The 246927-nt window shown below is 37.8% G+C and overlaps 14 protein-coding genes, 1 long non-coding RNA gene and 2 pseudogenes across 26 annotated transcripts; 7 read left to right on the top strand and 10 right to left on the bottom strand.

Moving 5' to 3' along the window:
- Positions 1–10: 10 nt before the first annotated feature.
- LOC113098974 (uncharacterized) lies at positions 11–2150 on the bottom strand. Its single transcript, XM_026264019.1, has 2 exons — positions 804–2150; positions 11–86 (listed from the first exon to the last, which is right to left on the bottom strand). Exon 1 carries the CDS (start codon positions 2148–2150, stop codon positions 1212–1214), a length of 939 nt encoding a protein of 312 aa, XP_026119804.1. The 3' UTR covers positions 11–86; positions 804–1211.
- A 12574-nt stretch (positions 2151–14724) lies between these two features.
- Positions 14725–17526, top strand: LOC113098971 (uncharacterized). The gene is made up of 3 exons (XR_003289256.1): positions 14725–14783; positions 14883–14983; positions 17205–17526. It is a non-coding gene; the product is annotated as an uncharacterized LOC113098971 (long non-coding RNA).
- Positions 17527–35225: 17699 nt separating this feature from the next.
- LOC113098963 (rab11 family-interacting protein 4A) lies at positions 35226–75973 on the bottom strand. 3 transcript variants are annotated; one of them, XM_026264007.1, is made up of 15 exons: positions 75711–75973; positions 69343–69430; positions 66718–66803; positions 47580–47818; positions 47296–47463; positions 46426–46560; positions 42125–42160; positions 41482–41581; positions 41182–41285; positions 40449–40589; positions 40267–40348; positions 38545–38682; positions 38307–38462; positions 37689–37832; positions 35226–37295 (listed from the first exon to the last, which is right to left on the bottom strand). In XM_026264007.1, exons 1-15 carry the CDS (start codon positions 75861–75863, stop codon positions 37179–37181), a joined length of 1887 nt encoding a protein of 628 aa, XP_026119792.1. In that variant the 5' UTR covers positions 75864–75973; the 3' UTR covers positions 35226–37178. The 3 variants fall into 3 exon arrangements, with proteins under 3 accessions (XP_026119792.1, XP_026119793.1, XP_026119794.1); XM_026264008.1 differs by having other exon boundaries at positions 47601–47818; positions 75711–75970; XM_026264009.1 differs by lacking the exons at positions 66718–66803; positions 69343–69430; positions 75711–75973 and adding an exon at positions 53948–54260.
- A 998-nt stretch (positions 75974–76971) lies between these two features.
- On the bottom strand, positions 76972–82515 carry LOC113098968 (coilin-like; annotated as a pseudogene).
- A 101-nt stretch (positions 82516–82616) lies between these two features.
- On the top strand, positions 82617–87087 carry LOC113098967 (retinoid-inducible serine carboxypeptidase-like). The gene is made up of 13 exons (XM_026264013.1): positions 82617–82766; positions 83408–83547; positions 83704–83793; positions 84001–84156; positions 84240–84314; positions 84765–84837; positions 85033–85070; positions 85304–85432; positions 85535–85625; positions 85711–85824; positions 85902–86039; positions 86470–86633; positions 86820–87087. The coding sequence occupies exons 1-13, from the start codon at positions 82700–82702 to the stop codon at positions 86880–86882; spliced, it is 1338 nt and encodes a 445-aa protein (XP_026119798.1). The 5' UTR covers positions 82617–82699; the 3' UTR covers positions 86883–87087.
- A 1123-nt stretch (positions 87088–88210) lies between these two features.
- engase (endo-beta-N-acetylglucosaminidase) lies at positions 88211–99222 on the bottom strand. Its single transcript, XM_026264012.1, has 14 exons — positions 98800–99222; positions 98253–98329; positions 97896–98097; positions 97659–97807; positions 94989–95143; positions 94762–94910; positions 94482–94653; positions 94154–94257; positions 93921–94032; positions 93187–93371; positions 92971–93113; positions 92778–92877; positions 92380–92491; positions 88211–90583 (listed from the first exon to the last, which is right to left on the bottom strand). The coding sequence occupies exons 1-14, from the start codon at positions 98907–98909 to the stop codon at positions 90173–90175; spliced, it is 2181 nt and encodes a 726-aa protein (XP_026119797.1). The 5' UTR covers positions 98910–99222; the 3' UTR covers positions 88211–90172.
- Positions 99223–103847: 4625 nt separating this feature from the next.
- Positions 103848–109195, top strand: LOC113098977 (monocarboxylate transporter 4). The gene is made up of 5 exons (XM_026264023.1): positions 103848–104066; positions 105182–105418; positions 105796–105939; positions 106015–106809; positions 107526–109195. Exons 2-5 carry the CDS (start codon positions 105196–105198, stop codon positions 107861–107863), a joined length of 1500 nt encoding a protein of 499 aa, XP_026119808.1. The 5' UTR covers positions 103848–104066; positions 105182–105195; the 3' UTR covers positions 107864–109195.
- Positions 109196–110149: 954 nt separating this feature from the next.
- LOC113098980 (casein kinase I-like) lies at positions 110150–134315 on the bottom strand. 2 transcript variants are annotated; one of them, XM_026264032.1, is made up of 10 exons: positions 134025–134100; positions 125834–125944; positions 120951–121099; positions 120385–120613; positions 120071–120241; positions 119572–119720; positions 119283–119454; positions 118532–118644; positions 117292–117360; positions 110150–112165 (listed from the first exon to the last, which is right to left on the bottom strand). In XM_026264032.1, exons 1-9 carry the CDS (start codon positions 134098–134100, stop codon positions 117328–117330), a joined length of 1203 nt encoding a protein of 400 aa, XP_026119817.1. In that variant the 3' UTR covers positions 110150–112165; positions 117292–117327. The 2 variants fall into 2 exon arrangements, with proteins under 2 accessions (XP_026119817.1, XP_026119816.1); XM_026264031.1 differs by lacking the exon at positions 117292–117360 and having other exon boundaries at positions 134025–134315.
- Positions 134316–134483: 168 nt separating this feature from the next.
- On the top strand, positions 134484–143779 carry LOC113098979 (tRNA-dihydrouridine(16/17) synthase [NAD(P)(+)]-like). Of its 3 annotated transcripts, XM_026264028.1 has the most exons (15): positions 134484–134663; positions 136493–136557; positions 139098–139335; positions 139413–139521; positions 140265–140315; positions 140397–140509; positions 140737–140819; positions 140903–141006; positions 141106–141253; positions 141379–141475; positions 141587–141672; positions 141874–142040; positions 142476–142513; positions 142672–142747; positions 143044–143779. In XM_026264028.1, exons 2-15 carry the CDS (start codon positions 136499–136501, stop codon positions 143163–143165), a joined length of 1491 nt encoding a protein of 496 aa, XP_026119813.1. In that variant the 5' UTR covers positions 134484–134663; positions 136493–136498; the 3' UTR covers positions 143166–143779. The 3 variants fall into 3 exon arrangements, with proteins under 3 accessions (XP_026119813.1, XP_026119815.1, XP_026119814.1); XM_026264030.1 differs by lacking the exon at positions 136493–136557; XM_026264029.1 differs by lacking the exons at positions 134484–134663; positions 136493–136557 and adding an exon at positions 138406–138480.
- Positions 143780–144575: 796 nt separating this feature from the next.
- On the bottom strand, positions 144576–152275 carry LOC113098978 (COP9 signalosome complex subunit 1-like). 3 transcript variants are annotated; one of them, XM_026264024.1, is made up of 14 exons: positions 150918–151144; positions 150626–150718; positions 149564–149745; positions 149298–149462; positions 149091–149226; positions 148802–148879; positions 148650–148710; positions 148316–148401; positions 148112–148206; positions 147881–147986; positions 147681–147761; positions 146772–146909; positions 146366–146500; positions 144576–145005 (listed from the first exon to the last, which is right to left on the bottom strand). In XM_026264024.1, exons 1-14 carry the CDS (start codon positions 150975–150977, stop codon positions 144931–144933), a joined length of 1491 nt encoding a protein of 496 aa, XP_026119809.1. In that variant the 5' UTR covers positions 150978–151144; the 3' UTR covers positions 144576–144930. The 3 variants fall into 3 exon arrangements, with proteins under 3 accessions (XP_026119809.1, XP_026119811.1, XP_026119812.1); XM_026264026.1 differs by lacking the exon at positions 150918–151144 and adding an exon at positions 152161–152275 and having other exon boundaries at positions 144931–145005; XM_026264027.1 differs by lacking the exon at positions 150918–151144 and adding an exon at positions 150808–150913 and having other exon boundaries at positions 144931–145005.
- Positions 152276–153107: 832 nt separating this feature from the next.
- On the bottom strand, positions 153108–158435 carry LOC113098972 (ras-related C3 botulinum toxin substrate 3). Its single transcript, XM_026264017.1, has 6 exons — positions 158269–158435; positions 156327–156398; positions 156099–156216; positions 154676–154738; positions 154410–154569; positions 153108–154092 (listed from the first exon to the last, which is right to left on the bottom strand). The coding sequence occupies exons 1-6, from the start codon at positions 158301–158303 to the stop codon at positions 153962–153964; spliced, it is 579 nt and encodes a 192-aa protein (XP_026119802.1). The 5' UTR covers positions 158304–158435; the 3' UTR covers positions 153108–153961.
- A 1286-nt stretch (positions 158436–159721) lies between these two features.
- Positions 159722–166526, bottom strand: LOC113098970 (cAMP-dependent protein kinase type I-alpha regulatory subunit-like). Of its 2 annotated transcripts, none has more exons than XM_026264016.1 (11): positions 166379–166526; positions 164645–164827; positions 164370–164537; positions 164144–164235; positions 163996–164057; positions 163868–163914; positions 163604–163762; positions 163465–163525; positions 163201–163322; positions 162954–163035; positions 159722–162778 (listed from the first exon to the last, which is right to left on the bottom strand). In XM_026264016.1, exons 2-11 carry the CDS (start codon positions 164816–164818, stop codon positions 162606–162608), a joined length of 1140 nt encoding a protein of 379 aa, XP_026119801.1. In that variant the 5' UTR covers positions 164819–164827; positions 166379–166526; the 3' UTR covers positions 159722–162605. The 2 variants fall into 2 exon arrangements, with proteins under 2 accessions (XP_026119801.1, XP_026119800.1); XM_026264015.1 differs by having other exon boundaries at positions 164645–164824; positions 166379–166505.
- Positions 166527–167524: 998 nt separating this feature from the next.
- LOC113098969 (actin-related protein 2/3 complex subunit 1A-like) lies at positions 167525–172148 on the top strand (annotated as a pseudogene).
- A 906-nt stretch (positions 172149–173054) lies between these two features.
- Positions 173055–184252, top strand: LOC113098975 (WD repeat domain phosphoinositide-interacting protein 1-like). Of its 3 annotated transcripts, none has more exons than XM_026264021.1 (13): positions 173055–173413; positions 175244–175326; positions 176724–176890; positions 177028–177124; positions 177239–177336; positions 177494–177586; positions 178843–178913; positions 179062–179169; positions 179268–179432; positions 179528–179635; positions 180673–180803; positions 180881–180981; positions 183646–184252. In XM_026264021.1, exons 1-13 carry the CDS (start codon positions 173355–173357, stop codon positions 183694–183696), a joined length of 1332 nt encoding a protein of 443 aa, XP_026119806.1. In that variant the 5' UTR covers positions 173055–173354; the 3' UTR covers positions 183697–184252. The 3 variants fall into 3 exon arrangements, with proteins under 3 accessions (XP_026119806.1, XP_026119807.1, XP_026119805.1); XM_026264022.1 differs by having other exon boundaries at positions 173056–173413; positions 176721–176890; positions 180881–181032; XM_026264020.1 differs by having other exon boundaries at positions 173057–173413; positions 176721–176890.
- A 5108-nt stretch (positions 184253–189360) lies between these two features.
- On the top strand, positions 189361–201629 carry LOC113098962 (monocarboxylate transporter 7-like). Its single transcript, XM_026264006.1, has 6 exons — positions 189361–189677; positions 193652–193906; positions 195065–195208; positions 196268–196396; positions 196848–197714; positions 198414–201629. Exons 2-6 carry the CDS (start codon positions 193669–193671, stop codon positions 198668–198670), a joined length of 1635 nt encoding a protein of 544 aa, XP_026119791.1. The 5' UTR covers positions 189361–189677; positions 193652–193668; the 3' UTR covers positions 198671–201629.
- Positions 201630–202634: 1005 nt separating this feature from the next.
- On the bottom strand, positions 202635–224076 carry LOC113098973 (guanine nucleotide-binding protein subunit alpha-13). The gene is made up of 4 exons (XM_026264018.1): positions 223737–224076; positions 217140–217366; positions 210266–210316; positions 202635–205648 (listed from the first exon to the last, which is right to left on the bottom strand). Exons 1-4 carry the CDS (start codon positions 224017–224019, stop codon positions 205076–205078), a joined length of 1134 nt encoding a protein of 377 aa, XP_026119803.1. The 5' UTR covers positions 224020–224076; the 3' UTR covers positions 202635–205075.
- A 6157-nt stretch (positions 224077–230233) lies between these two features.
- On the bottom strand, positions 230234–237424 carry LOC113098964 (conserved oligomeric Golgi complex subunit 1-like). Of its 2 annotated transcripts, none has more exons than XM_026264010.1 (14): positions 237257–237424; positions 236444–236784; positions 235943–236124; positions 235652–235819; positions 234969–235125; positions 234686–234896; positions 233637–234422; positions 233310–233456; positions 232267–232428; positions 232033–232157; positions 231726–231834; positions 231439–231548; positions 231010–231091; positions 230234–230386 (listed from the first exon to the last, which is right to left on the bottom strand). In XM_026264010.1, the coding sequence occupies exons 1-14, from the start codon at positions 237362–237364 to the stop codon at positions 230249–230251; spliced, it is 2826 nt and encodes a 941-aa protein (XP_026119795.1). In that variant the 5' UTR covers positions 237365–237424; the 3' UTR covers positions 230234–230248. The 2 variants fall into 2 exon arrangements, with proteins under 2 accessions (XP_026119795.1, XP_026119796.1); XM_026264011.1 differs by having other exon boundaries at positions 230249–230386; positions 236540–236784.
- Positions 237425–246927: the final 9503 nt, after the last annotated feature.

Genomic DNA, 246927 nt, shown 5'->3' with positions numbered 1-246927 from the left:
TGTGTTACCGGCCTCAGACCTAGGGGATATCTGGGCTGGCAGCAAAGGACACACAGGCAGTGAAGCACTGTGTATCTGTGAAAACACTGTGAATAAATAAAGAGACAGACAAAATGAGTGTCGTTCCTTTGGTGCGTCAGTTTACTTCTGAGATCTTAAAACTTTAGTAATTGTAAACACTTCTTTAGTTACATACAAAAATAACTTCATCTGCACATTAACTTCTGGTGTACACATAAGATATATGAATACATACACACTTGCATTCCATAGCCTGTTTCACATAAGAGCAATATATAATTTACATATTATGTGGAAAGAAGAGTGTGTACAAAATAAATCAATAAAGATTCACATAAATGTCACTCATTACTAGAAAGATGACAAATGTGTCACTTAAACACACAAAATGTATAAACTAAAACCCAACACCATTTTACATACACCACTTCACCCAGATTGACTCGTGTCATTCATTAAGTGTGTGCGCAAAGCACTCAAAATGGCGATTGAATTGTTAATGCAACAGATATACTCAACTACTCAATTAAAACACAAAAATAACAAGCACCCTTGCACTGCTGATACACTCAAACATCACCACAATGCTGTATAACAATACTTTTGAATGCATTTACTAAACAATAAATCGTTTGCATTTAAGACCCTTGAGTTAATTCAATTTGCATAAAACACATTAGAGCATGACAAAGTTACTCAAAACACTTCACAATCACGTTCCTAAACCTTCCTAGAGTCGTGTGAACAATCAGAAGAATGTTTTAAAGTGCATATTATTTTACCTGTGAATAAATAAAGAGACAGACAAAATGAGTGTCGTTCCTTTGGTGCGTCAGTTTACTTCTGAGATCGCACCCGGGAAAAAACTAGTCTCTATGGTGTGCTTCACAGGAGCGCTCAAGCGCCATCCGTTGGCGTGGCTGTGAACTGATTCTGAACTATTGGTGTTCACATTAAAAAAAAATATAGGGAGGTATCAGTTTTCAATTAATTATTGAATAAACATTTTAACACCCTTTACACTCTCCCCAGCTTTAAGAGATGCCTCCGGGCATCCAGAACTAACACAACAGAATAGAAGAACGTTTTTTTTTTGTTCTGAAGATAAGAGAAATGAGCTATCAGTCTGATCAAAGGACAGGTAAGTATTTGAATGTCAACAGTCCTGCCTCATTTGTCCTTTCTTAAGTCTAATATGCCCACACAAGTGGAGAAGGATAGTGAGAGGCATCAGGTATGACAGGGTAAGTATGAATAGGGTACAGTACACAGGTGTGCATTGCATTCACTCCTGGTCTCCAAGGTAGGTATGTGGGTTGTCCCATCTGATTATATGTGAACATCTCCTTTGGCTTTACTGCCCGTGCTGACCTCCGCAGGGTGATGTCTTCCCCATTCATTGGCTGTGCAACCGGCTCCACTCCCAGGTCAGTATCCTCATTACTTCTTCCAGCTATGTAGTCGTCTACTTGTTCCTGAGTTTCCAGAGATGGCAACAGGTCAGCCAGTACTTGCTCTGATTCTGGTGTCACAAACCGGAGTGGTTGCTCATATGTTTGAGGGTTATCTGGCTCAGCTCTATGGTGTTCCGGATGAAACTCTGGTGCCGCTACTCGTAGATCACTACCTGGCTCATGATGGGACTGTTTGAGAGTGGCTTTTCCCCTTTCATATACTGGGACTGGTCTGGGATTACAAGCATATTCTTCCTCATCCCCTGAATCACCGGAGTCGTGCTCTAAGGTATCAGACCTGTGATGTTGGCTGTTCTTGTGATGTTGCCTCTGCCTTTGTTGTTTCCGTGTCCGATTGTCCACTCCATTATGTTCAATAGGCAGATCATTCACAGGCAAAAGAAGATTACGGTGCAAGACACGTAGAGTGCGATCACCAGTTTCAGCTTGAATTCGATACACAGGACCCAACTCCCATCCTCTCAACAACACGGTGAACCTTGTTCTCCCAGTACGGACGGAGTTTGCCGGGCCCGCCCCTCTCTGATAGGTTGCGTACAAGCACACGATCACCTGGCTGAAGCACACTTCCTCTGACACCACGATCATAGTATTTTTCCCTTTTGCAGAGCTCTTTTTACTATGTTCAGAGGCGATCTTGTATGCCTCCTGCATCCGAGAAGCCCACTTCTGTGCAAATTCCTGACGGGTTTCAGTCTGTGGCTCAGGATCCAGGTTAAAAATCAAATCAATGGGCAACTGTGGGGCCCTTCCAAAGAGGAGAAAGAATGGTGAATAACCTGTGGCTTCATGTCTCGAACAATTGTATGCATGCACTATGTGTGGTAAGTGGTCTTTCCATTCAGATTTATTTTCCTCTGACAGTGTCCGTAGCATCTGAAGCAGTGTTCTATTTAAACGCTCAACGGGGTTCCCTTGTGGATGATAGGGTGTCGTTCGAGAATGGGTAATGCCAGCCAGTTGCTGAAGCCGCTGGAATAAGTTATTCTCAAATTCGCGACCCTGATCATGGTGAAGCTTTTGTGGATACCCAAAGCGTGGTATAAAGTCAAAGAAAATCTTTTCAGCAGCCGTTTTTCCAGATTTGTTCCGTGTTGGGTAGGCCTGGGCGAAACGAGTAAAGTGATCTACAAGAACCAAGATATACTCGTAGCCACCCTTACTCGGTTCAAGATGCAGATAATCAACAGACAGTAGCTCAAATGGTACACTCGTTGTAATTGAGCCCATTGGTGTCTTTTCAGGAACAGCAGGCCGCTTTTGTTTAATACATGGGCACTGGCGGATGACATAATCTTCTATGTCACGCTGCATGAAAGGCCAATAAAATCTTTGCCTTGCCAGGTGGGTAACTTTGTCAGCGCCGACATGCCCCATGTCATCATGAAGGTGTTTGAGCACAAGAGACTTCAAAGAATCAGGGAGAACCAGCTGTCTGTGTTGTCCGGTTTGTCTGTATAAAATTCCCTGTTCGAGTCTAAGTTTACTCCATTCGTGTATGAGTCGTCGTGTGGTGGGTCCCATTTGTCTCTTGTCTTTGTCATTGGGGTTCCATCCTTTCTCTTTAATGCAATCACGTCAACGATGGAAGCATCTCCTTTTTGGGCAGCTCGAATGTCTTCTGGAGGAAACAAGGGTATACTGGCCGGAAGCATATTATCATCAGTGGAGCCCAGCTGAAGAGCCGCAACCCACGGTACTTCTCTTTCTCTCTGGGCTTTATCTCCCTGCCATATGGCAGACACAACATCTGGAGGTAAAACCTCAGAGTACTCTCTGATGTGGTCCTGGAGCTTCACTGGGAACCGTGATAGGGTGTCAGCATCAGTGTTTGTCTTGCCTGGTCTATATTTTATTGTAAAATGAAAGTCGGCCAATTCACCCACCCAACGATGCCCAACAGCACTCAACTTGGCGGTACTCAGGATATAGGTAAGGGGATTATTATCTGTGAATACGGTGAACGTGGGTGCGTAGTAAAGGTAATCCCGGAATTTATCGCAAATGGCCCACTTTAAGGCAAGGAACTCAAGCTTGTTAGAATGGAGGTGATAATTCTTCTCAGCGGGTGTGAGTGTCCTCGAGCCATAGGCGATAACGCGTAGTTTACCCCCTTGTTCCTGATAGAGTACCGCCCCCAGACCTTCATTGGATGCGTCGGTGTGAAGGACAAAAGGTAAATTAAAGTCTGGGTATGCCAAGATAGGAAAGGTGGTCAACATGTCGACAAGGGAAGCAACCACAGCACGGTGTTCAGGGGTCCACTGGACTGGTGTCTTGGATGGCAGCTGACCCTTTTTTATACTTTGCTTAGTTGTCCTAGTTTCGACAGATTTCTCCCCAGACGCCTCAGGACTCTCTTGAAGCTTAAACAGTGGTCGGGCTATTCGGGAAAAATCCTGAATGAAGGACCGATAGTAGCCCAAAAATCCCAAAAGAGCTCTTACTTCTCCAACATTCTTTGGTTCCCGCTCCTTCCATTGCATCACTGCTTCCAAGTCCTTGGGATCAACTTGAATGCCTTCACTTGTAACTAGGCGCCCAACATACCGCACCTGCCGTTTAAATAATTCACACTTCTTTGGTCGTAATTTTACACCATGCTCCCGTAAGCGGCAAAAGACTCTCTTCAAATCTTTGACGTGGTCCTGAAAGGATTTGGAAAAGCAGAGAACATCGTCTAAGTAGGGAAAACAGCATTCATCCCTCAGACCACTCAACACACCCTCCATACATCTTTGGAAAGCCGCCGGCGCATTGGAAAGGCCAAAAGGAAGACGGATCCACTCATACAATCCCCAAGGTGTGCTGAAAGCTGTCAGGTGCCTGGAGTTCTCCTCAACAAAGCCCTGGTGATATGCACTGCCCTGGTCGAGTATGGAAAACCATGAGTAACCTCCCAGGCTATCTAATAGGTCCTGAATACGTGGAAGGGGGTGACGGTCGGGGATAGTTTTGCTGTTAAGTCCACGAAAATCAACACAAAGGCGTAGGCTCATATCTTTTTTCCTTACGCAGACCACGGGAGAGGAATAAGGTGATACAGACTTTCTAATCCATCCATGATCTAGCAGCTTTTGAACATGTTCCTTAACCTCTCTATACAAGGGCTTTGGGACTGCATTGTAGGACCTTTGGACTGGTGTATCATCTTTTAAGTAGATTTTAAGTTGTAAGTCAGAAATGCAACCAATATCGGTGTCATCTTTAGCAAAGACATCTGACTGGTCGAATAACATACATTTCGCAATCTCCTGCTCTTCCTCAGCTAGATGAGACAAGTCAACAGGAGGATGCCATTTGTCTTTGGTCATGTGTGTGGGTTTATGCATTTCTTTTTCTCTCAAAGTCTGCTCATGAGTACACAATTGAGCTGCACACAAGTGGGCTGTATTCTGAGGCGTTGGCTCACCGTTTATGGAGGAATGAGGGATTGGTTTAAGATCAAGTATATCTTCAAGAGTACCAAGAACGGTTTTCTTTGCAAGATAGATGTCATGTTTTGTTGAGTTCTGAATCGGGATTTTGATGCGCTTGGATGAGCCAACAGGAACATCAACTAAAGCTGGGAACAATTCTAGACCCTCCGGGCAATGATTCTCAGGGCTCGGCTGAAACATCATCGTACCTCCACTGTTCCATCCTCGAATTCTACACTGGACTTCACGAATCTTGCCTGAAGGGATATTTACACCTTTCTTGCCAAGGCGTACATTACACTGTGGCATCTCCGTGGGTCTAATGGTCTGGAGAGTGAAGACTAATGCTTCCACGGTACTGTCACTGACACTCAAGGCTTCTTTCAGTATTTCAGTTACATTAACAATATCGTCCTGATCAATGTTTGCTTTGATCATCTCCGCAATTACATTACTACCTAAAAGAGGGTAATTGCAGTCACGACTGATAAGCAGTGGCACCCTGATTGTAAGGCGCCCATGACGCTGGCTGCATATCTGAAGATCAATCTCTGCCCATCCATCAAGGGGAACCTGAGTATTATTAGCAGCAGAAATTTCAAGGGAATGATCAAATAACGATCCAAGTGGCTGTATTTTTATACAGGGTAGTGCTTGTTCAATCCACGATTTGCTCACCATGGTCACTTGTGCCCCTGAATCAAGCAGCATCTGAAGAGGTACACCATTGATGGAACATGAGACCATGCATCGCTTACCAATGAGTTGAGCTACTCTTTTCTTTGGGTCTGACTGGTACTGTAAGTTTGACTGTGAGTGTTTAGGTGTTTTGACCTTTTCTCGGGGCTCATCACTGCTTAGGATCACTGGCTGCCCCTCTCCAGCGACCTCTTCCCGTTTCCCGACAACCTTCGTTGGAGACAGCCAATGGCGCGATGTCCTGCCTGGCCGCAAACAAAGCAGTGAACACAGTTGGTATTGTTTTTTTGTACACAGTCATTGCATCTACCTCTGGTCTCAGACCATGGTGGTTGTGTGCGGTCAGTAGGTGAGTGGCAGTCTTTCAGCTTCACAGCCTCAGTGGGGGTGGACATCTGGGCTAGATGCTTGGTTAGAGAAGAAACTTGAGCAGTTAATTCTTTGATCGCATCACGGTTTGCTTGCAACTCAGCGTCAACTTTTGTTGGGGTGTTCAGTTCACTTTGGGAGTGCTGAGCTGCGCTTACAGTAACTGGTCTGCTTTTACCTACTGAACCCAGTCTTTTCAATCGCCCTTCTTCTTCAGCTGTTGATTTTGTTATTTCTTCCAAGAGCAAGTCGTCACTAACCTGCATGTCTGAGAGAAAAGGTTTAAGATCACGTCTGACATGGCTGTTCCTCTCATTTAACCCCTGGTAAAGTGTGTGAATGAAAGTGCCCTGAACGAGCTCTTTGTTATAGCTAAAACCTACACCAGGTTGTTGTGACTCAAAAAGAACACGCTGCTTCAGGCCCATTATTCGGTAAAGAAACTGTTGTGGGCTTTCTTTGTCATTTTGTCTAGCACTAGTTAGCTCTTGAAAAAGTTCAGTTACATTTTTGTCTCTAATGTGGGAGCGCAGAAATCTTTTCAACCCATCAGTAGTAAGATCATCCTTATTAACCAACATCTCTCTGAATGTACCAGGTTTTGTTATCTTAAGGACTGCTCTGATAATCTCAGACTCACTGAAACCCTCCTGCAACCCTTGATCCATTTGCTTACAGAGACAATTGAAAGACATGTCACAGCCTGTATCACAAATTTGACCACCATGCAACTTAAACTCTCTACGTGGTAACAAAGCTGAAACATCAGACAATCTTACAACATGGTCAGCAATGTTAGATGAGTTCATCCTACCCAAAGGAGCAGCACCAATTTGGTCTGGCATACCAGGCGTTGATGAGGTGACTTCTCTGGTAAGTGCATAGGTGTCTCTGCCCTGAAATGATGAGTGCATGTCAGTCTCTGTGTTCATGCATAATGATTGTGTGCGAGTTTCTCTGTCCATGTGTAATGATTGTGTGCGAGTGTCTCTGTCCATGTGTAACGGTTGTGTGCAAACTTCTCCATCGTCATCAGTTGGAGTGTGACCCTGTTGCTGTGTTGGTGAATCTCCCATCAAGACAGGTGCCACATTACCCGATTCCGCGGCTCTGGTTCCTGCAGCTGATAGCACGTCATTAAGTAGGTCAGAAAGGAGGAGAAGTTGAGTCATGCCCTCATCTTCTGCAGCTTTTAACTCATCACTTCTGATGTAGTCGACAATTAGGTCATAAAGTTCGGGTTCACTTAGATCTGCTACCTGGTAAGTTTTACGACCGTCATCTATCGAACTTGCAACAGTCTGCAGCTGACTAAAACTCAAATCTGAAAGCTTCTTTTGGATCTTGAAGAGCAGCACTCGCCGTGGGCTTAAAGTAGTCATGCTGATGCATCACCTGTGGCAGTTGTTCTCTGGATGACACTTGGCGAAGTAGTCTTCCCTGAAACACTGGGTGCAGGATTCCCACGTTACTATGACAACAGTGCCAGGCGAGATGTGCTAATCCCGGACGCAGCCCCCAATTGTTACCGGCCTCAGACCTAGGGGATATCTGGGCTGGCAGCAAAGGACACACAGGCAGTGAAGCACTGTGTATCTGTGAAAACACTGTGAATAAATAAAGAGACAGACAAAATGAGTGTCGTTCCTTTGGTGCGTCAGTTTACTTCTGAGATCTTAAAACTTTAGTAATTGTAAACACTTCTTTAGTTACATACAAAAATAACTTCATCTGCACATTAACTTCTGGTGTACACATAAGATATATGAATACATACACACTTGCATTCCATAGCCTGTTTCACATAAGAGCAATATATAATTTACATATTATGTGGAAAGAAGAGTGTGTACAAAATAAATCAATAAAGATTCACATAAATGTCACTCATTACTAGAAAGATGACAAATGTGTCACTTAAACACACAAAATGTATAAACTAAAACCCAACACCATTTTACATACACCACTTCACCCAGATTGACTCGTGTCATTCATTAAGTGTGTGCGCAAAGCACTCAAAATGGCGATTGAATTGTTAATGCAACAGATATACTCAACTACTCAATTAAAACACAAAAATAACAAGCACCCTTGCACTGCTGATACACTCAAACATCACCACAATGCTGTATAACAATACTTTTGAATGCATTTACTAAACAATAAATCGTTTGCATTTAAGACCCTTGAGTTAATTCAATTTGCATAAAACACATTAGAGCATGACAAAGTTACTCAAAACACTTCACAATCACGTTCCTAAACCTTCCTAGAGTCGTGTGAACAATCAGAAGAATGTTTAAAGTGCATATTATTTTACCTGTGAATAAATAAAGAGACAGACAAAATGAGTGTCGTTCCTTTGGTGCGTCAGTTTACTTCTGAGATCGCACCCGGGAAAAAACTAGTCTCTATGGTGTGCTTCACAGGAGCGCTCAAGCGCCATCCGTTGGCGTGGCTGTGAACTGATTCTGAACTATTGGTGTTCACATTAAAAAAAAATATAGGGAGGTATCAGTTTTCAATTAATTATTGAATAAACATTTTAACACCCTTTACACATGCTCTCTGAGATCACCTGCTGTCCCACACATCTCAGTTTCACTTCGCTACTATCACAGCACGTTTCCCTCCGGCCAGGACATCCCTGTGCAAAAATAAGCCAAAGAGAAAGACATGGCTATTAAAGGCTATGAAAGATATTAAAGCAATATTTCAGACACTTTACATATTGAAATATAAACTGTGTGCAACATACATTATCTACTCTACTGTTCAAAAGTTTGGGCTCACTACTTAAAAAAAATTAACTTGATACTTTTTTCAGCAAGGAAACAATAGCTTGATCAAAAGTGGTGAAAGCATTTCTAAAGTTACAGAAGATTTTTATTTTTAAAATGGTGTTCTTTTGAACTTTCTATTCATCAAAAAATCTTAAAAACAAGATTTCAAAAACATTAAGCAGCACAACTGTTTTTTATCATCGACGATGATAATAATAATAACTGTTTCTTGAGCTACACATGAGCATATTAAAACATAAAATCTGAAGGATCATGACAAACCAAAGACTGATGGCCGCTGAAAATTTAGCATTGTCATCAAAGGAATACATTTTAAAATATTCAAATGATAAAAAAGTAATTACATTTCCCAATATTGCTGTTTTACTGTATATTTGATCAAATAAATACAGCCTTGGTGAGCATGAGAGACTTCTTTCATAAACATCCCGCCAATAACAAACTTTTGAAAAACATTTTGCTCATTCAACTGGCTGGCTTTATGTCTGGCAATTAATGTAAAATGTTAAGCAAATTAATTGCACAATATGCTGATTAATTACCAGCTACCAATATTTGATGAGAAAGGAAAAAAACAATAGATAATTCAGTAAATTAGCATTTTTTTGTAGAAGATAAGTAAAGCATTAAATGACATTACAAAAATTGGCTTTGAAGTCAGTGTATGGTCTATTCATATCCCTGAATTTTATGGCAGTGATGCTGAAGTTACTATAGTGCCCATGGAGGACAATGCAAGCATTATGGGCTGCAGAGTTCAGGACAAATTAACTGTTCAAACTGTTTAAAGAGTAAGAGGTTACAAGAGAGTTACAGTAATCTAGATGCAAGGTCATCAATGCATGCTTAACAATTTTGGTAACTTTGAAGCATAAGTTAAGGGCAAAAGGTTTGATTGAGAAAACTTAATGAGGTGCTTGATAATGGCTTTAAATCAAAATGACAAATCACACCCAGGTTACAGAGTATGTAAAGTCTTCACCTGAACATCACAGAGATGTAGTATTTGGGTTGTGTCATTGTTTAATTAGAAAAGAAATAAAAGCCATCCACACGTTTGTATCGAAGCTGATGTGGTATCACACATTACCTCTGTGACTGTAGTACGTGACATTGATCAAGCTCACACGAGTATGTCTTCATAAGTGATAACATGCTTGTGGTTTTATGATGCACCTAAACCCAGATTACACACACACACACACACACACACACACACACACACACACACACACACACACACACTCTCACTTTTTACAAACAAACACACATAATGACGACGAGTGAAAACTTGTTGAGTGATCACGAATGCTCATGAATAGCGTGCGTGTGTGTGTGTGTGTGATTCAGCAGCTGCGTGTTGTTGAGGAGTGTAGAGGCAGTGGTCTGTGACTGGGTGGAGAAGAGTACTAGAAGGGGGTGAGAAATGAAAGGTGACACAGATCTGGTGACTCAGCACAGACACACCTCCGAAGCCACACTGACTCACAGTCACAGTGAGGAGTTTGTTTATCTGGAAACCGTTAGATATTAATGCTTTACAGTTTGTGCACTTGCGTTCATAGCCAGATTTATTGCATTAGTTTAATTGTATCATGACAACTCTCTAAAGATTTGAGTATGGTAATGAATATGACAATGTTTATGTATTTGGTCTCTGTGGAATAGATCTCCTACACTGCTGCTGCTGTTAGTTATTGCTGTTGTTGTAGATTATTGCTGCTGCTGCAAAGCAAGTACTGCAACGTGCTTCAGCCAATACAAATGCTGATAGGGTGCTGTGAGTATTTAAGACACTGCTGCTTCACAAGTAGCATATATATTACCTGTAGCAGATCTATACAGGTGAATAGAGCTGTGAGTGCAACATGAGCCAATCAGCTTGTGCCAAGTATTTTATGTGATGTGCTATATATAGAGGGAGAGAGAGATAAGTGTTATTATCGTTCATTAAAACTGTAACCATTAAAACATTTTTGTTGCTTGAAATAAAATAAACTTTAACTGAAAAAAATTCAGTTATTTTATGTCAGCTAGTTGCCTCATAAAATTGATCGTTTTCATTTAGTAAGAAGTACTAAAATAAAATGAATAGATTAAAATTTCTATAAATTAAATTATATATAGACATATTTTTAAAATACGAAACCTAATAACATTTTTAATAATTACCGAAACTATGATAATATATAGATAATACAAAAATAGCTCTGAACAATAAACAGTTAAAACATATAACATGTAAAACATATAACAGTAGCGTACTTAATAATTAATTTCTCTCTACTTTTGACTGGTTTTCTTGTTATTTAATGAAAAATGATTGCTTCTGTGGTCCTCATTTGTAAGTTGCTTTGGATAAAAGTGTCTGCTAAATGGCTATATATATATATAAATAAATAAATATATATCCTCAAAAATATCTACACTAATCTTTTCCATAACAAAAGTTTGTGATGACTGCTTGTCATGTTCATTAAAATTGTAAAAAAAAAAGTATTTAGCTAGTGCATTTTTTAGCATTTTAACCACAAAATGCAATTGTTTAAGACAAAAGTCTTATGCATTTAGGAGAAACCAGTAAGTAGTTTAAAAAGTGGTGGGTATTTTTTGGCCTTTGGTCATGTCTTATCTCGCCTAGAGCACAGTGTGAGCCAGGACCGCAAAAATAGGTGCATGATGATCCTGACTTAAAGAGAAGCCAGTATTTTGTTTCTGGTGCCTGCTACAGACACAGAATGATGTTTTCTTCTCCGCAGCAGGAAGAGGCCTCAGGCCTTTAGGCATCATCCAGCTCCAACTGAGTGAACTACATAAAAACCCAAACCACAATCAAAGCATTTCTTTTCAGTTTTGCATTTACATAATGTAGTAGTTTCACCCGGGTGTAACTGTCAAATTGTTGGCTCTATACATATATATATTTATATACTGTGCTCATGTGTGCAGTTGAATAGATACATATTCCTAGAAGCATTATTAATGCTAAACAAATGTAACCAAGATACACAGTCTGTACTAAGCCTCTGCTGGATGAAATAAGGAGAGGGAATGCCAGAATAAATCATACACCTCATGATTAAAATGATTCGCAAACATGCCCTGTGGTCTGTTAGACCTCCGCCAAAACTTTCTGCGAACAGTGAAAGATTTGCCAGGAGAACTGAAAGATCCTATCAAATATAAGAAACAAGATGAGTAGAGGTAAAGAAATCTGCTTTTGTTCAAGTGAAAAATGAGAGAGGCAGCTGTGCCAAGATAGAAAAAGAGAAAGCAGGAGAAAGATACCACAGAAAATGAAATGATGTGCAAGAACAGACATTATATATATATATATATATTTCAGTGCTATAGTGAAGACGATATAAATGACACGTTCAGAAGTACCCAGCCAGCGGTCTTCAGCCTTGTGGTGTGCTCTACCACCAAATGTATTTTTAGTTTGAGGCAAACAATTTTCTTTGCATGTCTGTCAGGGGAAAAAAATAGATGTTTAAAGAAACAGACAAAACATCTTTTATTCAAATTACATTTGCTTTATGTGGACACAATCTGTCATCTAGCATGAATATGTCCTTTGATATCTGGACTCTGTTTTCAACTTATTTCCTGTTTGGCAAGCAAATAGAGAAGCTTGTCAAAGACTGTCTGGCCGCTCAAACATATAGACCACAGGTCAGATAAAAAAACATTAAGATGAAATCAAATCAGTTTAGGAAGTTTTGAAAATGAATGTGCGGTTGAATTTATGCACAAATTGGACTTCTTGTTTATAAAAGGGAAACAAATTTTTTTGAAAACTTTATTTATCAAACGTTATTGTCTAATTCCATAGCATGATTTTCTTTGGGTACAGGCCTTTTAGCAATGACTCAATTGATCAAAAATTGATGTGGTTGTAACAATTTAAATGATATGCAATATGAGCAGTCATAGCTGACTGTGTAGTAAAGTCTATTGTCAATCCAAATGGGCAGCCAAAAGCCTTTTAATAACCCAGACAGGGCTGGCCAAATATAAATTCCTTTTGTCAGTTTTATAAGACAGATCCTTTTCTTAAAATTTGTCATTTTAAAATCCAATGATTTAACTTATTTAATTACAGTATTAAATAATATATTTTTTTTTATTCTGTAAAGCTGTTTTTTTTTTTTGTAAAGCGAAAACCACTATTCAAATAAAATGAAATATAATATTTTTTTTTATTATAGAGGTTATGAAAAATTATTAATATAAAATGAAATATTAGTTGAGCATCGGCTTTTATTCATAATAGGTACAAATTAGTGTCGCTTGATAGTTTATATTAGAAACATTTCTGCAAGTAAATGGTAATTATAATTACATAAAAAGACAGGGCATAATCTCAGTTTGTTGATATACCTTGGATTTGCTGAGACAGTTGCATGCATAAATATTATTTCAGAATCAGCTAATTTTAACAGACGCATGCTTTACATGTATTTCTGTCATGATTCTGCACTGTAAAAAATTATTTAGCAGTTTAGTTGTTTCAATGAATTTTTTTATGTTGACACAACTTGCAGTTACTGAATTTGTTCATTCAACTAAAAATTTTAAGTTTTCAGTGTCTCAACTAGTTTGAAAGTTGACTGAACTAGGTCATTTGTCCTCATAACTTAAAAAAATTTGTTGACTCAATTCAATAGCAATATCACGTTCACAACATCACTTATCGCGAGATCTCGTCATTCTCCTGAATGCTGTTGAAGAGAGAAGAAGGTCGTCAGCCATTCTAGTCAGTTTCTCCTCAAAGTTTGGACATTTGACTAGAATACAACTTTGGTAAGTAAAATATTCGTATTTATTGGCTTAATGTGTAAAATTACATTTGTTGTCTCAGAAGAGTAAGTATTGTTTAAAGAGTCGTATATTCTGTATGTAAGTTACTGTATGTAAATGTTAGTTTCGCGGCACTCTGAAGCCTCAAAATACAGGCGGTTCCACAGTATTCTCCTTATAAATATTAAAACAGATATTCTCCCATGCGGGACAGCGGAGCTGAACTTATGTGGAGCACGATAAAAATACAGTTTGTATGTATTATTTGAGCTCAGAGCTGCGTTAGAGGCCGTGCAAACAGAGCGCGAGAGCTCAACGCGGATCACTGTATGGATTAAGAACGGCGCGAATAAACCTGGAACTGAATAAAGGAACTGCTCTAAACCTGACAGCGTAAGACATTCGTCAGAATATACATCGATGAAACATTAGGAGAAAAAAGAAGATTCCTACTCGAACTGTGTCTTTTCTGCATGTTATAAGGGAAACAAATGAGCACCATAGATGAGCACCTCCCTCAGAGTTCTTCTGGAGCGCGTATCTTAACGTTACATTTGATATCGCTGACATAAGCTTAGTTCTGATGATTTTTTTACAGTCTACGGTTCAGATGAAGTTCTGAAGGTAGCGTTACAAACTCTTCTTTCAGTTTTCTGAAGTAACGTTAGTCATTCAAGTGCCTCGCTAGAACCTAGAACCCAGTGTAATACTGCGTGAATATCTGTTTTTATACAGTCTATGGTGAATATATGGTCATAAGTAAATTGCGTACGTTTAAATCTATATATTTTAGAATAAAAGTAATAATATCATATATCTTGTATAAATAGAGATACAATAACGATCGACACAAATGTGTTAAACTTCCTTTTATTGTGTTATAATTATGTGTTGTGTCATTTAAAAGCATTGTCTGGATGGTATAGTTTGTCTTTAGCATTTAATACAAACTTGTCAATACATTTGTCTTTCTCTGTAAAGATTTATTTATATGTATGTTTATTATTTTACAGTGTTTTAACATGTTTCTGTATTTTTCATGTTTATGATATTTTTGAATGACTGAAGATTCAGCGCAGAATTCAATAATCCTGTGGATGGACCGCAGCGAGTCCTTTTGCAGTTATCCATCAAAATGCTATGCAGACATAATGGAAATGGCATTTACATTGTAGAGCTTGGACGAAGTTGTAAGTAAATTTATTTATTTATAAATGCACATTTATTGGAGTCTATATGCTTTACAATTGTAAGGCCCTGTTTAATGCATCCCTTTGTTTTTATTAAAGCACACAGGCTCTGCGCAGGAATTCATCAAGGACATAACTGCTGGGATTACGCTTCTGGATGACCAATCTGAGCACCATCAGTCTGCAGTGATGTGATCCAGGTAATAGAAGAAGAAATCTGGGTGATCTGGGGTTGTAACTCGTTGTTAGACGATCTGTGTACTGTGTTAGACGATCTGGGACTGGGACTAACAGAAATAAACTAATTCAGGTTTAAAACAACTTGAGGTTTAGTAAATGACAATTTTCTTTCTTTTTCTTTTTTGGGTGAACCCTTTACGAAAATGTAGATATTTGCATTGGAAAACAGCTTCAAAATTTAGAGAACATAATTTGACATTATTTTCCCCAGTTTTATTCCGTGAATTTTCTATAATTGGTATTTAAAATGTCTTTATAAAGTGTTGAATTTATCTTCATAAAACCACCAGAAACCCTGTTTATGGACATAGCCATTCTTTATTATTTTGCTGAATACAGTTTTGATTCCTGAAAAATGTTCAGTTCTAGCATATTGGCCATTAGCAACTTTGCTTAAAGGATTGTTTCACCAAAAAAATTAAATTAGGCCATGTTTTACTCATTCTCAAGGCACCCTATGTGTATATGATTTTCCTCTTTCAGACGAATCTGATCTGAGCTGAATTAAAAATTTTCCTGGCTCTTCCAAGTTATTTAATGGCAGCAGACAGGTGTGTTTTTTTTCTCAGCAGTCCAAAAATAGTCAAATAAAATGCACCCATCCATCAATAAAACGTGTCTCACATGGCTCTGGGGGGTGAATAAAGGCTTCCTGTCGCAAATCGATGCACTTTTTGTAAGAAAAATATCCATATTTAAAAAGTTGTAAACACTTTTTTTTCTCTTCCACTGACTATCATACGTGCAAGCCTAATTTTGTGATTCTACTTTGTGATTGGCGTATTGTTGTCTCTCCTCCGCTCTTCCGTGTTTGTCACTAATCACCGGTGCATGCATGACCCCTATGTCCTATTTTCATCCACCCGGAATGGCTCTTATGAAAGTGAGAGAAAAGGGTTTAAATATGTTTTGAATAACATTTTAAATATGTATTTTTTTTTTATTACAAAAACACATGGATTCGCTACAGGAGGACATTATTCACCTCTCAGAGCCATGTGAGGTACTTTTTATTATGAATTGATGCACATTATTTGACTACTTTTGGAATGTTGAAAAAACACCCACCTATTGCCATAAATATTTTTTTATATAATCCGACTGGATTTGTCTGAAAGAAGAAAGTCATACACACCTACGATGCCATGAGGGTGAATAAAACATACATGGGTTAACCAACCCTTTAGGGCCATTTCATAGTCAACGCATCTGTAGGCATACGTGTCCCCAAGGCTACGCATCGTTATGCTTCGGCCGCCATTATGCGTCGGTGCGTAGCCAAATGTGTGGTCCTAGTTTTTGATACGCGACGTGCCGATTCACGCAATACTATGCGTTGTCGGTGGGGGCGACATTGCTTATACATATTCATCCACATTTATACCATAGTTCATCAGCAACAGAATACACTCCTCTTCAGTTGCCATTGTAATCTGAATATCACGCGACCCGACTCTACTAATATCACACGACTCTACTACCCCCTGTTGCGTGAGCCGTGTATTGCATACACGCATCACCCGTGACGCTTGCGTTCACTGTTTAGACTATGAAAAGGAGTGCGTCGCTCGCGTTGCTTGCTCGCGTTTCCTGCGTTGACTATGAAACGGCCCTTAGGAGTCATGCTTTACTCTGAACATGCAGTGCAACAGACTATTATTTAAAAGGAATACCTATTTACACCAATATATTTTCTGATCATTGTATAAATGGTGTGACAGATTAGACACCTAGAATCAGAATAAGAAAAAAAACCTGAATGTTGTATTGGTTTGTCACATTTTATGTCATTCAGAAATCATGTAGAATACCAGTGAAGAAAATAATTTCCCCCCATTTTTAGAATAGTTGGTTCTAGGGGTGTATTTTACACTTATCTTCCCATGGGATTTTAAAATCTTTGTGTTCAGCAGAACAAAGAATTTAGTACAGGCTTTTAACAGTTTAATACAGGAAGTTATTTTGAATGTTTCTAAACGAAACCGTTGAGGAGCACCATTTAATTTTGACTTTCATTTTTGGTTACATTTTTCAAAATATCTTCCACTTGAAGGTGAATTACACTTTGCATTAATTGGTAGCTGTGCTTTTAACAAAACACACAACTTTAACAGTGTATGTACATATGTGTGTTCGTTTATAAATTTATTAAGTAATGTAATATTTTTTTTCTTTTCCCAGCCATCCAGTGACATTAAGGATGTTGAGAAAGAAATTGAAGAGGGCATTCTGATTGTAACTGAGGAACAGCAATGTGATGTGCTTCCCAAGGAATAACCAACATTGGTCTCATTTGGACATCCTGTCATCACTGACATCTCCCATGTCCCCAAGGCATTTGGACTCCTAATGGGTCTGTATGCAGAGAACATCCACTACCTCGAGCGCATTAAATACACCATTGAGGCTCTGTAAAAACTTGTGAAGATCAGCTGCTCCCACCATGTGCTCGCTACAGCGGCAGGAACTGTAGGTGTGGGGGAGTGAATGTCCAGCGCTCTTTCCACCCTCAACACCACAAATAAGGTGTCCTTGAGCAAGGCACAACTTCTCCCCGGGTACTGCAGCATAAATGGCTGCCCACTGCTCTGGGTGTGTGTTCACGGTGTGTGTTCACTGCTGTGTGTGTGCACTTTGGATGGGTTAAATGAAGAGCACAAATGTATGTCATGTCACTTTCACTTTTCAGTGTTCATGATGTGTCCATCGGCTCCACCGCACTCTTTCTTAAAAAGTAGTGTTTTTTTTTTTTTATAAGGAAAGGTTCTTTTGTGCCTTTCACTACATTTTGGAATGTACATTAAAGTTTACATGTCATGACTTGGAATATGCATGTTCTCATGTGAACAAATGTTGTTTCCCCTCTAATTTTCTTAAACAGTATGTACACATTTTCAGTATGTAGCATTATGATGGTGGAGAGTTTGGAAACTTTCAAGATCCTTCTGATGTTAACACTTCTGTCTGGTCATGTGCTATGAAATTTAGAATCTGACTTTAGATCTTTGTGCTTCCATGTGCATTCATTCCATTTATATCTTATTATACAGAAGTAGAGTACACTCATTTTTTGTAACTAATTGTGATATTATATACATACATCTTGGTTTCTCATTTTGACCATGACTTGCATTATGGTGGGGGGAGTGCATGTGAACTTGTGCAGGGTTGATATGCAGAGTTCAACCTTCTGATTTTCATACTGAGTTATGAAATTAAAAACAATCCCTGTGGTTTTGATCTGATGAATTGAAATGCAACTATTTGTTTCTCAATCCCATGCCAATGTTATTTATTATACATCACACTTTCAAGTGTCGGTTCAGATCTTTAGACATGTGTTTGTATTTTGCATTTTTTGTTTTGTTTATCAGTTATCAGTTGATGTGTTGACAGCAAATTGCTTGTTCAATTTAAATGTGAATGAAAGTGTTGTCTCTCTTTAAATAAATTACATTAAAAAAAGTGTTTTGTCATCTTTATTTAAACATTTAAGGCAGTGGGGTAAAATTTGTTTATGATTATTGATCGAAGTAAAAAAAAATCCCTGTTGACACAACATGATTTAGTTGACTGGACTAGAAAATAATAGTCAAGTCAACTTAAAGAAATTTGTTACCTGGACTAACTCCACTCTAGTTTGAAGTTGTTTCAACAAGATTTTTTTTGTCAAGATAACAAAAAAATTTTAGGCAGCGGGGTAACAAAATATTTTTAGTTGACTCAACAAATTCTTTTTTACAGTGTGCCCTCGTGTCCTTGATTTTTCCTAGTCTTGAGGCAGGATCATGACAGACCCGTGTTTTGTGTACAAGCGCATGGCCTTGTCTTTGGGCCATGTGCTTGTGTTGTCTCGTTCCCTTGCCCCGCCCCCCTTGTTATCCTAGTCGTGTCGTGATTGTCCTATCTGTAACACCTGTCGTGTCTTAATTGTTCCCCCTATTTAGATCTCCTAGTGTGCTCTGTCCTGCGTCGGTTCATTGTGTTTCTCAGATGTGTTCTACTTATGTGATCGTGTGTGAGATTGTGCTGTACCCTCTGAAGTCCTTGTATTACCGTGAGTGTTTGTAGTTAGTGTCAAGAGTTGGTTTGTCTTATCAATCCTGCCCTGTTAAGTTGTTTAGTCCTTACCCTAGCCCTTGTTTTCCCCCTCGTGGGTTTTTGTTTTCCCCTTTTTGTAATAAACCCTTTGTTTGAGAATCCCTGTCTGCACCTGAGTTCCTCCCTTACCAAGAACCTGACATATTTCATCTGAGGCAGATGTTTTATTATTAAAATCCATGATGAGAATAGGAATGTTGTTCTGTCTGCTAAGTGTCTGTGTGGGTTTGGACTTTTACTACTCTGCATTATTTTTTTTATTGTATGTGTTTTCATTTGTGTTTTAATAACAAAAAAACTATATATGTATGAAACAAAAATGTTTACTCCATTGCAATGAATGCCAAATGCCGAACAATAATGTCTTAAAAAGACATTTTAAAAATACAGAGATCATGTTTGTCATGTCCACAATGCTTTAACCAAGTATAAATCAAGTTTTCTTGCCAAAACCATGCTTTTCCACATTTGGCACAGAATTACTGTTCCTTGTAGTTCACCCAGCGTTTCAGTGTACACAACTGACAGCTTAAAAACAAGAGGAGCAAAATAAAGGGGCGTTTACCCTTCCTTAACATCATATTTAAGGAGTCTAGCCTCGTTGTCTAGTCTCGAGCATGTACAGCAAGAGCTCTCAGTTTTACTAGACACAAAGTCCATTTGTTTGCATTTGTGAGCCATGGGCCAGAGGACATTGGAGTGTTTGCTTATGGTGACACTGAGTATTATCATCAACATAATGAACTAGACTGTTTAAAAAGCCTTTTTGGTTCACAAAAAGCATTAATTTTGTGATCAATGTGTATATTAGCATGTCAAAAACGTGTTTTATTTACACATCTGTGGTAAATATCATTTTCAAACTTGAAATAATGTTTATATAAACAAGGACCAAACAAAATGATGATAATGCTACACTTATCCTCAGCATTACCTCAATAATAAACATTTTAAAAGAACAAATAATGTAATTTATAGCATTTGATAAAAAAACATGTGACTGTTAGTTAACAATCCTGAAGTTAAAAACAATGGCTATTTGCTCCACCAGAGCTGTCTAGTGAAAAGTGTTGATTAATTTTTGGCAAATGTGGTCGTAGACTGTAACCAATTATCCATCTGAAAGGCAGAATCCAACCTTAAATAACCCTAAGAAACAAAACGCACTTTTGCTTGCACAGGCTGGATCAGTGAATTAACCACTGCCTTGACCCACTTGTGCTGAATGCTCTTTCAATGAGTCCATCAGGGGAGTTGACATCTTTGTTGCAGGAAGATAAAGAGGGGCATCAGTGCCCAAATTTAGCCCATTGTGGGCCAGGCCAGCTAGACTGGTAGAGACTGATGATGCTAAATGAGAGTTACAGACCACACAGCACATCTACAGAGAAAGGACAACTACTTTTCTAATTTCATGACTGCTCAAATATATATATATATTAGGGATGTCGCGATGTACCGGTATTGACGATAACCGTGATATTCAAATAAACAATTATCTATAATGTATTTACTTATTCTAATGAAGTAATTACTCCATCCTTCAGAAATCATTCTAATATGCTGATTTGCTCCTCAAAAAACATTTTATATTCTCAGTGTTGAAAACTGTTTAATAGGTTTGTGGAAACTGTAATTAATGTTTTGATGATTCTTTGATGACTCGAGAGTTCAGGAGAACGTCTCTTTGGAATAGAAACTTTTGTGTAACATTATGAATGTCATTTTATCAATTTAATGTGTCTTTTTCAAATAAAAGCTGTCCAATTCTCACTATTGGCAAGCCAGTAACTATGAGATTTTCCTCAATAAACTTCTAATTTGCTTTTTATAAATAGTTTAGGTATCATCAGGTAGGATTAGGGAAGTAAAATGTGGTCAGAAGATGTGCTTTATAAGTACTAATAAACAGTTCATATGTTAATAATAGGCATGTTAATAAGCAATGAGAATTGGTCTCTATACTGAAGTGTTACCTTATTTTTATTAAATGTTGTTTACATTTAAATGTAACTTACATTTACCTTAGTGAAGATGGGTCCCAGAAGATAATCCAGTGGACAAAACATATATTTGAATTCCCACTTTCTAACTATTAACTCAGTTGTACCTAATTATCTTCTACACATTATTTAATGCAGCAATGTTAGTTAATGTTTTAATGGAAGATATTTAAAAGTCCTAACATTCTCACCTAAAAATGAAAATTCTGTCATCAGAATGTTTTAACGCTTTTGATCCATATAATTAAAGTAATTGCGCTCCAAAACAACACTGGACTCCACTTACATTCATTGTACAGAAGAAGAAAAAAAATCATGCTCCACAGAAGTAAGGTTTAAAACGACATGAGGGAGAGCAAATGATGACAGAATTGATTGATTTATTTGTTTGTTTGAACTATCCCTCAAATAGAGACAGAGGATGTTTTTGATGAAGAGGGTGGCTTAATATAGCCAGGTATTCTCAGCATGTCTCACCTCTCTCCAACAGCCCAGTGATTTGACCCTCAGGATTAACAAGTCAGTGTTTATGACAGAGGACCACACACACATTATCCTGACGGGAAACTCAACCCGTGACTCTCCATTGGAAATTAACATCAGCATTCTAAGTGGACATGTGCTGTCAGATACCAAAATTGTGATGACCGTCATTAGCAGTTAGTTAATTTGCAATTTAAGACCGGATCTGTTTTGTAATAGATGCTAAATGAAGCCTAATGTATACATCAGCTGTTATGTAGTCAGTTTACTTCTATTTAAAGTTCTAATTTTCTAAATATGTGATGGACTCACTGCTAAGGTGTGAGTTTCCTGACACTAGCCTAATATAAGACACAGATGATCAGATGCTTCTGCCAGGGCAAGACAACACATAGAAATGCACAAATGGCTTGATAAAGGGGCGTGCACATTCTTCTGCCATGCCCTGCACCCACAACCACGTCGGTTTCTGACAATCCATCACCGACGTGCGAGCCAAGGGCTAAGTGAAAACCAAATATGCCATACCTGCAGAAAGCTGAGCCAGCTAACACATGGGTGTCAGTTTGCTCATGTCGTGTAGGAGCATTTTATGAGGTGATGTTAATGGGATACAGAAAGTAGGTCCTTCTTCTGCACGCTTCATCTCGGGGTATGTCATCCTTCAGGCCTCCTGAACCTGCGCTGGGGTCAGAAACAGGAGAACCAGATAGATTATCCAGAGCAGATACAAGCCGTTCACACACACACACTGAGGCACAGAAAGCACTTTAAAGGACACACATCCTGTGGATTCATGTAATGGATCATATTAAACATAAACCAGATGTTAATTTCCACTCGAGAAATGTTTCCTATTGCTCTCTCGATTGTGTGTCAGTAATGTTAAAGATAATAATAGAAGTATTTCTGGTATTCATTTTAACTCCAGCCCTCTCACACCCACACGAGGACAACAAGTCACATGCTTTCTCATTGGTAGCAGAAGCAACAAGTCAAACAGTCAGGATATAGACTTTCAGTATAAACTCACATTGGATTTGATCAGTCTCGTAAATGTAAATAAAAGTGAATTTTTGACGCTGCGTCTTTCATTCTGTCTTCTTTTTTTCAGATGGAACTGACTCGGTGACTGTAATCACCACGTTCTTCATAAATCGTCAGGATGACAGTTAGTTTTATCGTATGCTGATTGTATATCATGATGATTTTATAGGAGACACAGTTTTAATACACAGAACTATATTTCAAATGTGAGGCTGTCCAGAAACACATACTTTTTGATCCATGGCAGGAGTTTTTAAACCGTTTGATGTCAAAGACCCCCCAAGTATGATACCACAGTGAGAGACTCTCTTCCAAACTATACAGTAAAAAAAATCTGTAAAGAGTCAGTAAATGTTTCTTGAACATCAAATCATCATATTAGATTATGATTTCTGAAGGATCATGTGACACTGAAGACTGGAGTATAGTCTTTTTATAATATATATAATGGAATATATATATATATATATATATATTATTGTGGCGAGTGGGGCGGGGCCGAGAGGCGTGGGCCATATTTATTTATTTATTTTTATAATTTTTTTTTTTTCACAATCAAATAACATTTTAATATTCAAAATAAACACAAAACAGCGCACCAGCCCTTCACGGACGACTGGTGTGTACAAAATAAAAAGCAAACATAAAAATATGGCCCAGGCCTGGTCCTCTCTCGTCCTTCACTATAGTCGCTCCAGTTTTATATCCTTCCATCTCCTACGTGGGACTCGCTACCGGGGGTGGAAGGTAGGTGTAGCTCAGCTCCAATCACTACACCTGGCCTCACTCCTCGTTCCCACGCCTCTCGGCCCCGCCCCACTCGCCACAATTATAAATTTTAAACAGTTATTTTAAATAGTAATAGTTTTAATGTTAAGTTACTACATGATTTTCAATTAACATCTTAAGTGCCACTGGCATTTGTCTTTTTTTCTCTGTCACATAACTTAGTAATAATTATAAATGACAGATCATTTGAAAACTTAAACCTCAAAATTCATCCTGTGAAACCCATTTTGAAATTGGACATTGCATTACAATGGAAATAGTACTTTAATGTCTTTTGGCAGTCTCCCTCCCCTTAGAGGGTGGATTCAGGTGTCATATTACAAAATGTATTATGGTCTTTTAGAATCAAACCTTTCTATAATCTTGACAAAATACATATTGTCAGAAAGGTCTGAGTCTCAAGATTCCATATTTGGTGGTTATTTTGTGATAGACATAATAGAGATATTTAGACATTTGTGACAGAAAAATGCATTAAAAAAATTCAATGGAGTTTTGATGGCACCCGGTGGCTGTTTGTGGTATAATACCCGATATAAAATCTATTGGGAACCTTAATTTTTAAAAAATCAACTTCAAATTTGGAACATAACTTTAGACATAAGGCTTTAATTTTATAGCAATTTTGGATTCAAAAATATTTTGAAAAATATTTATTTTATATCAAATAAAATAAAACGGTGCAGTGTGTTTTCTTTACAGTAAATTGTAACTTTTTTAATTTATTGATACTTTACTATCTTGATATTATTCCACTTCTGCAATAATCTGCAGATTGTCTTCTTTAAAAAGAGTCCAACCTTAGGTCTGTAGTCCAAAGCGTCCATGAGTTATAACAATTTAAGTTTGAATAGTGCGCTTTCAGATCTATATTCAAAAATTGGGAGTGGCACTTAAAGAGTTAAACAAATACAGATTGGTGAGCAAAAGAGATTTCTTAAAGAATAAAATAAAAATAAAAAATCTTACCAACTCTAAATGTTTGCATCTATTGACATGTATACAGACCCATTAGTACTGTGTAAAAATAACTGCATTCAAGCTAAAACATTTTTTTAAATAATATCTGGTTCATATTTACTTTAAGTTTTTTTTTGTCCACTATTAGAATAATGCAAGATCTTACAAACAAGGGTTGTCAATATGGTTGCCTGAATGAAACCGTATAATGTCAACATAATGCAATTGATCTTCTTTTTTTCTTTTTTTAGGTGCACACTCTAATTCCCCTGATGCCATTTTGAAAACTTCAGACCTGTAAGATTAATTTTGTGGTAAAACAACTGTCAGGTTCTCAATCCACTTATTTGCACATTAAAAATCTTACATAAACTACAATGGAATGCATTTACCAAATAACTTCCTAATGCATCTAAAAAGTTATGTAACTTTGCCTTAACAAGGCATGTTACAATAATATCAGTGTATAGCATCTCACGTGTTGCTCTAGTCATTCTGAAATACTTGAGCCAAAGCCTATAAAAAAGATCACATTGCATGAAAACATTTCAAATGATCGCAAATTATGTTTGCAATATTCCTGCCACTTGGAATAACTATAAACATAGTGTCTGGTGAACAGTAGGCCAAGTGCTGGAGTCGCTTTGTCAGTCACTAAGCCACAGTGAGACGAGGGTAAAGCGCAGGGGCGGCAGGGCGACACACTCTGGATCAGCGGCCCTGCATTACTCACGGGGACACAGAGAGCCTCTGCTGTGCTTTTCAACTCTGTTCTCCAATCAGGAAGGAGAAATGGGCCCAGTCTGAACCAACAGCTGACATACACAATAACACACAGATGCAGGGAGACTTATCGCTTTAACACAAACACAGATGCACATGTACACCAGCCATATAACATCATCAATACCTCGGTTTCAAGGCGTAGGACTCACAAACAGACAGTATTAAATTATCAGAATAAAAGGAAAAAAACAAGCAGTTGCGTTTAGACTTCTAGCACCGGGACCTTATCAACACTGAATATACGTGCTTGAAATCCAGGCGTTTTGATTTAGACCGTTTCCTGTCTTTTGTGAGGCACTTGGCCCAATGCATTAGGCCCAAGAGGAGCATTTCTACAGGCCACCATGCATTAATGAAGCCATCCTGGCCCTGCTTTAAAGAGAGACCGTTAATACACTGTTAAGACTACATTCCGGGGATGATTTAAGGAAGACGGCGAGACTGCGCTCTGGAGGAAAGGTTTTTATGGATGGAGGAGTCATGTAGGGAGAGGGCCAGGTCTCTCCAAAAGTATTTCAAACAGAGAGGAACAGGCATCTGGGTAAGCAGTACAAGGGCCACGAGGAGTAGAAGTTTTCTGTTTTTCTTCTAATATTTGTTTTGTATTTTATTACAGCATAATTGTAATTAACAAAACTATTTTAATAGTTTTAGTTAATAATAACAACACTGCTTTGTACCCTTTTGTACACAGTAAAGGACTGATGCTGTCCTGATGGTGAGACGTGCACAAGCATGAGGGAGAACGAAACACACCCTCACACTCAGTTTCACCCTTTTAGAGGGGATTACTATGTATATTCTAATTATTTACATCCTCATCTAGTGTGTATTATAGAGACGGAGAACAGGCTGATTTATTGAGACATGATGCTTTGAGAGGTCAGGCCTGAGGCATAAATCTGAAGCGCTATCACCAGCAACACAAGACAAAAACTAATCATGCTTCCATATGTGACAGAGATAAATCCCAACTCTAATATCTCGAGTAAAACTTAGAGGAAGTTCTGCTGAAGGCAAGTGAGTCTGATGAATGCCAAGATGTTCATTCCCACACCTCTCACCTAAACCTGACATTGTTTTAAAAAAACAAATAAATAAGGTAAAATTAAGTAACTCACTTACTTACTTACTTATATTAGCAGTTTATATTTCTGTAATTGTTTCCTTGCACCAAACTAAGTAAAAAGTAGAAAAAAATTGGTCGAAGCGTCTCAAAGCTACTCACAGCTTCCGTAATGGAATGAATCTGTGTGTTTAAACGAATCGATTCACTAAAAGATTCAATGACTCACTCAAATTTTTTCCACCGTTTAAGTGGAACCACAAAGGACAAATGGGAAAACAGGATGTTTTTTTATATACCTCCTGTTAAGAAGTGATATAATTGAAAGCTATATTATAAAACATAAAAAATAGAATATAGAAAAAAAGAATATCATAATAACAAATTTGAATGAATGTTCGGCCAATCAGATTGGATTATGTCTTAAAGGGTTACTCCACCCCTAAATAAAAATTTTGTCATTAATCACTTACCTCCATACATATAGACGCTTGGTCTGGGAACACCCCCTGGAACGCCCCGTCACATTTTTAGCCCATTGGGGAAAACATTGCCTTGGCGCCAATTGAAATACATGGGACAATCATGCCGAAGAGTTGCTGTGTCGTTTTCTGTACCTCCAATAAACTAACAAATTATTAATTAAAGTTCTACATCCTTCCTTATAAACATACAGAACCGGAAATGATGACAAAATGGCTATCAAATTGTGAGGATGATCAAGGGAAGTTGTGGAATCCCAAGAATAAGCGTGTGTGTGTGTGTGTGTGTGTGTGTGTGCAGTATGCCTTTCATCACAGGGAGGCTACGTTAACATTGTGCTCATTATAACGTTATCAAAACTGTATAAGGTTGTTTCAGAAAGTGGAATGCATATATAATTAGCCTTATTATTCTACCTGAAGCAAAACTATGTAACGATAGCCTAGTGTCGAACCTAAACTCGCATGAAAACACGTCTGCTAAGAGGTGTAGTCCACTAGAGAAGACCAAGGATTTCCGTATACCCACTTAAAAAAGCGTGAGGATACGTAACAACTTGCTTTTGTGTCTGAACTTTTACACTTTCATTCATTAATGAAAGACTCCGCCCCCAACTATGACTAGATGCTGACTGTATGTCGTTCCAAACCCGTAAAAGCTTTGTTCGTTTTCATATAACAATTTAAGATATTTTGCTTGAAAACAGGGAGACTTGTGACTGTCATTATTTTCGATTTCTTGTCGTACAAAAAGTTTTCTCGTCGCTTTATAACGTTACGGTTGAACCACTGATGGCAGATGGACTATTCCGATAGTGTTTCCATTCTGTACCTTGACTGTAATTTACTACGGGACAGTCACAAGCCTCCCGTTTTTCATCCAAAATATCCTAAATTTTGTTCCGAAGACGAACAAAGCTTTTACTGCTTTGAAACGACATGGGGGTAAGTGGTTAATGACAAAATTTTCATTTTGGGGTGGTGTAACCCTATACTATCAGCTGCATGTTTGAATTACTTCTGTGCTGATATAGGAAATTCAGAACAACTCGCACGTTTGTGTGATGTTGCCTAATTTAAATAGTTTGTTTATAGTTGTACTTTAAACACTTTTATGTTATTCAAAGGCTGTAGATGTAATTAAAATAGTATTACCAGCGATATAAGAAACTGGATGTGTTGCAACTGGTTGCACACAGACAAAGAACTCGTGTGGTAAATCCGTAGCCTAGCCAGTAACAGACAACGGCCTTAAATCATGATGATGAAACACTCAGGCAATGCACAGCTCAGAGCCAATGTTAACATTGGACTTATGTAGTTAAGCCTGTGTCTGCAGGTTTCACTGTCAGACAAATACCCATATTACCCTGCCTCAAAACTGAGTCCCATCTACAGCTATTAGCGAGCTTAATGAGACCTCCTCCCACTCACAATAATACATACAGTAACACAACAGGGCCCGCACCTACACAACAAATATTAAGATGACTAATAGACATTTTCGCCAGTGTCTCAAAATAGCATCATTAGCATATTAGGGTCATGTAGTTTTGAAATCCATGATTAATGTCTTGGACATCTCTAGTATGATGAAAGCAGAGGCTTCGCACCTTTCCGACAACCTGCTCTTCAACCTGTCATATGGCCAGCACAGGAGACATAGAGGGAGAGATGTTTACTCGATGATGTCCTGGAAAACATCTGTTGTCATGCTGACCACCAGAAGATACAACAAGAGCACTTGATCCAGACAGAAGGATGGGCTGGGTGTGGGAGCGTACAATAAAGATGATGAGAACATCAGGTCTGACTCATTTCCTCATATTCATGAGGAATAACAACAACACCACTAAGTGAAATAGTATCATATAGCCACAGCTTTCCCAGTGAGACAGAGGTTAAAGTCTGGCCTGTATCATGTCTCAATCCCAAATATTTGTAATAAACTAAAAAGTTATCCTCGCCCCATCATGCATGTCATTTCTACAAAGCATGTTGTTTTAATGTTATATTTGGAAACTTTTAGTATAGGGACCAATTCTCAGTATTAACAGTTGCTTATTAGCATACCTTCTTAACATAATGACTGTTTATTAGTACTTATAAAGTATTTTTGCATGATCATATTCTACATCCCTAATCCTACCCAATACCTAAACTTAACAATTACCTTACCTAACTATTAATAAGCAGCAAATTAGGTGTTTATTGAGTGTGACCTTGAAATCATGCAAAATCTTTATTTTCTTTTTTTCTTTGCACAGTTTCCTTCATGGAAGAATGCATCCTGAGATTTTCTGGGATTTTCAGGAAGCAGCTCAAATCTAGAGTCAACAGTCTGTTCACAATGACATTCTTCTTCCTTTCAAGACTGCAAAGCCACAGCAGTTTCCCAGCGTTTCCAAACATTTGCTCTTCTCATACCAAACTCATACCTGAAATGCACACGTGATGACTGCTCTCTGCGGTTACAAACATAGGCCACTGCGAGCCCTGTTACCGAGCCAGTTCAAATTACCAGGAGCTTCAAATGTGGTATTTTAAGTCCTACATTGAGTGTGGTCTGTAAAATGACTTTCAATTTGTTAGCAAGCCTCTCCCCCCCCAACATGGTTGGTTTTAGCTGGTTGGCATGGTCTAGTTAATCCTAGTTCATCGAGTACTTTATTATAGTAGTTTGTAGAGGACTCTTTAAAGTGTGAAACTGGTTTCTCTGTGCAGCTTGAGAAAATGCCATTTTGATGAATGGAACTGCTCTATCAAAGTATCGTAATCCTCTTCGGTTTCCATCTGCACCTGCATAAGGTTTCTCCAGGCACACTGTCTAGTGAGCATGCCTGAATTTGCTATGCATATTAATCTGATTAAATACTTCAGTTTGCATAGACAGCTAGGGGTCATTACATGTGCCAAAAGAGATTCAAGAGCCACTTAGACGTGAAGACACGCTGGTATGTCATTACCCAAGCATCAGTGCCACGATCTCAGGAGACGTCCAGAACCTTGTGATCTTCTCATGCTTGGTGGCCGGAGATGAGCTAGATGAACAAGAATGCCAGGGCTATAACACGACCCACATGGCTCCACTCGCAGCTTGGCACTCTCTCCAGGCAGGACCGGCACAGTTGCCAAATCTGCTCCCCATTGGTGGGTTTGGCAAAGCCAGAACCTAGAAAATTTCTCAACACTGCAATCTGTTTTTCCATCAGTTACACTGAACTTGAAATGCCAAGCTGGAATCTGTTTCTGCTGTGCGTTTAGACTGACAAACAGATTATTGCCAAATGACATTCCAGTACGATGCGCTAAAATCACTGCAGCGGGACTGCTTTAGGCTCTCGTTGGCTAGTGCTTTTTAGCATGAGCTTTCCATAAGCCATTGTCTCACATTAGTCCCCAATGTGCTGGGCAGACAGACCAGGGCAGAATTCCCCTACTTTAAACAACACGTTTCTATGAGTCATTATATGGGAAAGAGAGAGTGCTGGAGGCATGCCTGGACAGATCGGAGTTCCCCTTTACAGCACACACACACACACACACACACACACACACACTGAGTCACACACTCCATGCTCTCCAAAAAGTTGTATTTTTTCTTCACAAAGTGTCATTTGTGATCCAATGTCCCATTAAATTTGTCTTTATCTCTTCTGTAGCCCATTTCTATTCAAATGCTGTTCTTAATGCAGACCTCAATGACTTCTGTCAAGTAATATTGTAATTAAAATCATATGATCATAAAGCTTCCATATGTTCCTTCATAAAGAGACTACTGTACATAAAGTCCCTTGGTGCTGTGTCATTCATACTGCATTGCAGGCCAAGAAAAGCCAAACTACTTAAAGGGATAGTTCACCCCAAAAAGAAACATTCAATCTTCATTCACTCACCCTCATGTCATTCCAACCACAAAAGCATTTCTCTTTTTTTTCTGCAGAACACTCAAGACAAATTATTCTAGGGATGTTGGGGCCTTAACAACATTAGACCCCATTAGCTTTTATTGTATCATTGAATGGACCCTGTTTTGCGGCTCCTAGAAGCAGAAAAAAACACAAAGTATTGTGTCCTAAATGTACATAAAATAAAATTATATATAGCATGTTGACTATTTATTAGTACTTATAAAGCACATATTCTGCATGACCACATTCTACATCCCTAATCCTAATACCTAATACTATTAGTAAGCAGCAAATTAGATGTTTGTTGAGGCTAAAGTCATAGTTAATGGTTTGTTAATAGCCAGATTTGGACCTTACAATAAATTGTGACCAAGTACTCTAACTGACTTTTTAAGCAAGATGGCCGGTGATTTTTTTTCATTCAATAGTCTCTTACACATGATGGAGTTATCTTAAAGTGAATCTTTTGTCCTCCTACCAGTCTGACTACGCGGGAGGCCTTCAGATTTTTCCCTAAGAGTAAAACCTCACTAAAAACAATTTCCCTCAAAAGACCCGAGTGAAGATGGCCCGCTGGACGTGTGGGAGGACGGTGATCTTTTTATGGCCAGAGGGCAGACTTCACGCAGAGAGCAGCAATTAACACGCAGGTAATCGATTTTCTGGCGAGGAGGTTTGTGAGTCTCTTAAAAGCACCCTGTGAGAAAAGCACTCAGCATGGACAACAGGGACTTAAAGGGATAGCTCACCCCTCATGTTGTTCAAAAACTGACAAAACATTCATTCATTCATTCATTTGGAGAAGAAGACGTAGAATGAAAGTCATACTGGTTTTGGATCAGAGTTATTATCGTTAACTGAAACTATCCCTCCCAGGCTCCCTGCTGAAAAACAAAACCATTAAAATCAGCCCGAGCTGCTTGGCTGGTTTAAGCTGGTCTTCCAGCCTGGCTAAATGATTATATTTATGGAGTTAACATTTTTTAACTTGTTTTATTTCTCACAAAATGTCTAATTTTTTGGTTGATTTTCATGTATTAAAATAACAAAACAAAACAATTTTTTTTAAATAGTAAAAAAAAACAAGCAAAAAAGAAAAAGTAAACCGTCAAAAAATATTAAAACTAATGTAAACATAATACTATATGGACTGACATGTTGGTGATGTAAATTATGACTTTTTTTTTAGCTGTCCCTTTAAAGCTACGCATTAGAATTAAAAACCCATTGATCTGGCAAGTCATACTTTTTTTCCAACTATATAGAAAAGTAGGAAACAAACAGCTTGTTACTGACAAAACAAAACAGAGAAAAAAATCGGACTAATCTGATCTTGGATCATTTTCTAGAGTCTAAACAGATCTTATCTGATCTTACGGAGCTGATTAACGTTCCACACTAACATGCTTCATGAGTGTTGGATCAGGTCAGTACTGTTGATCTATCCCAGCAGACTATAAAGTGACTCTCAGCTGTGATCCAAAGTCTCTGGCTGAAGTCCAAGATGAGCCCATCCTGAACGGAGATCCGAGAAAAGCCTGAAAGTGGGACAGACCCCTGCACGTTGGGTTGCTCACTTACGTCCTCCCTGCTCTTGTGAGAAGGAGGTCATTCACACCTTGCAGTGCTCAATCATGAGGAGCAGCCGTGCCTGGCCCAAATAAAGCGCTACATTCCCCGAGCAGAGAGGTAATGTAGCACACAACCTGACAGGCGAGTAGAGACTCTGAGGTCTGCTGTGGGAGGGAAACAGCTGTGGGCTACAGCAACACTGACAGCCCATTTAAAACATATAGGGCTAATAGCTTGAAGTCAACTTCAAAAGTGACCCTATTTACTTCTGAAAAGCATGCTCATTGTGAGCATTTTATTGTTGCATGCTCTTGCAAAGCAAAAAATTATGTCATAATCTTTTATTTTAAAAAATAACAATCCTGCTGAGATCACTTTGGACCACACATGCTAATGTTAAACAATAGTCAAAAAGCTATTTTCACAAATAACTACTCAGTTTGGCTCAGCTCTGGAAGTAACGCCTAAGATTCAATAAATTATTAAAGTATAAAAGGCTCCTTTTTTTGTAATATTCAGTTCACTCTCAAATATACAGAGACATAGTTTCAGCAAGGATGCATTAGTTTGATTTATTTTTTTACCTTTTTATTCATCAAATAATCCTTAAGCAGCACAACTGTTTTCATCATTGATAATAATAAGCAATTACGTTGTTTTACCCTCTCTTGGCAACAACACATCATCTTCTAGCTGAGCAACCATTTCAGTCCTCTCTTTCTAAATATATCCCTTTAAACCCCCCAAAACCTGAGACAAAAGAGGTGTTTAGTGAATACCGGAGACAGGGTCTGGGAGGCTTTTTGTTTGGACAGCTGTGATAAAACACATGCAAGTCATTCTTGAAGAGCACATTCTTGTTGGATGTGTCTAATGAGAATTGTGCAGGAGGTGACTGGCTTATCAGAGCCTCAGCAATGTCAAGAATGAGGATATTGTTTAAATACAAATATTTTATGCTGGGAATGCCAAGTGAAGCGCAGATATCATGAGACTTGCACATCTATAGGCTACATGTGAGTTTATTATGTGACTATTATGTGTTCCAATTAAAGGCACATGAAAGCTCTCTGAGGGTCTGTGGGATAAACACACATTGAGATGTTGGAAAACAGCATTGCCGCCTCTAGCTAAAAAAAAAAGAAAGAAAAAATACCAAATGGCAACTGAAGCTAATCTTCGTTTGTTGATGGACTTATTAGTTGAGTTGTTGTGAATATTTCTGTTTCAGTCATAAAAAAAAAAATCACCTCGGTTCATTGGTTTCAATTCAACAGTAGGTTCAAATGTTTAGAAAACTCCGTAGCACCCCCTGGTGGATTATTCAAGAGGACGTTAAAAGAGTGCTCGTGTAAACTAGATTCAATAAACGTGCTAAGTCATAAACGATCTCTAATCAATAATATTTTGTTTACATTTCATGTAATCGCCTATTAAAAATTTTATAAAAAAAATTTCTGCGTTGTGAATGAAAGCGGAAGGATCTGCAGATGAGAACAACCAGACATCCTTGTCATTCCCAGAATTTCCAGACAAGTGTGTAACTTTCCCACCTGAACTGAACTATTATTCACTTATTTTAGGGAAGTTATAGTTAAATCACATGTAAACTCAGTGGCAGTGCCGTTTCTGGCTAAATAAAGATGATATTGTGGTTGGTCTATATTTTTATATCTGCAGACTTCACAGCACCTTGAGAAATCCAAATTTAGGGTGGTTTTAGAATGGTACATTGTCACAAACTACTGTTACATCCCATAGGCAGAATAAGTGCCACTTGAAGATTATGAGGGATAAGAAAATATATAAAATTCTTGCTTTTCAAATTGGATTTAGCTATAGTGTCAAAAACGAAGATTCCAAATAGAAATATTTGTAGTGATGTGATAGAACTACTTTTGATTCTCCAAAGAACCTTTCAGTGAACAGCAAACTTAAAAGAACCGTTGTGTGTTATGATCATTAAGAGCTAAAGAAACCTTTTTACCACTTTAAGGAAACTTTTGTGCAATGGACAGGTTCATTGGATATTAAAGCTTCATGGAGCTATCATTGCCACAAAATAAACTTTATTTTCAACAGTGTTGTGTAGGGTACTAATTCTTTTAGATCACTTTGAATAGATTTGACACAAATCCATCCTGTTAAAAAATACTAAATCGTTTTTATATTTCATTAATTGCTCCAAGAGTCGCCATCATTAAAAATAATAGATTTTAAGAATTTCACAATTGTTGATTTTCCATTATATAAAAATATAAATGGTTGTTTATCATCAAAATTGCCTTTATATATCCTGGCCTGCTGTGATGAAGCAGGCTTTGTCCACTAGATGAAGACAAAGTTACACTTTGTGCATGCTGAAACAAAGTTGTTTCCAAATTAAAATCCATCTATTCATGTGTTAAAAACTGATAGAGAAGACAAAGAATTCAATACTCTTGTCATTTTAAACCATGCCAAAACAAGTAATTTATTGTACATTTCAAACTCTTGAGGCTTTTAAACTATTATTGAATTTTCTGAAAGCTTTTTTATTTGTCCTTTTCTACTCGTGTAAATATAAATGAGTAATAGTAATCTAGTTACATACCCACACACTGGACAAAAGAAAGGTCCATCTTTGTCTATAACAACAAAAAAGGCATAAACAACAAAAAACATTTTGTTTTGTAAACCATGACCCACAGAAAAATGTCAAACTGTGTTACGTCTACCTGTAACAGTGGACACAGACACAGCACAACACTTCAAATGTGCAAAAATCACATTGTTGCTGTGAACGGGTCAGGGTTTGGTCATCCAGATGTTAAACAGAAATTATATAAAACATTAAGGTTTTGATATATGCGTTTCTTCAGAACTAACGGCTCGAAATCAAATTTCCTTTCTTTAGATTGATAATGAAGAACTAGTCTTGTCTGTGACATCAGCACTGATGAGCAAGGTGTGATGTCATTTCAGAAGTTACAAATGATTTATACATTACTTAGTTGCTTGTCATTTCTCATAAAACTGTATAAAAGACAGCCTTTCTTTTATTCATTAAGGTTGATGAGTGGTACATCAATACAAATATTAACTAGTTTCTGTACAACATTTACAATGAGTGAAAAATGCTACAACACAAAGAGAACAGAAAGATATAAAAGTTCCTCTAGAACCGATCAGATTAATAGTTATTGAAACAACCGAAACATTAACTGTTACATTCCAAATAAAGAGCAGAAACAGAAAGAGATTAAGACCATGCAAGGAAACAGATTCAGTATAATTTGTGCAACAAAGCAAAACTAGTTTGTGACAATCGAGCATGTAGTAGTATTGGCTCCTTTCCCAAACTACACAAGAATTGAAAACACTGATTCACATAGTAGTTGACTAGCTAAATCTGGAAAGTGGTAATATGGGAATACAGAATAGTGTGGCATGGCGATACATTCATGAGATGTACAGTTCAAGCACTTTTATTAAATGTGCAGCTTCCTTTACCCATGGCTCTGATGTACAATATCGTCCAAGTGACCAAGACCAAAAAAAAAACAATGAAGTTTAAGATCAGTAAGATTCACCATTTTTGAAAGAAGTCTTTTTTTCTCACCAAGGCTACATTTATTTTGATTAACAATACAGTTTCCAGTCTTCAGTGTGACATGATCCTTCAGAGATCCTTCTAATATGCTGATTTTCTTCTCAAGTAACATTTCTTAATATTTGGAGGATTCTTCATTAATGGTTTAAAAAGCAGAATAGATTTAAATCAAACTCACTTGTAACATTATAAATGTCTTTACTGTCACTATTGATCAATATAATGCATCTATGCTGAATACATTTGTTTAAAATAAATCTTACTGACCTCAAACTTTTTAACGGTTATATATATATATATACCTTTTTATATATGGATTTGCATATGTTTTTTTTATTTCAGACAATGCATTGTTCTAGTACAGACACTGACCCTGATCTAAATGTTTAAAGCAGACTGTATTATGACCATCATTTGGGGGACTTTTATAGTTCTTGTTCAACAAGAAGACATAATTATATCATAATCATTTACCTCTCATTCATTATTTATAACATCCATCTCTTCCTTAAACTTCAGCGGACCATTTCATCCAAACATCTAAGAAAAATAAACCTTTCTTTTTTGACATTTTCAATCGAGTTGTCTTTCTATACGTATATACTATATTGTATAACTGTGTCGGTTGTACTCACTTAGTTCACCTGTGCTTCTCTACAGAAAGGAAGCTGATGGTCAGCACAGACCCTTTAGTTAGTTAGTTAGTTAGTTAGTTAGAAGCTGTAAGATCATTTCAGCCAGACTAAAAGCATCAGCCATTAACAGCAGTGTTGGGATCTTGGGATGGACTGGCATTATTTTATTATTGTTTCAACAGCAGACCACAATGTATGTTGGCAGAGAACATTCAAAAGAAGTCCCCTTATCTGCTGATTATTACAGTATGTCTTCCCGTTGCCCAGTCCATTGATTAAAACTGAAAGAAACTCTTGAGGGCTGATTAAATGCTTAAATAATATTAACAAACCCCACACATGCCATAGGGTGCATGTAAAGCTCTCCTACACGGTGTGATATTTAATATAAGTCTACTTGTTTTGTTCATGTGTAGAATACAACACTGAGTTGTACATACTCAGAGGTAGTGTGTATATAACTGAGAGTGAAAAGTACACTTCTACTCTAGTTTCTAGTTTCAGCACATGTTTTTGTCAGTTCTACAGCCTAAACGCTCAGCGTGATGACATGAATAGTGACGGAGACCGTGACCCATGTGTGAGATGGAGCACACGAGAAACATGATCTTTTGCTCTGTAAATACATGATGACTTGGTGTGAGGGGGCAGACGCGGTGCATTTCACACCCCTGTCCAGAAGGGGGAGCTCTCTGCCGAGTGTGAGTCCTCTATCCGCTCTCAGGAGCCTAATGCTTGATCTCTAAAATGGAGGGGTTGTGGTCGAGGATAGCCAGGATGATCTTGTCCATGTACTGCCTTAAACGGAAGTTGATCTCCTCTTGTTCTTTCAAAGCATCAACCAGCTGAAAGATTGACCAAATGAGAGACAGACTTTTATTTAAAGCTGAAGGACGTTTCCTGAGTCCCTCTAGATTCGAACATCTTCTAATGCTCTTAATGTAAATGAAAAATGCCAACAAAACATAAAAACACATATTATGTACAGAATCATTCAGTAGTCAATTATAGGCTACCTAAAGCAGTAATTCTTTTAATAAAACTTGCCTGTCAAAGTCAGTACTATATAACTTGAGAAAATGGAGAAATATGGCTGTGGCTTCTCTTTTGGCAGTAAGGTAGTAAAACGACAATACCCAAACTGTAATGCACAGGGAGAGGGGACTAATATGCCGTCCCTCGACGGGACCAGGTTCAGTATTCTTTATGTCACTGTACACTGTGAATGTTGTTCTCACCTCATCTCTGGAGGCATTGTCGATCTCTGCTGCCAGTGACTGGGCCTTGGTGTGACATGCGAACAGGTTTTTGGCCTCGTAAAGACTGAGGCTGAGAATCTGTCCGTTCAGATCATCGTTCTGGTCTCTGAGTTTATGGTTTTCCTGTAGAAGTTTAAACACATCAGTGTGCAAATCAAACTGAATGCAAGGAGGTAAACAGTACGTGTACATAATATCTAGCAGTGGTTCTCGCTAGGGGGCCTCAGCACACTTCCAAGAGAGCCACAAAATGTATTGACTTGAATTAAAATAATCTCAAATCAAGGTATGCTTTAATCAGCTCTAATTTTAAAGTGTGATTTCCAGGCCTGGAAATGTCAGAAATGTCTTCTAATTATCTAAGATTTTTTGTTTTCCTTAAATTTCTGTTTGTGATTTGAAACATCTTATCTCATAATTACAAAAGAAAAGACTGGTATTATGTTAATTCACTGGTCATAAAAAGTGTGAACCCTGATATATGTGAAGTTCTTGAAATGGCTAGAATTGTGGAATGTATTGTATTGGATGCAATTAATTATAATTATTTTATTTATAAATATTTTGTGTTTATTGTATTAACTCTTTGCACTGTACCTGCTTAAGCCGCTTTACTTCATGCTCCAGTTCGATCTCTCGAGTCTTGGCGTTGTACTCGGACAGTCCTGCGGCGCTGCGTCCACGGCCGGGCTTCTCAGTCTCCAGTTTGAAGAGCTGCAGGTGCTCCAGTTCACGCCGCAGGTCCTCAATCAGCTACATGCACATGTGGATTGTGTGAGAGGTCTGGAGATTTATGTTTATGTGTATAATTGTGATTACAATGACACTGTGCTACCTCCTGCATGGCCTCTCGCTCCTTCTGAAACTCATGTCTGTTCTGCCAAAGTTTATCCATCATTTTCCTGTACAGATCCATCTCATCCTTCAAACGCAGGCTTGTGTCTTCCAGTTTATCTGTCATACGCTGCTTCTCCTGTGCACAAATATACATAGTGAGTGACTAAAATCTCTACCATGAAATGAGGAATCGGTCGACCACTATAAGGATGTAGTTATTCTGTCTAAAATCCTTCTAGTGTCTACAGCAAGACATTACTGATTTCAAATAAACCCATACCCACATATTTCTCAACATCATCTCATAAATGACTGCTAATTAAATTTGTAAAAACTAACATCACATTTTTTGACAACTGCTTACATTTACTTAAGATGACAGGCCATGTTTTCAATCACTTTGAGAACAGTTTACCTTTGCTTAGAACAAAACCAACTAATATATAAATGACTCGATTACATCTGAATGCTCAGTCTTGTGCCCAAGACACTGTGCCACTGATATATCTGTTAGATACATTTCTCTCATCATCTACTCACCCATGTCATCCCAAATGTATATTGACCTTTTTAAAATTATTATTTATTTCTGAGTGTATGGATTTAAAGTGTGTTTTTTAAATGTGCATTTTATGGACTCCCAGAGATGGATTATTATTCTAAAAATATGCATTTGTGTCTCACAGGAGAAAGACTAAAGACATCTAGGATGGCATGAAGATGAGTAAATGGTAAATTCTTTTTGGGTGGAGTACCAATTTAAGGCATTGTAGATATAACGGTAATAGTTCTTGAAAAGCTGCTTTGAAACAATGTTTATTATAAAAACACTATACCAATAAAAATTAATTAATATTTATTTTTATTTTTATCCCTTTAAGACAAGTCAGTTTTTTTTTGTTTTTTTTTAGTAGGCAATAGGCTTACAAGTACGACTCTCAGTCTCATCCACTTGAAAAATCTTTGAAAACCTTGTGTATTTAATGTTTCACTGCATTTCCTATCAGCAATAAAGTCGGACAACGATTTCACCATAAATGTAGCTTTAGCTGATTTGAAAAGTAAAAAAAAAAATGCATTTTCAGCCTAGTCCACTAGAGGACCTTTACTTTTTTAGCTAAATCAGACAATGACCTAGTTTTGTAGCTTTATGGAAAGTCCTGCAGTTGCTGGACAATGCTTCACTCCATCTCAGAGATCAAAGCCTCACAGACTCTGCGTCTAAATACAGGGCTGCTAATGTCATGCAGGCAGGAGCTTTCACACTCATTACACTAGCGAATGCAAGCAGTATGAAAGAGTGTGCTGTTAACACTCACAAGCTCCAGGGATTTCACTGCCTGCTTCAGTGCACTCTCAGAAATAAAGGTACAAAAGCTGTCATTTAAAAAGCTGTCAAGCATTTCAAACGGTACACTTTTGTACCTTTTAGGTATTAATATATATATACTTTAGGTACTAATATGTCCCCTTTAAGTTACCAATATGGACTCTTTAGGTATAAAGGTGTGCCTTTTAAAAAGACAACTTCTGAACCTTTTTTCTGAGTCTAAAGTCAGAAGTAATAGTCTGAAAATGGGTGCATTAACGTGTTTCAGTGAGACTTTAAGTGCAAGAGAGTGCAAGATATTGCTATATTTTCATGTGATGTGGGTTGTGTGGTTGTGGTGATGGTCAAGGGATTTCTACTCAAGAGCTTGAGATTTGATGCATATCTGACCTGGTCCAGTTTCTCAGTTTGAGACTTGAGTCTGCACACATTCACTTTCATCTCTGCGTTCTCCTCTTCTAGCTGCTGGACCCTGTGGGGAGAAATCATCCATTATAAAGTAGTATGCCACATGCTGCCCTTCTAAAATGCTCTTGAAACCTCATGTTTTTGTGAGTTTCCTGATTAGGTACCTGTTGCTAAGCATTTCAATCTCAGTACTCTTGTCTCTCTCCATCTTACTGTAGGCCTCTCTGTGTCTCTTCAGCTCCTCCTCTAAACCTTGCTCCGCACGCGTCTCCTGATCTTTGATCTGCTCCTCCAGCTCATGTACCCTGATGGGAAAACATGTACAAACACATACAGACATCAGAAAACATACTGAATAAAACATGCGCATACATCACCAAGAAAAGCATGCATGTGACAAAGGATTAATAGAGCATAAACATTAATACTGTGAAATATCATAACAATTTAAAATAACTAATAAATTAAATGCAATGTATTCCTGTGATGCAACGCTGCATTTTTAGCAGCCATTAATGCGGTCTTCAGTGTCACATGAATATGCTGATTTGCTACTCAAGAAACATTTATTAATGATAATATTATTTTTAATGTTGAAAACAATTGTGTTGTGTTATCAAGACGGATGAATAGACAATTCAAAAAATACAAAACAGCATTTTATTATTTCTTTTGTAACATTCTAAATGTCTTTAATGTAACTTAAGATCAACTTAATTGATTCTCGCTGAATAAAAGTATGAATTTATTTTCAAAAAAGTTTTATTTACCCCAAACATTTGAATAGTAGTAGAATTACAAATAAAGTAATAAATAATAAATCAGCCATGTACATAATTACATTAGATTGATCACTATACTGTACTGTGTCTGTAACTAATAGTCAGCTCTCTTTACCTGTGAACTAGTTGTGTGTTTTCCTGTTTAAGTTTGGACTTCAAATCTCCATTAGCCAGACTGTCATTCTCAAGCTCTGTTATCTTCTTTTCCAAATAACTCACCTGCAGTAGAAATACAGAAGAACTAAATATTATAGACATTTCATATAGACAACATTCTCTGAACTGAATCATATTCACAGGAAAACAACAATATTGCAGTGGCCTTAAAAAGTACATCCAAAGCATTTTAATTTTATGCATTAAGCCTAAGCAATTTACAGGGTGTACAGTGACCACATTATTGTGCTTCCAGGACCTTCTCGGTGATGTCAATGTCACATGAGTCGATGCTGTCTCTGAACAGGTCCTCTGTGCTGCCCTGACTGCTGCTGAAGTTACTGTGGTGGAAGAGCTGTCTGTGGGACACACAGAGAAACTGAAGTTACTGATCATTCTTCTCTCTGAACAGCTAGTTCCTTTCGCTGCATCCGAAATCAAATACTGATGTACTATATAGTGGACAAAACAATACATGCAAAAAAATAAATAAATAAATGTTCAAATTTATAGTATTTAAAAAAAAGAAAGGCAAAAAGTAGCCTAATGACTTCTACTGAGAATTCTGGAGTGTGCATTTGATGGACAGTTTACTATCCCATGAGGCCATGGGAGAGGATTTATGAATGGCAGTGGAGTGGAGGTCATGTGACAGGATGGAGGCTGTAGTATATCCAAATTTAATTCATAAAAATATTAATAGTATATATATATATATATATATATATATGCTATATAGAACATTCTTTTTTACAGTGAAAAAGTAAGTTCAATTTCAAAAGTAGCACCTACTCAGTATGTGATTTCAGACACACTGATAGTCAGGCAACGGGTTTTAATCCAGCGCTTTGTAATCTCATATTCTACAGATCCTGTGAAAATAACAAAGACGAGAGACTTACCGACCAAAGGCTGTACTGGAAATTTTCCTGTTTGGGCTGTAAAAACAAACGGAAAGAAATCCCTGTATTAAAACATTATAAAATACCATGCTGTTCAAATCCAGTTTAATGGAGAGAGACAGAGAGAGAGAGAGAGAGAGAGAGAGAGAGAGAGAGAGAGAGAGAGACAGACAGACAGACAGGCAGACAGATTTTTAACACCTAACTAATTAGTAACTAATTACAAATTCACTACTGCCCCAAGTGGCCAAGATCATGTACTGCAGTCAGTTTGTCCTAGGTCATGAGATTACACTGATAATCAGACAGCTCTGGAGGACCTCAGTAAAAATAGAATACCTGCACTCTAATTATAAACCTGTGTTTATGTAACTGTGTGACCCAGGTCACTCTTTAAAGGCCTCCTCTCATTACATCCCACAGGTCTGAACTCAAACAGCACGCTGAAAATACAAGTCAGCTCTGTCTCCTGTCCTCATATCTAATCCAACCCAGCTATCACAGCACTGACGAAACACATTTAAGTACAACAACAACAACAAAGCCAGACAATCTGCAAACCAAGGGAGATGAGGACGAATACACTCACAGCATGCACACACACGCCCTCTAAAGGGCAGGTACAAATAGTTGTTCATGGGCTGTCCTGATAAAGTAGCTCGTACAAAATAACATTTTCTGATGGCTTTCACACTAAACAGTCCTTCAACAGCAGATCTCTCTTCAAGTTTACCTAGTGTTATTTTTTAAATATACAATAATACTTAATTTGTACAATAACCCAAATGTTTGCTGATCATTACAGAGAAGTCCATAGTGGTGCTGCTGATCATGTCTTGCATGAATGCATTTTAACTTCAGCAGAGTATGCACTGGAGGATTTGGCCAAAAATGCCAGCGGATTAATAGCTAAAGGCCAAAGAATGCCACACGATCCAACTTCCCCATCACACCTATTCAGCCAGAGACAAGGAAATCACACAGCTTTTTACTGAACAGCGTCTCTTGCTCGGTTCCAAAAGGTAGCCACTTGATTATGCTGCCACCTTGTTTTATTATGATTTATAATAATAAAAATGAAAAGGCACTGCATCAATCTCGGTGAAAAAAAAAGAATCCATTGTGGCAGAAGGAGTGATGTAGCTAAATATACACATATTTCATTCAATACTGAAAAGTATAAATAAATGAAAAAGTAAAGTATATAAAAAGTATATAAAAATAAACTGCGTCCCAAATGATGCACTTATGCACTATGCAGTTTTCTAAGGTTACTTTGTCATTAAGAATCAGGGCCCTATTTTAATGATAGAAATGCAAAGTGTAAAGCGCACGGCGCAGGTGCACTCAGGGCATGTCCAAATCTACTTTTGCTATTTTAACAACGGAAAAACGGTTGGCGCGCACGGGCGCATGATCTAAATGGGTTGTCCCTATTCTCTTAATGAGTAATGGTCGTTTTTGGGCGTAACGTGAAATAAACCAATCAGAGTCTCATCTTCAATTCCCTTTAAGAGCCAGTTGTGTTCGTGCCATGACAGATTTGCTATTTACACGGTGGAATCTGGCAAGCGCAACGCGACAGAACGCGTCTCGGAGATGAAACGGAGCTGCTCGTGTGCGAGCACATAGAAAGCCTAATTCTGATACGTGCAATGACTATCCATTATGACATGTAGGAATTTATATATTTAATTAGCCTACAAAAAATTATTATGCATTGTAATCCTTTAATGTTTAATATTTGTCATGTTTGTGTGCTGCTGTGCGTCCCTGTGTTTAATAAGCAGCGTGTACGGGCATTGCGCCTATACTAACATGCTCTTTAAATAACAAAGAAATAACATTGTGCCAGACTTTAGACCAGGTTTGAGTTGGTCTATGGCTCAGTCTATGTTCAATTATCATTGCACCAGCAATGCGCCTGAACACACCTCTTTATTAGACCAGCACGCCCATGGGCGAACAAATGAGCACAAATGCATTTGCTAATTAAACAACGTGACGCTGGATGGGAAAATGCGAATGGCTTCGGACTGAAACTAGCAAACACACTTGCACTGCGCCTTGCGTCGCATTGCACCGGGTGTTTGATAGGGCCCTCAGAGTCTGGAAGCCCCTCCCCCTTCACAATGAAATTAAAGATGCAACAGTTGAGTGCATACTCAAGTGTACCATACTTTCAAACTTTAGAAAGCATTTATTGTCCTGGTAGTTAGTGGTTTTGGTTTATACCTTATAACTCTTAAACAAAGACTTTTTGAAAATGAATATTAAAAAAATGAATAGTGCAATTACTTTCAGAACCAAGGCTGCTGAAAAAGTGTGCAGATACTGTTATGCAATTTAAGTCAATTGTCTGTCTCTATACTGCTGAAATAACTTGTGTAGTCCCAGGATGGTTCAGATGCTGTCTTAGAAGGCAGCTGTCTGTCTACAATAGCAAGCATCTCACTAGGTTTTAAGATAAGGATCTATGTCTGCAGTATCGTGTCTGCTGCAGAGGTGGAAACCTTATAATCCCACGATGCTTTAAATCTTGTTACAGATGAAAGATTGCAGTGTCATTCTCCTGAAGTGCCAAATTTGATAGGTGTCCACATAATAATAAAAGGATTATTTTATCAAATTCCACCACACACGCCCACTTAAACACCCCAGGCTTTTCGTGAGGGGCTCAGTTTCCCCTCACTGTCTGATAACATTCAGGAAGATTAGTAAACCCTTGACTGGAACATTGTTGCTTTGGTAACAGTTCCTCTGATGAAAGCGTCTCTCGATAAAGCTTATGACAGACCGGGGTGATTAAAGAGACCCATAAAAATATATCTAGCTTTACCTACAGTTAACTGAGACATAAAGAATCCTCTCAGAAGTGTAGTGCTATGCCATGAACTATAGATGCTGCAAAGTTAAGGGAACTAAATATATATATAATAGATGTATATAATAAGCAAGTACACAATGAATCCATTTCGTCCCCTTGGAGTTATAAGGTTCTATCTGCATTCCGAGTAATTTTGAGACATTGAGCTTCAAAGTTTTTGCATTCCATTTGACTGTGTGGATAGAACAAATTGTTTTTTGAATAAAAATCACATAATATAAATAAGTTGTCACAGAATAACAATATGGGAATAACTCAATTTAGACAAAAATGTCAGATAGAATCTTATAATTGCAAGGGGGCGATTTTCCAAACTGTGTTTTTAGCTTGTCCTGAATCACTAGGGTGCACCTATAATAAGTGTTTATATTCAGACTATTTTATATTGCTTCGGGGGTACTGCGGCGGAGTAACCCAGTACCTTTGTGATTCTTCATAGACATAAACAGAGAGAAGTAGTTCCGGCTACAATGTTCTTCCGCAAGACAAAAGCAGTTCTGTTTATTAACCGCTAGAGCGTCAAAAGTTACCTAACACAGCTTTAAGACGGAGGAAGGAGCAAGTTAAATGTAAATAAATACATGTAGGCCTATATCTTTTTATCTATAAAAAAAAAACATACACAAAAATATTTGGGTGTAATCAAAAATGGTTTATTTTTACATTTTACAATGCTTATTTTACAATGCTTGCGTATGTTTATGCTTACGGAGTGCTGCAGGAATGAGCACATGATTAAAGCTTTTTTAAGGGATTTTGTTTAAATGTTGGAAATAAGGTCCGCAGTTAACAGAAGCATAAGATATTTCCACGTTTTATTCTACAACATACAATACACCAATAAGAATGTGATTTATTACATTTTTGTTCTGAAGTTTTTATGTGTCTTGAAAAAAAGCTAACATTTAGCTAAATGGGACTTTTGGGTGACATTAAACATCATCATGCCAAACAGGAAAACTCATCTTCGCACTAATCTGAATGTATTGTGTTCAAACCTTTACTCTTGCAAACTAACTCCAGCCTTCCAACTTGAGTTTAAAATAAGACTCAGAGTGTTTTCATAAGCTTAGTGATGGTGACTTAATGAATAACTTTTAACTTCTAACGAGTATTTAGGTATTTAGTATTTAGGCTTCAAAATCATAAAAGCTTTGTTATTTTATCTTGATGAACAAAATGTACATGTACAAGAATCAAACTTTTGTTAGTCGCAGAGATTATTTTCTGCAATAATCGAAAAGCCAATGGAAAAATCCGACTGGCTTTTTGTTGAGGGAACCAGTGTTATGCTAAACTGTTATACTTCTATATTGCATAACAAAAATACTGTACATCATCCCTGTAGCTCTCCATTAGAGTAACATGCTACTATCTTAGCAACATGCTCATCTCAAACTCTGTCGCCTCTTACCTGTTAGCTTTGAGGTTCTTGAGTCTTGCCTCTAGGTCATTGAGCAGGTTGACTTTCTTGCAGCACTGAGAGCAGTAAACATCCAGAAGCTCGCTGTTGTACAGGTGCCTGATCTTCTGAGGGGTCTGACCCGCACTGCAAACACCATCAAGTGTTGATCAACACTGGCAGTAGAAGCATTCAGATTGTACTTGCTCACTTCATTTAATAATGTGAAATGGCAAGATATTTCACATTTTGCGTGGTTGGAAAAGAATGTATATTCTATATATGTTATTGATTTCATGATAGGATTATGCTTGATTCAGCCAGAATCACACAGAGCAAATGAGAACAGCTAAAAATACAAAACTCCCACTGTGATGCCAAAAGCATTTCATTATTATCGGCTGTTGTGATTTTATGTTTAACAATTGATTGAGTTGATTAATGGCTGTCAAAAGCATCAATGCAACAGAGTGTATTTGTGTCAGAATTATAACTACTATGCAGTAATAATAGTCTTAGTAAATATTATGAAAATATATCTGACGTAATCCAAAAATATGAAATTAAATTCTGAAATTGTGCAAACATTTTATTTTGACCAGAAAGAACATTTTAAGCACATGCAAATGATCATTGACATAATGCACTTTTTTATTTTTTTGTGCTTATGTCTTGGGTAAGGATGTGCTTAATTGCCATGAAAATAATAATTAAGCAAAATATAATTTCTTTTTTTTATTTTTACTTGTTTTTGCTTCCCCTTTTTCATGTTTGGTTTCATGCTATTCCCCCTTATTCATCCATGCAATCAACTGAAACATACAGAACAACCCCATATGTCAGGATTTGATGTGAGAGGTGTGCTAAAGTCAGTTAGTTAACCTGGAGGGCAGAGAGGAGCCCAAGTCAGAGAAACCATTGGTGCGTGTGTCATCATCAGGGATGGGGCTGCTGGGAGTGAAGTCCACATCTTCTCCCTCTCCATAGTCCTCAAACTGCTCCTCCACTGAGATCACTGAAGCGGCTGCTGACGACACCATCTGACCACAGCTGAAACCAAACCCACACCTCTCACTTTAACTCTCACAGTTCATTCATTTGATTAAATGTTAAAAACTTCTGACTTCTTAAGCTCAAATAATGCGAAAACAGCAACAACAGAAAACCTAATCATTAATGATGCTGACTTGTTTCCACGCAGAAAGAGTCCTCCCAGTCCTCCTCCTTTCTCATCATGACGTCCTCCTTCAGAAGATTCGGACCCTGCCCCGCTGTCTCCTGCACTGTCCATGTCTGCCTCCTGCACGTCCCGTCCGCCCATTGCGTCCTCATCAGAATAGAGCTGGCACTCTGGGTACGGCCGCGTACACACAATGATCGGGGGTCCCAGACGCCCCTCCCCGTGCTGCAAACAGATATCATGCAAAAGCTGTCGAATAAAGTCATACTGCTGAAAAATCCAAATGTAACATCAAAACTAGACCAGATTACTCTCTGACTCACTATGTGGTCTCTTCACACACACAACTTGGTGAGGAGACATGAGAACTCAAGAAGACCTTTCTCAGAGGGACACAAAAGATAATGGGTCAGAGGTTATGGAAACTTTGCTCATTAACCCCATAAGACACAACGGACGCCAAGACAGGACAAAGGTCATCACGGTGAACTGGTGTGACTGACGAATAGTGAGTGCAAAGAGAAGAAAAGGACGAGGATTTAGATTGCATGATTGCATGACAGAAATAGTGCTCTCAAAGTGAAATAAGATTTAAATAATCTCCAGTTTACACCAACATTTCTCCGACTCTCACAAGGTTTGAATGTTTTTTTTTTTTTTTTTCATCCATTCTGTCCTACAACAGCTGCAGTTCAAAATATTAATTTACTTATTAAAATTCACGTCACATCTCAATGGCAGGAGGACAATGGGAATCAGCTGATGTTGACCAGTGGCTCATTGTTATTTGCACAGACAGAGCAGAATAATTATCACTATAAGAGATTGTTAAAATGCCAGTCAGTTTGATATTTTATCCTAATTTAACATAATGCTTATGTGTAAACAAACACTCAAATGGCCTTATAGGCTCCCTATAGAACAGCTTTAGATCTTATAATCTTTACTGCTCTCTCTATATTACTACTGCTTGATTAGCACAGGAATGTAAGAGTCAGCTGCTCTACTCTCCTTTGATCCCTTACGCTTTATGCTTTACCATATTTTTCCTTCTTCCTCATTTTTCTTTCCTCAATAATATACAGTACAACGTATTTAAAAATATATATATTTCCTTCAATCACAAACTCAGCCTTTTCCTAAAGCATTTGGTTCATATCTGAGTGTATGTCAGTGAGAGCAGCAGTGTGTTTCTGAAGTGACCCCCTCACATTCACACCTCAGTGGGTCCGTTACCTTCCAGGTCACACATGAAAATGAAAACGACACACTGAATTAAACAAAACTTGAAAATAGATTGATGAAATAGTATTTTCTTCTAAAACATCTACTCAAATAATATTTATTACAACTTATACTGATTAAGGAAATCTGCAGTGTAGAACCAACATGTCTCGCATATAACCAACCAAACAAATATATATATATATATATACACACACATACACACACAGTCTTTAAACTAGTCCTTTGCAATTATTAAAAAGGCCTTGAGGAAAAAAGCTTCTAGTCTGTCCGGTCTGATCTGAGAATACGCCTACGAAAAGGAGATGTATCGGTCAGCTTCAGGATTGAACATCTTAGGTCTAGTCACAAATCTGAGGAAAACTTTGATTCTTCCCACATGGCTGGATCTTTGGAGATAAGAGCGGAGGAGCAGATTACTGATGAGCGATATCTGCATAGTCTTAATGTGAAGCTTTGACAGCAAAATAGAGGTCTCCTGCAGTGAGAGCTCAGATAAATGAGCTAGAAACTAAGACCCCTTTTGGTCCAAACCGACCTGAATCTGCCAGCCCCCCTTAGACAGCACCGTCTGGAATGCCTAGACTTAACATTCATTATTTAACCTCTTCTACTGACAGACTGCTTTTAATGTTAGGCATGCATTAATACACATACCATTTTTTAAACCAAGAAATATAATACTAAATAGAGTTATATGTATTTCACTGATGAAAGCAGTTATAATAAACTGGTACTATAATTTCACTCAACTCTGTGTATATGGTGTAGTGACTTGATTTTATGTGGCTGATTAACTTACGATTCATATTACGGACACATTTTCTTTAAAAGAAATACCAATGAAGGGAAGCTTCACTTTAATGCAGTTGTTGTAAGTTAGACTTTTACTGATCAAAACTACAGGTATCAGAATAGTATTTTTATGTTGCAACTGAGAATCAAAGCAGGGTCAGTTTGCAGATTTTGCTGTCTGCAGATTTTAAGGTTAAGACGATGGACTAATACTGTCATGCTGCAGTACTGCTGATCCACCCGCACCTCCAGCGTTTCATGCAATGTTGCTGAGTACAGACTAAGTTGCATCAAAATAAATCTGGGATGCTAAGAGCTCAAATACACCCACCAGTGTGTCCACAGTGCTCACAGTGGGCTGATTTGGAGGGATGATCATCATTAAAAGCCAGTGATTCTGTTCTGGAATATGTAGCCAGGTATTGATTCAAACACATAGTGATGTCCAGGCCGTGTCAAAGCAGCTGTATTCTTGCAGAGTGTAAGTGGGATTCTGTCGATGGTTACTGTGCAATCAACAGACACTTTTATGTCATTACTGACCAAAAGCAATATTATTTTATTACTTGGCTTAAAGGGACAGTCCAATAATTAAAGTTCTTTATTTGAGAGAGTGAATTAAATGAAATGGTCAGAAAGTACACTACCATTTCAAAGTATGGGGTCAGTTCGTTTTTTAAGGAATAATTTATTTTATTCAGCAAGAAATTTCTACTACAAATAAATGCAGTTATCTTGAACTTTCAGATCATCATAGAAATCTGAAAAAAAGGGATGACGGTTTCCACAAAAATGTTAAGCATCACAGCTGTTTTAAGCATTGATAATAATAAAGAAATGTTTCATGAGCAGAAAATCTACAAATTGGAATGATTTTGCATTTAAAGCTTATGACCTGGCTGCTGAAAATTCAGCTTTGCAATCACAATAAATTACATTTTTTGAAATATATTCCGATAGAAATTGGTTATTAATAATATATTCACAATCACAACATTATGGTTTTCTGTATTTTTGCATCAAATACATGCAGCCTCGCTAAGCATAAGATACTTTTTTTCAAAAGCATAAAAGCAATCCAACCCCAGATTTTTGAATGGTAATGGACAAAACTTGATTAATGCGACACTATTTCCTTGTCTCGGAGCATGCCTGAAAACATTAAAATGCACAACATGTCCCAAAGCACTCAGATCTATAAATAATAGAGAAGTTTTGTCTGTGAAGTCTAGGAGAAGATGTGTGATGGTGGAATGCACCTAGATGTCTCACTCACATACATTATTAGATTATTCTCCTCAGTGAAAACAGACGATCAGCACTTCTATACAGATCTGCCACCTTAAGATGACAGCAACCCACACAAACAAACAAACAAACAAACACAACACTCAGTCAGTTCTGGCTAGCGTCCAAAGCACACCATCATATTCACAGCCTTTCAAGTGCAGCTCACAAGAAATGTCAAGTGTGCACATGAACATGACAGAAAAGCCTCTCAAAGACAACAGCGATCCCCACCACACACAGTAGCTGCTGCTTTTAGGGATTTCTCAGGTAACAAACCACTTCAAACAAACATTTTGGACCACCTGATTCCCTGCCTCAAAACAATATGTACTAAGAGTTTAAACCCTGTATCTAGAAATAGCTTTACCTTTAACATTACTGTTTTTGCTAAATGCTAGTTTTGGCTAGTGACCCTAATGAACCTGTAAACTATCTAGCTAAGATCAAAACAACAGAAACATGCTAGTAACTGACATTCAAGCTGGGTGCTCATTTTTGTATCAGCTCCGTTTGGCTGGTTTTGATTGAGATCTCAGTGGAAATGCGGCTGGATAGCTGGCCATCTCGCTGCCTACACAGTCAGCAGACAAAAGGCAGAGTGGATTTAGCAGGAGCCATGAGTCATAATCCAGCTCTCGGGGCTCTAAAACTGTCGGCCGCCCTTCCCTGGACGGTACCAAAGCGAAACACCTTTGAACTCTTTATTGACCTTGAAAACGGCAACCCAACAAACACAGAGAAAGGTCATCCAGAGCCGCAGTTACACAATCAATACTGCAGGGGCATTTGGCTTAGCAAATTACCGTATTATTATTTTAGAGCATGTGTAGGCATCCATTTGAAAGCAAGACATGTTGAGACAAGTGGAAATTTGGTTCTTAATTTATTTGCTCTAACACAATCATAGAAGTGTACCACTGACTTCAAAAGGTCGGTCACAAAATGTTCATCCACTCCTCTCCCTTGGCAGAGCAACAGTCTGGATGCACCACATTATTCAGTGTCCAAACTGCTATTAACCTCTTGTCCCAACTATAACACTGAATTATATCTTTTGCTGGGCTTTGCTTTATGACGTCTATGAAATGGTAGTACAGATAGTGCCCTTGGTCCAGCACAGATTCTCTGCTGCCCATGCAATAATCAGGCCTGATACAGCATTTCATAACAGATGGAGATCTAAAGCTGTCAGACCAGCTGATAAATGACTAATCTTAAATGCAGTAGACAAGAGAACTGGATTGACTTATGTACAGTACCTATTTATACCGCATCAGCTTATACTGTTTAAGAGTGGATGACATTAAACCAAGCAAAAGTTAGAATAAAAATGATAAAACTCCAGAAAAAAATGCTCACTATAGATTTATTTTACTTCTTATTGAGCAAGGACACATTAAACTGATCAAAAGAGACATTTAGAATTTTACAAAAGAATTTTGTAATAAATAGTATTTCAAATAAATTCAGTTCTTTTTAACATTCTATTCATTAAATGATACTTTCCACAAAAATATTAAGTAGAACAATAGTTTTCCACATTGATGATAATAATAAGAAACGCTTCTTAAGCATCAGATCAGCACATTAGAATGATTTCTGAAGGATCATGTGACACTAAAGACTGGAAGCTGCTGGAAATCTAGCTTTGTCATCAGAGGCATAAATGACATTTTAAAATATTTTAAAATAGTTAATTTAGCCTGTACCAATATTTCAGAATAATGCTGCGAGTTATAAAAACCTAGACAGAGCTTGTGCTGACATCCAATACACTAATGCATTATATGATAAGATTATGCATATTTTAAGACATTTTATTATTTTAAATATGTATGACCACTTTGACAGATAAAAACAATGTTATTTCAACCACACATATGCTGTGTTTAGAGCAGACTCATAACTGTCCTCCGCAGCAAGGGAACAGGGCTTTGTATTGACTAAACTTTGTCTACAAAGAGCATTTATCAGCATATAGCTGACAAGCTCTCAGCAGTAAAACTTAAGAAGCCAGTGACATTTTGGTAAAGCAAACCAAAAGAGAAACTGGGAAAGGAATTTTCATGGACGTCTTAGCCTATTGTTTCTTGACCTTTCTAAATTGCCCCCTGCCAGTGAATAACATTACTGCGACATTAAGAAACACACACATTCATACAAACACAATATAGATGCAGTACTGCCAGCAGGTAGTCATTAACACATCGAAGAGTCTTCCCAAACCACCCCAGTCCACTCAAACTCCCCTTTCATGTTCACACAGTCCCTTCTAACTATCAGCCATATTCAAAACTCCACAGTTCCTCCCCTTCGACAACCCCCAACCCCACAACAACTCCCAGCACACACCATTAGCCCCGCTCCCAAGAGACACAGAATTAACCGTTTAAGTTTACAACAGCAATCAACCAGGCTGCTAGTTTCTCTACACCATTAGTCTCTTTTGAGGTGCAAAACTGGGGATTTTCTCCAAGAACAGATATTTTCACCAGTCTGGCATTTAAGAAACAAAGTAAGAGGAAAACAGAAACAATGGGGTCACCAACGGTTGTTGGGTAGACGAAAGCAGACATGAACACACACACACACAGCCAAAAAACGCATCAACACACAGTCCAAACACACACGGGCTGATTAGCATTTCAATAGCATGACCCCTCTCCCCTCAAACAGATCACCACACAATCCAGCCTGGCTCTCATTCATTCATTCAACTTGGCATTCAAGGGCAGGTGTAGCATTTGGGAAACACACAGGCTGTGTGTGAATTCCTCCACAATCAGAGCCTTAATATCTTACAATATGAAAAAAAATATCTCTCTAAAGTGCCATTGGGAGTCAAAGAGGTCTACAAGAGATTCTCAGCATCAATGTTGGGAGAAGATGAGCATTTGCGCTGAATGATTATTACAGAGGAAAGAGGATGAGAGAAGAACATGAGAGGAAGAGCAGGAACAATGGACTTTGCTTTGGCTGCAGATAACGTTCACACATGCGAGTTTTCTCATCTCATCCTCTTACCCCGCCACTCAATAATGATGATCCGTCTCCTCCATCCTCTTCACACGTGCCGGTTAAGCCCTCATCGGCTAAGGACGCCCAAGACTTGCTGTCCCCGTCTGGCTCCAGGATCCCCACCCTCACCACAGTCCAACAGGTGAAATATCAGAGTCCAGTCCTGTCAGATTTCAGTGGCTTCAGGTATTTCCGCCTACATCCACCGCTCCTCCTCACACATGCACACACACTCGCTCCAACCTGCAGCAACCGATCATGCGGCCGGCCACACATGAACACACACGGACAGAGACGCCTGCGATCTGGCAACAGTTGTTGGGCTTTTGGCCACTCCTCCTCCAGCAAATCACCTCCCTTACTCCGGCCTGTCACATTCCCTCCCTCTCTCTGCCTCGTTCTCTAGGTTGTTGCTAGGAAACTATTCAGCTGAGCCGCCCCACAGCCGTGAGTGTGCTCCCTCGCAACACACACTGCTATCTTAAGCCTAACCTCAGCTGTGCTGGATAATACACACAATTACGTATAATTAACCTTCTCCTCGTTTAAATACCATGACAAATAATGCAAATAGGTAAATAAGATACAGAGAAATCATATAATCAATAGGGGGTTAATCATGGCCTGAAAAAAATAAAACAGGCAGTGTTTTTATGATCAAAATGAAAACAACATTCTAGTATTTATTATGCCCTATTTAAACCATAAGCCAAGCATATGTCTTTGATAATCCCTCACAAAGATGCCTAAATGTTTATTATCTCAACAAAATACTATAATATTGTATTTATTTGCTGCGAACAGAAATAGCAAATACCAAATGTTCTCTGAAACAGATATTTGTGAATCTGGCAACATTTTATTATGCTGGTTGTTACATGAAGGCAGTTCAGAAATTAAATGTATGGCAAGTGGCTGTAAAGGGTTAAAGCTTTTGAAAATTCTGCGCCACCTACACTGAACCCTACCCTAAACAGATACTGTTAAAACATATTTGCTGTAACAACTATGCCATTTCAGCTCACTTTATAAGCTCTTTTATCACAACTTGGGACTCCTTAGTGCAGTGCTATACCAGGAGAGCTACTGAGCAAGTTTATTATATCAGAAAAGCTATACATAATATGGAGCTGGATATGTCAAGTCAACACCAAAATATATTCGTTTACAAATCATGTTAAATGGGCTTTGAGGTGTCAGCACAGTATTCTGTAAGGAACCAGCTGAAAATATGTTTTTATTAATCAATAATTTATTGTTGGCATTTGTCACTAATGTTCTTTTTTTGCTATAAATGCTGTAAATTGTATGTATAGGTAAGTTTTTGGTAGAATTTAAGTAGAGCCATGTTTTTCCAATGAGCCTATGTTGGATATTCTTCTCCAAAGCCCTTCATACAGACTTCAAAATGTGCAAATACATAAAATATTTTTTATTTTTTTATTTTCAGCAGTTATTCTATAATACATCTAAGCTGAATAGATGTAAGCCACCTGAAATAGTTAACACCAGTAGTTAAAAATTAACCTGAACTTAAAACTTAAAAATGAAAGTGATGTATCCCTGAGCTTAATCCTGATCACTTTTAAGTGGTTTTAACAGTAAAAAAAATAGTGAGGGTTATTTCAACAAATAAATAGCTAATTCTGTCATCATTTATTCCCCTTCATGTCATTCCAAACCTGCATGACTTTCTTTCTTCCAGGGTACATAAAACATTTTGAAGAATGCTGGCAACCAAACAGTTTGGTGATCATTCGTTTATCAAACACTGAAACATTTATCAAAATATCTAGAAGAAGTAAAGTCATGCAGGTTTAAAGCGACATGAGAGTGAGTGCATGATTACATTTATGGGTGAACCGTCCCTTTAAGCATACTGTAGCATTATTTAACATTAACAAGAAGTCTGCAAATAATTTCATTAAAAAAATTAACTAGAGTTCACTTTAATAACTAGAGTGGTCTTATGACTGATTTATTGAATATCTTAAGAGCTTCCTTAATTAACACTCCTCATAAATTCACAGCAGCAATGAGCTCTCGCTCGAGGCAAAGACGGATGAAATAAAAATCAAATCACTGGTGAACATTTACACATGTACATTCACACTGCAAGTGTGAAGCCTAACATATGCTGTGCTCTGCATATACGTGCGGTTTGAGAGTCATGTTTATGCAGGTGTGTGTGTGAGAGAGAGAGAGAACTCAAGAAAGAGCAATCCTCCTCTGTTTCCTCCTTTCCACTGTGTATCAGTGATGCCCCACTTTCCCATAATTCCCATGAGCTCAGTGCAGCAGCAGCAGCAACAGCAGCGGGGGTTAGTTTCTGTCCAGACACATGCTCTTCTCTCTCGGTCAGAGCTATGGACACCTCTTCAAACCATCTTAAAATACATGACACATTATCTCTGTGATGCAGGCAAACAGATACAGTCTGAGCTTTAGTTGAGAAGATGGAAGAAAGAGAGCGACGGAGAGAGGGAGGGTGAAAATGCGAGAGAGGATGCTGTTAGATCAGGAGGGAGCTGGCTGCAGATGAATAGATGTTCACACAGCTCTCTCACCAACTGCTACTCGGCTCCTGATGCTGTTTATACAGCCAAAGCCAGTCGGTCTCAGACATGTTTTACTCAGATTGCAGGTTTTAAAAATACTGTGTAATGAAAGGGAGCTGTTATTTCAGTCAGGTGTGGTTGCTCTCCACCTGCTTCCTGTTGTCATGTCTCAATGCATAATTTTTTTTTTCACAGTTGCTGTTTGAACATGAAAAATAATGTAAGACCATTATTACAAGCAGTCAGAGTTTTAGAAGAAAATGTGAGTGGTGCTTGACTTTGGGTATCCAGGGTGGTTCCCAAATAAAACCACCATAGCTTAAGGTCGAATTTTTCAGCCGCATACGTCAATGATAATTAAACAATATATTGCAGAGTGTGTTTTTGTGCTGGTACAGGCCTGTTATGGACAAATAAACATGACACTATAACCGCCAGTAGGTGTCTTAATGAGTGATTCATTTAATCATTTAATTCAATCGATTTGTTCAAAATGGGTGATTTATTTAGAAATGAAGCAAGTGACTCCCCAATTTTCATACTATCCATCCTAAATAGTATGTGAGATTAAAATAAGTGTGTGCCAAAGCATAGTATGTCGAAAAGAGTATGCCAAAAGCTTCTGTATGGTCTACTATTTTTTGCTACTAGGTTTTTGAAGTGTTGATCTAATGGCTAATATTGCCCACAATCCATTGTGCTTTGGCAAAGCCAAAGGTCAAACTACAAACTACAAACACATGGTGGATGTGTGGATATGGATGTGTGCGACTGACAGTTAAATCGAGAGGTTTAGATAAAGCGGTGTGAGTTAATAATAATCAGCATTTAACCTGATAAAATATATATTTATTTAATTTAATCTGTGTTATATTTCATCTGCAGCAACAATGTAAACTTTCATAAATATCTGATTGGCCATTAACTTCTAAATGCATCATTATGACTTGATTCAAATTATTCTTTCTAAAAGTGTTTCATTCAGGAACGAAACACTGCAGTATTGCTGTGAGACACAAGTGTTCTTGCGAAGTCAGTGACATAATAATGTCAACTTACACATCATTAAAACAACAATTACGATATTACTGTAGACGATAAATATCGCACAACCCTATTAAGAGGTTCTGAGGGTTTTTATACATCTGCTGTGTGGTTTCTTGGGTGTACGGAGTGATTGTAGAAATCTGTTGTCTGGATGCTAGTATGTTGTATGTATTGGCCAGAGTCGGACTGTGTGACTGCTATGGTGTACCGAGTGATTTTTAAATGTCTCAGGATGTTCTGGGGGGTTTCCAGCACATTATGTATTTGTCAACTGTTCTATCTGGTTGCTAGATTGTTTTGAATTGAGTTTTTGAGGTTCTAGGATGTTCTTGATGCTAGGGCTGAATTGCTATGTTGCTAGGTTGCTTACTTCACAGAATTTGTATGCTTATCACTAAGGATTTGTTCAGTTTTATAGCAATAGTAATGCTTGCGATGAGCCAAAAGCCAGAGGGAATCAGACAACATACACATACTGGATAACATCAAAAAAAAAAAAAAAAAAAAAAATGTCAACAGCCCGAAAGCTTAAGATGCTCAATCAAAGCTTAAAATGTTCTTGCAGCTATAGTGTAACAGAGTGGATTAGAAAATGAATAGATGAAGTGAGAGACAGCAAGAGTAAGGAGCAGGCAGAAGAGTAGGAGGGAACACAGTGAGCCCAGGCATGGCAGTTTGGGCACAGTGTGCATACAAATGACTGGATTCCTCTATAATCTAAAAGCAGAGGTCTGAACTGGTGGATTGCAATGTATAAATGGGTCACAGGTCTGTTCTGATAGGCTCACAAACAGCAAAACAATGTTAATGTAACTAACCATGTAATTGTGCATTGAAACTACACAACGTATAAGAAGAAAACAAGATATACACTAGACTACACTAGATATGAGTTAATTTGCAATGCAGACTACAATGTGGTTTGGAATTTTTGTTTTTAATTGGATTAAGCTGGTTTGCTGGTCTCAACTTGCACCCAGCCTAGTCAAGATGGTTTTAAAGGGGTTTTGGGGACATCTGCACCCTTCTAAACCAGATAAACAACTTGGCAACTTTTTGTTGGGAGGCAATCCTAAACGTGCCCCCCGATCTACATAAAGGAGTACTCACACTAGGCACGGTTGTCTCGCAATTTCTTTTTAAACCACGACAACATCACCTCGTCTTGTGGTTAAAGTGGTGCCTATTTGCAGTATATGTAGGCATTTGAAGCATATTGTATAAACAAAGAGGGAAATAAGCAAGTAGGCTATTTGACCGAAATTCCAGAATCGTATCAAGCTGATTATCTAGTGCGGTGAATGTTTATGGTTATCGACCAATGGAATAGTACATTTTATTCTTTCCAACAACAAATCCCTTGAATGCAACGAGCTCGTTATATAAAATAACTTCATAAGTGTGAAATGCGAAGTTTTCGTTAGCGTGAGAAGTTAGAAGAGAAGTGCTCTTGCTCAGCACAGTGAAGTGCATCGTTTTGTTAACTTTGTGGTTTATTATTATTTTGAGCCTTTGGGATGCAGTGACACACAGCCCTCTCTTATATTGCAGATCTATCGCTTTTGCCACTAGGAAAATTTCACGCAATCGCGCTGAACATATCAGAAGTTCTGAACTCTGGCTCGGTATAAAACGCCTAGTCTGAGTACAACCTAAATGTGTCTCTGTTCACGCAAATCATTCATGATCCAGCTTCACCTTCAAGTGAGTATAAGGTTTTTTAATGAATCTTTGCAAATCACCTTCCCTAATAATGTGCTAAAGTTAGCAAGTTCTGCGGCTAAAGTTTACAGTCTCATGAGAACAGCTTGGCACCCCAAGGTAGACAGGGGAGGGGTCAGCAGAGCTCATTATCATTTAAAGGGACATGCACTGAAACAGCTTGCTGAGAACAGAGCTGTTTTTGACGAGGTAAAAAAAAGGTTGTTTTACACTACCATTGAGAAATTTAACCAAAGTATGTTATAGACTTTTCATGAAGACTCTAAAAGAATCATCAACTTGTTGAAAATAAGCATCTGATGACCCCTTTAATACAATTCAGTGTTTAACTTTAAGAACCACTGTGTTTTAATTTTAACTAAAAAATACAACTATTAAAAATGATTTTGGTTATTGAAATTATACTGGACTAAAATTGAAATGTCACATGAAAATTTTAACGTAAAAAAAATTGTAATTCTGTCTTTCCAAACAATTAAAATAAGTTTAGTTACTAAAATGACTGAAACTAAAATAAAACCAAATTAAATTTACATAAAAATATTACAAAAAAAAAAAAATTAAAAAGAAAACTGAAAATATAAAAATACACACTAATTCCAAATATTAATAAATATTACAATAGTTTCTGAAAATTACAAAAATAACATTGTACGGACATTTTTGTTTATGGTTTAGAACAAATGTGGTAGTGTATTAGGTCTTTAAAATCCTGGCCCTGAAGAAAACCTAGTTTTTGAGCCACTGGATAAATCAAAGTAAACACGTCTCTTGATACAGCTAAAGACATACACAAACAATGTAGCTCAATGCCCTTGGTGCTCATTTGTTTTATATTAAATTGAGCGGCTGGCCATGTCTTTATCTGTCAATAGTGCACCACTGTGAATACGAAACAGAAGTGCTCAAAACAATGACTACATTTTAAATCTGCTGCAAAGTGACAAAGTGCACAAAAGTAATACTCAAGTAGGCTATATTACTATGAAAACAGACCAATTCCTGCTGTGCTCTGGGTTCTAAGCAACACACTGACATTTTATCTAATGGTAGCAATGTCAGGCAACCTCAAGCTCACACTGGCTGTGACAGTCGGCTTCTTGGTGAGAAAGCTCATACTTAAGGTGTGATGTAATTTTTTATTTGCACAGTGGTGACAGTACATACACTCAGAATAGGACTGCTCACACCAGCCCAGACAGAGAGAGGAGAGGAGAAAACATGATAAACATGGCCCTGTGGCATGGTAAATGGTAAATGGACTGCATTTTATATAGCGCTTTCAACAGACCACGTGGCCATCCAAAGCGCTTTACAATTTTGCCTCACATTCACCCATCCACTCACTCATTCACACACCGACGGCGGTGTCTGCCATTCAAGGCGCCATCCAGCTCGTCGGGAGCAGCTGGGGTTAGGTGTCTTGCTCAAGGACACCTCGACACTTGGTCAGGTGGAGCCGGGGATCGAACCACCAACCTTCCGGTTTGTAGACAACCTACATGAACCACTGAGCCACTGCCGCCCCATATGAAAGCCGGGCAAGCCCATATGCCGGCATGTTGAAAGCTTGATGGCAGTGAGTGACTCAGTGGGTAGTAGTACTGCACAGCATCCCTCAAAAATGGGTTGCCTTTATAATCTGACCCTGGACCAAATGACAAGGTCAATAACTTTTTGATTTCCTTTCATTTGGCACACACATGGCATGCAAAATCTGTCTCCACAGGCAGTACTGACAGACTACATCTCTTTTTCATCTCAAACTAGTTTCATTGCGTTGTTCCATAACTTTCCTCTGTGGAAAATGAATGTGACTTTCACTGTATGGATAAAAAACACAGAGACATATTTCAAAATATCTTCTTTTGTGCTCCACAGAAGAAAGTAAGTAATACAGCTTTGGAACAACATGAGGGTCATTTTCATTTTTGGATGAACTATCCCTTTAAGTCCTGCCAATTAATACACGGGTAAATGCAAGATCACGATGACAAACATAGTTTTTTTAAATCCATTAACAATCAGTTATGGCTACCGTTCTTACACAATAAATCTCCTCATCCTGCTTCTCTCCTTTAGGCTCACAGGTAACAGGCACTGGCCTGTGAAATTCAATGTCACATCGAGCAGAGTTGCAGTGCTCCTGATGAAGTGAGCGCTGTGATGCATGAAAGCCACGGGCTTTACTCGCACCGAAACATCTTCATCACACACTGTCTCTGTGCATCTCATTTCAACATGCGTCTGTGCTTGAAATACAAACAGCTTCAATCTCATCCTGCTTAAGCACCAATCTGCTTCATAGTATCATCTGAATGCATTCTACTCTGAGCAGATACAGATACTTTATGAGATATATATTTATATTTATATATAGTGACAGAAAATAAATGTATTCCAAATAAAATGCTGTTCTTTTAAACTTTCTATTCATCAAATATTCCTTAAAAATATATACAGTACCACAGCTTCCACAAAAATATTAAGCAGCACAACGGATTTGAACACTGATGAATTAGGCTACAACAAATATACTACAAATACTGAAATAGAAAACAGTGATTTTAAATTGTAATAATATTAAGGCCCGTTCACACCAAGTACGATAACTATAAAGATAACGCTAAAGGATATAGTTCTAAAAATCGTTCTCAATATTAAAGAATAGCGGAGTCCACACCACAACTATAACAATAAAGGCACAGAGAAACGATATGCTGTGCTCTCGGTTCTAAATAACACACTGACATTTTATCTAATGGTAGCAATGTCAGGCAACCTCAAGCTCACACTGGGTATGGTGTGAAAGTGACACTTTCAGAACGATTTTTTTCTGATGAACGATAAAAACATTGCCAACCAATCAGAATCAATCCTGCTGTCACGAGCTCGGGAATTTAAAGCAGCAGACGCGCGTCCGCTTAGAATACACACAATATCGTTCGCTGGTGTGGACGCTAATATCGTTGTCTTTATAGTTATCGTTCTTGGTGTGAACGGGCCTTTACTGTTTTTTTTTTTTTTATGTATTTTTTCAAATGTATACTTACCGACCTCAAACTTTTGAATGGCTATAAATCACAAACACAAAAGTCCCATCATTGAGTCTTCAGTACCTACTGTATATAATCCATTATTCGAAATCTCCTGATGTACACTAGAGTTGGTGCGACCTGAGATACAGACAATAGAGCAAAACTGAAGAATGCTCCACAGAGACAGATGCTGCTCTCTGCTCTCTCCACCACTCAACCCTTCAATCTCTCATTCTCAATGACAGCCAAGGACATTCAGTCTCAACTTTCCCAATCACCAGCAGTAAAGTCTCTTCTCTACAGATTCAGCTTAGTCGAACCAAAAATTCATAAAACGACAAGACATTGTGTACAGACACTGATGTTACAGGCAGAAAGCTGAGACTACAAGACAATAAGAAAAGAAAAGAAAATGTAGCCTACTCTCTATTCCTTAGATGTCAACAACAAAAGAGATGATTAATATCTTTAGTAAAATGAGCTCACAAGGGACGACCACCTCAACACATGCTCTCTCTGTGGTTATCCATCAGTGTAATCAATGTGACAGGCTCATTAGTGCTCTGACTCAACGATCATTCAGCAGCAGTCACTCAGAAGAAACATCTCTGTGCTCAAACTCAATCACCAGTGATCTGTACCCAACACTACATACACATACACATACACGCACATACTATACAAACCCAACTATAGAAGCACTTTTGTTTCAGATTGTGATTTTTCCCCCCTTCTTACTAAAACATAGCACCTTTGTTATAATTGATACTGTAACAATGTATTGGTCATTGTTAGTTAATGCATTATATGCATTAAATATAGTTAAAAAATGGAAACTTATTATAAAGTGTTATAATTTCAATAGCTATTGTGTGATAATTAATAACATAAACTTACAAATTACGACTGTGACTTATTTTCACCACAAACAGAGAAAACAGAGGATACTGTATTCACATAAGTAGCATTAACAGACCAAGTAAGCCATTAACTGCTCTCAAGCAGGTCCTGTACATGAGAGGTAATATGCTTGGTCAATCTGATCAGCTGTCTGTAACCATAATCTCTAAAACACGTGTGTGCACAATGATCTACACAACTGTTTAGACACTGATGTGTTAGTATGACAGTGACTCTTTGTGACAGCAATCACACTACACTGCTGTGATCAGAAAGCCTTGCAATGACTGTGCTACCTGACCAGTGAAGAGACAGATATTACAGACACAATATCAGCAAATGGCAGCTTAATTGCATCTTAGTTTAGTTACAATAGCCTATATTTCTATGAATATTTCTGTGATGGCAATATTAGTGTCATTCGCATATATTCTCTCTTATAGTGTCTTGTTAACAGTAAGAGAAAATTAACATGTCAATAGTTTTTGTTTTTGGAAAGAGAGAGGGGGGGAGGGAGAGAAAGAAAGGTGCTCTGCAGAAGATCAATGCAGCGCTTCAGTCCAGTGTTCATTTGAAGTGCTAATAGAAGAGCTTGCAGCAGAGCACAGAGAGAGCAATGCAGATGTCATTTGCACATCCTCGCATGACAGCAGTCCCACACTTTAAAGCTAAATAAACAACCAAAAAAAAATAATAATAATAAAACTGTACAGCAGGAGGTACCCTGGAAATATTCCTAATACCTGCACCACCCTTTTGCGGTTTGAGTGGAAACACATAACATTTCCTGTAAATACTGGAAAGTGCTGGATTTTCCAGAAAGGTTTAAACGACACTAAATGTAATAATTTACTACAACATCCTGCTCAGGCTGTGAACTGATCAAACATGGCTTGTTTTAGCAGCACATTTAGCTATAAACTTATAGATTTGTTCAAATTTCTCTTTTCTCTTCTAGGTTTTTATATGAGAGCAGCGTGTCTTCAAATAAATGGCAATATGGTTATGAAGCTCATTATTATATTCCTAATGTTATGAATGGTTCTTCTTTATCACACTGTACCTAGAGGAGGCTTGTTCACTACTGCTGCTGCTGCTGCAGTGTTTAATATTCACACGAACCAGCTTTATTCTGAAATGTACCATTTGATTGATAAAATGCTTAAAATTGTCCAGTCATTGCTCTAATGATTAATGAGCTATTTTAGATTACAACCGATGGTGCATAACACAAGTGACATTAGATCAGTATGCCATATGTTAATACATCTGCATAATGCCATTTCTGAGCAGAATTCTAATCCACATACATAAAATTATCTCTGAAGTGTTGCTGTAATGCTAATAAAAGCCTTTTCTAGGTCTGTTTGGAGCTAAATTAATCTGTTTTCTTTCCAAACACTGCCACCTAGTGATGATTGAACACTGTTGCAATGACCTGTTTTATAGGGCAAGCCCTTGTGCTTAACAAATGATGTTAACTGTAATGAGGAAATCAATAAATTTAGTAATGAAAACATTTTCAAAACTAGGCATTGCTACCAAATAAAAAATGTTGTTCATTAGAAAGAGCAAGAAACGTTTTATATCAAAGTCCAGCAAAAAACACCTTACAGCTTGTAAAGATTGATTCTCATGTCATTCAAAACCCATAAGACCTTTTTATGAAATCATAGCCAATATACATGCATCATATTTTAATATCAAAAGGCCTTTAAAAGCTCTAATAAAAACAGTGAGTGATTAATCACATAATAATACATCTAAATGTCTTCGTGTACAGTAGGTACAGTCTATGGATGTCAGGATTGCCCTCTACTCTGGCTGTTTGACTGACAGCTCCATTGAGTCTTATATATACAGCATGTTGACAGCAGCCATTAAAAGGTCTGGTGTCAGGTTATGTTTTACAAGGCTTCAACTGTAACTCAAGCACTAGCCTGTGAAACAGTGGCAGTAAGGATTGCTGTGTATATGTGAGTGAAAGCTGACATGTTGGGGATGCATTTTGCCTCCACTTATTACTCTCATCTATCAAGTTCACATAAGCCAGGCACTGAATCTGTATGGACGAAAAGAAGGTCGTTTCTTGTTATATCAGAGAACAATACATGCCTCTTCCATTAAGTGTCCTAATGCGTCTAGACACACTGCCAACAGAAGTGCTTATAGTTTCTGGCTTGCTGTTGGGTTTTAACTGCCTCCATATGGTGCAAATGAACACGATAAGAACAAGCAGGAGTGAAAAGTGATACAAAACATGTACAAACAAATATATTAGCCCGGTCCAAGCCAACCATAACCACGTCAGTGCTAAATTACATGATAGTTATTTGTAAAACACAAAAACATTTTCTTCTATATTATTGATGCTATTTCCCCTGGAAAAGCATTTCTCTGTGCTAACACATACACCAAACCTTTCAACCATTTAGTCATCTCTCGACAACTTCTAGAGTTCTAGAAGTGGTGGGCGATATGACCAAAATCTTATTTCACAGTAACGATATATGATAAAGTTTTTTTTGCATTAAATAACATCTTGATGATATAAAAAAAATTTATACCATAGAAATTTCACAATTCTTGTCTTCAGTGTCAATATCACAAAAGACTAGCCTAAATAAAATAAAAAACAGAAATAAGAAAAAAAAAAGACAAGTAAATAACCAGTGGTTAAATAAGAGTAAAAAAAATAATTACAAGCAACAGGACAAAAAATAAAATAAAAAACGACAGTAGGACACATGAAGAATTTATTTGAATTTTTTTTTAATCATGTTTTTTATCATGTTATCATGTTTTATTGTGTTTTATTATGTTAGTTAGCTGTATCATGTAGATATTTTTTTACCTAATCTAAATAAGATTTGATTTGAGGTTGAAGTTTGAAGTTTGATTGAAATTCAATGCAATGCACAATAAAAAAAATTAAAATGATTAAGAACAAAGTTATGTGTTTTTGTAAATGAACTCCTCAAATGAATAAGAATACTTTTCACTGAGTAAACTAATTATATATTTCTTCTTATCAAAGAGATGATCTCTCTTTTGTTGTTTGAGTCACATAAATGACAGATTAACTCACTTTAAGAGCTGCCCGGGTCCAACATACTGTTACAGAAAGCATGTGCATATATCAGAATGAGTTAGTTCTTTTTGCTGCTGATTGCTTTAAAGGCCTAAATCATCTCATTTAAACAGCAATGCTTAAAACATGCATACGCTTAGTTAACATGACCACATAGTACAGCAACATCATATGAGCCTGTAACTGCAATAGAGACGTTAGTTCTAGTAGCTCAGAGATCCTCATTATTATGGTCAATGGCCATTAATTAAATGGGATGCAATTAGGTGCATGTAAACAATGGTAAACAAGCCTGTTCAGCTGAGCGGACTTAATGTCTTGGGTTTTTGGGGGAGGGGACAACAATATAATTAGACACTTCATGTGGTTAAGTAAAGACAACAGCATCAACTAGCCAGACACATTTAGAAATCTGCCCACCTGATAGTAGTAGCCATTGTCCGTCTGGTATGGTTGTGCACTGATGTTGGGGGTCCCAAGAGCTGATTTCAGGATCTCCTCACAGCCTGAATCACAAAAAAAAAAAAAAAAAAAAAAACTTGTCTCATAAACAAGAAAGAGATGATGCCCAGGTATTATCACATACATAATATTATGGATTTGAGTTGCCTGTATACTTCAAAAATGATCTGTCTATTATAAAAAAATAGTTAATAGACCTAAAACAAGATGGCTATAGATTAAGTTTGCATCACCACTCCTACATTAGTTTAGAAGGATTTTGATGCATCCATCTATTTTTCATTAGAGAAAAAATGCTTCTCAGATATACACTGACTAATTCAAGAAATGTGTCTTTCTCACTTAGACACTATATGGCTATTGTACTGTATGTATAAATCAGCTTCTGTCACTTTAGATTTCATTCCTCTGTTTGACGACATTTTGTGTTTCCTCAAACCAGGCATGAATTATTAATCTAAACCCTCTGTAAAATTTACAGATTCTCTGCTCCACTTATGAGCTTTAGAAAAAAAACCTGTCAAGGTTTACCAAATTTTGATAAAACTAAAGTTTAGCTCTAGATAAAATGTTGAAAAGAAGAACTGTTCTCTTAAACATATGACTAAATTGTCTCAAACACACAAACCCATCTGTAGAAATACAACAAGCTAAGTAAAATGTCATGAATAAATAACAAACTGCGAGGCGCAGCGGAGGGCAGCCCTGGCCTCGGATCCATTTATAGTCACATAACACAAAATGTAGTGAAGACTCAGTGCTCTGTGTGATATCTCAAGTGGGCCACAGCTCGCCTTGGCTCCGGGAATGTCCCGAATGGGAACGTACTGTGGGCAATACATAAATATATAAAGCCGTGCACAATATGCCTGTTATAGAAGAGCAAATATAGACCAATGACCAAGCTATACTAACAATCCTGCACCACACACAACAACACGGTCTCCTCTGGGACCCTTAAAATGACAAACATAGGCTTTGGCTTTGTAGAATTGCTGTGCATGCCTGGGATCCGGGATTGGGGGATTCATTAGGGAAAGAGTGAGTGGGAAGACCACTGGGGCTCATTAAACACAGGACACTGGGGGACAAGGTCTCTGGGCCTGGAGCCCAGTTGGCCTGCCTTTGTCTCCCTCTTCAGCCACTTCCAAAGAGCGCTGGCACACAGACGTCCTACCCGGGTCCCCGTGCCCGCTGGCACATCTCTGCTGCATTAGCTTGCCAAGCAACGTGAGTGTCCCTGGCTGACAAATGTAACCCTGTTTACTGCGCTTTTAATGACAGTGAAATAGGGACGAGCTAGACAAGGCAATAAGTGTCACAAAACAGCTATAAATAAAGTAAAATTAGATTGCCGAACCATGATTACGTAGTAACTTTGTCTACCTAAGAAAACCTCACAGTGATGCTTGACACTATAATCAGGAATAACATGCCCCCGTCTTTTAACCGGGAAGCACAACCCACACTAACAAGTGAATTACTATGCTGTCGTTAAACGGGAAAATGTTTCAGTCTGATAAACGGTTCATTAAAGGCACACCCAGAGATGCTCGTAATTTGTTGTTCAAATGTGGTTATTTTCAATCAGGGAGATCAGCGGTGAAGAAGAGATCTCTAATCAGATTCTGCTCACCAAGGCTATTCATTATCCAATGCATTTCTAGATTTTCACCAGACACACAAGTCAATGCAGAAGGCTTTGGGTTCTTCTGATTAATCGTTTAGTAAAATAAAGTGATAGTCTGGAGATAAAATTGCACAAATGTCTGGAATGATGTACAACATGCTCTTTTTAATTCAGGGACATCTTGTCTGTCTAAAAGAACATGCTGTCTAGTAACTAAGCTTTAATCTCTGGAGAGCCCTTCAGTTTGGCACACTTTGTGCTGAACCTAACAGCTGTGTGTGACAGAACAGAAGAGATGAACATTTAGACCATTAAAGGAAAGTTTAGTATATATAAAAATACATTTCATAATCAGTATTTCTGTCATGCTAAAATAAGACATTCACCTGATAAGCAAATTTGTATTTTTGTTTTTTACTAAACTAACAATACATATGCAAAATAAATTTTCTTAAACTATTTCTATTATTTTTATTTTATTTTTTTATTCACAGCCATAATAAGATATTTATTTGAAGTACTACCAAAGATTTCAGGTTTTCATTTGCACATTCATGACTCTCTAATGTTGGTTAGTGATCAAATGACAAAATATTTTGTTTGTTTGTATTTTTAAATGATTTTAATTTTAGATTTTCATGATTTTATTAATTATTAGCTTATTATCATCTCATGCACCAACTGCAGTTCTGTCACGAATCCCAGTTTGTGATACCCGAGGTAAGGAATACACAATACATTTAATTTTTAATAAAGTAAATTTTTTATTAAAAAATATTAACATAATACGACAATATGTTTTTCATGTAGCTATGTTTTTTACTTTATGTTTGCAGTCATATTTCAGAGATTTTTACCCTTATGTTCTAAGAAACCCTTTCATCTAATGCAAACAGATTCATCAGTGGTATTTATGGGCATGAAATACTGTTGGAGGAGAACTGTCCTCTTACCTTTGATTGCAAACACTCCATGACAGAAATCTTTGAAGTTAATTCTGCCATGAGCGTTGGGATCCAGGTACTTGGCCAACTTCTCCACCTGAAAAATAAGGACAGTTGTGAGAACAGTAACCACAAAGTCACCTTCATGATGAGGACGATCACATGTTCAGTATGGTACCCTTCTATAAATAAATGAGAGGATGTGCGTATTATCAGTGGTCAGCTTCACCTCCCACTGATGAAGCACTGGTACAGCTGCTGTCAGGACGTGTCGGCACTGTCAGCAAGTCTTTGTGATGGACAGCTGTCCAGGTGAAAAAGACTGATCCCGACAAGACTCGCTTACTCAAGACGATTTGACTCGGTCAAGCATAGCTGTATCTGTTAACAGTAAATACTGCGTTGCTCACAGGCTACTATTTCATGACTTGAGAGTTTCAAACTTTCCCTAAACAAAAACTAGACCATTGTTAAATCAATCAAATGAAATGGAATCGCATAGCTCAGATAATAAATGGTCTTGGAAGAATGTAATGAGATTTCTAAGTCTTTTTCATCTCCATTGGATCTTACTCACAGCTCTAAGAAACAATTATTAAGTAATTAAGGAGCTCTCATTAGTCATTTTTCTTTCCTGTGGGAGGGCTGCCAGACATGTTTATGAGAGTTTATGAGAAAACATTCCATGGTAACACAGAAGCCATCGAAACTGATTCCCACTTCACACACGGCTCCTTGACGTCACTCCCTTCTAAATATATTCTCCTCCAAGAAGAGAAGAAGTGTTCTTGACAAACGCTCAGTCTTGCAGCCCTCCGCTCAACCTGCTAGAGTGATTCACCACACTGCCACAGAAATAGAGGCATTTATAGCAATAGCAATAGGATGGAGATGGAAGCAGGTGATGCATCTCTGTGATGGTGCATGCACACACCAGGAAAAGAGGAACACACATGGACTAAATCAGTCACTTGGCTTAAATGTCTCTTCTAGCTCAGCTCAAAGATTCAGAGAAATATAACATGTACACAACCATTTGGGGTCATTAGTACCCTGGCTTATTTGATAAACGTGTTTTGTGAAACAGGGCCCTGGTTACATAGACTGAATATATAATATCATCTGCATATCAGTGAAAAAGAGGAGCATAATTTGGTACATTTTATTTAGAGATTTCACTTATTCAGATCAAGCAAAGATTGTCTTCAAAAGAGTTCATAAAGACATTGTAATCATAATTCATGCTCAGCTCATACTGATTAGGTTTACAATGTCTTAAACTTTTGGCAGTGTGAAGGTTTGAGGAAAATGAAAACGACAGAAATCTCTTTGGTTTCATTAAAGGGATAGATCACCCAAATTTGAAATTACCCCATGATCTACTCAACCTCAAGCCATCCTGGGTGTGTTTGACTTTATTCTTTCAAAAATAATTACAATCAGAGTTATATTAAAAAGGGGTGTTGATGGTGCAGTGGATAAGACACATGCCTTTGGTGTGAGAGACCCGGGTCGAATCCACTGTGAGACACCAATGTGTCCCTGAACAAGACACTTAACCCCTAGTTGCTCCAGAGGCATGTGACCTCTGACATATATAGCAATTGTAAGTCGCTTTGGATAAAAGCGTCAGCTAAATGAATAATGTAATGTAAAAAATGTCCTGGCCCTTCCCAGCTTTATAATGGCAGTGAATCAGCTGGAACGGCACTCTCCCGTGTGGAAGCTAGAGATTATGGTTTATAATGTTAAATATGTTTATTTTTCCTACAAAAAAGGAATTATTAACCCCATGGAGCCATGTGGAGCACTTTTTATGTTGGATAGAAGCACTTTATTGGACTTCTATTGAACTGTTGAATATCAACAGCCATTCACTATCATTATAAAGCTTGGAAAGAGCCAAGACATTTTTTTATATAATTGTATCCGTCTGAGAGAAGCAAGTCATATGTATTGAGAGTGAGAAAATCATGGGGTATTTTTCTTTTATTATGTCTTTACTAGTCATACAGGTTTGAACGGTGAGTAACCAGTGACAGAATTTACCCTTTCAGTCGAAATGTTAATTTAAAGAAGTACTTTAGAGCAGTTGTGTTCAGTTTACATAACTACGAACTGGTGAGAGCAGCATAAATAAAAAATTCACACCAAGCCCAGAATATCTGCAGGCTGATTCTGAACTCTTTGTTTCTGTGAACTCACTGATCAAGCAAGAGTCTTTCATCAGTCTTCATCCTCACAGTCAGCCAGCATTTGTGATGCATTATGCAACATTTTCGTTGCCAGTTTTGCATTCTGTTACGTTTGAGCCTAGAAAGGTTGAATAACATCTGTGAAAGATTAAATTAAAGCTCGGTCTTGTCACTGTGTTTTCTGTCACGGTCCCTGTCAAGCCGTGCTGTTGTCAGTGAGTGTTGCATCAAGGGCTCAATGTTAGCAAGCGCTCTTCAAGGCCACCCCAGTGCAGCCTGTGGGAAGGGATGGAGAGCACAGCACACATGTTCACCACACGTTCTGCACTGAAACATCCTCGTGCTCTTCACGCATACCAATCACAACAACCACATCATCAGGAAACAGACTGGAGGAGGAGGAGGAGAAGGGGAGGGGAGAGACGACGGGGAGGAAGAAGGAGTGAAGCTGAAGACTAGATGGAGGATGAAGAAAAAGATGAGCCAGGAGAGGAAAAGGAAAGGGTATGAGATAACAGCAAATATAAAAGGAACAAGGGATGGGTATAAGGGTATGACATTTAGAGAAATGTAAATAACGGAGTAGAGAAAAGAATTGAAGGAGGGGTTGACGGGAAGCTAGGAGACAGTCTTCACCAACATTCAAGCTGCTATCATGAACTGCTCCTCACAACTGTGAGTCAGAATCTGTGACTAGCACCACACAGAGACCAGTCATCTGTGACTGTACCTCCTGCTGTTACATCACTTCCTTCTGCACAAAGCACTCAGCTGTAGCACTGCAACTGGTACAACCTGGCACCAAAACAATGAGAAATACACTACTTTATAGCCATTTTGTTCATTGCACTTTTTCAGGATTATTATTACTATTTTTCCATATTCAGTTAGATTCTGTTGTGATAGAATTCAGCTAAATATACATACATACATATATATATATATATACAAATACATATATATACATACATACATATATATATATATATACAAATACATATATATATATATATATATATATATATATATATATATATATATATATATATATATACATACATACATACATACATACATACATACATACATACATACATACATACATATATATATATATATATATATATATATATATATATATACATACACACACATATATATATACACATATATATATTCAGCAAAAGCATTATTATTATTATTATTTTAAAGATTGTAAACCCCCTAAAATAAAGATTTCCTAAAAAAAAAAAAAAAAGAAAGAAAAAAATTCATGGTTTCTACAAAAATAATAAGCAACAAAACTGTTTTCAACATTGGTAACAATAAGTAGAAATATGAAATGTTTCTTGAGCAGTCATTCTGCATATCAAAAGGATTTCTGAAGGATCATGAGACTGAAGACTGGAGAAATGATGCTCAAAATTCAGCTTTAACATCACAGGAATAAATTACATTTTAAAATACAGTATATTAAAATAGAAAATATTTAATAAAAATTGTAATTATATTTCATAATATTACTGTTTTTACTTTATGTTTTGATCAAATAAATGTAGCCTAGATGAGCATAAGATACATTTTATTATTTTAAATCTTATAGACCCCAAACTTTAGAATAATACTAAAATATAATAACAAAAAATGAAACTGAAAGCCCAACCCCAAACATATCAATCAAAGGCCATATCTGGTGTACACTAGGTTTAGTGTGTATCTTACCAACCCCAAACATAAGTGTATAATAACAGAAAAAAATAAACATACCCAATAAAAATAAAGAACCTACAAAAACAACTAAATCGTAATGTACATAACATATAAAATATATACAAAATGTTTAAAACATCAAATATAATGTAAAATCACAGTTCCACATTATAATGCACAAATCATTGAGAGGTGATCACATACAGCTAAACACTGTGCGTTTGTCCTATGCAGCAGTAATTATTTGTCTTTAGGTTTTAATCTGTATTTAAGGTTTAGAAAGACGACGAGTCCTTCCCCTTTGTGCCCACTATAAATCAGATAAAATCACCCATTTGTCACCACTGCTGACTCCTGCTTACGTCTCACCATGTTTAGCAAGAAAAACAGTCCCACGGCCTGACTCGGTATAAAACCATTCTGTGACAACTCAGTGAGCTGGCATGGGATTCATTTCTGAAATCAAATGAGATAATCTGTGATTTTAATAATCCAGGCCATGCACAACATCAAGGTTTCCTGAAAAAGATGTAGGCAAACTGAGGCAGGTTGCTCATTTCGTTTTCATTACTGCTTTCATTACTTTGTTTCCACTGAGACTATAGAGACTTATTTTAAATGTCAAAGAGCCTTGAGGCACCTCAATTCATTACGGATTCTATTGAATGTGTAAAGGAAGCCAATTAAACATCTTAATCAGCTGAACAAAAAAGCAAACGTCAACCAAGAATGGCTGCACGTGGTTGAGCAGCACACAATGCAGAAAAAAAGACTATAATTTGTGTCAAGTAGAGAAAATACTAATGTATTACCAAAATCTCCAGCCAATCTCAAAATGACCCTGATAAATCCAGATATCATTCTTAAAGTCTGTGTACGCTTCAGATCCAAAACACTACCTGCACTAACTTAAACACCACCCTGCTTTAACTGAAAGGAAAGGCCTCTTCAGCATCCTCAGAGTGTTAAACATCGATTGCCATGTGACAGCAAAGGAAATGAGTATTTTTATAGCCGTAATTTCTGCTGTTTGTATGGTGCCTTCATATCAGCCTAATGACATGAGAAAGCACATTCAGGGGTCCGTCTTCTCCTGAGTGATTCTTACTAAAAAAAAAATTAAAAAGGCCTCCTGACAAACACAGTGTGGCCCAGTTGGGCAGAAGAATGAGAAAAAGATCATGAGGATTAGCCAAAGCACCCATGTTTCCTGTCATTATGATGTTTGTTTCGGTCACGCTCTAATTACAGGCAGTTCTCCGCCAGATCAACTCAACGATCACCGTGAGAGGGGAACGCAATCACACGCTTTATTGTAGCATTAAATAAATCCTTATGGGAGACAATTTTGTTTTCATTATGTTGCCACTTTAATTGATTTATTAATAAATGTAGTAGAACTGTGTAAATGAGAAAGTCCACAGACACATGCTATATTTTGTTGTCAGAGAGCTAATCGCAACTGAATGCAATAAAAGACACAAACTCAACTGATATTCAGCAGGAGCAGAACTCACACGGGGCAGTGGATATTGACTAGTCACTCTGAGGAGAGATGCTCTCCATTAGACAGATGTCTAGACCAAAGCATTCATTGGCAAGCTTTTAGGAAGCACAAACTGAACTACACAGACAAATAAAACATATATTATTTGACAGGCTGGAATTTTGCAAAATAACAAAAGGTTACATTTTCCATGAAATACTTTTTTGAATACTTGAAATAATAAACTGAATAATAATTCTTAATGTTTTGCATGTCCTGTACAGTGAGTCAATTATCCATTATCAAATTTTCTCATTTAAAATGCCCAATGGCCTAGTGAAATTAATATTGTGATATAACCTACTCTAAAAAAATACACTGTGTCATAATTATTTTATGCTAAAAATCATTATGATATTAAAGTAAATAGCATGTTACATTAAGATATTTTGTAAATGTCCTTTCATAAATATATAATTTTTGATTAGTGCATGGATAAGATTAACTTCATCTGCAGCTTTAAAGGTGATTTTTTTTTTTTTTGCACCCTCAGATTCCAGATTTTCAGTTTCTTGGTCAAATATTGTCTAATCCTAACAAACCATACGTACATCTATGGAAAGCTTATTTATTCAGCTATATCATATGCATTCGTATATACATATGAACGGTTGAATCTGCAAGTGATGCCTGATGACATCACAGCTGATGAGGGAGAGTAAGGAGACAGTTGTCTTGGTTACTTGGCGGAAGTGCAATTATTAAACTGCTAAGATCCTAAATAAACCATAAACCTATAGCTTCAGTCTGGCACCAATTACAGAAAATACTATAAGTGGATAAACCAACCTGTTTGCACAAATTTGGAGAAAGCGTTTTAATTGAACCCAGAGACTGCAAGAAGTAGGGTACAAAAGTGCTCCGCTATTTTAAAAGCCACACATTCCGAAACGAGGTAGTGAATATATAAATAGAGAGGTTCTTACTTCATCTCCCTGGCCGAACTGTAGACCGAGGTCCACGAAGTGCTCAACACGAATATATCCGTCTGCGTCCTCGTCGCACACGTCGAACACTTCTTTGAGCTTTTTCAGGAAACCCAGCAGCTGCTCTTGGTCGGGGAAGACACTGCCGTCCATCCTTGTGAAGAGGCGCTGTATCAGAGAGCCTGGGCAGCTGCGAGCGAGCTCTCCATCATCTCAGCCTCGCAGCATCGCTTCAGTCCGGCTGGAGGAGAGCCTCGGCGCAGCGGAGGAGGAGGCTTTGACGTCGCGTGTGACGCGCACGCCTTTAGCTCGCTAGGATTGGTTCACGCAACTGACATAAGTGTCAACGAAACTCGGATGGGATTGAATTAAGAGAGAACGGATCACCAATTAAAGAGGTTTCAAAACAAAAGATACGATACATTATCGGCTGTATCCGTTCATGTTCTCTTGCTCAGGGTGTCAACACTACTGAATGGATATCGGTTTATAGCTACGTCTGTTCAGAATAATATTCTTATTCTATTCACTACTAATGTTGGGAAGTTTACACCCCCCTTTCGGAATCTGCAAAATGTTAACAATTTTACCAAAATAAGAGGGATCATACAAAATGCATGTTATTGTTTATTTAGTATTGACCTGAATATTTAACAAAAACGATATTTTAGAAGAGAAAATAATAGCTGAATGTATAAAAATGAGCCGATTCAAAGGTTTACATACTCTTGATTCTTAATACGGTGTTGTTTTGTTTAGTGATAGTTCTTCTGGAGTCCCTTTGTCCTGAACAGTTAAACTGCCCGCAGTTTTTCAGAAAAATACTTCAGGTCCAACAAATTGGTTTTCACACTGAGGACAACTGAGGGACTCATATGAATCCATTACAGAAGATTGAAAAGCTCACTGATGCTCCAGAAGGAAACACAATGCCTTAAGAGCCGGGGGGAACATGTAACTATCTTCTGTAGCCTCTGAAGGGCAGTTTAAAATAAAATTAAATATATATATATTTTTTTTAATACTGCTCTTCAGAGGCAGTATTACACGTGTACATATACATACATACATTATATATATATATATATATATATAGGCAAAATATGAAATATGTACACATCTCCTGTTCAAAAAGTTTCAGAACAACTTATAGAGGAACTTTTTCAAGCATATACATGTCTAAAATATTTACTTATTTTTGCATGGTGTAACAATACCATAAAGGAAAAAATAATTACAAACAGTACACATATGCTTTAGTCTCAGTTTTGTTGCTTGCTTTTGTGATGACACTACTTTTTATTTAAATTCATCTAAAGACATGAATTGTATAAATTCTAGCAGAAATGCTGCTCAGTTTTTTTTTTTTTTTTTACTTTCAACTTTATTTTTAAACAGAACAAATTAACACACAATTTCCTTCTCAAAAGCAACAAGTAGAATATTGTTTACACTAAGTGCAAATTGTGACAGGTGAGACTGACAAAGAATTAAGCAATTCGTACTAAAACCTAAACCTATGTAAAAACAGCCTATTTGCACCCACTGTATAAACACACACTCATAATAAATCAATCACCTCTACTACCATCTAAATAAAAAATATTTATTTAACTGACATTGAGAATAAAATTAAAGGTTAATACAATATAGAAATAAGCTGTTTCAACAAAACAGCATTAAAATAAAAGGTTGTCCGTGTAGGTCTGGCTCAGTTAACATGTTTTGTGTGACCATCATCCAACATTCTCCACAATGAGCCGGGGCTCCAGAAGAGAATCCCAGCGCTCAGTCAGCTGCAGGAAAGACATCAAAGAAACGCTTGTTTTAGCCTGCCACAGCATACACTTGTACAAAGAACTGCCCTTATTCACTTCAACAATTAAAAGGGATAATCAGGAAGAAACATTTGTTTGGGATTGGGGGATGGGGTTACAATCCAAACTACAAAAGAGGGTTTAGAGCTTTGCCAAACTGTGCTCGCAACAGCACTGTCAGGACACTGCATGTGCATACACATAACACATAGCATATACACATAACACATAGCATATACACATTTATATTCCTTTGAAACTTGTGTAAAATGCACTTCCCCAGCAAGTGTTGGAATTATGATCCGTAATCTGAATTCAAAATATAATATAAATCTGAGAAATAATCAGTCATGGTGCTAATTAGTCCAAAACACTCTTCTTACTACAAGCTATTTTTTCCATACAACTACGACTGCTGATATCTGAAACATCTCCCTATCAATAATGTTTGGATGCACCGACAGCATTCTTTGGGCCGATACCGATATTAACAAAAACATATTGGCTGATTCCAATGCCGATATTTGTCACTTCTTCTCTTATTTGAAATTTTTCAAATCATGTTTTAAATCAGCACAGTTCAAAAAACACCTATATTAAATTATACTAACAGTTGTATTTCGCCTCAACAGATAATTTCTAATGAACATGGACTGGATCCATTTAACATTCAGCAGGCCTACATAAATACAACAGAACAAAAATACTTATTAAATAAACAGTGCTTTTTGGGTAGGTTTAACAGTTTTCAGGTACAGAAATAAAGTAAAAACATGTAAAGTAACACTTAATCCGTCTTTATTGTAAAAGGCCCGGTTTCACAAACAGGGTTTAGCGTAAGCTAGGACTTTAGTTAAATTAAGATATTTACAAAAATGTTATAGAAGAAATGCAACATTTACAAAAAAGCAACTTTAATAAAATTGTCAAAGAACAACGACACTGACATTTTCAGATATGTCAGAGCAAGATATTTTCAGTTGAGACAGCTCAAACGTGCATTTTAGTCTGGGACTAGCTAAAGTCTTGTCTGTGAAACCAGGGGTTTATTATGATTAATCTTATAATTTCTTTTCTCATAATTTTTGTACGTTGAAATATCTATGAGATCTCCTTTACTAAGGCAGGACTCTTATTTTGACGGGTTTTCTAATCTATGGAGGTATATGGGAAAGGAAAGCAGGCAGTTCTTCAGATCTGTATATTTTCGTTTACTGTTATTTGTAATAAGTGTTTTGTGTAATTGGCTGTATGTTGATGATAATGCAACTAAGAGAGAGTTTAATATGCACTTTTCGTGCTGTGTTTTGTTAAGCTTTTATGGAGATTCTTTTTTTTTCTTTCTTTTTTTTGTGAAAAGGGATGCAAAAAACTTAAAACATCAGTAACGTTTTGGTCATCATTCAGATGAGGTCCGCTACACTTATGAAATTTACAAAAGTTATTTAGTCAAGAATAGTGTGCGATTTTTTGTCTTTTGTTATTTTATTAGCATTAAAGTGCAGACAACAGCGCTAGGCTTATACAACAGACATTATACATCTCAGTGCCTTCACACAGTTCACTAATAAACCATTGGTTTGTTATATCGGCCTTTTTCCTCATATAGCTGATATGCCGACGGTTGTTAATTGAGGAAAAATCTTCCGATAATTGGTGCATCCCTACAATAAAAGTTAATAACAAAATGTAATTTTGTAAGTGTATGTGTTTCATATAACTCATATTATTCACATATTAATTTAATGACAAGTACATTGGCCTTTGTTTAGTAGGACCCCTGAACAGTTCATATGTATTTCCAATCCACTGTAAAACCGTTTTAATAAGTAGATAGATCTGAATTCTGATTAGTCAATTCAATGTTGCAGCCATTCTAAAAACCCATGTGACTTGGGAGTGAACATGACGTGGTTATTATGTAAGATTTAAAAGTATATTTAAAAATGAAAAAAAAAAAAGTTTCTCACTAACACACAGCTTGTCGCTTCAGAAAAGATTAATTGATGGACTGGAATTGTGTGGATTATTGTGACGTTTTTATCAGCTGTTTAGACTCTCATTCTGACGGTACCCATTCACTACAGAGGATCCATTGGTGAGTTATTGATGTAATGCCAAATTTTCTTCAAATCGGTTTCATTTAAATGAAGAAACAAACATCTACATCTTTAATGGCTTCGATGCTTATTTCTTTAAGAGAGCGTTCAGTACCTGTGATCCATGTGTGACAGCATACTCCACTCTCTCGGATCCATCAGGGTTCTGATATACCAGGTCAAACTTGCCCGGTTCAGCTGAAGCTATAGTTATAAAATATTATTAGCCATAATAAAATAAAGTATTGCTGCAGAAGGAAGATTGTTTAATAAAGCAACTGCAAACCTCAAGGCTTTAAATTAATAGAACTGAAACAGTTGCAAACTATTTTATTTGAGCGATACCTTGAGGTTGAGAAAGAAGTTCAAGCTCTATCATTTTTGTTTGAGGACTGAATGCAATAATCTTCGCTTCCTACATAACAACAGCAAACTGTTAATTTACATTACACACAACACAATTTGCATTAAAGAAGTGTAAAATGGCCTACTTTATAATCAGACACCTCTGGTGTGTAGTTCTCAGTCAGCTCCAAAAGCTTTAAGACAAGAGAGAACCATGAAAAACACAAAGAGAACTTACACGTGGACACTGAATCTAGAAATAACTATCAAGGCATTAAAAAAAAACACTGAAGTATATCTATTATCATTTATCATATCACATTGTACCTTAAAGGCGCACTGCAGGGGGAGCTGCCAGCAAGGGTAAAGCAGTGTAGTCCCATCTGGGAGCTATTTCAGGTGGATTCTACAGGAACACAAAAAATTACCTGTATGGCGATTAATATGTAAAAAAAAAAAAAAATGAATGTAATCATGTACTTATAATTTAGAATATCTATTATTAATTAATACATAGAAATGACTTTAAAAAAAAACTAATAAAAATTTGCTGAGAACATTACTATATTATACTTTTAAGAAAATGTTACTGTGAAAATAATATTTTTTTTGAGGAAGCAAAAAACACTGATTATCATAACATAATGACATGATAAGCAAGAAAATATTAATTTTTTTCTTTTACCAAGAAAATCGTTTATGTTTTGTACATCTTATACGCAGATCCCTGGTTGAAACATTAAATAAGGCCATTTTTATCAGTTGCACGATTATGACAAAAATATCACAATTTCCTTTGAATGATATTTATACCATTGTTTGATGCGGCTACATGCTGTATTTTTATATGAAAATAAACAAGCTGAAAAAAACTAACTGAAAAGCTATTAGTGCTTTTAGTACTTGTTAGTGCTTTTCTATAGTATTAAGCATTTTGGTTTCTTTAAATTATAAAAAAGTAAAAATATGAATGATATTATAAATGTTATACTAGAACTAAAATTAAAATAATGGGGAAAACCCTTAAGATAACATGTAGAAAGAAAAAAACGCATCTTAGGCACGCAGAATAACATAAGTGGATTTTGAACGATTAATTGCTGCTTTGAACGATTAGGTAATTGTGGCATCCATAACTGTAATCGCGATTAGAAATTTGATTTTTTGAAATTTGAGCTGCCCTAGTAGCAGTATCTTCTTCCTATCTTCACTTTCAACTCACCTGCACAATAAAACTTTCATTAGTTAGAGAATCTTTCTTTTTCTGCCACTCTCCATTTTCATAGTTGAATTGAAAGTCTTGTTTCCAAGGTGTTCCCTTGGCCCTACCAAAACCTCCTCTCCCACTGCCTCGGCTCGCTCCTCGACCTCTGCCTCTCTCCTGACCTCTTGTGTTTCCTCGGTCTCTGTTTGCTGCTTCACTAACACCAGGGCTCAGCCCAGCAATGTTCAATCCCATTCCTTGCAGGTTTGGTTTCTTTATCACCAGCTCTATTTCACTGGCCTCAGAGTCTGAGCTCTCTGCCTTATCCTGGGGCTTATTAGACACAGAAGACGAGACTGACTGAGCTGTAGCTGTGGAGGGCAGAGTTGCTACTTCTGATTTCTTCGCTATGGTTCTGGCCTGGCTGGGTGATGATGATGAGGAAGAGGAATCAGTGGAGCTCTCTCTGCGTTGTGGAGTCTGTAGTGGAAGTTTTGAGGTTGTGCTAGATAGTTTAGGTGTAACCAGAAGAGACTGTACAGCAACATTGCGTTTGGATTTCTCTGTGTCATCCGAAGAAGATGTGCTTTCTTTCCGTGACTTTCTGGCAGCGCCATTCTGCTTGGGTTTAGGTTTTGGTGTAGGGGTTTTATAGTGAGACTCATCCTCACTGCTGTCCGGAGAACTTGACGTTGGTTGCCGAGTCTTGGCACAAGTTGTTTTGTCACTCGTAGGGACAGCAGAAATGCTTTTCCTGTTGTTTTTAGTAGAAGACGGGGTTTCAGTCTTCTTTTGAGGGGTGGCCATTGATTTGTGCATCTTCATGTTTCTTTTTTGTACTTAAACCTTCGCTGATCTGCGTTTCATCCTCTCTTACTCTTTTCTTGGTCTTTGAGTTTTGAGCTTCAGGGTTCTGGTAAACTTCTTCTCCATTAATGTAAACAGCACTGGATGCCTTCACCCTGTCAATAGACATGATAAATACTTATACAAAGGTCATTTAAACTAGCATAAACGTTCGCCATGTTATTACATAATACAGTTCTTACCTTATGCTATCATTATCACGTACAATATAAATACTTTCTGTGGGGGGCAGGTAACAATCCTCTATATACAAGTCTAAAATAGTCCTACGGCTGTAGCCAAACTTTTCCTTTATGATGCTGGAAAGATCTGCGACAACTCGGGATTTGTTTAAGTTCACCAACAACCAACACATCCGACACTCAGGTGTCGCGGGAGGAGGATAATCAAAGTACAATCTAACCCTGACAGAATTGAGACTGGAGGTGGCCATGCCCGAGCAGTTCATTATCAATGAGGATGATGGAGGCGCGCACTGTTTTAAACACACACTCTGCTGCTCTCTCTTGGTGTGGAAGAGAATAACTACAGTTTACTTCCATGTTCGTCAGCTGACTGAAGTCATATGATACTGATCCTCACACCACAGTGTCCAGAGGACTGGGTTTAGTGGTGGTGGGTCTGAATACAGCCCATGCGGCAGACTGTTTGAGATCGATGATAATGGCGCGCTCGTGGATGGACATGCTGGCTGTGCTGCTGCTTGCTGTGAGCTTTTATAAAGGTACGGAATATATCTAAATTATAGCCTGCTGAATGTTACCCCTTTGGAAATTTGTAGGGATTGTGTGTATCTTTTCAGGCACAGTTATACTTTTTGTGGTTATTGGTATTAAGGAGTGGAACTGCAACATGAGGAGATGCACTGATATGTTTTGTAACTTTAGATACAAAGTGAAAGCGAAAGAGAATGTCCGTTTTTTAATTTATTTGCATCATGTTATACGCAAATCTGTGAACCGAGAACCGAGTTAAAATAATAAAGAACCCGAATGATTTCTCTCAGTTTAGGCTCTGTCCAGGGTTTTCGAATTCGAACATGCATTCACGTTATTAGAACGATGACTCGTATGAGTCGGTTCTTTTTAATGAATCAGATACACTAATGCGCTTTAATTGGCTTTAATTTAATGACTGGCTATTATATTATTCACAATGTCAAATGTAATTAAATAATGCCTATGTTAGAACAAATTCTATAACATTGACATTAAAACGTATTTGGAAACATATGAAAGCAAAAACTTGCAAACTGTATGCAAATGAGGCACAGGGTCAAATGAGGATTCAGAACAAGAATAGTTTTGTGCAATCTTCAGACTTAAGTTAATATAATGTGATTTTCTATTGTTCTTGTTTTCACAGGAAGTTGTGTTCCAGTTGAAACCAAAGAGTCATGGGAATATGTTGATGTCCGTGATGGAGCTCATATGTTCTGTTGGCTCTATTACGGCAATAGCTCCAGTGCCAGTTATAAAGATCTACCTCTGGTTATGTGGCTTCAGGTTTGTCACTCATCTGCCCAGCATGATCCGTCATATATCTTCTCCACATCCTTCTCCAGATCATATCTCTGTTATACCTTTTCTGTTTTTCCAGCTGGATTTTCCCTCTCTTTTCTGTATTACATCTATGGTTGCTCATGTTCCTGTTTATTTTAGGGAGGTCCTGGCGGATCTAGCTGTGGTTTTGGCAATTTTGAGGAAATTGGACCTCTTGACAGAGACCTTAAGCTGAGAGAAACCTCTTGGGTATGTAAAGATATATTTTCTAGACTTCCATATCCATAGTATTGATTGAGGAGTTTATTTTGAGAAATACAGAATATTTTATTGCCTCGTTTGATTTTCATTGTTTCTTTATAAATAACTTTTTTTATATATATACACATTATATACATAAAAAAAGGAATTTGTGAATATTTTATATTTCACCTACAAATATATGTGTCTATCCAGGTGCGTGCTGCCAGTGTGTTATTTGTGGATAACCCAGTGGGCACCGGATACAGTTACACAGACACTGAAGATGCCCTCACCAAGGACGTTGCAATGGTTGCATCAGACATGATGGTCCTCCTCAAGAGCTTTTTCTCTAAACAGACAGAGTTTCAAGTAAGCAAAACAAAAATACCCATCAGACTGAGCTTAATATATTTTCAACATTTGACATGGTATCTCACTTTTCTCCCCAACAGAGTATTCCCTTCTACATATTTTCTGAGTCTTATGGAGGCAAAATGGCAGCAGCTATTTCCCTCGAACTCACAAAGGTACTGAAATAACTGTTCTCCCTTTAGGCTTCATGAGAGTCATTTTGTAGCAACACACACAAGACCAAAAAGGTCACGTGCTTGCTGATTTCATCTATATGTGGAAGCGTCACAATAGTTCCTACTTCTGCAAAAGTAAATCTGGCATCAGTTTAAAATACTAGTTTTTCCCCTGGCTTCACAGACCAGGCTTAAGCATAGTCCTAGACTAAAATGTAAGTCTGAGCTGTTTCGACTGATCTTAAAATATATTAGGGCCTTTGTTTTATCTCAAAAAGCACACAAGTTTTTTTTTTCTAAGCACGTTTATAAAACTTAAACTTTTTCCTAATTGAACTATGGCCTAATCCTGGTTTAGTCTAAACCCTGTCTGTGAAACTGGGCCTTTATCTGTTAGATTATTCTAGTTTAATTTAATTTGCACTGAATGTTTATTTACTCTCTCTTTAGGCTGTTCAGGCTGGTTCAATCAAATGCAACTTTGCTGGGGTGGCTTTGGGAGATTCCTGGATCTCTCCTGTAGGTCTGTAATAAGCTTGTCAAATTTAGCCTGCTTGTGTACAGCTATGTGTCTCTCTAATGAGTTATCATATCTTGGTTTACTACTCATTATGCATATTCATCATGTATAGTCCTGACTCACATGACAGCAAAAACCAGGTGTGATGCATTACAATACAGCACTCAACACATCTGATTGCTTTTTCTCTCTATGCAGATTCAGTCATGACATGGGGTCCTTATCTTTACAGCACAGTGAGTCATTCATCATAACACCTCTGTCTCTCCAGAGAGATTAAGCATGATTGCATTAGCCTGATCAAAACAATACACTACCATTCAAATGCTTCTGATTAGTTTGGTCCAAAATGATGGTGTATAATCAATTTAGTGCATGAAATGTATGCGATTGTGTCCTGACACTTCAGATGCATGTTGATCAGAGGGTTTAATGCTACTGATGTGTGTCTCTGTGCTGTGGTTTATAGTCTCTGTTGGATGACAATGGACTGGACGAGGTGACTAATGCAGCAAAGGCAGTGCTGGAAGCAGTGAGACAGGGCCAGTACCAAAAAGCCACAGACTTGTGGTCCATCACTGAGAATGTAGTGGAACAGGTGAGTCGAGCGCCAGGAGTTTAAGATTAAATTCACTTAATGCATCGTTTAATTCAAGAAATTAGATATAATGCATGCTTCATTCAGTGATTTTTGTTACAGAACACAAATGGTGTGAACTTCTATAACATCCTCACACAAAACTCAGATGAGATGGTGAAGACCAGTTCAGATCAAACCAATGGATTCCTCTGTGAGAAGCTCAGCATGCACAAATTCAAACTTTCTTTGTGACATAAACGGAAGTGTTTGCTCACCGTTTTGTCTTGTTTTTACAGCCTCACTGAAGCGTCGCCACATTCGCCCTTTGCACCGTCAGTCCCTCTCAGAGTTGATGAATGGGCCAATCAGAAAGAAGCTTGGTGTCATACCAAATAATGTCACATGGGGAGGTCATTATTCTTTTTATGATTTACAGAGGTAATTGTGTAACACTGTGTGTCTTACAAGTGTTCTCCTGTTCCTTCAGGACAAGCTGAAGCAGTGTTTGAAAGCATGGCAGGAGATTTCATGAAACCTGTGGTGGACATTGTAGATCAGCTTTTGGCTGCTGGAGTCAATGTTACCATCTACAATGGCCAGCTGGATCTCATAGTGGACACAATGGGTGAGGACGTCAAGCATTAGAAACATTTCAGAATGGCAACTCTCGACCAACACATTTTAGACTATAGTGCTTGGGCCATTTACACTTGATAGTTGTGTGTGTCCAAACTAATATGTCCCAGACAGCAAACAAAATCTACTTGCTGTACACTGATTTATAAAGTCATGAAACCAGAGACCATCCTGTCTATTAAATCTGATCTCAAGTGCTCATAATGCAGTGCTTGGTGTAATTGGTAATGTGCCACAGCTGACCGCTTGTGATCAGATTACCCGAGTCGGATGTTAATAGATGGTGTTTGTAAGTCAGTAAGCTTTTTTTATAATCCACTTTACCCATCAGTTTGATATTTAGACCATTATTATTGGGTGTTGTCAGGATAGTGTTTTTGCAGTGCAGTGATAATTGATTTGAGTTTATTTGTGAGCAGGTCAGGAGTTGTGGGTGAAACAGCTGAAATGGGACGGACTCCAATACTTCAACAAAATGAAATGGACGGCACTGGAGGACCCACAAACACAGAGGCAAACTGGAGCTTTCTATAAGACCTACAAGAACTTTGCCTTCTACTGGATCCTCAAAGCTGGGCATATGGTACACAGTTTTATTTTTTGTTCTAAATGGTTCAGTATCATTATATTCAAGTAGTGTTAGCATGGTCTAAATGCAGAAGCTATGGTGGTTTGGCTTCATTTTTCTGAAGGGAAAATACATTACTCAGTATTTATTTTTAGATTTCATGAGTGTATGTGACCATCTCTGTCCATTACATCATCACAGATCCCATCTGACCAGGGGCCAATGGCTCTGCGGATGTTGAAGATGGTGACCCAGCACGAGTGATGGATCTCATTCAGATACGAACTGGAATGGCTTGCTAACTACTTTTAGACAATCAACACAAGAATGTTTTACCAAAATCTGACACTTTTTTTTTTTATCTTTTTGTTGAGATTATGAGGTTATCTAATCAGTTTTTTTTTAATGCCTGTGTCTTGTAAAATTTGTAAATTTGAATGCCTGCAAACAATAAATTCATAATTTTTTATACGGTTTAAATAGTTGCCTGAAAACTTAATTTGGTAAGAGTGAACTAACTTTTGGTACTTTTCCTCAAACAACATGACAAGAGAACGAACTTGAAAGTTGTTTAATATTCCCATTTATTTGCAACACAATTTATCTGCAAGTCGAGGAGGAGGAAAACTAGGATCATCTCCTTTCTTTTCACACAACTGCATAAACAAGGACTTTTTAATTTTGCAATTTTGAAAAAGGTACATGACTGTGTTCAAGGTACAAGTTTAGTTTATGAATAAATGTTAAATTATAAATATGTGCAATCACTAAAAGAAAGACCACTCTGGTCCTCACACAATAGTCTACAACATGCACCATAGCACTTAAAATTGCTTTTACTATAATAAAGGATATATGTGACCCTAGACGTCAAAACTTGTCTTGTAGCACAGGTATATTTGTAGCAATAGCCAACAATGCACTGTATGGGTCAAAATTATTGATTTTTCTTTTATGCCAAAAACCATTAGGATATTAAGTAAGGATATTTTGTACATTTCCAACCATAAATATATCAAACCTTATTTTTTAACCTGTTAATTGTCACCCCGTCCCGTATACGGGACGCCTACTTTGACTATACTATATAACAATCTAATCTAATCTAATCTTGACAAACTATATATCGTTGGAAAGGTCTAAGACTCCCAAAGATATATTTTACCAATATTTTTTGTTAAAAATGATGTAGGAAAAGTAATAGATGAATTTATGACAAGAGTGCACCCTCAGAAATCTACATTACAAAAGGAGCTTTGACCTTTGTTTAAAAAAAAGACTTCCTCGTTGCCTTTTTCTCGATCACATTTTAGAAATCATCAGAAGTTATATATCACTTGAAAACATAAAATCTCAAAATTCATCCTTCAAAATCCATTTTAAAATCAGACATTGCATTACCATGTAAATGGTACATCAAAATCATGTTACAAAATGTTTTCAGTCATGAATTATAAAAATTTTGTATCAAGCACATTCTATCTTCAAAAACGTGAGTGACAATTAACAGGTTAATATGCATTGCTAAGAAATTAATTTGGACAAATTTTAAGCCAATTTTCTCAATATTTTTATTTTTTTGCACCCTCAGATTCCAGATTCCCAAATAGTATTTCAACCAAATATTGTCATATCCTTACAAACCATACATTAATGGAAATATTTTTTATTCTGCTTTTTTTTTTTATTCACACTTAGGTCACATATGAGAATAATATTGCATATAGTGCAAATTTGATTTGCTGCCTCTTCAATTAAGTTTTCAGTCATTTACGAAATACGGAATACATATTTTGCACCAACACATCACACATTTGGGTCAAAATCACTAAAAAGTGCCTTTGGTGTCCTTATCAGAAACACTCAGTCGTCGTGAACATAATACAATATAATGCAATTCTTAAATATGAAAATTTGCCAAACATTTGCACACATAACTACAACTACAGACTCTTGAAATTTATTTTTCTCATTTTATACCTTTTCTTTGATTAGATGTATGTGACTTTGGCATGTCCCTCACGCAGCTCATCTAACTTCACTGAGTGTAAAAAGTGGTTAAATAACACAATATTAAAAATTATTTTTTAAATATTCTTTTTTCCCTCAGCCAGTTGTTAATAAAACATGTCAGATTTTTCATTTATATTCTATTTTCATAATATTAAGCATTTTGCACATGTCCCTGATTGCTATCCACCCTGTCATGATGTTGTCAGTGCCCCTTTTAGAAACCCTCTTATCTACACAGTGAAATCTCCACATCCATTTATCCTTTCTTCACCGGAGGTTAAAACATCTGCTGCAAGTACACCAAGTATCTACATTATATTTCCTCATTTTCATCATATTGTGTTTGAAGCTGCATGTTGTCAAGCTTTACATGTCCACCCTAGTAAAATATTAATTTACATAAAAGTTTTTCAGAAATTCAAAATATAAATTTTAGGCGGTACATATTCAACTTCAACAATGAAACACTTTGCTGACTGAAGGTACACCATGTGTTTATTAAATGCGAAGCAAAAATGTCCACCCTGTCTCAAAGCCTTCCATGACGGGGGACATGTGCATAGTTTTTGCCAAATTCTGATAATGTTTTAATGAAGGCTATTGATTTAACATGTTAAATTGGAGTGATTAATTACGGGGGGAAAGGGTGAATTGATAAATGCACTGAATGCACCCCAGCCCAGAACTGTATGCTATGTTCCACTGCTTGCAGTTGCTTAGTGATGAACATGATGGAAAGCACTGTGATGTAGCCGATTAGAATGTGCCAAAAATTCAAGATAAGTAAGCAAAAGTGCCATTTTCCTGAATATCTGCTCGATTGCGAATGTGATATTGCATTTATACAACAGTTCAATGAACGAAAACTAAAAAATATCTGTAAATAATAATAGTTATTTTTAAACACAATACTGTCAATATTGTCTGTTTTTGTTCCATTTCTCCAGAGTGAAACTGTTGTGCATCTCTGAGCAACATAAAGCCGTGTTTCGTTAATGAATTAATCCGGGTTTTAACTAATCTAGCGAGTGGCTTTAGTTTCGAAATTTAGAGTATGATTTCATTTTTTATTACTATCAGAATTGAATATTACATTTTTATTCATTAACACTTAAAACCCATTAATCTCATAGCTTTATTTATGCAATTCTAAGTGCAGTGTATACAGTCTGTGGAAATTACAATTATTTAATATATATATATAATGATTTAATTTGATTTGGGAACAGCCCAATAGTGTCTTACAATTCTAATTTAAATCGATTGAAATGCAAGAATTTTACAAAATGTCATGCATACCTGCATGAATATACTCTACTTTAAATTTGTCCATGACAGACTGGACACATTTTGTAGTTTACTAGAAACTGCAGTCTTTTTTTTTTAAAAAAGTGCAGGAGCTTGACCAATATGCATTTCTAACAGCCTACAGTCTCCTTAATAAAAAAAAAATATGTATTTCTATTTTGGAAATAGTGAAGTCTCAAAGGCAGTTTATAGTGATGTTGACCCATTTATTAAGGCACTTGATCAATAAGGTTTCAGACTGAAGGGTTGTGTGAGGAGCTGGCGCTGTAGCTGAGTGTGCGGCGGCCCCACTGAGCCTCAGGCACTCTGAATCCCTCTCTGCTCACGGGCTCCACCACTAGCTCTATGAGACCCGGAGCGGCAGGCACCTCCAGCTCCACCACACGGTACAGGGTAGAGTAAGACCTGCCAATCAGAGTCAGTGGACCAGGGGGAATGCGAGGGTCAGGACCACGGAGATGCCTCCAGTGAATCCGGAAATGGCGGACCTGCTGGATGGGGTATTGCCAGCGTAACGTGGCATTCAGAAGTACCTTGAGTGTGTGACCGTCTCCATTCGAAGTAGCTGTGTGCCACACCACATCATTCACACAGATGCCTTCCACAGACTGCAGGGGTGCTTGAAGACTCTCTGCATCCAACAGCTGTGCAAAAAAAAACAGAAACGGATCATTTAGCTACTCCCAACTTTATATGTGCACTCATCAATTAGGGATTAAATACTTCTTTTTTTTTCAGCAAGGTTGAATTTCTTAAAGGTGACAGTAAAAACTAATTGTAATAATATTTCACATTATTGCTCTTTTACTGTATTTTTGATCAAATAAATACAGCCTAGGTAGGCCAGCATAAGAGACTTCTTTCACAGACATCAAAACATCCTACAGACCCCAAAATTTTTTTATGGTAGTGTACTATGTTAAGTCAGGATGTCAATTTGTAGGACAACCTGGAAGGCGATTATGCAACTTACTGTATATTTTTTAAGAAATTTCTATATTCACATATGATGTACAGTGCCTTTAAGTGTTCCTACCCCTTCATTTTTTTCACATTTTGCTATGTTGTTGCCTGATGTTAAACTGCCTTAAATTCCTTTTTTCCACATCAATCTACACTCGATACACCATAATGACAAAGCAAAAAACAGGTTTTTAACATCTTTGCAAATGTATTAAAAATAAAAAAACTTAAAATAATTTCTAAATTCCATTGCTAGTAATCATATACTTATCTCATACAGTTAAAAAATTAGCTTGGGAGCTTTCATATTGCTTATAGATGTTACTACACTTCAAGTGAAGTTAACCTGTGGCAAATTCAATTGCATATCAGAGCAAAAACCAAAGTCAAAAGAACTAAGCCCGTAGAGCTCAGAAAGAGGTTTGTGTCAAGCCACACATCTGGGAAATCTCAGAAAAAAAAATCTGCTTCACTGAAGGTTCACAGAAGCATGTTCTCTGTCTCTGTTACCCTTAATGGAAGAAGTTTGAAACCAGGAGGGGGAAAAAAATAAAAGCACCTAAAGGACCATCAGACTCTGTGAAACAAGATTCTCTGGTCGGATGAACCTGATGAAACCAGCTCTGCTCATCACCTACACAGTACCATCCCAAAAGTAAAGTGTGCTTGCAGCAGCCTCGTGCTGTGGGGCTGTTTTTCATTGACAGGGACTGAGGGACTCGTCAGAGTAGAAGAAAAGATGATGCACCAAAATATTGAGATTGAGCCTTACTGAAAACCCAGACCAGAGCATTCAGAACCTCAGACTGGGCAGAAGGAACATCTTCCAACAGGACAATGACCCTAAACACACAGCAAGAGTGGCTTACAGACAACTCTGTGGATGTCCTTGAGTGGCCCAGCCAGACCTGGAAATGTGTGTCTGCCCCCATCCAACCTGACAGAGCTTGAGAGGTGGAGAGAGGATGGAGAACAATGGCTGATAATTGCCAAATTCTGATGTGCAAGGCTTGTCATATTATACCCAAGAGGATTTGACACTGTAAAGGTGTTTCAGCTAAATATTTAGCTATGCAATGTACTTATTTCAGTTATTTTATTTTTATATATATTTATGAAGTTGTGACAATTCTGTTTTTGCTTTGTCATTATGGTTGTATGGAGTGTAGAGTGATGTGGGGGGGGGGGGGGTCATTCAAAGCAGTTTAACAAAAGGCTGCAATATAACCGAATGTAGGGGTATGAATACTTTTTATAGGCACTGTGTTAAAGTCTTAATATTCCTGTCAAACCAAACAGAAAAGTTCATGTATTAAATGTGTGCTGCTCATTCCCATATTTTTATATTTTTACATTTTGTATTGTCTGTCCATTTTTTTAAAATACCAATTTAAAAGCATTATTAGAAGTAGTCTTTAGTAAAAAAAATTTCATCCATTCATATAGAAGACATTTGTAGTGTACAGGTGTCTCTCACCATAATCTCTCCAATCCTGCAGTTAAAGGAAACATCTTCATCGCCCTCATCTCGGGAAACACGAATACAAACGTCTCGCAATGAGCAGCCAACCATTTTCAACAGGAAACACCTATGCATAGAACCACATCCAGTTTGATTAGAGAAGGTATTACATATATCTGGTATGCCCAAAAATATTTCAACTTGAGCAGGGGGCAGGGGTCAGCAACCTATGGCATGCAGGCTTTTGAATAATCATTAGCTTGTGAACAATAGCGAAGAGTTGAACATGAATTCTGACATAAATTTCCAGGTAATTGTTCCTCATTGTCACACTTGCTCATTTTTCAGTTAAACGTATAGGGACCTTTAAAAATGCTTATATATCATAAACATATAATTTTTTAGCCTCTCACCTGGCAGTCCAGCCATCCAAAGTCCACCGGCCACAATTCTGTGCAAACTGCTCAACCAACTGGTTGTCCGCCTCTAATGCTTCTGGAAAGACACTGCTAGCTAAACACACAGCAGATTCAGCAGATTTAAATGTGACCGCTTCAGACTGAGACTCGAAGAAATCTAAAGAACAAGGCCTGTAAGACCACTCACATGCGATTTCTTCCGTCCCACTGAATGTGCACAGAGGACCATCTATCGTTTTGAGCTCCAGGGATATCTTCACCCCCACTTGTGGCTTGTAGACAAAAGAAACAAATGTCTTGGGGGCCAAGGGAATATGGAGAGAAAATATCCTACAAAGGGGAAGAAAGAAGGTGTTTGGTCTAAGATTTTTTTGACCTCCAGTGTAAACAAAACCTCCAGTACCTTGCACAGACTTCAGAAAGTCCCGATGGAATCATGCCCTCCACCATCAGAGAGCTGCCTCCGATCCAAGCGTCCTCGGAGCAGCCACGGGTTCTCAGCCAGCCGCCATTGGCCATGCTCTCAGAGAGATACAGAGGCTGGATCTCCTGAGCATGCAGATTAAACCAGCTTCTCTTCATCTCCACCTACATCAAACCAAAAAAAAAAACAAGAAATGACCAGGGATGCATCAATATTTGAAAATGGCCGATAAGTAAATCCAATACTAGTTTGTCTAAATGAATTCAAAATAAAACACTAAAAACTCAAATTGATCGTCTTAAATGCAAGTGAATTGAGGCATTATGAATTACAATATGAGAATGTATATTCATTCTAAAAATTACATTTAACATGACACTTATGGGTGGATGAAGGAAACGGTAATCTAAATGTAAAAATAGACGTGAACAATTAAATATCCAATGTAGATTGATACAGATACATTAAATCATCTATAACTGTGGCTGGAACTGGAACTATAAGTGTAGCACTCATGTTTTCATGAATATTAGAGAAATCTAAATAAGCCATAACTTAAGACTGCTTGCTTCGGAGGGTCTAGAAATAACGTAAAAATACTTCACATCTTTAGAAACCATGAATACATTTTATTTCATTGGGCTCTTACATTTTGTTAGTGAATTGTTCAAACTGAATATGATGAGTCAGACAGGTGTTTAAGTGCAGCGTACCTGTCCCCTCCAGTACATGCTCTTCCCGAAGCCCTGACAGAATGAGGAGATGAATGGAAGACTGGACGAGGGCCGGTGGATATAAACGAAATCAGACAGCAAATTCCAAAATCTGAAATGAGGATTAGAAAATACATTGGTGACAGGACGTTTGCTTGGGTGTGTGTGCTTACAAACACTTTAAATGTGAGCAAACAGTGAGCAAAATATGAGCAGTCCGAGTGGGAAATTACTTATCCTGGTTCTGGCGGAAATCTGCCTTTTCATGGCATTCATACACCCACCCAGGAGCAAATATGGCTGTTGAAAACTCATACTTCCGAATCAGCTCCAGAGCCTAATAAGAAAACAAAAAGAGGCTTGTACTCAGTCAAAAACCAATGAGATATAGTACTGTTTTTTATTCAGCAAGGATGCATTAAATGAATCAAAAGTGACAGTAAAGACATTTATAATTTAACAAAAGATTTCAGTTTCAAATAAATGCATTTGAACTTTCCCAGAATTCTGAATGGTAGTGACCACATATTGAAATTATTCTCTAACTAAACATTCACTAACCTTATTGGTCTCAAATTTCCCCCCGACCACCTTCCCTCTCGCAAACACATCAACTCCAACATAGATGTCAGCAAAGCGGCCCTGTGCCCCAGAGTAGGACTTCATCCACTCCAGACTCTGCTCTGTCCAGTTGTAGTTAGTGAATATTCCATCGCAGGCATCAAAAAACATTCTGAAAGGAGGACAAAAGGAAGCTGATGGCATAAGTTGCACAATATCTACCGCATAAATCTCACAGATCTGATCTGCCCCTCTATAATCCCTCAAGACCATCACTTGCCTGTTGTCGTCATTGAGCTCATTCTGCCACTGAAGCGAGCCGTTTTTCAGCACGCTGTCGTACCAGATCACCACACTGCCTGGAACGCGCTCATGCATCTGGTCTGTGAGGTAGCGCAGAAAAGGGCCAGTGTTCTTCACCGCAGTCTCCTGAGGAGTGAGTGAAATTTGGGGTAATTTACCACACATTATATCCTCTATATAATCAGATGTGTCTTGGTTACTCACACTCAGCCCATTTTCTATGTTAATGAGCCAGCCGTCAAAGCCGTAGCAGTGGGAAATCTGAACCAACTTATCGGCAGCTGCACGGTAACTCTCCTCATCTGCAAGGAAGGCCTCACATATCTTCTCTCCATCGGTCCACTCTGTGATGAATGTGCCTTAGAGGGGAACAGGACTACTTTAATACATCAATTCTGGTTTCACTTGTGTGTAGAAGTGCTGAGGTTGATTACAGGAATGTAACAAACACGATTCCAAAAAAGTTGGGACACTGTACAAATTGTGAGTAAAAAAGGAATGGAATAATTTACAAATCTCATAAACTCGTATTTTATTCACAATTGAATATATATAACATATCAAATGTTGAAAGTGAGACATTTTGAAATGTCATGCCAAATATTAGCTCCTTTTGGATTTCCATGAGAGCTACACATTCCAAAAAAGTTGTGACAGGTATCAATTAAAGACTGGAAAAGTTAAATGTACATATGAGGAACAGCTGGAGGTCCAATTTGCAACTTATTAGGTCAATTGGCAATATAATTGGGTATAAAAAGAGCCTCTCAGACTGGCAGTGTCTCTCAGAAGTCAAGATGGGCAGAGGATCACCAATTCCCCCAATGCTGCGGCGAAAAATAGTGGAGCAATATCAGAAAGGAGTTTTCTCAGAAAAAATTACAAAGAGTTTGAAGTTCTCTTCATCTACAGTGCAAAATATCATCCAAAGATTCAGAGAACCTGGAACAATCTCTGTGCGTTAGGGTCAAGGCCGGAAAACCATACTGTATGCCCATGATCTTCAGGCCCCTAGATGGCACTGCATCACATACAGGAATCCTACTGTAATGGAAATCACAACATGGGCTCAGGAATACTTCCAGAAAACATTGTCAGTGGAACACAATCCACCGTGCCATTCGTCCGTTGTCGGCTAAAACTCTATATGTCAAAAAAGAAGCCATATCTAAACATGATCCAGAAGCACAGGTGTTTTCTCTGGGCCAAGACTCATTTAAAATGGACTGTGGCAAAGTGGAAAACTGTTCTGTGGTCAGACGAATCAAAATTTGAAGTTCTTTTTGGAAAACTGGGACGCCATGTCATCCAGACTAAAGAGGACAAGGACAACCCAAGTTGTTATCAGCGCTCAGTTCAGAAGCCTGCATCTCTGATGATATGGGGTTGCATGAGTGTGTGTGGCATGGGAAGCTTACACATCTGGAAATGCACCATCAATGCTGAAAGGTATATCCAAGTTCTAGAACAACATATGCTCCCATCCAGACGTCGTCTCTTTCAGGGAAGACCTTGCATCTTCCAACATGACAGTGCCAGACCACATACTGCATCAATTACAACAGCATAGCTGCGTAGAAGAAGAATCTGGGTACTGAAATGGCCAGCCTGCAGTCCAGATCTTTCACCCATAGAAAGCATTTGGCGAATCATTAAGAGGAAGATACGACAAAGAAGACCTAAGACAGCTGAGCAACTACTGTAGAGGCCTGTATTAGACAAAAATGGGACAACATTCCTGTTCCTAAACTTGAGCAACTTGTCTCCTCAGACCTCAGACGTTTGCGGACTGTTATAAAATGAAGAGGGGATGCCACACATGGCCTTGTCCCAACTTTTTTGAGATGTGTTGATGCCAGTTTAAACATTTGCTATGTTATCTATGTTGTATTCTGAATAAAATATTGAAATTTGAAACTTCCACATCATTGCATTCTGTTTTTATTCCCAATTTGTACAACTATACAACTACAACTATACATTTATATCCAAAGTGTCTATATGACTTGTGTGATATATTATGACTCTTCAAAAGGCTCTTTGTATAAAGCAGGCTGAAATTTGAGTGACTATATATATATTTTAGTTTTTATTTTTTTCCATAAAGGACCTATCACAAGCTCAAGGTCATATGGCTTCAGAACACTTTTAATATAGAAAGCAATTTATATGGATTACGTTTATGATGCTTTTTTGTCCTGATGGACGTCACCTGCTGTCTATTGTATGGAAAAGAGCAGCTTGGACACTCTGCTAAATTTCTCCTTTTGTGTTTCACAGAAGAAAGAACAAACATGGTTTGGAACAATATCAGGTTGAGGTAATGTTGACAAAATTGTTATTTTGGGGTGAATTACCCTTGTGAAAAAGAAATCAGCACAATTATATTGAATGAACCCTTGTAGCGTAATTCAAATCCTGAAAATATCTTTTTTAGTGCTTTCAAATGATTAGTCTCATCCAAAATAAAAGTTTTTTTTTTTTTTTTTTTTTTTTACATAATGTGTGTGTGAACTGTATATATTTATTATGCACTTTTAAGAAAAAAAATTTACTTTGTAACAATGTCAGTACGTTTTTCTTAAAATTTTTTTTTTTGTCATTTAAAGTACACTTAACTTGATGTGGTAACCATGTACTTTAGTATGTTGGATATGTTATTCAGTACTACATTTCAAACTAATTTAATCTGAAATATAACAATATGCAAATAAAATATAATAATAGGCAAACAATATGCATTTTAGTGTCAGGAAAAAAATACCTTCAGTTTACACTTTTATAATATATAGTATTTCTGTGCTACAGCATACTTCTTTCTTACAAGGATCTTCTTTTTACAGCAAGTCCTTAAAATCCCACCAAGAGCCTCACCTATAGAGAGCACTCCATGCTTATGTGCTGCGTTCGTCCAAACCGCAGGAGGAATGGTGACCATCTGATGACTGAAGTAGTTGAAGATGTCAATATACTCCCAGTGATAGAAGACATATGGCATCTCCACCTCTGCACCTTGAATGAACCTCAGCAGAGAAGAGAAGACAGGACCATGAAAATAACTAATGAAACGGCCATAACACGCTTGAAAATCAGTTAACCTCAGAGTTGTACCTGTCCTCCAAGTAGCCACCCATCATGTCATGGGACACCAATGTGCGTCTGGGGCAGCTGTGCAGTGGAGGATACCTGCTAGCCAAAGGCACAGTGGCCACATTAAAAGGACTTGCTTCATTGCGTTTCCACGATAATAATTCATCAAGAGACTTCAGACTGCAGCTGATGGGCTCAGTCGTGTCAGGATCATAGTGGACTGCTGTTAGATCACACACAAAAATACTTTAAAGAGTCAGTACTCTTTATAAAAAAAAAAAAAAAAATATATATATATATATATATATATATATATATATATATATATATATATAAAATAAAATAAAAAGATTAAGATGCCGATTTTATGATCAGTACCTGGCAAACTAGATGGCTCGTAAGTTATGACTTCATGAACACTTTGATCACTTGGCTGACTGAGGCAAGACTCAGAGCTGAATAAACAAACATTACATTAAACATTTGTGACCCTGGAGAACAAAACCAGTCAGAAGTATCACGGGTAACGTTATATTTGTAGCAATAGCCAACAATACATTGTATGGGCCAAAATTATGGATTTTCTTTCATGCCAAAAATAATTAGTAAATTAAGTAAAGATCATATTCCATTAAGATATTTTGTACATTTCCTACAGTAAATATATAAAAACGTATCTTTTGATTAGTAATATGCATTGCTAAGGACTTCATTTTAACTTTAAATGCTATTTTTCTGTCCTACCAAACCATACATCAATGGAAAGCGTATTCATTCAGCTTCCAGACAATGTTTAAATCTCGATTTCGAAAAAGATTTGACCCTTGTGAGTGGTTTTGTGGTCCAGGGTCGCATTTAAGTTGTAAGGGTAATAAAAGAGTAAAGTTACATAGCATGCAGATACATCAAAGCCAAGTTAACTCACCTGTTCTCTTCAATTTTACCAATCTTACTTGTACTACTGCTTGTAGTTTCTTCACTTTTTCGTTTGCGGTATGTCATGTTATCTTTCTCTTTTGTAGAAACACTTTCCATTTACAAATGTCAACGGATAGCAAGTTTCCAGATAAAACAGTAATTTCTAGCAGCCGTGAGACTTTCTTTCTGTTTTAGAAACAGAAAGAACGAGCAGCTTCCGCCTGTGCGCTGATTGGCTGAAAGAGCGGCAGCACGTCATCCTGCACGACGGTGTTGCTATAAAGCTTCACTAGAGGGCAGAAGAGTAGACCTTTAAAATGACTGTACAAAAACAACAGAGGCGACAGGTCATTACTTTACCCGGATGGGATATTATGAAATTAAACTGCCCGTTTTAAAATGTATTTCAAAACGTTCTTTTGTGGTGGAGCAGGACCTGCAAGGAAAGGTGAAAAAGAGGGAAACTCCTGAAACAAAAGAATAATCTAATGACTTTTTGTATTGTGTATTTTTGTAGGACATGAACATGTCTGTAGACTGGTGTGTGCACTGAGGATGGAGAAGACCACAGCATCATCCTGGAAATGATCGAGAGTCACAGATGAGATGCTCCATCACTCCAGCTATTACTGTCTCATCAGGACCAGATGCTGCTCTGGTGTCTTCATCCTTAGTGACCCCAGAGCCAGTGAGAGCATCTAGAGAAAGACCACAAGACACTGAGGATGTGATTTTGGTAATGTTTGTTCAGCTGGTTAATGTTTAAACAATGAAGGCTGACTTTCAGAAGCTTCAAAAGCATCATCAAAAAATGTGATGGAGCTTTTATCTGAAGTGATTGACAGTGCTCTTATTACAGGGGCCTACAATCCCCTGATCAACCTGGAGAAGAGAGCCTTGCTCAAGGACACACTGGTGTTCCTGTGGCTCAAGTGGTAGAGCATTGCGTTAGCAGTGCAAGGTTGTGGGTTCGAATACCAGGGAACACATGTTAGGTAAAAACTGTAAGTCTGAATGCACTGTAAGTCACTCCGGATAAATGTATAATTTATTTATATATTTGAACCACTTCAGTGGTTTAGCCCACTACAAAAGTAATAAATCATGTACTTTTAAACTCTGTGTAAATGTTTTTCAGGTAGTCGTGCTCATGGGGTGCAGGCACACGAAAGTTTGGAGCAGACACAGCGGTCAGATTATCCTGCACGTGTTCCCCTGCTCTAGCTTCAAGGTTGTGTGGTTCAGAGAGCCGTCATCATGGTCTTCCTCATCCTGTTGCTCAACGAACATCCCTGTTGAGAAGAGTGAGATTGTGAAGTGCAGCGGCAGAACTATATCAGCTGTGTTCAGATCGCAGGAGGATGTTGGGTTCACCATCTGTAAATACATGATTGTTAGAACAATAAGTTTGAATGAAGCTTTGTATCATGTGTTGTTGACTTGTGCATGTATGCATTTATTGTGATGCTAACTTTTATACATTATTTTAATCATTTAGACATATTTTTGGTTGTCAGTAAATAAAATATAAATATTTTATCCATTAATGTATTAATTGCTTGACTGAAAATGGATGTATTCACATCGACTGCATTTATTTAACTAGTGTATATATTCATGTATAGCTGTGTCACAAAAGAAAATACATTTGGCTTCTTTTACTAAAATGTAATTTTAAGAAAAAAAAATTATATAATTATTGGTTGGCATTTATCGTTATTATTGCATGGTAAATGTTGGGGTGGGCAAAAGATGCAATTCATTATGGGGTAATGTTAATTTTCGAGTAGTAATACTTACATTTTTAGAGTATCAAATCAACAGTCTTCTCCAAAGATGAGATCTTCAAGCAGCTCATCAAAGTACCCTTTGTGCAGATATTGCAGTCGCTGTGAGGTGTTTGTGCACCTGACCCACTTTTTTATTATTATTGCCAAATTATTACATAAAAGATCATGGTAAGAGGTTGTATCTGACAATAAACAATCATAATGCCATAAAACAGTAAATAAAAAAATTATGTGTTCATAGTATGAGATGCTATAAAAGAAAAACGTTTTTCACGTAAAATTTTTTAAAAAAATATTCAAGAGATAACGATTTTGGGTTTTCTAATAAAAAACAAATGTTTTAAGGATAACACTTGAGCACATTAGTGGAGTTAAAAATATATATATATATAAAAAAAATCAACAGTATTGGCTATACTACAATCACAAAATAAAAAGGCAGCCGTTTCTGCAACGTTCTTCATTATCAAGATAATTACAAATACAATAATTAAACCTGTCACTTATATCTTTTACGTTTTTGTGCTTGTTATAACTTTGTAGGTCACATGATCAACATAGCGGATGATGTTATACAATTTGGATTCATACTTCATACATACGCATTTAGGCTGTAGAGTATAAACTCTTTTAGCGCTCCTTAAGTTAGTACTTATTGAAATTAAGTGCCTAATTAAAGGGTATGCGGTTTCGAACGCATCCCGACAAAATCTCGTTTTGAGGTCTCGCGTGGTTCTATGTGATTTGAACAACTTCAAGTTACGCCTCCTACTTCAAGTTACGCCCCCGTCTTGCAGTCTGCAGACAGACCCTTCTCGGGGATTGGGATGGGGATGGGGTGTGGTTGGTTGGTGATTAAAGTAATGCCGAAAGAGCCCATGAGTAGCGCAAATGCAAATATCAAAACTCAAAACATGTCATTTTCATTCCTAAATACATATTTTACAGTCACTGTTGTGCATGTTTATCATACACACATCTAAAAAGCTTCCTACCGTGGCCGTCCTTCACAAAACATAACATTTGTTTTATTATAGGTAAAATGCAAAATGTTTCAAAGCATTTCAGTCAAATATAATTTATGCAACACTTCAAACCTTTAACCCATGGGGGAAATCAAGCCATGGCAACAGTTTAAAAGTAGCCCAATTCTATTGAAATAAAACATAGGCTACTTTACAATTTAACAAAAACATACAGTATGCCACAAGCTACAGGAGTCAGATTTGACTAATCACGGGTTAAGAGGAGAGTTGACTGACAGACCTTGATGGAGGATTTGCTGCTCAACAGATCCTGAGCTCAGTGACAAATATCTGATCTTTCTTTACACAGAGCCCACGTGATCACAAAATCCAAAGTGAAAGAAAACAGCAAGCACTCTTTCAAAAGAGATTATATTCTCTGCATTTTGATAGTGGCCTGCTGATGCACGAAACTTGTGTGCAAAACTATTTGCATGTTTGAGAGAGTGGGCGGGACTAGACACAGTCTTCTCCAGGGGCTATACAAAAACACACACTGTAAATGGGAGCTCTAGAAAGCAAATCTTAGAAATCCCAGCATGATGCATTTTTGTGGTCCAAAAAGAGGACAACCTATCTAGAGGTTTGCCATTTTGTTGTAATGAAAACATTCAGCTCCACTCTGTTCACAACCAGAGCCATACTTTTCTTGCATGTACAAATATGACGTGAGAGCCAGTTACCCACATTATTAATGTACTATGATTTTGAACACTGGGTGAGCCCTGGTGAACAGTGAGTCTGTGGCTTCACTTTGATTTTCTGCAGGATTATTTATTGGTAGTGTTATGAGATGCATCCAGTTTCTAGCTAGAAAAAGTATTAAAATAACCAAATCTGAATTAGATAGTAGTTTAAATAGGCCACATCAGTTCATAAATATTTCACACTCTTTTGTCATTTTTATCTCATTCAGAATGTCTAAACACTTCTCATATGATCGTCCACTTGCTGCTGGCACAGTGATTCTCTTGTGTTCTTCTTCTTTCAGTAGTCGTGAGGGCCTGCAGTCGGAAAGCAGAAGGGATACTATAGGTGACATATGGAAATTTTGAAGTTTCATCTTCATTAACAGTGAGATGCAGACTTTAATGTAGCCTAGTAAAAATTCATTTTCACTCACAGCTTCAAGAGCACTGATGACATTTGCGTGTATTGTTTTTCAATTATTCTGGTATACATAAATCAATCATAGTGAAACCAATATCACTACCAATCTAATGTTTTGGTGACACATCGAATGCATATACACTTACATTAAATATACATCCATATATTTACTTGAGGTCAACTAGCAAGCATTCAAACAGAGAAACGAACCACATCTAGATTAGCTAACTTACAGGAACTCAACTTGAACGTGTCGAGTCATCCCCATCATTTCCTGTCATTCTTTTCCTTTTTCCCTCTGCATATTGTTATGCTTCTATAATAAGCCATTGAGTTTATTTACAATGATTCAAGAAAACCATTATATATTAAACTTATTTGTCCAGAAAAGATTTCAGTTTAAATTCAGATGGAATAGGCCTATGCGAAATACGCATTGAACAGCTTTTCATGGTTTGCTGGAGCCAGTCTGTGTGTTGGGCTTAATGTATTCATGAGCCACATTAGATCTGTGTGTTTGTGATTAAATGATTGTTTTACACCACAGAGCGGATCAATCCTCTGATGTCCCACAGGTTTTTACAGAGGCCAGTCCGGTTCATGCAGGATGGTTCAAAACAAACTGCAATGTTCTGCAGTGTAAAGCTACAGTGGAGCTGACCAGACCAGACCAAAACTGCTCTTTTCAAACATTAAAATTAAAGAACAAGAAAAATACATGTATGGACATGTCCAGTTAAGCCATGTCTGGTTTTTCAAACAAGCAGCTATGACTTTAGTTAACATGAATTTGACTCTGCATATGACTTCTTCAATTATTAGAAATGGCTATACGTGTTCCGGTAGCTCTCTGGCAGAGTATTGCGTTAACATTGCAAAAGGTCATGGGTTCGATTCCCACGGAACACAAATACTGGTAAATAAGAAAATGTTTAGCCTGAATGAACTGTAAGTCGCTTTGGATAAAAGCATCTGCTAAATGCATACATGTTAAATATGCATGGTAAGCTTCTCCAGAAACTCATGCACACTTTCATAGTTATATTTGAAATAACATTAGAGTTTCCTCTCACAAAACTATTTCCTGTTCTGCAACAGTATTTCACAACTAACTGAACCTCAGAACTGACCAGGTCATTTTTACACAGTTGCACAGAAAGGAAAGCTGACGTCACGTGCACGCTTAGGTGAACATGTAAACACGAGGAGAGCCGCAGACTTTACGACCCAGTTCACAGAGTCAGCCAGTCGGCTTTCTTAGTTTTTTTTACAATGCGTCTGTAATCTCATACGTGCTGCTAGAAGACTGAAGAACTTAAATCTGAAGGAGGCAGAGCATCATACTTTTAGTAAGTACCATTTACAGTTAGTTTCATATGCCGGAAGCTTATTATGGCAATTAGAGGATTTAGGTAAACATGCTGTAATGCCAAAATGACGTTAATTCGCTTCTCCAGAAGAATATCTTGGGACTAAATTTAAATATCAATTTGGTGTAATGAAGTTGAGTTGATGTAGTTTCTACTATAAATTTTAATCTGCACGTTGTTTAGTTTTAATTTAAATTATTTGCAAAAGAGCCTCTAATCACAAAAAAAGCTCTAAGATGTAGCCACCGTGAATGATAAATGATACAGAGCCTATTTATGAACTTAGAATAAATAAATAATTCCCCAAATACAAACGTAACAGGTGACTCGTAAATTCGGAATAATTACGAAACGCTCAGAAACTGATCCAACAGCCGGTATGAAAATAACACTAGGTGCAGTTTAATATAGGCAGGGTGAGCTTGGATAGTCGATTAGAGATTAATAGGGGGGATTTTAACAGTATGTGCAGATATGTGCATTTCCCCAAAATTGGCAATTTTCTTCACAAAATGTACTATGGTAAACAACTTCAATTACCAAATGTTACTATTAGTAAAGCTGTGAAAATGTGGCATTAGCTATAAAGTTATAATAAATAAATACATTTATTAATACAGTAATTGAATAAATAAATAAAAGCATGAACTGTATATATTTAAAAAATACAGACTCTTAAATCTGTATATTTTAACAAGGGAGTATAAACTAGAAAACAATCTCTTTTCACGTGATTTATCACTGTATTTAAGACGATCATAAAATGTGATAAAAGTCATAACACTATCTCTAAATTCTTTCACAAAAAAAGCCTGTTTTGGGACCATTAACATTTATTGCATAGTGACATTATTTTAATTACAGTGAAGCACATCATTGTGAATTTGGTGTGCAAATATAACCTGGGCATTTTATTAACTGCTTTGTGAGACCCATACAACTAAAGTATTACATTACAACTGCCACGGTTGCCCTCCAACTCGATTTCCTTGTCATTTGACTAAATGTGATTTCTTAAGGTCCTGAAGGCATCACAATAGACTTGCATACTACAACTTCTAATCTATTCACATGAGTGTCTCATGTCTCCACAGAGCAGTAGAGCATCATGGGTGAAGCGGCTGTGGATGATGGCACTAGTGAAGTGAAGGCCCCTGATGGTGGCTGGAGTTGGGCCGTGCTCTTCGGTTGCTTCATCATCACAGGTTTCTCCTACGCTTTTCCCAAGGCTGTCAGTGTTTTCTTCGAGGAGCTGATAAGAGAGTTCGATGTGGGCTACAGTGACACAGCCTGGATCTCCTCCATCCTGTTGGCTATGCTTTATGGCACTGGTATGTTCACCACTGCCTTTAACTGAGAATTGATTGTTTACTGTTGTCCTTTTTGCATTATTGACACACTGTTTTCCAATTTAATACTGTAAAGCTGCTTTGACCCAATCGGTGTTGTTAAAAGTGCTATATAAATAAAGGTGACTTGACCACCAAACATAGTAGTAATTCACCCAAAAATTTCTTGTTCATGGAAACAGAACGTCTGAACTGTTTTTGTCCATGTATCAAATGTCGATAGGGTCTAAAACTGCACTGGAGTAAACAATGACCGAATGTTCATTTTTGAGTAACAATCCCTTTGATGTCTTTCTAATTAGTTAAAACTGGATTCAAATAGTTCAGAAAGAATATATGCATATAATTACTCTTTGCAGGTCCGTTATGCAGCATTTTAGTGAATCAATTTGGATGCCGTCCAGTGATGTTGGTGGGTGGCCTCTTTGCATCGTTGGGAATGGTCTTGGCATCATTTGCCACAAGCATCATTCACATATACTTGTGCACAGGAGTCATTACAGGTACCTCAGCCATCTTTTACCGAAGGACTGCTGTCTTTCCAGGGACATGTAAACATTTCTATCTTCTGATTCCAGGTCTTGGAATGGCTCTGAACTTCCAGCCGTCACTCATTATGTTAAATAAATATTTCAGTGAGAAGCGGCCGCTGGCTAATGGCCTGGCCGCTACTGGGAGTCCAGTGGCTCTGTGCTGTCTGTCCCCTTTGGGGCAGGTCCTTCAGTATGAATATGGCTGGAGAGGGGGCTTCCTCATCTTGGGAGGGATCCTTCTGAACTGCTGTGCCTGTGGGGCTTTAATGAAGCCTTTGGACCCGCCAAAGACCTCAGAGACCCCTGGGATTGAAAACACACCAGATGATGGTAACAAGAAAGCAAAGCCCAAGCCCAAGCCCAAGCTGCTGGACTTCAGTGTTTTCAGTGACCTGGGCTTTGTCATTTATACAGTCGCTGCCTCCATTATGGTGCTCGGTTTGTTTGTGCCTCCAGTTTTTATGGTGAGCTATGCCAAAGAGTTGGGAAATGAAGACACAAAATCCGCCCTACTGCTTAGCATCATGGGTTTCACTGACATTTTCGCACGGCCCACATGTGGCTACATCGCTGGACTCCAGTGGGTTCGCCCTCGATGCGTTTACCTCTTCAGTATCGCTCTCATATTCAATGGCACCACAGATCTGGTGGGCTCCCTGTCTAAAGACTACACCTCTCTGGTGGTGTTCTGCATCTTCATTGGCATCTCTTATGGCATGGTGGGAGCCTTGCAGTTCGAGGTTCTCATGACTGTTGTGGGTACAGAGAAGTTCTCAAGCGCCATTGGTTTAGTTCTCCTGCTTGAAGCTACCGCTGTGCTGATTGGGCCTCCATCTGCTGGTGAGTGTTTACATTTTATTTTAAACCAAAATTATTTATACTGTGGGTTAGCTTCTTCTTAAACTAAACTAGGATGATAAATATAGAATCTTATATGTTGCTTCATATGTGAACATAGATTTTGAATGGTCTGACTGCCCAAGAACATTAAAATGAACACTTTAATCTTATGACAGACCATTTTTTCAGGTCAGAATTTCTATTGTAAAATAGATGAATTGATCAATCAAAATAAATGCACTAAAATAGGATCAAGGATGTTTTCAACTGATTAAAAGTGTCAGTAAAGAAAAATTTGCAATGTTACAAAAAATATTTAAAATATATATATTTTTTACTTTCTATTCATCAAAAAATCCTGAAAAAAACCATAATAAAAAGAAACATATCAAATATTAAGCAGCACAACTGTTTTCAACCTTGATAATAATAAGAAATGTTTCTTGAGCAGCAAATCAGTATATTAGAATGATTTCTGGTGGATCATGTGACACTGAAGACTGAAGTAAAGGCTGCTGAAAATTCATCTTTGTGCAATAAATTAGAACATTCAGGCAACCTACCAATTAGCCAGATATATTATGTATGTTAATGCAGTTATGTATGTATTAGAGTAGATATTTTACACATCTCTCGTTAATAAACCTTGCTACACTTACTGTGATCTATTGAGAATATTTGAACGTTGTTGAAATCCTTGTTCTCACTTTGTAAAGGTCATCTTTTGGACTCCACTAAGAAGTACATGTTTGTTTTCCTGCTGGCTGGGGTTGAGGTTGTGGTGTCCGCTTTAGTGCTGGCCATATGCAACCTACTGTTCATAAAGAAGAAGCCTGAGGCACCAGAGACTGCAACAAAAAATGGAGAGACGGTGCAGGAAAAGGAAAAGAATCACTCCAGTACACCACCTATAGAGGAGCCCCACAAGGCCGATGGAAACTCAGAAAAGAAAGCCGAGGATATAATGAAGGATCCAAGGGAAGTGGAAACCGTTCTTAAAGATAAAGATGAGCAGAATAAGAACATCACCTGTAGTCCAGACACCAAACTCTGATGGAAATTTCTGCTTAACAAGAGGTTGAAAGACAGAAATAAGAGGAGATTGCAGAACTGCAGTGTTGATATGTGTCACTGTGTAGTCCGATGTGATCTCCTAATGAATATTTAATTAATACCTACACCTACACTGCACAGAGAGATTTAGACAGGCCAGTCTTAATATGTCTAACTCAAAAACACAGACACTTCTTTGACTGAAACCAACGTTACTAAGGTTAAAGGTGCTGCATGTGATTTTTGTCATGTAATTGTATGCAGATAATGATCCTACTCACTGAAATCACTGCTCTGAGATATCTCAGCGATCTCTGTGACAGTCCTAATCAGTGTTGGGGGATAACGCATTAACATGAGTTATGCAATCAGATTACTTTTTATAGAAACTAGTAAAGTATTTAATGCATTACTTTTACATTTACAAGAAAATATCTGTTACTTTTTTGAGTAAATAATGCAAGTCACTGTTTTCCTGTTTATTCACTGATATCTCGTGTCAAGAGAAATTAGGAGCAAGGTACAGTAGCACGTCCTTCAGCCTGAGGCTTATTCTTTTCTCTTTTGTTGTTTACAGTTGTTAAACATTTCTCTTTTGGTTGTTTTTTATTGGAGTAATGCAGCATTGTAACGCATTACTTTTAAAAGTACATTCACTGGTCCTTGCATCTATAAACAGTAAAAGAAAAAATGGCTCTAGACACATTTTAAGCCAATCACAACTCATTTTAAACACTTTGCAACCCTCAATCAAATTGCATGTTTACAGCAGCCATTTATGTTAAGGGGTGTTCGATTTTGACATCACCAAATGCCTTGAAAGGAAAATAAATAAATAGACTTTTATCGCTGGAGGAAATGGAGAGCTTTTAAGATGCTGATTTTTTTGTTTTTTTGCTTGTTCATCTTGGTTATGCCAAAATGGCAGATATGTAGAAAAGGGAGGCATGTCTAAAGTCTGAAAAGTTTATGCAGCGATCACAGGAACTGAAAGTCTGAGCACACTAAGGTCTGATCAAATGCATAGATATCAGCAGAGAGATGAGATATCTACAGTGTTTCCGCTTCTCACACAAAATGCACCTTCTGCTCCAACACTTCTGTTATAGTGTGTGTCCTATTTACAGAGCTCATACACTATGTACAATGCTGTTTTGTGGCCCAATGGCTTTAATAGACTTCTGATAATGCCATGATAAGTACTGTTATATTCTTCGGTATTATTCCTGATAGACAGCACACTCATTTTTAGTTACTATAGTAAAATGTATTTAATAAGTGCCATCTATCATTTATTAAGTGAACTGCAGCTGCTCTCATTCCCTCCAAAAAATAAAAGAGGTTTAGTCATTTGCTCACCCTTTATCGTTCCAAACTCACGAAGCCTTTAGCGTTCATCTCTGAAACACATTGGTTTGCAATGAAACCAGATTTCTGTCCCTCAATTTAAAGCCAATTCCACATGAACTTAAACACTTTAAAACGTTTAGACAAGCTCTGTGCACTGATAATATTTATGTGAATTAAAGGCTGAAATAAATATTTATCATTACATTTGATTAACACTTGATTAACACTTTTACAAAGTAGCCTCTTTATGACCAAAGTTAAAAATGGAACGTACTTTTAAATCGGTCAGGTTTCATTAATGTGTGACTCTTGATCACAAAACCAATCTTGCTAACTAATCTTACTATAATTTTGACCCATACAATGGATTTTGGCTATTGCTACAAGTCTGCGATCCGCCATAAAGCAAGAGGACGACGACGCATCAGGCGCAGACAGAAGACAAGCAAACTCACTCAGGACAGGTTGGACTTTGTATGAATCAGAGGTAAAAAAAAAAACCAACAAATACTGTTCAGTTTCTTGCACAGACCGATTGTTTTGTGTCTTTACACAATGTATCGCCACAAGCTGTAGGCTTTAATTTAGTTTTGTTGTTTTTTCAAAGCCTTGATTTCCATTCACTTACAGTTGAAAATCTTTGTTTGTGTTCTACAGAAGAAACACTCACCTACATCTTGGATCCCCTGGGGGTAAGCAGATAAACATCAAATTTTCATTTTTGGGAGAACCATCCCTTTAACTTAATTTTTGTGCACGCCATTCCTCACAGCCTCATGCAATATTGCGTCTAACCAACTCAATTAATTAAAAAAAGCCTTATGCATTTGGAACGACGTAGTAATTGATAGAATTTAGAATTTTTGAATGAACTAGGCCCATGTCTTTAAGAAACATCTTTTACATGCTGAAAAGGGGGGGAAAAAAACATTTACTTACAAGTACTTATTAATTTATTTACACATTTTAAAATACACAAATACAGTGGCAATACAAATGAGGAAAGAAATCTTCCAGGGAAGGAAGATTTCCATATTTCCACCTGATACAGCACAGTGTGATGCAGAAGGACTGGCCAAACAGTCGCGTGTAGAATGAACCAGAAAATGAAATTGAGAAATCCATAATAGCTCGATCCCCGACAAAGTGTACTTGTGCCTACATTTAAACACCACCAGTACTGGAGCGGCTGTTTCTGTGAGACCACCAGTGGAGAGAAAGAATTACTAACTTATCAAATCTAGAATGGAACAAATCCCTTGCACCTCTCTAAGCACTAGCCTTTTCCCCATACTCACAATACACACACACACACACAGACAGACAGTGGCTATGAAAAATGGTACATTGCCATCACTAGAAACATCCTATATACATGACAACAGAATTGAAGAGTTCCACCACTAGCCAACCCACCCCCCACCCCATCCCACGACTACAGAAAAAGCCCACGCTCTACTATGCTGGGTGATACGGACAGGCAGCTCGCCCTCCACGTCCTGTGACTTATAGCACCAGTAAGTCAAGGAACCACACTTCTGAAACAAGGGAAAGGTAGTACTAAAAGCACTGGTAATACTCAGTAAATAAAGCTAAAGAAAAACAAAACCTTGCATCTCAATTGTTAAAAGTGTCAGTCAAAAGAAAATCAAAAACAAATCTTCCATGGCTTAAATGATGGCTGGTGTATTCTCAATGAGACATGCTGGGCTCAGGACATCCTTTTCCAAATCCAAAAACACAAATGTTAAAAGAAAACATGCCCGCTTTTCTCAACATATGCCCCAAGTTGTTCATATCTATACCCTCGGGTCAGAAAAAAGAAGCACTTTTCACATTCGACTTCCTGCTTTAAATGTCTGTCAAGAGTCTTGACCCAACCACGTGTGCCTGCGATACTGTAAAAGCTTAGTTCAGGGGGGTTAAAAGAAACAAACATCAACATTAATAACTCTACAATACAGGCATTTCACAGCTTTTGAGAAACCAAAGAAAAGCATAAGGGAATGCAATAAAATCAATGAGCAAAAAACATGAGTTGATAAAGAGGGCCAGGTTGGTTGGTGCAACAAAAACTAAAAATCAATTGGTGATACTGTGGGTATGACTACTTGAACCTTTGCTGTATGCTTCTCCGCCTGGCCTTCCACATGATAAACTACAATAAAATGACATAAAAAGGACACTGCCTTCATCCTGCCACATGAACGAACAGGCTTTCAAACTTTCTATTTAATTCTGCACATTTCATTAAACTAACAAAAAGAGTAAAAGATTCACCTGCAAAAGACTGTAGCCAGTGTGAAATCAATTTAATCTCGGTTATACATAAACAAAAAGACAAAAATAAAAGATTACGGTATGCAAAATGTCAATGGCTATCAGTACAGCTGCATTTCAAAGCTGTGTAAAAGTAATTTTTTGCAACAGGAGAGGGTGCATCACGCTATGAGAGCCACTGTACATGGCTTGGTTTGTGAAGAGGCCCTTGGACGGCAGGACGGCCCTCTCCTCCTGATTTGTGTCAGAGGGCCGAAGGCAGTATTTGCGGAGAATCACACCCCACCCCGCCCTGTCCCGTCCCTCCCATCTTGCCAGCGATTGTCTGACAAAAAGTGAAGTTAACAAGCACAAATGTTGTGCCCATGTGTCTGGAGTAGTGTAGGTAAGGAAATGTGTGTGTGGTGTGTGTGGGAAAAAAAGAAAAGAAAACCAAGATCTGTCCATCTCTGGAGTTTGCGTGACTCTCAAGTGTGTTTAATTGCATTGAGAGGAAAGAGGAAATGAAGTCTCGTTTCAATTTGATTTGCTGAGGTTGATTTCACATGGTTAGAGGCTGCTGGAGATGTCCTAGTGCAGATCAGGGTCGTGGTTGGTCTGCTCTTGAGGCGTGTGGAGGGTCTCATCGAGGTACGGCAGACTGCAGGCCACTTGGGGTGACACGAGAGAGAGCCTGGCGTGGGGAGGAGAGGAGAGACAGACACATTAGTTTCTGAATGCCGCATGATAGAAATACAAACTGTTGCTGAGAGCATCTCAGAAGTTTCCTGAGTGTTTTTAAAAGGCCAATTCACACTGCACTGATAGACAGACTAACGGTCCCTGCACACGGAGTCCGAAATTCTCATCCGAAACTATCACGTGTTAAAAAACAAACAAAAAAAGACCTGTGTCCAACATGTTTACACATTGCTTCTGAAACATTCGTCCGTCACCATAATTAAACTTTCGGTGTTTTTCGCATCTGTAGCAAGCATTTTGAGAGGTGTTTTCACAAAGGTGTGCAAGGTCTCGGTGCATAAATTTTTTTAGGTTGACTCAGTGTCCAAGGAATGTGACTTAACAGACATTTCAAGACACAACAAACACAGAATCAACACGTTTAATCGGCGAAAACAAGTACTGACCCATGTCAGAACACATGATCAGACAAAACCTAATGAATGCGTCTTGTTGCCATTTGTCGGTGCACTGTGAATTTGCTTTAACAGTGCAATTTTAGTTTGGCTACGTTCAAGCAGTCAGTATCTTGGAGTGATAACTGCTAGGCGTGACTCTTTAAAAGATGAAATGCAGGAGCGGATAAGATGATTATGTCTTTACAGACATCACCAAATTCTATTGCTTCACAAATGCTTGCATAACACCTGTAACCTCAGCAACAAATAATGATCACAAATAAACATTGAATTCAATCACATATACTACAGTTTAAAAATATGGGGTGTGACTATTTTATTTAATTTTTTTATAAAATAATTTTCAAGGTATTAAAAAAAGCATCAAAAACACACAAAAAAACTGAACTGTTAAATATTTTGTTAAATTTTAAAATAAAATACTGTTAAATATTTTGTTAAACATTAAGCATCTTAAACTTGTAAGTGTACTTCATGTCAATAATGTGACAACGGTCAACTTGTTTAAATGGTTCTATTCATATAATATATCAATATGCTCTCTTATTTCACTATTGATTAATGAAGATTTATGACTGTCCATATTTAAGACTGGTTACAGCGTGTCAGTTTTTTTAAAATGAACTGTGATTAATGAATCATATTTAACACTCCAAACAGGACTGACAACCATATTATTCTGTTGTGTGAACATAGCCATTGTTCCCCTATTCCCATGAATCAGCTCAGTTTGACTGTGTCATGGAAATACCAATGAAAAAAGTATAAGCTCTAAGTCTCAGGTGATCCAGCCACAGGCAGACAGCACTCAAAACATGTAAACAAGGAAAGAAACACTGTGATCCGATCACTGCAAGCACATTACAAGGTGGTCACAAACAAGTGACCACATTGCATGTGTGAACACAAATTCATCTTAATGTATTGAAAACTCAAAGGACCACCTATTTACCTGTCAGTCAGCCACAGGACTAAAATACATTTTTAAAATGCTGAGAGTTATGTACAACTTCAAAGTGAAACCAAAGTGCATTTATATAAACATGCACAAGTGTTTTGGCTCAACCAAGACAGATCATAATACCAGGTATAAACAGTCAGTTCAGTTCAGACCATTTTCAGATTCATGATGTCATTCCATAAGGTAAGTCATTAGCAGCCTGGGTCAACTTCTCTGAAGTATACACTTCTTACTAGTAATGCACCAAAAGGTGTTTTTTTTTTTTACAACAAAACACTGACAACAAAATAGTTTCAGTTTAGCTGAAAACGAAAAATTATTTTTATTTAATAATCAATTCATCAACCAACCAATCAAGTTTAATAAAAAAAAAATTCTTATAAAAACTGAGTTACATAAACATTTGAAGTGCACATCCAGCAGATTTTATATCAACTTTCCAATGATATAATTGTGACTTCCAATTCGGTGTTCAAATACAAACATTTAAATGGTGGCTGTAATAACTTTTTTTTATTATAGATTTATTCCAAAATATGTTAATTAAGATAGATTAAATTCAAATGCAATATACTGCATATTATTAGCATAATGAATATAGTGATTTTTTGGGTTCTAGCTAACTAATGAGCTATGGACATGAAATGGCTTTCCTGATGTAAATAAAAGCTGTTTTTATTGAAGTTTTTCACAGTTGATTGAGCAATTAAAATTAAACAACCCACCAAAAGACTGAAACAGAAAAAAAACACCTTTGTCCAAATATTTTTGGTGCAAAACTAGTTCTTACAGGGTGGTAACTCTTTGTGCCTGCATGCTTTGAGTCTTAAATATTTTAGGTGGTCCTGGGGCTGTCCTCTGAGCTCCCCCATGGCCTGCCACAGCAGAGGGCATATGGCATGAGAGGGGGAACAAGGTTTATTACACCAAACACAAAGGAGAGGAAAAACCAAAACAATGCATGCTGTATTATTGGTTTCCACTCAGGAACACAAATGGCGGGTTATTTCAAGATTGGAGGAGGGGCGCCAGCTTCCGATGCACAATAAAATCTGAGGTGATTAATTACTAGGTGGGGATGCATTTTTCATGATCCTCCCATCAAAGGCAAGGCAGTGCTGGGGGGCCCACGAGGGCTCTAGGGCCAATCATGTGACGGCTGCTCTCAGAAGGGAGGGGGTGAATCCATCTCTGACATTACAGAGGGAACAAAAGAGCTGCAGAGGTGAGCCGTTCAGCAAATCAGAGACTACCAGTAAACAATTCATTCAGGGCAGAAACAATAATAAAGGAACTTAATGGAGGTTTTCTGTAAACTGAGGCCATAAGCAGCAGGTTTACACTTAAACAACTAAAAGCAAAAAGGCTTGTAAGTGTAAAGCTGCATTGATTAAGGTTGCACAGCAGCACAAAGCGGATGATCACACTGCATGCCAAGAGAAATCCAAAACCAAGCACTGGGGGTTAAAAGATGGAGACAGAAAGAGACATCCACACCCAGGAAACTAGAGGTTATGGATACATCACAAAGTAGAGTGTAGACACACACACTCACAAGCAGAGGGCGATGCACCGCACACAATCAAGAGCTCTCTGCTGCACGGCATTTGGGCTTCCTCTCAGCTTCAGCGACTGATTTTGAATTAGCTCTCCAACACTAGATTAAGCTTACCAATTATTGGGTTCTCTAAATACATGTAAGAGTACACAGTGATTGTGTGTAGGCCGCTAGGACAGCTGTGACAGATGGTCTGGATGGCATACGTGACATGGGAGCACTACTTTTTTTTTTGTTGCACTAAATGAATGCAGAGTGGGCGTTGTGTTTACAACTCTTGATCTGATCAAACCCAAGCACTGGGATATGGAGATATGTCAGCCAGAAATTCACGTGACTGAAAGGAATAGCATAAATTGCATCCTCAAACCCATCAAGGGTTGAAATTATGCTTTAAACTGTTTTTATGGCAGGGAAATATTTCTGGAGACTAATGCTTTAGCACAATTTTGAGTAAAAATAAGCAAAAGCCCAACTGTTAGCTTAGAGGATAACAGTACTGTACTGTCCATCTGTGAGTAACGCATCGCATCATCTGGTGTTATGAATTACTTTCTGTGCAAAGATTAAAAATACCATCCGAGTCATTAGAGTGGAGCGTGAGGTCATAAACTGCTAACCAGGATGAAGCTGGAATAAAGTATGCAAGTATCCCGTGCTATGAATACTGGTGGTTTTATTATAGCCTTGAATACAAATTCAAATGAAATTTTCCCATTCATTTTCTCCATAGAGAAAAAAAAAAAAAAAGTCTTCAATAAGGAGCCATAATAAAAAGCATTTAGCCAGCTTTGAGATTAATGTTAAGGAAGGGTGTAACGATACAGATTCGTACAAAAAAAAAAAATTCCGATACGAGTGTTCTGGTTCAGCATGCATGCATGTGTACCAAAAAATGCAGTGCTGTTTTTACCACTGCACGTGTGGAACGCGTGTGTGTGTGTGGAACATAATCGAAACTGAGTTTCCCCCCAGGATAGGAAAGTACCGGTTATATCAATACATTTTGACACTGTGAACACATCTCAAATATAACGCATAACACGGTGATCTGCAGTGAGCTTATGCAAGTTGTCCAAAACATGCTTATATTAACTGCTTCAAACTATCTCAACATGTCACTTCAAAAAAAAATTTTTTATTTAATTTAAGGAACTCTGATTTGAAAGAATAAATGCTTATATGAAAAATGAAAATTCAGTCATTACCTCATGTAGTTCCAAACCCAAATTAAGGTATTTTTGATGAAATCAAAGAGCTTTCTGACCCTTCATAGACAGCAATGCAATTGACATGTTCAAGTCCCAGAAAGGTAGTAAGGACATCAAATTTAAAGGTAAAATAGTCCATGTGACAGTGGTTCAACATTAATATTATGAAGCTACATATATACATTTTATGCAGAAAGAAAACAAAAATAATGACTTTATTCAACAATTTCCTCCATGTCAGTAGAGTCACAAGAGTCCGTGGTACTTAGATTGCTGTCTATGGAGGGTCAGAAAGCACTCAGATTTCATTAAAACATGAGGGCGAGTAATTAATGACAGAATTTCATTTTTTTGGGTGAACTTTTAATATCAGTTATGAATAAGCAAACTACAATCTCAGGAAAGACTACCCAAAAAAATAAATAAAATGTAACAATATAACACCACTGAGTCAGGTATGAAAAAATATTTTTGGAAGGCAATGAAGTTGATGTCTTACTTTCACTGAAACTGCTTTTGTACAGAAACTAGCTTGAAACTTCAGACAGACCGCTGGGCGCTAATCTTCAACAATGTTTGCATAAGATTCTTTTAGAGAACCTCAGAGCTGATTGTAGATTTGTTTCTCTATGGAGAAAATGTATGGTTTTTTACATCTGGAGCCCGACTGTTGCACTCTGTTTGAATAACACCATATTGCTTTTCAATTTAACACTTCAGGAGCCTTTGCTAAACATCTGACTGCTTTATCTGAATTACAGTTAGTATGAAGAGTGAAGTTGTGAAGTCTCTTCATTCTGTGTGGTGAGATGTGCTGCGTAACAGCCGTACAGCAGTGATGTGGGACAGGGAGTCTATTAATCAAATGAAGGGAAGTGGAGGTAGTCCAGGTATTAAAAAGAAATAAAAAGACACCCAGCTGACACTCACCCAATGCTGTCTCTCATACCAGAACATGGCGAGCATCTACTTGCCGTGTTGATCATAGGGAATGCTATTCTGAAGTGGGTGGGTGGGTGGGTGGAGGGGGAAACATTTATTTGTGGTGAAAAAAACAACAACAACAATGTGGTAAACACCTCAAAAATGCGGATCTGAACAGAAGCGTTAAAAGCAAATATTCAAATCCCCAGAGGCTCTCTGGACAGAATTATGACTCTGGGCAGCATTCCAGGAATGTGGCACGTTCTGAAAAGATCTCTACGCAAATAAGATCCAAATTATGTGGCAGTGGTTGCACAATACAGGGCTCAACAATAAGGATGGACCAGGGCCAACGCTTGCATTTCAACTATCCTTACATTTATAAGTTATGTAAAGCAAATGTCACATCTTAGTGAAGTTTGAACAATGCTGTTTGCTAATTAAACTCGTGTAAATATGTTAGCAATGCACTGTTACATAGCTGGCTGAAAGCAACAGAGAGAGAGTGATTTGTGCTAGTCTTGAATGAGACATTTACGTAGGCTTAAAAAAAAAAAAAAAACAGTTTTGCATCACATTCCATCATTTTCCAGCAAAAATGCTTTTTTTAGGTTTGTTTAATGCTTTTTATCAGTAAAAATGTGTTACATGTACAACTGGAAAAATCATTTTAAAAAAAAATTAACTGGATTAAGAGGGGGGGAAATCTTATTGTTGAGTCCAACAAGACTAATAATTAATTTAAAAAAAATCATTCTATTCTAATAGAAACATGTCTGTTTCCTAATAGGTTATTTACCAGGGTAAAAAGACCAGTTTATTTACTTTTTCGAACATTTATTCACATACTGTCAATTTCACTCATGCACACATTTAAAGATCAGCTTTACAGCATGTGTAGCCCAAAAACACCTCTGAGAGCAGAGTGCTTGTATAATGGCATGCTAAAAGCTCTGTAGACCGTGACATGGGCTCCATAACATGCCAGGCCACGGCATACAAAAGCTCCATCGAAACACTCTTTCAGGGCTATCACTTTCTATCATCTTTTCCTGTGTCTCTCTGCTGGAAAACAACTGAGGAGGAGTTTGTTTATAAAGTCTTTCTAACCAACGTGATCTATTTTGTGGTCAGACTTGACTGGAAATAAAGAACTAAGAGCAGTGGAGCTGGGGCCACAGACTAACAATGCTGCCAAACACACAGGCGACAGTGGGATGAGTATTTCATGTCATAACGTTGGTACCTGTGATGTGGACATGCGTGAGGTGTCCTGTCGACCAGTTAGATCAGAGGAGGAAATGTTGACAGGGGCTCCACGGTGCAATCTCATACTGACCTTCCTGTCTCGCTCCATTCCTGGCAAAAAGACAAAGGAAGGAAGACACGTGTCATCGAAAGCATGGAAAATGAAGAAAAAAAGGACACTGGCAACACACATTGGGTTGTGTCCACCTAAACAAAAATCCGTCAGTTTTCCAACGTCTGAACCACAAAGTAATTACACCAAACTGGAAAAACTGCATTGAGCTGTGGGCCCACAGAGAATAAACATTATTTGAATAATACTGGGACTCCAGTAGAGGTGACATATGGTGGGGTTTATGAGTCTGTGCGCTCGACTCCTTGAGGACATACACTTCAAGACCAGTGCAGGGTCACTGTTAAAGTGTCTTTCTTGTAGAAATATCTGTGTGAACCTCTGCCCTTTGACAAGGCAAACGCTAGTAAATTTAAGTCATGTCTAGCAAACATCCTGCTGAGCATAGTAGCTTGCAACCCTTTAACCACTTCCTGTCAGCTAAGACGACAACAAATGGCAGGAAAGAAAGAAGCTGATGAATACAAATCGGTCTTGATCTGAAGCAGTGGAGAGAAAGAAAACCCTTGTGTAATCTTGCAAATCAAAATAATCCTTATGCAAAAACAAAAAAAGTTCTTCAGCTGTTTACTTGAGTTAAAAAACAAGCACCTACAGGCAGCAGAGGAAGTCTTACCTGTGTGTGAGGTTGGCGTGAGGGGTGTGGGAGGTGCTACCTCTTGGGTTCCTCTGGGTCTACCTGAGCTGGAAGGCATCATGCCACGGGCCGCAGGATTCCGCCCATGTCGCAGTCTTTCCTCTCGATCCCTCCGCTCTCTCTCAGGATCCTCTGCCGCTCTGTTTGCACCCTGAACAGCACAACACATTAGAAATGGAGCACGAAGACTTTAATAGACCACAATAAAAACCAACAACAATTTTAAGAAATACAGCATCCATGCAAAGACAACCCATGTGTCACTCACAAATTTGAGCATATTCCAGTCAAACACGTAGTCGTATGAAAAGCCTTGTCTGTGGAAAAGGTTCCTGAAGAGCTGTCTCAGGTAAGAGTAGTCGGGCTTGTCGTCAAAGCGAAGGGAGCGGCAAAAGTTGAGGTATGTGGCAAACTCCGCTGGAATCAAACAAAAGGCACATGCAATGAAATTAAGTTTGTGTGGCCTTTTGGTCGTATTTAAAGTCATCAACACAACTGTTCAAAAGTTTGGAGTTGGTAAGAGTTTTTGATGGTTTTAAAAGAAGTCTCATATGCTCACTAAGGCTGCATTTATTTGGTCAAAAAGACAGTAAAAAATTATTATAATTATAAAAGAAATAGTGATAACTGATATATTCGATTGAATGGTCCGATCAAATGCTCTCTTCTACCACCTGCCTCTAACTAGTAAGCAGCATTGGTGTGATATAATATAACTTAAGCCTATTGGTTACTTAAAAACACCTTCTTTATAAGCAGAAGCTTACATGGGTATCCTTTGCACAGGACTTCAATAGGAGTGGACATCTTTTTCTCGCTGATTCGCTCATACTTCTGTCTCTTTGTGGCAGCCTTCAGACCCTGCCATGGCAAGGAGCCCAGGTTGAAGTACATGAGCACATAGCCAAGAGACTCCAAGTCATCTCGTCTGGATTGCTCTGTGAAAGAAAACACAGATGATAAACACTGTGTGTCATTTCAATCGCCAGACTAGAAGACGTGAAGTGGATTAATCGTAAATGTTCGGGTGATGACAGGTCAGGTCTGAAAGTACTGGAGGTTTTAATATATGTCAGTGTACCTATGCCCAAGTGGGTGTTGATGGAAGCGTAGCGAGCAGTGCCAGTCAAGTTTTTGTTCTCGCGATAAGGGATGTGCTGGTGGGTGCGAGCATCTCTGTACTTCTTGGCCAGGCCAAAGTCAATGATGTAAACAAGGTTGCCCTTCTTCCCCAGGCCCATAAGGAAGTTGTCGGGCTTGACGTCTCTGTGGATGAAGTTCTTGGAGTGTATGTACTCGATACGGCTGATCTGAGGACAGAACAGAAGACAGGTTCAGCAGGTCGAATGACTGAATGAGAAACTATGTGTATGCAAACCTAACACACCAGTCCAAATAAAGCAATGAGGGCTTGATAACCACTGAACAAGCAGTCCTTTCACATTATGCCTCCTTTCACAATGCCTTTTGGCACTTAATACTCAGTCAAACACAAGTGAAAAAGAACAAACAAAACAGCTAAAAGGATGACAGTAAAGCTTGTCATTTCATCTGAACACCACATTATCCCATTTCAGGTGTCCTATAATAATAAACAGGTAGGGTGGAGAGGACAAAGGTTACAGTGATCATGTCTACCAGCCTTACCATCTGGTCAGCCAGCAGAAGAACAGTCTTTAGGCTGAACTTGCGAGAACAGAAGTTGAAGAGATCCTCCAAACTGGGTCCCAGCAGCTCCATTACCATCACATTGTAATCTCCCTCTGCTCCACACCATTTGATTGTTGGGATACCGACTGTAAGAGAAACAATTACCATTAGTACAGATTACTTTTTCTTGTAAAAGGCATTCGGATTTATAAAGGAAATGTTTGCCAACTTAAAGGATCTTGAAAATTTTAATGACAGAATAGAGAAGAAAGTCTGACTAATACGTATTTGTATCTTTGAAGGACTGACTGACAGAAACTGAACGTGAGCTACAATACTACAATATAATAGGTGGGGGGTTGGGAGCCCGTTTGTTTCAGTAGGGCAGTGATGTGAGAAAACCCAAGCAGGGCTTCATCTTAAATAAACCAGCAGTCCTGGTTGGTCACCCTCAGAAAGGGCATGAACTCATCAGCCATGAACCATAAACCATCTCTAACATGACCTTGAAGTGATGCACGAAAAGATATAGGCCGTCAGGGAAAGACAGCTGATACCCAATTAGATCACTTTAAGGGCTTTTTCCTGCCCCCTCTTACCATTCAGCCACACGTGAACCAGGAAAGGCAGCTGTCACAACAATATAACGTAATCTGAATTTGTACTGATACAATGGATGTTAAATAATACACATAATCCTCCACAAAGACGACTCTTATGTGATACAATTAAAGCTACCAGCTTCAATAAAATGCTCATTTATATTGGTAATGTGCAAATAAATGTGCATTGTTTCTCACTTTTAAATTTTAAATGAGATGGTAATACATTTTTTTATGTAACTTTACAAAAATATTGCATTAAATTACAGTAAAACCTGTTAACTGTTAAAGTTACCATACACAATATAAAATGTAAATGGTTTAACATGCCATCATTTTACTGTACAATATGGTTTTTGCAGGCAAGTACTATGAATTACTGTAATAATTTATGTAGAAAAATGTTTGGTTCTCCTTATTTTCGAGTGATATATATTAGCACATTTACATTTTCTGTTAATGATTATTGTTTATTTATTTTTTATGTGTGGGGTGTTACACTGTTACACGTTTGATCTTTGTGTGTTTGAATATTCAGTTCTGGCCATGTTTTATAGACAGGCCACTTATGATTAACCAATTAATCATGTGGCTTTCTAGTTCCCCACCCATCATGGTGGTTATTATCAGTACCCTTTATCCCAAATAGCAGATTTCAGAAGATTTCATATCTCGAAATCAAATGATTTATGAATTGTACGTATGCAAGTAGAATACATGGGCACCAATATACCTTACAGTAACACCTGAACCCATCACCCTGCTTTTATTCACTTTTTGAAGCATCGCATCAGAATTGAGTGATTGTAATACTGAATTTCGAAAAAAAAAAAATCCCTTAATTCTCAAAAAAAAATTTACACTCACTTGAGGTGGTTTTTGACTTGTGCGAAAAAGGGTTAATGTGAATAATGGGAGAAAATATGTTCCTCCAAGCACATCAAAAAAGCAATGTGACTCTGCGCTATGGGACGGTAAATCCTGACCAACCAAAGTCAAAGTATTTCTGTATTGCAGAATTGCCTCACAGAACTGCCGCCGAAAGCATTGGCAGCGTTTATTGTGTTTTTGTCTGCTCATTCTGAGCTGCAAGTAATGTGTTATGTATGATAATTATTATATTCAGTAGTTTCTCCTACTTTTCTTAGTGATGTGCAGTGCCAGTTTATCAGGAAAAGGAGATTTTGTTATCTTTGAATCGTTGGATGGAAACCGTGCTTGCTCGCAAATGTTTTGCACAATATTCCAATTTTGCGAATAAGTTAAATTCGCAACTTTGGATGGAAGTTTTTTTTTTTTACAGTAAATTCCTGGTATCCACACCTGCCCTTTTTACCCAATGTAAATGTATTGTCATATTACAGTATAAAGAATGATTTTAGTCAAGCCTAAGCTTTTGTTTTGCGATATTTCAGGGAATATCTAGGAGAGGAAGAGACAGAGAGTTCAGCAGAGTTCTGGTAGGCCACAGATCTCTCGGCAGCTGCTGTCGTGTCTACGGCCATGTGCACCCTGAGCCTGGCCGATGCCTCCAACAACACAGAGCTTTTGCTATTCAGCACTTTCCAGAAAACATCCTCCAGGTCAGCTATTCCTGCGCAAACTCAGGAGGTTAAATATATCTCCTGGTCTGAGCTGTCCAGCACGCCTTTCCATTCTCACATCAGGAAAACTCTGACATGGTCTATATTAATCAGAATTAAAATAGAAAAATGTCAAGCCTTGTGCTTCTCCATGTATGGACTCGAAAAAGACCACAACTGTGCTGCTAAAACATGCAGAAATAATAACATACAAAAAGAAATGGCATAAAAGGATCTCTTCCTACAGTCAACATGCATGCACATATACATGCAGGTACCCGCACCTTTCTCAATATAAAGTTATTAGTGCGTATGCCTGTTCATGCTGTGCTAAATAAGGTTGCAAGTGGTGCAAGAAACCCAGTTAGGAGATGGAATGTACAGTGCTGGCCCCTCCCCCCCGAAACCCACTCCCTCCGCACGCACCATCTGGCCCGAGGTCCATGTGATCATAGAGAGCACAAGCGCTGAGAGGGAGGCTCACTCACAATGTCGGTCTGTCAAGGCACGGATGCCATCACAACGTTTGGCCGCCATGGAGAAAACGTCATGCATGCTCAGTCATGCTGGGAGAGAGCGGACAGACTAGAGCGTGTTTAAAGTGAATGCCACAGATGACACACTTTTGCTGCAGGGATCATAAAACACCCCAGACAGGACTGTCATACATCATGACATGGGGCCGATGGGGGGACGCATCCTCAGGCACCTCATGTATATTCATAAACCATCCCTATACATTAAAAAACCTGATTATAGGACAATAACGCTGAGGATACAATCTGCCTACATCCTTCACCTCCATGTAAGGCCAATGAGAAGACGATTCATGGTGGTGGTGACAGATCGCTTTGAGTAGTTTGAGATCTGATAATGCCACTCTCATTGGAGAAGGATGTGTTGACTCACTGACTGATGAAGCGAGGGGAACTGGTCACGATTGGTTTGCCGCCCACTGTTGCTACAGTATTCTGTAACACACTCTTAGAAATTAAGATCCTGTGAACTACACCTTACCTCCAGAGGACCCTCTTACTCAGGAGCTCATCAAAAGTACAACATTAAGCCAACATAAAATAGTCATAATTTATAGAGGCTTTTAGAGGCTAATACTACTAACCAGGGATCAACAGGAAGAACATCCAGTAGTTCCTGTTTTAAATTTCCACTGGCCCCAGCACAAAATAACCCATATTTATCTACACTATAATGTTCAAAGGTTTTGAGTTAGTAAGATTTTTTTTGGGTAATATATAAAATACATTATATAACATTTTCAAATAAATACAGCTGTTTTGAACTTTCTATGCTGGAAAGAACAGTACCACGGTTTCCACAAATTATTTAAGCAGCACAACTGTGTTCAATGTTTATAAGAAGAAAAAATTAGCACCAAATCAGCATATTATAATGATTCCTGAAGTATGTGTGACACTGAAGACTGGAGTAATGGCTGCTGATAGGGGTGTGACGGTTAGTATATAACCGTGAGACCGACGGTTATAGTTGAACACCGTCATTAGAACTCTATAACCGCCAAAACAGTGTCATTAAAATATTTTTTACAAACATTTTTTATCAAAAATTATTTTCATTTTTTAGATAGGATCATAAGATGCGCAATATATCGGGAGACATGGTTTTTACCACTTAATGAAGTTTTGTAAATCGTCAGACATGATATTTACCACTTCATAAAATTTTGCTTTGTAGAAAACCTTTCTTAAAAACGAATTTCGTTTTGTACAAATTTTATCTTAATTTTAATAAATGTTTCATCAACCAATTGCATGTATTTTAATAAATAAAAAGCAAGTAAAGCAGACAATGATAACCGTGACATGGAAGCACCAGCACGCCGCGTTCACTTGCACTGCACTGTGACCTAGAGCGCATCTCATGGTAAATGAAACTCAGCGTAGGCCTATGCCTCATACTTTGGCATTAAATATCTTTGCTGCATCCTTTCCAGAACAGACAATGGCTTTTTTTTTTGCGGCTCGCATCAGCAAAGCATTGCATCGCCATAGACCCCAAAACAATCAGCGGATGGCGGACGGGTGCGGCTTTGAAATTTGATCAAAAAACGTTGGCGCGGATGATGAGTTTTGTGACAGATCTCCTTAATAAATGGAGGTCTGAAATCTCTGCCCCTTTACCGATCAGAGCGCGCGCTGACACTGAGTTAACCCGCTATCTCCAAGAACAACCAATTGACCCCCCCCCCCCCCCCGACGGTTATGTTATGAACCGTCACATTTGACTCACGTCATAACCGTCATCACCAATTCTGAAACCGGCACACCCCTAGCTGCTGATAATTCAACTTTGCTGGCAGAGGAATAACTCACATTTTAAAATATAGAAATCAAAAATAGAAGTTTATTTATATTTAACAAAATACCAACCCCAAACCTTTGAATGGCTGTGTGTATTTTTGTGTGTAAAAATTAAAAATTTCACAATATGATAAAAAAATGGTACGCTATTAAACAGCCTTTCAATACCTAGCAATATTCAGTTTAAATATTAACAACAACTAATAATGTAAATATCAATTTAACACCCAACTGTTCATATTAAATACAGTAAATATTATACAGGCTCTTATGTATGTGACAGCTGTGTGATGTGTATATGTGTGACTCATGGTTCTGCGTTAATGGATAGAGACCACAAGGAGCTATTGACTGACCGCCTCCTTGCATCATCTTGTAGATCTTGCTCTCGATGTGCAGCTGTGGGTGCTTCGTTTTCACACATTCTAGCTTGATGGCTACTTCTTCCCCCACGGAGATGTCTGTGCCTGGAAAATCAGAAAAGAGTGGAGACAGAAGTCAGTAAATCTATATATAACCAAAAGAAAAAAGCGAAAAATGGATAGTGGGTGGAAAAACAACCAAATTACTTGATGTGTCTAAAGTAGATAGCTTTAACAAAAAAAATCTGCTCACGTACCCATGACGTATAATACACAAGCATTAGAACAATAAATCCACTCAACTAGAGAGGCTTTGCATTGTCTAAATACTCCTAGCTTCCAGTGCATTATTGGGACACAATTAATATAACTAAAAAATAATGAATTTGCAGGCCTACTATGATAAAAAAAAAAAAAATCCACATATCTAAGGTTGACTCATGCATGTAGCTTTCCAGCATGAGGGAGTGGGCACAATTATCTACACGGACTGCTATACCTTCTTTCCGGCCCACCATCTGCCTCACCTCCACATCCTGAGCAGAGGATGCTGAAAATCATCCACAGTCATCTGCTGTAACAGACTCCCAGTGAAACATAAGGAGAACGACAAGACTGTGGCATTCCCAGGAACTAGGCTATGTGTGTGTGTTATGCCTGAGGGATGTGACATGAAAGACAGGATGAATGAGCAGGTTTAAAAAAACAATAGCGGTTAAACGGATCATAGTTGATCTGTACGGACCAAGCCCCACGGTTCAGCACGCATGTGATCCATGGATTAATTGCTAAATTTAACCAAAATAGAGTGTAAGTTTATCACTTGTTCGTATTTACACAAGCAAGCGAATTTTAAACAATTTCAGAGAGAAAAGGTGAGAGGAAACTTAATTCATTTCTCGCGTGCTGTTCTCTACATGCACAACCGCAGACGGCGTGCGAATACCAAACTGAATCCTCTTCTGAATCCACTGAACAAAATTCCCATCTCCAAAATTATTAAGGTAAACGCAGTCAGTTATGTCTCAAATGAACGAAAACAGCTGAGAAAGAAATCTGATGTGATAAATCTGTCTTAAAGGGACAGCGGCCTATAAATACTGCAGCTGTGATAAAAATCTATATTTAATTTATACAGTGAACACTGCTGTGTTATTTTCCCTAATTATTATTTTATTTGTTCTTATTTTTATCGGCTGTTCAAATGTTCTTAGTTAATCTAGTAGTATTTGCTGTGGTCTCAAAGAAGTACTTCACTTCAAGTAATAAATGGGAAGCAAGTTAAATTTAATTATTTTTCTTTTCTTGCTGTAGATAGCTGTGAAGGCATTGTGCCGGACATAAATTGGCATCAGCTTATTGAAAGGGTGGTGGTGGGTATAACATCAACATGTTTGATGACAAATCTCACTGTAAAATGCCCCTCCACAATAGACAAGAGTGAATATGACATATGATACTCAACTCCGAAGTGACTTCCAGTAACATGAATCATATAGTAACATTTATCAGAATGGTAAGAACTACTGTTAACACATTTTGGTACCAAGAAAAAAAAAATGTATAGCAAGCATATCACAGGATACAAGAACAGAATACATGCAGAAACTACAACTAACAACTTTTCAAGTGTGAAAACACAGTGCAAGTAAAAGCAAATACCGCACACATCAGATCCTGTTGGTGCCTGTGCCAGGACGTTTCTCTAGAACTCGTTTAGTAAATATGGTTTAAATGTTGGATGCGCAAGCGGTTTATTTTTACAGGTTAAACAAGTGCTATACCAGGACCATGCCGCAGTGGACCTGGATCCGGTACACTCCTGTTGAAACTCATCATGTATATATTTCCAGCCACTGCGCTTCCTAAATTACCATGATCTATTTCCATTTTAAAAAGACACTCCAAGAGGCACAAGCAGTACCAGCTTCATAGGACACACTCTACAAAGCCATCACTTGTCATGGCTTTTGGAAATAGGCAAGCCATCTAAACAGGCCAACTGCTTATATGGGCCCATACGATACAACTCTGGTGATTGTGACCCTTTTCAATCACATCTGTAGTGGTTTTCCCACAGTCCCAAAGTCCCTAAAACCTTAAACTCATCCTGGGAGTACTGCCGCTTGAAGAGTGGTATAACAATCAATAATTGTCAATTAGGGCTCCCCTCAACTAAAGATTTTTCTGGTCGACTAGTAGTCATCTATTTTAAGCATTAGTTGACAAATTACACATTTATTAATAAACATTTCAATCATTATAATGAGACTTTAATTGCTTACATAGCCTATAAGTGCTGAAGTAAATATATAAAGCCTGCCACAGCACACCGCAGAAGTAATGATTATGAATCTGTCAGGAGAAGGAGGCTGTAAGGAGGCAGTAAGAAAGCTGCAAATAACATTTTCATTATTTACTGACACACTATGGTGCTTTCTTTGTTTTCGGTTTAATAGATTAATTCAGCGACATGGACTCGTAATCTCCGCAGTAGTGGATGCGCCTTGAATGCATGTTTCATACGCATTACATATATTTGTGTTCCATTTGAATTGGTTTATTTTAAAGTAGACATTCTGCTCTCTATAGATGTTTTTCTATCTTTAAGTATACACGGAGATTCACGCTCAAGTTCACAGAGACCGAGACGGCAGATATTGCATCCTGTTTGCTTTCATTATTTTACAAAAGCGCAAGTTTTGTTGTTATTGTGAATGCGCACAAATAAACACAGAATTTTTATAGATTCAAGAGATGTATTATTTGTATCTGTATGACCAAAAACCAGCGCCTCCATCTGTTACGTAGTGACTGACTTTGAGGCAATCGTGAATGTGAACAGTTTATGGAGCTAAATGCTAAAGACCCTCTAAAAAAAGCCTAGCGATGCCCATGCTTCTTGTGTATATTTCGGAGGACTGGGACAAATATTTCAATCGAGGCAGCGAAATGAGGCACTGAAATCTGCATTCTGATTCGGTTCATACTGGTTCTATAGGTACCAACCCTAGTAACTAAACAACTAAAACAGTTTTGGTTGACCAAGCCTCTTCTGGTCAGTCGAGCTGCTTTTGCAAATTTACAGTATGTGAGAATTCTGTTCTGTTCTCATGAAATCTACTGTAAGAGAGTAGGGTTATACTTCTGCCTTATTTGACTATAGAAAGATTTTGGTAAACCAACAGCTTGTTGGGACCAAAATTAATACTTTCAAGTTCTCTTTTTTTTTTGGAAGCGGACAACTAAATGGTTGACAAACTAGGTGTTAACCTAAAAGCTTTGATTCTGGGCTTTACAATGCATTTAGGCAACCTCTGTTTTGTTAATCATCACAACAGGAATCAGTGACAAATAATTTGGTAGACATTCTCACCTAAAAGAACACAAGCATGTCTGTTTCAATTGCAAAACAATAGTGAGGATCTGTATGCAAAAAAAACACTCAAACACATTTGTATCTTTGTATCTATCCTTACAGTCAAGAAGAGCTAGACAACATGGCAAGACATGGGAAAAGAAAAAGACAAATGATCCTGATGAAAAAAAAACATTTAACATGTTGACTGACTTGGCTAACAAAACTGTCATCTGTTTCTTTGTCTGTTTAGATTAGGTTAGGTCTTGCCCAAATATACCATAACAAACATTTAAAACATTTGTGAAGCTGCCTTAAAACTGAAACAGTGACAGATCTTTGCTTTCATAATGTGATAGTGTAACGGATTATCAGAAATTAAAATGTCAAGCAGGGACTTGGTTCTATGCATAAGTTATAGGGCTGTCACTTTTGTGAAAAAAATAATTTTTGATTTAAGACATGAGTGTTCATTGAATCGATTGTAAAATCGATTTTCCATGTCTAAAAAAAAAAGACGGAAAAAATATATATGCAGAGGGGACGGGTGCCATAAAAAAAAACATCACAACAGGCTTCAACCCGGCTGAATTTATGATTTAGGCAATTAAAAAATCTCCAAGATTATTTTAAATAATGATTCAATCCATTCCAAACAACTTTTATTTCATTTAAAGTCTGTTTCTATGTGCCAGGGGCATCTACTAACATACATCTATGTCTACTATGCCAGAGCAAGAACATGCATCACACGCAGGATGGTGCTGGAAATTGGAATATTTTAAAGGTTCCTGCCAGGATTTACTGCTGTTTGTCAGTGTGCACAGCTACTCTCATCAGCCACATTTCCATTTAATTGAACCAAGTCCACTGTTGGGGATGGTGAGATTTTCCCATCACACACGAGTGAGACCAGGCTGCAGAGCTCCAATTGTCCTGCCTTTTTTAGCCTCGAAGTACGAGTACATAGTACATACACAAGAAAAGAAAAACAGCAACACATCAGATACATTAGAGGCATATTACTACAATTAACATGAGCAAAGCCTAGACACCTGATCAGGCTTATTACAAGAAGTCCTAGCTAAGCCCATGCAAACAAACAAGGATCCATTCAACCATTTTCCATATCAACCTAATCCAAGTCGCTTGTTTTATTTGTCACAGTCAAGACTAAGGTGAGTGGTACGTTTTATATTGTGCATTTTTCTGTAAAATATCTCCCCTTGATCTTTTGGCATTTCATGCCTCTATGAATGTGTTACACCACCACTACTGCTGAATATCAAAGACTGCAAAGATATGTACAGTGGAATTTGATTTGCCTGGGCACATTCAGCAGAGAGAATGTTCTTCTTCCCCTATACTGACAGCACAGGGAACATGTTCAGACACATTCACTCAATACATCAGTAAACACTACAGTGGCCCATCCTTAACACAGCTGTCTACTTGCACATGGTTCAACAGCGAATGACACAAATGACTTCAACGCCCTTGGTTACTTTTCATTCACTGCTGAATATCAATCATGGTTTTGGACTCTTTAGCCTTCTCTTTTCATCTGCTTGAATATCTGGTTCCTTCATAACACACTATGCTCATTTTTTCCCCTTTAAGATAAAAGTGCAATATTTTTCTGGGGACGCCTTCCATGATGTAAACTTGTAGATCAATAAATGTCAGTCATCACCCCAACTGCAGGCAGCTGGCATATTTCTCAACCCCCACCCCACACACCAGGCCCAGGGCCCTCCAGAGGGATTGGGGGTTCGGCCTGAGCCTGTCTGGAGAACAAATTGGTTGCACTCATCTCATTCATGTGCATATGCTCAAATTCATTTTGCGTGACCACAAGGTTGTTAGTTTGTGCAGTGCAGAGACAGATGGATACTTGTGTTGCAATGTTGAGATTCAATTCATTAGTGAGAGATCTGCTAAATAAGCATCTCTGGTAAATGAGAGAGCAGCATGTTAAAGCAGTGTGGGTATAATACCTGTTCAGCAACACAGTAAGAAGACATTTATGACAACACTGGGTGTTAAACAACACTCAGAGAAGGGGACAAAGTGTTCTACAGGGTGGAAAACCTAGTAACGAATTTGAACCAATTGAATTTGAACAAGATAATACTTCTAATTAAAAGAGCGTCTTTACTGATGAGATGTGCATGAAAATCGCATTCGATTTTTTGCACAGCCCTAACGCATTATACAAACAAACATGGAACAATACATTTATTAATCGGTGTTAATGTTATTTAATGAAAAGACAATTGTTCAGTGTTTGTTCTTGTTTTTGTTCCTGTTATGTGTCGTAGCGGTGTCTGACTAGGGGCAAGATGTGGACTGATGAAATCATTTTTACAGAAAATATACAGATTCACTGTCCACACAAAAATGAAATGAAATCAGTAAAAACTGAACTGTTATTGTGAATTATTACTACATTTTAAAATTCATTTTATAAATATAATTTAAAACAATTTATTCCTGTGACATCAAAGCTGAATTTTCAGCATCTTTACCCCAGTTTTCAGTGTGACATGATCCTTCAGAAATCCTTATAATGTGCTGATTTACTGATCATTTCTTATTGTCATCAGTGTTGAAGTTGTGCTGCTGCTTTATTATTATTCTTTTTTTATCTAGTTTTTTAGTTGTTGTATTCATTAAAAAATATTGTTTAAAAAAAAGGCGTTTATTTGACTTTTTGTAATATTATAAACATCAATCAGACATCACCAACCCTTAACTTTTGAGCGGTGTATTTTGAATAGTGTAATGCTCAATTCCCATATTTACACAAATAAATATTCAAAAAAGAAAACAATTCCGATACAGTTCCAAAACGCGATATAGAAGTTGTTGTTTACTGAAGACAGTGGAAAAAACATTGTGGCACTGAGCCACTAAAAACGCTCTGAGCTGCATGATTTAACAAGCCACAAAACATGTTTTCATGAGAGCTCTGCGAGTAGCTATTTCCCCATCTCTGGTTCACACAGACAGGCTGGGTTTGTACTTTTTAAGAGGCTTGGTAAAGAGACCATGTGTTGTTGATCAGGTCAGTCTGGCCTCCATCAGCCGCAGCTGGAGTTTGTCAGGCTCTGCCTCCTCAGGTGTCGGGATATTGGGAGTCTTTGCATAAACCCCCAGTGAGTACCATTTCCAGTACACCAGCTGAATCACCACTGTTGCATAACAACATTTAGGCACTTGGTAATTCACACACTTGGATTCTATGTTGACCATTAATTCCACAGCGACGTGTATAAGATGTGTAACCTAACTCTAAAGTGCACTGATTGTGCCATCCTGTAAACGGCCACACAAAAATCCTTCTTCCTACTTGGTCCGCAAACTTCAATGGACTTTTGCAAAAAAAAAAAACATTTCACAAGAACTTAATAGGCAACTTAACCATTCAGATTTAGGATCTTGCTCTGGAACTAGTGGTTGTTTTTTAAGCCGTTTCTGGAGAGTAGTACAGAGAGGAGGCGGTGAGCATTTCTCCACCAAAGTACTTCAGAGAACATTTCTTAATCAACAACTCTGGCCAGCGATGAGATCATAGCACACAAGTCCAACTGCAAAAATCGAAAACCAAGGAGTTTAGCAAGAGCACAAAGCCCATCAAACCACAAGACACCATATGCATCCCATATTGCAATGCAAAAACTTTGCATCACAATCCAATCCATAAAGGCCGGCGCAGGAGGCTTCAAAAGAAACTAAGCACAGAACCATATATATAATAACTTTATTGTGATAACATAAGACCTTACCACAAAGGTACATTAAAAGGCAGCTGCCTATTACAATACTAGTTACCTCAGGCCCCAAAAACCAATGACGAAAGCTAATATTATGTCACCAGTTCTTTTCACAAGACCATGTGGAAGTTAAGTTGAAACTTGCACGCGAAGGGAACTTGCCAACTTGTTCAAGTTGAGCATAACAGACCTTTCATAGAGGTGCTTATAATTAAAGATCTCTAGCAACATGTAGAAACAACTCAGAAGTTGCACACAGCGTGCGATACCAATGCTATCTGTTTACTTGTGAAAAACTATTTTCAACTTCCTCTTCTGTCAGACCTGCAAGACCTGACAAATCAGTGAGATAACAAAAATACCATACACATACAGTGTGGCAGAGTCTTTAAAGGGAGGGGGAGGGGGGGGTTGGCAAGTTGACTTACACCTTGATATCGAAAATATTAGATGTTTAAGACACAAACACTTTGTCTTTGACAGGATATACCAGGACATTGCCATTACAATAACACCTTTCAAATGTGAGACTCCTACAGCGCACATAACCAATTATGAACATAATGACACATGATTACTGACAGTTCAGCAAACTAAATGTACAACAGTGTTTTTAGAAAAGGCAAAGCTGAATTACGATCTGGGACTTACAGTTTCTTCACTGTTTGTTTTATAGTAAGAGTACAAATGTAACTTATATATACAGCAGTTTTGTAGGCTCTTGACAATATCATTTCTAATACTGTCTGGTCAATAAAGCATAACCGGTTAGGCTGGACCGCCTGTTTCTGTATTTTCACTCAAGAAAAGCCTCATATCACGTAATATTCGTAACAATATTTATTTACACAGAAACACGAGAATAATGCCGGTAAACTGTCGAGTTAAACCAGCTCTTAAACTAGCGCTGGTTAGTGGGGGTTTTCGACACTGAATCGGACTCTCGAGAGCAGCTGACTGAGGGTCACTGGGAAGCCATTTGAGGTTTCAAAACAAAATATGGTGAGCACCGTTATCAAACTGACAGATGAACAACTAGACAACGACTTACCCAAATAAATGTCACCAAAGGATCCAGAGCCAATTTTCCGTCCCAGTCTGTATCGGTTTCCTACTCGCAGCTCCATGATAAACGGATAAATAACAAAGCTAGCGACGAAGCTAGCTTCAACGGGGGTCGTTTAAAATTATATATGCTCGGCGAGTTTAATAAAAGCAGCGAAACCCCGTTCTTTGTTGTCCGTCTGTTCTTCCGTCTCTCCCAGCCTGAATCCCCCTTACACAGCCTGCTAGCTTGCTAACTCCCTTCACAGCAGCTACCCAGTTTTCACCAGTCGTTTTCTAACATTCCGAGTCGGGGAATATCAAAATATTAGGCTTAATAAAAAGAGTAAAGTGTGAACTTTATGCTCTAGTAAATTTCCCCCTGAAAAAGTCTGTTTAAGAAAGGATGAAGGCGGATTTTGAGAGCGACTCCCTCCTGATCCCGCTGTCCCTGGACCTACCATCGACTCTCTGTGTATCTACAACAGACGCAGCGATCCAGCCGGCCGCCGTGACGTCACGTCCCCTAGCAACAGCGCTGGAAAATCTCGGGGTTGAGACAACAAACCGTCTGCTGCGATCGGTCGAGATTCAGAGACATCCGTAGCCGGAGCTCCATTAATGTGTGAAGACTGTTTATTTACAAGTTAGTGAATTGTTTTATTAGCCATGTTCCCACTGATAACCCGGACAATGCACGGGGATGTAAATGATTGTGTTTAAATAAACATTGCTACGTGACCCTGCTGGACCACAACACCAGTCGTAAGGGTCCGTTTTGTTGTGCATCATCTGAAAGCTGAATAAATAAGCTTTCCATCGGTGTGTGGTTTGTTAAGATAGGAAAATATTTAACTTGGATACAAATATTTGAAAATATGAAAAAAAATCGAAATATTGAGAAAAATGTCTTTAAAGTGAAAGTGAAGTGACATTCAGCCAAGTATGGTGACCCATACTCAGAATTTGTGCTCTTCATTTAACCCATCCGAAATGCACACACACAGAGCAGTGAACACACACACTGTGAGCACACACCCGGAGCAGTGGGCAGCCATTTATGCTGCGGCGCCCGGGGAGCAGTTGGGGGTTCGATGCCTTGCTCAAGGGCACCTAAGTCGTGGTATTGAAGGTGGAGAGCTGTTCATGCACTACCCCCACCCACAATTCCGTCCGGCCCGAGACTAGAACTCACAACCCTTCGATTGGGAGTCCAACCCTCTAACCATTAGGCCACGACTTCCCCGTAAAAAGTTGAAGGCGGATTTTAAAGTTGTCCAAATGAAGTCCTTAGGCATGGAAATTACTAATCAAAAAATAAATTTTGATATATTTATGCCAGCAAATCTTCATGGAACATTATCTTTACTTTATATCCTAATGATTTTTGGCATAAAATAAAAAGTTGATCATTTTGACCCAATGCAATGTATTGTTGGCTATTGCTAGAAATATAACCGTGATACTTCTGACTGGTTTTGTGCTCCAGGGTCACATATATATAGGTCAGCTAAATAAGTCATTGCTGAATAAGATTTATTGTTTGTCTATTGTAGTCTATTTAGTTCAACAGTGAAATGACCAAGTGTACATCTGTGGGTGTTCACTGGGTGTGTTTGTGATGATGTGTCAGGAAGATAACTCGCAAAACCAGTTTGTGAAGTCGAAACTTATTTTAAACACATAGTTGACATATTTTCCACCTTTATGTAATCAAATGAAAATAGATTTAAGATGAAGATAATAGTTGCACAGTAGTTTCTGGAAGGAATTGTAAAATAAACCCAATATTGATTGGGTTTAAAGGGGTTTATATACTTAGTTTATTTATTACAGTAGACTTGCCTATGAGCATGTGCATTATTAAAAAAGCCATTTCTAATCATCTAAAATTCACTTGAGTTACACAAGCAAAGCATTTGATTTGCAAAGATTATTCTGAAAGTTATGGAGAGAGTTGTCCAAGGCCATAGACTAAAACATTAGTAATAACATTTATTATCAAAGAAAGCATGCAGTCTGAATATATTCACAACATTACTTGATTATTTACAGCAAATTAGCACCTAAAAAGGTAACAATAACATAAAGCAGGAAGGAAGTGGAAAGAGACAATGATTACGGGAACTTATGCAGATAATGACTGATTGGTGCACATTTGTGCCTGCTGATCTAAGAACTATTTTTACTGCAATTGCATGTATTTAAATTGCAGATACTGCTTAATAGCCTTTTAAAAGTTCAAATGTAAGCTTCATTTAATTCATATTTAATGAAGTCATGTTTAAAGATGCAGCTGTACAGTGTTACATGATTCAGTAAACTCTCCTAATGTTTTAGGTGAAAAAACAATACATTTATTACCAAAACAAATGTTAACACATAAGAAAAAAAGTCTTTGCATGTATGTTTTGGAAAACTACTCTTGAGCCTCTTTTCTGAAACATGGTCATTTTAATCTGATAACACCCGCAGGAGCTGATGTTGTATTCAGTGGAGCATGATTGGTCCGAGCAGAGGCAATGCTCGAGGCTGTATAGGTGAGAGTCACGTGACTGAATTACTCAGCTTTCCGTTGCATGTGCTCGGTCACGTTGAGAGCAATGCGCCAGGAAAGTGTGTGAACGCCCACTCTAACAGCCACAGCAGATTTCCACAGCTCTAGCATCAACAGACTGTACTAGTGCAGCGATAAACAACACAAGATCTAAACAGAGGAAACAAATACATTCACCACAAAGAGTTGACAAAACGGGAACGTTCTTCTGTAGATTCTGGCTTAACTGGTACTTTATGGGAAGTGTTTTCACCAGTGCTCTGTCAACACAAATGTCATGAAACAACTGCATGCATTGATTCTATTAATAATAAAGAGAAGATTCAAGAAAACCACAGGCATTCTACATCAATGGGCAAGCTTGAAAACAACACATCTCAAAGTGTTTCTTATGATGCAATGCAATGATGTATTCAATCAATTTGATGTATTTAACAATACATGGTTTAATTATATAAAAAAATATCTGAAAACTGTATATTAGAAAAATAAAAAAAGTACATTTAAAAAAATAAAAAATTTATTGAACATTGCTGAACATTGTCATTCAATAATATTTAATGTATTTTAGAATTACTTTCGCTTTATTCTTTTATTAGTTAATGAACGTGTACAACTGGGACCTTCAATTTTAGTTCATGTTTTTTTCATCCCACATTATGTGGACACAATATCCCACAAAGATGGCAATTTCCAAAATTCTTGGATCTTAAAATGCCAGCAGCTTTTGTGAGGGGTAGGGTTAGGTTTAGGGGATGGAAAATACAGTTTGTACACTATTAACCCCAATAGGACTATGAACTGTCCCCTTAAAACATGGAAACCAAACTTGTGTGCCTCTGTGTATATATTTGCTTTTGTTTGTTTACTGAAACAATGTGGTAGATCTACTTGTCGTTGTCTTGTTGTTTTGATTATCTTCTTAGGTCATCTAAACATCCTGTATCTTTTTAATAACTAATAGTGAATTCATGGTAAGTAACAACAACAACAATGACATCTAAAAAGTAAACTAAACAGAGGACAGAAAATGGCTTATAAAGAAAAAGACTGAATGCCTACTACTAAATGATTCGGTCAACACTGACATCTAGTGGTCAATTATAGAGTAGACGTAAATGTATTATTTCACTTAATCTGTAAACAGTCTATATGAGACTCTGGACCACAAAATCAATCATACGGTCAATTTCTCAAAGAATAGTTTTATAATTGATGTATGGTTTGTTAGGATAGGACACTATTTGGCCGAGATACAACTATTTGAAAATCAGAATACTGAGAAAAAGCACCTTTAAAGATGTCCAAATGAAGTTCTTAGCCGTGCATTTAACTAATCAAAAATTGAGTTTTGAAATGTACAAAATATATTCATGGAACACGATCTTTACTTAGTATCCTAATGATTTTTTAAATAAAAGCAAAATCAATCATTTTAACCCATTTGATTTGAATATATATATTATTTTTTGCTAAAGCGACTTAAACTGCATTCAGGCTACAGCACACACACACACACACACACACACACACACACACACACACACAAACATACATACACCAGTATGTGTGTTCCCTGTGAATCGAACCCACAACCTTTTGCTAACGCAATGCTCTACCACTGATCCACAGGAATACCTTTCCTGCGACAAACACACGTGTTGCGTATATACGAACTCGATCACATACAAACAACAGAGATATACATTCTAAAGATGACATGACTGATTTTTACATTTGAACAAAACCATAATGTACAACCCACGTCAACAAATATATATCTTGTCATAATCCCCGGAATACATCAGTAGGTTTATCGTTTCTTCACGGATGTATTTGACCGCGGCACACACACACTTCATGTGCCGCTGGAGCTGCTGTCTGTGGCTGGATCTCACGCTACTGTGTAAGTATTTTGCTCTCGATACAGTCTGTTTTAAACGAATGACAGCTAATGGCATCTCAGAGTGAAGCTCTGGCAATGTCTATGTCCTTCACTCGTTCTTTCTTCAGATATGTAACACAAATCAATCCGTGGTCTCAGACTCCTGCGATGAAACACCTTTTCAAAATGTTTAGTGGTAAACGACAAATCCAGATTACTCCTCATAACACTAACGTGTAATGTTAATGTTAGAGCATACGGTTAAGATAGGTGCTATGCTTTTTTATAGAGTATTGTCCATTTCTCGTAGTCATTGTGATTTCATCAGAACCGGGTAGATATATATTAATTATAACTCGTTACTGATTCCAGAGACTTTCTAAGTGAATATTAGAGGTAGGGTTTTTTATTCGAGAAAGATGAAAAAGAGGAATTCGAGAGAATCTATAAATTATGAATACATTTTTGCTATTGTGTAAATAATATGTAATCATGTAATCCATAAAAAGTATCTAGTCTGACTACGAGTATTTTGAAATGTTATTGAATCTAATCTTAGTTTGTGGATTCTGGTAAGGTGATTCAGATTACATGTAATCAGTTACTACCCAGCTCTGGATTTCATCTTGTGCATGCAGCATGGCGAAACCCCGTGGGTTCGAGTTCTGGAGGGGCACTCTGAAGGCTGCGCGCTATGTGGTGGCACCCATGGTGGAGCAGAGCGAGCTGGCCTGGAGGCTCCTGAGCCGCAGACACGGTGCAGAGCTCTGCTACACTCCCATGCTGCACGCACAGGTGTTCGTCAGGGATGCCAACTACCGCAGAGAGAACCTGTACATTGAGCTCAACCAGGAGGACCGACCCCTCATCGCACAGGTGGGCTCCATCGTGTTTGAAGCCCCTTGAGGTGACACAGAGGACTCTGTGAGTTACTCACTGCTGTCTCCTTACAGTTCTGTGCCAATGATCCAGAGGTGTTCATCCAGGCCGCTCTACTTGCCCAGGATTACTGTGATGCCATCGATCTGAATTTGGGTTGTCCTCAGATGATTGCAAAAAGAGGTACTAAGCTCAGCGGACACTTCATTTCTGATGTATGTGAGAGATAAACCACCATTCATGAGACTTTTTTTTGGCGCAAGGATGCAGTAGATTAGTAAAATGTGAGCAATGTTGCAAAAGATTTTATTACAAAAAAAAAGCATTACTATTCTAACAAATATATTACCAGCACAACTGATTTCAACGCTGATAATTAGAAATCATGTGACATTAAACATGATTTCATGTGACATTAAAGACTGGAGTAATGATAAAATAAAAAGGAATAAATTATATTTAAAATGTAATAATATATCTAAAAATATATTGCAATTATTTTAAATTTGTTATAATATTTAACAGTATCCCAGGTATAACAAAAAATACACTTCCATAATGTTCTTAAAGTGCTCTATTTTCAGGCACTAATTTTGTACTTAATATACTAAACATCATTCTTTTGTACCTCTTAAGAATATCAAAGTAAGTGTATTTTGGGACACAAAATCAGTGCGCAAAAATACAGCACTGATATTATGGAAGTGCACGTTTTCTTCACCCTTGGTTACTGTTTTAACTGTGTTTTTGATCTTATAAATACACCCTTGGCGAGCATAAGAGACTTCTTTGAAAAACGTTTGAAAATATCTCAACATGAAGTTTGATTCTAAAAATACTTGCTTCATTCGTTCACTGAAATCTCACAGTTTAGCGAAATGCGTCCCTGTTTCCCCATTATGGCTGATTCATAAATTCTCTCCTAGGCCATTATGGTGTGTTTCTTCAAGACGAGTGGGATCTTCTCGAGAAAATGAGTAAGTTGTCTTATTTTAGCAGCTCAGTGCAGATGTGATCCACGTAGAGAATGTGTCTTATTCTGGTGCCGTCGTTTACAGTTAAACTGGCCGATGAAAAGCTCTCTGTGCCCATAACCTGCAAGATCCGGGTCTTCCCAGAGATTGAGAAAACCGTGAAGTATGCCAAAATGCTGGAAAAGGCTGGATGCCAGGTAAAGTGTTTCCCTTGTGTATTATATAGCAGATACTTTTATCTAAAGTGCAAATGGAGCGACCTAGGAGCCCTTGAGAGAGAGTGAGTCTTACGTCTCTCCAACCTGGAATTGATCTCTAAATGTTTGTAATACCAGCTGTAACCACTACATTACCTCAAATATCAATATAATGCGATTCATATATTCTTGAACCAGCTGCTGATTTAAAAAAAATCCATTTGTAGCTCCTCACAGTTCATGGGAGAACTAAAGATCAGAAGGGGGCTTTGACTGGGATTGCAAGTTGGAAGCACATCAAAGCCGTACGGTAAGAGAAGCAGCACTCGCTTCTGCTGCTGACTGTTCTCAGGGGTCTGTGCTGATGGTGTGCCTTTTACTGTATTTGTGTAGGGAGGCTGTAAACATTCCCATTTTCGCCAATGGGAACATCCAGCACCTGAGCGATGTTCAGCGATGCATGGAGGAGACTGGAGTACAAGGGGTCATGAGCGCAGGTAACACATACAAAGACAAGGTTCATGAACCTGCTTGGACAGAAAGACTCCCGCTTCCTAATGCAGTAATGGAACAATATGAACTCCTTACGTTTACAGAAGGGAATCTGCACAATCCTGCTCTGTTCGAAGGCCGTAGTCCACCCGTGTGGGAGATGGCTGAGGAGTACCTGGAGGTTGTGGAGAAGCACCCACCCTGCAGTCTGTCTTGTGTCCGTGCTCACGTCTTCAAACTGTGGCACCACACGTCAGTTCCTTCACATTTGATGCTTGCTGCTTGAGATTTTAGTCACTTAATGAATGGAGAGAGTTCAAAAGTGATTGACTGGTGAATTGTATAATAATAAGTATTTTATTTTTTTATTACAACAGCTTACAGATACATCAAGATCTGAGGGAGGAGCTGGCCAAAGCCAAAAACATCGCTGGGATTGCAGAGGTCAACCGACAGCTGAAACAACGTTGCCAGGTAAAGGAACTTTGTTGATTTTCATACTAATCATCATAGTTCAACTTTATTCAGACAGAAATGTTTCTAAAGCTTATGAGAGAGTTACATTTTCTTACCTTACTGTTACAGGAGGAGATGGCTAAAGATGAATCCGAATGGACTTGGACTGGACTTCCCTTCCCTCACTGGATCTGTCAACCCTACGTCAGACCACCGTGAGGACACGTTTTCTGATTGTGTGAATGTGAAGAAACCATCACAATTATAGTATTTCTGTGCTCTCAGCAAAACGGTATAAAATCAGTCATAGTCTTTGACAAAGCCAAGGTTCAGAGAAATCGTTTCTGTTCATGATAGACATACACTAGTTTGAATATAAGACATGAACATGATTGTGAAGCTGGTATATTTTGCAGGCCTAAGGATCCAAACACTGAAAATGGGCAGAGAGCCACAGAAACCAAAGCTGTGAGTGTAAAGAGGACGCTGGAGGACAGCGAGGGACCCAACGACTCGCTCTCCAAGAACAAGCAGAAGAAGAAAGCCCGTAACCCCCACAAGAACTTCTGTCCAGAGCTGAAACGTGAGGACAAATCTTTTCCCAATATTTCCCAGAGCCCACTGACCTGATGGGGCCTTCCTTTAAGTTAGATCGATGACACTGCACATTATTGTCACCTTCAAATAATAATATAGGAAAAAGGATATGAAATGATACAAAAAAATGCTTATTAGACATGCACTACCATTCAGAAGTTTGGGTCAGTAAGGGAACAGTTGCTGTTTAATATTTTTGTGGAAACTTAGAAAAAAATTCTGGACACTAAAATAGAAATCATTTGTAACACTATAAATGTCTTTACTGTCACTTTTGATCAATTTAATGTGTCCTTTCTGAATAATAAATGATGTTATTTTCTATTTTACTTTTAAATGGTAATATATTATCATTAAGATATTGGCTAACGCATATTGATTAAGGTCAATAACATTGCCTTTGCATCCTTGTTTTCTGCAGCAAAATACATCAAGTGTGAGCAATGCGGAAACCCTAAAGTACGTCTCATGATTCTATTTTTTCATCTGATGATTTTAATAATGTTAAAATGTACTCATTTTCGAAATGTTTACAGAACCATTTCGTGCGCTTTTTAAAAATCTTAATTTCACAGATGTACACAAGGTAAATAAATTTTACTCCACACCTTCAACAGGGGAATAAATGTGTGTTCAGCTTGTGCCGTGGCTGCTGCAAGAGGAAGGCTTTCAAGGAAGTGGCTGATTGTCCTGGTTAGTACTGTACTTCAAGCAGCTGCTTCACTCCGACTACATCAGGAACACAAATAGCTTCACCAGGGAACGAGATTGTTTAGTGATTTGATACTGTAAGGAATGAGGCATTAGAACTTGATTTGCTAAAATATTTTATCAGTGTGTAAATACTGAGCCTAAGAGGAAGTTACATTAACTTCTGAGAATGTTTAAATGAAAACACTATTCTGATGCATGTATCTGAATGTAACTTGTAATGTCCTACCATTTCTATAAGACTAACTGTTTGCTCTCTGTTCATTGTTGTGTTACAGGCCATGGATTGAGATTCAAAACCAAGGCTTTAAAACAGTCGAACTCTGATCCAGGTGATGGGCTGACGAATGGGAATCCCAACACTCAGACAGTTTCCACTGCGGCCCATGATCCACTGTAAAGCAGACTGTGTAGTGTATGTGGACAACAGTCACGTCTGAAAACACATTGAACTGGTTTACCACTTACTTAACATTGCTGCACTGAATTAGAAGTACAAGACTGCATTTGTGGCCAAACCTGGTTTTTCCACTGTTGATGTGTGACTTGGATCCATATGACACCAAATGAACTAAACGTGCAAAGAAACAGAAATGGAAAGATCAGTGCTACTCTTACTTACACTAGATCATCTGTAGAGTCATTCTTTTCTGTAACAAAGTACCACTTTCTGGACTGCTGTCGGGTGAATAGTTCCATAGTCTTAATAATTGAAGATGGTTTATTAGAGTAGTTTATTTTGATAATTGCTGGGCACGTGGTATATGAAGCAGCCGCTCTGAATGCACAATCCTGTACTGCTCACCTAAGATAGAGGAGCTGGACGTTCGGTGGAAATACACCAACGGACAGCTTCTCTCAAACTGTATTTTTACTGTATTTATTGTCTTCCAAAATGAAAGATTGGGCATAGTGGTATGTTGCAACCACAGACAAACATCTTTGACTTTTAATGCATTTTTACCTTTTTTTGTTTGTTTTTGGAACATGTATATAAATTCAGTTTTAATCCGAGACCTCTACTTACTTTCCTGTGCGGTCATGATCATATGATGGTTTCACACACACATACTGACATTTATTGTACACAGTACACACTACAAAGATTCCTGACCCAGTAAATTATTGGTTTTGAAAGATGATGTGAGATTCAGATGCCTTACACTATCAATGCTATTATTGTACTGCCTTTTATCTTCATTATTTTAGTGTTTCAAAAGAAGTATGCAGTTCTAATACAACTTTGGTTCAACATAATGACATTTTCTTTTCATTATAAGCCAAAATGTTATTTTTTCACAAAGTACTTTAAAGCATCAGGACTCAACGCAGTGCCTTAGTCTTAAGACGTGGGACAGTTGCTCAGAAACACCCCTGAATGAGTCCCTAAATGTAAATGTGTGTACTGATCCGTGACTTCTGTGTGGAGGTTTAGTTTTTTTTCCCGTCGGTTCCTTGGGCTTAGTATTGTTGAAACAGTTTGGAAATTTTGCTCGAATAAATTCTGAAGTGATAAAACTTGCCTTTCTCCTTATCTAATAACATGATCAAAAAACTGAACCGTTTTTAAACGTTTCTAGGTATCGTTTATTCAAGGCCATAAAAGCAAATAAAATCTACCTTCGTTGAAGGTCACCGAGCAGCTGATGATGATTCACTGGAGTAACAATCTTATTAAACAGCAGAACACAACACAACAGAGAAATAACTAAATGTTCTGAAACAGAGATAACGCTGCAGTTGTTGAAAGTGTTCGAATCAGTCTAATTGCATTTCCGACTGCAGCATCAGAAACACAGAGAAAGAAGCATCTTTTTGAATGTATGTTTATTTTAAAAGCATGTTTTGTGATGAGGTTTCTCAATGTGTAATCAAGGTTTGTCACAAGATACAGAGGAAAGTGCATCCTTTACAAAGAACAACAGGCCGGTACAGCTGAAGTGCCGCATTTCTCTTTTTCTTTTTTTTTTTTTTCCTTTTCATTTGAGCAACAGGGTGTGCTTGTCTATAATGCAGACAGCAGATATCTTCTTCCCAACTTAAATAAAGTCTTTAGATTGTGATTTTTCTCTCTTCAGCAGGGAAATAATTTGATTTCTAACCGGGGGCCTAAGATGCGGCAGTGGCCCCGTCAACTTTCCCAGGAGAGGCATCTGGTCGGGTCTTCACATGTTGGTGCTCATTCGTGTTTGGCTGTTGGCAGGTGTGAGCTCCCCTTGACTGCCTTCTCTTGGAGGGGACTGGGAAAGCAATGAAAGGGATCAGTGAGAAGCATCATGTAGAGTGGGAAAAACAGATTGAGAGGGAAAGGCATGCTGGTGTTGGTGAAGAATGACAGAGATGAAGAGATGAAGGGTATACTTATAGCTCTTTCTCAGGGAACTGAAGCTCACAAGATCTCAGAGCTTACGTTTTTTTCCCCCAAATATATTAAAGTAACCTGCATCTAGTTGATTGCATACATGCAATAAGCTAGAGGATGGATTTAATACAAAATTCCAGGTTCAATACAAATTAAGCTCAATCGACAGCTTTTGTGGCTTAATGTTAGTTTAAAAAAAAGACTAAATAAAGAAAAATAATGCACGATTTGAGGTTCTGGAGAGGCACTTACAATGGAAGCAAATGGGGCTAATCCATAGCTTATTTTTAAAAGCACTGACATTAATTCTTCTATAAACATTTGTTTATTGTTTTAGCTCTAAAGTTGTTCCCTTGATATTTATAGTCATTTTAGGGTTTAAGCTGAGCTGTCTTTGCAACAATTGTAAAATTGTATTTACACTACCATTCAAACATTTAGGGTGAGTATTTTAATGTTTTAAATGTCGTCTGCATTTATTTGATCAAAAATACTGTAAAAATAGTAATACTGTCAAACATTATTACAACTTCACTGTTTCAAATGTTAACATTTATTTGCCATATCAGAAACATCGGCTATATTCATGGCAACATTAACAGTATCATATCAATACATCATTTACAATAATTTTTTTATATATTTTATTTAATAATTTATTCTTCTAATGTCAACGCTGAATTTTCAGCATCTTTTTTTTAGGATTCTCTGGTGGACAGAAAGTTCAAAAGAAAAGCACAATCCTCTTACTGACCCCACATTATTTTTTTTTACAAATGTAATTTCACATAGACAGATATAGTCTACTTCTTTTGGTTACACTGCTAAAACAGCAAGTACTTAAACATTGTTTCGGATTGGCCTCGTTCATTTCCTTTGCAAGTGTCTCACTGTGACCCAAATTATTTTACTTTTTTCAAAGAAAATGAGAGACAAGTGCTGTCAATTGAGATTAGCCTCAAATGAACTGAGAACATTAATTTAACATTCACTTAGTACAACAAAGCTCACATGCAGTTTGCTTTTAAGTGCAGTTACACAGCGAAGGCAACTTTACATGAGTGTGAAGAACACAGCTTCATCTCACGGCATCCTCAGATGTGTTACTGCTTTAATAAATGCAATGCTTTGACTGGGACTCAGAAACAGAGAGGGGCTCGGAGACACTCATGCTGATGGTCAGGTGATGGTGAGGTGAAGAGCAGAGCGAGGACACATTACCCTGGGGACCCTGTTACCTTGACGTGAATCTGATTACGAAGCACAGCTGCCCGCAGGATCATGGCTTTCGCTCGTCTCTGGAACTCTTTGCCCATCTGTAGAGACTTCTCAAAGGTTGTGCTTCTCTGATCCACGTCCCTGGCATACAAGATCTACAAACACAGTTTTCAATTCACAGGTGAAACTCAAGATTTAATGCAAAATCGTTGTGTTTCTAGAACAGTCCCTTGTTTCAGGCAAAAAGGCGATACGGCATGTTTTATTCAAGGTAAGGTGCTTAATGAAAAAGCGAGAGAAACGTGGATTTGAAATATAATTCAGTCAATGCTGAAAGGTACTGATACAAAAAGTCTTTTAGCTTAACAACAAGAAAAGGGAACATTGTTCCAGAAAAAGAAGTGTCAGGGTGGATAAATGAGAGACCTTGCTGTGGGAGTCGATCCGGCCATTGATCAGGCCCTCCAGGATCAGCTGGGTCAGTTCATCCTCCAGAGCTGCCACTGTGGTATTAAAGGACACGGCCATTTTGTTCATGTCTGCTGACACATAGGGGCTAAAGTACTGCCCGTGGGAAACACAAGACAAGGTTAATCAATCGGTCATCAAAGAGCGACTGTGTTAATACTTTAGGAGTCAATATTATCTTATGGCCATTACACTTTTAACTTTACCTCGCATTCCATATCAATATAATAATGTCAAGCAGGGCTCAAAAACACAGATGACCTGATGTTCACTGATCATGTGCATTGGTTAATATGGCTTGAACATATTGAACACTGCTTTTGGGAAATCTACTGATTTAAAGGGATAGTTCATCCAAAAATGAAGCTTCTCTCATCATTTGCTCATCCAGTTATCGTTTTTGGATGAACTATTCCATTTAAGGAATCCAATTAAGTCGTCAAAGTTCGGCAACTACCATATTTTCCGGACTATAAGTTGCACTTGTTTTCATAGTTTGGCTGGTCCTGTGACTTATAGTCAGGTGCGACTTATTTATCAAAATTAATTTGACATGAACCAAGACAAATGAACTAACAGAAAACATTACCGTCTACAGCAATGAGAGGGCGCTCTATGCTGCTCACTGCTCCTGTAGTCTACACTGAGCAGCATATAGCGCCCTCTTGCGGCTGTAGACGGCAATGTTTTCTCTTGGTTCTTGGTTCTAAATAAATGCAACTTATAGTCCGTTGCGACTTATATATGTTTTTTTCCTTGTCATGACGTATTTTTGGACTGATGCAACTTATACTCAGGTGCGACTTATAGTCCGAAAAATACGATAAATTTAATTCTTAGACCTAAAGCCTATATCGCTTTACGTACCTGTATGAGGGCTCTGTTCCTGATTTGTGTGTACAGTGCTCTAACATGAGGGGCCAGATACATGTCTAGGAGGAGATTATCCTATAATACATCAAATAAAACACTTATGAATCACAGCATCCAAACAAAAATGACAACAGAAAGAATCAGTGTTTGCTAAATCAAAATCTAGCAACTCGGCACGCATCAATAAAACTCACCTTCATTTCATCCAGCATTTTCAGACAAGATGCATACTTTGACTCGTAAAACTTGAAGATAATATCACGGACTTGTGGTTCCAACTCTAAAAATAATTTAAAGGAGCTAAAAAACAAAAAAAACAAAGGGCGAGTAAAATTAAATCAGTGAGGTTTCATCCACATGTAACCAGTAGAAATCTATATCTTGTGTTAATTTGAACACCTAGTTTGAAGGTGCAAAGAGTTCACCTGCTTGAGATGACATTTCGCTGCAGTTCCTGTCGGTCAAATGTAGCCAGGGCACACAGGCCCCCGTACACTGCTACATTACTGGGGGAAAGTAGCTAGAGAGCAAACAGAGCATCTCATCACACACTGTGTCTCATTCATCTTCAACGGTATTATTAGAAATATCTGATGTGGCATTAGAACAAAGCTGAAAATGACACCAACCTCAGGGAAGTCGCAGTGGTCGAAGGAGGCCTGCAGGAAGCACTTGGCAGCCGGTTTATACTTTCTTGAGGCAAGTTCTGCCAATCCTATTGTCACGAGAGAGATGATAATATCAAAGCACAAGAAAGACATGACTTACTGTAACAGTCTCAGGAATTTACTAAAAATGTGACTACAATAATAATAATAATACAAATTCCTCATGAAATAAATACACACATATATATTATATAAATTGTTAACAGATTGAGTATGTATACATATTGTAAATAACAGACTAAAATAATGATATATATATATATATATATATTTGAAATACCAATGAAGCACTTGCCTGCAGCACATTTCAGTTTGGTTAGAACAGCTTGGTTTTGACTATCTCTCTCTCCTCGTTGCTAGATTGCAGAGATAAACAATAATAATTGCAGATTCATTCTCTTTTGGAATTTCTCAGCGTAGTAAACCAGAATGAAAGGATGCTCCTACCTCTGCTATCTCTGGAGTGGATTCAGCCTTACTGACGTAGCTGAGTACATGGGACCAGTTCTGGAGGTAAACGCTAACCTATAAAATATTACGGTTGTCTGGATCAGTTGTCGAGAGACTGCTTGAATTTTTTAGTTTTCTGCACCAAAAAGATTCATAACCGTGAAACAGGAAATTCTGCTATATGCTAATTTAAGCTTTAAACAATAAAAAAAAAAAAAAAATAAATATGCCCTTTCATGAATATTGTATCATCAGTTGATGGTCATGGAAGACAAAAAGCCCATACCTTGATTACATTAAGACACATGTTGATGACATGCTTGGCGCTAGTGCAGTAGTCTCTGGCTCGGGAGTAGCATTTCAGGGCATTGCTGAGGTCACCACAGTCAAGATAGTGATCTCCGAGGTCATCATGACCCCTCCTGAACACATGCAGATGTTAAAAAAATAAAATAGCAGGAAGCAGGATGACAGACATTCAGTTTGGCCTTACCTTATGCTTTCTTTGATGGAGTTTCCCTTGTAGTTCTTGAGGTCAGTGTCCAGCTTCTCCAGTTTGAGCAGGGCTTTTTTCCTGGTGGATTCTGCCCAGGCTGTGTCGAGAGGAGGGGGTTCAACTGCCCCCTCCGGTACCGCATCTGGGACACCTTGCACATCCCTGTGTTGACAAATATTTTAAAGTACAAACCTATTCAAAGTCATGCATGTAATATTTCCACGAGGAAAGCATGTTTGGTTGTAGAAAAGAAATGAACTTGCCTTGTGGCTTCAGTGAGTTTGCGATGGATTTCTTCATAGACATCAACATTAAAGGTTCTTTGGACAAAGGACAGGGCCATCTTCAGGGCTTCCACTCGTAGCTGGGGGCAGTGGTCTGCGATAAACTGCAGCCTCTCGATCCTCATCAGCCCACTGTAACTGGAGGCATACTGCTCTAGATCCTGTGCAAAAATGAAGTCAGCTCTCAGGTCAACAAAGTCTCCAAAAATGTTGTGATTCACATTATATCAGCGCTAAATTGATGGTCAAACAATATGACAGATGCTCCATTTATACACTTAAATTAAATGAACATTAGATAAAGGCAATGCTGAAGCAGTGTTGTTACGGTTTAAACAAAAACTATTAAAATAGTTTTGTTGATTGTAATAAAGCTGAAATAAAGTATATGGTACATTTACATTGAAAAACAACAACAACAAAAAATACAATGATATGTTGCCTTGGATGCAAAATACAAGTACTATAAATTACTAAAACTTCAATATTTTTTGAAATATTAAAAATAAAAACTACTACTAAACTAAAAATAAAAATAGAAACCACAAAAGCACATAAAATCACTAAAAGTTAAACTAACATTAAAATTAAATGTGAAGTATAAAAAAACCTAAAAAAGTAAAATATGAATACATGCTATAACAGTAAATAAACAATATTAAATAACGCCGAGGTAAATACAAATTACATTAATGATTTAATATAAAATGCATCTTCAGCAAATCTCACAATGAAAATATTTTGTACTTTAAACTATAATGCCGTGATCCCTAAATCCCCCAAATGTAGCATTTAAAATTTTATATATATCAAATTATTACAATATAGAATATTAACATTAGCCATTTACTGGTTATCAGACAGAATCTCTAACAAAAAAATTAAAACATTTTCTGTGATTCTGAAAATGATCAAAACAACAAGAGAGTTTGGATGCTGCACCATATTTTGTTAAAAATAATTCCAAATTTAGAAGCTACTGATTTATTATCGCGAACAGCTTCAGGAAGAGTGTACACAGTTGTATAAATTGATACATACCAATGTGGGGTTTTCCACAACATAGTTGGAGTCAGGCGCATTCTGCTGGTCTTCCTGAGGGTCAGCATCTATCTGCATGGGCTCTACAGACCCCTGTCAACACACGAGACACCACGTTTATCACTCGGCACTGGAGGAATGTGTTCAAGTGTAGCCGGACATCGACGAACCAACATCCTTACCGCCAAAACAAATCTTGTGTGGAAAGAAAAACATAACACCACTACACTGAGCGACAGCTCCAAGGCTTCCAGATGGCCTCACATCCTATCTGCCTTCATTGTGCGGTTACCTCCAGTGAGTATGATGAGGAGCTTGAGCTGTACGCAATCAATCCAGCAGTAAAATCCATCAACAGATCAGACACGCTGCTTTGACCGCTGACGTTCAGCTCTACCCATGAGGACGAGGCTGATCTGACTGGCAAAATCACGCTTTCCCTGAGCCTGTCCTGAACCTGCCCTTCAGCATCCCGCGGACCTGACCAAAAACACTCCTGCAAGAAGCCGGACGCTCATCAAATCACACTGGGGCGGACAAAAACGAGATGAAGCTGTTGAAATGAACACATAAAGATAAACCAAACCAACTGAAGATTGTGAGGGTTTAAAGAAATTCATTAGATGAAAGAGTGGCAGCAACAAGTACACACTGGCTTCTTACATGCAACATTTTGACGCAGATTTATAACGACGAAAGACAACAAAATTGGATCTTACTAGTCGAAAATGTAAGTTTTGTTTAAAACAGGATTAGTCCACCAATCCTAAATAAACGGTTACGAGACAAACTTTTTATACACTACATAAAACTGCATTAAGTGACCTGGTCTGTCCATTCAAGATTAACTATATTTAAATAACACAAATGACAGTCTAATATAACTGAATCTAGCTACGGTTTCTAAAATTAAAAATTCTGCTCAATAAAATATGAGCAGCTCCGCGGTGTTTAATCATTTTGGTCAAGAAAACCTGATCAGGTTTAAATTGAAATAGTGCTCTATATTCACCTCTGCTAAAAACCTAACGAGCAGTCTACATAGACAGTATTTAAGGGCCTCATATGAAGCTGTAGGACACTTAGACGAAGCATAAGATGCGTTCTAGCGAGGCACAATCACAAAACACAGCCTGAGTTTAAGCACACTGGCTAACTGATACAAAACAGGCAGCTTGCTACATACACTTAGCCGGCTAAAGAAAGTTTCTCCCCCAGTGTTTCAGAAACAACCGCGAGAAAACCTACTGGACCAGTTTGGGTGTAAACCAAAGCAGCTCTGTTGGATGTATTGACTGTCTAAACTGCCCTGGTCCCGTTCCTCGGGCGGATAGAGGCGCGCTGTCGCTAAACTGGTCGCGTCCCGAGGGCCGCTGTGACTGACGAGCTCCTGCTAGACGAGCTAACACATCTCAACGGCTGCGGCGGGGGAGGGATCGACACTGGAAACTGAGGCGCTTCGACTCGGTGCGCTGCTTTTAGCTGCTCTCGTGTTGTGGAAGAAGACGGAAAAGCATTTAAATGCGCTAATTTACCTGAAAGTTAAAGACCTGCACGGGTAGTGGCATCTCCTCCTCCTCTGCAGAAACAGAGCACACAAACACATCCGGGGCATGAGAGTGCGCGTGGTCGACGTCTTGCAGCGCGGAGACGTCACTGCACACGCATGTCAAAAAAAAAAAATATATATTATAATTATGTCTGATAATATATATATATATATATATATCTCATATGTCCTCATATTTATTTTATTTTTGATGTGTTTTTGTAAAGTCAATTTTGTCAATATAATACTCTAATGACCACTTTACTATTTAAAATGCTTAAAATATTTACTATTTAGATTTTTACTTAGATTTTTAGTGAACATTATAATAGTTACTAATTACAATAATAGCATATGGAACCAAAAAAAAAAAAAAATATATATATATATATATATATATATATATATATATATACTTGCATATTATATTTATAGATAACAACAGTGAGACTTCAATATTATTATTTTATTATTTATTTATTTATTACCACTGAACAAGGTAATGTCCCCAGTTTGCATGTCAGAAATCTGGTCACCCTAGTTTGGGTGTTAGTCAGGTCTAGTTATGTACTAAGGGATATTGTACACTGAAGAGTTTATTATAGAGTTTATAATAACCTGTTAGCTGTTGTACAGTATACAGATGTTGCTTAGCAAATGAATAAAAGACCACATAACAGCCACAACCTTACCTTCACAATGATCTCACGTCTTGTTCTGATTTATTTTTGACAAGAACTTAAACTGCGACTGAGATGATGTACTGTATGTGCAAGTGATTTAATTTTCAGTCATTAGTTCAATAAAAACAAAAATGCCTAATGTTAATGCATACTAACAAAAACATGCTCAAATGGCAAATGTTTTTTAATCATTAAAATTGAAATATTAATCATTAAAAGGTAAAAGAACATTTCAAAGAATCATCTGAACACAACTGTTAAAACATTTTGTTAGCCCTGCACAAAAATCATTAATGGCACATTTCATTTCATCGTGTTTGAAACATATCAAAATATATAGGAAAATGTTAAGCAAAAAAACAAAATGGACCATCTAGACAAAATGGTTTTCATTGTAAGTTGCAGAATGAGGTCCATTACAGACAATTGTGATTACAGCTTATTTTATATAGTATTATTTCTATTTATAGTATCACATAATAGTACTTTATAGACAAACTAATATTTCAGTGTGTAATATTTCTATCATTATTTAACAAATTATCACATACAGTAGTCACATTAAAACACAGGTACAGTATGAAATGTTTAACAGGTGATAAAAGCTGAAAATAAAATGCTTAAGAATGCATTTACCGTCACCCCTCAGGTGAGAGCATTTAACTTCGCAAAATATCTTATGTATATAATCTTCTGACACATTTACAGATCCCAAAAGGGAAAATTATGTGCAGATAAAATATGAATAGTCACGATTTCCACAATAAGCTCATAAAAATGTAACATTTGTTGCAACAGGGCAAAGAACCTTACAGTTAGCTCTGCCGGTTCTTCAGTAAATAGTTATTCATCCTGATGCCATGGCCTTACGTCATTCTCTTCCAATAAATGTTCACATTAAACCAACAATTTAAGGCAAAGGTAAATAAAAAACAAAGCAAATTTGGCATATTTACGTTGATATATCAGTTATACCAGACAGGCCAAGGAAATGCATGTCTCTGCAGTTTGTCACCTCACAAGCTGGATTTATCTGTTGATAACAGCAGAGCTGAAGAGCAGGAGCCCACAGTTTACATGGCATATCAATCAAAAAAATGTTCCTCAGAATACAGTACACTTCTTGCCCCTCTTCTTTACAGGTGGAGGACATAAAACAGCGCGGATGGCCTCATCAAACACAGTTTTTAAACCCCGTTGAGTAAGAGCAGAGCACTCCAGATACTTCACAGCACCTGAAAGCCAAAGATTTCAATGAGCCAACTATACATGATACAGTTCCCCGTGGCAATGACATAACACTATTATAGCACATTGAAAAAGTACTTACATTTTTTTGTTGTAAAACAAAGACTAAGTACGCTTGATACATATATATATATTTACATTTTCTTGTTTAATTAATTGCACTAGTCATTTCTTAGTAATTGTTTGTAAGATGTACCAGCATTTTTTTTTTTTTTTTGAAAACACCAATTTTGGTTTTCAGTGTAGGTTCGTTAAAAAAAAAAAAAAGGAAATAAACCATATACATAAAAAAAAACGTTCTTACCAATCTCTCTTGCCATAGCAAGCCCTTGCGGATAAGTGATGGGAGCTAGTTTCTTATCCCGCAGACGTTCAATCGTGTCTTTGTCATCTCGCAGATCAAGTTTAGTGCCCACGAGTATGATGGGGGTGTTTGGACAGTGATGGCGAACCTCAGGGTACCACTGCAAAGAGAAACCTGGTTAACACAAGGCACCCTAATACACTGTGGATGTTGTTGAGGAATCAAAATGCTCAAGAGCTATTTCTTATTCTTCAGTGGATACTAACCTTTGCTCTTACATTCTCAAAGGAAGCAGGGCTCACCAGTGAGAAGCAAATTAAAAAAACATCCTGTAGAAAGCAAAGGAGACTCTTTGTAAAAATCAATGCCATCAATTATTCATTTCTGATTACACTGCATTATATAATGCTGAGGTTGTCAGAAAACAGAATAATCATTTTTGAAAACTTTTTATAACCTTTTTAAATCATTTATCATATAAACAAATGTGTGGAGTCTGTGCAATGTATTATTAAAAAATATTATTAAAAGAAGGTCTTTAAGCTCACCAAGGCTTCATTTATTTTATAAAAAAATACAGTAAAAACTGTTATATTGAGATATGTTATTACAACTTAAAATAACTGTTTCTATTTTCATATCTTTTCAAATGTAATGTCTTCCTGTAATGGCAAAGTTGAATTTGTTTTGTGGAAACAGTGATTCTTTGATGAATAATAAGTTAAGAACAGCATTTATTTGAAATATAAATGTTCTGTAACATTAAACACTGCAAAATTGATTTTCTTACTTAGTATTTTTGTCGTTTTCTAGTATAAATATCTAAACATTCTTGAATCAAGATGAATTTACTTGACAATTAAAAGGTTTAAGATATTAAGTCTCTTTTTTAAAAAAAAAATTCTCAAAAGTTTGTTAGTCTTTGTTTAAAACAATCAAAATTATCTGCCAATGGGGTAAGAAACATAATCTTAATTCAAAGGCTAGACAATAATTTTTTTCTGCCCCATTGGCAGATATTTTTGCTTGTTTTAAGTACAAAATTTGTATATATATTTATTTTTTACAGAAAACAAGACATATCTTAAGATATCTTAAGTCATTTTACTTGAACAGTAAATTCACCTTGATTTAAGAATTTTTAGATATTTATACTGGAAAACAAGACAAAAATACTAAGTAAGAGAATACATTTGTTTACATATATATTTTTATTTATTTATTTTATTTGTAATTTTTAATTTTTTTGCAGTGTAATTACTGTCAATTTTGATCAGTTTAATGTGCTGAATAAAAGTATTTTAAAAATCGTACTGACCCAAAACCTTTGAACGGTAATGTCATTTGTCATTTTCATTACAAAAGGCAGAGGAAAGTGGGGGGGATTCAAATTTTTTAAACACATTGTAAAAATATTGGAACAAGCAAATAATTCAGTTGGATGTATGCACAAATCCCTGCTCAGTGCTCAAAATATATAAGATCCAGCTACAGACAAAACTAGTCTCTGTATCAAAATGTATTACTGGTTATAATTTACAGAGCAAAGAACAGACTATGCATGAGTCATTCCAAAAATTATAATTAATGAAGTCTAGAAATGAGTAAAAAAATAAAAATAAACAAAAAACACTGTCAAAATTTAAAAAACTTCAGATTACATAGCCAATCACTGAGATATTTACGCACTGTTTGGGGATAGGAGAGTGGTCTAAGGCGGTCATAGTCCTCTTGTCCTGCTGTATCCCAGAGGCCTAAGTTAACAGGTTTACCATCCACCATAACATTGGCAGAGTAGTTGTCAAATCTGAGGGTCAGAACATTTCAGAAACACATCCACAGAAGTGAACTGTGAACACACATGGGTAGCAGAGACACAGGAATAATTCCCGTTTCAAAGTATCAAACTGTACTCACACTGTGGGAATATACTCTCCTGGGAAGGCATTAGTGGTGTAGCTGATGAGCAGGCATGTCTTACCCACGGCACTGAAATACAAAAGACGCTAAGTGGTGAGTGTGACTGCAGTACTGAGGACCGAGGACTGCACATACACGGCACATCAAGAAAACAATTGTAGAAAGGCCTGTAGTTATTCATTCAGGCATTACATTCACTCTTGGGCTCGATGGCACACTGGCAGACACTAATTCACAGTCCTGTTGTCAAATGAACTGCCCCGCCGGATGAGGAGTGAATACAGGGTGACAGCTTCTTGTCATGAAAAACACACTCTGCATGCACTTACACAGAAAGAGGAGGAAAGAGCATAGACAGGAAATGCAGCAGCTGGGTGAAAAGTGATAAAAAAAAATAGGAAAGGAAGAGTAAGAGTGAGAAAGTATGATAATAAAAGTGGCAAAAATAGAAAAAAATAAGTAAGCAGGCTAAAATAGCAAGTATGTTTGAGGGCTTAGAAACCTGAATTTGTATTCCTGTCATTAGATCATTAGGCTGTGAGTTTCACATTGAAAATGACAGAAAGCGTGTACCATGAGACAGGGGCTAAATGGTTACAATGAAACAGCAAATATTAATTCTCCATGGTCTAAAAGAAACTATGAATTAAGCCCATACATTGAACTAATACCATTAAATAAGTACAAATCACACCAGTAGAGATAATAAACGGTTTGGCCAATATGCTTTCTGCTTGACATGTATTTTAAGCTAAAACAGTATTAGTATCATTATTGTTAAAATTGTATAGTAGGCTACATATTGCATTCTATTGTTGTAGTCTAATAATTATCTAGTGATTCACGAGTTCACCCTTACATCTAATCTGAAGGCAAATAGTAGGCATATTTTGGCGTGCTGTCCTGGGGGAGGGGTCCGGGCCCGGAGCATAGCCCGAACCCAAATAACTCCCCCTATCCCAATTTGGGATAAATAGATTAGAAGTGAGGAGTTGGGGTGGAGGAGGGTTGCCGAAAAACTGTCGTGGGACAGGAGGTAGGAAGACTGGATATATATACGCGTGCGTGCTATAAGATGATTAGCTAAACGAGATGCACCTGTACCAAATTGGATGATTATCTGATCGTGCTTCTCCCGAACTTTGTTAATAAAACCACATTTATAAAAAAAGGATGAATAGTGGTTATGTAATACTTTAATGTTAAAAAATAACCGGTATGGGCAATGAAATGATAATAAAAACAAATGCTAGTAGATATCTACCAAATACCAATTACAATGCAACTATTTGTTTCATTCGATGTTTATCATCGCTGGGGAAAATACCGTATTAAGAATTTAGGATGGAATTATGCTGATTTTACATGATGCGCTCTGATAAAAAAAAAAAAAGAAAAGAAAAGAAAAAAAAGAAAGAAAAAAGAATGAATTATGAAAAGGTCAACGATAAAGTTTAGGTCATTTCCACCGGAGCTCTAGTGATGTAACGTAGGTGTGAAAACATGACATCATTACGAGCCATTCCACCCTACACGCGCATCTCATTTCTGCACCGCACGAGATGCGTGTAATGTTTGCATGGTTTACATGTGTCATCACTGCCACAATACTTTAAAGAGAAATCGATTCATTTAAAAATGCAACAAATGCGCACAACTGTAAACGAGCATATTAACAAAACAGCCAAAACTAAACAGAGCCTATGCTCACTACAATCTAATTTTAAACCATAATGATAACAACTGCGGTGTGTCGGAGAAAAACACGGTCATATTTAAAAATGTTTAATAATGTTAAAACCCTCAATTTTGTTTCAGCAGATCTGAGCCAAAGCACGATCCCCACTCCCCAGCTCCTTCTCGCAACAATTGCTTTCCCCCAAAAGAAAACCTCAGTACAAAAATAAGCAATTTTAGCGTTTATTCTTCAACATCTTACCCGTCGCCGACAACGACACACTTAATGGCTTGCATTTGCAGTGCACGAGTAGTATCCGAGGAGCGAGGAATCTGAAGAAATAGCCTGAAATGTGATGTTAAGGTGCCTGTGGGCTGCTACGACTGCTGATCAGTGTTCAGTTGCAGCAGCAGCACTATTGAGGGGGTATTTCCGGAGAAAGACGAACACAAGGTTCGTACACTTTCGGAGATCTCGTGAGTCTCTCTTCTTCTTTCTCACACCACACCGTAACACAGTACAATTCACATGTGAAAATATAATATCAATTTAATAGATAAGGAAGTAAACACGGCACGTTGAAATTAAAACCCCCTAAAAAAACAGGTTAATATATTTAAAGATTTTATTTGACAGGATAGGGTTAAAGGAACAGCTGTCATTCCAGCGCCAGACAGTTGGGATGGCATTTGTTGTGTTGGGTGTGGAGGGGTGGGGAAAATGATACAGAAATCTCTGGAAAAAAAGCCATTAATTCACATGAATACAAACATTTTGGGAAGAGTCAACTCCCTGGGGGTGGATAATATGAGGAGTCCTTAAAAGTAACAGTTGTAAAATAAATATACCTTACAGCCATTTTAACAGTGCGATGTCATCCAATCAACATTTCTGCCAAATAGACTCTTAGAAATGTTGTTTTTTAAAAATGTATTATTAATCATTAATATTTTAAGGTGTCTACTTACTTTTATACTATCAATTAATTATGCATGTATGTTAGTGACCCTAAGACAAATCCTAATCCTAACCATACAGCAAATACAAGTAGTTAATTAATATTTGTCTGTACATAAATATAAAATTACACTGTAACAAGTAACTTTTAGTATTTATTGATGATGTACTGTAGCTTACAGAATTAAAAGTCAATATTCGGTTGAATGTATTTTGTGTCAAAATATCTAATCCAAAAAGCATGTATTACAGGACGCAAGGAGTATTAATATTGGAAGCCTTGAGAGAAATATTCTACAGGCAGAGGAAAGTTGGGGGGGGGGGGGGTAAATTTTTTAAAACACATTGTAAAAATATTGGAACAAGCTAATAATTCAGTTGGATGTATGCACAAATCCCTGCTCAGTGCTCAAAAGATATAAGATCCAACACAGACAAAACTAGTCTGTGTATCAAAATGTATTATTGGTTATAATTTACAGAGCAAAGAACAGACTATGCATGAGTCATTCCAAAAATTATAATTAATGAAGTCTAGAAATTAGTAAAAAAAATAAAAATAAGCATAAAAAAAAACACTGTCAAAATTTTAAAAACTTCAGATTACATAGCCAATCACAGAGATATTTACGCACTGTTTGGGGATAGGAGAGTGGTCTGAGGCGGTCATAGTCCTCTTGTCCTGCTGTATCCCAGAGGCCTAAGTTAACAGGTTTACCATCCACTTACAGTAAAGGAAACACAAGACACTTACATATTCAAGAATTAATCATTTTATTGCTTGACCTGCCATTGGGACAATCTATACCAAAAGATTTACAACTGGAGCACATCCAATGAAATCAAACCATACACAGTTATAGAAAAAGAATAATAGAAAAATGGTCCTCTTACATCTTACAACTCTCTGTGCTGATGGCTAATCAAACTGAAGAATGGGTGAACAGGAGTCTCTAAGCCTACAAGCAAATTTACCAATTCCTCTGTATATACTAGAACACAATTTTACTGAAAACCTCAGAAGAAAACACCATCGGCAGTCACAAACAGGGAATGAAAAGAAAACTTTAAAAAAAGGTTGGTGGGGGGGGGGGGGTACAAGCTCACTTCTAGTGTATCAGTGAATGTTCTTCAAGAAACAGGGCCTGAAGTTGTAAATAAATCACAATAAAAGCAAGCAGAAAATTGAGTTAGCTGTGGAAAAAGTCACTTAATTTATTCATAAAAGGGAGCGAATTACAAGTTTAAATGATGCAGTCTACAGAAAACCGGGAAAGACTTATGGTTCATTTGATCTATTCTGCACTGCCAAATTAAGTTAAATGAACAAAGCAATGCATATATGAGCAATAACAAGTACACCATTTAGCAATTTTATTAACAAATGGTGTCACAGTTTACATTAAGGGCTATATAAATTACTTCAACATGTTTATTTATTCAACCCCACCATGAGGCATAAACCACTCAGTGAATAGACAGTAGAACAGGTTAATCAAAGGCTACTCTTCACATATCATTAAGGGTGCAGATTGTGTCTTTAAAGCTACAGCACCAAGATTTGACCGATTCTGAAATTATAATCCAGTCTAAAGGGGCAGAATCGGGGAATGAGCATCTTTTCCCAGAAGACTGCAGTAAAGGCCTTACATCAAGCGTCAGAGAGGTAAAAGAAAAGGATTCCTCCGTGTGGTCAGTCGGACAAAGTCAAACGTTGAAGATAAAAACACAAAATCTAGGTCAGTTTACTTGCACCTTTCTTTAATTAACATAGCAATTTTGGGACAGTTCAGTTAAATAAACTCTTAATTCCTGGAGCTTCAAGTCTAAATAAATGACACTGCTAAGGATATCTGTATATACCGATGAAAAAAAATATATTGTCGTTTACAGATAATACAGGTAACAAGCTGACATTATGAATAGATTTGGGAGGGGAAAAAACTACAAGGACATTTCTGTTGGCTATGCACTATGAAAGTAAAGAAATAAGGCACTTTTCAAAGCCTAAATTAGCTCGAGTCTGCAGTATAAAGGAGCTGGACAGCTGTGTAACTACATAACACAAGATGTGTGGGAAACAAAAATACACAAATTTAAAATTCACATCAACTGTTTTCAAATAATACAAGAATATCTCTGTGTGACAATTAAAATCTACCTTCAACAACAGTTAACACTATTGTACCCCCCAGTAAAATCGTACAACAAAACTCCGAGAACCCCAAGAACAATATCTGAGAAGAGATTAAGATGGTGGCAGTAGTGGATCGCACATCTATATATGATGGATCCGAACCCCATGACCTCAACACAAGCGGTAAATACTGGCCCTGTTTTAAGACTGTGATTTAACTAAGGAGTATATTCTTAATTCTCGATCAAAAAAGGACACTGATCATTTGAAAACTACTTGTCTTAGTCCTGCTCTGTTAAAAAAAATTAGAAAGAAAGAAAGAAAGGGGGGCATTTGGGATTTCAAAACAGTTCTCATACACATCACATGGGATCTTCACTTGGTTAAAGAGGTCACCAAGTGGTCACTTCCTGTCGAGGAGCATCCTCACATACTCTGTCAGATTTCATTAACCATTACATTTCTGTAACCCTTCTTAATTCATCAAAACCAAACATTCCTACTTTTTTCTGAACTTAAACGCAATGTTGAACACAAGATAACATCACCTTTTTGTGGGGGAAACAAACAAAGAAAAGCATTTGCAGCAGGTGGCATTTCAGAAGGGAGAAAATGCGAAACAAAACCTAACTTTAAAAGGAGATTTGTCTAATGTTGGTGAGTCCAGTGCAAGCCTGTGTGTAGCATGAAGGATGAAGGGAGAACAAAACATCCAACAGAAAATGAAAAAGTCCAATGAAATGGGATCACATGCCACAATGAAAAACAGCAGGCGCATATAAAGTGTATTTTATATATATATATATATATATATATATATAAAACACACACACACACGTATCTATAGATATCAAACTGTGCAAAAAAATATGGTTGTGGTCATTTACTTCTAATATATAATAATTTACATACACTATATATGTGCAGCAATAACAATAAAAGAGCAAAGCTAATCACCATGATAAACATGGTGACATTTTAACTTCAGTACCTCCAGTAAAACAATATAACACACATGGATTTATGCCTTTGGCTTCCCTATACTCAAATGCTTGAAATGAGCGAGGGGAAACAGATTCTGAAACCCGATGCCTCAATTAAGATCATCATACACTGAATAGATAGACTACATGACTGTTAACCCTGCCACTGGTTTCCTTCATTCCATTCGAAACACTGTTATACAGAAACGTCAAGCAATTTGGAGGAGAAAGACAATCCCAACAGACCTTGTTAGTTCAACATGTTCACATGACAGGCATCTGTGGCACAATGACTGGCTCGTTTCTCAGGCAAAACTAACAATCAGCCTTATGGTAAATCTATGATGGATACGAACGCGACAGGGTACAGCACGAATCAAACAAACAGATAGCGAGAGAGAGAGAGAACACTGAAGTCAATGGGCACCTGGGTGTTGGAAAATGCATAAAGAAAAGTAAGAAAATAAAGCGGATTTGCATTGGTGGACCCTGCAATAGAGGAGGAAAGAGCCTAGAGCGCCTCAGACGGACAGAGACACGAAGCTGTTGTACTGCTGAATGTTTCGCTTCAGGATATCTGAGCAGGGGCCGAGCACGCGTTCGAACCGCGGACGGTCCAGTTTTACGCACTTCAACGGGCCGCGAGCAACCACGGTGGCGGCACGAGGCCGGTTCATGAGGAGAGCGATCTCACCTGTTGAAACACATACAGAGGGAAATCAGAAAAGAGCCATAGAGAAACAAACACACACATTAACGTGCACTTACGGACACTCATCATGGACTCACATTAGCAAAGGGATTTCTGGGATATGGTTAAATATACGCGGCATGATTGATTTCACAGAATGTAAAGAAAACACAATTACCAAAGTAGTCAGATGGTGCAAGTCTTCCAACCTCTACAAATTCCTCATTCTCCGACCGTCGCTGCAGGACTGCTGCCGAACCCTGAGGACACAAGTCCGAATCAATACGTCTGTTCTTCCAGGACTACACTTTCAGTTCCACCATCATCGAAGTAGTATATAAAACCATATGACTCTAACTAACACAAAACTTGTTGGAGATGCGGATGAGTAGATTTGAATGAATAGATTTAACAAGGAAAGCTACCTCTAGAATAATGAAAAATTCATCTCCTGGTTGTCCCTGCACAACAATCTTCTGGCCGTCTTCAAACTGGACCGTCTCGAGGGCATCAGCAACTGTCAACCGTTCCCATTTATCCAGAGACTCTGCGCAAATAATGTCAGCATGTTATCACCACAAAAGGCAAACTACACACACACACACACAAAGACACAACCTGCAAATATACATTACAATAAAAGAACATAAAAAAATACAAATTTATGGCAGACGAAACATCAAACTCACCCAAAATGGAGACCTTGCTAAGGAATTCCTCATACATTTTTCTCTTTCTCAGAGTACTTCCCTAAGCACGGACAGTAAACAAGACAAATCAGTTTAAATTAAAAAAATGAATAACTAATCAGTGAAGTCGTATACTAACCATGAGTATTCTCCTGTAGCTGTCCCGGTCGATCCCCCACAGCTTGACGTTGGTCTTTGCTCGGACAGTGGCTGCTCTGGGAGTCCCATAGATCAAAGCCAGCTCCCCAAAACTGCCACCCTCTCCAATACTGGTCACCCACTCGTTGTTGACGTACACCTTCAAAAAACAACAGCACTTTCAAATATATCCATCCATATATCACATTTATGCATTATCATATTACATCCTGATTCATCGCTAATTTGAAAGCACTGCACTTACATCCATTTCACCTTGGTCAATAACATAAAAATTGTCCCCCTCGTCCCCTGAAATGAGAAATCCCATACAGAAATCAATTTATTTGTCCTATTTTTACACATTCAGCTCTTGCTAAAAAGAAGCCTTACCTTGTTGAATCACGGTCTCTCCTGCAATGTAAGTGACTGAGAACATGGCGTCAAATATGTCACTGTGAAGAGTAAAACATGTCACTTCCAATAAATGACAACAGACCGTATAGTTACACTGAATATTTCAATCGACAAAATGTGTCACCTTCTTTCATTGTCGTCAAGATGAGCAAAGAGCACATTCTTTTCAATCGCTTTAGCAAGAGCAGCCATAGTTTTATAATCTTTAGGAATGACCTGTGAAAAACAGCAAAAGATATTTTCTCACTAAAGAGCAATTGTACTGTTGTAATGTAGAATTCAGCACAACAATGTTATTTGTGTGGTAGAAAAATTCTAAAAGAATGACACAAACGCAAACTAAAAGTTACCTTTCTGACATAAGACGCTGCGTCTTCCTCGGTGTAGACCTCTGCACTGATGGCACCGCGGCGCCGTCGGCCCTTAACCACAGGGTTCATGGGAGGAGAAACCTCATCTTCACGGGAGTCTGAGCGAGAGCTGGACTTCTGCTGGCTGACCAATTGTTTAGCTTCCTCCTGACACACATAAACAACAATTGAGGCACTGGAATTTTAGAGCAAAAGAGTATTTCTAAAGAACACCGACTGTAAGAGCATGCGGTTTCCCGTGAAAAATGACTGACCTTCTCAAGCCTCTCGAAGTACTCTCTGAGGAAAGCCATGGGTCTTTCAGGCCTGTTAGTGCACAGATGCACAATGCAGTCCTTCAGCAGCTGCTGGATGTTGTGCTTCTGCACGTAGCGCTCACACTCCCGCAAGTTCCTCTCTTCTTCACTGCTCGTACTGCTGGACGCCATAGTGACCTGCTGACCCGACACATGCACTTCATGAAACCCAACCAATCCTTCTTCATGAGCCAAAAACATCATAAGACCAATTATTTGCATTGAAATGTGAAGATCTGACAATCATCATGCCTTCTAAACTGTAACGCCATGAAGTTTTCACAAATTTTTACTGTAAAGTCTGCTTGAATCTGAAGTTGCAAGCAACGTTGTGATGTATTTCTGAATGAAATGGGATCCTGAGGGCGGGGCCATCTCAAGCTGGCAGCAGACTGACAGCTGAAGGCGAGCGGATGCTCTGTTCATGCGTCACACAGACGTCATCCGAGAAGGAACATCATTCCAGAGGAGAAGCAAATTCTCTTATGTTAACTACGACTATGAAGACAAACCATTCTTTTTATTTGGACATGCACTTAGATGAACTGTTTACCACAAGACTTGCGTGCTGAGTAAACAGAGTCAAATCTGATTACATGTGGACTTTAAATTCAAAAACAAACTGAGATACTACAAAATATTTTGTACTATTTTGAATTTTGCAGACGAAACTGTTATGGAAGTCATTTAATTAGGCATATAATATATTTGTGTTAGTTATGAGGAAAAATTACTCTATTATATTTACACTTCAGTGGTTTCTCATACACCCACCCCTGTGTATGATCATGTGTAGATGTTCTTGTGGTTAAAATAACTTCCTACATTTATACACATATAAATTAAACCCCTTACCATGTTTTTCAGAGTTAAGAGCTTCCCAGACATGTTGACCAATGAACTTGTCCAGTCCATCTGCCGTTACAAGACACGGACTAAAAACTATTTTGAAAAGTGAATTTTCCAACGGATTCAAATGCTAACTTAACAAAATCAATAAAATGTTTCCATTACACAAATATAATTTTTTAATACGTTTTTTTCCATTTCTATTACTAAATTAAATGAAACTTTTCGTGATCATATCTTAATGAAAAAAAAGTACCAATGATACAAAAAAAACACGTAGTGTTGCTGCAACCCAATACAACATTAAACAATTTCAAATAATAAGTTGTCAAACCGCAACAAGAACAACATTGTCTCCTATATTTCTAATAAATACGTAGGTGATTAAGCTAATAAGCACAGAACATTCTCTCAAGTAACATATATATATTTTTTTTAATCAGTGTTGTATTTTGACAGTCATACCGTGGCCCCTAGTTCCTGTCGGGGCCCCTGAGCTCATCAAATTCACAGTTCGCATCCCCACAGGCGTTTCTCAAGTCAACGCTAATCGGTCATGTGAACATAACATTATTTTAATGCGAAAGAAGCATGACATTGTAAACACAAGCTGCTAGGCACGTGTGTGAACGTCAATCAGCGTGACCCTGCAGCCTCGTGCAGCTCGGTGTTTTCTGTGAGCGGTTTTGTCAAGCAGCAAATACGCCATCTTGCAAACTAACGTTACATTCAAACAACAGCGGAAGCCGACCGCGTTACACGAACCTCTCTAAGAGGCCGTCAGCCCACGCATCGACACCAACAACTGTCACGGCGAAGACTTCTGCTATTAAAGATTCATACCTGAGTCGCTTGGATGAGTCTATGTACGTGTTTAACTCCGTTTACACGGGCTTTCTCACAGTCCTTGGATGGACGGTTGCCTCACCGGAAATGGTTATGACCAATCACAACACAACGATTGACGTCAATGCCCGTTACTCCTGACAACCTTAAAGGGCAAGGGGTTGTTTTTGTACTGAGAGGAGATCGAGGTTCAGACTGAGCTCATTTATTACATTCTGACTCACATGATGTGCTACATGTGCTAAGTGTTTAGACTATATTTTGCGGTCCCCCATGTCGTGACATTGCATTTCAAAAAGAACGTATTTAATTTTCCACGTGTTTAAAGCTGAGAGAGCCTGTGTGATTTGGATCTAATGAAGATGAAGAGGTTAAGTCTACATAAACCCAAGCCTAGTGTTGTCCTTATTCAACCAGGGTCATAAACACCACTGAAATTGCGTTCTTTACTGCAACAAAACTAATACTTTACCAGTAACACCAACATATCTATCTCTCAGGTTTTATGGCGTATTGATTACACTGATCTATATAAAGACTATTACCATTACTATATTATAGATCAGTGATTTCTAAACACGTATATAACCACAGTTTTACTACAAATACCATGGTTTAACTATAGCAACAATGTTTTTTGGTTTTATTTTGTTGTAAAACCATGGTTAATTTCCTTAAATTCAGCACATACATTTATTTATTTATTCGAAAAGGATGTTTAACCATACTGACATACAAAGGATAATAAAATACAATAATACAAGCAGAAAGAACTATTTGAAGATAAAACACAACAGATGAAGTGGTGAAGTGTAATTTAAAAGGATGAAAATACTGCCACCATTTAATTTCCCTCATGTCGTCCCAAAGATGCATGACTTTCTTTCTTCTGTGAAACGCAACAACAACATTGAAGAATTTTGGCCAAACCAAATTGACTTCCATTGCATGGGAAACAAAGACAATTCTCAAGACATCTTCTTTTATGTTCTTTGGAATGACATTATGGTGAGTAAATGATGATGGAAATTTCATTTTTTAACTGTCCATTTAAGTGAAAAAATTATCTATTTTTAAAATATAACCCATTATCATAAGACCATACAGGCCAGGTGCCTTATCAGGATATGAAGACACACCCCTCTTATCTCCTCCCTGCTGCCTCTGAAGCCTTTCTTACGACTGCTCAGCCTCATTCGTGTCGACTGCCCAGAGTCCACGAACATAGCCTTCCAAAAGCTCTCCAGCACAAGGATATAGGGATATATCACTATCTAGCAAAAGAGAGGAAGAGATAAAGGTGAGGGCATAGTTAATATTCCATAGTCAGGAAGAGTTGTTGTTTGGTGTACAAATCTGCAATCACTGCTCAGTCATATTAATGTACTGTAAATTACCTATATCCTAATAAGAACTGGATAGAGAAGAATGACTCTTGTAGAACTGAACTCTGTTAACATGTTGGCAAAATTAATTTAATTCACTTGTAATTATGGAAATGTTGTGTTTTGGTAATGATTCCATATCTTGGAAATTGTGACATACATAGCTGACTACAGCTGACTGTGACATGTGGTTATAATGTACCATGTGAATGAAACCGGCTCACTAAGGAGAAATTATAACATTTAGAAAAAGGACAATCAATGATATCTGGGCGGAGAACTGCAAGCTTTTTAGTCACATTCATTTTCATGATTGCATGCTCTTCCTGACATCTGCTGTGCATTCCAGGGTTTCCCTGTTGAAACATGTCCCTCTATAGCTTTGGATTGGAGCCTCTGTCCTGTCATGCCTGGAACAAAGACCGGACACGTAAGAGCAAACTAGTTGAGCTACATTTCAATGTAAATTACATCCCCTGCGTTGCTGCCTGCAGTCCCATTTTCATCCATTATAATCTACTCAGAGGAATATCAGATTGTCTTTGGGAGAAAAGCTGCACTTCTTCATATAAATCATCAGTTTGCTATGAACTTGTTGTAATATTGCTGCTTTATACATGGGGTTTGTCTGCCAAAAATTCCAATCGAAATGATTTTTAAAGACCGTTTTTCTGAATATAATAAAATAATAATATTATATCTTTTTTTATTATTAGAAATTGCAGTAAGTCCCAACAGCAACGTTGTGTACATATACCAAAAGCAAGGAAAGGAATGGACTAAGGTTCATGTACTGACAGAACACAGTGGGCGAATCACAGGTAAGACAAAAGAGAATAGCTGCCACATTAGTCATTAACCCACCGATTCTGTGAGACTGACCCATAAAACAAACGTTATCTCAGTGCACCAATCAAAGGTATTACATAAACCACTGTAAACAGTGCAAGTCTACAACTGAGTCTTATAATAGCTGGAACTTAGTTGCAATGAAAGAAGTAGTGACAGACATTTCTTCTGTATTGTGACATGTGTCCGAATGAAAAAGGTTCGATCCACCATTATTGATTGGATGAAGGCATATCTGAATGCAAGCATGCAGATGTATGGAAAGGGAGGGGTTTATTGTTGAGAGACATTTTGATAAATTACAAGGTCAAAACAAATGTAAAAATTATGCATGGATGAATAGGTCACAGAGTTTAATTTTGATTCCATCGCAAATTTAGATAAGATTTACATTTTCCATTTACTAAAACTGCACAAAAGGGGTTTTGCGCAATAAACTTCCGTATTCTGTCAAACATGTGTTGTCACTTCCAGTTCAGGTCATTTATTTTACTCAAGATGCCTTCAAATGACACCTCAAAGATGAGGATAGCAAACATCCAACACTTGCAGCCTGATATCTAAAAAAAATTTCTTCTTCTTTATACTAACTAACATTCAGATATCAAAATTATTGAAACACCAACAATAAAAACAACTAGCTAGGTAGGCTGACTACTTCATCCATTCATAGATATTGTCATCAGTTCCTTCTTCTGTTGACAATTTCTCCAACAGTCGGATGTGTTAAGACCCGTTTTCTAGTTTGGTCATGTAACGTGTGATATACTATATACCCCATTCTATAGTACATATAGATTCTGATAATAGTAATAATAATAATAAAAAAACATCTTTAACAACTGAATTCATTCTTAGGGATTGATTGGGCCCCAGAGTCCAACCGTATAGTGACATGTGCCTCAGATAGGAATGCCTATGTATGGACCCTTAAGGATGGGGTTTGGAAGCCAACGTTGGTGCTGGTTCGCATTAATCGAGCTGCCACGTGTGTCAAGTGGTCCCCTCTTGAGAACAAGTTTGCTCTTGGAAGTGGGGCTAAACTTATTGCAGTGTGCTACTTTGAAAAGGAGAATGACTGGTGAGACCTGCTTTTAAAAGATTTTTTTTTTTTTTTTTTCACTTGCTGAGATAGACGTTACTAAACATATGTATTATCTCATCCATACCCACATCTCTTGTGTTCCTGATTGACTCTATAGGTGGCTGAGTAAGCATATCAAGAAGCCCATTAACTCCACCGTTCTGAGTCTAGACTGGCATCCCAATAACGTACTGCTGGCAGCTGGCTCAGCTGACCTGAACTGCAGGTTTGAATAATCAGACTACTTACGCACCATGCTGCTTTGCAAACCATTTTATTGGTAACATATATCTTTTTATTGGTATAGAATTTTTTCTGCATATATCAAGGACATCGAGGACAAGCCCGGACCAACACCCTGGGGTCCAAAATGCCCTTTGGAGAGGTGCTTCTGGAGTATAAAGAGTGTGGTGGCTGGGTGCACAGTGTCAGTTTCTCTCCATCTGGTGATGCTCTGGCCTGGGTTAGCCACAACAGTGCCATCAGTGTAGCAGATGCCACAAAGGGAAAAAAGTAATACAAACATTTACAAATAAAAATTAGCTTTGTAGAGCTCCATTACTTTATATACATAGTAAGTAAATCAAACTAAAATAATTAAATATCAATTATCCTTGATTTCCATGCATCCATAAAAACCACTGGAGTCTGCTGCCTGAAATTAATAACATGAACAGTATGACCTGTACCAGTCACTTTTATACTTCCTACATATTAAATTTTGTGCATTGCAGGGTTACTCAGTTGACAACAGGACATCTTCCATTGCTGAGCGTGCTGTATGTCAGTGAGGCTGAGATTGTAGCTGCGGTAAGGAATTTTCCATCACTTACCGTTTCATACTAAGCCGTAAAATGATTGGTCTCCATGGTTTATCTTTAAAAAAAATTAAATGAGTTAAGATAAATCATTGTAGTGTTAAAATGTTTTGAGTGAGTTCAAATAAATGCAAAATATATAAGAGTTTAATAATCTACCAGAAAATAGAGAGAGCTTTGGTGATGACTGAGTGAACATGACTAATTTGCATAAATGGAAATGGTGTAAAAAGTGGAAAACGTTGGTCAAAAACATACATTTACACACAAACTGACTACAAACCAACTCTGTACAATCAACCAAATGTAAACTACATTAGCACTCAGAAAAACAAATTACAGCACAAAACAGAACTAACACAACATAATTAACAACAGTTAAAAGCCAGAGAAAAAAGATGGGTTTCGAGTTTGGCTGTAAACTCAGTCAGTGTACCATCCACAACTTTCAGATGGCATATTTACATTTGATCTCAACTGTCATGGAATAAAGCACACATATAATACATGAAGGTATCTCAGTAGACAGGATGTGACATTATCATTGGATTCGGATGTGCCACAGTGCCTTATACCTGTTTAATATTAACACCTTTTTGTGCATATGTCTTTGGTGGGGATTTTAGGGCCACGACTGTTGTCCTTATCAGTTCTCATACAAGGGTCCTGGATGCTTGGAGTTTGTGAAGAAAGTGGACATTCCCAAGCAGAGCTCCAAGGGCAACATGTCTGCCATGCAGCATTTCCGTAATCTGGACAAAAAAGCAACTACTGAGGAGGAAGAAACTGGGTTGGGCAGTCTGCACCAGAACAGCATCACGTAATATAAGGCTTGACATATGCAAGCACTATCTATTTAAGCACCTTTTGTATTTTGCTCACATTTAGGAGAAATTGCATTGCAGTTTGCTAAGGCTTTGTTTCTACTGTAGTCAGCTATGTATTCTGGAAGGGCCGAAAGCCAAGGTGCAGAAATTCAGCAGTGTGGGCTTAGATGGTGCCATGGTTGTCTGGGATTTTAAGGTATTGTATTGTCATAAAACAATATTTTGATAGTGCTGTTTAACAAAAGATTGTCTAAGCAGTCACCTAATGACATATTCTTAAAGTATTAAATGTTTTCCTCTTTAATTTGATCTTTAGCACTGAAACACCATGGGATCTGGAAAGAGCGCGAAAACAATAATAATCGGGGACCATCTCTTGTTTGTTTTCTCAGACACTTTTTACCCTTCACTACAAAAGTTACACTTTAAAGTGATTAAAGCCTGTTGATTTTATTACGATGTGCTGTGGTGGGATGGCTGATCCCAAATGTGTGGTACGCAATAGTTTTTGTCATGCAGTATTAATTCACCTTAACAGGGAAATGTTTGAAGAAATTGATTCCAAAAAAAAGCAAATGATTATTAAGCACCAAAATGATAATTAACCTTGTATGCAATGACTATCATAAATGGATATTTTCTACTCCAAATGTGCTGCTAATGTAATAAAAATCTGTGCATTTTTTTTTCTTTCTAGATTTGATAAAACAAAGCAACAAATGATTATTAAAAACATTGTGGGATTTCATTTCTTTTGTCATTGTTAGATGCAAATAAATATGAGTGAGACATTAGAGCATTAAACCGATGTGGTGAGAAGAGAGTTTACCTGCAGAAATATGAATACAATGTTAAGAAATTACTTGACTATATTACAATTACGCATTTCTTTTTTTTTACATTTTTTATAATAAAAAGCATTAAAATTATGAAGAAATATATAATTATTAATATGTATATAGTAATATTAAATAATATTTTAAAAGCTACATAATTGCTGCAATAAACTGAACTGGAATGCATGACATTTCAATAAACAATTTTAATTAAACGTCATCAGAAAACGTTCACAAACAGCAACACTGGAAGGGATTTTTGGAATGATTTAAAGCTTAATATATGTGATCCTGGTTCACAAAAACAGTCATAAGGGTCAATTTCTTGAAATTGAGATTTATACATATACATAATCGTTCCATTGATGTATGGTTTGTAAGCATAGGACATCATTAGCTGGCCGAGATACAACTAAGTTTAAATCTGGAATCTGAAGAAAATACTGAGAAAAATCGCCTTTAAAGTAGTCCAAATAAAGTTCTTAGCAATGCATAGGCATTTACTAATCCAAAAAATTTGGCATAAAAGAAAAACCCGTGCAACTTGGTTTTGTAGTCCAGGGTCACATTATCATGCCAGAATCACCGATTCGGTTCAAAACTAGTCCGTGAACTGTTCAAAAGAAGCGATTCTCGGAAATGAGTCCGACTTCCTTAGACTAATAAGCATTGTGGAAAAGAGGAAAAGGCTGTGAATGACTCTGTCATAAGTGTTTTCGTGGAAATTTTTATGTGTTTAAATTCTCTGAATAATATAATTTTGCATTCCCAAACCACGCCCCTTTCTGCTTTAATTCCGCACTTACAGCCAATCAGCGTCTACCTTAGTTGACTCGCCCAATCAGAGCTCAGCCAGACGACAACACGGCGCTTTCTCTTCCACCACTAGTGTGTGATGTTGATGTGACGCAACAACGATCAGCTGGTTTTGTTTTGCTTCATTCTCTGTGCTCCGCTTGAAGTCGTAAATGTACAAAAAACTAGCGTTTTAATTCATTAATGTGAGGCGGAAGAACAGTCGAAGCGTTGGAGTGTATTCGTCGTCCACTATACTCGGACCATCCAGTTTTTCCTCAGTAGGTCTCCGCTTTGGCACTATCTTTCCGAGCGGTCCAGCCGATCCCAGGCCTCCGATCCAGGGCGGAGGGAGGGAAGGAGGTCGCTGGGACTCGGGATGGAGACCGGAGATGTTGGGCCGGGGCTGTGCTGCGCCTCCTTCAACCAGGACTCCACGTAAGCGCCTCACATCTGCACACCAGTCTTGCATCATCTGCAGAGGAGGATATTAACCGCGATAAACCCTGCTAGAGGGAATGTCACCTCCGCTTAAAGGATTGACCTCAGTTTATTGTCTGTTTTGAGTATTATCCATAAAAAGCTCACCACTATGTTATAACGGTGTTTTGCATTGGTGGGGAGTAGGCAGACTTGCTTTAGATGGGATAAACTAACACAAAAAACACTACAAAATCCACTCATATTATTTATAGAGTGGATATGAGTCTTGTTACTAATTTACACCGCAAATGTATCACATAAGCTCTACCGAAGTGGCTTTTAGTTGTCTTTACATCGACTGTTTAAAGGTTGCGTCAAATTAGTGCTGTCAAACGATTAATCGTGATTAATCGCATCCAAAATAAAAGTTTTAGTTTACATAATATACTGTATGTGTGTGTGCTTTTAAAATTGGTTATTTATGTATAAATACGCAAACATGCAACTATTTTTTACATGAATATAAACATATATTTTAAATATAATTAGGCTATATAAAATTTTTCTTAAATATGTACATGCATGTGTATGTATTTAAATGTACATAAAAAATACAGTTCATACACATTATGTAAACAAAAACATTTATTTTGGATGCAATTAATCGTTTGACAGCACTAGAAATTACCACTTTGGTATTAGGGGCTGAGGTGGCTGGAAACAGGCATCATTTATGCTCTGTTGTGTCTTTACTCTGTATTTTGAGCAGGTATAGAGCTTGGCTGTGTCAAAACACCTTTATCCTTAATTTTCACAAAGGAGAAACTGAATGTTTGAGTTGCCTTTTTACTCACAAGTAGAACTGAATTTGCATGATTGTGTCTTATTGATCAGTCCACAGTCTCCTGACAAACTGATCCACTTGTGTCCTCTTTTCTAGCGGTTGATCACACTGGTTTCTTGTCTTAAAAAGTCAAGCACAGCAAATTCAACACAAAACATGATACTGAGAGTCAGGTGATCTGACACATTGCTTATTTGAGATTGACGTCAGCTGTGTCTCTTGGGGCAAAACACATTTGTATTAGAAAAATCAGAATCTTGTTATTTTATATACAGCGTGTTAGTCACAGCGGTAATTACCAACACAAGTCAGACACAGTCATTTGAAGTCCTGCTCTAAACACAAGGTTTTGTTTTGGGTTTCAGCAGTGTGGTCCGTGATAGTGGAGACATACCTACGTTCTCCAACAAAAGTAGGAAAGGACATGCTAAGCACAGGATCTGACATGAACGGCTTTGTCTAGGAATGAGGAGCCTGCCAAACAGATGTGGACCTTATTTCCTTAACAAAATAGATCCATGCAACAGACCTAAACTATCCTGTTTACAGAAAAGCCAAATAATTACAATCAAACTTTGTTGAGGTTAACACAAACTGTTTCTAACTTGCGTCAGGACCGCGGTTGTATTATTATTAGTATATGTTGTATTTGCTAACTGAGACTTGTTATAGCACTTATATATCATTGCTCTTTTGTTGTCCTCATCTGTAAGTCACTTTGGAAAAAAGCATCTGCTAAATGACTAAATGTAAATGTACTAGGATTTTAAAGAAACTTTACTTGCTACTTTAATATTAGGCAGCAGTGTCTTTGTTAGCCATTACAGTACATCTCTGTGTTACTTCATTATGTATTGCTTCAGCCTAGTGACACGGCACCTAAAAAAAAAAATATATATATATATATATCTATATATATATTATAAGCTGCATATGCACAAGTGAACTAGATACAGAAGTGTACAGAGTTGATACAGCATCAGATCTTATTGTTTCTGCAGGTCTTTGGCTGTGGGCACCAAAACTGGATACAGGCTATTCTCTGTGACCTCGGTGGACAAACTGGACTGCATTCATGAGAGCAGTGAGACAGTCTCCCATTCTTTTTTTAATTTAATTGTGATATAATGGGCATGTATGGTTGTCTACCAAAACTACCATGCAATAGGTGGAACCAACACGTGCCGTAAAATATAGTCATCATCATATATGGGTGTAGCCTCTTTTTTACAAGTCACTTACCAAATAAACTGAAAATGCCATCTCATTTCCTTTGTATTGTGTTGAGAAAGAAACGAAAAGAAATTTGACTTTGGTTGAGAGAGTTGTCTCTCAAAGCATGTATGTGATCTGTGGTTGTGCTGTCAGTAAGTGTGTTGTGATTAACTCGCCCTAGAAGTCATAAAGTTATCCTCTGTGTTTTAATGGAGTCAGAATAGCTTGCTGATTCATTTGACCTGATGGCAACACCCTTATGTGTTTGAGATTGTATCTGCAGTCCACAACAAAGTCATTCAAATATTTCTGGCTGGTAAAAAGCTGGAGACAGAGCAACGGCCTGTTTTGCTAATGTATGCAAAATAAAAGGTATGCTTGCAAAGTCATAGGGTTAAAATATGGTAATAGTAAATAAAGATTCTGAATTACAAAAAAAAAAAAAAAAAAACACACACACACAAAAAAAACATTTTGAAGTTATATATACAAATAAAAAAATGACCACACCCTCAACCTCGAACCTGTATGTTTCTATTACTTCAAAAATTATATTGGCACTCATTATTAAAGGTACATAATGACTTAAACAATGATGTGCATGACCGATAATGACAGAATTTTCGTAGATGTTGCTACCTCCTTAAATGTTGCTTTTGTCTCCATTTCTCTCATCTGAAGGAGTTCGGACTCCATTCCACTGTCACTTTTGACTCGATTACTCTGGGTTTGAAAGACACATCAGCAGCATTATGGATTTGACTGCACTGGCACTATCAGATGAGAACAAAACTTGAACTGGATTGAGCTGGATAATGACAGTCTTATCTTTATAGCGCTGCTTTACATCTGAATCAAACTTGGTTCATAATGGATTGATTTTGCAACACTGACACTGTTATTAAACTGAATTTAATTAAAATCCAACAGTCTTGAGCTGAAGATTGACACTATTGACTTTGCCAGAATTACATATAGTTAAATTAATAGTTCTATCATTTATGAACTTTACACATTGTCTTGTTCGAAGCAGAATTAGTCTCATATTTAAAGACGTTTGCATACATTTATCAGTATTTGCATGATTTACCTGTTTCTCGCTGTGAAGCTGCTTTGAAGCAATCTGTATCGTGTAAAGCACTATATACATCAAGTTGACTGGACTTGACTTTCTAAATGACCACAGAGTGCTTGTACATGAACTGCATGTGTTTAGATGTGGCTTGTTTTCTTGAATGTGTCCTTTTGTCTGCTCCCCTTCAGTAGAAACTCCAGACGTGTATATCGTGGAAAGGCTTTTCTCCAGCAGCCTGGTTGTGGTGGTGAGTCAGTCCGTGCCACGTCGCATGAATGTCTACCACTTCAAAAAGGGCACAGAGATCTGCAACTACAGCTACTCGAACAACATTCTTGCAGTGCGTCTAAACAGACAGGTAAACACCACACCGGCAAAACACCTGCCAGTTATTAAACATGCAGCACCTGGATGAGATGAAGGTTTGTCTCTGCTCTTTAATAGTTTAGGTTAAACATGTGGAAATGAGCATGTTTGGTTTGTTTTTCGTGGCAGAGACTGGTTGTCTGTCTGGAGGAATCCATTTATATCCACAATATAAAAGACATGAAACTCCTGAAGACCCTTCTTAACACACCCTCCAACCCATCAGGTAAGTGAACTGAAAAACCTAGAATTATCATTGATGTTTTATAAATCGATTTCAAATATTCAGATATGAATCTGTACACTGTGTTTATGTGTGGCCACCCATGTGTTTCTGTAGGTCTCTGTGCTCTCTCCATCAACCATTCCAACTCTTTCCTGGCATATCCAGGAAGTGACACCATCGGAGAAATTATTGTCTATGATGCCAACAATCTGGTAAAAATATTGTCCCAGAACCAGTTTTGCAGCTCATTTTGGCAGTTCCTTTTGGTTCAGTTAGTTGCTATACGTGAGACAAAAGCCTAGTTTTAGTCCTGATGCACCATGTGAATCTTGTTCTTTGTTGTATGTTTGTGTCTCTTCTTTCACTCAGAGCACTGTGACCATGATTCCAGCTCATGACAGTCCACTGGCCGCCGTCACCTTCAGCGCTTCTGGCACCAAACTGGCCAGTGCTTCTGAGAGGGTGAAGAGCCACTGTTTATTTAGAAACACAGCCCAGTGAACCACACAACTAGTCAAGAACATGTCTGAGTCATGTTTCAGTCTAAATCCAAAGGAAAGAAAACTGTGGCTTTAATACTTTAAGGTTTTTTTGAATTCACAGTTAACTGTCACCCGTCCGCTCTGTGGGACGTCTACATTTACTTCACTATATTACAATTAAATCTAATCTAATCTTGACAAACTATATATCATTGGAAAGGTCTAAGACTCCCAAATATATATTTTACCAATGTTTTTTGTTAAATATTATGTAGGAAAAGTAATTGATTAATTTATGACAAGAGTGTACCCTCAAGAATCTACATTGCAAAAGGAGATTTGACCTTTGTTAAAAAGAAAAAAAGGATTCTTTGTTGCCCATTTCTCGATCACATTTTAGAAATCGACTGAAAACTTAAAATCTCAAAATTCATCCTTTAAAACCCATTTTAAAATCAGACATTGCATTACCATGTAAATGGTACATGAATATCATGTTACAAAATATTTTCAGTCATGAATTATAAAAATGTAAGTTTGGATCGTGCACTACAAAGTCTATGTTAAAAAATGTGAGTGACAGGCACATCCCAAACTGCCATTACCATGCTCCAAAAAAAAGAGAGAGAGAGAGAGAGAGAGAGAGTAAAAATAGAGAAACAAATCATATTGTTATACAAAAAAATTTTATTACCTAAATTGCAAAGTTTATTTAATGATATGATTTGTTATAGAACTTTTATGCTGGTTTAAATACAAAGAAAACAATTTTATTATAATATTTTGTTATAATTATAATAATTGTTTATTTAACTTTTTTAATGTACTATAGTAAAAATGCTCTAGAACAGTGGCTATCAACCTTTGTGAGTCCAGGGTCCCTCAGTGTCCACAAAAAATTCAAAGGGCCCATGACCTCTACAGTTGTTCTTGACTTATTGGATAAGAATTAAGGTTAAAGATTTTAAAATTATTTTTTAATCAAAATTTCTACCAAATAAAATATTTTGAAGCTACCTTTATATTTACATTAAAAAAAAAAAAAAAGGGTGAATTAAAATATGAAATCAAGTGAACATATCCAGGCGATAACAAGGTTGGGAATTTGTGGCAAAAGTGCTAAATTGGTAAATAAAATAGGCTTCATTATGCAAAATATAATTTTAATATAATAATATATTATTTGGGTGAAATCAAACACTGATGTTTCTTTTTTCTTCTTTTCTGTTTTTTTAGGGCACAGTGATTCGCGTCTTCTCCATTCCAGAGGGACTGCGCTTGTTTGAGTTCCGGCGCGGGATGAAAAGGTAAGAACTCACAGTGAAGCGTGAGGACACTTTGATCGTACAGAAGGAGAAACGAGACTTGGAGGCATTTGTGTGAACTGTGGTATGTTGGAGTCTTTTTTTTTTCTTCTTCACATTTTTGACCTTTTGTGTGTCTGTGTTACCAAAGGTATGTCAACATCAGCTCCCTTTCCTTCAGCCCGGATGCTCAGTTCCTCTGTGCCTCAAGCAATACAGAGACGGTGCACATTTTCAAGCTTGAACAGCACAGCCCAAGGTACTGAAAATGCTCTTTGCCCTCACAAATGAGTCAGAACGTCTGCTTTTACTGACATATCTTAACTTTATCAGTGTTTGTGTTGGTCTCTCTCGCAGTGGGGAGGAAGAAGCTCCCTCTTGGTCAGCATATGTAGGTAAGATGTTCACAGCAGCCAGTAGCTACCTCCCAGCGCAGGTGTCAGGCATGATGAGTCAAGACAGAGCCTTTGCCACCGTCCGGCTCCAGATGGCCGGTCAGAAGAATGCATGTGCCCTGGCAATGTGAGTCCTGCACTCATTACACAGCCATCTACAAAGTTTACCCCTGTATTTACTGAGAAAAAAAACTAACTCAAGAGTTTCACCTGATCAATCAGAATCCAGAAGCTTCCACGTCTGCTTGTGGCCTCCTCTGATGGGCAGCTATTCATCTATAACATTGATCCTCAGGATGGGGGTGAATGCACTCTGGTGCAGAAGCACAGGTGAGGCATCATCGCTCTTTTAACTGGAAAACGAGTCTAATTTCAAAGTAAAACTGGACAAGTTCAAAGACTGAATCTTGTTCTAAAAATAGTTTAGAGTAGATCACTGATTGTTTCACTTGTTGTTGTTGTTTTTTAGTTTGTATTTTACATCTGTAAGCCAGTGGGTGGAGACTAGTGTCTGTATTTTGTGTGTTAAGAGTGAGTCGTCCAGACTCTCATGTACTTCATTGAAAAGTATGACCAAAGCAATTTGTATACTCAACATAAATGTTGCGTTTTCCCTCACAAACAACCAGTTTTGTTATTGTTAACTAAAACTAAATTTATATTAAAATAATAATAATAATAATAATAATAATAATATATTATATATAGTCAATTACAATTAAAATAAAGCTGGGATAGTTCACCCAAAAGTGACCATTCGTTCATCATTTACTCACCCACAAGTTATTTCAAACCTGAGTTTCTTTTTCTTTTTTTCTTTTGAACTCAAAAAAGATACTTTAAAGATTGTGAGTAACCAAAGAGTTGATGGTCCCCACTGACTTCCATACTATAGAAAAATATACTACGGATGTCAATGGAGATTTTTTTTTTTTTTTTTTATTATCTTCGTTTGTGTTCAACAGAAGAAATACATTTAAACAGGGTTTAAACAACTTGAGGGTGAGTAAATGATGACAGTTTTCATTTTTGGGTGAACTATCCTTTTCACTAAAGTATAAATACTGGATGAAAAGCACAAAATACTAAAACAAAACTTGCCGTGTCAACTAAAAGTATTAAAATGAGTCAAACGAAATCTATTTTAAAGAGAAATTAGCACTAAAAAAGAAATATAAAACCTTATAAAAAGCTAATAAAAGCTAATAAAAGCAACTTCATTTTAAAGCACACTAGTTTCATAATTCACTTTTGGCTATGACTGTTTGCAATTTATAATGTAGAACACAACATAAATGTCTATTTCAGTAGTCCAGGCCACATACCTTATTTTGCTAAAACGTACCAATATCGCCTTTAACCCCCAGGTTGTTTGGCTCAGATAAGGACTGGGAGGAGACTGAGAAATCCCAACTCACGGAGCCAGCGCAAGCATGCCAGTCCTATGCTGCCACCGTGGCCATCCCCACCTCCGGACCCGTCACAGCCACTCTCACAGGTCCCACAGCACACTCAAACACACATCCTTTCACATTTGAGCTCTTTCTCATGATCGCCCAACTGTGTTCGTCTCAGGCTACTCGGAGGACGGCGGAGCTAAGAAGGGTGAGGTGATTCCCGAGCACGAGTTTGCAGCAGGGCCTGTGTGTCTGGACGACGAAACTGAATTTCCTCCCGTGAGCATTCGCTAACCTCCCCACGTCTAAGCAGCGGTGGTGCATTCCAGTGTACGGGCTTGTCTTGTCCCTCTGTCCACAAGCACTCAAACTAAGTGTGATTTATTATCTTTAACCACACCAACACCAGCCTGTTCAGGTCTGATGACAGAAAGTAGTTCATATTCATAATGCATTTTACCAGGACCAAATGTTGCAGTTTCATCATGTCAGAAGAAGAATATGTTGTCTGTTACACAACATAAAAGACAAAAATCACTCCAAACATTACTCCTTTCATGTATGAAATAATGAAGTACATATTTCAGTGGTATTATTATGTATTTATACTGAAATAATGCTACATTCATGTAAGTTCTGAGTGAATACTGACGAAGTGGGACACTTAAAGCTTAATCATTATTACTAAAAATCAAAAGATTATATAACTGGTATGTCATGACATACACTACTATCAATAGTTTGGGGCAAGTAAAAAAAAAAATTTTTTAAGATAATATTTTTATTCAGCAAGGATGCATTAAGTTGATCAAAAGTGTTAGAAAAGACATTTGTAATTTTACAAAAAAAAGTTTATTTCAAATAAATGCTGTTCTTTTGAACTATTCATCAAATAATCCTGAAATAAATATGAAACCGCACAACTGTTAATAAGATAATTATAAGAACTGTTTCCTGAGCTGCAAATTGGCATCTTAAAATGATTTCTGAAGGATCATGTGACTCTCAAGACTGGAGTAATGAATGCTCAAAATTCAGTTTTAACATCAGAGGAATACATTGCATTTTAAAATATATTCAAATAGAAAAGTTATTGTAAACTGTTATAATATTTCACAATATTACTGTTTTACATGTATAAATAAATAAATGCAGCCTTGGTGAAAGTAATAGACTTCTTACAAAAGCAATACAAATCTGCATATGCATTGGATTATATCTAACGGCAACGGAAAGTCATTAAAAAGTGTTCCACACGATCCGTATTCATCTTAGATGTTGAAAAACATTTTCTGACACTAAACCTGCTGTTGCTGTAGTAGTCTTAGGATGTTTCTGATCTTATATACATAGACATGAGCACAAGTTAGAAGACTCATTTGTTTGTTTGTGCACAGACAGGACAAGGAACAATGCATAAGTTATTTGTCTTTTACATTCTGTTTGGCCTTCTCGATGAAGTAAATGCTGGGTTAATTCATCACCATTGCTACATGAGATAACTTTGAGAGCTTTTTTTCTGTTTTAGTCTAAATGGTATGATCTCAAACACATTTTTGTCTATGCACACACACAACATACAGGAGTATTTCAGCTCAAACATGCTACATCTGAACAAATCTTAATGGATTAATCACATTTTAACAACGAAAGAAACATTTTACAGTGCAAGCCATCTCGAGATCAAGAGGAGAAAGTAGAAATGATGCTTTATATTGATGCAGTGCTCGCTTAACTCCACATGGCGGAGCACTTATTGTTGTCCAGCAGGCCTTGTTAAAGCTAACACTTCCTAGCTCGTTTTGATAAAGCTGATGTGGTAGTTTTTCAGAGTTTTAGACGCTTAGAGGGATAGTTCACCCAAAAATAAAAATTTGCTGAAAATGAACGCACCTCTGTCCATCCAAACAGATTCTGAGAGATTTAACATTATATTGCTAGTTCACCAATAGATTCTCTGCAGTGAATGGGTGCCGTCAGAATGAGTGTCCAAACAGGTGATAAAAACACCACAATAAGCCACAAATAATCCAAAAGATTCCAGTCAATCAATTAATGTCTTATGACGGAGAAAAAAAAAAAAACGGCGTGTTTGTAAGAAACAAATCCATCATTAAAATTTCAACTTTAGATTGTTGCTTCTGGCCAAAATAGTCCATGATCCATAATAATGGTTCCTCCAGTGAAAAAGTCCATCTCTTATTGTCATCTCACATCAAAATCCACCAACATATTTGCTAACTGTTTTCACTAGTAAATGGTGCTTGATCTGTATTTCTCTATTTTTCATATTTCTCTCCTGATTCAGACTTCTCATTGGAGAATGTTACAAAACATTGAACAATAATATTCACAGTATTACCAACAGAGGACTCTTATTTTAGACGAAAGCAGTGGTTTAAAGTTAAAAACATCTTGATGGATTAGTTTATTACAAAGACACTGGTTTTCACTTCATGAGACATTAATTGATGGACTGGAGTCCTTGTTGTGATGCTTTTATCAGCCGTTTGGACTCTCATTCTGACGGCACCCATTCACTGCAGAGGATCCACCGTTGATTAAGTGATGTAAAGCTATATATCTCAAAATCTGTTCTGATGAAGAAACAAACTCATCTACATCTCGGATGGCCTGAGGATGAGTAAATTCTCAGCAACTTTTCGTTTTTGGGTCAACAACTATTACTTTAAATGAAAGAGCTTAGGACTCTGATGTCAGACGAATTTGATCATTTATAGGATGTCAGTTTGGACTAACATACTCAGATGCCATTGCTATTTTGTTTATATAGTTTCCAAGTGTCATTGTGTATTAAAATGTCATTGTGGCTAACTGATACGGCTCGGACATGTTCTCAGCTAGCTCCTGTTGAGATCTGTATCTGTCTATAACACACCCGTGGCCGAGGGAACAATAAAGCTCTGTTCTGTTATCCGGTAGATAAATTGGTGCCGTGACGGATCTGGGCGAGGCAAGGGGAGACGACCGTGAGAGGGTAGAGAACAGGTGGAGGCTACAACTGTCACAGGAGGATCCTCAGTGCATGAGCAAGGACAAACAAATAAAAAAAAAAAAAACTAACTTCAGGGTGCTAAATTATTAAAGGAACGGTTGAAATGCTAATATCTTAAATTGAGTTGATCAGGGATTTGGGTCGTTGTCACTCAGACCCCTGAAGGGTGTGTTATAAATGAGGTGCATGACTGAAATATAACCACATATTGTTCTAGTTATGTAACACATTGCATTAATTCAGTTGTAATACTGTAGCATTTTATTCTTTTAATTTATAACACCATCATCATATTGAATCATAAGAGAAGAGGAATTACTTTTTTATATATGTGTTTTGCTGTATTGATACTTAATATGTTTACATGTTAACATCCTGAATACTAATACAGCGGGATGTTTTGTATGTATGTGCCTATGATATTATTTGTAAGAGTGCAGAGTATTTTGCTGGATCGCTCAAGACCAAAAGATTAAAAAAAAGAAGAAATGAATTATGTAGGAAATCTATTAGGAATGAAATTATGCAAAACACCTCCTGTCTCCTGTCTTTTCTTCATCGGATTTGAATAGACACTTTCAGTCTAACGTTCTTTTTTTTTTTTTTTTTACTTGTATTCATCAAGGACATTTTAATTTGATCAAAAATGACACTTAAGACAATACTGTCACAAAAAAGATTTATATTTCAAGTAAATGCTGTTTTTGGACTTTCTTTTCATCAAAGTATGACACTGAAGACTGGAGTAATGATGCTGAAATTTCAGTTTTGTCATCACGGGAATAAATTACTACTACATAGCTGTTTAAAATAGTAATAATATTCATGTAATAACAATATGAAACGCAACACTGTTTTATTATATTACTGTACACCTTGGTGAGCAAGAGAGAATACTGTCAAACATGTTTTATAATGATCTCTTATATTATAATTCAATAGGTATGTTATTCATGACTTTAAACAGCTGTTTTTGTCTTGAGTTGCCAGATAAATCAGAGTAATAAACACACAACCTGATAAAATCTAATGAAAATGGAGAAAGACTAAGGACACCATGAACATTTCTGTCATTAAGTTTAGATTTCTTCCATAGGTCACATTAGATAATCTATCTAAAAGTTGATGTTAATTGAATAATGTTTTGTCTTCATTACCCACATTTTTTATGGTCAGGCCCACTTCCACAGAGAGATCCTAAGATCTTTCATTTTAATACACATGAAGTCTATGATATATATAATCAATAGCATACTATAAAATTATCTAGGATATGTGGCTTGTACAAATATAAGATAATTAAGACTGGATTATTCCCCTGATGACAGAACGTGAACAAGATAACCTTCAGATAATTTTTTTCCCATGTGAACATGAGCACTGTAGTGCTGTGAAGAGTCAGCTGTGCTACACTGATCATTATTTGTTTTGAAAGGCAAAGGAACATGTTGAGCTTTGGGCATTATCCAGTCAAAACAACTTTGTTGATCCCACAGAGCTTTGTCTTCATCTTCTGGGATCATTTCCATGGGAGATGTCATGAATTATTCTCTGCCCTTTCTGTACATGCTAATTCTTGTAAAAGGATATTAAAGCCACTAATGACATCCAATGAGATTTACATTTATGAGTTTAAATGCATGTTATACACAGTCTGAAATAATCTACGCTTCTCTCAAAGCAATGAGCAATAAATCACTGTTCAAAGTCAATGCAACTTAATGCTCAACAACATATGCAGCAAAGCAGTATGTAAAACATAATACAGCCCCTTAAGTATACTGTTATGTATCATTTCAATTAAGAAACATATTACAGTTTACAACAAAGAAAGTATACGTGCTGGTTAAAATGTTTTGCCTTCAACAGAATGGAAACGGATTCCAAGAATGGCTCATTTAGAATAAATAAAATAGCAATTAGCACCAATGAACATGCTTTAGAGTGATGTTGTTTTTCAAAACACATCTGGAGGAGGAACAAGAAACATAGAGTCACTAATACCTGAAAAGGTGCCTCTAATATATTGTACCTGTTGAAGCCCCCGTAAACAAAAATGCAGATTCTCATAATGGTATATTGATGATAATATTTGACCTATTCACCTAAAAGTGCTAAAACGAACACACACTACAGTTTTAGGCATATTCCTATCCTTATGTATTTGCACAAGTACATTTGAATATCAAAAAATGGCCCTGGTGTGTGTGATAAATGAGCTGTCCAAGGTACCAAACAATATTCCACTGCAATCCGACTGATGTCTTGTGCTTATATATAAGGGTTAGGCATACGCACAGATGCCTGTGATAAATCTTCTGGAAGTTACTGAAATGATAATCATAACACTTACACAGTAACTCCCAAGACATTGTAAATCAGCATATAATGATCTTATGAACTCTTGGTATGGTGAACTCTAGTGTGTTAAAGCATATTATGATGATAATAATTAATCTCGCTAAGGTATCTGTGAGTAACAATCTTAGGAAAATACCTAGAAATAGAAAAATGCAATATAAGCACAAATACGTGGAGCATCAAAGGGTTAATTTACGTACTACATTCTACTTGAGTGTTTCTCAAACAGGAGTTAATAAGACTTGACTTGATCCAATGCCAGAGGGTCCGTATTAAATATCTGAATGGCCTATGCCATAAATATTTGATTTTGACATATGTTTCCTTAAAGAGCAAGATAGGATAATTGATGACGTGGCTGAATATTGGACAAGTCAACTAATGTGACTAGTTTATGACTACTCATAAAAAACTTTGAGATACACCCCATTAATCTGTGGCAACTGTAGATAAGAAACCAGATATAAACAGTGCTGCTTTGTTTTGTGTGCTGAGTGCAACACAAGCACTCTCCATCTAATAATTATGAGATACAATGACGCAAGACATTCTTAGATAACAGTTAGCTGGTTACTTATAAATGACAGGTTCTCTTTTAAGGCCACCTAGAAAGATAAATGCATAATCTGACCACTGGCAAAGACCTTGGGGATTCAAAAGATAATTGAACTTTTTAGCTGTAAGCAAGCAGAAATGAAAAGAGTTGTGAAAATAAAAGAAACGTTATGATGTAAAAAGAGGAATAAATGTTTCAGATTCTGCACTATTTCTAAGTCGCTATTCAAATCACTAATCAAATTAAATTTGTGAATTATTTGTAGCCTACGGTCAGTGTTCTTCCATCGAAGCTCAAGTTGCTCAATGGATCATCTCAATCACGCTACAGAACATAATTATCAGATTTTACACAAATTTGCCGAGCAAAAATGGGACTTTCTGGAATTTTTCAATTATCCGTTTACTTCAAATGTTGTGCTGATAATATCAGTTTTAATGCATAAAAATATGTGTATTTTATTGGATGAAAATCGTAAAATAAAACCACACCGAGCATGTCCCTGAACTTTTCATCTCTCTCTCAAGAAAACAAAACAAAAATAAAACCTGAAGCAGTATTAAAAAGCAGTAAGCTTGTTTTAACTGTGGGTAGTAGCTTTTCAAATAGTTTTGTGGGTTACCCTGCAAACATGTTGTTGCTGGGCAAATGCTGTTTTTTTTTGCGGGCACAGTGGGCTAGGGCCACCCCAGACCAAACCCAGACAGGCCCGGTGCAGGCTTGCCCAGGGGAGGCCCACAGCTTTTGGCTCACCACAGGGCAGGCTCTCTGTGAGCAGCCTACACTGTGGGACTGCCCACATTAATCCAGTGATGGCCCAGTTTTGGCCAGACATGAGCCTGTTAGTAAGAATTTTGTTGGCAGTTTTTTTCCTTACCACTAGGGGTGCTTGGGTGTTTTAGGTTTCTTTAAGTAAAGCCATGTGGTAGAGAGCTAGTAATAATAGCAAGCAGCAGTAGCCAACATGGCTTACCTGCTGAACACATTGTGCTGTTTCCTGGTTGGGAAATGTGTCAAATCAAGCCCAGTCTACACAAGTTTTTTTTTGTGTAAAAAAAGTGTAGCTTGCTGAGGTTTTTTTGCAGAGATGGTACATATGTATGGCCTAAATCTGGATTGATGCTAAGAGTTTAAGATATGTATTTTTATGCATTTTAGAAGGTCTCTTTATTTGTGAGGATACCACATCATGGTCCAGTTTAATATGGATCTAAAGTTATTTTCAACTATTTTTGATGGTTCCTGGTTAGGAAGAGTCTGGTGTTTGAGAGCTGTGGTGTGTGTTTTCATTACAAGAGGTTGGATTATTAATTTGCCATCAGCCGTCTTTAGCTATGGACAGTGTTTGGTCACTGATGGATTACAGATAAGACTTTCGCACACATTAACTTTCACATGACGAAATCCTACAATCTTACATTGTTTTCTTTTTTTTAGGTATGTAGCTGTATTAACCTGAACTGAATGTTTTCTATTTTTTATTTAATAAATCCATTGATTTGAAATCCCTTTGACTACTGTACATTAGTTATGTGGCGTCTGCATCCATTTCAGATGTATAATAACTGTTTTCCCCAAAGACCTAAGTTATAGTAGCTGAGAAGTATTTAAAGTGAAACGGATGTATTGTTATAGATCAAGGGTGCATCCTGTTCCTGCTACCTTGAGTTCAGTTCCAGCTCTGATTAAACAAATCTGTCTGTAATAATCAAGTGCTCCTTCAGATCCTAATAAGTTAGTTCAGTTGTTTTTGAACAGGACCAGGTTGGGCACTCCTGTTGTAGATTAATAGTGTGGGCTAAGTGAGGGCTGGCCGTGCAGGAACAGCACTAAGAGGCCGATGTTTTGCCAGTGAGTAAAATCTCAGAGGCCCTGTGCTGTCAGTCTGCTATGGGCCCTTAGGATAGTAAAGACCCAGTACAGTTGTGTTTGCAGGGTACAGATACAGCTATTCATGAATTAAGAAAGTAAGGTTTGCACACCTAAGAGTTACTAAATGTTGATTTTCAGTCTGTAATTACAAGGTGTCATTAAATGCGTGCTGAGTCTTAATGAGACACCTTGTGCTGGACAGAACTGGAATAAACCAGTTTTACCCTGCTGGCTCACGACAGAGACACTGCAGTGATCCTCACAAGATGTTTCACTTTGGTGTGTACAAAATGACTGCTATTCGATAACTAAACTATTCATGAAATATGTGTATTTCCACAGAACACAGAAGGCTAGTCGCGGTTAAATGTAATCAAGTTCATTAGGATATGATAAGCTTATTTGCGTTTTTTAAATTAATTTTCATAAATAATATTTTTCATTGTGTTATGTTTGTATTTTGTTAGCTGTATTTTTATTTATTTATTTATTTATTTATTATTATTATTATTATTATTATTATTATTAATAATAATAATAATAATAATCAGAACAACCCAACTTCCGTTTGATTGATAATAATTGGAATGCAGTAGATGCAATTTCAGAGTTCAGATGCAAAAGCCTCTAAGTGCCATCTGAAATTTTCATCTAAAATTAGGATTTTTATTAAGATCCAATGCATATTTATATATATATATATATATATATATATATAAAGATTTATCTGTTTTTGAGTTCAAACGATTTGTGTGATTTTTCTCCCCCTGTGTAAACCATACAGTATGTCTGTGTAAACACAGACAGGTGAGATTTGAGCTCAGTTCCCAGCGCGCTCCCGACTCCCTGGTATACTGCTATCGCGGGCGCGCGCCTGAAGACCGGCTCCAGCCGGTATAAAATCTGCCAAGCTTAAGAAAGGGGAAACAGACTGAGAGCTGTTAGATAGTACTTGATTCAATTATAATTTCAGTGTTTCTGACTTGCTAATGAAGTCACCCATAAGCTAGAATCGTTATATTTGAGCGGAGTGATTGTAACTCTTTCGCCCGATGCTCAGAGCGATGTTCTCCACTGAACACTTCAGCTGAGGAGCCGGCTAACGTTAGCTCGCGTGCGCTTTGTTTTCTTTCAAAATTCCGAGTTCTCCTCAGTTTCTTCAACGTCTCGGTAAGTTAAAACGATTTACACCTAAACTATATTGTATTTGTGTATTTGTGGCGCACATGACGGCGACATGAAGGTTTAGGCATTAATATATATATATATATATATATATATATATATATATATATATATATATATATATAATGTAAAAAAAGAACGGGGTATGTGATTAAGTTAACTCTTTGGAGTTATCTGAGTGTTTTCACAGACAGTATTACGCGTCGCTGGAGTAATTGAGCACGATGTTCTGCTGCACTGCGTCTGAGGACAGAGATGCCTGATAAAGTTATTATACCGCTTGTGTCTAAATAGTTAAAACAGTCCACGTCTTGAGAAGTTTATTAGTGTATATAGACACTAGCTTTACTATCTTATACATTACAATATGTATTAATGCAACTATACATTAAGAGTTCCATTTGAAATTTTCTGCTAAAGTGAGCATTTTTCTCAGGCTTCTTCCTATGTGTAAGTTCAGTCATTTCAGTGTAATGGCAATAAATACGTTATTTTTATTGCCATTAAAGTGAAATGACTAAACATGAACATAGGCAAAGACTGTAGAATACATCTCGGTTATGTATGTAACCTTGGTTCCCTGAATAGGGAATGAGGTGCTGTGATGATGTCATCGTTTTGGGAACACCTCCAGTGTGACGAATGTCTGAAGCCCTTATACCATCACGACAATTTATTGGCCAATAGCGCTTAGCACCGCCCCGAGCATACGTACGTATGCTCATATATGCGTGCTGTGTGCTATTTCATCAGATTTTACACTATGACGAAGGAAGAGCTATCGAAAGTACGGAACAGCCAGCATCGCAGCATCTCGTTCCCTATTCAGGGAACCGAGGTTACATACATAACCGAGATGTTCCCTTTCATAGGTTCACTTCAATGCTGCGATGATGTCATCGCTTTTGGAAACCTATTATTGGATATACCATAATGCTTGACGTACCTAAGATAGCTGGAGGACCAATGAAAGAGTCTGCTCAAGCAGAAGAGACCCGGGAGCTAAGAGCCATCCTCACAATCATACAAGTAGAAATTGATGAAAGTGTTAGGAGAGGACTAACCTGCCACAACACTGACATCTCCCATCAAAAGCTCCTAAAAGAGAGTCTGAGAAGAAGCCATTGCTCTCGTTAAAAGAGCACGCACCTTAGAGGCAAAGTCACACCACGCACCTCATAGGCTAAAGATATAGTACTATCTGACCTTGCATAGCAAGGGAGAAGAACTCCAACCACTTGCTGAGAGTGAACAGTGTCAAAGCAGCCTTAGGATATACTAGGCCTAAGAAGCAGTAAGACTTAACCAACCTTTGAGAAAAGTCCACACAAGAGGAGCTGACCGAGCCTGCAGATCCTCATTCCTCTAATAGAGAATATGTGATTTCAAAGTTTTCTGACAGACTAAAATGGCTCAAATGGATGGCCTGCCAGGCCTTCCAACCGAAATAAGTTCCAAAAAGGATCTGTGCTGGGTGGAAAGGCCTAAGCTGTATCGTCCCTGCATAAATGGGAAACCAGAGGGTGACATCCCTCTGAAACACCTCTATGGGTAATGCCCAGCAGATATTGCAGCCATATAAACCTGTGGCAGGTCCCTACAGGGTAATGGACTGGTTCCAGATTGTGTCCGCTTAAGGGCATACAGCGCCATGTACGTGTGCGCCAAAACGGTACCACCAAAAACAGATGTTCACTCTGACCAACCTTACTCTGAACAGAATCATTTCGAAGCAAACAGGTAGACGGGAAGGCATAAGACATAAGACTCTTGGCTAGAGCATCCACACCCAGAGGCGACAGAGGACACAAGGAAACCAGAGCGGGCAATGCACATGCTCGAAGAAAACAATCCACTTCTGCTCGGCCGAACCTCTGCCATATGAGACTCACCCAGCTGAGGGTGCAATCTCCATTCTCCAGCCTTCAACTTAGCCTCAAGAGTAAGTCCACTCCAGAGTTCAGGGGACCTGGGACATGAACTGCTCTGATCGACAGGAAAATGGTCTGAGTCTAAAGAAGAACAAGTCTCACTAACCTGATAGGGGGCGAGAGCGTTATCCTCTCTGACCAATGTATGAGACCACAACATGGCTATGGTCTCATACAGTCCTTGACCTAATGTGAAAGCCACTCAATTGGCGTTCAATGCCAGTTCAATGGAATAATAAAATATTGGCAAGCTTCATTCAAAAAGCAAACCTGAGGAACTTCCTGTGTTTCTTGACGATCTGGATGCAGAAGTACGCATCCTTAGACTGATGGTCACAAACCAATCTCCGGTTCAGATAGAGACAGGATGAACATCTGTGTTTGCGTCTTGACAATGTAAATCCAATCAACCCAAATAAGATGGATGGTATAACCATACGACAGCCTGATCCTCCCTCATTAGGCCCCGAGACAACTGAGTTTCGGGTAAAACCTCTGAATCAGGAATGGATACTAAATTAGACATGCCAGCACCAACCACAGAGTTGGGACTTGGATGTCAACACAGGCCCTGCACCAATGTCTTTAGGGCTATCCTTTCCATCTTCAAGCTAAAGTGCGGAGAACGGTAAAATCAGTCCAAAACGCAATATGCGGCAGAATAGCTGATGAAGGCAAACTTGTAGGTTGCCCATATTTATACACAATTCCAGCTCAATGCAACAGCGGAGCTGAAAAGAACAGAGTAATTAATCATGCAAACCACTGCTTGGTAGCATGAAGCACCCAACAAGTGCTCAATAATGTATGCTGTAGTACATCATTTGACCATTCATGTGAAGCAAGTGTTGGTAGCAAAAGCGCCACATCAATCACATGAAGTAGGCTGACCATGGTGAGCATTATTGCTTGCCCTAAAGATACTCTTACACGTGAACTCATTCACAATGTAGCTCAGCTCAGTGCAACTCAGTTGGGATGAGAAAAATAATGATTAGGCCAGTTATTCAAATAGAGTTAGTAGCCTGAAGTGCCGAAAACCATGTTCCACAACAAATGTATGTTGCAAAACTCCACAGATCCAGCTCAAAGCACAGAGTCCACTATTTGTTCCAGCTTAAACAGCAGTGGAGCTGAATAATTATTATTAGGTGGACAGTCTAGTGTTTGGTAACATGAAGTGCCAAAAACCAAAGCGCACTGCAATGTCCTGTGGAGTCCATGATAAAAACATTAACTAATGCAGTGCAGGAGTAGAGACAAGAAAAACCCTGCTCACTCTGCAGTCTGCGGTCTTGTTTAGGGATCTGTGAATTTGTGCATACAGACATCTGACTGCTGAGTGGTGATTGTGTTTTTCAGCAATAGTGTGCAACCCTTAGTTTACAGAGAAATGAAGGTCAGGGGAAAATCTGTAGAAGCAAAAATCTTCATACAAGTTCTTTGTGCATTTTAATTTTTTTCTACTTGTAAATTTGCACTTTTTTGTTAGAAAATGTTTATTAACTATTTATTTAGGTTTTTAAGGTATCTGATATTTTGATACTTCATTTCCATGATCTAAAATGTTAGTAAAAATGTAAAAAAAAAAATTTTCATTTGTAAGTGTGTAGGCCTTATGGCATGGTTATGCTGTAACATTATTGATTATACTGTAAATTCACTGAACATTTAAAATGGTCTTTAAAATGACAATAATATCACTTATACCAATTATTGCAGGGGCAATATATCGCACAACAAAGGATTGTTATTGTGAGAGGCCTATGTGTGTGTGTGAAAGTTTGAAAGTGTTGCTTGGCTCTGGCACTCCCATTTTTCTCTGATATCTTAGCAGTGGTTACATAAGTGTTTTATGCAAACTTAGTTTTAGCACCTTGAAAGGTAAAATAATCCAACAGACAAAACCGATTAAAGGCTTGCAAACAAACCCCGCTGTTGAGTTGACAAGGGCACACCATCAAAGCCGCTGTGGAAATTATATCATACCTAAAACGGTCTGAACTGTAACTTTGCTTACATTTACAGAAACGCCAGTGTGCATCATGACAGGAATAATGTCTGCCTTGAAGGGCTGCACGAGCCCCAATGTGTACGACGAGGTGCCAGACGGAGGCTGGGGTTGGCTGGTGGCTGTCGCCTTCTTCTTCGTGGAGGTTTTCACCTATGGCATCATCAAGATTTTTGGGATCTTCCTCGTGGACCTCATGACAGACTTTAATGAAACCAACAGCAGAGTGTCTTGGGTCGTCTCCATCTGTGTCTTTGTCATGGCCTTCACAGGTAACTCAGTCTAGACTGTTTAAAGATACAATAAGATAGTACTAGGTGTACCTCACCGTGTTTACACAAAACAAATGGTGTTTGCACGAGAGAAAAATACTGTATGGTACAGCAGAAAGATGTTGTCTGGTGAATGTCTTTGTGGGTTACTTCACTTTTGCAAACCTAAATCCATTTTTAATTACTGGCTTTTGCTTTTCCTATCATAGAGGCATCTGTAAAAGCCATTGTATGCTATTTTTAAGTTTGCTCCATCATTATCAATGCAGGTTTTAATCTGCAGCGACCGCAACTTTAAAGCTACACCAAACACACAACTCCGTTTTAGTTCAGGGAAGTTGAGGGGAAAAATAGGTCATTATAAAAAGACCGGGCATATCCCAAAAGGCGGGGCGGGTGCAAAGTATCAAATAAAGAAACAAGCTGTGTCATCAGATCTCTCATTTCCATGTAATTCTCTCAAGCCTCAAAGGGGTAGTTGAACCAATAAACGTGACATTTCTGCCTTCATTTTCTCACCCTCATGTTATTTCACAAGAGGATATTTTGAGAAACATCTTTTTTGGTCCATTCAGTCAAAGTCAATGGACACCAAAAATAGTTTGGTTACCAACTTTCTTCAGAATATCTTCTTTTTAATGTTTCACAAATGAAATAATGTTGAGAGCTGGGTCCACTATCCCTTTAAATAATGCACAAAAAGATACTGAGTTCCTTGATTCTGTCTCCCCAGCTCATCTTTTCATATTGGCTTTTGTGCAGAGAGTGAGCAATGCCCCATTTAGTGCGTGTGCTGAACTGTGCTGTGTAAGGACTGCCGGCTGACTGGAGATTCACTCACTTTACCCAGTGACCATTACATGACTCAGTGGATGGATTCACATTTTTCCAGCTAAGAGGGCTTCAAAGGATCATACGTGTTCAAACAGTGGCAGTCACTCAGATGACTCAGATTGAAAGTGACTAGTCCAAGCAAAACTTGCTAGTGATTCTGTCTTCATGCCTTTGCTGCAAAAATGAACCCACCATTAATAGATAGTTTAGGACAGTTTTGAGAAGGAAGTGCATGGATTCACTGTGTCTGTATCTGAATTTGAGCTGTAAGACTGTCTTGAGTGTTATTGGAAGTGTTTATGATTGGCACCTTCTTTCCCACAGCTCCTCTCTCCACACTGATGAGTAACCGTTTTGGCTATCGGCCTGTTGTCATGCTCGGTGGACTCCTGATCAGCCTGGGTACAATTACAACAGCCCTTACTAACTCCATCATTGAGATGTACATTACCATGGGAATGGTTGCAGGTAAATCCAGCTCGAGTGTGGCTTTATATTTGGGATGCATGTTTTGTCCCGTATAATCAAATATGTTCGGTAAATGATTGGTTTTTTTTGTTGTTGCAAGCGCAGTGTGTAACTGAAAACATTTTTCCTCAGTGTGGTGTGGCATGATATTGTGAAAACTGATTAATATTTCATTTTTATATTAAAGATGGAACAGATTTTCTTTACATAGCATTTGCAAAGTAACAATCTTCAATTCTGTGTAAAACTGTTAGTTAGCTCTTAGTCATGTCATGAATTCTGTCATTTCCTATGTTTATTTTATTTTCTGTTTCATTTCTTGATTATTTTCCCTAGTAAGAATGATGTTCTCGTCTATTCACTTACTTTTTTTAAAGACAGAGAGGGAATTCAAGCAGTGCTGTGACTGGTGTATGATTGTCAGCATCACTAAACCTGATTCTTGACAGCTTTAGTAACACACCCCCTTCTATAACAAGATGAACGTATCATAGTGTTTTTGGGTGGAGTGTTTTCATGTGTTGACGATACTGCCATCCGATATAAACAGACACTAATTCGTTAAAATATATCTCATAATGCGCATTCTAAATAACTTAATATAACACAATATGTTTGAAGATTTAATTTGTATTAAATAATGTATTCACACTCACGCAGTCCAATCCACATACGGGGAATACCTTTTTCATTTATTGTAAAAAAAAATGATTTTAAAAAAATGTATAAATGCTCTCAATTGCTCAGTTTGATTTGTGACCACGTAATCATTTTGTTTTTCAGATTTCTCAAAAGATGCACTGCTAGCTTTCCCCAAATATCAAAACACTCGCTCCCCACCATCATTAGTTGATCCTAACCTCGCCGATCTTTGTTTCTCCTTGTCTCTTTCTTGTCTCTTTTAAATACAGTTTTCTTTCAGCCCTTTGTCCAGTTTGTGCTCCGGAAGAGAGCGGCCTGGTTCTTGGTGTGCTTTGAGCCCGGCCCCTCAGACTGACCTGAGCCCCTTGTGTTGAAGGGACCAGTGGCTGTCATCTCCCTCTTTGCATTTATTTACAGGCCTGGGCTACTGCCTTACCTTCCTGCCTACAGTTACGATCTTGTCGCAGTACTTCAGCAAGCGCCGTTCCCTTGTCACATCCATAGCCTCCACAGGAGAATGCTTCTCGCTGCTAGCACTTGCACCAGGTACGATCATTAAAGCTGTGCAATCTGGATACTTCAAGCCAAATGGAAATTGCATCATTTACTCACCCTCAAGTCATTCATTCTTTTGCAATGCATAGCACAAGACATACTTTGAAAAATGGTCCATCTGTTTTTATCCCAAACCATATTGAACCCCATTGACTTTCATTGAAACAAAAACACTGGGCTCTTTTGAGCTCCACAGATTAAAGACAGTCATACGGGTTTGAAACAACATGGGGCTGATCACATGATTTATTATCTTTTAACACACAGGCAGACTTGTTTTGAATGTTATATATTAGCTAATCATGTACATAACATGATAAATGTTTCTTTGGAACTCATAGGCCTAAAAGACTATTATTTTTCACAGGAAGCCTACTGTTTTTTCAGACATGTTGTAAAACTGGTCTTTCCGTAAGTCTTTTCATTTGAATTCCCGCTGCAGCTATGAACGCGCTGAAGGAGCAGATCGGCTGGCGTAACTGCTTGATCGTGATTGGGGTTATGCAGGCCTCAATTATTGTCTGTGGGGCTCTGCTAAAGCCAATAATCATTAAACCCAAACCCACCACCCCAGAGGGCTCCACATCCCCCCTTAAAGAACCTGAATCCAAATATGACCAGGAGAATGAACTCACCCGTACCTCTTTAGGCTCTGTGGACTCAGGGGTCCAGTCCGTCACCTCTTCCCAGATCAACCTGTCCGAGGGCCAGGAATCTACAGAAAAGGAGAAAAAAACACTTATGGAAAAGGAGGAAGAAGAAAACAAGCAACCAATGCTGCCTGAGACCCCAATCAAACAGGAACTAGAAGACTCGAGCGCCTCTAGGCCCAAGTTGTTGGACTTCTCTGTGCTCAGAGATGCCAGTTTCAACTGCTACGCACTGTTTGGCCTGTTCGCCACGCTGGGCTTCTTCGCTCCGCAGCTCTACGTCATTGAGCTGAGCGTGAGCCGAGGAGTGTCACGTGACAGCGCCACCTACATGCTCTCGGCCATGGCCGTGGCTGAGATTCTAGGTCGTCTGTCCATGGGTTGGGCGCTCAATCGCAGGCCCATCCGCAAAATCTACATCCTGCTGATTTGCACGGTGCTGCTGTGTCCGGTGCTGGTCGCCTTCACCTTTGTCACTGAGTTCTGGGGCCTCATGTCCTGCTCCTGTTTCTATGGCTTCCTGCTGGGCACCGTGGCCTCCAGTCACATCCCAATGCTGGCTGAAGATGACGTGATCGGCATTCAGAGAATGTCATCGGCTGTTGGCGTCTATGTCTGTATCCAGAGCTTTGCAGGACTGGCCGGGCCACCTTTAGGAGGTAAAAGCAGCCTCTGTAAACTAATGCGGTTACAAGCCACTTTGAACACCTCAGCAGAGGAACCGGCTACAACAGGGGTTTTTAAAAGACATTCAACAATGTTGTGAAGGACCCCTTTACTAAAATACAAAAGCAGCTATGTATCTTAATGCAAAGGACCCTTTACTAAATACAAAGCAGCTATGTATCTTAATGCATAAAAGCCATTTATATTGCGTGAGAGAAATTTCAAAAAATCCCACAAAGAAATATTATTCAATTACATTTTAATTACGTATATAATTCATATTATTATGAGAAAAATATTCAATTAAAAAAAACGACCAAACATCATCAAATTTGATTAAATTATTACCTTTTATAATTACATGTTAATTAGACAACAAATTACATTTTTTACATTGTCAGTGTGGTCAATGTTAGACCAGTCTTTAGAAATGCATCAACATTAAGTGAATGTAAACAACAACAAAAAAATCTCGTTATATTTCATCAATATCTTAAGTTCATCTTAACTTTGATAGCACTAAAAATTAATTTTGCAAGCTTGTTTTCTTTCAAATGTGGCCCCCGTGAATCTGGACAATGATTTGAAATACACGAATAAACCATTCATGCTTCTTCCTCCAGAAATAGTTATAAACCTATACATTTGCCTCCCACAGATTTATAGAGGTCATCTTGTGTTTTTTGTTTCAGGTTTTCTGGTAGACAGGACTGACAATTACGGATCAGCCTTTTACTCCTGCGCAGCTGGGATGGGAGTCGGGGCTCTGTTTCTTGGACTGGTGCGTCCAGCCAAAACTGGCCTTTGCCTTTGGAGGAGGAGAAATGGCCAGCAAACAACAGACGGAAACTCCAGCTCACAGGGTAGGGATGAAGGCCCTGCTGACTTTGTAGAAATGGACATGGAGATCGACAACAGTCCTGCAAAGAGCAAACCTTGGCCAGTGTGAATACTGCCTCGCCTCAAGAGTAAACACACTCAATCCTTCACTTGAATCATCATCCCAAAGGCTGCCATACACAAACCCTGTGCAAACAGGTTAAAAATAGAACTTTACATCAATTAAAGAAGAGTTTGATCACTCTTCATTGCACTTTTTTGCTGACCACCCAATCATAATCCCCAAAAACGTTTACATTCCTTGTGTCTATTTATTGAAAAGAATCAAGTTTTGAGGTTTCTTTCCGGTCATAGTGTGCAACGCCTACTAGTCTCTACAGATAAACACACTTTTATAGAGGAAAAGAATTAAACCCATTAAGCATTCAGTGCTATTCCTCTCGTTTACCAAAGTCTTAGTGTGAAAATCAACTTTGCTCTTTATTTCATTGTTATATTGTGAACAAACCAACATACTATTTTGACCACTTCTGGCTGTAACATCTAAAAAAGAAACCTCAGGCTGTTTTGCTGCTTACAGTACGGCCATGATGCATATGTATATTAGATTAGGTTGCATTCAGAATTGAAGGTGAGACAGGTACAGAGCTGTCTTGTGTTTCAGGTTTATATGTCATTTGCTTGTCTACAGATAACGGGTCTGTGTTCAATGGTTTAATATTTAACTAGTATTGCTGTTGCAAATAGAAACTAAGGTGGCAACATCTCAGCTTAGATACTAACATGGCTCTGATGATAAAGCAGGACTTGGACCACTCGGTCTTCCATTAAGAGTAACCCATCGTCAGTCAGAACTGAATGAAGGATTACTTCTGCTAACCCAACAATTCCTGCTCAGAGATGTAGAAACACCTTCTAGAGTTTCTTATGAAAAATTATGGCTATAGAATGTCATGTTAATCGCTGTAAGTTGAAGTGCACCATCTGTGCCTTGTCGAAGAATTCTGCAGAATTATGAAGAGCGTTTGACTTGAAACGGGAAGCTTAAAGGGGCCGTTCATTTTAAAACAAGATACGCGCTACGAAGTGATTTTTTTAATATGTCAAAGATGTCGGTCAATTGCACGTTGACTTAAAAAAAAAAACCCTGAGATTTGGCGTCGACCAATGGAAAAGAATGTGTAAACCGCGAGTCTGAAATTCTGTTCGATTAACACGGTATATTGACCGAGTCTCCACTTCTTTAAAAACAACTGTATGTGAGGTTTTTTTAACCTTTAAATATCAGTTTTAAGATGATTCTGAAGGTACACTGACTTTTAATAAGGCAAATGTCTTCTGTGCACCCCCAACGTCTGTTCTGAGTGTCTGTATGTTTGGTGCGCAGTTACGATTCTGCAAAAAGGGCAGAACAGCAAAGGCAGCAACAAATGCACATGGTATTACTACAGTGATATGTGCACAATAGTGAATTGCTCTCAGCTGTAGGGGGTTCCAAAATCGCAATTAAAAAAAAAAACTAAAATGACAGTAGCTTTCAATGATCTAGAGGCCCGTAAAAAGTGGCACAATTGAACATGTTCTGTGAGAACCAGTCCTGAAAATAATACACTGAATGAGCATCTTGACTAGTATTTTTTTATGTGTAATTCACTACACAAATGACAGAAGAATGGGTAATTTGATGGAGAGAAATGACAGTATATGAGTACTAGAGTTAGTTTAAAGGGGTCATATGACGTTGTTAAAAAGAAAATTATTTTTTGTATGTGGTGTAATGAAATGTGTTTATGCGGTTTTTGGTAAAAAACATTATTTTCCACATACTGTATATTATTAATACTCCTCTATGCCCCGCCTTCTGAAACACGTAGATTTTTACAAAGCTCATCGGTCTGAAAAGTGAGGTGTGCTCTGATTGGCCAGCTATCCAGTGCGTTATGATTGGCTGAATACTTCAAGCGTGTGATGGAAATGTTATGCCCTTCACCATACTGTGATGACGTGTCCCAGTCAGAACACCGGCGTGACAAGACTATAACAAAACCCATGACAAACAAGGCATTTGTTGCATCCAGTGGGGACATAATTACTGATTATAATGACTTCTACTCTTTTTTTACGCATTGCGCTGCATCACACCACGTAAACATAACAAAATATCTGCATTTGTGATCGGAGAAACAACTAACAACAAGCGCTACTCTACACTGCTCAAAACTCACGTTTGAATCATAAGGGGCAAATTCTTTAAATATGTAAACGTACTTACAGACAGCCAGTCAGAACAAGCCAGCATTGTGGTCTACTCTCCCAGGATCAGGAAACAGTCGTCCATAAATAGTGCTGCACACATCTGAATGTTTGGACTGCACTGTTCTGAACGGTGTTGTAAATACAACTTAACCACTGATTTATAGTCGTGTCCTTTTTTGGAAGACCAAACAAAGTAGTTTCGCTTTCACAATGAGACACACAGCGTCTCCACAATATACTACAGCGAGAATCAAAGTTACGCCTTCTTTCTTTGCGTTAACATTTGGGCAGTGTTGTGCAAATCTTCCCACACAGTGACGTAGAGGGCGAGTTTAAAAGAGGTGTTTTAGAAGGACGTGGATGCGTCTGAACTTTTATAAAGAATCTGGATTTGAGACTTTAGTCTTTCCAACATTACAGATCTTCTTTATGCACCAAGAGCTTGTAACGCTCCAAAGAGAAAGGACATTTTTAAATCTCATCATATGACCCCTTTAAAATGAAAAAAAAAAAAGAAATGCATTGTAGCACCATGTACTGCAGGAGTCTGTAGGTAAAACCCATTAAAGCACTTACCTAATGACTTGAAACCTTATGTACCTCTTATGTCCTGTAAACTCTTTTAATTGGTCATACAGTGTGTTTGGGTTGTGTACTTTTGATGAGAAGACATTTGTGTGTGCCTTTTAATTTTTAATTTCTTTTTTTAATGTAATGCAGACTTCTGACTGAGGTCCTGCACTTCTGTTCTGAATATTGCAATTACAGTACATGTTCAGTGTAGAATAAAAGCAATGATTTTTATAACCAAATCCTGTCAACCTTGGTCATCATTTGATACTACACAGGTTCATCCTCATTGGGGAACCGCACATAAGCAGATCATATTGTAGTGGCCTGTAATATGAAGTAGTCACATGATCACGTTACTGTGCTGCAGCAGTGTCCCTGCAGAGAAGCAGCTCATGCAGCTAAACTCTGTGGAGACAGCAGTCTGGTATCTTAGGAGTGTGAAGTTCCCTAAAAATGCCTTTCCTTTGTGCACATCATTTTTTGCTGAATCATCCATGATACTAAATTATAATTATAATCACAGTTGTTCACACGGTTCCTTAAAGAACATTTTAGATTTAATATAAATCAAGCATAGTTTATAAAACTCGTTTTAAGAACAGTATTTTGTCTTTTTTTTTTTGTCATCTATATTACAATTGAGCAATTCAGAAATTAAATGTTTCAATGTTTAAGCATATAAGCAGCAGTTTGGACAGGACCCTCTTGTATTCTGACAGGACAATGCCTCGGTGTATAAGGCAAGGTTCAAAAAGAAATGATTAATTTCGTTTTTAACCCCGCCTTATACACAGAAGCATTGACATGTTAAAATAGGGTCCTCTCCAAACTGTTGCAATAAAATTAGCACACAATTCCATAGAACTTAATTATGTTTTAACATCAGGATGAGTACTTTATGTTCTTTTGGAAATTTGTACCAAATTATTCAAACCGGTTCACTAGTAGGGGGTGTCCCAATACTTGTGCATATAGCATATATCAAACATCACCTCCCTTTTTAAAACCAGTTTTTTTTAACACCCATGAAGTTAAACGCAAATAAAATGAATAATGCATCGTTTTAAAATATTATTTGGAATCTTTTAAGGTTGTCATATAAATGAGAAAAATGGGATAAATGTGGTGTAACACTACAGCCTAGTGTTCACAAAACAGAATTGGGCTTTCATTGATTCGTTTTAAAGAAATATTTGTCAAAACTAAAACAAGTTATAGTGATTCCAAAAAAAAAAAAAACGACAGTTTTTGCAAAATGATTTTATTGAGTCAATGATGAAGAATGATAGCATAGATTAGACTGTACAATGAAAGCAGGCAGGTCTATATTCTGTACTGAGCACAAGAGTCGAGAAAATCTTTAGTATGAATTATATTGATATGAGGACTCAAAGCATCCACATTAATCAACTTTTAAAAACCTATCTACAAAGAAAAAGGGACAAGACATGTCTGAGGCATCAAACTGGAGGCACTAGGAATTCTTCTTTGAGGCAGGCATAATTCTTGCATAATTATTATCAAACTTGATTATCTGGGCAAAACCAAAAACAGCGAATCAGCCATCTCTGATCAGAATCACGTTTCGGTAAAAAATTCTACAGTGAGAAAGACTCCATCCTTAACAATACTTATGAAAGAGCGGAAAAATATGAATGTGAATGGCTAATAAAAGCCAACAGAACTATGGCAAACAACCTCACACCTCGGCAGTGTACAGAGGAGAAATACAGCTAAAGTAGTGTATCTACCTGCAGCATTGCCCTTCCTTTAAACATGTCAACCGTTAGGAGTGACTCATTCTGACCCTTCTCTCACAGCTACACCACACAGTGACATCTTTTGCACAAGCACTTGGGTTTGTCCTCAAGGCTCTCCGATGCAGGAAGTCTTGGACTCGGAAGCGTGCTCAGCTATTCCTTTGCTTCATTAAGGTCTTCAAGCTCAAAGGCAGATAATACAACGTTTTAAGACTCAGCATGCTAAAACTAGGCAAATACTAAAGGCTGATACTCAGTATTTCACTTAATATTAAGTTCACTTAAATCAGTCAACATCTTGTGCTTGGAACTGTCCGAGTTCGTAATGAGAAATACTAATACGGATACCACGTCACACCAAAATGACAACAAAAGCTCCGCAATGCCTGGCTTCCTGGCATTTGGGGGCCAGTGAATGGCACTAGAAAACACAGGACACTGTCAGTGGAGAGTGAAGACGTAATACTTGCTTTTCACGAGCGTCCCGGGACTTCAGCCAGGAAGGCGTGAGGCAGAATTCGACACCAGACAAAGAGTGCTCTGCTGCCAGGCTGAGCTGCAGCCATCTGAATGCATAGACGACAAATACAGGCACCATTCAGCCAAAAGCACTACAAGAGCAACCCTGAATGGGGCGAACTGCGGGCGAGAAGTCAGTATCTCTGGATTTATGGCTGCACAGTAGCAAAAAAACAGCTTTACATTTCAGTGTAGGTTACATATCCGTTAGAAAAGAGTGGTGAGGAGAGTGAGGTACTATTTACATCAAATACTCACTACAACAGTAGTATTCAGGGCAGACATGGCACTAAACAAAGTAGCTATACACAACTGTTGAGGGAACGAAGTTCACAAAGATCGATCCCTTTTGAGAAAATTTGTTCAAATTATTGGTACCTTACACACGTGGCACACTTGTGAATACATGCGCTTTTTGTTAGTGGGGTCTGACCGAGAAGCCAGTTTAGTTTAGTTTGATTGTGGACCAAAAAAAGATTCAAAAGAAAGCAAATAAATTAACAAGAAACCGTTTTCGGTTCCCTGATGGATGAAGAAGTCCTTCCAGACTCTAGCTAGGGCAGAGCGGAGGATGTCGCCTGCAGGCCAGCGAGGAAATGTGATTTCCAGCCACCGATGGAGAACTACAACTACTGGATGTTCCTGAAAGCGAACAGTTGCGCTTAAGTGGTCTACATTCAGCCCTGAGTTTATGCTGTGTGCATTCTGCATCTATCAGCTCGCCTAGCGTGGCTAACCACAGTGTATGTTCAGTTTATCAAGTGGTACGAATCGTTAAGCGTTATCCATCAGCAGAGGAAAATCAGAGTGTAAACTTCTGAAACATAACTTAAGTTTATCGGTAAATATATTCATAGAGCTATATATAAAAAAAAAAACGAAACTCAATTCTAAAATTTGTACAATCGATTAGAAATCAACAAGTTAAAAACACCGATCAAAACGAGGGGGAATTAAGGCCAGGCAGGCGTCGACAGAAAGGCTCAGAACATAGTTCCTGTTAAAAGGTTAAAACAGCATTTGCATCTCATCTTGCAATTTGGTCAGTAATAAAAGGCTCAAAGGTAACAGATCAAAGAACAGTGCTAGGATATCTCATCCCGCTTCTCTCCTCTTTTGGAGGGAGGAGCGCATTGCGTTTGGCACCTCCGGCGAGAGGGTGACGCGTGCAGCTTCTCTTGGCAGGACGAGTGCGAGTGGCCAGACCCACTCTCTTCTGGAAGCGCACTCTTTAAGAGAGTCCCGTGCTCTTTGACAGACCGCTAGGCTAGGCCGCCGCCTTGGCGTAAAAGCACGTCAGAGCTATTCAGAAAGGTTACTGTGTGGAGTACAAACATTGGAGTCAGTTTCTTCTGAGCAGAAGAGGGTTATTTCGGAGAGATCTGAAGGTTACGGCTGGACCAGCATCACTGCAGCATGAGTTGTTTGAGGTTGTCGTGCAAGATGGTGTCCTTGACGTCGCGAAAGACCAGGCGAATGTTCTCCGTGTTAATGGCGGTGGTGAAGTGGTGGTAGAGGGGCTTCTGCTGCTGGTCTCGGCGCTTGTTCCGGAAACAATCCACCAGGAACTTCTGCACGTCCTCCAGGTTGTGCGGCTCCCCTGTGTACTCGGGGAAGTAGTCCTTGATGGCCACCAATTTGACCTTCTCCTCCAGCAAGTCTGTCTTGTTGAGGAAGAGGATGATGGACACGTTGCTGAAGACGCGGTTGTTGACGATGGTCTCGAAGATGTTGAGCGACTCCATGAGGCGGTTGGTCAGCCGGTCCTCCATCAGAACCTGGTCGAACTCGCTGGACGAGACGAGGAAGAGGATCGAGGTGACGCTGTCGAAGCACTCGAACCACCTGCGGCGCTCCGACCGCTGGCCGCCCACGTCCACCATCTTGAAGGGAACGTTCTTGATCTCAAAGTCATACTCGTGAATGCCCTTGGTGGGCTTACGTGCCAGCAGGATGTCTTGCTGTGTTGGTAGATAGTCCTGCAGAGAGAGAGAGAGAGAGAGAGAGAGAGAGGCCGTCAAACACTTAGAAGAGAAAACTGAAGATTCAGAGCAACATTTGACAGGAAGGAACATCTATTTTTGTTAGCTCCAAGAACAGGCCAGTGAACCTGTCGTAAAGACCAACCCGTGCTGGAAAGAGATTTGCATGTGGTGGTTATGAGATGATATTAAATTAAATCATGTGGCAGTAGTTTGCATACCACATATACAATAAAGAGCCCTTAACGGTTTGAATACGCTACACAAACATCTTTTAAAATCTAGGCATCATACACTTATCCTACACGTTCTTTTATACCCATTGTTTACAGTTACAGAAAAAACGTGGGAAATTTCTCTCAGGCTTTTGGAATCCATTGTTTGACTTCATGGTTTTCCATAGAGAGAGAGAGAGAGAGAGAGAGAGAGAGAGAGAGAGAATACTGTAAAAATAAATGAGTAGAACATAAAACTCAAACGGAGGACAAAAAAAAACAACTGAAAACAACTATGACGGCCAGCTCATGGCTCATTCTCCACATTGCTGACATACCAGAGATGGAAGCTGGGGGTGGGGGTTAAAGCATTAGCAAAAAGGTGTATCTGGATCGAAGCACTGGCCAATAAGAATGTACGGGCAGATGCACTCCAAATTAATTCGATGAAACTCTACACTAAAGCAAATACAAGACTTATCAAGTTGATAAGAGAACAGTGCTCAGTGCTAGCACATAAGACCTGAAATAGATACAGGATGATGTCAAAGACACCAACCTCGAGTGGACGAGATCATCGACTCATCATGGAAACTGTTTTATGTGTTTTTTCAAAATACATGTATTTTTACACCAAAAAATTATTGAGTAACTATTGCTAAAGTTTTTAATTTCGAATCAACTTTCATCAGTTTACTGAAGTACAAGGGAAAATTATTTTGTGTATTAATTAATCGTCCGCATATAAAGATGAATTGCTATTTCCATTAAAAGCTTAAGATTCAACTTCATATTCAGTTCTGTAACCAAACACACGCATCTCTCTCTGACACATGCTCTGCATTTGCCTGTATTTTATCACATGCCTGAGGTAACCCTTCTTCCTCATCTCCTCCCATATTTATGAGTCTGGGCTGCTGAGGTCTGTCTGACACCCACACTACATCCATCCAAAAAGGATGAACGTAAACTGAAAAAAAACAAACACATACTTTCCAACAGAGTCAAGTGGCTATTTGCCTCTCTGAACACACTCTGAAGCATGCACTCTTTCCTCTTCCTGTTTGTCGATGGCGTGAGTGCAGAAGTGGGTCTACATTGCTGTGATGTGGCTGAGTGAAGGGTAGCCATTTGGTTCAAGAAGAAACGGGGGGAGGGGGGGGGGGGGCAAGTCTGAGGTGTGCCGCCGTAGCAGAGCACATTCAACACTGCTTCCTCTTTTATCAGAACATAAAGTCAGAGCGACAGACACGGGAACTGAGACCGTGCGACAGAGTGACGTCAAGGAGCGTAATACAGAAAAGTGAGATAGGTGGGGAAACAATAGAACTGTCCTTTTGGTCTCTCTTCCAGATGTGGCATCAGTGATTTGAACAGGATGACTGAGTGTGCCTGCTTTCATAGGACGTGACTTCAAAACAGGTTATCTGATTCTTTGTCGTAAAGCAGAGCTGCCTGGAGTCAAAGCGGAGATACAAATCATCACATTTACTGCAGTCAGCAGCGTATAGAAAGAGCACAAAACCGCAAACATCCGTTTAGCACTGAGAGAGAGAACATGAGCGGCAGGCGGTAGGTCACATGACGCAAAGGGAACTGCACTGACGCCTCGTGCATCAGTCCGAGACTGGTGCTGTGAGAGCTGCAAGTCTCAAAACTAATCGCTCAACACACTCCACATATAACAAAATATGGAGCATAAACAGAGGAATCAAAATAACTAGGGATCACAAAAAAGTGCTGGAACTTAATAAAATGACAATTTCCCTGAAAATGTACTACTGAAATTGGAGCGGGGCAACTTTATTTCTAACTGGTTGTGAGTGTTAGTTGTTAAGAAAGCATATGGTATTTATTACCATTCCTCCTCAGCGTGAACACACGGATCATCTGAATGAGTAAGACAACCCTCATGAGCAGATGAGGTGCTGTCATAGGGTCATCCTTAATCACACAGCCTCATGAAAACGCCACTCAAAGACTTCAAGACTCTTTCAAATATCTTACACTTTAAAACTGGTGAACTTATGTGAAAAAGGTGCTCTAGAAAGCGTTATGGGAAAGGGTTGACACACGTGACCCTTTGATGTCAGCAGAGCTAGTTTCACTTCTCGGTCTATGCAGGCTGGTGAACAGGGCAACCCTGTCACACCCCACAGCACTGCGAGGGAACAAACAGACAGGCATTCATCAGTCTCACACCATCTTCAGCCTTTGCCATTCAGTCTTTTCTTCATCCACTACTGAACGGAGTCATATTTGCTGTATAAAGTGATTCATCTCATGCTGCTTTGACTCTGTGAATATAAAAATTCTTTAGGGATGCTAGTTGTCTCAGTTATGTACTTACTAGTCTTTAAGTGAATCAGTCTCCTGTATGCATGTATAGACCGAGATTTTTATTTTATTATGAATTTAAAGGAGTTGTTCACATTTTGAGAAAGGTCTCAGAAATGCTTTATTTGTTTGTGTGTCCATACTAGGGCTGGGCGATATGGAGCAAAAAATATATCTCGATATATTTTGCTATATCTCGATATACGATATATATCTCGATATCTTTACAGGAAAAATAACCCCCAAAAAACTACTGCAAAAACAAATATGGCAAATATTACATGTTAAGGGGCCTATGAAACATTTTATTTTTTTCTTCACCATATGTTTTATTGTTACTTAATTCTGTGTTTTAGCATGTGCAATTATTTAAATGCATAAAAACAACTTAATTAGTTAAAAACAATTCTTAAAATAGCCTTATGTGAAATGTTTTTTTCCCTTCAGAAATTCTGTGTATTTACACTTTTCTGATTATCAAATGAAGGCATAAAACATTCATTTAATTTATCTTTTAATTATTTAAAATTAAGCAAACTTTATTTTTTTGTAAACAAAGGGGATTTACTATTAAAAATAAAACATGGGAGAAATGTTGTGTGATTATTCCTTATAAAATTATGTTCGTTTCATTTTAATAGTAGTAGTAGTGGGCTATCTACATTCTGCTGTACAATAGTAATAGATTTCTGTTAAATACTTTTATTTTGACGGGTTTATCTTTACAGTTCTGTGTATGTGATACCACAGTCTATGATGTGATATGAGCTAGTCTTACTCAAATCAAACGGTCAGATGCTCATGAAGTGACTCTCAGTGCAGTTCTGGAGATGTTCCTCATGTGTTCACGTCTTTATTTAGAGAGAGGAAAGACAATGAAATCAGCGCGAGCGTTATGCGAGCTTCCGTGTTTAATGAATGAAGACGCGCTTCTGCTCCATTCGTTGACACAGACACGCAGAACATGCAGGATTCATATTTAAATAGACTTTTCCGGGTTAATATTTGCAGATATTAGTCCATTTCGTGATTTGATGTAAGTGCATTACCGACTTTTGATTAATTCATTCAAAATTTGACCAATTCCGTGACATTCCGCGTTAAACCGTAAATTCCATTTTTATGACTGGATTCCGCGATTCCGTCCGCGTTTCATTGGGCCCTACAGTAGACATCTGCCTGCCGTTCGCCCTACGCCTTAAAACTGAAGTATCTCCATATAACGGAGCCAGTTGTCTTTTTTTTTTTTTGACTAGTTCTCTACACGCGAGGTGAGAGGGGACAAAAGCAAGGAGGCGGGGGGCGAGCGAGCGGGGGCGAGCACAGCACAGGGAAGGCAAACAAGCAAAGTGGCGGAATCAGAATATAAACAATATATCGATATATACGATATGTCAAAATCCATATCGTGTTTAAAAAATATCTCGATATATTTTAAATATCGAGATATCGCCCACCCCTAGTCCATACACAATGGAAGTCAATGGGCTTCAATTGCTGATGTTTTTAAAATATCCACAGAAGACACGAACAGATGTGGAATGACATGAATGTGCGTAAATGATGACAAAGTTCATTTTTGGGGGAACTTTCACTTTAAATCATAGGTAAAAGTACAGCAAGTTTCCTAACCTTGTATTCTAATAACTACTAATTGATACCAAGATAAAGGAGATTTGTGATGGAGGTCAATCTCCTTCTCATCAGTTTCCAGGCCTACATGGTATGTATGCCCACAAATCTTCACAGAACTGAAACGCTGCCATTTATAAAGATGAAAGCGTCTTTGTTTCTTACACACTTTGGCTAATTTGTAAGTGCTTTCCACTTGCAGTAAGAATCAGTTCCATCAACACATTATCACATTTAAAGACATTCTGCAGAATTAACTCTAAAATCAGTGTTCAAAACAGAGAAAAAAAAAAGTGATGACAAAAGTCTTTAGAAGGTAAAAGCATCCACATTAAATTAACATTGATACTAATCATAAATATTACATCTAGAAAGAACATGTGAGGTGAGAAACCTCGGACAGAATGATGACAGACAGTCACATGCTTACCGGTGTTCCAAGTTTGTCCAAGTTATCCAAGAAATATTTCACTGATTCACCCTGTGAGGATGACAAGAACAGAGGGATTCAGTCACGTTATCAAAGCACTGTGAACTGACAATAAAAACAGCTGAGCACAAACCAGACATGGTTCAGAAGATTAACAATATTCCTTTCTTCACACTTAATGTATTTGGATTTATACACACAAAAGTATGCTATTTGGTGTTTGTGACAAAAAGGTTGTTCTTAAATAAACCTGTCAATTTGCGAACATGTAAACCGTGCAGACATAAGCACTCAGGTTGTGACGGTGAGGAAATTTTCCCATCGGTTAATCAACGTGTGACAACACCAGTACGCTATCACTGCGGGGGCGGGGCGTTCCCACTTTTCCTCACTTTTAAATTGCTTGTAAAAGCGGCGTGCACATTTTGCTTTCACTTTCAAAAAGCGGCAACAAGCAATTTTTTGTTTTTAGTTTGTTTGAATTTTCCCTCTTTTTCTCACTTTTAAAAAGCTTGAAAGCGCCATGTGCATTTTACTTTCACTTTTGAATTAGCGTCCTAAAATTGAAAAACACCATGCTATAGGGCAGGCTATGGCTAATATAAAATAAATAACTTACATAAAGTTTAAATCGGTATACAAAACTGTAAACATGCTAAATATACATGTATAGTATTTAACCAAATAAATAAGAAATGTAGAATGTTTATTAGCAAAATGAGTAAGAAAGCTTGGAGGCATGGCATATACACCTTAATGTCAAATAAAATAAATGACAAAGTTTAAATAAAAGTAAAAATCAGCAAACAATATGGAACCAATTAAATAAACAACTTTTTTAAAAAATCACAAATCACCTTAGTGATAAGTGTCAGTCAGCTCTCCTCACTGGAGAAATGAAATCTGATCTGTGATCTCGTTCAGTATTTAATTGTAGTGTTACTTACTGTTACTATAAAAAATCTAAAGGACGGTGGGGGTTGGTGCTGCTGTGGGCAAGTGACGTGCTTAACAGTCAACACCATCTATCGTGGCAAGTCTAATAAGCACTCAATCTAATGAGAACCTCATTCAACAACAGAACACATGGACATGACTCATGAAAAACCCTCTCACAGGATGTTAGTAGTTACAAGCATACTGGCATCTTTTGTTTACCCCCGTAAGGGGAACTTCTGTAGTGTTATTGGTTATCTGCATCAGTTTATAGTGGTGACAGTATTAGTGCTATACTAGCACCACCTCCAGCTTCAGCCATGAATTCGTGACAGCAGGTCTCAGTGTGGCACGCCACCAGCAAACAGAGGACACTAGAAATTGGCTCTGGTTTGGAAAATGAAAATCTTGAGTAACAGAAACAAGCTGCCCAGGAAACAGAAAACAGGCCTTGTGTTAATGTTCCGTGACGCTCAGATGTATAACGGACCAATTAGCCTAGCCTAGTCTGGCATGCTGGAAGGACAGCAGGAAGTTGTTCTGTTCTGCAGGAAGTTGTTCTGTTCTGCTTCCTTCACGATGCTCATCTTTCTCAGAGCATGGTGGCACTGTAAAGCAGCGGTTCTCAATTCCAGTCGTCGCAACCCCCTGCTCTGCACATTTTGCATGTCTCTTTGTAAACACAATCCGATTTGGATAATCAGCTCATTAGAAGTGAGCTTCACGCATGAACCATATAAAAACTGTACTCCCTGAGCAGGGCATATCTGTTGAAGTTTACATCACTTCTGAACATTCTTTCATTCTTTCTGTATTTGCACTTTCATTTTTTTGTCTTCACACATGGACAAGTTTGACATCATATACCTCAGTAATTAAATACAATTTAAATTCACATCTCGCACACTTCAATGCACTTTGAATGTAACATATACATTCGCTTCGCACAGGAATCATGGCGGAATATCCTGTGATGTCCACTTCGCAGGGCACTTGTGTTCGAATAGAACAAACGTCTGAAGCCATAAGAAACATACAAAATGTGCAGAGCAGGGGGGCGTGAAGACTGGAATTGAGAACTGCTGCTGTAAAGCGAAGCTCTGTGGGAACAGTTCTTCCTCATGGCCTACAAAAAATACCCTTTCAAACCATTACAGCATCTATTTGCATCTTGGGGTTAACTGAGGTCTAGAAGAGGTACATGCAGGTCTTTCGAGGTGACTGTCAGTAGAGAGGGGATTATGTCATAAGAAAACCCCTGTTAACCTTCCCCCAGCTGGGCATGAAGCCACAGCCAACACGGTGCTGTTCATCTTCAATGAAGGGTGTGGGCACACAGGAACAACACGGTCAGGGCAGGCCAGGACATCAGTTTCTGAGCAACGCTAAAAAGGAAGTCCTGTTAACTCAGCAACAACTGAAGCTAATTCCTGAAGCTAACGCCTGCTTTTGAACACAAATCTCTTCATAAAAATGTAAAAACCAAGTCATCTGAATACCACAATGCAAACACAGAGCAAATGCTTTAAATACTTTTATTTCGGTTTGGGTACTTTTAATTGCTTTTTATAATGCGATAGTGATTTAGGCGTGTTTTTTATAATTGTATACCTTTTCTGTTCTGAATACTGTTAAAAGACTTTCTAAAATACGTTTATAGTGTTTATGATGTTTTTAAAGATTTTATTTACTGGCATATTATAATTGTGACTAATACATCAATGTAACTTATGTGTTCTTTTCTCTCAACAATAGACTTCTGACCTGTCGCAGCTTCAGAAAATACAAGATAAATCAATGAAAATATGAAAATCATCTAAATAATAATGTAGAATTTTTCACATGTAATGGAAGGTTAAAGGAATAGTGCACAAATTAACATCATGTAAAAATGATTAATTAAATAGCCCTACTAGTATCTATAATGCTTAAATACCAATAATGAGTGTAAAAATCTCCTTCCCCGGGCCTCAGATTTTAAAATCACAGCTCAACATTCCTTCACGGATCACGCAATTCTTCTTTCAGATCCTAGTAATCTCAAGGCCTCTCCATACTCAACGCGAAAAGCTGAACGAATATCGGACGTGATGATGCGCCGAAATAAAACAACAGATTTGGAGCAGTGAGTGTTACTACAATAAATCCATGGTAAACGATGGCGATGTGTCTAGATGGAAAGCCTTCTGACTGTCTCGTTGCACACATGGTGTCTCCTGATTGGCTTTAAACTGGTTTAAATCACTGAGTCATTTGTGTTCGTCGCCGAGTTAAAGCACCAGATCTCTTGAAAGTATTACAACAATATAAACAGAACTCTTTAATGCTTTCCTATCTGTCCCTATATGGGGTGGGCAGAACACAGAAACAAGTGTTTGGGAAAACAGGAGAGAGACCACTTCACTTGGGTGGCTGCTCCTATCAATATATCTCTTCCGGTGACTTGAATCTGCAGAGATCATGATTCCTGTGGGGACCGCAGCAGAGATGTACAGCGCTTTCATTTTAAAAAGCAGCATGACCGTCTAAATCGAACAGGCAGTCGGCATTTTGAAATGGTGCGTCTCCCTAGTATTACCTAAATCAGATTAAGCCTTCAGTAAGTGGGGTTAAAATGAACCTCACGGACTCGCACAGACTGTAAGAAAACCTTGTAATGATTCACCAAACAGAATTTGACTGTTATAAACAATGTGCTGGCTTTTTAGCACAAAGCAGACGTCAAAAAGACAAACAAAAGAAGACAGATGACAGTGCTGCTTTTTCGGGGGTAGTGAGGGCAGCACAGCGAGGAATAAGGCAGTGGATTAGAATTACACAATGCTTAGAAATAAAAGGGAGGGTTGGAGTGAGGAGGAGCCAGAAGCAAAGGGATCTTGGCTGCAGGGATCTAGAACAAATTTTGTTTTGTTGCTTGTCGGGTGCATACCAAATCCCCAGAGGCTGGAGGGGCAGAGTTGATAATGATTTGTACTCGACACACGTGGTTTGTGGATTACAGGGCACAAAAGTGTTTTTTGTTGTCTTCACTCACACAGTGAGTCTGAAGTCTGAAGCAAATCACCGGAGCCAAGGAAAGAGGTCTTCTTGGAAAGTATGGAAACTGTTGTAGCTGTATGGTAACAGAGGAATTTGCCTTTGACCAGCACAAATGGAGATTCCTGAGATAGGTCTATAGATAGATAGGTCCGGTTATCAGCTCCAGAAATCTGGGCCACAGTAAAGCGGCTCAGTGTCGTGTTGTTTCTTGTCCTCAACAGCATACATCCACTGCTCTGCTTGAGTCCCTACTTGCCCATGCTGATACGATTACTAGAAATGGGCAAAGACGACCTTTATCCCTCAGCAAAAAAGCAAACTATCTGGGTATGACACCAGTGATGGCTGAAGAAAACTACATTATAACTCAAACACAGGAACATATAGTGTTACATATGTTCTAAAAAGAATTCAATGACAGTCATGAAGCTAGGGCTGTGACAGTTGCTGTGACAACCGCGCCACCGCGGTGGTCGGTTGCTACCGCGGTTGTCTACTGCCACCAGCGGTAGTGCACGTGACGTCACCAACTCTATAGCAAGCATAATAAAACGTTTTGTATATAAGTGTAATAACTGTAATAGTTTCAAATTCTAAGTCTATGGTATTAACAAATTACCTCAAACACAGTGTTTCCTTTAGATTGGAAGATTTGAGCACAGGAAAATACAGTTTATGCATTCAGCACATTAATTTAGTGTTGGGCGATGGATTTTGTTGGGAAAGCAAATACCACCTCACCGATCTGGAGTCATATGCATTCATGTCACCCATCAGCGTTTGCACAAGTTCTCGTGATCGCAATCGCTGGCTGGTCAGGTTTGGTGAGGCTTTCTCCAAACTGGTCAAATACAAACGAGACAGCGATAAATAAAAGATGGTATGGTAACAAGAAATATGCCAACGGATTCCTATTTCAAAGAGAGCGCTTGCAGATGAGGAGTTACTGAGCTTGCTTGGTGGCGGAAAAGTAAACCGGACGCAACACAACCGCGTTGCGACGGTTTAAGTCTGTCTAGTGTTTATACAGGACATTTGAACTCTGTGTCAGTACCTCACAGACCAGACGGGGATTTATCATGTCGTGTTGTGCTGCATCCAGTGTAGCATCACTGATCATAATGAGTATTTTGTTGCGCTGCGTCGCTCGCGTCCGTTAGACAGGGTGTATTTAACTTTCTTATTTAGGCTACTTTCTTGTAACCTTAATAAGTATTATTTCTTTGATAGTTATTTTAGTGTTTTGCAGGCGGCGTTCACTGACAGGAGTGCTCGAATAAACACGAACTGACGAGTTAAATAGGGTGTTAGATGAGTGATTTCTAGACGTGCATACATATAAATATATCCTGTATATTATACATATAAAATGTATTACATGCATGCACAGTTTAAGTCAGCTTTAATCACCTTTTTTGGTAATTCCATGAATTAGCTGACCACGACACTGCTTGCATATAGTTTATTTTCGCAGTTTTATATGAAAGGATACGCACAAAGGAAGCGCGCGTCACCTTTGAGCACAGGACCGTCCGCGCTCGCTTAACTTGCACCTGATAATAAAGTGAAGTGGAGCGCGTGTCTGAAACGTCTCCTGTTCAGTCATTCTGCGACTAAATAAATTCACTTCTTCTCATGAGAAAAAGTGACAGAAGCAGCAGTTGTGAGTGGATGGCCATCCCTGCCCCTACGTAAAATAATTTGAATACGTTAAATTGGAAAAAATGATCGCCTTCATTAACGAGCAAATTTTGACACTAATATATATATTTTTTTTATTTATTTATTTATTTTTTCAAACACCACGCCACCGGCGGTTGTTGGTCCATGACTACCGCGGTGATAAAAATCAGCCGCCGTCACAGCCCTACATGAAGCTGCCTTGGGAAGTCACGGTCATGTCATTTTGGCTGAGAATTGCTTTACAAAGAGTTATCAAAGACAATTAAACCAATTTGCACTTGCAATGCATGTTAAATTGTTAAGCGTCAATGTGGCATGAAGTACTACAGCATCAGAGACTTAATGTGACTCACGTAGCACGCATGATCGTGATCATGTGATGTATAAACACCACAGCCCTAATTCCTCCTCATCAATTTTCCTCAGGAATGTTTGGAAAACATATGAAACAGTCTGTTTCTGCAATCCCTCTTTCTCTGTAATCTCTACAAATCATAATAGTAAGAGTCAGTTACAACTGCTTTGGTGAAATCAACATAAAAAATGTGGAAGTAATGCACTAGGAACTGAGAGCGTTTAGAGAAGTCTGAAGTTGCTAAGATGGCACTTGCTTATGTCCGGCCTTAATGAGGAATCATTTGAGATTTATTGGGGAAAACCATAAATTACCTAACCAAACTGATAAACTAGCTAAATAAAAAAAATAGGAATAGCAATTGGTTACCTAGGTTTGATAAGTTCTCAGAAACAGAATGCACAGGCCTTCTTCATAACAACCGTTATGTGGTTTACACATCCTCCTAGATATACACACACTATCTTGGCAAGCCAATTTGTGAAACTTTCAGTTGGGGTCTCTAAAAGTATTTCTGTCCACCACAAGACTTCTGTCAACTGCCAAAAGTCCTACAGACTCTGTGGTGCAAAGCAGGTGACTGTGGCCTAAAGTGCCGTTTGTTAAAAACAATAACTAGCATGAAGGTGTAGTTTAAGACAGTTAAGATAATATTCACCCTCTCAATAAATCTCTAATGCCATTAGAAGGTTATAATTTGCAATGCAAGCAAAACACATTTTCTGCTCAAGAACTGTTAAAATCCCACTGCCTGCTAAAAATAAATAAATCGATTTGACTAAAAAAAGCATCACATTACAGAAGTGAAATTAATTACAACTTCCAGTCATCTTTACAGAGAAATACAGTTGGGAAACTCACCAGTTGAAACTCCCTGCGCCGGTCATACGCGTTCTGTATGCCGGTGTCAGCCCAGAGGGCACGGATTGAAGGCATGTACTGCAGGAACACTTTGGTCTCCATCAGCCCTTGCGACACCATGGCTGAGCGTGTGTCAACAGCCATCATGATGTCTCCATGTGCCTGGTTTGAAGGGTCTCCCCATGGGATATGGAGCTTTTCTCTGGCATCCACAAGCACTCGAACACCTATGATGGCAGCAATAAGAGGAACATAATGTAAATATTTATATATGTTGTGTACACAAAATAGAGCTGCACGAATCTGGATAAAATGAGAACCAAGATTCTCCCACGATTCTGAACTAAAAAAAATAAAGTGTGACATAATATTATTGCTGCAGACCATTTAAAATTGTTTAATTCTAATTAATACATTTTATGTATATGAATTATATATTTAAAATATACATAGTACATTTTTTTTTATATTAAAATTATGAAAAAGTGGTTTGATTGAATGATCCAATGCATCACGTGGTGTGTGTGTGTGTGTGTGTGAGTGTGTGTGTACGCGCTGGGGGGGTGGGGGGTGAATAGGTTCACATCACAGTTGAGTCAGCTTCTTAATCTTGGATTGTGTACAGCAAATACATACGAGCGTCATCACGGTCACATGACTATTATTTTGTGAATAATAACAACACAAAAAGGACATTTTATCACTGCTTTATCATTTACCTATATTGTGACAAATGACAAGTGGTCTGTATGAAGGTAAACATTACAATTGTGGAGCGTGCTAGTAAGGTTTGTGGTTTTGCTAGGAGATATATATATATATTTACACCCACACATACATAACAGAACAGCTCAGGACACAAATGAAATGCAGAGCTTTTTTATAACTTCACACAGCTAACAGAAACTTTCCATTGCATTTAAAGGAACAACAGCAGCAGGTGAACTAAAAGACAGTTCCAGTGTAGATGTGGGTATTGTGAATTATCCAGTGGATTCAGCATTACAAATGCCTCCGGGAAATCACAGATTTACTTTCAATTCAAAACACATTCATTTTAAAAAGACAGTATTTAAAGAACACAGACATTTTTTAAACAAAAGCTATCTGGCCCTTTGCATTTCTCTCCTCCAGGAACATTCCTGGAGATCGGCTGAATAATTTATGGGATACTACTCATTAAAATGAGTGAGCAGATCACAAGTGTTTATTATGCAAGAATTTAAAAACATAAAGAACTGGCAATGCAGGGCTAGGGAGACTCACGGTTATCAGATAAAACCAGATAAACAGCATACATTGCATAGCAAAAAAACAAAAACAAAAAAGATAAAGTTCAAAGTGAGATTTCTTTGACACGTTATCATTTATCTATTATCATTTTACATGTAATAAGAATACTTTAAAGAATACGGTACAATAAGTTAAGATGATTATTTTTAGAAACAAGGGAATAAAGATAAATAAATCTCCTAATAACGATTACATACAATCTTTCACAATGAGCAAAAACTTTCCTTATCTAATAAAGCAGCCTATCTGACTCAAAGTGACATGATTATTTCACAAATAATGATTATTTTTTGTGCAAACTCTGCCTCAAGCGTTTCGTTTATGTGCTGATAGAGAAAATGCATCGTCATTTACACCTTTGTCAAATCCATCCCTTAAAAAAACCTCCAAATACTTTCGCAGAGACCACGATCACATCTCGGGTACATTTAAATTGGGCTTTTTTGTGGTGAAATGCTTTCTGATTGTGATACATGATCATGTGAATATTCACAGTCTATGCTGCTCACTAAGGTTAGCTTGCTGTCTCTCTCGCCTCAGAAAGTCCCTCGCTAACTGAGCTGTCACCATCAGCACGTGCCGAAATGACACTGCTCGTGTGTCGACATTTGACTGAACATGCATTCAGTGCGATAAACTTCAAAATCCATTCTACCTACATGAAATAAATGTGATTTCTGCAGCACCCACAATACATGCCCAGAAATCTCACATACCTAGGTATAGGAGTCGCAAATCTGACTTTAATTTATGCTTAATTGATAAGGGCAGAAATTTCAGTCAATCTCAGTTGCACAGATTGTCCCCTGAGCCTCGGAAGACCAAAGGAGCAATCATGTGTCCTACGAAAGACGTGAATCACCAGAATAGCTTCAGTCGAGTCCTCAAATGCTATCTGTCCACTTCTGTGACGCAGTACAGCAACATCACGAAAGATCAACATTTTACTGATGTACTGGCAAGTCCTGAGCATCAAGCATACGCCACTCCTGGGCGAGGGTTTGTGTATCAATAGTGAAAACAGTGGTGACGTTGGTCTCTAGTATGCTCAGATTATCGTTGTAGGAGAGTCCCATTGTGAGCTGGTTTTCAAACATGGCTTTTTCTTTCAAAAACTGGCATCCCAAGCAGTCACAGTAGAAATAACCAGCTAAACCAGTTTCCACTTGTAGCTCTGTCTCACAATGACAGACAAAGAGCACAAGCTCTTTTGACCTTTCAGATATTGCCTTTGGCCGATTTAGTGGAAAACACAAAGTTCTTGGTAACTAGGATTAGAGAATGAAATTATGAGTTACTTTGCAGTTATCTTCCATTCTGCATAAAAACAAACATTTAAATGGGCTGCTTATTCTAAACCATTTGTTCACCAATATAGCTCATGAAGCATATGATTTATGGAGGACCTCACACAAGACTCCTCATCCTTCTGGAGCTCACGTGCAGTTATCAGCCCGTTCTGGGGTCCTTTCAGAGGATAAGTCCTTAATTGTTCTCACCACACATTCCTGGCATGAGGTGACGGCAGGTCAGGAGTATTTAACTGAAAGCCATTTAAGAGGTCAGCAATGTCCAAGCAGAAGTCTATTACTGCAGCACAAGACTGCATGTAAAAAGAGCAGTCTCTATTATACGCACATCCTAAAGCACAATCAATAACAGCAGTCCATAGATGCACATTATCGAAAAGCAAATAGCCATTCAGTCTTAAGTACTCACGCACTACATACAGTGCAGTGTCTATCCTGTGTCTATCCTTGAGAGCATGATCAGCCTTTACAATTTCATCCCTAAATAAAAGCGGATAAAAGCGTCTGCTAAATGCATACATTTAATTTAATTTAAATATTGATAATCAGCAAATCAGCATATGATAATGATTTCTGAAGGATCATGCAACACTGAGGACTGGGGTAATGATGCTGAAAATGTAGCTATGATCACAGGAATAAATACAATTTTAAAATGTATTCAAATAGAAGGTAATTTTAAATAGTAAAAATTATTCAAAATATTTTTTTGCTGTACTTTGGATCAAAAAAATGCAGCCTTAGTGAGCAGAAGAGAATTCTAAATGACTGGTAGTGTAGGCTGATTATTCATATAGTTTAAAAAAAAAATGTGCTTCAGCCAGTATAAAGAGTATGAAAAGTGCTCAGAGTCGCTGCAGTAAACAAAAGATTTGAACAACAACTAAAACTGGAAACGTTGCGGGAGACGGGCTTATTGAACATGCAAATTCATTCTCTGCCAGCAGGAGGCGCTTTTAGAGTGATAAAACTAGCCGTTTCCCTGTAATTCAATCACCTCTGCTCATGAACGCTACTTTATCAGATCAAATGAAAAAGACATCGAACCTTTCCCGAAGACAGTCGGTTTTCACTTCAGAGATACATTCATATAAAACACCCACGCGTTTTGATTTTGAAACGTGCCGTGCAAGTCAAACGCCACAAATAAATCAATGTGTGGGACACACTGGTACTGTATATCAAAATATCGGAAATATATGTTTAAAACATACATCAGCATTATTGAAAAAAAATTATATATCGTGATACATACTAATATTGAATTATTGTCCAATTAAAAAGACAGAAACCCTTGCGAGCTACAGTGCCACACTCCATTGTGCAGGAAACCGAAAGTGCAGAAGTGCTCAAAAGCACAACCCCTTTGACACATCCCACATCTGTTGTGAAGCGGTGTGTCCATGTGACTGCGGCTCTGAGGGTGTCCTCATTATATACATGTACATGCACTTTCACCTTAAAACTGACTACAACAATATGCGTCTTTAAATCTTTACCATAACTGCAGATGTTAATGGGATGTTTGGGAGATGAGATCTGACATCAGCGAGACATAATTTCACATCAAATTCTATAAACAACAGCAGGACGCAGCACATGCATGCTGGCCTAAACTATTTAGGATTATAAACAGAATCATGCCTGAGGTTAGAAAAGATAAACAACGAGAAGAGAAACCAAAGAAGGCAGGATTTCATCCATACCGTCCAACAAACTCATGAGATAAACTACACAGACACACAGCTGGTGTTAAGGTCCGGTTAAACAATGCAGATGCTCAGGATCGTTATTCTGTTCTCAAGTTAAATCATTTAGAAATGTGTAGTACATTAAGTGAACCTGGCTATCTAAAGGTACTTAATTAGAGGAAATATAATGGTGACAACTACAACCTTTCATAAGTACTTCTTGTCAACTTCAGGCTCTATCAAAGTGCATTAGAAGTAGTTCACATCTGCCCTCAGGCATTTCTATACCAAAGAGAAAATATACCAAGCCCTGGGTAAAAGCTTTATATCGATTCTTTTGGACTATTATGCTAAAGTTTGGGGTCAGTAAGATTTTTCAAAAAGAAATGAATGCTTTTATTAAAAGAGCATGCATTAAATAGCTCAAAATTGATACAAAAGACTTTTGGAAAAATAGTTTTGTGGATTCCACAAAAATATTAAGCACGCAGCAGAACTTATTCAATATTTATAAGTAGAAATCTTTCCTGAGCACCAAATCAGCTGAATAAAATGATTTCTGAAGAATCATGCGACACTGAAGACTGGAGTAACGGCTGCTGAAAATTCAGCTTTGCATCACAGGAATAAATTACATTCAAATATATAACTCAAGTTTTGTTTTTGCTGTACTTGTCTTTTTTATCAAATGAGCTAACTGCAGCCTGGGGCGAGCATAATAGACTTCTTTCAAAAACATGAAAGAAAATCTCACAAATCACACATTTTTGACCAAACCAACCTGTCAAACAGGGAGAAACCATTCTGCTTCAAACACAACATCTTCACAGGTACACGAGCGGAAGCTGAAGCGAAACATGAGAAAGCATGCTACTGATTGTTAAAGTGCTTTTTCTCGGTCTCCAGGCATTATAAGGAGAAATTTCCCTGTTTTCTGCAATGCTTTAGGATTAGATCCAAGCAGCCATTTGACTAAATGCTTCCTGTTTTAAGTTGAGCTAGGGAACGATACCATGTTAGCCATGCCACAGACGAGTCTCCATGAGATCACAGCCGAACCATCTGTCATCATGGTGCCTCCGTAAATGATGACCGTTGTGACATATTAATCTCGTACAGGAAATCTCAAATCTTTTCATAGCAATAGACTCTGGAAATCCCCAGCCCAGCCAAGGCGGCCTCAACGGGGAGCCCCGTATTAAATAAGGTGGGTAATGATTTATCACATCCCCCTTTGAAAGGCAAAAACTGAGATGATGGAAACCCGACATTAACCCCATAAGAGAGAGGAAAAAAAACAAAACACACTCGCCTTAAACTCTTAACTCAAATATGACGAAATTGAGGATTGATTGACAAGTTCAGCTCTTCCCAAGTTGTCTGAACACTATGGTTTGTTTCCAAAGCAGGTGTTAGTGCCACTGTAAACCCATCATGTGCTTGTAGTCCAAGACCTCTGGGACTCCACCCATTTCACAGATGCCCAGACACATCTTTTACTAACAAGACATATATATTTTTGAAAATCTCCCTTTTGTTTAAAATGTAAAAAAAAATGCCACAATGAGGCCAATGAATACGGGTTTGTAGGCTTTGAATATGCGTTGGGTCAGTGGTGTGCCTCGGTACACACCAGTCTCTTTGTTATTTATGAGAAGGGCTCAGCATAGCAACAAACAAGAGAGCGCTGATTTACAATTTAAGGCCGGCTTTTCAGACTGGACTGATTTATTTGACATAATCCAGTTTCGGTTAGACAAAACATTAGCACGCGGGGAGAGATTTAGCAGCTCTTTAAACAGCCCCGAGATTCTGGTAAAAAGTCAAAATTAGGGTAATTACGAGTTTACGATTTCAGAAACCAACATTTATTTATAAACAAGAATGTTAGTAGTATTTTGGGTTCAGGTGAATCTTGGGAGTCGTGCTCTTCACGAAGCCGTTACAAACTCGAGCGCTAACGTTCATTTCTGAGGAAATTCAAACTCGAGTCTAGTCTTTCCCAGACCTGTGAAAAATCACGAGAACGAGAGAAATCACACTTTTAGTGAGGCGACAGGCGAGGAAAAACGATTTAGGCCAAAATCAAGTCCTTCGCGGAGGTCTTTGTTCAAAATCGCGACGCTAAAAAGTTGAGCGAATAACATGGGCGTTTCTCTTGAGCAGGTTACAGCGCAACTTCAGCTAACGCTAGCTGAGCCTCACTTCGTTAGCCTCTCATCACCGCCGAGCCCGTTAAAATTCAAGTTTGGAGCCCACATGGCACTCTGTATAGATGTGTGGATGAGAGACGCGCCTCCTACCTTTCATCACATTACTGTAGATGGTGCCTCTGAACTCTTCTTTGGCCCGCTGGTCGAAGTCCTGGCCGTGTATGATGCGCATCTGCTTGAGGAAAGTGGACTTGCCGCTTTCGCCGGCGCCTAGCAGAAGGATCTTGACTAACCGTTTCACATAGGTTTTGTCTTTCAAAAGACCTCGGTCTATTTCTTTAGATATCCTCAGTTGTTCCGCTTCGCTGCTGTTGAGAAGACAGTTTGGAAAACAAACGGATAGAAAGGACCGGGACGGCAGGAAATCCGCCATCTTTGTGCAACTTCATCGATACAGTGGGGAGTGAAACTGCGCGCGCCGCGGGGCTAGAGGCGGGCGGGGCGCGTTACCATAACAGTGGCGCGCGCAGTGCTCGGGAAGTTTTGCGCGGGCTCGAACATCGAAATGTACGGTGCAAATATTCAGCCACACGAGGTGTCCGCTACTAAAAGTGCACTCAGTATATTTTGACGTCTAAATTAAAACTTTTGCAAAAATAATTTAACCATGCAAAGTCAGAAAAATGTACTTTTTATGGAACAGTCTGTTGGCATTTTAAACTAAATATTTTTTAAAAAGTATGCATGTGTTTAAAGTTCTTGTCGTGGTCGACCGATATTGTTTTTTTGACAGCCGATGCCAATATCTTAGAGAGCTGTGTGGCCGATATAAAGCCTATTTAATTTTATTTATTCTAATTAATATTTAAGAAGTGTTAAATTATTTGATAATGATAAATGTGTAAAATAAACATACTTTAAATTATAACTACTTCTTTAATTCTTTAATCCTGTTACAGTATTTTTTCACAAATATACAAATAAAAAATAAAATAACAAATAGGGATATTAAAAATATATATAAATAAAAAGGAAGTAAACTCTGTAACCTGTAGGGCTCTCTGTAATCTGGGAAGTTTGTGTGTAAATTTTTTATTGGACAAACACATTGGAAAATGTCAAATATTGGCCAATATATCAGCCTTGGCAATATATCGGTTGTCCCTTATTTATCACATAATATGATATAATGAGAATATGAAGCTCACATTTGAGGAATAAAAAAACACACATTTTAATTAAAGGTCCAAAGTGAGCAAATAAACAATTTTGGTGCAGCTGTTTAAATGGCCAAAAATTAAGATATATTATTTTATGTTTTAATGAAGTTATATTAACACTATAGCAGGCAGTAAAACATGCATATATCAATTGTCACTGTATATATAATAATATGCTATGTAAGTTATTTTTGTAAGTTGATCTTTAAATGATTAGGTTTTGTGATCAAAGCTCTGTATTTTGTAACATATAATGCAATTTAGTACAAAGGTGATTAAGACAAATAAATGTTCCTCAAAAGTCTGGTGAATTATTTGATAAATTTTAACACGATTTTTAATTTAAAAATGCTTTGGTCCAGTAAATACCAATATAAGAGTTATTATCAAAGTCATTATATTTTATAGCAAAAAGAGCATGAGCTGAAGGAGGAGCATTTTGAGTTATACTATAAAACCTTTTATTTGCTAAAAGAAGTATGAACTATCAGTCAGAGGGCAGACTGCATGTAGATGATTGTGAGCAACAGGTTTTCAGCAGTGTTGATTATTTTTTATAATTTACAGGCCTCAGAAATTCATGCATCATACATGATTCAGTAGCATTTTTGAGAAATATCATCACATTAGATGATAACTAGATGTACCAGTCTTCTAAAATTAGCTATTTTATTCTACTTGGAGCAGGTTATATGTTCATGAGGATTGCCATGTTGACATCCCAAACTGGAATGCACCTGTACAATGCATCTGCTTTCTGTTTCTGAACGATCACATTCAGCCCATCTGAGTCAATCTTGCCCAGCTGAGGAACTTCTTATGGGCCTTTAATCAGGCTGTAACTGAAACGGCAATTTCTGGTGATGGTGGAAAAACATGGCAGATAAAATGAAATGAAGCAGTCCTCCAGTTAGTTCCCCATGGGAAGCAGTGTCGAGAGACAGTGCTGCTCTCTCTGTCTGTCGCCGCCTGTCGGTGTCTGAGAGCAGTGACGCTAGAGAACAGTTTTTGGTTTTTGGCCTTAACATTTTTTATTTTTTTTTACGGACTACAAAATGACGATAAGATCGGACCGAGACCTTGGACAACGTTATCAGTCACGGATGTGCTGCCTTAAAAAGGTAAGTCCATTCTTAAGGCAAAGTAATCACTATTGAACATTACTGCCCAATTAACAATTTTATATATATATATATATATATATATATATATATATATATATATATATATATACATGTAATTTTGGTCTTGTTTCTGGAGTTTCTGTTTATTGTTAGGTTCTTGGAGAGATCTTGGAGTCACTGAAAAGATTCGCTCTAAAAGAGCTTTCTGATTCTAAGCCTCATGCCACATCTGACAGCTTGCCTTAAGACTCTCATGTCTTACTCTTACTCTTACTCTTACTCTCATGTCTTACTCCATTCTTAAGGCAAAGTAATCACTATTGAACATTACTGCCCAATTAACAATTTTATATATATATATATATATATATATATATATATATATATATATATATATATATATACATGTAATTTTGGTCTTGTTTCTGGAGTTTCTGTTTATTGTTAGGTTCTTGGAGAGATCTTGGAGTCACTGAAAAGATTCGCTCTAAAAGAGCTTTCTGATTCTAAGCCTCATGCCACATCTGACAGCTTGCCTTAAGACTCTCATGTCTTACTCTTAAGTTCAAGGGGCATGCATGTTTCCTGAGTACACGAGTGTCAAACTCATTTTAGGCTAATTGGTACCTGTTACACATATTCAGTTTATTTGTTAAACCTTGGTGAAGCCGTGCAGAGCCAGTGTAACATATAAGTATAACGAATAAGTATGTTTATTTTATTGTATGATTTTAATTTTATTAATTTTGTAAAGCACTTTGGGGCAGCGTCTGTTGTTTAAAAATGTGCTATATAAATAAAGTTGCTTGCTTGCTTGCTTGCTTGCAACATAAATAATTAATGGCAAAAACTAGAAAATCAATTGGTGCAATTATGCAAATATATGACAGCTGTGAAAATAAAAACAAAGTTTTAATTTAATTGTATAGTATTGTATTGTCACTTTTTTCTCAGGCCGTTCTGTGGCCATCCCTTTGACACCCCTGGCATACCACAACATAACAACAATCTAAAAAAAAATGTTTTTGTAATTTAATTTTATTTTTAAACTGCATGCACATCATGGTAATTCTCAGTTGCTTAGCACACATTTTTCTTTCTTTGCTGTTTTTGCAGTTGCTATGACATTGTCTGTTTGTCTGACAGGTCAGGATATTGTTGCATGGATCACCAAAAATATGAACATGGACAGTGATGGTAATTGTGAAAATATATCGTTTTGAATAAATAATGGTCTGGAAACAAATATCCTTGAGATATGTTGGAATATATTACCCAGCACAATAATGTCCTTGAATGCCTTTTGACAGAGGCTCAATCATTTAGCACAATGTTAGTGGCCTTCGGGTATATCTACCTTCTGCAGGACCACAGAAAGCTTGTTCTCAGACCAGGCGGCAGTTTTTACTGCTTTCAGGTAAATGTGTCAGGAGACCTTGTATCTATAAAAATGTTTTAATAGAGGTGCACAGTACAGGTGACGTTTCCCTTCGGTCTAGACCCCCTATTTCTGGCCTGTGCAGAAATGGAAGACTGAGGACACTGATTATGGTTTGTAATCTTTTGTGTATTACATTTTTTTTTTTTTTGAGAAGTTGCTTCAAATAGGCCTTTCATTTACCCATGTAAAGAAAGAGACATTTTTGTCACCAGCCCCTAATAAAGATGTTTTCTGTCACTAAAGCAATCTATCTGGCAATGAGAAACATTCGAAAAAAGGGAGTGCTTGATGCTTATGAGCAGGTTGGTAAAAATATTAATTTGAATACTCATTTAGTTATTATTTAGAATCAGCTTGACTGTAAGAAAGTGGCAGGATTTAAGCAGATGAAATGATGGAGATGTCTAACATACATTGCTAGAGAGAAGTCACTAGATTAAAAATTACAGGCTCAACTTTAATTCAAAAATCAAACATATTAATGGATGAATTGTTCACAATAAGATGCATTTAGATAATAGCTAGGGTGAATTTCAATTTCATGCTGACTTTAAAATCATAATGCTGTAACACTGAGGAGGAATACAACAAACTTCACAAATGGATTTTTATTGTGATGCAAGCTAAAGAGCAGTACCAGTGAGTTTCTCTACTCAACTGCTTTCTTTACAAACATGCATGGTTACTTTTTCAGTCTTTTCAGTCTCTGTCATATATATGTGTGTCATTTGGTTTGTCCCTTTTCTTCCTTTTCTTTTACAGCCTGGGATCGTCACATTGAGCCTAATGTGGAGGAGGTAACTGGTAAGTGTACATGTGACCCCTTAATATCTATTGAGCCAAAGTCACCAGACTCACTCTTCTGGAGTATTACTCAAGATTGATCTCGTTTGCTGATTCTATTTTAAAGCGTCAGTGTTAACAGTCGTTAAAGCTATTATGGAGATAGTTCACCCAAAAATGAAGATTATGTCATCAATGTTGTTACAAATCTGTGTGACATTATTTCTTCTGTGGTACACAAAAGAAGATATTTTAAGCAAAGATGAGAACCAAACAACATTGAAAATTGTCATTTTTCTAAATAATTAGTCATAAAGGATGAGTAAAAGAGTCAACATGAGGAAGAGTAAATGATATACATTTTTTATTTTATTTGGGTGAATATTATACCTTTAATATTTAAATGCATATTTAATATTTAAAAATGAATTATCCCTTTAATATTTAAATACACTTTTGATATTCAAAAGTCAGAATACTGTAAGTTACACTACAAGTCTGGGGTCAGTGAGATTTGACATTTAATATTAATATTTTGTGAAAAAAATTAAATTTAAAGGGTACAGTAAATACATGTATAATTCTACAAAAAAAAACTTTTCATAAATAGCTACTTTCTTTTTAACTTTCTCCACAGAAATCAGTTTTCGATACTGATGATAATAAGAAATGTTTTTGGGGCACGAAATCAGAATGATTAGAATGATTAGGATCATGTGCCTCTTGAAAGTTCAGTGCTAGGGCCCTTATTACAGTATTAACTGTATTTTTGATCAAATATATGCAGCATTGGTGGTGAGCAATGAAAAGTGTTGTCCGTGTGTTTGCACATTTTGTTGATATTGCTACAGTTTCTTTAGTGCAATTTCTACACAAGTCACTTCAGAAATATAAAACACGTGTCACCAAACCAACGGTATTTTGCTATAAAAAGGCTTGCTCTCCCCCTCAGTGAGGCCCAGCTGCAGCAAAACATGAGGAACCGCAGGCCGAGCATCAGCCCCATCATCACCTGCAGAAGCAGCAGGAAGAGAAAGCAAAAGCAGCAGTCGCAGCTGGACCCGTAGACATTAAAAAACTGATGGCCAGCAAACTAGATCCCAAATAGAAAGCTGGAGACAGAAATATACATGCTGCGAATGATTTACAGATCCATTACAAGGTCTCATATCATAGAGACTCGAAGTTTAATTCTTCCATGAAATTTGCTGAATGCATAATTGCTATCAAATCTATATAAATAACAGTTAAACTATGTACAAATGGCTCCCAAACAGCTAGTTCCTATCATTTGTATTGCCACATAATGATGTATTTTTGAAGTTTGCTAAATACTGTTTTTTCAGATTACACTTGTTCCCATGCAGTGATTCTGTTCATCCAACACAAAAAAAACGGAGTTTCTTTCGATCTCGATTTACCTGTGTAGCAGTTTCCCCATTATAGTGTAAAGATGTTTTGTATGGGTGCTATAGTCATGGTGAATACCTGTATGTCTTCTGTAAAACAGTAAGGACAGCATGTTAATTGGTTCAGTGCTGTGTGTTCATAATATTGCCTGCAGTGTTGAAGAAGCTTCTTGGAAAATCTAGCTAATCTTTTCTTAATTTAAATCAGTTTAAATGACATATCTAAAGTCGAAAAGTCATTGTGTTCAAATTTCTAATCTTTAACTTTAATGATTTCTCAGATACAAAAACATTTAAGGGAATATACACAATCAAACTCCTAATTAGGGTAACAAATGAGGATATCATGATAAAAATATATATTTACGCCAAGATGTAGTTTTCCAAAGAAAAATATAGACCTAAATTGTGTTTGAGATTCACTCAATTATAATTTTAATTAGAATAAAATAATTAAAATGTCACAATATAATAGCTAATGTGCTTGATAAATACAAAGTTGTAATTTCTATTAAATTTCCCCCCTTTATTAATATGCTTTGCATTGCAATTTCTCTTTATATCATGTGATTTTGTGAGAATAGGCAATGCAGGACACGGTTTTAACATTTCAAAATGTATTTTAAATATTATTTTACATAGTGTTGTATGCGGTTAAAAAAATAACAACTTTTTCAATAAAAGTTTATTTGGCCATGCCAGAAAGCCAGCCTAATTTAAAGAGAGAAGGGGCTGTGGATTCCTCTTCTTGATTGGCTAACTGCCTGAAGAGATTTCCTGGCCGGAAACTGTCCTGTGGAGCAGAAGCAGAGGAGGGAGCCACCTAAAATAAAATAAAAAACTCATGTAAATTGCCTTAAAAACTGATTTGCATTTCATAATGTTGAGACACAGAACTTTCAAGTGTTTCAAGACAGCAAGAGCCAAAAAGTGTCACCACAAACAAACGTTTTAGCAGTTTTAAGGGCCAGTGGAGAAACCTGTAACTACATGATGCTCGTTTGCTTATAATACATAAGTATTAAGCTCAAGATGAACCGTTGTGATTGATGATGCTGAAACTTGCTCAACAGCCTTGACCCTCAAGTTGCTCAATATTCATAATGTATTAGTTGAGTCTGAGTGCTGCTATGCCATGTGTTGCATTCACAAAGATGCGACCAAAGTGATTAAAGTGCAAGCAAAAAAAAATTAAAATGCACTGCAAGCTCACTGCAAAAACTGAATCAGCACCACACAATATCACATCACCTATCGCCTTGAGATCCAGTAGCTCTTCTGCTTGGGAGCATTGGTAGAAAGTGACTCATTTGCAAATCCATCATTTTTCTTTTTTAAATAAACATAATGGTTTACTATTACAGTGGCTCAATCGTTTACTCTTTTTAAAGCATGCCAGCAGAAGTATCAAGAGTACTGTACACACCAAATGCTTAAGCAACCTACCAGTGGTCTAGTGAGATCTGCTCCATGTGTGGCTGAATTATTCTTCCGAGAGTTCGTCATACTCAGTGGCAGCAAACCAAACCTTGAGGAGGGAACACATAACATAAACATAATAAAATAAAATATAAATGAATGAAATCATTACATTTAGTGAAAATAATGCAGTAATTAATAATGCATTTTTATTTAACAATTTAAAAATACTCATTTTAAAAGATATATTTGTATAATTCTGTTTTGCATTTTAAATTGAACATCAAATTAGTATCAGTAAAATGTGCTATTAAGAGTTCATGATGTCTGACTCCAAATATATTTTCATTGTCTTGTACAACAATGAAACACACAGCATGACAGCAATAAACTAGCTATAAATACATAGCAATGAGTTAAACGGTGTGAAGTGTAAGATAAGAGCTTTATACTGACCGGATCTGGCTGCTTGCCAAAGGAAGGATGTTGTATGGTTCCTGAGAGTTGATATTGTTGGTCCTCGAGGTAAACTGCTTCTCCGTGCCAGTCAACAATCCTAAAAGCACCTAGAAACAACATGAGACAGCTTTAATAGTTCTGTTAAGGAGTGTAAAACACTGTTAAAGGCAGCAATCACCACGCTAACATATATCACATGACAAAATGTAAACTGAATGAGCCAACTAAACAGATGAATGTTTCATTCAAACAGGGTTAGCAGGAGAAAACCGGTCTGTGCTTACAGAGCTCCTTTGTGAGAGTCGGTTGAGGTTACTGTTCAGATGGGGAGTGAAAACGTCCAGGTCAAACGGATCAATGTGGCTTTCCAGCGAGTCGCAGACCTGCTGGATCCTTTAACAAACAACAAGAATTTAAGGAAAAGTGTAAAGAGGTCTGCTGCTTAGGAAAGAGCTATTCTTGGTGTAATCGCTTGTGCTTTGTTTTGAAGCTGGAAGTTCAAGTCACGCTATGCTTGTGTTTTCATGACCAATCATTGCTGTCACTTCCTACTGAGGTCTTGTGGCCATCCCTTGCCTATGAACGGGTTACCTTGGGTCTTGCTGAGAGCGGGAGCTCCTGCCCTCTTCAAGGCGGGACCCTAGAGTGGCACTGAGATAGCGAAGGTCAAACAGCAACTGCAAAGCTCTGCTCTGGGTCATGGGGAGGCCTGCATCCTAGAGAGGAGAGAGAGAGAGGAAAGAAGGTTTTATAGATTTATTCCATTATTATAGTGGCTAAACAGGAATGGACATGTATAAAAAAAAAAGTGTTTGATTGTCTCACCTTGCTGTGTGTTTTTTGAGTGAGTTTTTCATACTCACTCACCACCTGATCTAGACAACCCCGCAAGAGGTCCAGGAGAGTGACCTTTGGTAACGCGTGACCTCCGACCCGATTGACCTCAAGGCACAGATGAAAGAGTAACGACTGAACATACCATGATGGCTGTAGGGAGAAAGAAATGAAATGACTCTTTTATCATTTGAATAGCAACATCCTTTCAGTTTAATAAAACACTTTGCAAAGGTTTTCAAAACAGGTGGCCACACGGGGGTGCTAGGGAGGCCGCAAAACATAATTACATTTTGTTCATATTAAAGGGATAGTTCACCCAAAAATACAGAGAAGAATTTGTTGAAATTTTAATTTTTGTTTTCTTTGCACACAAAATGTTTTCAGTTTCGTAACATTACAATTGAACCACTGATGTCACATGGAGCATTTTAATAAAGTCATAACTACCTCTCTGGGTCTTGAATGGGTCAGTAACATCGCTGTCTATGGAGGGTCAGAAAACTCTCGGATTTCATCAAAAAATATCATAATTTGTGTTCTGAAGATGAATAAAGGTCTTACTGGTTTGGAACGACATGAGGGTGAGTAATTAATGACATAATTTACATTTTTAGGTGAACTATCCATTTAAAATATAAAACAGCTATTTTAAATTGGAGTCATATTTCACAATATTACAGTTTTTATTGTATTTTTGATTAGACAAATACAGCCTTGGTGAGCAGAAGAGAGACCTTTTAACAACATTTAAAAAAATCTTATGGATTCCAAACTTCTGAAAGCTGCTGTAGCATATTAGTTTATCTTCTGTAAACGGATCATTATAGATGAAAATACATAACTCACTTAATTTTTTTTTTTTAAGGAAGGTGGTCCCTAAAAAATGTATAATGATATTAAAAAACACAATATGCAATAAGGTATAAGAAATTAAGAGGCTCAAGTTAAGTCTCATTAATGTATTTAATATATAAATAATATTTGATATATATTAACTTTAATAATAATAAAAGGAATAATGTAGCCATTACCTGCACAGGGAGGCGGATTTTGGACATTATATTGTTTCCTGACTCGGTCTCTTCCTGTATTTCAAGCTCTTCCCAATTTGTGGCGGTACTCAGGATGGATCCAGCAGTTCCCGTGTGAAGAGGCGTAGCAAAGCTCCCCACAAGTGCCTGAAATGCATTTCTATTTATTTTATTTTTATGCAGAATATAAGCCTTAATAAGCTACCCTAATATATGTTCTCTGCATAAAAACATCCACACTAGTCATTTCCTGTATGGTTTTCCTGTCCTCAGAATGCACTGTTAACACCTGCAGCTCTTCCACAAACAGTGTGCTCTTCATCTTACCCTGGTGAGTGCTGAGCTCCAGATACCGTAGGCCTCCATGCTGCAGGACAGAAGCTCCTCGTTCAGACAGCTCCACTTAGCCTGTGCTGGGCTGACATCCGCTGCCTTGGCTGTGTTGCCTTTGCCTAACTTCTTGCCCTGTCGTGGAGTGCCTCTGCTCACGGGATCCAAGCCCCCCTGTTTCCCCAGAATGCACTGTTTCAGACTAGGACACAATTCCCCCATTGACTGGCATAGCCTGGCCATAAAGAGCACCGAATTTAACTGGTTGGGGTTGTTGGTCTTAGCCTGGGTGTTAGCGAGCTCAGCACGCACGCTGGAAAGGATGTCCCTGACACATGCCAAGCAGTGCTCTCTAAGAGTGTCCTCCACCGCTCCAGCATCCATATAGCGGTTAATAGAGGAGTTAGTGGTGACCGGGACCATCTCTGAAAGCTCCTTGCCATTTTTTTCAGAGGGCAAGTAGTGCTGCAGATCATCTAATTTGGCTTTGAGCTTGGAGTCCAGCGAGGAGCAGAAGGTCTGAACGCAGGGGGTGAGGACCTGGGTCTTCATGGACAGACCGCTCTTCTGCTGCGGGGTGCGCTGGGCTACATTCACCCAGGCTGTGTCACTGAGCAGGTCACCTTGAGTCTCAGACCACAGGAAAGCTGCAACGTCACTCTCGTAGTGCACCCCACGGCTGAAGCTCCCGGCTGTGGCTTGACCCTGCAGATCCCGCAGAGCTGAAGACAAGAGCTGTCTGGAGCTGCTGGAGATCCCTCCTGTGCCCTCCTGAGTGATCGCCTAGAGGGTAAACAAGTATTTCCATCCTATCAGAACAACAGTGTTTTTTTTGTACAGTCAGTATATCATGTATATAGTCAGATGCTACACCCTAATTACAGGTGGCCAAAAGAGACGCGTTAAACCACATATTACATCCAGGTGTGAATGGCAATCTGTCTAGCCTGAATACTTGTGATGGGATCACAAGTGTATGTTCATATCAGTCAAGCGCTAACACATTTTATCAGACTAGTTAAACTAGTTAAATTGTTAACGAGTACCTGAAGTCGCTGCAGGAAGAGCTGATGCAAAAGGTCATCCCACAAGGCCAGAGGTCGCTCGAGGAGGGACTGACACACAGTGCTCCAGTGCTGACTGATGGACTCGCTGCCGAGCAGTTCCCACACTGCATCCCGGATCGCAGCCAGACCCTTCAGACTCTTCACAAAGACCAGAAGGCTGCTGACCCCGCTGCGCATATCCTCCTTACAGCTATTGAAAGACAAATGAGCGTTAAAAACAACTACTGAGAAATGGTAATTAGGATGTGTAGGAGGGACATACGTATCAATCCACTGCTGCAGTGTGTCTCGGAGCTGCTCCCTCTGTATCGGCTGCGCTAGCGTCCGAAGAACAGGCTGGAAGTTCATCACTGAAGCGGGAAGGTATTTAAACCAGCTTCCTGTGCTCATCTCCTTGTCCAGAACTTTGTTCTCTTTCCCTGGATTTCACAGAAAAATCACTTTTTTTATTTGAACCCTTTCCAACGATTACTGTATGCTTTTGAGATCCATCTTTTCACACTGAGGACAACTGAGGGACTCGTGAACTGCAGTCAGCACAGCTGGTCAGGACAAGCAAGGGACTCATGAACAACTATCACTAAACAAAACAACGCAGCTGGGGATCATTCAGGTAACAACATCGATTAAGAACCAAGTGTATGTAAACCTCTGAGAAGGGCCATTTTTATAAATGCTGAAAAATCACTGATGCGGTCTACACTGCCAAATGAATGGGTCACATCATGTTTGTATTCAGATGTTTATGATGAGAGAATTTGTGAGCTAATCTAAAGACTTCTGATTGGCCATTGCATTTATTGCACCAGCCAGAAACGTGTGTATCTTGAATTTGGGGGCAGTTTTGTTCCATTTGTTGGCATTTTTGCCCCAAGCTTTAATTTCAAACTCTGGTGGCCCCTTATGTTTGGGCATCACAACGTGAATGAGAAACTGACAACTCACCAGAAGTGTTGGAGGTCACATTCTCCAAGGTGGTGAAAAGAAGGCCACATCCCAAACCGGTATCGGACACTTGGCCCTCCGGAGGCACATAAAACACAGCGTATGCCTGGTACAGAGTGGTGACCAGCAGCTCCACCAGAGAACAGACCTGTGCTTTCACACCAGCACCTAACAGAGGCACAGCACCACATCCCAATCAAGAACAACCACATGCAATCCTAATAAACTAAGAACTCATAGTGTAAAGCTTCTATAAGCTGAAAGGTTCTAAATATTATTAAGGTTATTCACCATGCTGGGGCTGATTGAGTAGTTGCTGAATGGATGCTTTCCTTGCCAGCAGGAAATCAGCAAGCGCCTGGCGAGGGGAGCTGTCTTCCAGCAGCATGCTGGAGACCAGCGCTTCAGTGATCGCTTGATCAGACACAGCCCTGCCGCGCAGCACAGACTTACTCTCCAGCAAGATGGTGGACCTACAGAACAAAGACAACTAGCTTTGAGTAAGAGAAAAAACTAAACCAATGCCATTTATGGGATAGTACAGGCGATAATGCCAATACTGTCGTTTACAGTACAGAACTGTAAACGATAGTTTACAGTTATCGTTTACTCACCATCATGTCATTCTAAAGACTGTGATTAATCTTTGAAAAACAAATTAAGATGTTTTTAATGAAACCCGATCTAAAAGGTCCAAAAAGGTTAAAGCACTGTAAAACAACGAATATATTAAACATGTATTAATCTTATTAAAAATATCAATGAATCTTCATGTGTGTTTTGAAGACTAACCGAAGTCTTATGGCTTTGGAACGACATCCGGATGAGTAAATGTTGACAGACTTGTCATTTTTGGTTTTCTTTGTTGGGTGTAATTCTATGATGTACCTGAAATGACCGGCAGCTGCTACCTGGCGCATCAGGATGGGGAAGCGAGAGAGGACGGGGCTGTACTGATGCCCTCCTCCCTCCAGGTGAAGCTGGCTGTGAAGGTGACAGCACAGCAGGTAGAGCTGCGTGGCCTGCAGGTACTGGGACGACTCCAGCGCGCTCCACACACGCTCTGGGATTTCCAGGAGGAGCTTTATCTGGGATGCCATCGTGTAGAATCTCTCCTGCGACTGTTTCTGACCCTGCCAGCAACAGAACACATCGATATCAATCTCATGAGTCACTAACAATGTTGGGGTTTAATGGATAATGATTAGGGCTGCAAAAAGTAAATTTCAGAAACTTTCCAGGATTTGTTTTTATTTTTTATATTTGAGTTTCATGAATTTGTCAACAGTGTAAAACATCATTTATGACAGTGGTGGTAATTCAGTATAATGGAGCTGCAGTTTTGTCCAGTAGTCTTGCTTCAATCTTTCAATGAAGTGAGTCTTATATTTGCCAATGTTTAAAACATGATTTAATGACATATTTTATTTGTACCATATTGAGCGAGGAGAAAATGAAAGAAACACGCTGCACTCATGCAGGCGAGAATCTCTGGCCACACTGGATAAATTAAGTCAGAGTAAAAGCATGTATAAACTTTATTATTCTGATTTGTGCAGGCTGTTGGTGTTGTGTCCCAGCCAGGACTCCAGAGGAGAGCTTTACCTCCGCTCTGCCGCTGGACTGAGGGGCTTGTTTGGCCTGTTTCAGCTGGTGGCAGTAGCGGTACATGTCCTGGATGGACTGAACCACACTCTCCGAGCACTGTCTCATCTCACCGATCGTGTCAGCCGCATCGATCAAATCCCGGTACCGTTCACCGAACTGCGGTCAAGCCAGCCGCGCTTTGAAAATACACGGTCAAGCCAGCCGCACTTTTTTTTCCTTTGCGCGTGTAATCATGCACTTACGGTACGGGTGCTGAGAGCAGTCAAAATGCATGTAAAGAAGCAGTCGTACACACGTTTCCTTTATACTTTCGCTTATTTTAACTCATTATTGTATATAAACGTTTGTGTTGTACATAAATCATTTTAAATCGTTTATTAGAGATTATAAATTACAATATTCATGATTTTCAGTGTGTATATATATATATATATATATATATATATATGTGTGTGTGTGTGTATATATATATATATATATATACACACACATATATATATATATATATATATATATATATATATATATATATATATAATGCATTCTACCAATTGCACTGTCCCAGTTTCCTACACAAAGAAGTGTTCCTTTATATGTTAGTTCATTCTTTCATATCATATGCATTCAGAATGACCCTGACTATCACTGTATTCATTTTCAAAGCATTTTAATGTATAGTTGTGGAGAAAGCTAAAAGCAAAATCACCCCAAATAAAAAATGCATCCGAGAAATTGCAGTGTGTCCCATATTTCAACATTCATAAAAAAGGTTGCTTTATAGGTTAGCTCATTCTTTCAAATCATATGTATTCAGAGTGATCCTGACTACCACTGTATTAATATTCGAGGCATTTTACTGTATAGTTTTGGAGAAAACGAAAAGCAAATTCACCCAAAACATCAAAATCCATTGTTGCACTTAAAATTTTTCCCATTTTCCAAAATTCATATAAAGTGTTCCTTTATAGGTTAGCTCATTCTTTTAATGTATATGTATTCAGAGTGACCCAGACTACCACTGTATTAATTATCAAGGCATTTTACTGTATAGTTTTGGAGAAAACTAAAAGCAAATTCACCCAAAACATCAAAATCCATTGTTGCACTTACACTTTTTCCCATTTTCCAAAATTCATATAAAGTGTTCCTTTATAGGTTAGCTCATTCTTTCAAGTCATATGTATTCAGAGTGTCCCCTACTATCACTGTATTAATATTCAAGGCATTTTACTGTATAGTTTTGGAGAAAACTAAAAGCAAATTCCCGCAAAACATCAATCTCCATTGTTGCACTTACACTTTTTCCCATTTTCCAAAATTCATATAAAGTAATCCTTTATAGGTTAGCTCATTCTTTTAATGTATATGTATTCAGAGTGACTCAGACTACCACTGTATTAATAATCAAGGCATTTTACTGTATAGTTTTGGAGAAAACTAAAAGCAAATTCACCCAAAACATCAAAATCCATTGTTGCACTTACACTTTTTCCCATTTTCCAAAATTCATAAAAGGTGTTCCTTTATAGGTTAGCTCATTCTTTCAAGTCATATGTATTCAGAGTGACCCCTACTTTCACTTTATTAATATTCAAGGCATTTTACTGTATAGTTTTGGAGAAAACTAAAAGCAAATTCCCGCAAAACATCAATCTCCATTGTTGCACTTAAACTTTTTCCCATTTTCAAAAATACATATAAAGTGTTCCTTTATAGGTTAGCTCATTATTTTAATGTATATGTATTCAGAGTGACCCAGACTACCACTGTATTAATTATCAAGGGATTTTACTGTATAGTTTTGGAGAAAACTAAAAGCAAATTCCCGCAAAACATCAAAATCCATTGTTGCACTTACACTTTTTCCCATATTCCAAAATTCATAAAAGGTGTTCCTTTATAGGTTAGCTCATTCTTTCAAGTCATATGTATTCAGAGTGTCCCCTACTATCACTGTATTAATATTCAAGGCATTTTACTGTATAGTTTTGGAGAAAACTAAAAGCAAATTCCCGCAAAACATCAATCTCCATTGTTGCACTTACACTTTTTCCCATTTTCCAAAATTCATATAAAGTGTTCCTTTATAGGTTAGCTCATTCTTTTAATGTATATGTATTCAGAGTGACCCAGACTACCACTGTATTAATTATCAAGGCATTTTACTGTATAGTTTTGGAGAAAACTAAAAGCAAATTCACCCAAAACATCAAAATCCATTGTTGCACTTACACTTTTTCCCATTTTCAAAAATTCATATAAAGTGTTCCTTTATAGGTTAGCTCATTCTTTTAATGTATATGTATTCAGAGTGACCCAGACTACCACTGTATTAATTATCAAGGAATTTTACTGTATAGTTTTGGAGAAAACTAAAAGCAAATTCACCCAAAACATCAAAATCCATTGTTGCACACACTTTTTCCCATTTTCCAAAATATATAAAAGGTGATCCTTTATAGGTTAGCTCATTCTTTCAAGTCATATGTATTCAGAGTGACCCCTACTATCACTGTATTAATATTCAAGGCATTTTACTGTATAGTTTTGGAGAAAACTAAAAGCAAATTCCCGCAAAACATCAATCTCCATTGTTGCACAAACTTATTCCCATTTTCAAAAATTCATATAAAGTGTTCCTATATAGGTTAGCTCATTCTTTCAAGTCATATGTATTCAGAGTGACCACTACTATCACTGTATTAATATTCAAGGCATTTTACTGTATAGTTTTGGAGAAAACTAAAAGCAAATTCCCGCAAAACATCAATCTCCATTGTTGCACTTAAACTTATTACCATTTTCAAAAATTCATATAAAGTGTTCCTTTATAGGTTAGCTCATTCTTTTAATGTATATGTATTCAGAGTGACCCAGACTACCACTGTATTAATTATCAAGGCATTTTACTGTATAGTTTTGGAGAAAACTAAAAGCAAATTCACCCAAAACATCAAAATCCATTGTTGCACACACTTTTTCCCATTTTCCAAAATATATAAAAGGTGATCCTTTATAGGTTAGCTCATTCTTTCAAGTCATATGTATTCAGAGTGACCCCTACTATCACTGTATTAATATTCAAGGCATTTTACTGTATAGTTTTGGAGAAAACTAAAAGCAAATTCCCGCAAAACATCAATCTCCATTGTTGCACAAACTTATTCCCATTTTCAAAAATTCATATAAAGTGTTCCTATATAGGTTAGCTCATTCTTTCAAGTCATATGTATTCAGAGTGACCACTACTATCACTGTATTAATATTCAAGGCATTTTACTGTATAGTTTTGGAGAAAACTAAAAGCAAATTCCCGCAAAACATCAATCTCCATTGTTGCACTTAAACTTATTACCATTTTCAAAAATTCATATAAAGTGTTCCTTTATAGGTTAGCTCATTCTTTTAATGTATATGTATTCAGAGTGACCCAGACTACCACTGTATTAATTATCAAGGAATTTTACTGTATAGTTTTGGAGAAAACTAAAAGCAAATTCACCCAAAACATCAAAATCCATTGTTGCACACACTTTTTCCCATTTTCCAAAATATATAAAAGGTGATCCTTTATAGGTTAGCTCATTCTTTCAAGTCATATGTATTCAGAGTGACCCCTACTATCACTGTATTAATATTCAAGGCATTTTACTGTATAGTTTTGGAGAAAACTAAAAGCAAATTCCCGCAAAACATCAATCTCCATTGTTGCACAAACTTATTCCCATTTTCAAAAATTCATATAAAGTGTTCCTATATAGGTTAGCTCATTCTTTCAAGTCATATGTATTCAGAGTGACCACTACTATCACTGTATTAATATTCAAGGCATTTTACTGTATAGTTTTGGAGAAAACTAAAAGCAAATTCCCGCAAAACATCAATCTCCATTGTTGCACTTAAACTTATTACCATTTTCAAAAATTCATATAAAGTGTTCCTTTATAGGTTAGCTCATTCTTTTAATGTATATGTATTCAGAGTGACCCAGACTACCACTGTAATAATTATCAAGGCATTTTACTGTATAGTTTTGGAGAAAACTAAAAGCAAATTCCCCCAAAACATCAAACTCCATTGTTGCACTTACACTTTTTCCCCTTTTCCAACATTCATAAAAAGGGTTGATTTATAGGTTAGCTCATTCTTTTAGGGTTGCTTTATTCTTTCAAATCATATGTATTCAGAGTGACCCATACTATCACTGGATTCATTTTCAAAGCAGAAGCAGAGTCCTGGAGAAGACCTAGGACACGCTGGAGGGACTATGTCTCCTGGCTGACCTGGAAGTGTGACGGTTGGGTTTAGGATAAACACACGGAGAGGGCAGGATCCAATAGCAAGGTATGGGTTTTATTAACAGAAGGGTAAATACAAAATAAACAGTCTTGATAGACAAACAAACCAAAAGAGGGAACCGGATGAAACGGGAAACTCGGAGGAACGAGAAGGTAGGTGAAGTCTCGGGAGACGAGAGCATAGACACATAGGATAAGGACTCCATACAGACAACAGAGAAAGACAGCTCTATATAGGGAGACTAATGACAAAGGATTGTCAGCACCTGTGCGATTTAATTGGAGTGCAATTACTGTGACGACACGACCAGACTAGCGGAATTAAAGTGCCTATGGTGAAGTGCCTAAGGAGAAGTGAGCTCACTAGGGGACACCCAGGAAAAAAGAGACTGACAGCTTGACAGGAAGAAGTGGCTTGGGAGAGGGAAGTCTGGGCGTCTCTGCTTAGACTGTTGACCCTGCGACCCGGCCCCGTATAAGTGGAAGATGCTGGATGGATGGATGGATTTACATTTAGTCATTTTGTAGACGCTTTTATCCAAAGCGACTCACAATTTCGGGATACATAAAGTGATTCTTCTTAGAGGCAAACAGACACAGGAAGTGCTTGTAATACCAAGTTTTAGACATTGTTCAAATAAGTAAAAGCTAGAAAAAGAAGGAATAAATAGAGTTGTTGTTTTTTTTCGATGAAGCCAAGTAGTTTTGAAAGAGATGAACTTTCAGCTGTCGCTTGAAAATTGTCAGGGATTCAGCATTCCTGATAGGGGTGGGATGATCATATTTTTTTTATTTTGACTGTATGGTTTTGAATAAGATTAATGGCAAAATCACTTAAAAATAAAAATTCATTCTACCAGTTGCACCATTACCAATTTTCAAACACCCATAAGGTGGAAATAGGAAATACCCTCCTGATACACTCAACCTCTTCTTACATTTTAATTATTAGTGTCACATTTAATTAAGTTCAAATCTTAATTTTAACCATAGAAAATGATTAGGTTAATTACCTCTGAGAAGTCCTTATTTGTGTCCATGGTTTATAATTTTTAGTTAAATTTCTTATGTCTTTGCTTTTATAGCCCTTAGGTTGTTGTATTGTTAATGGTGATTATGCTTGAAAAGCAATTATTTGTTTTGCTTTGTTTGTTTCCCATAATCATAAGTCTGTTGAATAGGTTTGCTTAGCTGCAATTTCTTGTTTCTCCTTAAATGTAACTGATCGATTATAATTGTATTAAAACGGATTTTAGAATGATCAATCTCAATTAAAATCCATTGATACAACAAGATTACACATGGTAAGCTAGGTGACAACACAAATTTTTTAATTTTTAATTTTACTAATCTTTATTTTATCATATTCTTTGTACTTTTATAAACATTATGCATTTTATATAAATACATGATATTTATATATATATTATACATTTATTTGTGGGTTTTTTCTTCTTCTTTTTTTGCCTTTCTTGTTTTAGAAAACAACTTTGTGCATCTTAAGGAATAATAGCACTTTGGGCATACTGTTGTATATCCCATCAGACTGCACAACAGTGCCTAGTGTGGCTTCAACACCTGTGAACAATTATTGACTGTCTTCTGCACACTGATGCGTACACCTTAAATCATCTTCTCATATTAGGTTTTTGTTTCACTGCATAAAAAATTACATATTTGCATTTGTATCTGTGAAATGTCATAATATAGGTTAAATAATCCCTATCACATCTTATTTCGGTTTTTCAGTCTTGATGAAACTCTTGTTTAAGTTCCATTAGGTTGAATTGCAGCCGTCCGCACGTGGCTGTCTTGCTGTTTTGTGTTAATTTTATTATTAAAGCTTATTTTGAATGTCCGCTGGTTCCCGCCTCCTTCCCAAGATTCAGAAGCTTTTATAGTGTTACACTGGTGCCGAAACCTGGGAGGAAGGAGGGACGCGCTGCTGAAGATAACTTGTCGCTGTGGTGAGTCTACGGTGCCATCGAGCAGGGCGAGGCAGTGTGCCGCCGTGGACGCTTGAGGGAGCGGAGGAGATGGCACCGTTCGCCAGGGGCCCGAGCCTGCTGCCATCCCCCGGAAAGGGGAGGAGCAGAGAACGGGGACTCCTCCCGGCTGCCCAAAACCTGGTAGAGCCATCGCCATCCACTGGGCAGCGGAGGAGTGTCGTGCATTTTGTTGTTTTCGATGATTTTGCTTTTAGTTTTCTCAAGAACTATACAGTAAAATGCCTTATAAATGAATAGCGATAGTTATGGTCACTGAATACATATGACTTGAAAGAATGAGCTAACCTATAAAGGAACCCTTTATAGGTTAGCCTTCATTTCACAAAAAAACTTGACAATGAATATATTGAATAGTCAGGGTCACTCTGAATACATGTCCACTGAAAGAATGAGCTAACCTATAAAGGAAACCTTTTTATGAGTGTTGGAAAATGGGACACAGTGCAATTGCTTAGGATGCATTTAAGTTTTTTTGGGGGAATTTGATTTTAGTTTTCTCAAAAAAATATACAGTAAAATGCCTTGAATATTAATACAGCGATAGTCAGGGTCATCTGAATACATGTTCCACTGAAGACAATGAGCTAACCTATAAAGCATACCTTTTTAATGAGTGTTGGAAAATGGGACAAACAAACAATTGCTAGGATGCATTTTTTTAGGGTGAATTTGCTTTTAGTTTCTCAAAAACTATACAGTGAAATGCCTTGAAAATGAATCCAGTAATAAGTAGGGGTCACTTCTGAATACATACAGTAATTGTTCAAAATAATCAGCAGTACAATCGTGACTTAACCAGAATACATCAAGGTTTTTAGTATATTTTTTTATTTGGCTACGTGGCCAAACAAGTTACCAGTAGGTTCAGTAGATTGTCAGAAAACAAACGAAACCCCAGCAATTCATGATATGCACGCTCTTAAGGCTGTGCAATTGGGCAATTAGTTGAATTAGTTGAAAGGGGTGGTGTAATAAAAAAATATACGAAAAACCTTGATTATTCTGGTTAGTCACATTGTACTGCTATCTATTTTGAACAATACTGTATGACTTGAAAGAATGAGCTAACCTATAAAGGAACATCTTTTAGGAATTCTTGGAAAATGGGAAAAAGTGTAAGTGCAACAATGGAGTTTGATGTTTTGGGTGAATTTTGGCTTTTTAGTTTTTCTCCAAAACTATAGCAGTAAAATGCCTTGAAAATGAATACAGTGATAGTACGGGTCACTCTGAATACATATGACTTGAAAGAATGAGCTAACCTATATAGGAACACCTTTTATGAATTTTGGAAAATGGGAAAAAGTGTAAGTGCAACAATGGATTTTGATGTTTTGGGTGAATTTGCTTTTAGTTTTCTCCAAAACTATACAGTAAAATGCCTTGATAATTAATACAGTGGTAGTCTGGGTCACTCTGAATACATATACATTAAAAGAATGAGCTAACCTATAAAGGAACACTTTATATGAATTTTGAAAATGGGAAAAAGTGTAAGTGCAACAATGGAGATTGATGTTTTGCGGGAATTTGCTTTTAGTTTTCTCCAAAACTATACAGTAAAATGCCTTGATAATTAATACAGTGGTAGTCTGGGTCACTCTGAATACATATACATTAAAAGAATGAGCTAACCTATAAAGGAACACTTTATATGAATTTTTGAAAATGGGAAAAAGTTTAAGTGCAACAATGGAGATTGATGTTTTGCGGGAATTTGCTTTTAGTTTTTCTCCAAAACTATACAGTAAAATGCCTTGAATAATTAATACAGTGATAGTAGGGTCACTCTGAATACATATGACTTGAAAGAATGAGCTAACCTATAAAGGAACACCTTTTATGAATTTTGGAAAATGGGAAAAAGTGTAAGTGCAACAATGGATTTTGATGTTTTGGGTGAATTTGCTTTTAGTTTTCTCCAAAACTATACAGTAAAATGCCTTAATAATTAATACAGTGGTAGTCTGGGTCACTCTGAATACATATACATTAAAAGAATGAGCTAACCTATAAGGAACACTTTATATGAATTTTGGAAAATGGGAAAAGTGTAAGTGCAACAATGGAGATTGATGTTTTGCGGGAATTTGCTTTTAGTTTTCTCCAAAACTATACAGTAAAATGCCTTGAATATTAATACAGTGATAGTAGGGTCACTCTGAATACATATGACTTGAAAGAATGAGCTAACCTATAAAGGAACACTTTATATGAATTTTGGAAAATGGAAAAAGTGTAAGTGCAACAATGGAGTTTGATGTTTTGGGTGAATTTGCTTTTAGTTTTCTCCAAAACTATACAGTAAAATCCCTTGATAATAATACAGTGGTAGTCTGGGTCACTCTGAATACATATACATTAAAAGAATGAGCTAACCTATAAAGGAACACTTTATATGAATTTTTGGAAAATGGGAAAAAGTGTAAGTGCAACAATGGATTTGATGTTTTGGGTGAATTTGCTTTTAGTTTTCTCCAAAACTATACAGTAAAATGCCTTGATAATTAATACAGTGGTAGTCTGGGTCACTCTGAATACATATACATTAAAAGAATGAGCTAACCTATAAAAGGAACACTTTATATGAATTTGGAGAAAAAGTGTATTGCAACAATGGAGATTTTGATGTTTTGGGTGAATTTGCTTTTAGTTTTCTCCAAAACTATACAGTAAAATGCCTTGATAATTAAATACAGTGGTAGTCTGGGTCACTCTGAATACATATACATTAAAAGAATGAGCTAACCTATAAAGGAACACTTTATATGAATTTTGGAAAATGGGAAAAAGTTAAGTGCAACAATGGAGATTGATGTTTTGGGGGAATTTGCTTTTAGTTTTCTCCAAAACTATACAGTAAAATGCCTTGAATATTAATACAGTGATAGTAGGGGTCACTCTGAATATATATGACTTGAAAGAATGAGCTAACCTATAAAGGAACACCTTTATATATTTGGAAAATGGGAAAAGTGTAAGTGCAACAATGGATTTTGATGTTTTGGGTGAATTTGCTTTTAGTTTTCTCCAAAACTATACAGTAAAATGCCTTGATAATTAATACAGTGGTAGTCTGGGTCACTCTGAATACATATACATTGAAAGAATGAGCTAACCTATAAAGAACACTTTATATGAATTTTGAAAATGGGAAAAAGTTAATGTGCAACAATGGAGATTGATGTTTTGCGGGAATTTGCTTTTAGTTTTCTCCAAAACTATACAGTAAAATGCCTTGAATATTAATACAGTGATAGTAGGGGTCACTCTGAATACATATGACTTGAAAGAATGAGCTAACCTATAAGAAACACCTTTTATGAATTTTGGAAAATGGGAAAAAGTGTAAGTGCAACAA

The sequence above is a fragment of the Carassius auratus genome, unplaced genomic scaffold (genome assembly GCF_003368295.1).
Source record: "Carassius auratus strain Wakin unplaced genomic scaffold, ASM336829v1 scaf_tig00216794, whole genome shotgun sequence".
Lineage (NCBI taxonomy): Eukaryota > Metazoa > Chordata > Actinopteri > Cypriniformes > Cyprinidae > Carassius > Carassius auratus.
The sequence above is the reverse complement of the archived record's forward strand: the minus strand, read 5'-3'. Positions and strand labels throughout refer to the sequence as shown.

Excerpts from the sequence above, each read along its gene's own strand:
- LOC113098978 (XM_026264024.1), bottom strand. The coding sequence starts at position 150,977 with ATGGATTTTACTGCTGGATTGATTGCGTACAGCTCAAGCTCCTCATCA. Across the intron at positions 149,463-149,563 it reads AAACTCACTGAAGCCACAAG|GGATGTGCAAGGTGTCCCAG; the intron begins GCAAGTTCATTT and ends TTGTCAACACAG. Across the intron at positions 146,910-147,680 it reads GGAACAGAGCCCTCATACAG|TACTTTAGCCCCTATGTGTC; the intron begins GTACGTAAAGCG and ends TCCCACGGGCAG.
- LOC113098979 (XM_026264028.1), top strand. The coding sequence starts at position 136,499 with ATGTTGTATTCAGTGGAGCATGATTGGTCCGAGCAGAGGCAATGCTCG. Across the intron at positions 139,336-139,412 it reads ACCGACCCCTCATCGCACAG|TTCTGTGCCAATGATCCAGA; the intron begins GTGGGCTCCATC and ends GTCTCCTTACAG. Across the intron at positions 142,748-143,043 it reads GGAAGTGGCTGATTGTCCTG|GCCATGGATTGAGATTCAAA; the intron begins GTTAGTACTGTA and ends GTTGTGTTACAG.
- LOC113098980 (XM_026264031.1), bottom strand. The coding sequence starts at position 134,100 with ATGGAGCTGCGAGTAGGAAACCGATACAGACTGGGACGGAAAATTGGC. Across the intron at positions 120,614-120,950 it reads TTCTGCTGGCTGACCAGATG|ATCAGCCGTATCGAGTACAT; the intron begins GTAAGGCTGGTA and ends TTCTGTCCTCAG. Across the intron at positions 118,645-119,282 it reads CACGCCAACCTCACACACAG|GAATGGAGCGAGACAGGAAG; the intron begins GTAAGACTTCCT and ends TCTTTTTGCCAG.
- LOC113098963 (XM_026264007.1), bottom strand. The coding sequence starts at position 75,863 with ATGGACGGCAGTGTCTTCCCCGACCAAGAGCAGCTGCTGGGTTTCCTG. Across the intron at positions 47,464-47,579 it reads TCAGCATCATTAATGATTAG|CTGTGGTCAGATGGTGTCGT; the intron begins GTTTTCTGTTGT and ends GTTTGGTTTCAG. Across the intron at positions 38,683-40,266 it reads AAACTGAGAAACTGGACCAG|GAGAAGCAGCGTATGACAGA; the intron begins GTCAGATATGCA and ends ATTTGTGCACAG.
- LOC113098977 (XM_026264023.1), top strand. The coding sequence starts at position 105,196 with ATGGGTGAAGCGGCTGTGGATGATGGCACTAGTGAAGTGAAGGCCCCT. Across the intron at positions 105,940-106,014 it reads GTGCACAGGAGTCATTACAG|GTCTTGGAATGGCTCTGAAC; the intron begins GTACCTCAGCCA and ends TTCTGATTCCAG. Across the intron at positions 106,810-107,525 it reads GATTGGGCCTCCATCTGCTG|GTCATCTTTTGGACTCCACT; the intron begins GTGAGTGTTTAC and ends CACTTTGTAAAG.
- LOC113098975 (XM_026264020.1), top strand. The coding sequence starts at position 173,355 with ATGGAGACCGGAGATGTTGGGCCGGGGCTGTGCTGCGCCTCCTTCAAC. Across the intron at positions 173,414-175,243 it reads TCCTTCAACCAGGACTCCAC|GTCTTTGGCTGTGGGCACCA; the intron begins GTAAGCGCCTCA and ends TTGTTTCTGCAG. Across the intron at positions 178,914-179,061 it reads TTCCGGCGCGGGATGAAAAG|GTATGTCAACATCAGCTCCC; the intron begins GTAAGAACTCAC and ends GTGTTACCAAAG.
- LOC113098962 (XM_026264006.1), top strand. The coding sequence starts at position 193,669 with ATGACAGGAATAATGTCTGCCTTGAAGGGCTGCACGAGCCCCAATGTG. Across the intron at positions 196,397-196,847 it reads GCTGCTAGCACTTGCACCAG|CTATGAACGCGCTGAAGGAG; the intron begins GTACGATCATTA and ends TTCCCGCTGCAG. Across the intron at positions 197,715-198,413 it reads GGCCGGGCCACCTTTAGGAG|GTTTTCTGGTAGACAGGACT; the intron begins GTAAAAGCAGCC and ends TTTTTGTTTCAG.
- LOC113098974 (XM_026264019.1), bottom strand. The coding sequence starts at position 2,150 with ATGCAGGAGGCATACAAGATCGCCTCTGAACATAGTAAAAAGAGCTCT.
- LOC113098967 (XM_026264013.1), top strand. The coding sequence starts at position 82,700 with ATGATAATGGCGCGCTCGTGGATGGACATGCTGGCTGTGCTGCTGCTT. Across the intron at positions 83,794-84,000 it reads AGCTGAGAGAAACCTCTTGG|GTGCGTGCTGCCAGTGTGTT; the intron begins GTATGTAAAGAT and ends GTGTCTATCCAG. Across the intron at positions 85,825-85,901 it reads AAATAATGTCACATGGGGAG|GACAAGCTGAAGCAGTGTTT; the intron begins GTCATTATTCTT and ends CTGTTCCTTCAG.
- LOC113098972 (XM_026264017.1), bottom strand. The coding sequence starts at position 158,303 with ATGCAAGCCATTAAGTGTGTCGTTGTCGGCGACGG. Across the intron at positions 156,399-158,268 it reads TGTGTCGTTGTCGGCGACGG|TGCCGTGGGTAAGACATGCC; the intron begins GTAAGATGTTGA and ends TTTGTATTTCAG. Across the intron at positions 154,570-154,675 it reads TTGAGAATGTAAGAGCAAAG|TGGTACCCTGAGGTTCGCCA; the intron begins GTTAGTATCCAC and ends TTCTCTTTGCAG.
- LOC113098970 (XM_026264016.1), bottom strand. The coding sequence starts at position 164,818 with ATGGCGTCCAGCAGTACGAGCAGTGAAGAAGAGAGGAACTTGCGGGAG. Across the intron at positions 164,058-164,143 it reads CTTGACGACAATGAAAGAAG|TGACATATTTGACGCCATGT; the intron begins GTGACACATTTT and ends TACTCTTCACAG. Across the intron at positions 162,779-162,953 it reads TGCACCATCTGACTACTTTG|GTGAGATCGCTCTCCTCATG; the intron begins GTAATTGTGTTT and ends GTGTTTCAACAG.
- LOC113098973 (XM_026264018.1), bottom strand. The coding sequence starts at position 224,019 with ATGGCGGATTTCCTGCCGTCCCGGTCCTTTCTATCCGTTTGTTTTCCA. Across the intron at positions 217,367-223,736 it reads CTACAGTAATGTGATGAAAG|GTGTTCGAGTGCTTGTGGAT; the intron begins GTAGGAGGCGCG and ends CTGCCATCATAG. Across the intron at positions 210,317-217,139 it reads GGCGCAGGGAGTTTCAACTG|GGTGAATCAGTGAAATATTT; the intron begins GTGAGTTTCCCA and ends TCATCCTCACAG.
- engase (XM_026264012.1), bottom strand. The coding sequence starts at position 98,909 with ATGGAAAGTGTTTCTACAAAAGAGAAAGATAACATGACATACCGCAAA. Across the intron at positions 94,911-94,988 it reads ACATAGAAAATGGGCTGAGT|GAGACTGCGGTGAAGAACAC; the intron begins GTGAGTAACCAA and ends CTCACTCCTCAG. Across the intron at positions 92,878-92,970 it reads TGGGACGGAAGAAATCGCAT|CTAGCAGTGTCTTTCCAGAA; the intron begins GTGAGTGGTCTT and ends CTGTGTGTTTAG.
- LOC113098964 (XM_026264010.1), bottom strand. The coding sequence starts at position 237,364 with ATGAGACAGTGCTCGGAGAGTGTGGTTCAGTCCATCCAGGACATGTAC. Across the intron at positions 233,457-233,636 it reads GGAGCTCAGCACTCACCAGG|GCACTTGTGGGGAGCTTTGC; the intron begins GTAAGATGAAGA and ends AATGCATTTCAG. Across the intron at positions 232,158-232,266 it reads CTCAAAAAACACACAGCAAG|GATGCAGGCCTCCCCATGAC; the intron begins GTGAGACAATCA and ends TCTCCTCTCTAG.